Genomic DNA, 288,358 nt, shown 5'->3' on the forward strand with positions numbered 1-288,358 from the left:
CTCTATGTACTTGAAGCAGTATACTAAACTGAAACCAGTGTAATTGTATGTTGCAAAGAATTGTCAATAAGGTGAAACTGAAAAAATATAATAAACATTTGAGGTGTTGCATGTGTAGTGTACGTATACGTTAACATGTTACACATCTGGTGAAAAAGTTGTGTGGCAGAAGAAAAGTTTATAAGTTTTATTTTCCTATCAAATAAATGCAATATGCAAGGGCAGCAAGGCTTCGTTTTCTGTAACGCGCAATATGCATATACTGTGAAGTATATATAAATCCAGCACAAGTTCATACACGATTGTACGTGTTTATATTTTTGCCCACACGCAATGAATGGAGCTCGACAGGTGGCGCACCATTAATAATCAGGACCACTTTCTTCAAGTAGTGTGTAATCAGTGCCTGATGATATCTATTAGTGCAGTCTAAAAGAATACTGGCACCCCTGCCATGGGCACTCAACACCCTTGTGCACCATTCTTGCCCCCTCCTCAGAGGGTGCTAAAAAGTGAAGGACATCGAAGTCACCCTTCTTTAAGGGTGTTTTTGTAACACCCTACAGTTTTTTACATGTACACCCTATTCTAAGGGTGCATGGAAAAGCACCCTTTTCGGAAGGTGCTGAATTAACACCCTTAGGTAACGTCCACGGGACAAGCTCATTTACACCCTTCTTGGTGTAAAAATTTTTACTGTGCAGCTCCACAGTCAAGATGGTAATACCAATGAAAGTTTAATCGATTGATTGATTAAATTATTCCGAGAAGCAACTACTCACTCTCTATGTTCACCTACGAATTCATTCAATTGACCTCTTTCAAATGATCATTATACAAGCCGTGACATATGTTACACGAAAACCCTGGAATTGCATACGCTAATGCCAAGCACGAGCAGCTATTATAGTAACGCCAGCGGAAAACTCATATAAATTATAACGAAGAAGCACAATATATTCGCACCGGAAATGTAACGAAGGTTGATTTTTTCATGGAAAGCTCGTGTGCCACTGCATTGTGTTGGTCTGTTGTATTGCAGTGGCTTTCGCAATGGTTATTTTTACAAGCCGTGAAGACATCAAAGGCAGCTCACAGAGATGAGAAATTAAAGAGCCATTAAAGCATTAACGCAGCCACTTTTGAACGTATGTGATCATATCGGGGTCACTAGGCGTATACCTTCAATAGGCGTTAAACCATACACTCTAAAATTTTTACACCCATAAGGGTGTATTTGTTTTGTCCCATGAGCAACACCCCTTTAGGGTGTCTAGGAACACCCTAAAGAATAAGGTGTTTAGAAACACCCTGAAACCGTACGGTGTAAAGAAACGTTAACCCTACTTTATACGTGTTTATGAACACCCCTGAACTATTGTTGTTGGATGAAGCTACACCCATGCGAGTGGGGTGTACACTGAAAACCCCCTTGAAACGATGGCAGTTATATGGATGAGCATACTTCATCAAATGAAGCGCAATTAACGGGCAACAAAAGCAGAGACACAAGAGGTTACGCTTAGACTTTTGTGTTGAGAAGAGCCGTTCACAGCACTTCATTCCATTAAATTTACATCACCAACTGGCCCAAGCCTCAATTGTTCTCAGGGAGAAGCATATATGAAGCTTCTCTGCAGCTGACAGGGAAGAAGGAAGATACTGGTGTCACCCACTGCACTTATACCTGCATGCATGCAGCTGATAAAATAAGGTGCCATGGTCTTGAATTAGCTGCATGAGACCAGTGTATATATGTGTACGTAGACTGGGCCGTAAACGACAAAGACACGGAAGGCACTTACGCACGCACGCACACACACACACACACACACACACACACACACACACACACACACACACACCACACCACACCACACCACACCACAGTAGTGCAAGCAGTAACCTGTAGCGTAACGTCCGACCGAACATAACGCCAAAGCAAAAAACAATTAAGCCCATATGTTAACATCTGCCTTTATTATAGAAAAACTGCAAATCTAACAAAAAAACTGATGACATTCTGCAAAATTTTGAAATATGTCACGGGACCAAGTTTCTTTCTCTCTATACTTAAATTCATTGTTTTCAATACAATAAATCTCCACAACTTTCAAAACATTTGCGCTAGTCGGGCAAACGACTGAGACGTATGACGTTTGATTGACACCTATACAATAGAAGCAAAAAAACACGTAGAAAGAGTAAGCGAGTTTTGGAGTTACATTTACAACCTATTACATCTTGCAGTATAAATTTCGACATTAAAAAAGAAAACATTCAACAAGGTTGCGTAATTGGGGTTGTATTAATGTAATGTCTGTGTTGGTATACTTCTAACTGGAAAACCACTCATCACTGCTGCTTGCACAATCATCTTCAGCTGCTGAGATGACTGGTGCCTTTGAGAGAAGTTGGGCGAAGCTATTCTTTCTGTACAAGAAATTATATCCGGGAAACCTAAAATAAGTACACAAGGAACAATAACTGAAATTTCACAAAGAGTGCAACATACAGTGTGCACCATGCATAACTAACTGCTTTCTTATGTGTCAGTATAAATTGAGTGCATAGCAAGCATATTCAGTGGCATCAGGCTCCACTGCAGTGATAATTGCTAGAAAAGGTATGCTGAGCAATAAACGCCATAAAAAGCGTGCTGTGGCAGAATAATTATACCTTTCATGCCGTAGATATGAACCTTACTTTACCCTTTCGGCTTGCTGGCGCAGGCAAATAAAAAGGTGCTGCTCCAAGTTGATAATGTTCCATTAGCTGCATGCAACGACCAATCTAAGCGAATGTCAAGTTCTATGCTTAAGTATGCATCAACACAGCTGCATGTGTATTTCTGCAGATCTACCATGGTACTCATTCGATTAGTTTATGAAAAGGAATACAGTACGACGTGCAACAACATATACATATTTTATCTGTATTGCACAACACCACAATGCCACTGAGGATACATGACGGTATGCGCATTGAGAAGGTATTCAGTGCAGGTAACTTGTAAAATTAAGTACTCTACAGTTACGTATTAAAATGCGAATGTATTAGTGTTCTTGAACAGACTCACATTGACACGATTATATAATGGAAGAATTGGCTATTGGGTCATTCCACATCAGACATCCCAGCCATTTTGGTGACCACCACAAATGTATTCGAAAATAAATCGCACTGAACTTACTGCAATAAAAAGGGTAACTGCTGGAATATTTCGCAGACAAATAATTTATTGGTCACGTGGCTGCCTCCTGAACTTCCTGGAATCTCGTCTGTATGTTTGTGAAAAAATATTTCATAAGTATCTCTTCTTCCGTGCCAAATTTGGTCTACAAGTTAAGTGAAGGGCTTGCGTAAAGTGTTTGAAGCTCAGTAATAATGTTACCATTTTTCGACCACACACGCCTCGAATAATTTATCCGAAGTGTGTTATATCTGCATTTTTCTATATCAATACCACACATTGAATGAATATCTGAGAAGTGAATGTTTAATCCACATAAGGTATATTTGGAGCAAAAAATATTTTAGACTTCTCAAGCGGTCAAACTCTACGAGAAAAAATCGCAAATTTCACAAAATAATTGTTTTGTCTATTCTCAGACGCAGATTGCACCATGTGGTGGTTGAATTAAAATAGACTTTGTACCTAAATCGAAGCAAATAAACAGTTATTTTCATGCGCCAAACTTTGTCGTAGCAATTTATGTTTTGAGAAAAAGATCGTAGCATATCTACGGAGTTAATAAAGTGTTCGTCCGTCCGGACGCACAAACTGATGGACAGACAGTCTGACGCCGGTATCGACGAACAGAAAGACGGACGGACTCACGGACAGAACGACACACGGAAGCCTGGACGGATGGATGCACAGACGAACGAACGAAAGCACAAATGAACGGACGAACGATTCGCCCCAAAAATTGTCATTTTGTCCGTGGGTATGCTGTGAAAACCACTAACGCCATCTATTGTGCAACTCACCAAGTGGCTACATAACACTAGTACGACTACAGAGGAGGGAATGACCCAAGGCCTCAAAAGCTTTGCCCCTAAATGATTTTTGAAGCTCTAAGTTCCCCATTCATCATTTGGTCATACAGCAGCCGACGCCTCGAAGTTCTCCATCGCCGTTGATGGGAAAATTCAAAAAAATATTTTATTCTTTGAAATAGAAATTGTAATGATGAAACTTATCACATACAAAGAACTGTTTATGTGCTTTCAATTTAGGTAAAAGGGGATTTTTAATTGGACCACCACATGGTGCAAATTGCGTCTCAATGCGGACAAAAATGACAATTCTGTGAAATGAGTGATCTTTTCTCGTAGAGTTTAACAGCTTAAAATGTCTAAAAATAATTTTTAATCAAAATATCTTTTCTGTGAAGTAAGTAGTCACAGCTCAGATATTCATACAAAGTGCAGTAGAGCAATGAGAAAATGCAAACATAACAGACTTTGGCTAAATTCTTGCAGACGTATGTGGCCAAAAATTTGTATTAATATTGCTGAGTTTCAAACACCTTACTTAAGCCCCTTTACTTAACATGTACCAAAATTGGTATAAAAAAGGTGCGGTACTTGTAAAATATTTTTTTCACAAACAACACTCAAACAACAGTCTCAAAAGTTTGAAAGGCAACCACGTGACCAAAATGTTTTTTTCTTTCGGAAATATTCAAGCAGTTCACTGTTTTCAGTGCATTAAATCAGCACGATTTTTTTTTTTCAAACACAATTGCCATAGCCGCAAAATTGGCTGGGAAATGTCGAATAAAGTGACCCTGTTACCTTCACTCAATGACAATTGCATACTGCTAAATTAGGGCCATTTGTTTCAATCATGCTGTCAGGGTGAGAAAGCATTACTCCTTCCCGATGCAGCGTAGGCTGTTCAGTGGCTGTGCGTGTTGCGTTCCCAGATAGATATGCTGCCTAGTTTTACATTTTGGCTGCAACACATGCTTAGATACCGTGCAGTATGTATAACACTAAAGTGTTTTTGTGCAACAAAAAACTAATATTACGCGTCACATAGCAAAAATACCTTTAACATCTGAAGTACTTAGCGAAGTTAAACGCCAAAGCGAGCCGATGGCAATAAAACTCTGAATAACAAGAATATTTTGAAAGTTACACATGATGGAAACAATCTGAATAAAATGTGCTCGAACGTTAGCAGTTATGTTCAAACAAGCGTTTGCGCTGTTCAAGTAGGCAATTCGACCACACACACAGACTAAAGGTCTGTTCAAACAAAAGTCCAGCTTCAGTGCTCGATCCGCTACATAGGCACGGCTGTCGGCAGTGTCACGCTATATAGTTGCGGGTGAACGAAAATACCGGTGAAGACAAATTTAACGAAATTGAATATATTAGCAAGTAGGCAAACTTCGCGAGGCGCACCTAACGCGAAACAATATGCTGTGTTGTCACCCGACGCATCAACCCGAGTTATCATGGTAGTGTTACCGCACAAAATGAAAAAGAACTGAAAAGAAAGACATGGACACCATGCCCTTGTTTTCCGTTCTCGGTCTTTTTGTGCAATAAGAAAAAAAAAGAAAGTAAATGAACTACCGACATGCCCAAGCATATGCGACTTACATACGGTTCACGCTTAGAGCTAACAGGCGCCGTCCCCACACGTCTATCAATTAGTAAACTAAAATTGATGTGCAGCACGAGCGGGCCCCATTAAAAACGGCTGCGAACAAAGGGCACCGCAAAAATTTGTTCAATTTCTTCGCTGAGCCTCAGCAGCGCACGCTCATTCTGCTTTGTACTCCGAACAATCCAAACAAAGAAACAAAAAAACTTGCCCACAATCACACTTCGCCATCATCCCCGTGAAACAGTTCAGATAAATATTCTCGCTGAGTAAACAAATGCTGATTTGTCATCAACTAGTTGAAAACAAAATTGTTTGAAGGCGTTATTCTCGTGCTCACGCAGTTAACAAAGCGCTGAACGGAACAGCGTGAGAGCGGCACTCACTATTTCACTTCGAGCGCTCACAATATGAATCCACAGGTCCAGTCTTCAGAATGGTGCACCTTCACAATAATCAGCACTGACAGAACACACAGGTCGAGCGCAGAGCGCAGGCACACTAAACACCGACTAAAAACTCTAACTAAACACCGACTAATAAACTCTACCGATCGAGAAGCCACACGCACCACACGCGCACACACGGGAGGGTTTTTCGCCAGCGCACGCAGTGACATGTAAGACGATGTCGACCGCTTTCCCGCGCTGTGCGCCCGGCACGCAGCAATACCGGGCAGCCAAGGTTGTCTAGGCGACGAGACTTGATGGCGCCTTGTGACGCTCTCAGGCCGGCTAGATGCGGTTTACGGCTAGCTCCGGCCCTCTGCTGATAGCGCGGGCGCTGTTTTTTTTTTTTTTTTGTGGCAGCGGTCTGTTGCGTTATATTCGTTCTTTAACAGTGCATCTGAATCGCAGTGAACTGTGTGACGGTGCAGTGCGGCCAGCACGAGCTACTAGTCAGAACGCGCATTTGTAATGTTCAGGAACAATGTTTAGCGCACCTTCACCGACCTAATGTAGGAAATTTTGGTAAAAAAGCTAAGCTGATGCTTTTTGCTTAGCTCTATGGGCCTTTAGGTACTGCACATTCAAGGTCACGCAGGCGATATTTTATCAGCACGTTAATTTCGGTAAATTCATCGCAACATTGCATGCATCGGCCGTCACACTATTCGATGAGAACATTTTGCCACGTGCGTACTGCTAGGAAGACGAAGACGACAGCGCATATGCGCATCTGCACGCTTTTATGCAGCAAGCAATAACAAGAAAGAAGAGGAAAGCTCTGTCAAGCAGTAAATAAAAATACTGACCTGCTGCTACTTTCTCAACCTGTTAAGTACTACTTTTGTCTTCACGTTGGGGCAATACATTTGTACTTAGCTTGCACTCCTTGAAACAAGACCACGGCTGAGAATACTTCATCAATGCTGTTTTCTAACTACCTACAAAGTCAAGGCTTTGACCGAAGCACGTTTGCTGGGGAAGTTACATAAATTTAAAAAAGGGGATCCACAAAAAAAACGGAGAGAGAGAGAGAGAACTATAGAATGCGTTTCGGCTCCCCTGAGGAGAGCGTTGTTCGCAATTTAGTCCACAAGGCTCCCGTCATTGTGACCAAGGCTGCGTCAAGGTCACCGAAATGTCCTTATTCTGCATTTTTCTTTATGGTCGGTGTCCTCTTCCTAATTTACATGACGCACTCTTAAGGACACATGAAGAGGAACATTCGCTACAGTAATTAAATAAAACGTGCCTGATAATAATACATGACGTCAATGTTCGTTTTTAAGGGACCTGATGGCCTGCTGACGTGGTGGTTATGGCTAAACAACTGTGCTGTTGTTGTTTTTTTGCAGGTGGTGGACGTCTTATCTCCAACTTTAAAAGCTTCGATCTTATGGATGGGGGAGAGGGGGGTGTCCCATGCATGGCTACACCAATGTGCGCAACATTACCTTGTTCAGGAAAATCAGTGTACTTTGTGATTGTTGAATAATCACGCAAACGACACAGATTAATGAAACAGGTACAGGAGAATTGGCCCTTACTCTATTGAACAAGCGTCGCTCCTATCGTATCTTCCATCTTATAGTAGTTTGCGTGCTTTATCAATGAAAACTGCGTTTCTGTCACATTACTTTCTGCTTCTATTCATTACTAGACTCGCAAGCAGCTAGTAGTGGGAGCCTTGCTGGTATCAAGATGGTTAGCGTATACTAACAGTATAAGCAAAACGGCCTGAAAATGTCGTGCATTTGTAGCCTTGTAGGCACGTGTGCTCAGATTTGTGTGCACATTAAAGAACCCCAGGTGGTCGAAATTTCCGGCGCCCTCCACTACAGCGTCTGTGATAATCGTATGGTGGTTTTGGGTCGTCAAACCCCACATATCAATCAATTATTTGTAGCCTTGTTCATTACACCCCAAATATAAGGGTGTAAATGGGGTGTTTTGAGGGTGTTTGATATACGAACACCTCATATTTTAAAAATAGGGCATAAAAAGGGTGTTCACATGGTGTAACGTTCTTCCCTATCTAACTACCGACCAAATCAGCCATTGGGCGTTCATTGGGGGACACTGAGCCTCGCCAAACAGGGCCCTTTTATTTGCTGAACTAAAGCGAAGCTGCTCTCTAAAAGTTGGTAGATCAGTGGCCGCCGGCCAAACTCTGTTAAGCCCTCTGCCACGACGCCAAATTATTCAGAGTGGCTTTACAAAGCAACAAAATCAAGAAAAAGAAATCTAACATAACTTACGTTTCGCCGCTATATTGTGCGCAGGGAGTCCCAGGGGAAGTGCCCTTTCATCGCTTCCAAGCAAATGACACGTAATCTCTCAACGACTTCCATCAGCCTCAATTACTATCTGGGACAGCCGCATAGGATGCCGCTTTGGTGCTCTTATTGCACATCTACCTATAAATTCATTGTACAATGGCAACATTGAACGGAATCACTCAGTAGTATCGTATGTGCACATATATATGCAGTCATGAACATATATGAAATAAGAACAAGTTGGGGTTAACTATATCGTGAACTTGTTCGCGATATAGCTCACCCCAACTTTGGAAACACAGTTAACCTCAACTTCGTAAGCAAGCTCACGATGAAGTCGAACCAACCGGCCCAACTTACCGTCTTACTGCAATATATTACCTGTATACGATGTTACTTAATTCATGTCATTCCACTAGTACGCGTATAGCGAGTGTAATTTCAGCATACACGCTTATTTTGAGGCCTACAACATCTTTGGTAACCACAGAATTAGCACTCCGAGATAGTGCTCGCGCTTAATTATTAGCGAAAGTGTTTCTACTTCATTATTTTTGTTCACGTTTCATTCGTCCAGCCAGTAAGCGACTAGGTTTGCCTGCTTCATGTTGTGGAAAGGAAGTAAAATTGCGCATGTTGGGCTTCGATCAAGGGAGTTGAACCGAATTACGTGAAAGCTGAAGCTGAACCTTTATTCTCGGCTCCACTGCAACCAAACTGGCCTTTTTCTCTTTTTTTTGACGTTTTGGATCCGAACCCACATGCAAGAATTCTGTGAACATACCGTTCCGAATCAGTTTGATTCGGCAACAGCTTCTATATTTCAAGGGTCACCGTTCTTGAAAATGTAGGGCCATGCATGCCGCTATACTCTTACGAGTGAAGCGTGGAATTTGGTGCGGTGGTGCTGCCTCGGAAACGCCAGTCTGGATCACCACAACGTTCCCATTTCCTAGCAAAACACTGTGCACCTATCGCCGTTAACCGAGTTGACGCTATCTGACCGGACTCCATGTAACTGTCTCAATAAACAATCGTTTCAGCTAATCCAGAGTTGCGCGACGCTGGTATGAGCAGTCTCATTGGATTGGTAATCAGTATGCGTTTTGGGGGAACTTCACGAACAAAGCATTCGTGTTGTCCGCACTTATTTCAGCAAAAGTTGTTATGAGATAACAACTCGGGTCACACGCAGTTGTCCACCGCCGCCGCTGGTGTCCGTCACAACATCGTGCGAAATTGGAAAAAAAACCTAGCACCAAAGACGCAGTGAGCTCGAAATCCGGATCTGCTGGGTGCCAGCCCAGTATTCTACCACTGAGCTACGCCGGTGGTTGTGACTTGTTGGCAAACCTATAGCACCAAATATACAGTGGGGCTCGAACCCGGCTCCGCTAGCTGCCAGCCCAGTATTCTACCACTGAGCTACGCTTGTGATTCATTGGCAAACCTACACAGTAAAGATTTTTACACCCAGAAGGGTGTAAACGAGCTTGTCCCATGGACGACACCCTAAGGGTGTTAATTCATCACCTTCCAAAAAGGGTGCTTTTTCATGCACCCTTGGAATAGGGTGTACATGTAAAAAAACTGTAGGGTGTTAAAAAAACACCCTTAAGGAAAGGTGCCTTTGATGTCCTTCACTTTTTTAGCACCGTCTGTACACATTCAGCACATTTCTTTTGTTGTGACATTTTACTTATGTAGAAAAGAAAAATTAAAATTAACGACATCTTCCAAAGGGAAACCCTGATGATATGCGAAGCAGCTGCGTTCCGCACGAGTGGCGTCACGGGTTGAATGGCGCTAACGTGGGTGCTGCGGTGAGCGCTCGAAGATTCGTTTGAAGCGATGGCTGGCGTAGGTCTTGTAGTTCCTCCAGAGTGGACACGGGCGCTGGACTAGAGCTGGCGCGCATTTCGCCTCGACTACCGCGGTCTTGGGACCGGTGAAGTACACACTGAGAGGTTCCTGCAGACATTCAACGTCGAAGTTAGTAAAGACCAGATCGATGCACGTTCCCCTTATCGTGGTGGGTAGTTTCTGTTCCACCGACACGCACTTCAGCAAGTGAATGTCATGCATGTGATTGGCGAGCCATTATCCTCCTCCTCCGCTGACGTCAACGTTGAAATCTCCCGCGACTACTAGAAGCGTGCGTCGACACGCCTCGCCGCAATCAGTCAGCGTCTCTTCCAGACAGCGCTGAACCTGTTCCTTCGGCAAGTTGGGAGCGAGGTACAGCGCGAGGATTATGAGCTCGCCGACGCGCACGGCAACGCACTCGGATCAGGAGCGTCTTCGAAAGGTTCCACATCATTCTTCCACGTAGACGTTAAACGCGCGTAGCTCACGATGACTCCGAGCGTAAACAGCGACTCCTCTAACATTTCGAGTGGTGGAGAGGGTGAAGCGAGAAGGACATGAGACGTGGCTAGTGCCGACAGGCTGGGGAGATAGTGACGTCAACGTGCGCGCACTCCGAGGGAAGGCGTGACCTACACTTTAAAAACATATCGAGTAAAAAGGGTGTATTTTTGTCCCACAACAATAATTGTCATCAGGCTTGCGTGCGCTTCCTTTCTTGAAAACTCGGCGCTGGCCACTTTCCTATCGAAAATGCAAATAAACCCTGATAATGGGCATGTCGATCGTGACCGGAATGTACCGGGCGTGGGGCGATAGCGCAAGGATGAAACGCAATATAGATGACGATTATTGTTGTTGGACAAAAATACACCCTTTTTAGACACTCTTTTTTTAGAGTGTACTTGGCACTGCCCAAACACCTGCGACCAGGGGATCGCGGTGCGGACAAAGACACAGCGTTACACAGGCAAGTCAAAGAGCTGTTTTGCATCTAACGAAGCCAGTTCCACGCCTGCGGAATCTGAGTGAACGGTGAAGCTGGGAAACAAGCACCATCACCTGGCGAACTCAGTTTACATTATTTCTCAATCTTCTTCTTCTTTCTTCCATCTCTTTACCTCTTTCTTCCTTCTTTCTTTCAACATTTTTTATCCCTTTCTGTATTGCCCTCTCTCCACTTTTCTTTCCTCCTAACCATAATATCACTCCTCCACACCCTCAGTTCTTTTTCCCGTCCCTTGCTATGCTATAGAGTACATGGATCAGCTATGGTATACCGTCCCATATCCTATTTTCCTCGTTCTCACCCGTCTCCATCTCTTGCTGAATTACAATATACAAGGTTATGCCCTCATTTACCCTCTCCATTCATTTTTACTCTACCCACCGTGACATCATTCACCCTCACCCCAGCTACCCTTACCGAACCGCCTGCCATACTAAACTTTGCATGGCTATGCTAACTGCTAGGAGCTGCGTGGCACACACTCGCATTCTGTGGCGCATACTCGCTCAGCTTACTGCCTTTGCTGCCGGCCTTACTCCAAGCGTTGTCTCCACGATTAGCTGCAGCAATGTGCACTGCCTCAGCTAATCACGGAGGCCACACTCCAAGCTCGAACAACTCATATCTTAAATCTCACCATCCCTGTTTAGTGAGAATGAAGGTCTAGGGAAGTAGGGATGGTCGGTTAAAACAGTCTCATCTCGACTGCTGAAGAGAGCGGACGTGTTTTACGGTCGGTCCCTGACCGGTTTTTCTGGAGGAGCACGCGAGCGTCTAGTGTGGCGCCGTACCTTAAGGGTGCTTGCATGCCTCCTTTTCTTCCCCCAGTTTTTATTTTGATAGCTTTTGGTGCAAACCCATGCACCATTTTAATTTTTTTCTCCGTTGTCCTCTTGAGCCATATTTTGTCTCAAGCCCTCTTCAGGGCTATCAAGATATGAAGTAAATGTAGAGCCCTCTCGTTTCCCTTTAGTTCTTTTTTTAAGCTAAAATGACATCGCCCAGTGCGGCCCATCGCCTCTAGCAGTAATGACGGACATCCCTTCTGATGATGCTCCTGACGAGATCACCCTCGGCGCGAGCCTGCATGCAATCACAACGAGCCGCCCTAGCTCACCCAAACAATCACCTGTGGCCCCGATGATGATCCGAGCTCGTGAATTGAAGGCTGCTGCCAATCGTCTTCAAAAGGCCTCATTTTTCAGCACCCCAACTCCTTGGTCACGTCTACGAAGAATCGGGAAACTGTTGACACCACGCTGGCGTGAGGCACCAAAAATTAATGCCGCCACCACGAAAAGCGCGATGCTGACGGCCGCAGCCAACGAGGCCGCCGCCGCCATTTCCTTAGAACCACAGCCTTCCCAACTCCATCTTGTACCCACACAACAAGAGAAAAGCTAGGCTGAGCTGCAAGACTACCGAGAATCGGTCGCATCAACACCGGCTGACAGCGAGGAACCGACTAGTACCGATTCCTCCCCGCCCACATCATCCTCCTCTTGGAAACACAACAAGCCTCTGTCCTCCTCCACATCCCTGTCGCCCTCCCCAAGGTATCTGGCCCGTTTCAGAACCGTAATCTGCGCTGACAGACCAGGCCGCCAACGAGCAACACAACAGGCGTCGTTTGCAGCTCCCCCCAAGCGAGCGCGCGCTCCCTCTTCGCCGCCGGCAACCAGTTTCTGGCCTTGGCTGCTGTCTGTGCAAGCCTGCCACGCGCCGGAGGTCAAGAAGACCTGGTCAAAGAGGGGTGTGCACGTAGGGCTGTTTCTCGCCTTTTTCCTGGCGAAGGAACGCACATGACCCCTACTGGAAAGGCAACTGAGGCAACTTTGGAGTCTCTTGCTCAAGTGGGAGCCTCCCAGACCGCCACAGGAAATCCCACCCTCCTCGAGCCTTCACCACATCCTTCCGGTCACACAACCCATCCTCCAGAGATATCGGCCTCTCCGCTATCGGATGGCGTGGTTTCTTTACCTCCTACCACCCCACCACGACCACAGCATCCCCCTCCACTCTCCCGCTCAAAGGAGAGCACGGGCACGTCGTCTGCCTGCTACAGCCGGAGCTCTTCCGAACTTTGCCGCTAGCAGCCCGCCACCCCCTCTTTCTGCTTTCGGCCCCATGCGCTCACTGGTGGTGAACGCCTTTGCCCAAGCACATTGCGAAGAGGCCCGACGCAAGCATCAGCAGAAAAACGGATTTCCGTGCCAGGCAACAACAGCTACAAATGCCCCTTCCAGTAGGCAGCTAGCCAGTGCAGCTCCCCCAAACAACGAAAAAGGGCCTCGCCAGAAACCAGGTCACCGCCACCACCAGCTCGATCTTATCGAACACCTGGTGTCGAATGAGCCCCCGTCATGCCTCTTCCACTATCCTCTACCACCCGAAGGGCAGGAAGAACAACTTCCTGTCCCTCAGCCAAGGCGCAATTGCAGCACAGCTCTCGAAGGTGCCCGGCACGAAGCGTGTGCGCGTTAACTTCCGCGGCAACGTTGTTGCGGTTGACACCTTACCCGGAGCTGACACCTCTGCTCTCCTGGCAGTGGAAAGCATCGGAGAAGTGGCTGTCAACGCCACGACCACCAACAAAGGAACCTGTAGAGGCGTACTTCGTGGCGTTGACGCTGCTTTTGACGAGGAGGTCCTCAAAAATAACATACATAGCTCTGCTCCTATCCTCTCTTGTGACCGTACAGGACGCAATGTCCTCGGATTTGTGGGTAACGCACCGCCACCTGAGCTGGCGTTACTTAAGCATACCCGCCCTGTACGTGCTCGTCGTCGCCGCCCTCTCCAGTGCGTTGCCTGTGGCGCTTTAGGACACACTCATGCGACCTGCACCAGCTCCGCACGCTGTTCGTGCTGTGGCGCCGACTGCGTTGCACCCGACCTCAGTGCCTACACTGTGGCGGCCCCCATCCCGCCACCGAGCCCCGATGCCCTCGCCGGTGACAATAGAGCAAGGTGCTAGAATTCATAGCCTCTGTGTACTCGCCGCTCTCTCGTCGTGAGGCCGAGAGGAACCTTGAGAGCGAGGAAAAAGCCGTGCCTGCTCAAGCACCGTGCTCTGGTATTTCCTCGGCAATGCAACCGGACCAAACGTACAGCGCGGTTGTTTCGCCCCCGACAGTGAGGTGCAAAAGGACATGGTGATTAGTGCCCTGGCCGCGGCCGTGCAGGCTCTTATCGGGACAATACCGCTATCCGGCCCTGTGCTCAAGCTGTGCAAGGCGGCCCTGGTCACCCACACTGCCCTCAACCAACATGGCTAGCAGCAATTGATTGATATGTGGGGTTTGACGTCCCAAAACCACTATATGATTATGAGAGATGCCGTAGTGGAGGGCTCCGGAAATTTAGACCACCTGGGGTTCTTTAACGTGCACCCATGGCTAGCAGCAAGGTGTTTCGGTCGCGGATTCTTCAATGGAACGTTCGTTCTTTTCGCTGCCGTCACGCCAAGCTGTCTACCCAACTCCTCCGACGTGAGTACGACGTCTTGCTGCTGCACGAAACCCACGTTCGCGTCGAAACACTCAACCTACCTGGTTTTGTCGGCTATCACAGCACCACGCAGTGCGAACTTGAAGAGTGTCGCGCAGTCCTGTGCAGCACTCCTTCGCTTCCTCCCAGCACGTCGCGGGCTTAAGTTTATGTGCGCGCCGACCTCCCTCACGCTGCCGTGGACATCGAGGACATTCTCTGTGACACCCTCGAAGCCGTCGCTATGACTGTGCGCATCGAGAGCACAGACACCATTGTCGTGAGCATGTACGTGTCTACATCGAACTACTCGAAATGCTGGAACACCCATTTCGTATTCCACCTCACATACCGCCTAAATCGCGACGCAGTCATCGGTGGCGACTTTAACTCTCACCACACCTCGTGAGGCAGTGGCGTGACGAACCACCGTGGGCACGACATCCTCGAGGTCGTGCAAAAGGCCGGACTGCTCGTTATAAACACTGGTAGCTGTACTCTCGCGCGCCGTGGTGTATCCGACAGTGCCATCGACCTGACTCTCGTGAGTGGTACGTGTAAATATGAGTGGCTACATGCACCGGACTCTCAGGGCTCCGACCACTATCCCATCATGGTTACACACCCCTTAGCTAGCATAAGGTACACTCCGTACCTGATGCTAGCTAAGGGATGTGTGAGTCGGGTGTATGCACTAAGGGACAAAGAAGGCAAAATAACTACCAATATGGATAGGATAGTTAAAATAGCGGAGGAGTTTTACAGAGATCTGTACAGTACCCGAGACAACCACGACCCTAATACTATAAGAACTAGCAGTAACCCAGATGACACCCAACTAGTAATGATAGAAGAAGTCAGAAAAGCTTTGGAGAGCATGCAAAGAGGCAAAGCTGCTGGTGAGGATCAGGTAACATCAGATCTGCTGAAAGATGGAGAACAGATTGTGTTAGAAAAACTAGCCACCCTGTTTATGAGGTGTCTCCTGACGGGAAGAGTACCAGAGTCTTGAAGGAACGCTAATATCATCTTAATACATAAGAAAGGAGATGACAAGGACTTGAAGAATTACAGGCCGATCAGCTTGCTCTCTGTAGTATACAAGCTATTTACAAAGGTAATTGCTAACAGAGTAAAGAAAACATTAGAATTCAATCAACCAAAGGAACAAGCAGGATTTCGAACAGGCTACTCAACAATTGACCACATTCATACTATCAATCAGGTAATAGAGAAATGCTCAGAGTATAACCAACCACTATACATAGCCTTCATAGATTACGAGAAGGCATTTGATTCAGTAGAAATATCAGCCGTCATGCAGACACTGCGGAATCAGGGCGTAGATGAAGTATATATAAACATTCTGGAAGAAATCTACAGGGGATCAACTGCTACCATAGTGCTTCATAAAAAAAAGCAACAGAATACCAATCAAGAAGGGTGTAAGGCAGGGGGACACAGTCTCCCCAATGCTATTTACCGCGTGCTTACAGGAAGTTTTCAGAAGCCTAGAATGGGAACAGTTAGGGATAAGAGTTAATGGAGAATACCTTAGTAACCTGCGCTTCGCCGATGACATTGTATTGCTGAGTAACTCAGGGCACGAATTGCAACTCATGATTAAGGAGTTAGACAAGGAGAGCAGAAAGGTGAGTCTTGAAATTAATCTTCAGAAAACGAAAGTAATGTACAACAACCTCGGAAAGGAGCAGCGCTTCGAGATAGGTAATAGTGCACTTGAAGTTGTAAAAAACTATGTCTACTTAGGGCAGGTAATAACCGCAGAGCCGAACCACAAGATTGAAGTAACTAGAAGAATAAGAATGGGGTGGAGCACAATCGGCAAGCACTCCCAAATTATGACAGGTAGATTGTCACTATCCCTCAAGAGGAAGGTATATAACAGCTGTATCTTGCCGGTACTTAGCTACAGAGCAGAAACCTGGAGACTTACAAAGAGGGTTCAGCTTAAATTGAGGACGACACAGCGAGCAATGGAAAGAAAAATGGTAGGTGTAACCTTAAGAGACAAGAAGAGAGAAGAGTGGATTAGGGAACAAACGGGGGTTAAGGATATCATAGTTGAAATAAAGAAGAGGAAATGGACATGGGCCGGGCATGTAGCGCGTATACAGGATAACCGCTGGTCATTAAGGGTAACTAACTGGATTCCGAGAGAGGAGAAGCGGCTTAGGGGGAGACAGAAGGTTAGGGGGGCAGATGAGATTAAGAAGTTTGCGGGTATAAATTGGCAGCAGCAAGCACATGACTGGGTTAACTGGCGGAACATGGGAGAGGCCTTTGTCCTGCAGTGGACGTAGACAGGCTGATGATGATGATGATGACACTCCGTACTACAGTGTTGTGAAGTGGGCGCGCTTCAAAGAACTGTGTGCAACAGTACCAGTCTCTGTAGACTTCTTCACCGCGCTGACCAAGTGCCACAACGCAGCTACCACCCGCTGCACCGTGTCGGCGGGCACCTCCGCACCAGACATCAGCCTCTTCAACTTTCGCGCCGCACGTCGCAGGGCGCAGATTGTGGTGGTGCGCTCGCAGAAGCCGGAATAATCGCGTGCCTATAACTGTACTGACGCGGTGTGCCGCAGGCATGCCAGACGCCATTGCGACCACAGCTGGGGGAGCCTCTGCTCGTCCCAAGATGACCCTCAGAACCACGCCCAAGCCTGGTGCATTTCCGCTGTCGTTCTTCGTACCAGAGAGCCTCGATGCATGGTTCTCTGTGTTACTGTTGCAATGAAGATCGCCACGCAAGAGTTGGCTGAGCTGCTGGCAAACAAGCTTGCCCCTCCTGCTTGCCCACAGCCACTACAGGGACTACCACCTGTGCCTTCACTCATGAGGCCTGAGCTGTTCGCTCCCGAGCAGTACTTCCCGACCAAGGGCATTCTGCTGGAGATCCGCGCATTGTGTACGGAGGACTTTACTCTCAGCGAACTGACCGCAGTGCTCAACAACTGCACGAAGTTGTCTGCCCCGGGTGTGGATGGCCTCACCTACCAGGTGCTGCGCAATATTGACCCCTTCATGCGGCCCTGGTTTCTGGAGGCCTACAACGAAGTGTGGCGCATAAGTCAGGTGCCTCCCAGCTGGAAAGAAGCAGTCGTGGTGCCCATTCTGAAGCCACGGAAGCCGGCCACGTTCCTTTCATTCTACCGGCTAGTACACTTACCTTGGCGGCAGGAAAAGTCATGGAGGCCATAGCATTGCAACGCCTTCACTGGATTGCCACCGCAACCAACGCATTCCTTCCCGAACATAGCGGACTTCGCCCAAGGCACTGTACGTTCAACTCACTGGCTGACGTGATCGCCACTCTCAAGGAAGCCAAGCACCACAGCGATTACGATATCATCGTGCTGCTCGACGTGAGAAGTGCGTTTGACTGTTTGCCCTATGCATCGATTTTGGACGCACTTCACGACCATGTTGTGTGCCGGTGGACGTTTGACTACCTAGAGAGCTTCTTTGGCAACCGCACTCTTCGCGTTCGTGTTGGCTCTACAATCAGCGGTCCCCATCCCGTCAACGCGGGCGTACGCCAGGGCAGCATATTGAGCCATTTTCTGTTCAATCTGGCTCTTGTCAAGCTGCCCGACTACATCACGCGCAACACGGCGTGTGAAGTGCATGTGGCGATTTACGCTGATGACATTGCGCTGTTCACCGGCGGCCCCAGTCGCCACCAGGCAGTCCTTCTCGAGTCCCTCCAGGTGGTCATCGACGCGGTTGACGCACTCCTGAACGAGATCGGACTCGCGCTCACCGCCTCTAAGACGGAGGCACAGCTCGTCCACCCGCGAGCGTCGACACGCCACTCCACGGCTCGGCTCTCACTCCCCATCGAGCGGAGCCCGAAGGTGCGCTACTTGGGGTTGATCATAGACCACCGCCTCAGCTGGCGACCGGCCGTCAACGATCTGCGGACAAGCAACCACAAGGTACTCGGCGCCACACGCACTCTCCTCGCTCGAAGTCACAGCTGCACCCCTGCCCTCGCCCTGCGAGTCCACAACGCAGTCGCATTAGCGCGCGTGATCTACATGGCAGCAGTGGCTTCCTTAAGTGTTTGCCAGCTAGCTGCCTTGGACGCAGACCATCGCAACGCTGTGCAAGAGTACTGCGGACTTCCCCAAACCTCTCAGGTGGGCACTACGCTCACCGAAGTGGGGGAAACTCCCATCTCCCTGTGGCTGATCCAGCGAACACTTAATCATGTACTGCGGCTGAAAACCACAAGGCATGGGCAGCTCCTTGGAAGCAGGCTATACGCTCTACCTCACTTATACATGGGGCAGCGGGCGCGTGAGCTCTTAATGGTTGTACCGGACATCCAGTACCCCAGCTGGCTGGCTATCCCACCCTACCACCACATCATTCGGGTGATCACCAAGATCATTGGCGGCATCGAAGCGAAGGCGCGCACCTCGCTGGCAGTGATGCAGAAGGAGTGCTCCGCCCTCCTTCATGAACAGCTGAACGGCCGGATGCTTGTTTACGTCGAAGGGTCAACGCTTCGCGACGGCTCTGCGGCCACCGCCTGCATTGTGACATCAGTCAGTGTGGTTCTCTAGTGTCGCCTCCCTTCCTTGTCATTGCTAATAATTTGGCAGCCGGTTTCCTGAGTGGTTCGCGGATACGAAAGGTGTGAGCGGCAATGCAACAATCCAAATTTGCATGTGACAATTCTCACAAATTTTCGGTAACATATGGGGCGTATATTATGACATGTAATGCGCAGGATAACCTTCGTGTCAAATGAAAAAAGATAATCAAGGGTATTCCGCTCTTCAATGTGTCTCTTTGCTGCTTGAGACACTGCTTGCACAGAGTTTCGTTCATTTCTTTCAAAAATTCATAGTTACTATGTATATTGCTCGTAATTTTACGCGATAACAAACCCACTCATGTTTCTTTATACTGTGCATTTCTGGTCGTGCGTCATGTCACTAGTTGCAGAAATTGTTCAGTGTGCCCTTCTCTTCAAGCCAATGTAAAGAAACGAAGAGATGAAGCGAATCAATATATATAACTTGTCGTATAGTTTTCCAGCTTTATGTTGCTTATTATTTCGCTGTTCGCCACAGTGCTGAACAATAAAGCTTGTGCTCACTACAGCTGCCCACACTGCGTTTCTCATTATGCTGCCTTAAGTTTATGACCACAATCTTTTTTTATTTATCAGCCTAAGTTACATGATGAGTATTTTGGTAGGCCTTTGTAAGGCTGTGATTGGCCTGCACGTTTGTCTGTGTTGTACCATCATCACTACACAGCTCTTCGGAGTGCCTTTAGCTGTTAGGGCATAGTAAAGATATGTACAAATATATTGTACACTCGCATATAAGCCAAGTTAGGTGTATGATCTTAAAATTCTGTCGCGCGCATGTGCGTGTGCGTGCGCGCATGTGCGTGCGCGCATGTGCGTGTGCGTGCGTGCGTGTGTGTGTGTGTGTGTGTGTGTGTGTGTGTGTGTGTGTGTGTGTGTGTGTGTGTGTGTGTGTGTGTGTGTGTGTGTGTGTGTGTGTGTGTGTGTGTGTGTGTGTGTGTGTGTGTGTGTGTGTGTGTGTGAGGATTATTCATCACGAACTCGATCGTCACCAAGACGTTGGGTAAAAGGGGCGAGTGATTTTAAGAGAAAAGAAAAGTGAGCCCCGTAACTGTCTCTCAGGGGGAGGACACCTCAACAGTAGCTCACGAGAGATGGGGTAGAGAAGGGATTAAAAGGATAGAATTAAAAGGTAAAAACGTAGAGAGAAAGGAAGGAGAAAGCGAGGCACAGGGACAGCGAACGACGAAAGTGAAGAGAAAACAGGAAAGATAAAGATGGTCGCAGGAGTTCGAGGACGGGGCGCCACTGGCGAGAACACTTGTCGGTGACAGGAGATAGCGTAAGGCTAATCTAGTCGGCCAGAGCTACGCTGTCGTCATAGTCAGGTACCGGCATCAGGAGGTGGCGTAGGACCAACCCAGTCAGCCAGAGCTGCACTGTCGTCCGAGATTACGAGGGCCCAACCGGTCGGCACGGAATCCAACGAGCCCGAGAAAGCCACATGACTGGTTCGCAATTCCACTTGTTTGCCGGACCAGAGCCCCAACGTTATACGATCTCAGTTGACGGCCTTGATGGTGCATTCAATGTGCCCTGCGTCGTACACTGCCGCGCCATCGATGAGATCACGACATTTTGCAAGCTGTGTCTACTTACTTGTAGACGCTGGACAAAGGCGTGCTTATTGAAATATCGAAAGGAACAACCGAACCAATAGTATTGTAAACGCAGAATACGGCGGGAACTGCAGATGACGAACGAAATCACTCACACTTAATACACTTTCTTACCAGCAATGAGGTCGGTGGCAATGGCGTGCTCGTCGGCTATCCAGGAGGTCTCTTGGTGCCCCTCACGAAATCAAGGTGGTGCCCCCCCCCCAAAAAAATTTGGTTACGTGCCTGGCGCGAATGGTTCAAAAGTTCTGTTTTCGTCTGGTTAAACTGCACAGGTGGTGCCCCGTAGCGGGGCCCAATTGAACCAAGCACGCCCACCATCTCGGAGGCTATGGCAGGAAATGGTCGTTGTTGCTGCTGTGGCTCCCACTAGTTTCGCACTGCTGCTACTAGTGTCGGCAGCCACGCAGTAAAGCCGGACAACATTGCACACGGCAAATGACGTGAGATGGACCACTTTCAGGCGGGGAATCTGAAGTACGCTAACGCGATGCGGACCACTTAAACGTGGTTTTACTTCACAATGAGCACTTAACTCCTTGGCACAAAAGTAGCACTACGAGGTTTCTGGACTGCTCTTTCAGCAATCAACATCCACTTAATATTTGGCTTTGGTGTCCCTTTAACGTGAATACTTGCCAACTAGCTCACCTATTTTATTCTGAGCATTATTTATTTAACAATAAATAGTGAGCGATTTCGCGCTAATATTTGAGAAAGAGCCGGTAGCGATATCCAGAATGACAAATCTGGAAACCAATTTCTAGCGAGAGATAATTTGTTTCACAGTTATGTTTAAACACATGGCGACCACAGGGGGTGCCTCACGAAAAAAATGCTTGAGACCATTATTATCTCAGTCGCTAGCGAAAGGTCCGCAAGCCAAATGCACCCTGCGGGCCGCGTGTTTGAGACCCCTGGTTTATACCACGGTGTAAGAATAACTTAGGTGATGACACTGCGCCCGGCGGCTTGTCCAGATAGTGTTCGCTGCCTGGGCTGTTTCCTCTTGATGCTACAGATGGCGCTCATGAAGGGTGGGTTAGCGGAGGTTATTCATGACGTACCTACACGGGTTAGAAGCCAAACTAGAGGGAAGTGGACTTGGTTTCAACCTCCCTTTCGTTCATTGAACAGGCACTACTACAAAGCTCATTGAACAGGCACTACCAGCATTGATGTACACCGATGATATAGTGCTAATGGCCGACAGCAAGAAAGATTTGCAGAGATTGATGGACATCTGTGGTAATGAGGGAGATAGGTTAGATTTCCGATTCAGTAAGGAAAAATCAGCAATCATAACTTTTAATGATATTGAAGGTAGTGAGCTTAAGATACAGGAGGTCACGCTGAAGATAACAGATAAATACAAACATCTGGGCGTATGGATAAGCAAGAGAACCGAGTACCTAAGGGAACACGAAATATACGTAACGACTAATGGTAACAGGAATGCAGCAGTGATGAAAATTAGGCCACTGTGGAATTACAATAGGTATGATGTTGTGATAAAAATATGGAAAGGCGTCATGGTTCCTGGTCTGACGTTCGGCAATGAGGTCTTGTGCATGAGATCAGAAGTTCAAGCAAGGTTAGAAATTAGGCAACGTGGAATAGGTAGACTTGCCTTAGGAGCTCATGGGAATACACCAAATCAGGAAGTACAAGGTGATATGAGATGGACATCATTTGAGGCCAGGAAAGCTAGCAGCACGATAAAACTTGAGAACATATTGAGAGAAATAGGGGAGGAGCGTTGGGCTAGGAAGGTTTTCAGCTACTTGTACATGAAGAATGTCAATACCAAATGGAGGAAGCGAACCAGAAATTTGACGGGTAAATACATAGAAAACAGCAAAGGGCCAAACCAAAAAGAACTATCGATTAATAAGAAGGTGGAGGAAACGGAGACTGACATGTGGAAAGTTGGCATAATTAAGAAGTCCGCACTAGAGATCTGTCGAACTTTTAAGCATGAAATTGCCAAGGAAAGGATCTACCATAATACTCGGGGTAGTTCTCTACTGTTTGAGGCCAGGACGGGAGTATTGCGAACAAGGACATATCGGGACAAATACGAAGGGGTACACACGGTATGCAGTGCCTGTGGAAAGGAGGCGGAAACTGCCGAACACTTGATAATGTTCTGTAAAGGGTTCCACCCTATAGTTCAGGATGATGGTGCAGTTTTTCAAAACACTGGGGTTTAGGGACAGGGAGGGCAAAATAGACTTTAAGCGGGTAGAATTAAATAGAAGGAGGTTATCTGACTGGTGGATAAAGTCAAGGCACGAGTGAAAACTAAACCTTTCACTGCAAGGTACCAGTCCTCAACTTCACTATTTAAAGGGGAAAAAAGATAAATGTAGTTGTAGGGTCACTAAGTATTACGGCTAGGAGGCGTTAGCCGCCGCCCGATCTAAAGGGTACAGCCACATCACCCCATCCATCATCCATCCATCCAAGGCGCTCTTTGGAGACGAGTGACCCCGATCCATGTGTAAAGGTTATTGCTGCAGAACCTCGTTTGTTTATTACGCTTGAAATACACATATACATGGATGTAAATAAATTAATACACTCTGACTCTGCTGTAACGAAATAGATTTCGTAGTTTTATATGCAGCTTATCTGCTAACAATGTTTTTGTCATATAAATGCTCCGACAGCAGCAAGCGTTGGCCTGGAGCAAAGAGTTTCCTAAAATTAACAAGAGGAGACTCTGGCGCTGCGATCGTTATGCGACCATAGGAATGAAGGGTAGTACACAGACTTGCCTAGTATTCGTTCTTGTGGGCAGTGAATAGAACTTGTGGCTTCGATTATTGCTGTGTTTTGTTTTGGTTTTGAAGGAAAGAAAAAACCTTTTTGAACTTCGTGACCTCATTTGAAAAGGTAAGCCTAAAAAAATAAGGTGGTGATGCACAACCGCTGAGCATTTGCTGATTTTCGTTTCCTGAGAAAACAGCTCCAAGCTTCACGAACTCACATGGAGCCAGAAGCAGGCCAGAAGTACGAAGATTAGACAAATCTGTGTACTATCCATCATTTTCATGCTCGCTGAAGAGTTGCAGCTCCCATTGACACTAGTGCTAGAGTTCCTTCTAGTGTATATTAGGAAACTCTATAGCCAGGATAGTGGTCGCATTTTGACACGACAACACTCAAGATCTCCTTTCGATGAAATTCTGGAGTCGATGTCGGCGGTGCAGGCGTCCACATCTTTGATTCATAACAAAAAAGCAACATTGCACGTAAAAGAAAACTTGATTGATATGTGGGGTTTAACGTCCCAAAACCACCATATGATCATGATGTCATAGTGGCGAGCTTCGGACATTTCCACCACCTGGGGTTCTTTAACGTGCACTCATGTGAGAGAAAACTTGAGGCATTTGCAATAAGGATATTAGCCCGAGGTCAAAGGCAAAGCAATAGTCTGCATGTGTTTGTGCATGTATGTGAGTGCATGTGTGCCTGCACGTGTGTGTATCGCTGTCGCTTGCTGTTCGTTTAGCATAATGAACAAAAACTTCGTCAGAAAACTTTCAAAAAATGTAGCGCAACACTTACACGCGTTATATTAGGAAGTTAAATCAACACACTACCTTTGCCAACCTTACTGTTAGCGTCATGCAGATGACTACATTTCGGTTTCTGGCATTGTAAACAGCATGGTATGGTGGGAAGAATTTCATTTGGTCCCGAAGGTTGACCCTGGGTTAACCCGTACCAGAGTCCTTCAATGCCCGTACGAAACGCATGTCGGGCTAGTGTCATTATCTATACTTTGTGCTATTTTATTAAGCCGCGCGTGGACTTCAACTTGATGAAGAGTTTATCACACAGGGGAAACGAGCTCCTAAAGCAGCACACTCTTAAAAATAAAGGGCGGCATATTCACTAACTAAATGCTGACCATTCACTTGTCACATAAATAACTAGCCTCTTAGTAAAGGAAGGTAGTAAAATGCAGGTTAGTGAAATTTACTACCTAATTAGTAAGTGAGTAGTGCTGACTCGGGTGGTTAATCTATTACTAAATGGCTAGTAACCCCTCAAGAAGAGGTTTACGCATACTTTGTTAAATGTGCGCGTGAGTTCCCAGATCAAAATGATTCCATTGCAAAAGTATAGGATAAAAAACGAATTGACACGGCCCTCGTAAATTAATTATTGGCTTCTAACAACGCCATGTAACTATACTCATGGTAAGCACGCATCGCAGCAACATACTGATGGGGAACTGACCGCATGATCATATCATCAAATAAGATTCACATATGATCATACATATAATGATGCTCATCATGAAACGAGCATATCAAATACTGTATGAGCATATATCATATGCTCATACGAGTCTTTATACTCATGTGATTATATGCTCATATGAGTATGAGAAATATAAACGGATCACGAGAGCACGCACGCAAACGCATTCACAAGTATATCTTCAAGACTTGGACATAGCAGATTTCTACTATAACATCTGGTTGAAGGCTATATATACCCCTGCTTTGGGATCACACACCGCGTACTAGTTAGTAGTCACAGAAGTTATAAGATAATTGTTGTTTTCTACGCATCATCATGTCCCCTTCTATTTAGTGTGTGCGCCATTACGTAGCAGGAAACTTCTTTTCCAAGGTAATCAATAAAATTAAAGCTTGCCTGAATTTTGCTTACGATGTCACCATTTCGGCAAAATGTACTCTGGCATCTTCGAAAGATCTGGCAACTTAGGTGGCTTAGTAGTTGCTTAGTTAAAAATATTAAGGAAGGTCCCCTGGTTAGTAACGGCTAAAGTTGCAAGCTGTAGGTGCCGGCTAGTAAAAGTATGCCGCAAGGGTATACATAGCAAAAAACTCCAGAAACGAGTAAACGCACCTGCTTACTAACTGATTACTAACTTTTTTTTGTAAGACTGCATGTTTTGTGCAGCTCGTCCCTTACGCCACCGGCGCGGGACGCCGACAATCATATTTCGCGTTTGATAAGGCATCTAAGACTGCATAAGGCCTTCGCCTTAATAAATGATGTTGTGTCATAAGTATACTGTGTTCGGAAGTGCTCCTGCAATGTTGCAAGACGATGACGATGATTGATTGATATGTGGGGTTTAACATCCCAAAACCACTATATGATTATGAGAGACGCCGTAGTGGAGGGCTCCGGAAATTTAGACCACCTGGGGTTCTTTAACGTGCACCCAAATCTGAGCACACGGGCCTACAACATTTCCGCCTCCATCGGAAATGCAGCCGCCGCAGCCGGGATTCGAACCCGCGCCCTGCGGGTCAGCAGCCGAGTACCTTAGCCACTAGACCACCACGGCGGGGCGACGATGACGATGAAGTGCTAGAGACATTTAAATACGAGAAAGTCTGGCCCGATTGTATCAAGCATGGCAAAATATTATAATCATGTGAATATAGCGAACTAAAAAATTAAAACACGGCTGCATCACAGTAATAGTATGCACAATTATTTCTGTTAAACAACATTAAAATTGCCTTGGTTCAAATAGGAATAGTTGAGGCATCTCGAAAAAAATGGCATCTGAATTTAAAACAAGATATTACTTTTCTGGCATGATGAGGCACTCACGGTAGCGCATAGGCCCACACTATCAGTGTTGTGTTGAGAAGCATCCTAGCTCCTCTCCATGTGGAGGAGGCCCATCACTGCCGATGTAGAAGCGCGGCCTTTTGCACGTGTGCCTGCTGATTTATCATCGCCATGCTACGCAGTTGTCTCCACGCGCAATGAATTTGGCATACTTTCAGCGGTCGTGTTAGGCACTTCAGATGCAGTTGAACCTTTTGGTTCCCGTCACTTAATAGAAGTCGGCAGTAGAGCCAGCCGTTTTCGTAGAGCTTTCGTGGCTTTTCGCTGCACGGTCAGGAATTTTAGGCTGCCCCGGTAGAATGGCAGGCACAGCTCCGAAGTGAGCGAAGATTTCTTTGGTGCGTGCAACAGGTCGTTTTCCTTGTATTCTGCATGATATGTGGCAGAGTTCGATTCTTCCGGAAAATGCTTCACGCACACATGGTCAGTAGGCTGCAAGGCCCTGTCAGCTCACGGAATTGCCCGTCGCCCCTTATCCAAGTGGTCTGGTTCAAGCGGAGCCTTGAAAAGTGACACATGCTCTGTACAAGCTTCAGATACCCCTACTTGCAATTCAGGGAAAAACACCATTTGCCCATTTCGAGGCGCAACCAGCGAAAAGGACGCTGACGCGTACTCGGAGTCATGTGCAGCGCCGAGCTATACGTGCTCTGATTCACAAAGAGCCTGAGCCCAACAAATGCACTGGCAATGCTCACACGGACAGGGCAACGCGTTTCTCAATCACAAAATCCCATGCACACAAAGCTTCCCGGGAGTCGCTCGCTGGATTCCGTGCCGACCGGTTGCGCCCTCACGATCTCCGACGTCAGCTTAGCTCTGGCCGACTGGGCTGGCACTGCGTCATCTCCTGACGCCGATCTCCGACGATAGCATAGCTCTGACCTACTGGACTTTCCCTACGTCATCTCCTGACGCCGACCAGAGCTCTCGCAAGTGGTGTCCCGTCCTCGGACTCCTGTGACCATGTTTCCATCTTTCCTATCTCTCCTATCCCTCGATATGTCCTCACTCGCTGTCCCAGCGCATATTTCTCTCTGCCAATACCTTTAACCCTATCCCTTTTAATCTCTCCTCACCCCCATCACCTGTGAGCTACTGTTGAGGTGTTGCACCCTGATGCAGACAGTTACGGAGCTCAATTTTCTTTTCTATTCCCTCTTATAAACATAAACACTTCCCCCGGAAGATGTTCTTTTGAATGCGAATTTCAGAATGAGCGCCACACGAATACCTGGCATCTAAAACCCCTAGAACTTCGTAAGATAGCGACGCACTCTTCTTCCACTTGAGGGGATAGAAGAGATTGGAAAGATGGAAACCGGTCACAGGAGTCTGAGGACGGGGCACGATTTGCGAGAGCCTTGTCGGCGTCAGGAGATGGCGTAGAGCAAGTCCAGTCGGTCAGAGCTACACTGCCGTCGGAGGTCGGCGTCAGGAGATGACGTAGGGCTAGCCCTGTCGGCCAGAGCTACGCTGACGTCGGAGATAGCGAGCGCACAACCGGTCGGCACAGAATCCAGGACCTTTATTCCTATCCTTTTAATCCCTCCTCACCCCCATCCCTTGTGAGCAACTGTTGAGGTGTCGCTCCCTGAAGCAGACAGTTACGGGGCTCACTTTTCTTTTCTTTTCCCTCTTATAAACATAACCACTCCCCCCCCCTCCACTCGCGTTTCTCCTCAGTCTACTCTTCTTCACACTCGCATTTCGAACGTGGCGCCACCTGCATTGCTCCTGCGTAGCAGACGCCCTTTCGCGAAGAGAGCGCTTGCTCGGCAGACAGCACGCTGAGAGCATTCACACCAATCGTCTACCTCATCCTAAAATTATCTTGACGAGTGTAGCGTTATCCCATATCGGTTCTGTTTAGTGCCACGTGCAACGCGTACTTGTGATCAGGCCTTGATTGAATCACGCCGCATCGCAGTGACTGGATGTTGACATTGTGCGCATCACCCTTTAGTATGTTCTTAAACGTAAAAGTGTGATCGTTAGTGAGAACACCAGTTTTTTCTTGGCCTATTGTTTAGCGCGTCTCCGAATAAGCTTTACACTGTAAATAACATCGCTCAAACGTTCATGTGCCGCTGCTATGGCTAACCTTTCTGTTAGCAGGCATGATAGCGCCCGAAGGGACAGTGCGACTCTCTTTCCTTACTTAGCGCATTGGTGGTGCAAGCTTCACCGTGTATAGGGTACACAATATGTGCAGAGAGCACTCACACTGACTGTCGTCCAATTAAAGCAACAACTCGCGCGGATGCTATCGACGCGGGACGGTAATGTCACCGACAGCCAATATTGGCGTTTGATGCTAAATCCTTAACAATGTGTCAGAAGGCGCAAAGTTGATACATTCTAACGGCTGTGGTTGTTTCGTGAAGTGGTTAGCGCACCAATCATACTACAGAAGTGTGCCTTGTAGACGTATCTCGCATGCGAACTATCGCCTAAAGAATAAGCTGGCGTATGAATGAACTAGCGTGCCACCATACGCGATTACTTCGCGATAGCTCCACTTGCGGATATAAACCTTCACATGAAATAGTAAATAAACTATCACGTGAAATGACACGTATGTGTGAGGTTCCTAAATCATGCACTAAGACAATGACTCAAGGGCATGCACGGCTTGCATAGCCGCATGCCCTTGCATCGCGAGTTCCCCGGCTGATGAGTCGACGTAAAAGAGCCGCAGAGAGCAATTTGCTCTGAAATATACGAGCACGCAACAATAACTAACGGGGAGTACCAATCTTAATTTTAGTTAGTTTTGTTTATTTAAAACAGCAACACAGGTTCTCCGATGTTCCGTAATCGCAATTTTGGGCGTCTTTCCGCGTAAATTCTAAGCGCACAAACCGGTACCGCGAACTCGAGCCAGTCGGCGTATGACGACAAGCAGAACACGTAAGCATGCACTGTGAACAAAAAAAAATCAGCCCCCACAGAAGCGTTAATAAAACCTGAGTGAGAGATTGCAACGTCCTGCACATATAACGGCAACTTGTAGCAGATGGCGCCACAACCACTGACGCGAACGAACAGCTACGTCATTCTTGCGTGAAAAGTATTTCACAGCACAGCGTGTACGGAAGGACAAGTTCGTATGCGTCAAAACAGATGCGCTGCGCCCCAAGGAGTCCGCGCCTCTAGACCCAAGATGGCAATCGCGAGAGATTGCAAACAAACGAACACTGCGAGCGATCCCACGTGACGGCATTTGGCCAATACCGACGCGGTACCGGCCTTGGAGAGGTCGGAGGAGAGGGAAAAAACAGGATGCACGCGAATAACCACTTACGTCGTTACTTTACGAAGTTTTAGGGGTTCTACTAGTGCACTCTAGTTCTACTGATACAGTGGCTATAATGGTAAAGTATGATGAGCGGCAAGCGGCGCCTATGGAGCGCACTAAAGCCTCCGAGGAGGAGCCACGTGGGGGCGCGTGCATTCGTTTATACGTTGTTTGCACGTTTCCGACAGTTTCGTCAAGCTCGTTTGTCCTCGTTTTTTTTTTAATTGCGGTGGCACTCTGACACCAATGCTTCTGTATGCACTCTCATGGCGCGAAAACAAAGTCATTGCTTCGTCCCGGGATTCACTGCAGGCTACAAGTCAGCTAAAAAAGAAGCATACGTTGTTCGACGTTTCAAAGGACGAAGCTCTCTTAGCGCAGTAACGGAGAGCGATTGTGCGCGCTGACAAGCTGCGTCAAGAAAACTCGGCTGTGTACAAGCTGTACTTCGGCGAGATGTACATCTCCCAGCACTTCGAGCACATTGTGAATGGCGAAATTGTCCCCATTGAAAGGGGTATAAGCCCATAGGCGTGCTTGCCATTAGGGGGGAGGGGCAAAAGTTTATTGCAGGCCACCTCCTGTCTATTAAATCAGTGTATGAGGCAGATTTGGCAGCTCCCTTTTAGATTACTAAAAGAGTGCCCCGCTGCCTAGTCAATGCATAGAACAGATATAGCGCCACCCTCCCAGGTGGCCAGCCCCCTTTGCCTTCCTCGTGCGGATGCCCCTGGGTAGGCCTTTCGGAGAAGCTCTTCGCATTTGTAGACGCCCTTGAAATCCCTTTTTCAAAGTGTTTAGCTACAACGAGTTCACAGTCAAAGCTTGGAAGAGCTTTTTTTCTGCTTAGTAAAAAAAAATGTCACACTCGGCTGCGCACAACATGGTCCGAGCCTCACCAATCAAGTGAACAAGTTTTTTTTTCTGCTCACCCATTTGCCATTTTACACAAAGGTGTTCCACAAGGAGCAAGCATCTTCCCGTGAAAAAAGGAAGTACCAGAAGCTCAGGCGCATCACCAGGCTTGCAGCCCAATGTTCTGTATAAAACTTTTTTCTTGGAGATAAAAAAGGACGCGCGACCAATTATTAAGAATGCGTTGTTGTAAACAGATAATGAGTCACTACTCGTAAATGCATTGTATGACCTGTGTGCAGAAAATAAAAGGTTTTAATCCAGATACCGCTCGTGATTCTCGTCTGTGAGTATGACGCTATAAATTATGGGGCTTTGTTTACAGATTAGTGCTTGAAGAAATGATGGTTCGCCGTGAAAGGTGTCGCAAGCTATGACTCACAACTCAGTTCATCATTCCAATCTTCTACCACTTCACATCGATAAAATGTGCCAGTGCCGTCACGCGCTTTCTTTCGGCATCCTGTCGACCTGACGATATTGAAGTTCAGTCATGCACCCGCGTAGGCATTGTTACGACCGGCCCTGGAGAGCCAAGCAGGGAGAGTTTGGGGGAGAACCGGTTCTTGACCTGACGGTGTCATCCACCCCCACCTCCCCATTCGGGTTCCTCCTCGCCGGGAGAGCTACGGGGTCTGCTGTGCGTTCGTGACCATATTTGGTAACATTTTGGGGCGCCGGGACCTTATATGGACCTCGTGTTGGGTTGTGCCACTCCTTGTGTTGTGAGAGGTGTTTTCCCCTCCCTCGTGGCCGAGGTGCCGGCGACACCGTATTGGCTGACGATGCGGACAAGGCGCCCAGTGTCAACAACGTGGCGCTATAAAATGCTGAAGACGTTTTGTATCGCACGCACTCTTCTCTCTTTGGGTCAGTTGACCACTTCTCCACATGTAAATAAATCTCTGTTGTTCGTTCGGGCGCTTCTTCTCGCTGAATTGTTGGACGATGGATCCTGCGACGGGGCCAGCTACCGAAAACGAGACTGGCAGGACCCGGAGTCCCAACAACTGGATGGCAGCGGCGGGATGCCGATAACCCCGAAAGCGACCACTGGACGGAGTGAGCCCGAAGTTCAACAACGGGACGACGGGAGAAGGAGGACACGAGCTCATCGACTTCCAGAGGGAATCGAACGGCACTTCTGAGAGGCACGACGCCGGAGACATGACTGCGAACTGGGTGAGTGCCGGCTTTCTCTGTTAAATTTTACCAGGCATTTACTCTATGTGTTAAGTAACAGCTGGTAGAGAGGGGCTGTCTTGGTCATTGGGTTAACAGGTAACTTGCGTCAGGCAGAAATTGTGTGATAGCTTGGTTAAGCTCTTTCTGTCAGTGGCGTCAAGGTTAACAGTGACAGGGCAGGATTCCGTGTAAGAGCTTTTGAAGCTTTATTTGTAGACTAAGTTAACGGAAAACTTGAGGCAAGGCAGGTATCTAGAGCTGTCGTTGCCGTCAAGGTTAATTAGTTGCAGGACAGGAATCTTTGTGGAACAGAGACAGCGGTACTGGAGGCAGCCATGAATCTGAAATCCCTGCGAAAGTCCATGTTGTTGCTTCTTGCAAGGGAGTTGAATCTGGAGGTGTCGGACTCTCAAAGAAAGCCAGAGCTGATAGAGGCGATTCTCGCATTGGGGGCGGAGGATGACGAGCTGTCAGAATGTGTCGAGGAGATTCAGGAGAGACAAGCGGCAGAGGCCGAAAGAAAGGCGGCCGCGGCCGAGGCCGAAAGGAAAGCGGCAGAAGCCGAGGCAGATAAGATGCGAAAGCACGAGCTTGAAATGAAGCGCCTCGAGCTAGAGATTAGCCATAATAGTAGAACAGGAGGCAGCGAGGCATCCGGTACCGCAGAGCGGGTCAGGTTCAAAATGACGGACCTAATGAGATCGTACAAGGTAGGGGAGGACATTGGGCTGTTTCTCGTCAACTTTGAGAGAACTTGTGAAAGGCAAGGTTTCAGCCAGGATAGGTGGCCTCAACGCTTGTTGTCCCTACTTCCGGGGGAGGCCTCAGAAGTAATCGCGCGCCTCACGAAAGAGGAGGCTGACGAGTACAGTGAGGTAAAGTCGAGCCTACTCAAGAAATACAGGTTGTCAGCGGAAGGTTTCAGACAAAAATTTCGCAACGCCGTAAAAGAGAACAAGGATTCATACCCGGAGTTTGCTTACAAGTTAATGGCCAACATGGGGGAGTGGCTCAAAGAGGCAAAGGCGTATGGGAATCATGACAAGGTGCTCGAGTGTATCGGTCTGGAACAATTCTATCAAAGGTTACCAGAAAAGGTGAGGTTCTGGGTGCAGGATAGACCGGACGTGAACACAGTAACGAAAGCCGCAGAGCTCGCTGAAGAATTCGTTACGCGCCGCGCCCTCGGGGCAAACAGCGAGCCTAAAAGGGAAAAATTCCTACTACCGAATAAGGCGCCGTTTAGAAAACAACCGACAAGTCTCGCACAAAAGGGTGAGGAAAACAATTCATGTAACCATGGGGCGTCGGCAGAGGCAAGCAAAAGGAAATTTGAGGCGAGAAAACCGGCCGCTTGTTTCAATTGTCACGAAACAGGGCACTTCGCGAAACACTGCCCGAAAGAAAAGGTGGCCTTTTTATCTATAAATGAAGCCGACGAGAACATGAAGTTGTTAGAGCCCTATATGTACGACCTTACCGTGAACGGCAAGCAGTGTCGGGTTCTTAGAGACTCCGCAGCCACTATGGACGTAGTTCATCCGTCTTTTGTTCAGTCCGGACAGTATTCAAAAGACTGTGCCTGGATTAGACAAGCCGTAGAAGCAAACAGTCAGTGCCTCCCCGTAGCTAAAGTTGTCCTTAAAGGCACATTTGGTACGTTGGAAACGGAAGCCGCGGTATCGCCATATCTACCCCCTCAGTATCCTTACTTATTTTCAAATAAGTCAGATCAAATGCTGAAGGAGAAAGGTCTAACGTTGGGAGAAGGCATAGCGCAGGCACTGACTAGATCGAAGGCACGTGCGCTGGCTGCAAGAGCAACATTCACTGAGGCAAACAAGCCTCAAATCGACAACGGGCCTGGTTGCGAGTTGGACACCACGGTAACAAATCGACTTGTGCGAAAACAGGCTGCAGAAGCCGTAGTCGCGGGAGCAACCATTCCTAAAGGCGACGATGAAACTCCTCCCGAATTGGAAGGGGTCAATTACGTCTCGTTGACCGAGCAAATAGAAAATGCCGTTGCTCCCAAGCCTATTCCTGGTAGTACAGAGGATAGCACAGAGGGTGGCACATTCCAGGTACTAGGAAATACAAAAGAGTTGTGTGTCATGCCAACTTCGGATAATTTCAGTCGGCTGCTGCAGGTGAGTCCCGCTTCATTAATAACCGAACAAAAGGGGGACCCGACGCTTAAGCAATTCCAGGACAGTTCGAAAGAGGGAATCGCCAAACTAAATGTGAGATTCCAAGAGAGGAGCGGCATACTCTACCGAAAATATCTAGATAGGCGAGGAGTAGAATTTGACCAGGTAGTCGTACCTCGCGTATCGTCAGGATTTGCTTAGTTTGGTGCATGGAGAATCATGGCCAGGCCACTTAGGCGTAAAGAAGACGAAAAATCGTCTTTTACAGGAATACTACTGGCCTGGATGCTTTAAAGATGTAGAGAGGTTTGTAAAATCTTGCGATGTGTGTCAGCGAGTGGGTAAGCCGGGAGATAAGGCGAAATTTCCAATGAAGCTGGTACCCGTAATCACTGAGCCCTTTCGTCGGTTGGTAATTGACACAGTAGGTCCTTTGCCCAAGACAACTTCAGGCTACCGTCACATCCTGACCTTAATCTGCCCAGCTACTAAATTTCCAGAGGCGGTCCCGCTAAAAGAGCTAAGTTCCGTCGAAGTAGTGAACGCACTTCTGTCCGTGTTTGCCCGGGTAGGCTTTCCTGCCGAGATACAATCAGACCAGGGCACCATTTTCACGAGTGCCTTAACGACAACCTTTCTAGAGCGGTGTGGCGTGAAATTATTGCATAGTTCAGTCTACCATCCGCAGTCGAACTCGATAGAAAAGCTTCACTCCGTGATGAAGCGAGTGTTAAGAGCCTTATGTTTTGAACGGAAAACTGACTGGGAAATGTGCTTACCTGCAAAGATGTTTGCACTAAGAACTGCACCACATGAGACAACAGGGTTTACGCCAGCGGAACTTGTTTACGGCCGCAGACTGCGGTCTCCTCTTCGTATGGTGAGAGAGTCATGGGAAGGTCAGGGTGATGATCCTGTAGTAGTGGAATATGTCCTCACCTTATTGGATCGTCTAACAAGAGCCCAAGAGCTGACCGAGAGTGCGATGACCAAAGCACAGCAGAAGGCTAAGCTTTACTACGATCGGACCGCTAAAGCACGACACTTTGCTGTAGGAGACAGGGTCATGTTGTTGAGGCCCTCCCTAAAGAATAAGCTTGAAGTGCAATGGGTCGGCCCGGCCGAGATTACTCGAAAATTGTTGGACACCAACTATGTTGTAAAATTACCAGGAAGTCGTAAGGCACACCAGGTGTATCATAGCAACTTACTCAACCCCTACAAAGAGAGGGAAGCCATCGTGAACATGACTTTAAATGTTCCGGAAGAGGTTCCGGCAGAAATCCCTGAATTAGCTCCCGAATCGGACGAAGTCCCGATCGAGAAAAGAGTTGAGGATTTAGTATCAAAGTCCCAACTAACAACGAAGCAGAAGCAGGAATTGCGTGGTCTTTTGACCGAGTTTCAGGACAGATTTGTAAAGCGAGCCAGGCCGGACATCCGTCCTCACTCATGACATAGAGCTTACCTCGTCGGAACCGGTAAGATCTAAGACGTATCGGGTGTCACCTCGCCTGCTTGAGCTAATAAAAGCAGAGGTTAACAGGATGCTGGAATTGGGTGTGATTGAGCCGTGTGAAAGTGATTACACTTCCCCGTTAATTCTCGTGGAGGTACCCGGCAAAGATCCGCGTCCTTGCGTAGACTATCGTAAGTTAAACCTCATCACCAAGGATCAGACATACCCAATTCCCCGCATTGAGGAACGCGTCGAGAGGGTAAGCAGCGTGCAATTTATCTCAAAGCTAGACCTAGTGAGAGGTTACTGGCAGGTGCCGCTCACCGAGAGGGCGAGCCGGTATGCTGCATTTATTTCACCATTGGGGACATTCCGCCCTAAAGTGTTGAGTTTCGGCCTAAAGAACGCGCCTTACTGTTTTTCCAACTTAATGGATAAGGTTTTGCGTGGTCAAGAGGACTTCGCATTGCCTTACTTGGACGACGTCGCCGTGTTTTTCTCGTTCTGGCCAGAACACTTGACGCATTTGAGAGCAGTACTGACACGCCTACGCGAAGCAGGTTTAACGGTAAAGGCGCCCAAGTGTCAGCTAGCACAAGCAGAGGTACTCTATCTCGGGCATGTTATCGGTCGAGGGCATCGCCGTCCCTCTGAAATGAAAGCGGCAGCTATCCGAGACTTTCCCCAGCCCCGAACGAAAACCGATATTCGGGCTTTTCTTGGAATAGCTGGTTACTATCGTAAGTACATCCCTAGATATTCCGACATTGCCAGCACTCTTACTGACGCGTTGCGCAAGACCAAGCCCGAAATGGTCGACTGGGATGAGGAGAAAGAAAAGGCTTTCCGCGTTTTGAAAGCGGCCTTGTCGAGCCAACCTTTGCTTAGTTCACCGGACTACTCGAGGCCTTTCATAGTCCAATGCGACGCTAGTGATAGAGGCATGGGGGCAGTTCTTAGTCAAAGGGATGAGGGGGATCAAGAGCATCCCGTCCTATATGTTAGCCGGAAACTCACCCTTCGCGAGCAGGTTTACAGCGCTAGCGAAAAGGAATGTGCGTGCTTGGTTTGGGCAGTCCAGAAACTGGCTTGTTATATTGCCGGAAGCAAGTTCATTGTGGAAGTGGACCACTGTCCTCTCACTTGGCTACAGACCATGTCCTCTAAGAACGGCCGCCTGCTGCGTTGGAGCCTCGTTTTGCAACAATATACGTTTGAAATACGCTACAAAAAGGGTGTACTCCATGGCAACGCTGATGGCTTAAGTCGATGCCCTGACGCGAGAGGATGTCTCGAGAACTCTGGCATTTTTTTCCCTGACCTAGACAAGAGCTAGTGATTGTTTTTTTACTCTTTTAGGTGTACTTGTTTGAAAACGTTGAAGACACGGCTATCCAGGGTTTCGGGTTCGGTGTGCTTCCAGTGTTGTTGTTTTGTGTCACCTTAAAGTGTGAGTAACATTTTGAATAAATTGTGTATTTCCTTTAATATCAGTTAAAGGGGAAAATTGCCTGGTGGAGTTTGGCGGAATTGTCCGGCGCTCACCGGCTGAGTAGTTGTGTTTTCATGTGCGTATGTGACGTCTGTTGAGCCCTCAATGAAGCAGGTGTTGCCCTCTACTTCATCAAAGACGGTCGTCACCAAACCGACTGCCGGCGCTGATCTCTCCGGACAGTGGCTGCAAACCTCAGCCCATCGAGATCTTCACCCCCCCGCGCGAGAGACTGTTACGACCGGCCCCGGAGAGCCAAGCAGGGAGAGTTTGGGGGAGAACCGGTTCTTGACCTGACGGTGTCATCCACCCCCACCTCCCCATTCGGGTTCCTCCTCGCCGGGAGAGCTACGGGGTCTGCTGTGCGTTCGTGACCATATTTGGTAACATTTTGGGGCGCCGGGACCTTATATGGACCTCGTGTTGGGTTGTGCCACTCCTTGTGTTGTGAGAGGTGTTTTCCCCTCCCTCGTGGCCGAGGTGCCGGCGACACCGTATTGGCTGACGATGCGGACAAGGCACCCAGTGTCAACAACGTGGCGCTATAAAATGCTGAAGACGTTTTGTATCGCACGCACTCTTCTCTCTTTGGGTCCGTTGACCACTTCTCCACATGTAAATAAATCTCTGTTGTTCGTTCGGGCGCTTCTTCTCGCTGAATTGTTGGACGATGGATCCTGCGACGGGGCCAGCTACCGAAAACGAGACTGGCAGGACCCGGAGTCCCAACAGCATCCTGTTTTCCAGAAGCTAATTAACATATTTTCCCGGTCACCATTTGAGGCCATGCCCGAGCAAAAAAATGTATTTTAAATGTTTCACACTGCCCGCGCGCGCGATTGATTTCCGTCTCTGCGCAGCGCATCGCTGCCTTGGGTGACGTGGTGACGTGCAAACGTGTGCCAGCGTCATCTGGCGGTTTCCTCTCAAGGCGTTACACGCTAGCCGGCGTGTTCATCTCACTTTCCTATTCTAGCCACTGTACTACTACTACTACTACTACTACTACTACTACTACTACTACTACTACTGAATGGACGGACGGGTGGACGGACGGACGGATGGATGGATGGATGGATGGATGGATGGATGGGTGGGTGGGTGGGTGGGTGGGTGAGTGGGTGGATGGATAGATGGATGGCTAACTCGTAGCTCATTTTCTGATGGATGGATGGATGGATGGATGGATGGATGGATGGATGGATGGATGGATGGATGGATGGATGGATGGATGGATGGATGGATGGATGGATGGATGGCTAACTCGTAGCTCATTTTCTGATGGATGGATGGATGGATGGATGGATGGATGGATGGATGGATGGATGGTTGGATGGATCCAGCACCTAACTTATTCTTACACCGTTGTTTAGACAAACCACAATTTTAGCTCTTTCGCTACGGACCCATAGACCATCGAACACATAGCCCCACTATGGTGGTCTAGTGGCTAAGGTACTCGGCTGCTGACCTGCAGGTCGTGGGATGGAATCCCTGCTGCGGCGGCTGCATTTCCGATGGGGGCGAAAATGCTGTAGGCCCGTGTACTCAGATTTGGGTGCACGTTAAAGAGCCCTAGGTGGTCAAAATTTTTAGAGCCCTTCACTACGGCGTTTCTCATAATCATATCGTGGTTTTGGGACGTTAAACCCCACATAGCAATAAATAAGCCATCGGACACGGAGTTCTGATGATTTCGAATCTCCCGCAAAAAGTTAAAACTCACGTCGATGGATGGATGCTATGAGCGGTGACAAATGTGCCATCCGGCTCGGAAAAAAAAACAAAAAGAAATCTTTCTTTTGTGTTGGCCTAATGCGTTATCTACTTCAATTAAATCAATCCCATTATAAAGACGTGTGGCGTTATCTAGCGTAAGCTAGGTCAACTAACTGTTCACTGCCATCTTTTTTTTTTTTTTTACAATCGCCCGCCGAGCCGCTTCCGCGTGCGCACTTCGATTGGAGGTTGGTTTCCTGTTGCGTGAGAATTGTGGCCCGCTCGCGTCGCGCACTGCAACCGCCGATGGCTATTGCAAGCACTTCAGCCGCTTCTACCAACAATTTTATCAATATTCTTAGTGAAGACATCGAGTGACGATGTGGAGGCTTCAGATTTGACTTCCGACGATGACACTTCAGATAAGACGCCTCAAACTGAAACAAGTACTACCATGCAGGTAAAGTTTGGTTTGACTTCGCGATACATATAAAGAAGAAGAGCATTTGACTACTACGGTATCTTTTTTTTTTTTTTTGCTTAGGGCCTCAACAACATACGGCGAAGATGTTTCGCCAAGTGCAACCCGGCGTGTCAAGTTTACACCGACAAGACAGCCTGGTATCAATGTTGCAGCAGCGCTATGGAGTGACGCGCGTCGCTTCTCAAGGGTGCTTGCTTTTGTTTTTATTTTTTTACAAGTGATCTATACGTTGTGCGACAACACGCACAAAGTACGCCTCGATGCATACTTTCGGTAGGCAAACCTACGCTAGCCGGGATGGCTCCTGGGAAGAAGTAACGCCACTTGAGATGCTGAGGTTTAACAGACTGTATCGACTCTGCCCAGGCGGCGCTGCGAAAAACGCTGCCATCAGCGCCTTCTTTGACGCACCGACCATAAATGGGTAGTGCAAAGCGAGCCGTCCGCAAGCGAACGTGCATAGGCCCTCCTCTTTGGTTGGCCTTGAGGTGCGGTTTCCTGAAAATCAAAGACCTGGCAAGCTACTCACTTCAATCCAACCTCGCTTCAGAAAAGTAGGAAGCTCAACAAAACGAACTTTGGGTACAATGCGAAAGGTGTTTCACTTAATTCGGCGTACTGCAACAGGCAATTTAAGTGCAAGCGAGCATCACATGACATCAAGTTCGAGGCAAGCACTTTGGCGTTCGTTATTTAACGCCTAAATGAGTTAAACTTAGGCATGCACATGATGCCGAAGCGATGAAGTGCATACACGAGCAATCTATTTCACGATCAGTGATACGAAGTTCACTTTATTCGGCACGAACAGCCCTGGCTATTTTCGCCACAGCAGTTGCATTCTCCATCGATCTCTCGCTTCCTGTTCGTTGAACTGTTTTATTACGCATACTAGAATGTTCTGTTGACGGTTGTCATCGGTTTGTATAGAGTGCAAACGGAGATGCATGCGTGTCCACTTTCTCGGTGTACAACGAAATGCAAAACCGAGGCCTCTGAGATATCTCCGGTGATCGCGGAGACCAATGGCAAGAAAAAAAAACTTATTGTGGTCATGATCATTTTGCGATTTACCTGTATGGCGAGCATGTTCGCATTTCGTAGATAAATCTGGAACTTAGAGCCTTGAAAGCCCTCAGGCGTAATGCTGTGGAGCTTCAGGTTATTGGCAGTCGCGGCGTGTGTGATGTCGTGCGCATCCCCTGTCTACTGTTGCATGGTGCGCACCACGGTCAGATATGCTATGTTAAGCTTGATAATCAAAGCTGCTATGGTTCCCCTTGATATCAAAGCTACTCAAAACAATGCCAGGGGACCTACATCATCACACTTTCTCACGCGAACGGCTGTGGACCACGCGATTGATTCGCTTACCCAACACAACAACCCATGTCCAGTGCTCTCGCCATTCTGCTTTGCGAAAGCTGCAGAAATTAGTAAATTTTCGCCGTCGTTCTGGCGAGTGAACCAGTATAAGCCATTCACGTCAGTTCGGTGACGCGCCTTACTAGCGGTCAATAACTCATAGCTCATTTTCTGAGAGTTCAATGCTCAAAAACACCTAATATTTAGCTCAATTGCTGTTTTTTACGCTGTAGTTACACCTAGTTGCGCAGCAAACTGTGCAAGGGAGTCGGGATTTTCACTACTCAAAACTGTGTCGACAGGTGGCGCTGCGTGTCCGAAAAACTCCTCAGTCGGATGTCTATGTTGATATGCCACGGCTCCACATATACTGGAGAGCAGGAATATTCTCAGGCCTTCTCCCACCAAAATTTATGAAATGGGACCGATTCTTCGATTTGCTCTTGTTTCTGAGGGTAGGAGACCCGGAAGACCTAGCAGCTGACGGCAAAACTTAGAGGATGTCATGGGTCTTGCAGCACATGAATCGACAATCAATTTTTTCTCAACCATGGCGCAACCTCTCAGTTGATGAACGCATAGGGAAATCAGAATTCAGGTCATGAATCCAACAGTACATTCGAGACGAAGTAACAAAATCCCTATATAAGCTGTAGGTGTTGGCAGATTCGAGTCATGGCAATACAGTAAAATTTATTATGTACACTGGAAAGCGTGAAGTACCAGGACCCCATAGATTAGCCTTCGACATAGCAACTCTACTTTCCTGAGAGTATCTCAATCAGGGATATAAATTTTTATGAATAACTTTTATACGTCAAAAAAACTGTTAGAACATCATCTTGAGCGCAAGACTCTTGCCTGCGGAACCACACGCAAAGATCACCGGGGATTCCCAAAAGAACAGAAGGGCATTACGTAGGAAAGAGCAAAGCGTGGGGACATTCGTTGGATTCGAGAAGGCAGTATCTTATTCACTCAATGAAAAGACCAACATTTTGTGTTTTTGATTAGCACAATGCACACAACAGGTAAACATGTTGCTACAAAAATAAGAGAAAGAAAGGCGGGCCAGTGGTTTGTGAATGTCATAAGCAAGCCGTCCTTGTTCACGAATACGGCACCAGAATGCTAAGTGCGGATAAATCTGATCAGATTATTGGCACGTACAACGTACTGAGAAAGTTGTTGAAAACTCTGCACAAACAGTTTCATTTTGTTCCACGAACACCAGTAAGAGAATCGCAATGTCAGATATTTTCAGAAACAGAAAATTTTACCACTTGGCATTCAGAGAAGAATTAATTCAACAGAATACTCAATACGATGAAGTTTCACAAGAACACGACCCTTGTTCACCCCCTTTTCACCTATGGATCCTGTTCAGCACCAACCGAAAAGAATAGAAAAGAGAAGGATCTGCAAGCTCTGCGACGAGAAAACAAAAACGCAAAACAGAAAAAACGTATTCTGGTCGACCTGTAAAATGTATCTTTGCTTTCAGCCTTCGCGAGACTGTTTAACCGAGTGACACAGTCGTCGAAGACAGTAGGTTGATGGGCCGTAAAAAATTGTTGACATCCTCCACTGGATTAGTGTTTATACTAGAATGATAGCTTAGAGAACCAGCTACAATTTGTACACTTCAGACTTTTCAAAATATTCCTTTCGCTGTCTATATTCACCAGTAACGTGCTTGCATAATTTTTTGTATAACTTTTGTTATTTGACAACTAAATTTTTCAATCCTGGGAACCTCATATCAAAGTGTATTACGTATATAAAATGCATACCTGGTAAGTTCAAGGAGTCTTGGTCAGGAAGAATTCCGCAACAGGAGTAGGTGGGTGCGGGGGAGGGGGGGGGGGGAGATGTGGACGCGCTGGATCTTTTTCCCGCGTTTTTTTCGCACCAAAAGAAAGCAAAAAAAAGAGATCCCGCAAAAACAAGAGAGAGGGGGAGGGAATTCCCAATCACAAGCGCCAACAGCAGAGTTGCGGTGTTATGGCTTCGGGTGGCCGAACATACAAGGTAGGTTTCCCACTACGGTGAGAGTCTCAACGGGCAGCGCAAATACTCCGAAAATTTTCGCGTCATCAAATCAACAAGCAAAAATTTTATTTGCGTCAAAACAACTCGTGTATGTTTTACTGGAACACACGTGAACGAATTGGACGGCACAGCTGGCTGCCACGAAAGCGCGTGTCAAAGCTTTGACTTTGCTCGCTACTACATTCTTTGGACAGGAACACCAAAACGCTTCTAGCCTCTTTCTTTTTCATGTCTTTACTGCCTTTGATCTACCACTGCATTAGCCACGTCTCCTTGGAGCTCGTAGACCACTATCGCGTCACCACGACCATGGTTTTGTGCGCGGCGGTTGCGGCAAATTGTATCCATTCTCAATGTGCGTGCAGTGGCTGTGCACGTGCCTTCAAAACGAAGTCATTTTATGCTTTCTATGATCGCATTTCCCACGGTCTTTTCCATAGTTTGCGGAGAGCAGCGTTGCTTTGACTGGTCGAGCCTTGGACGTGCGCACACTTTCGGAGTACTGTCAGGGTCGTCGCTCTACATGATTGTGTCAAGATTGACCGTGGTTTCATCCACAGCGGCTGTGGCAACAGCCACATTGTTACGCCTGGGAGTCCACACCGAACGTCATTGCCTCTGTAAAGGCAATCTGTGTCAAGGCCAGCGAGCGAGCTCGCCTGACGCCATTATCTCCACGACGTCATGTAGCCCTGCGCCGCCGGTCTGTCTTACGCAACGCACGGCGAGCTCCCTCAACCCACGGACCCGATAGCAGCCCGATGATGCAAACGGTGCCATCCAGTCTGGCGAGTCTTACGCAAGGCATGGCAACATCACTCGTCCTTGGGTCCAACCCAGCGCAGTGGCTCCGGATTTGAGGATTCTCACGCGACCCGGTGGCAGTTCTGATTAGACCTTGATGACGTAAAAGATCACTTGGGGCCTAGAAAGAATCACGCGGCGCTTCGCCAAGCAGCCGACGTATGCGTCAGAGAGAACACATCTCGGCTCTTCCCGTTCCTAAGCTGTCGGTCCCAGTGCCGAATATGTAGCGCCTCTATTTCTATGCTATACATAAACCTTGCCTTAACTCACCGTCGTCTTGTCCGCTCGTCTATGAGCTCTGCGCAGAAGCAGTCGCGAGCTGAGAAACACACGCTACCAAACGGCTGGTAACCTTGGCGGCCCGTGGCATCGGCGCCCTGCAGAACCATGGCGTCGGAGTTTCGGAACAGTGGATGGCAGATGCGGGATCGGCCGGCGTCAGCGACATTAATGCGGTGAGTGCCTGATGTTTTCCCCTCAGTTCACCAGACTCCTCTAGCACAGCTTATAGTAGTTCAGTTCAGTTATAGCAGTTCAGTTCTCTAGCAAAGGTTATAGTAGTTTAGAGAAAGCTGTGTGAAGCATTGGGGTGAGCTTTGATCGTTTTAAGCCAAGTCGGAGCGCTTTGAAACCAAAGGTAATGTGAAGGATTTAAACACAGCAGTGTTAAAAATTGTTTGCGCGTCTTGCTAGTCGACTTATAGTGGGTACGGCGAGTATATTCTTAACAGGGACAAACAACAAGAGGCTAGTGTGAACAATGTAGAACCTTAAAGTGAAGGAACTCATCGAAAATTTTGAGAAACTTGGCCTTATTTTGGGCCGTGCGAAACGAAAGCAAGCGATCCTTGAGATCATGATAGATGCAATAGTGACGGCTGAGGAAGTCGATAAGGCCTGCCTGGCGGATGTAAAAGCACGCCGTGAAGAGGCTGAAAGGTGAGAAGTTCGCGAACGCGAAGAATCTGAGAGGCGAGCACACCGTGAGGAGGCTGAGAGACAGAAGTGTCTCGAGTAGAAACGAGTAGAATTGGTAATTCTACAGTGTTCGCAGATGCCTAGCATAGCTTCTGTGACAGTTCAGGTCAGCGGTCGTAGAATTCGGGACCAACTCCCACCATGCGTAGTCGGCGAGGAATGAATGGAATGAAAAAAACTTTATTTCAGTCCTGCAAGACGCGCTTAGCGCGTAGCGGGTGTCTCCCACGTAGGGACCGACAGCGAGTACCTGGCGGCCGCTTACATGGCGAAGTATCTCGTCAAGCTCGAACACGTCTGTGAGTGGAATGCCTAGGAGCGGATTCGTTGGGCACAGAACCTGTTAGCTATTTCTTCAATTAAATGTATGTCAGGAGAGGATGGTGCCAATGCGTGGCGCGGGCTACTCCTCTTCCCTTGCACAAAAGTCAACGTCGCACATTTTGTAGCAAACACAAGGCTATGCATATGTACATAGCACAACACTTACGCAATGAGTTCACGTTTTTCAACACTGAGTGTTCACACCACACAAAAATGGGTCCACACAGCATAGAAATGTGGCCGCACCACACTGAGTTTGTAAAAAAACACAAGTAATCACGCCAGTTTAAGTGCTCACACAAAAACGTGAAAGTTCAATAAAATATCTAAGGTGATCTGGTCGCTTCAATACTGAACTGATTTTAGAAAGGTTTTCCTAAAAATGTCGTAGTGAAACACGAAAATACTGTTTTGAAACATACCGTGGTTAACAGTGAAGTAGATTTGTTTTTTGTTTATTACTTTTGAGCTATTTTTGATTCCTGCACAATGTGAACGACTGCACGCGCTACAGTGGCTTGTGGCTTTCCTTTTGGCCATGGACCCAAGATTTTTGCAATTCATGGAGGTCGCTTATCCAAAGAATTGAGTTTTTGAAAAAGGTTCTTTCGAGGTACGTCATGATATTTACAATGCAGAAGAATGTGCTCCACGTCTTCTTGAGCTTCTCCACATGAGCAGGTAGGACAGCCAGCTTTCCTTATTCTATACAGGAAAACCTTCGTGTAGGCTGTACCACGTCGAAGCCTATGGATGACTGTTTCTACCAATCGGCTAACCTTTAACGGAATATTGAATTTTATACCGAGATTAATGTTATTCAACAGAGTTGTGCGCACCATTTTTTAACCAGGTTTCCTTAGACAGTTGACAGCTCAGCTTATTTATTAGACACTGTGCATCGCTCATCGATAGATGTTGCAGTGAATATTATTTTCTTGATGTGCTGCATGTGCAATGTGATCAGCTATGTCGTTTCCTGTGATTCCACAGTGGCTTGACACCCACTGGAACATTATGGTGTGGTGTAAATCTTTTGCTATAGCGTAAGTCCTCTGTATTTCATATGCGAGCTCCCTAGCTTTGTTGCCCAAGCTGATTCCTTTTAAAGACACTTATAAGGACTGTGAGTCCCTGATAACTACCCATCGAAGAGGACCTGGCTCTAAACATATGACGCGAAAAGCACAGAGTATTGCATAGAGTTCTGCCGTTGTGGATGTTGTGAAATGGCTGAGTTTAAAAGCTTGTCTTGCTTGGTATACAGGTACAAAGAATGCCAGCGTAGAGCTTTGATTCAGACATGATCCATCTGTGTACACGTGAATATAGTCTTCATAATTAGTATAAAGGTGTGTTAAAGTTAATTGCTTTATTACAATTATAGGTATATCAGTCTTACAATTTATTCTCGGAATCGAAGTTGTAATATCTGGGATAGAGAGTCGCCATGGTGGGAGGGATACACATGGAGGCCAGTATTCGTGCGTAGGCAGTAAACTCCTGAATTCTACTATAGTTTTATGTAATCTTGCAGCTGATCTCTCATGAATAGCTCGATATAGGGGATGATTAGCGTGTTGAGTTGCCAACCGAAGATAATGGCGGCAAGTTTCCGTAAATCTCCTAGCATGGAAAGTCGGTTGGCCGACTCCGCAATTACTAAAGCACTGGCAGACGCTCGCGGTACACCAAGACATATACGAAGGCTTCGGGCCAACAATCTTCGAATCCTCTCCTCTAAGTTACGTAATATCCCATGTAAAACCGGGGCAGAGTAAGCTATTTTTTGTCGAATTATTGCTGAATGTACACGCAATAACGAAGAACATAAACTATCCCATCTCAATATATTGATTAGGGAGTTGACTTTGTCCTCTAATGATTTTATCTGTGGTGCCCAAGATAGACGTCTGTCTAAAATAACCCCTGAAAATTTGTGCTGCCGCACAAGCTGTAAGCGCTGAGAGTCCATCTGAAGTTTGAATTTCTTAAGGCATTTCCTTGTGAATGGAAGTACAGATGTTTTCTCATGAGATAGAATCACGCCTCTGCTCTTAAAAAAGTTGTTGATTATTGTCAGCCCATCTTGAAGTTTTTGCTGAACTGCTTGAATGCTCGTGCATGATGCCCAAATACACAGAGCGTCTGTATATATGGAATATTTCAAACTAGTAGGTAACATATGGGATATTTCAGCCATAACGCAATTAAATAAAATGGGCTTATTACGCTACCCTGTGAGACTTTTTTACTAACTTTATGCTCTTTACTTTTACCGTCAGCCGTGTCCATGAAGATTTTCCTGTCTCTTAAGAATTCTGCAATCCATCATAGTGTTCTGCCTACTATTCCCAACTGAATTAAACCGTGTAGTACATGAGCGTGGCTGGTTGCGTCAAATGGTCGCTTTGTATCTAGAAATACTGCAACGATGATTCTTTTACAGCTGCTCTCGTGATCTACTTAAGTTACAATGTCTAGAATGGCATCCATGGTGCAGTGGGGTTTACGAAAGCCTGTAATATTTTCTGGAAGCACGTTCGTACATTCCACCCACCACTGAAGTCTAGCGTCTATCATCTTTTCCATAAGTTTACAAGACAGCTAGTCAGGCTGATAGGACGGAAAGAATCTATCGATAAAGGCGTTTTTCCGGATTTGAGAGTTGGCACCACTCTTGCAACTTTCCAGGAGGGTGGAAGGCACTCTGTTGTCCATGCATTAATTATCTTCAACAAAGTATATGTGGCCACAGGACCCGGGTTTTTTAATGCTGCATATGTTATCCCATCAGGACCAGCTGCTGTCCTCTGTCGGCACGCTGCAAGAGCATTATTTATTTCTTGCAGTGAAAACGGATGATCTAGGTCATCATGATGTCTATTGAGAGAAAAAGTAATCAATGCTTTAATATCCCCAACAGACTTAATGTATTCAGGCGTGTGCCCGGCTGCACTTCGTCGTGTAATATGCTGACAAAATTCGTCCACAACGGTCGTTTCCGGTAAATTCTTCACTAAAGCTAAGGCTCTAAATCGTTGTTGATGTTTTACTGTCCCACTTAAAGAGCGTAGAACATTCCATAATTTTTACTCGGGTGTAAGTGGCGCCAGCGAAGTGCAGAATTCCCGCCAGCGCTTTGTGCCTAGTCTATCCAGTTGTCGTCTCATGCGGTCATGCGTTTTTTGACAGTCGCGGTAATCTTCAAGTAGACCCGTGCGTCTGTATTTTCTTTCAGCTCTGCGGCGAATGGCCCTAAGTCGTTCGTATTCAGCGTCTACTCCAACGTAACCTTCAGGAATTTTAACGAACTTGTAACACTGATTTAATTGGTCTTCTATGAGTGATACTAAGCTGTCGATGGCAGTGATAGTATCAGCTTGATGTGATATATGATAACGAAATTCTTTCCAGTTAGTTAGCGTTGCTGAGGGCCTATATTTAGAAAAGCATAGTTTTGAATGCCGTACTAGGATAGGTAAATGATCACTACCACTTGTTTCAATGTCTGTTCGCCATAAAGCCCCAGATGCAATATGATGTGAGCAGAGCGTGAGGTCTAGGCAACTCGAGTAATTGAAACCCCGTAGGAACGTCACTGAACCATCATTTAACAAGAACAATGAACTATCCTGAATTGCTTTTTGTAGGTCCTTTCCACGACGATTGCAGTACGCACTTCCTCACATGGCATTGTGAGCATTGAAATAACCGCAGTATATCACAGCTTTCGTGTACGTCTGGAAAAGTGCTGTCAATGCAGAAAGCGAGATATTTGTGGAAGGCTGGAGATAAACGCTGACTACTGTTATATTTACTCGACCAAATCTAACCTCACATGCTACATATTCTGGGTGTAGCATCCCACTGTACTGATGGCAGATCTTTTCTCACACATATCATCGCTCCGCTCGGTCCTGTAGATCTAGAGGACATATACACAACGTAGTTCGATAACCGAAAAGTAGTGTCTACCCCGGCCTCTGAAATACATAACACAGGAAAGGAGCTCTGAGCCACAAGTTTTCTGAAGTCTGCACTTTTAGGGCGAATACTATTCGCATTTATTTGGAAGATCGCGACATTTTGATAACAATTATTCATTTCTTGCCTGCGCGGTGACTGTTGTGGCTAATTGTAACACTACCTGTTCCATCGACAAGATGGCTTTGACCTCAGGAAGGTTGTTAGCCTGTGGGATCGCGGCTAGCATGGCTTTTAAAGCCGAGAATAACATTGGTATGACAAGATGAGCTATCGACACAGAGGAGTTTTCTGGTTCCGTTACACTTACTGGACGCGATGTGCTCGTGCTTTCTCGGATGTTAACCACGTGGTTACTTTTCTCTTGAGGTCCCTCCTGAGACTCTTGTCGAGCTTGCTGCTGGCTTCTTGATGTCCCCGCACTTTTCTCTTGCTTTCGCTGTTCTCTTGCAGCTTGCGCGTACGTCATTACAGGGCCCTGGCGTTTAGGTGATTGCGGTCGAGGAGGCCGTGCAGGGTTCATGGTGTTCATGTTGGGCTCAGGCGCGTCATGCTGATGCGTGCGACTGTAGATTATGTCATGTTGATATTGAAGAGAAACCGCCTTGTTCTGCGGGCATACAGAGAACGATGCAGCGTGGGGTCCTTTGCAATTGCCACACTTAGGTTGTGTTATCGATTTGCAGTCCTTGTGATGGTGGTCTTCGGTGCATATTTTGCAGCGCCTTGTTCCTCGGCAATTTTTCGCCAAATCTCCGAACCTCTGACAATTATAGCAGCGTCTTACTGGGCCCAGATACTCCTCAACTGGATGGCTTGTAAATAAAAGGAATACTTTCTCTGGACGAGGTCTGTTATATCTGAATTGTAAAATCACACTTCTCAATGGGTGCGATGCTACAGTGCCATCTTCTTGTCATATGGAACGAGTCTGGAACTTAGGCGATATCACTCCTGCCTCTCTTAAATATTCTGTATGTTGTTCTTTTGTGTACTCTAGAGGCACATGTCTGATTTTGCCAACACTTCGCATGTAAGACTCCGGAATGAATGGCTTCACCAGCAAGCCAGCCACCTGCACACAAGACAAGCTTTTGGCTGAAGCAAGGGAGCTCATGGTGACTGAGAAAGTTCCATCTTTGTTCACTCGGAAAGAACGCACTTTCTATTTAGCAAGTGCAGCGATTTCCGAGGCTACAACGTTTGGGTTTACTTTCCAGAAGGCTCTCATTTCCTCTATCGGTCGGAATATCACATGAATTCCCTCAAATCTACTCTTTTTATATGTCACTTGAGTGAAAGAATCTGCTTCCTTAACAGATTCAATATCTTCATCAATAAAGGAGTAGGTCGATGTCCCCTCCTGCATGTTGTCCGTATGCTCTTCCACTCTCACCTTTTTCGCAGAGCTTCGTTAGACATGTCCTCAGCTTTCCTCATCGCCTCCAAAACGAGTGTCGGTGCCCTGATGTAAGACACCCTGGTAGAACCAGGTTGACTCACATGCTTGTCGGTTCCGAAGTCACGCTGTGGGGAAGGTGGCCCTTGCCATGCTTGCACATCCTGGCTGGTTCAGTTCGCCACAGTGACGGTGAAACGTCGGCGTTCAGTACCGTCACACCACTTCCTGCTCTCAGGAGTCACAGCTGATGTTGTCCTCAACACTGTATATAGCTTTTCACGGTTGGAAAAACCCGATTTGCAGGAGCACAGAAAGCAAAAAATGCTCTTCTATTCCTTCGTCGTCGTCGGATGTTTCTCTGCGCGTTTTCCACAATCATGGCTTCAACTGTCAAGGTACTCTTCAAGATTAGCTCTTCTTCCCGGCGAAGTGTCCGACGTGATAACGTGTTTGTCGAGGGAAGTGTTTGAGAGCTATGACAAGGTTAAAGAAGTGCTCTCAAGACGTTACAAGTTGTCACCCGAGGTTTTCCGGCAAAGGTTCCACTGTGGGAATCGAAAGCGCCCTCCTACCTGGCGCCTTGTTTCCCAGCTGCCACGCGCGCGCCGACAGCGTAGCCCGGGCGCGCATAAGCCCAGGCATCCACCAAGATGGCTGCCAGGGCGCCTCTTGGTCTGGGCGAGTCAAGCGTCGGGTCCGTCCCGCGCTGGCATGTCCGGGCACGCTACGCTGGCGCGCTGCGCGGGCCTACGTCACAACGCAGCACCCTTTCCCTTTGGGCCACGCGTGACATCCTCCTCTCCTACGAGCTATGTTGTGCCCGACGATTCGCTCGTCGCGGTAGATGCTCTCAGGTCTCCGCGAGAGGTTGACGCGCTACTCAGCAGGCGGCTTCTCGTTCGTGCGTTCGACTTCGACACTTGTGCGGGAGTCGTCGCACCTTAGGCAAGTGTACTTGCTCGGTCTTGCGGGGTTCACTATACGGCCTGCAAGCCCGTGAGTGTCAAACTGTGCTGCATCTTGGATTGATAAACCCGTTGTTGTTTTCCTGCCTCGTGCGTGGTTTCTGCGCCATGTCGGAGAAAACGACGAACCCGGCCGCAGCGTCGTCACACGCAGCGGCAGTGGAGGACGTCGCATTCCTACACGGTTGCGCTTAGTAGGTAAGCCTAGTGCAAACCTATCTTCAGATAACTGGCGCCGAACTTGGTTTCGGCATGGCTTCAGAGCAGACCCCTTCGAGGCGCTCGTTCCTGTTCGATCCTGTGGCGACGGACTTGATCTCGTTCGAGGCGGACGGCTGCAACAGCACGGCGTACGGCCCTCTCGGCGATCCTCTGCTTTCGTTCACCGGGAGAGATCCCTTTTTCGGAACCCCCTACGAGCCGCTTGAACAAGGACCACTGTCCTAGCCGAGCCAGTAACGGGCTGTATCAGCTGCTCGAGACTCACGCGCTTACGGGCCCGTCCCCGGCGCAGTCTCCTCTCGCTGGCCTTTTCCCGTCAGCAGCACCGTTGACAGCTCAAATCGCCGCACCCAGTCCTTCCTACCGGGGGCACTAAGGTGTTGGCGGGAACACGCTTACTGGCGCGTCGTGGTCGCGAGCGCAAAGGGTTGACGATGTCGTTCGTGAGCCTGCTCGCTTAACCGACAACGTCGCCGCGTTCACCGACGCTCGCTGGCCTGAGACTCACGTAGGCGACGCTTTCGACGGACGTTGACCACCGTGCTCCGCTGTCGACCCATTTGCCAGTCGTGTGAGGCCTCAAGCACCAGTCGGAGCGCAAACCCTACCCTCCTCCATGCTGTGTACCGGCCCTTTTCGGTCGGGTGCGCATGTTGGGGAACAGGCGCGCGCACCTGTTACGGCCGCGCCCGCCTCGGAGCAATCACTACTGCACGCAACTGCGGCGCAGCTCCTAAACGTTCTGTTGGAACCGGTGCGTTCGCAGCCTTGTGCTTTAAAGGGAGACCCTGAGTCCCCTCAGCCAAGCGTTCCGAGTAGCTTAAGGGTACCTCTGCCTGAGTACAGCGGTTATTCGGACCGCATCAGTGCCACAGAGTACCTCGAGGCGCTGCTCCGCTATCAGCAGGCTACGCGGCTGAGCGACAGTGGTATGCTAGGCTCTGTTCTGCCCCTGTCGCTGACAGCCCAAGCGGCGAGGTGGTACCGGCTCGTCGGCCACCAAGCTAGCTCGATGGAGGAGTTTAGGGCGCTCTCCGTAGCGAATTCCTTCTTCCTGAATACGAGCGCCGCATGCGTCGCGAGTTAGAGCTTCGCACACAGCATCCCGACGAATCTCTTCTGGAGTACGTTCGGGCTTTGCAGGAGCTCTACCTTCTTGTCCATCCTACGGCGTCAGACGCCGAGAAGGTGGAGCGAGCCATACGTCAGGCTCATCCAACCTTCGCCGCTGACCTTCGGAGCGCCCGTTATCGTGACCTAAAAGAGCTGGCATCCAATGCGAAGCGTATTAAGGGCGACATTCTGGCGGCGCGAGCTTATCGCCCACCGCCGCCTCTGTCCGCGTCTCTCGAGCCTTGCTGCGCGTGGGCCGATTGTGCCTCGTCACACTGGGGTTCCCCGAACCACGAGGTGACCTCTGCTGCGAGAGGCCGAGACGCGCTCGACGTGTCGAACCGCGCTCTGGACCCGTACTCTTATGCCTGGGGCCACCGTTGCCCGGCAGCGTGAGCAAGAACGGAAACCCCGTGCTCCAGTGCACGAGGAGATATCCGATCGCGGAGCCCCCACTGCGGCTAGCGAACGGACACCTCGTAGCTCTAAAGGATCGCCAAAATCCACGCCTGTCGGAGGAAAAGGCGTTGTCTGCTTTCATTGCCGTGAGCGTGGTCACACCGCGTGTGAGACAACGCGCCCCAACCGACACAAGGGCCTGCTCGCCCGTCGGGAAACGAGGTGAGCCATCGGTGAGCTCCCCATCGCCGGCGGCGGCAGCAGTAAGAGAGCACGGGACTGTAACACAATCTCTGGCACCGATGGCGTGTCGCGCTGGACATGACACTCCAGTCACGCCGGCACCGTTCATCGCCCTTACGATCGCTGGTCGAGAGTTTGCGGTGTTGCTGGATAGCGGGGCTTCGATCTCGCTGTTCGGCGAAGAGGTTAAAGCTCATTTGCGCGACCGCTCTGTCCGCATTCGAGCTTGCGACACTGACTTCCACCTCGCCAGCGGTACCACCACCTCGTGCGGCGCTGCGCGGTTGGTTGTGCGTTGGGAGAATCGCGCACGCCGACAGCGCTTTGTGCATCTCCCTGGTCTTTCCGTGCCTGTGATTCTCGGTCGCGACTTTCTCGCGTGCACAGCTATCGTGATTGACGTCGCAAGCGGAGACTACAGGGACGGCCCTTCCGGCGCCGTACGGCCTTTCGCTGCACCTCCCGTGGTCTCGGCTGCCAGTAGGTCGCCGGACGCCACGAGGAAAAGAAGGAAAGGAGACCAAGTGTTGCCCCCGCGGCCCACGTCTCCCCCTCTGACGCCAAGAGTGGTCCTTTGGCCCGCGCGGCGGAAAACGGTTCGTGCGTACAGCTTTCCCTAGAGCATAATCCTGCCGTGGTGAACAAGGTCTCGGCTATGCCGGTGACCCCCCCCCCCCGTTATGTAGCAACTCGAATGGTTCGCTGCCACCTTTGCCGGAAAGTTTGTCGAAACGCGAAAAGCACGCCTGTCGTCGCTGTTGACGCGTTTCAGCGACACGTTCACGGAACGCCCGGGTTGCACCTCTCTGGTGAGGCACCGGATTGACACAGGCGACGCACAACCGTGGAAATGCAATCCTCGCCCCGTTAGTGCGGCAAAGAGGAATGCAATTGACCAGGCACTGCATGAGTTCATTGAGACCGGAGTTGTCCAACGCTCTAACAGTCCTTCGGGTTCACCGGTGGTAATGGTCCCCAAAAAAGACGGCTCTCACCGGCTCTGTGTGGACTACCGCCGGCTGAACGAGGTCACGAAGAAGGATACTTATCATATGCCTAACGTTGACTCGATCGTGGCTGCTCTAGGCGGTGCTTGCTACTTCAGCACCTTGAATGCTAGCCGTGGTTACCTACAGGTTCAGATGGAGCAGGCTGACGCGGATAAAACTGCGTTCACATCTCACAGATGTTTGTACGAGTTCACCCGCATGCCGTTTGGCTGTTCTAGAGCTGCAGCTACGTTCCAGAGATTGATAGACCGCGTTCAAGGGGACGCTATATGGCAAAACGCCATGGCGTACCTTTACGACATCGTCATCTTCTCTCGAACGTTCGAAGAACACCTTCACCACTTGGAGGATGTCCTCGGGAAGTTGCGTGCCGCCGGGTTGACTTTAAACCTGAAGAAAGCTCAACTAGCTGAGACTCGCATCCCACTATTAGGCTTTACCATTCAGAGCGGTCGTGTTCTGCCGTGCGAGGAGAAGGTACGTGCCATTGTGGAGTACCCGACGCCGGCAAACAATCAGGGCGTGAGACACTTTTTGGGCATGGTGAACTACTATCGACAGTTCATCCCAAACTGGGTGGCCCTCAAAGCACCCTTAACTGCACTCTTGAAAAAGTCGACACGATGGAGCTGGGGGCCAGAACAAGAGCGAGCCTTCAAGGTGCTTTCCGAAGCCTTAGTGGCCACGGCCGAGTTAAAGCTGCCCGACCTGACCAGGAAATTCGTTGTCCAAGTGGACGCGAGCGACCTGGGTCTCGGCGCGGTACTGCTTCAGGAGCACGACGGCGTCCTCCGGCCAGTCGCCTTTGCGAGCCGGTCACTTAACGCCGCCGAGCGTAACTATAGCGTCACAGAAAGGGAATGTCTCGCTATAGTTTTTGCTCTCCGGAAGTTCGACTGCTATGTCGACGGCGTGCCATTTGTGGTGGAAACGGACCACATGGCACTCACCTAGCTTGCACTTGCGCGAGCCTTCGGGCTTCCTCGCGCGCTGGGCGTTGATTTTGCAGCGGTACAACTTTGTTGTGCGTTACTGGAAAGGGAGTTCGAACGTCGTGGCTGACGCCTTGTCGCGTGTCCCCGATTTGGCGTCCGGCACTTGTGTCCGCAACTCCAGAAAGCAGTCGCATCAAGTAGATCCCGGGCCCTCTGGCTCTAAAAAGTCGAAAGGCGTGGACTCCGATGGTGTAGTGACTTTCGAGTCGACCGCCTCGGGTGAGGACGCATACCTGGTAGACCCTGTCACGTCCGCCGGTATTACCTTTAGCAGAGAGGAGCTGCTCAAGGCACAGCAGGACGATCCGTTTTGTCAACACATCGTTAACGAGCTCAAAGAGCTGAGCTCCTAAGCGACGCGTGGTGGTAAGCCGCCGGGCGCGAACAGACAGCTGGTGTTGCTGTCGGCGCCGAGTGCCGTACGTAGGCTGGTATTGCTGCGGGCACGTTGGACTCGTACCTGCTTGATGCCGATGGCTTTCTTCTGCGCTACGTCCCATCTGAAGAAGCTCCCCAGAAGTCTTTCAAGGTGGTGTTACCCCGCAGTCTAAGGAAAGCCACCCTAGGTTATTTCCGCGACTCGTGGTTGGCCGGACACGCGAGTGGCCTTAAGACTTTTCAAAAGGGTTGCCGCTCCGCTACCTGGCCTGGCATGAAGCGCGACGCCCTTCACTACGCCTGCTCATGCCACATGTGCCAATGCGTGAAGCCTCGCGGGGGCAAGCCTCCCGGGCTCATGCAGCAGATTGACAGCCAACAACCTTGGCAAATCACGGCCTTTGATATTATGGGACCTTTCCCAGGAAGCCAGAGAGGCTATGTTTTCCTCCTGGCTGTCACAGATCACTTCACGAAGTTGGTCGAACTGTTTCCTTCGGAAGTTAACGGCATGCGCAATCTGGGACAAGTTGACCGAGGTCTTTACCCGCTTTGGCTTTCCGGCGGAGTTGATCACGGACAATGCGCCCTATTTCACGGCCAAGGTGTTTGTGGATGCGTGTGCTGCCTTTGGCATTAAGCACCATAAAACAACCACGTATCACCCACAGGCCAACCCGACCGAGCGGATCAACCGGAACCTCAAGCCTTTGCTGACAGCCTTTGCGCAGCAACACAGGGATTGGGATGCCTGTCTTAACGAGATCGGTTTCTCCATGCGGTTTACGGTCAATCGCTCGACAGGCTACACGACCGCCTACCTCAACTTTGGGAGAGAGCTGCCTAACCTCAATGGACCGCGTCCTACGGGGCGGCGGCGGGGCAATCACAGCGAAGGTCAGCCCGTCTGGCTACGCGGCGGAACTGCGCTCACGGATGAACGCGGCCCTCGACCTGGCGCGTTCCAACCTGGCAAAAGCGCGAGCTGGTCGGAAGGCTCAATACGACTGGTCACATCGGGATGTCAGTTACGACGTCGGTGATCTCGTCCTCAGGCGCAATCACGTCTTGAGTGACGCCGCCAAAGGCATCTCGGCCTCCCTTTCGGACAAGTGGTTGGGCCCATACCGAGTGCAGACCAAAGTGTCACCCCTGGTATACAAGCTGGCTGGCTCCCAAGGGAGACCAGTCGGCGGTCCAGTTAACGTGTCCGACCTCAAACCTTTCGTTGCCCGCCGCAACGACTTCGGGGAGGGGGAAGCGGTCACCGAACTGCAGGGAAACCGGGATAAGGCTGGTTCCAAACCACGCCACCGGTACAACCTGCCAAAACGAACTTAGGCTGATTTTCGTCCCCGGCATGTAGCGGGACGGTATCCCCTCCATGTAAGGGAGCGGAGATTACAGCTGCTGTGCGAGAACCCATCCAGCAGCTACAGTAATGGCCACCTGGCGAGCTTTCTCCCTGAGAACACCATTACACGCGCTGCACGCGGAACATTCAGCCGGTACCCAGCGCTCCCGTGCTCGAGAGAGAAAAGCCTTTTCCCCTTGTGGCTCACTCTCTCACTGGTTATCTTCCACGTAGTCGGTGGGAGAAGGGAAGCGTGCGCCCTATTGGCTCACGCAACCTTCAACCCGACAGAGTAGGCTCTCTTTATTGGGCCAGCCTGTCGCGCCTCCGGGGCCGCACCTCCACTTGCGTTTCTGCTTTTCACCGACACCCCAGCATTCGTAATGTCCTCCTTGATGGCCCGTTCCTCCAAGAAAAAGCCCGGGAGACCAGCCACGCGCTCGGTCGTTCCGCAGGCACCGGCCGCGTCCATGCCCCCTCCGTCGAATGCTCCCCCGGCCCCGGCCAACAGGACACCGCGTCGTCGTGAAGTCGCTACGTGGAAGTTCCAACAGGGCACTGAGGCCCCGGTCGCCTTAATGTCGACTCGTCGCCGGTCCAAGCAACGCAAAGTCTGGGTGGGGTTAGACCCCGAGACCGTTCCGCGGACGCATCCTTTCCGACCTGCTCGACGCTTCCGGAGGTGCCTCGATGCCGCCTATTCCTGAGGCCTCCTACTGTGACGCTTTCGGTGTCCTGCTGGTGCACAAGGCTACACATCTCCGTTCGCGGGTTCACCAAGCGAAGTCCGGCGGTGCTCCTGTGGTCCTGTAAATTCCGGCGGTGCCGCCTGGCCCGGGCCTCCAATCTGCCCTGTCGACCGACTTCGTTCAGGCGGTCGTGGCGGCGCTCGTCACGGACTCTTTTAAGTCGGTCATCGCTGCTGCGGTGACCGCCGCCCTCCCGCGGCCCCAGGTTTCTGCTGAGACGCCGCCAAACGAAGGCACCGGGGGCCCCGACGATCTCGTGGACGGCACTGAGCTGGACCTTAGTTTTTTCGGTGTCGGTGGATGCCATTATTACAACGTCTTTAGGGCGGCCTATGAGGGAAGACCCGCTCAAGTTTGCCCGGCGACGCCAGCGCTTGCCTTTCCCCTGCCAGAAAAAGCGCACAATAGGAGAGTCTTCCGACCCTTCCACTCCCTTTGGCTTCCACGCATTTGCGAAGCGCGCGCTGCACGTGAAACGTCGCTCGTTCCGCGATGTCACCCCAACAGAAAAGGGGGAACTATTGCTGCGTCGTCAACTGTCACAATAACTATGCAAACATGAACGGGTTGACTCCACCAGTGAAATTCTACCGATTCCCAAACCGATGGTACGAAACAAGCAGACGATGGGAATGCATTAAAGCAGTGCGCTGAAAAAAGCAAGTAAACAAATTTCATAAAAGTTAGCAGGTGCACAATGCATTCAAAATAACGAGTGTTAATTCCTGCGTCCCCGTTCCTCTAATCTATCGAGTTACTGGGAGATGCACGTCCCCATCCTAAAGGTATAAATTTTCAACATCCGTCTTTAGAGCACTGTTAAAAAAATTGCGAAAAAATATTTTATGCTGCTACTATTATTCGATATTATTGGGGACGTAGTAGTTGAAGCTGTGTACACATCTGGTATTGGTGATGTGTGGTTACATATTTTTCATATCTACACAGCGCTGACGGAAGTATGTGGTTTCCAAAAGCTTGGAGAATGATTTGTAGCAGACAGTTTGTGGGAAACTGCAAAAATGATTCAAGTTTGCACCCTTAATATGTGCCGACAGTGTTTCATGCGGCTTACAATAAACGGGCACCTCACGCAGAAACGGCGAAGAGGTATGATAGGCAGTGCTGCGCATAACTATTTATGCATTTTAAACCATTTTCTGAGGACTTTTGATTCCTCATTTCAAGCTCAGCGAGAATTCGTTCCGCGTATGCGCAATTATCAAGTAAAGCTAAAATAGGGTTTTGATCAAACATGACACTTTCACACCACCACATTTTAAGAGCAAGATTGGAACGCGGTTAGTAATAGGAACATTGCTTTTTTCATAGCTTTCATACAAAGTAAAAATTATTTAAGCAACAGACAATGCAAAATGTTTAATCAATAAGTATTCATACGTAGCTATCTCCGTGAAGTTCTCGTATAAAATGTTTCTGTGCACACAGATGGACGCAATTGCTAGTGTTTTTTAATGGGGCATTTTGCCATCGTACATGTTTTCATAGAGTTTTATTTCATATGCAGTACTTGTTTTATTTTCTGAATGTAAGGCGTTACTAACAGGATCACGGAAAACCCTTTAACGTATACTCACTTTCAGACTTCTTGTACATTTTATACTTGAAGATGATAAAAAATATTAATATCTGACGCACTACAGATGTGCTCAGTGTGTATCACCGTACAATATCTGAACAAAAAAAAAAACTCCAACATATGAACGTTGTTGTGAACGGCACGATCTAATCTCTGCCACCACCTTATTTTGCTTTGGCGGAAGCGTCATTCTGTGAGGCCAGCCAGATCAGCACGAAATTCCGTGGAGCAGGCTGTGCCGCAAGGTATTGCTCAAGATGACCCAGCAATGCAAGATGAAGAGAACTCTGTTTTGCTCTATGCCACGCTTTCAAGTGATTTAGAATTGCTAGAGACGCCTCTCGCACCCACCAGTAATTTGTTTCACATCGGCTACATGGCTGAGCAGACGCTGTCCTTTTATCAAATTGCTCCCGCGAAAAAAAAAATCCTCAATTACGGCGATCCCATTAAACGCGGGCAGAACGCGAAACTCTCAAAAACACGTGCAGAACGCGTGCAGCGTACGAGCAAAGCAACGCGTTTTCAAGGCAGGTTGAAGGGGACAGTGAAAGGGTAAACACTCGAGTAACCAGTTTTCTCCCCGCATTGACTGACAGCGCCAGGCTCTGCAGCGCCTCCCTCGGCGTGGGTCTCCCCTATAGGAGAGGGGATGTGGGAATCAAAAGCGCTCTCCTGCCTGGCGCCTCGTTCCCCAGCTGCAGCGCGCGCGCCGACAGCGTAGCCCGGGCGCGCATAAGCCCAGGCATCCGCCAAGATGGCTGCCAGGGAACCTCTTTGTCTGGGCGAGTCAGGCTTCGGCTTCGTCCCGCACTGGCATGTCCGGGCACGCTACGCTGGCGCGCTGCGCGGGCCTACGTCACAACTCAGCGCCATTTTCCTTTAGGCTGCGCGCGACATCCTCCTCTCCTACGAGCTATGTTGTGCCCGACGATTCGCTCGTCGTGTAAGATGCTCTCAGGCCTCCGCGAGAGGTTGACGCGCTGCTCAGCAGGCGGCTTCTCGTTCGTGCGTTCGACATCGGCCCTTGTGCGGGAGTCATCGCGCCCTAAGCAAGCGTACTTGCTCGGTCTTGCAGAGTTCCCGAAACGGCCTGCAAGCCCGTGAGTGTCGCATTGTGATGCATCTTGGGTTGATAAACCCATTGTTGTTTTCCTGCCTCGTGCGTGGTTTCTGCGCCGTGTTCTAGGTTTTTTAAACCTAGAAAAACGACGAACCCGGCCGCAGCGTCGTCGCACGCAGCGGCAGTAAAGGACGTCGCATACCTACACGGTTCCCTTTAGTAGGTAAGCTATAGTGCAAACCTATCTCCACACGGTATGCAAAAAAGGGCAATGAGTCACTCGTTGACTTCGCGTTTCGTCTTAATGCCGATTTAATTGAACGACTCAAGGGTGAAGGTGTTTATGACGATCGAGATAAAGTGGTAGGGTGCATTGCATAGGAGCAATTCTACCACTGCATCGAGGATAATGTCAAGCTTTGGCTGCAGGACAAACTTGGCGAAGTGCAGCTTAACAAGGCAGCAGTTAGCTGAGGAGTATTATACCAACACCACCTAATTTAAGTAGTGTTGATTATACTCGCCGAAAGTTGCATAGGAAGTCAGTGCGCGTTGAAAAGAATGACAGGAAAGAGCTAGAGCTTTTCAAAGAAACATGATCAATGAAAACCCACTCCACAACGTAATTTCAGAAATGACCCGTCTCTTACGGACACTGTATACGGGAAGGGCAAACGGAAGCGGAGAAATCAAGTGACGTTCCTAAACAACGCACCGATACCACACGGGCGTCTGAATCACGGAAGCCGCTAATCTGCTACAACTGTGAAAGGGAGGTACAGATTGCGGTAAACTGTAAACAAAAGTTGGCTTTTGCAACAATCTGAGATTCGGAAAAGACCATGCGGTTGTTAGAGCCGTATCACCAGGAAATGAGTGTGAATGGGAAAACGTCTCGAGCACTTCGAGGCTCAGCGGCAACCATGGACGTTGATTGATTTGTGGGGTTTAACGTCCAAAAACCACCATACGATTATGAGAGACGCCGTAGTGGAGGGCTCCGGAAATTTTGACCACCTGGGGTTCTTTAACGTGCCCCCAAATCTGAGTACACGGGCCTACAGGCAACCATGGACGTTGTCCATCCTTCGTTGGTGTCTCCGGAAGACTTTACAGTAGAATGCGCGTAGATCAGGAAAGTCGCCGAGAAGCAGTGTGCTTGCTTACCAATCGCTACGGTTGTCATTGAAGGCCCGTTCTGTAAGCTTCGCACCGAAGCGGCTGTCTGCTGCGCTTCCCGATCGTTTTCCTTATCTTTTTTCTAATAACTCTGAGCAGCTTCTCAAAGAGCAGGTTAAGTCGTTTTTTTTTCTAACTTAGCGTACATGGCCCTCACGCGATTGCAAGCGCGGAAGCTTTCGCAGGAACTTGATCTCGTTCGGTGTAGTGAAACACCACAAGCTAAAGAGACTGATCTGCGTGAGCTTGGCGGCGAGGCGATGGTTGATTGATTTGTGGGGTTTAACGTCCCAAAACCACCATATGATTATGAGAGACGCCGTAGCGGAGGGCTCCGGAAATTTCGACCACCTGGGGTTCTTTAACGTGCGCCTAAATCTGAGCACACGGGCCTACAACATTTCCGCCTCCATCAGAAATGCAGCCGCCGCAGCCGGGAATCGAACCCGCGACCTGCGGTTCAGCAGCCGAGTACCTTAGCCACTAGACCACCGCGGCGGGGCGGCGAGGCGATGGTGCCTCGGACAGGAAATTCTCCGGATAAGTCACTCGAGCCGCCCGTCGCGGAAACCGTCTCTGTCGGCGGAGAAGACGACATGACGCCATTGGATGAGAGCGAGAGGGTGCTACACTCTCGCTTGTAGCGGAAAGTTGGAGTGAGCTGTCGAAGGTAGATCGAGAAACGCTCATTCGAGAGCAGTGTCACGACCTCTCGATTAAAGCGCTAATGGAATGCGTAAAGTTGGGAACAAGGAAAAAGAATGGTTTTTTTTTTTTTTGAAAAGGCAGGGCTCCTGTATCGGAGCTACACAAATGTGAGAGGTAGCAAGTATGAGCAGCTCTTGGTGCCACAAAACTATCGTCGCCAACTATTGAAACTGGCTCATAAAAACCTGTGGGCAGGACATCTCGGCATAAAGAAGGCCAAGGCTTGAGTTTCTCTTGAGATTTATTGGCCGAACTGCTGGAAGGATATCGAAGACTTAGTACGCATATGCCACACTTGTCAGATAGCGAGGAAATACACGGACAAGTGCAAGGCGCCCATGAAGCTTGTGCCAATTATCACAGAACCTTTTTGGCGCCTACTAATTGATATTGTCGGGCCATTGCCAGAGTCAAGGCAAGGTTATCGGTACGTCCTGACGGCTCTCTGTGTAGCTACCAAATTTCCGGAAGCGATACCGCTTAAGGAGCTCAATTCCCCTAATGTCGTGGATGCACTGCTATTTATATTTGCACGCGTCGGATTTCCTTCTGAAATGAAATGCGACAACGGTAGTGTCTTCACCAGCTACCGTACCTCTACCTTTTTGGATAAATGCGGAATAAAAGTAGTGCACCTCTCGATCTATCACCCACAATCTGATCCGGTAGAGCGTATGCATTCAGTTCTGAAACAGACACAGAAAGCTCTTTGCTACGAGCACAAATGCGACTGGGGAGCATGCATTCCTCCCGCTATGTTTGCTTTGAGATCAGCTCCTTATGAGAGCACAGGTTTTATCCCTGCAGACCTTGTGAATGGCAGGAGTTTGAGAACACCACTGCGAATGCTACGCGAGTCCTGGAAGAGATTCGATGAGGACGCTAATGTAGTTGCGTATGTTGTAGACCACGTTCAGAGGCTTGGAAAAACGAAAGATCTTGTGAAAAGCCACATGAAGGCTGCACAAGTGTTGTGGAAGGAGTACTACGACAAATCGCCGAAGAAACGCACCTTTGAAGTAAGTAGTCAGGTAACGCTGCTGCGGACCATCCAAAAGAAACAAGCTTGAGGTTCATTGGGAAGAGCCCGCCAAAGTAATATCGAAGCTTTCTCATGCCAACTATTAGGTGAAATTAGTAATGCGACCGAACACAGTTTACCACAGTATCTTGATGAAATCATACGTTCAACGTCACGCAGTCGTTAATCTGCTTTTGAATCTTTCAGAGGAAGACGGAGCAGAAATTTTTACTTTTTGTGATGCAATGGAAAGGAGATCCCATGTAATTCTGGAGCAGTTGAACGTGGAGCCTAAGTTAAGTGAAGTCCAGAAGGAGGACTTGAAGAGGATTGTTTCAGAGTTTCAAGACTTCTTATCGGACCGTCCCGGAAACACGACGGTGATTGAACATGATATCGAGCTAACTTGTGAAGAGCCAATCCATAGCAAGCTGTATCGATGTTACCCAGTGCAAAAGCAGATCATGAAAGAGGAGATCTATAAAATGCTGAAGTTAGAGGAGTCATAGTACCGGGCGAGAGTGACTATACATTCCCTCTCTAATATTGGTTTAAGTGCCAGGAAAAGATCCTAGGCCATGCATCGATTAACGGCGTCTTAACGCCATAACTCTACCAAACTTACCCGATACCGAATCTAGAGATGGTAGAAACTGTGTCACAGTCTAGTTATATTTCTACATCAGACCTCATGCGAGGGTATTGGCAAGTCCCCCTTATGGAGCGTGCTAGCCGCTATGCGGCATTCGTTTCTCCATTTGGAACGTATCGTCCGCTTAAGCTGAGCTTTGTATTGAAGAATGTGCCCTTTTGTTTTTCAGGCTTAATGGACCGCGTTCTTAAAGGCCTCTCTGAGTTCGCTCTGCCGTATCTTGACGATATCCCCATCTTCTCAAACAGATAGGAAGAACATGTCGAGCATTTAGTAGTCGTGCTGAACAGGTTGAAAGAAGCTGGTCTTACCGTGAAACCTGCTAAATGTCACCGAGGGTGCGGCGAAGTGTCTTACCTGGGACACGTCGAAAGACGTGGCCGGCGTAGACCTTCAGAAATTAAGATAACCACTGCTGTGAACTATTCACAACCAACCACAAAACCCAAGATATTTTGGGTCTAGCTGGATACTATCAGCATTACGTGGAAATCTACTCTAGCATTGCCAGCCCTCTAACTGACGCACTTCGAAAGTCCGAGCCGGAAAAGAGAATGCGTTTTCCAAGCTGAAACAGGCCCTAAGCGGAAAGCCCGTTCTCATGGAACCCGATTTCTCTAAGGGATTTGTCATTCAATGCGAGGCGAGTGATCGCGGCATGGAAACTATATTGTGCCAGGAAGACAGTGCTGGTAATGAAAGGCCAGTTTTATATTTAAGTCGAAAACTGAGGAGCAGAGAAGAGGCATACAGTACCTATGAAATGGAATGCACTTGCCTCGTGTGGGCCATTCAAAAGCTAGCTTATGTGTTTAGTTCAATCGAGGTTTGTGGTCGAAATGAACCACTGGCCTCTGCAAAGGCAATCTGTGTCAAGGCCAGCGATCGAGCCCGCCTGTCGTGATGAACTCAACGTCATCATGCGGCGGTGCCGGTCTGTCTTATGCAATGGACAGCAAGCTCCCTCAGCCCATGAGCCCGATGAAGCAATCAGCGCCTTCCAGTCTGGCGAGTCTTACGCAATGCGTAGCAACATCACTCGTCCTTGGGTGCAACCACGTGCAGCGGCTCCGGATTTGATGATCATGACGCAGCCCAGCCCGTTAGAAGATTCTGACATCACGGCCAGTGGCGCTTCTGGTTGGACGTTGGTGATGTAAAAGGTCCACCCGGTGCCTATAAATAAAGCCAAGCGGTGCTTCGCCAGCACTTGACCCATGCGTCAGAGAGAAGCCGACGTATGCGAGCGGGAGAAGACATCTCGGCTCTTCGAGTCCGTAAGCTGTCAGTCACAGTGCCGAATAATTAACGGCTCTATTTCCATGCTGGATAAAAACCTTGCCTTAACTTACCGTCGTCTTGGGCGCTTGTCTATCAGCTCTGTGCAGAAGCAGTCGCGAGCTGAAAAACACACGCTAGCAAACGGTTGGTGACCTTGGCAGCCCGGGACGTCAGCACCAAGGTCACTGTAAAAGACAATGCGTGCACTCTTCGCAAGCATACTTTCGAAGCTTCGAGCACGCTGCTCTTGATTGGCCTTCATGCGCTGGTTTCAGTACTAAAGTTCACGCCGCAATTCGGAAAACTCATCGGAGCATTCAAACTATGCCTCAATAGACACAGCGAAATTTGGCTGGGGAATTTCGTGAATTCGTATCGGCCGCAGTTTCACATCACTGAGGCTACTGTAGGTTTAAATGAATACTTCCTAAATTCGTTTATAACATAATGTGGTGGGGTCACAGGAAGCCTGGAGTGGACTGACATGCATTTTTGTCAATGCGGCCAGATAACACACAAAAACATTGATTTCCAGGAGATTTGCAAGACAACCGTAAAAACGGAAGAAACGGTCGAAATCCAGGAGTCTCCCGGACAATCCGGCAGACTTGGCAGGTATGAAAATGCCAAATCAATAATCTAAAATTTCATATATTCCAATGTTAAATGTGCCAACTTTTTCAAGAGAAGTAAATTGTATTTTGAAAGTACTAAAAAAAATGCCATTTTTCTGCCGTAGCGAAATAGTTAATGGACAATGGCGGCACCACCACACGGGAATTATTGGATGCGCCTTTCAATTATGGGGTTCACGGTGCATTAGTATTTCTTCTTTAACCTTGTTTAGCACACAATTTTTTTTGGATTCAGTTTCATGAATCCAAAAAACTCTATTGGCGTGATCCATTGGATATTTCGGAGCACTTCCGGCAGCTCTTTTTTCTACTCCAAATTGTGCAAGTCTCTTCCATTGGCAGATCCGGCACAGCTTCATCGCAAGATCCTTTTCACAAACCAACTTATTCGACACTACCAAAGGCGGCCGATTCGACAGGAAGCCACAAGCACTCGCGCCCTGAAACGATGCCAACTGTGGACGAGCATCAACGGTCAAAGGTCAGTCGCACCTCACGTCGGACTATACAGCGCTCTCGTTTTGCTAGTGTAGAGTCACTGTGCCCACTCATGCAAGATGATTGATTGATATGTGGGGTTTAACGTCCCAACACCACCATACGTAGTGGAAGACTCCGAAAATTTTGACCACGTGGGGTTCTTTAACGTGTGCCCAAATCTGAGCACATGGGCCTACAGCATTTTCGCGACTATCGAAAATGCAGACACCGAAGCCACTCATGCAAGATGGGAGACGCGCGCATCACGTTCCATTCTGACCCTGCCATCAGGTCTAGCGGGAGCGCCTGTGTTCCAGAAGTATATTTATTTATTATATAGAGTAGAGTGCTCTGGTGCAGAGTTGGTCAGCCCCTCCGAATTTGCCAATGCACGACACCATATCACAGATCAAACTGAGGTGGCTGCTTCAAATGGTGTGCACTACGTGCGACCTTTCGGGCATCTGTTCTCCATAAGGTGTACAGAGAGAGAAGAGATGCAATAAATGATGTCAGTTGAGAGCAGTGCTTTATGCAGTTTTCTGTATTGAGGCATGATTTCGTGCCATAAAAAGCATTATAGATGCTTGCTCATAAAGTAACCTCACCAAAATTTTACAACTATTGATTGTGGCATCCATGCCTTGAGTGTGAATGTAGTGAGTCAAACTGCAGCACAACTTTAGAATAGTACTTATTGTCTGTAAAATTGGCAAAATAAAACTGATTTAGGATTTTGTTAGCAGTCAACGACTGGCTATTTTCCGAAACAAGCAAGCAACAAAAGCAAGAATATACATGCATGCATACATGCACACCATACTTGGTTGTCACATGTGGAATAGCATTCAGTGATCCAAAAGGAACATAAATTTCGTTCAAATAAAAAAAAAATATTTAATCAATCAGCTTCCCCAGATGTCGCCATGAATAAGAACTGCTCTGATGTCATAATTTATTCGGTTATATCTTGCAACACTAGAAAGATAGTTGCAGAATTTTTTTTTCTTTGCATAAAGCAGTAAAATGTTCTAGTGGCATCACACCCAAAAGCAAACACAAACAAAACAGCAAACAGTTGTTCTTGACACATTTATAATATGTATATATACCTATGTTTATATACACACATCTTCTAGTGCACATCACTGAAGCAATTTGTAAAGGGCAATTTGTTAAAAAGTCAAGTGCTGTGGCAACACTCACAACTTTTAAGAACCCGCAACCACAAACACGAAAGGAAATATAACTGCAAATTACAATGTCATGGCTACCCAGATAATACCATCTCGAAGCACTTCTCATCTGAAAGAATTCTACAAAAGCAGAAAACCATGTGTACAAAACACACATAGGATGAGTTCATATGATAAAAGGTACGTCTTCATTCAACTGGCCTGACGCAATAGTTGTGAACTTGTTGAAAAGCCATAAAGTTAGCCTCAAATGCAAACAGCTGAGCACATTTTTAACAGTCCTGTGTAAACTGTGCAGATATTTTTACTACTCAAACCAGAAGTTATCTCTCGAAGACTTACTTCAGAAAAAATAATTAGCCTCTCGTTATGCTCCATGACATAACCAATCAAACTCCCTTTCAACTGAAATAAGATACATCAAAATAAGCCAATTAATTCTATTCGTAGAGAGATACTATAAAAATTGATACTTCAATACTCAGAAATTGAGATAAGCTTCACATGTGAAAAAGAAAAGGCCATTATCAAAATGGGCTTTTCTTGTTTTTTAAGAAAATGACACCACAAGAAAAAAAATAATTTCCATGCTACAAAAAATTTTTAAACGAAGAGTTGCAAGTTTTATTTAAAAAAAAAACAACTTTAAAATAGTGCCCAAGTAAACAACAGAGCAGCTTTCACAGCACTACACCCATGGGTAAACTTTGCATACAACTTTTTCATGCCCTTAAAACAAACTGAGAGAAAGGAGGCGGGAGCAAAAAAAAAAAAAGCACATAGTCTTATGCTCCATCGGCACACACTCTCTCGCTCATTATACCGAGAGAATATTTCTTTTCCGTGGCACCACACTTCTGGCGTTTCAGGGTGTTTTGTAGTACACACACACGCACGCACACATCACGCGCATCGTCGTCTTCATACGAACTGTGAAAGTAGGCTCGCCCACGAAGGTTCTGCTGCAAGTTACAGCTGCACAAGGGTGGACAAGAAAGAAGAGCCACAGAGAAGTGAGAAAGAGGCAAGACCACTGGGGAAAGAAAGAAAACAAGAATAATAAAATAACATTTATAAACTATAAGCAGTCTTTTTCCTATTTGCTTAGCTGCTGCTTCAAGTGTTGAAGGAATTCGTAGTAGGAGAGTGCCGATTCTGTTCGGTCGTCAACCATGTACTGCACGAAAAGGTGCCGATCCTTGCTGTCTTCCCTGTAAAGCATTGAGAAAGCATAAGCCATTTGCAAATGACCATATACAACGGAAACTTAGCAATGTGTCTGCTAGTAGATACATAAACAGCACAAACAGCTGAAGAAAATCTGTCCAAACATGACAAGTACGTGTTCGCCGAAAAACAGAAACTCCTACAAGGATTTCAGAGAGCAGTTACTCATTCCTAGAAGCTGAATTCCAGGCTTTAGGACTTTACCAGACAATCTTTAGAAAAATGCGTAACATGCACAGGTCAGTACACTGTTAGAGGGAACATGCGAGTGCATGGCTCCCACTCTGTGCAGCGCAAGCAGTAAAAACCATACACATGCACAAACCAACGAAGAGGCGGTACATGCCCCATGTCATGAGCTACTGAAACACGCCTACCATAGCTTGCTTACGGCCATCCTGTCACGGCAATTCGAAGGAGTTGTGAGGCGTGCAAACAAATTACATTCGAACTGACGGGCTTGTACTGCTTTATATCTCCGGTAGCTTGCTGCACAGCCCACATTCTTCAGGGGAAGAAAGGGCGCAAAAGACGTGGCTGATCCCTCTTTCTAGGAATCATAAAACATGAAAGTGAAACCTGTCTCCACAGAGATAGTTAAGTGTTTATTGAGCATTGTTTCACCATAAGGGTGAAGGAATGAATGCTACAGCAACAAATTGCGAAATCACATGAAGAATGGCCAGCAGCTCGAAACTTGCAACGTGTACCTCAAGCAGCAAACACACACAAAATGAGCATACACAGGACGAGCATGAACTAACTGCCACAGCTCAACACATAAAGTGCGCTGTTCAAACAAAAAGAAACAAACAGAAATGTAGTGGCACACCCCCACTATCACTCACAGTGCCACGAATCCAGATCCCTGCACTCGGTGCACTCACGCTTACACCGCCCGGACCCCGCGTGGCACAATTCGCGCACAATGAAGATCATGTTCTCCGTCCAGCGTTCGTCGTGTGCTGACGTACATTCCACTGCTCTCCTACACGCGTCTGTCTATAGACAACGTACCTTGTGTCTTTATCTTGGTGTCCCGGACGTGAGGGCTACCTACTAACACGAGCCCGACAGCACACGACCGCAGCAATCGCAGTCAACGGTGGGGAACGGGATCCAAGCCCTGACAGCGGACATGGAAGTGGTTTTCAATGTGCAAGTGCTGCCATTTTGGTCGAAAAACCTACTAGTTTGGTTTGTTCAAATAGAAGCGCTATTCAACTTGCGTCGCATAACTTCACATTGCGTGAAGTCATTGCATGTCGTTTCAACTCTGCCCTCGGAGGTTGCAGACAAGTTGGACGACGTTTTGAGCATGCCACACCCATCCGAGCCGTAAGAACATTTCAAAGCCATTGTTCCGAAGCAGAAAACGGCTTCGGAGCATAGCCGCCTACAGCAACTCCTCAATGCCGAAAAGCTCAGAAACAGACGACCATCACAGATGCTGCACCGAATGTGCCAGCTTGACGGCGACAGCGCGCAAGACTCCGAAAGCCCACTGCTTTACGAGTTGTTTTTACAACGCCTGCCCCCTGTCTTGGTTGCTGCTGGTGAGATGCCACTAGAAAAGTTAGCGGAGCTGGCTGATCGTACATACGCATACTCCCCTGCTCGCCCCGCTGTTGCGTCGGCGATCGCCATGACACCTGACACAGAAGCACTGCACTCTCGCCTCGAGGAGAAAGTCGACAAACTCGCTGCCTCCATCCCTGCGATGTGGACTTCAAAGCCTCGCCGTTCTCGTGGCAGCTCACATTCGCAATCCTGCTCACTCTCAACAAGTAACCGTTACGGCTACTGCTGGTACCACGCTCGTTTTGATGCCAGTCCTATGAAGTGCCGAAAACCCTGTCGCTGGCAGAGAAACACAAATGCAAGTCGCTAATGCCGGCAAGTGACTTGCAGGATACCACAATGACACGCAGCCATCTTTCTACACATCAGACAGAACAACAGGACATCATTTCCCGGTGAACAGGGGTGCCGAGATGAGCGTTATTCCTGCCTCACGTCTTAATCGGCAATGCGCTGAGAGAACGGCATCATTACAAGTTGTGAACAGTTCCGCAATCGCCTTGTTTAGACAGCTCTCACTAACCATTGACTTAAAATTGTGCCACACATTTTGGTGGATATTAATTATCGCTGATGAGCGCGGATTGCACCACGCACGGTCCGGGCGCTATAAGCGGGAGTGCACTGAGCCATCGCTCAAGATTCATGGCGTTGTAAGCGATAGTGGGGGCGTGCCACTACAAGAAGGAAACAGAAAGACGCACGAAACAAATGCACAAATATACACAGAAGAGGCGCAAACAACTCTCACAATTCTTATTTCGTGCGTAAGCAGCGTGCTTCTTTCCTAAAGGCGGCCAAGACAGCAAGCAAAGTGACCTTTGTGCTCCTTAGAATCAAGTCTGATAAGAGTGCGCACAGGAGAGACCATGCTCCGTGGAAATGCCGCCCATAGAAACGTGAAAGGCAAGAACCTTTAAAGCACGCCCAACGCTATCTCATTTCGCCATCTTGCTGCACGAAAATGCGCTGAAGTTGCAAAGCTCTGAGGACCGCCAAACAGTGTATATTGTATATAAATGGCTTGCCGTTGGCAGGTTTGACAACGTCTGCTTTCTGGTCCAGTGGTTAGCGCCACGCGCTGCGGAATGAGAGGTTGCTGCTTCGACGCCCTGCAGCAAAACCTTTTTCTTTCTCAGTTTTTTTTTCTTTTCAATCTGTTAGTACATATTTGACAACATATCTGCCACAAAAATATTTCAGCGGAGTCATGGTGGACTTCGGCATAAAGCTGTTCACACACTTGTCGGCAAGCGACTGCTCGGCAGGCCCGCAACGAAATGGCCCCGCTAAATCTAGGGTGGCTAGCCTACTCAAACATAGGAGCCTTTCAGTACCAGACGACGCAAAGCATGTGCCGTCTCAGCGTTGTTTTGCACATGCGGTTGGTTTTGGCCATTTCCTGTGCATGGCGCTGCGCAGAGCCTGAGCCACACCCTCACATGTTCCCTCTACCAGTGGACCGACCTGTACATTGCATCTAGAATTTCTAGTTTCATCTTCACACTTCCGAATCTCCTAGCTACGAGAAATTTGTGTGTGTAAACATAATGCCTGGAGAGGATAACTGATGAAGACTATATTGCTTGAAATGCATCTGCGATATTTCCAATGTTATTTGCGAAGTTGTTTATCACAGACTTCCAGATGAGAACTTCATGATACAAATATCAACACATGCTACACATGATACTGCAAGGTTTCAACCTTCAACATTGTTTCACCTACCTGTGCAGAGTTTTTCATCATTATTTATCATCAGAATTTTTTATCACCCGATAACACCGCATAAGCAAGAAACAAACACGACAAAGCATGACAGAGCTAAGCTGAATACAAGTGCCACATGTGAACGCACCTGATCACCCTGAGGGGGCTGTAGAAGGGTCGTCTTGACTGCGTCCAGGAAAGGAAGTTTCGTACCCTTTCAGACTCCTCAGTTTCAAGCTGGGGCAGCTCATTCTGCACAGCAAAAGTCGTAAGTACTCTTCTTTTAGTTTAACATATAAGCACATAATTTATGGTATTTGAAGCGCCAAAAGCACAATTTTACGATCAAGTATGCCATGGTGGGGAAATCCAAATCAATTATGACAAGTAGGGGTTCTTTTAATGTGCATGTATATGTGAAAGTACATGCTTAATTGTGCATTTCACTGACATCAAAGTGCGGCCATCATGGTCAACTGCCATACCTACATTCTCAAATAGCGGGCTAAAAAAAAGCATAATGCATGTACCAGTGCATGCAATGAATGTTATAATTTAGTTTAGTTGATAGAACCTATACGGGTAATGAAAATGAACAATAAAATCGTCCTTTTACGTACAGTCAGGAGGGCAAAAGAGAGGGTACCGTTTCCGTCACATTGGCTTACTACAGGTGATAAGCACCACTGAAAATTGGAATAAATGTGCTCACACGACTGCTTACTACACAATGCTACATTTTAATCTGCGAATCCTGGTGTAAAGTTTTTGCACTTACTGTACTTAAATATAATTTAGGGGTGAGAAATATTAAAAATTTTAAATGTACATAGAGGATAGCTCTTGAAACACACTTCACATTGAGCTGCCAAAGATTAGTTACTGGAGTCTAAAAGAAGAAAGACGCATGCAAATGAGGATTGTTGAGAATCACTCTTCAGCAAGAAAGCCGTGGTTGTTGCTTGGAGACATAAAGTTCTAAGGGACAGGTTTCCTGATGGATAATTTTCAGCGATTCGACAAGAATACCATGAATTACACCTAAGCTGGCCTCCACATAGAATTACGCATCACCTTTTGTGAGCACATGTGCATCTGGTGAAGTACATTCCCCAATTCCCACTACTGCCATTGATGTAGTGCACAAACAACTAAAAGCAGTTATTTACAATGTCCAGGTTGAACAGACATCCAGTTACAGATAGCATTACATGCACGTATGTCGACTGCATGCATGAAAGAATGTGAAAATGCCACTTTTGAAATACAACACCATGAAATATTTACCTACCTTATTTTCTGAAATATAACTGCTCAAAATAAAAAAAAAGCTGAAGCTAAAGGTGAATTTGGTGCACATGCTAGATTCACAGCATGACTTTATTGTAAAACAAGAAAGGAGACTGAACGTCACTACCCAAGAAATCCCCCCCTCCCCCCATTTATAATGGGGGTACAGTTATTTATATGTAAATGTGAGCTACACACAAGAAAATAAAGTATGTCACATTGTTTAGAAATGAAACAATACTCATCATTCAATTTAATATATGAAGGCACTTTTTATCACACATTTACATTTGATTTAGAGATTCCAATACCTTGATATCCCTAATTATATGCAACCACACAGCACAGAATAGGATGCACGCACCGTATGTTAAGCAACAAGTGGACCCATCACACCAGAAGGAAATCTTTTGGCGCTCGTGTCACTTCTGGCTGATCGTAATGATAGCACTTTTATCAAATTGAGGTTTGTTTTCATAAATTGTTGTCATTCAAAAGCTTTTGTTAAAATAAAATATTTCTGTGTAGTTCTTGTGTCTCTAATGATAAAAAAAAACAAGCCATCTTTGCCCAAGCTAACCTAAATTGGAGCCACTCATCCTGATGACACACACACACAAAAAAACAGCTTTAAGCTCTGTTCAATGAACTGGCACAGCCTTCAGACCACGCAGTCATGACAGTAGCACAAAGATAGTAGGACTGCCAATAAAAGGGAGCCTACCGAAATATAGAAAGAATATTCTTCTTTACAGCATTCTTCTCTGCATGGGGCATTAAGTGCACTTTGAACTTACTGGTAATTCAAACTCTTTTGATAATTCAAACAGAATCGTGAGGCGCCCTCGAGTATATATCACTGCATACCTGCCAAGTTAAAGGATTCTGAATCCAGAGATTTCCGCAGAAGGGGGGGGGGGGGGGGGGCTAAATTATTTGCCCGCATTTTTTCGGCACCAAAAGAAAACAAAAACATTGCAAAAACAAGGGGGGGGGGGGAGAGGTCCCAATCGCAAGTCCAAACATTGGCGCTGCAGCCTTATAGTGACTTGAAGTGGCCGAAACACACGAGGGTAGGGTTTCCCACTAAGGTGAGAATCTCAAAGGGGGAGTGCAAATGCTCCTGAAAGTTTGCGTCATCAAAACAACTAGCATAATTTCTTTCCGTCAAAACTACTCGCGTATATCTTCTTGGGAAACATGTGAACGGACGGGATGGCACGACAGGTTCCCAAGAAAGCGCGAGTCAAAGCTTTGCTCACTACTAGGTTCTTTCGACAGGAACGCCAACACGCTTCTAGCCTTTTTTATGACTAACTTTAACCTACCATTGCATTAGCCGCGTGCCATCAAAGCTCATAGATTGCTAACGCGTGGACGCGACCGTGGTTTCGGACTTGCCGGTTGTGGCGAACGGTAGCTCCGCTTTCAATCCACGTGCGCTGGCTGCACACGTGCCTTCAAAACTAAGTCGTTTCATGCTATATATTTATGATCACATCTGCCGCGGTTTTGTTCACAAAGTTTGCAGAAAGCAGCATATCTTTGACTAGTTGAGCGTTGGACGCACACACACTTTCGGAGTGCTGTCAGTTACGTCGTCGCATACATGATCGTGTCAATAACGACTGCGGTTTCGTCCACAGCGATTGTGGTAAGAACCTCAACCGCACGCACTGCAGAAGACAGTGCGTGCACTGGTCGCACACGTACTTCCGAAGCTTTGAGCACGCAGCTCTCGGCCTTCATTCGATGGTTACAGTACTAGAGTTGCTACGACCTACAGCGATTAGGAAAAGTGTTTGGAACATTCGAATTTTGGCCCAATGAACACAGTGGAATTTGGCTGGGGAATTTCATGAATTTGTATCTGGCATGGTTTCGCATCACTGAGATTCTACTGTACGTTTTGATTAATGCCTTCTAAATTCACTTCCTAAAATGCTCCTAAAAATGTCGAGCGGATTCGCCTGCATTTTTGTCAATGTGGCCAGATCACGCACAGAAATTTAAATTTTTGGTAGATTTTCACGACAACGGTACAAATTAAAGAAACGGTCGAAATCTGGGAGCCTCCCAGACAATCCGGGAGACTTGGCAGGTACAATAAAACCTTGTTAATTTGAAGTCATCGGGGCCATGAGAAGCCTTCAAATTGATTGGGTTTTCAAATTAACAAAACATACAAAAAGTGGGATGCCAGGAACTTGGGATTATTCAAAGTAATCAGGGCTAGTTGTTTGCTGTGCCAGCTAGTTTGCGGCTCAAAGGGTGATGTTTTACAGCAATACCTGGTCCCAATTTCGCCGCTAACACGGTGGAACAGTGAGCCTCACTACTGCCACCAAAAAAAAAGAAAAATAGAAAAGCAGCTGTCGTGATCGACTGAAGTACGCGCCTGCGGAGGGCAAGGCGTCTTCATTGCAACACGATAGTTATGCACGGGCAGCATGTCGCCTGCTCCTCGCTGCGTCAGCGTGTCATGATGAGATCATTTGCCCATTCCTTCTGGTAAAGTACAGAATTTGATGATGGCCAGTATGACGAAATTTGTGATGTGGTATGGCTGTAAAACATGATCAAAGAAGCTTTCAAACTTAGTTTTTGAAGTAGATGTTGCAGGCAAGAACTCCACCAGCACTGCAAGTGCGCAAGTTGCTAGAGAAACCAACAACCAGAGGTTTGCATACATCGCGAATTCCGCCAATGTGTCCTTTGTTATTTCTTTATGTTCCCAGAAAAGAATGGGTAAATCATGACATGCTGACGTTGCGAGAGGCATGTGGTGTGCTGCCCGGGTGCTGCCACTGTGTTGCAGTGAAGCACATTTTGTTTTCCACAGGCGTGCATTACAGTTGATCACGAGACCAATTTCTTTTTCTTTTTTCCTCCTTTTTTTTTGCACTGAAAGTAGCGAGGCTGCCGTGCTTCAGCTGCCATTCACTAGTATCGCTGCATTACATTGCCTAGTGGCTCTTAAGGATTGTAATTTCTGTGGATTTGCAGCGAAAGCAGGATTGGGAATCGGCACACAGCACCCAGAATTTTCAAATTAACGAAAATGGTGCAGACTGCCGCTTAAAATTATTCGCTCAGAATCAATTGCAAAATACAGGACAGGGGAAATATTTCGAATTAAGGGGGATTTTGAAATAACTGCGATCGAATTAATGAGGTTGTACTGTATGTCACTGTATACAGTAAAAGCTCCTTAATTCGATACCCGTTAATTCGGATAATTCGGACGGCTCTATTGGTCCCGGCCAAAGTGCATGTTAATCTATGGACCGAACCTTCGTTATTTCATCGGAATGCGGCTCCGCACCGCTTAATTTGGACAAATGCTGATGGCTGCTGCTACACAAAAGTGTGATAAAGCAGCGCTGGCACCACTAAAGTGAAACCGAAACCTGAGTGGCATCGCCATCATCATCAACTAGTGGGGGCGATCGCAGCGTCACCGAACGTCGGCGTTTTCTTTCTTCTCCACTCAGCGCCTCCGACGCCATTTTCCCTTGTGTTGTCGTGTCGGAACCATCTCTTCTTGCGGAGTTCTCTTTTTCTTCCATTGTGACCGTATTTGCATGCCACCACCATCATGCGCTACAGTGATGGCAACGCCGAAAAAGCGGCAGAGTCCACCGACCGAGTCCACCGACAATGACTGCCCGACTTTCGATGCTGTCCTTCCCACAGATGTGACCTTTCAGGACTACATCGCGATTGATCATGGTGTCGCCACGAGTGGCCTCCTGACCGATCAAGAGATTCTTAATGATGTCACGGGCGCCCACGAAGACCACGATCCCGACGAAGAATCATGCGAGGAGATACAGCCGCGACCTCATCGCACCTCACGGGAAGTCTTGGAGGCGCTGTTAATATTAGAGGACGCTTGCCTGAACACTCCTGACAGCTTGCGTGCTGTTGGCCATTTGAAACAGTTAAGAAAAACTGTGATGTCAGCCGGAATCTGCGCGAAAACGCAGACGACAATTACAAAATACTTCAACAAATAAAGGTATGCTTCTGCAGCTTGATTTTAAATGTTGTTTTCCTTGTTCATTCGTTAATTCGGCATTCGGTTAATTCTGACAGTTTTACCTGTCCCGTGAAATCCGAATTAACGAGCTTTTACTGTATAGCCATTTACCGGCTATTTATTGAAAGGAGAACATTGCTTGTGGACATACAGTCGACGCTCCGTATAACGAACCCAAACGTACATTTGGATACAACATACCATTATTCAGCCTGAGTTTGGTCTGTGTATTAAATTAATAAACCAAGGTATGGTTATAACAGAATGCGACACAATGAACTATCAGCTATAGTGGAAGAAATTAGCACCATATTTCTTTAAATTTGGATGCATAAAGCGTACTTTTGCTATGTTGACTAAGGTTCACAACAGACTTGACCCCGCTGCTCTCCGCACACTAATGCCACGATAATTCTAAATTGAATCTGACAACATTGGCGGCTTCCTGCGAAATCAAGCCTCCAGCCAAGCTAGTCTGAGAGCACGTTGATCATGCCGATGGTTGAAGTGTTGGAGCAGACTGAAATTCAGCATAAAGTGATTGCATTATCGCTCAAAGGTGGTCACCAATCTCTTATCACTACCCTCTTTTCGAGCTAAGTATAAATAAAAAGTTCTTGTTGGGGTTTTGCATCAGACATTTGCTATTGATTCATGCAACAACGTTATTAGGCATCGCAACCAAAGCTTCCAAAGTAAGAGAAATGCCTCCTAGAGTAAGTTTTGGAGCACCCAGCAGGCGAGTTTAACTGCCTAATTAGAATATTAAGGTGAGAAGTTATAACCTACTTTGAACCGTCCAGCATGCTTTGACGCTACGCGGGAGAGAGGCCCAATTTAAAGGAAAACTGAAGGAATTTTAGAACTCAATGAAACTTTGTGTTTAGGAAGGACTGAAATTATTGTTGACGATGTCGTAATTGTTTTCGCGGTTGCAGCAGCAGGAGCTTTAGAGCAGGCGAAATAGAAGCTTGTCTTGCTCCACCCCCACGAGCGCGCTGAAAGTGTGGGCTTGTAAACATACGTCATCTTCATTTCCTTTGGCCCGGAGCAACTGTTCTTTCTTATCTTCAATCACGGCCTCCGTGACTAACTCATGATGTGCCGTTGCCGGAACTAATCGAAGAGGCCACATTTCAGCAGAGCTGCTGTTGCAGATGACGTGGCATACAGAGAATGATGTCACCGTGTTCGCTCGGCGTCTCAAGAAGGCTGGCGGCCACAGCCACTGTTTTTTCACCAAAAAGTGCTATTGGCAATCACTTTTGAGAGCTCTCACATTGCTTTTCCAATTAAGCAGGGATCAAACTGTCCTTACACGCTCCTCAGTCTTTTAGAAAAGTGCTTTAGCTTTGCTTTAAGCAAATATGCCTCTATTTCACAATACTAAAAAAAAGTATTCCAAGCTGATCAAGAGAAGTGGCTGTTAAGGTCTGCTAGAAATTTTCTACTATGGGGCTAAGCTTTGCTGGAGTGTAGCGGCTGCATAGCTTCCTTGCACCTACTGTACTTGCTCATTATGAACTGGCGCTGCAGTTTTAAAAAATACTGCAGGTGATTGAAGTGTTTTGTAAACATGCTGTCAAATACGTTCAGCATGTATCCCTGGAACTAGCCTGCCCTATACTGCTGAGCGAAATAAAAAAGATTGTCACACAGAGCAATGCATCCCCCCCCCACACACACAAAATTTCGATATTACGGACTTCGGATAATATGAACCCATTTTGTCAGATTATGATGGTCCGTTGTAACAAGAGTAAACTGTATTTGCTAAATTTTGACAGCCCTGCTGAAAATGAACCTGTTCAGTTTTTATGCTGATTTCAAATATGCAAAAAATTTCTCTGCAGGTCAACTTCAACAGATAGACGGGACTGCTACTTTCAGCTTTAGCAGCTGTTTCTTTCATGCAGTGCATGATTTCAAAATGCATTTGCAAAAGTAGCGTATAACAACAACTCTTCGACCAGTGGCACTTAGAGAAGCTTCAATTTATTGTTTTTGTTTTCTTTATGTGCTGAAAGTTGACAGTCATTTCAACATAATGAAGTTTCAGCACTCAAGCTTCATTATACTGAAATAGCAAATGAGAATGCTTTGCTTCACTGAGGTTAAAAATAACTATTGTTCAATGAATATAGATGCAAAAAGTGAAATGCTTCATTACACTAAGAATGTCATACTACTAGAGTTGGTTATATTGAGCATTAACTGTATATTCACAATATACTGAAGAGAAGAGAGGTGTGTACCATGTCCTCAGGAATGGCAGCAAAGTTTGGCACACCCAGCACATTCGTGCAGAATCGGTCGCTAAGTGCACGGCCCACGTATAGGTAGAGGCGGTCAACTGTGTCCAATGCATAGCAGCCGTGCCTATCAATATTTTCAAACGACAATTGCAGTCTAGGTGGCTGGCACACCAGTGTTCCATCCTCTAGCTCCAAGGCGTCCTGCATGAAAGAAAAAAAAAACTGATTGTTTGAAACTCACTAGTACTTTGATGGTAAATATCAAGTCATAATAGTGCTGAATGTGTGCAAATATTCAAAATTTTGAATATTTTTCAAGTAATGGTTGCTATTCAATGGGATTCACATTGTAATTTTACTGCAGTACAACCTCGTTACAACAGATGTGCTTACAATAGAGATTAGGATATTACAGTTAAACCTCGTTATAACGAAATTGGAGGGCCGCCGCTATTTGCTCGTTATAATCAATATTTCGTTATAGCCGTAGCGGGCATTTACCGCAAATATGCACTGTACTTACCCCCAAAAAAATAGCGGGCGAAATAGCATCCCGCCGCATGATGGTATGCAACAAAATAACCGCATTCCCAAATAAAAAAGAAAAAGTCATGCACCTGTTTTAATGCACTTCAAAATACACAGCTTGCATTTCAGGCAGACTTAGCTGCAAAGAAGTCCGTAATTGGACGTTGATGCATCTTCCTTATGAGAACGATGGCTCGCTTAGCTGCGGCCGCAATGTTCAAGCCATCTTCGCCGCCCTCGTGATCGCCGAAGTAGCGGCGCAGTACGTCCACCGCGCAGGTCGCGGGTTCGATTCCCGGCTGCGGCGGCTGCATTTCCGATGGAGGCGGAAATGTTGTAGGCCCGTGTACTCAGATTTGGGTGCACGTTAAAGAACCCCAGGTGGTCAAAATTTCTGGAGCCCTCCACTACGGCGTCTCTCATAATCATATGGTGGTTTTGGGACGTTAAACCCCACAAATCAAAAAAAAAAAAAAGTACGTCCACCGCGTCTAATGCCTCCGACGCCGTTGGCACGTTTGTCTCCTGTTCGTCGACAGAGTCATCGTCACTGGTTTCGTTAGGATCACTGACAGCGCGCACAATATCGTCATCCAGGAGCTGCTCCGTTGTCACCACTTCCGAGTCTGCACTCACATAGTCGCAAAACGACTCGCTGTCAGGCACGACACCGGCGTCACGAAGTGCCGTCCATGATGCAGCGACTTCGTCTGACGTGGCAAAACCATCCGGCACAGTGCGCTCGTCTGATGACTCATTGCTGGCGTCTGGTGCGGCGGCAAATGAGGAGAGTCGAAAGCAGTTTGCGATCGTGGTCGCCGTCACACTCATCCACGCCGCCTGAAGCATTTCGAGCGCAGCGTACAAGTCAACATCGGTGTCTCGCTTCATCCTCATGTTGAGCAGGAGCTTGCCTATCACACGCTTGCGGTAACCTGCCTTCAGCGACATAATCACGCCTTGGTCAAGCGGCTGTATTTTTCCTGTGCAGTTGGCAGGAAGGAACAGCAGCTCGACGTTTTGAAGCACAGCAGCGGTATGGTGGGCGGTGCAGTTATCTATCACAAGGCACACCTTGCGGTTCGCCTTTGCCAGCTTCTCGTCCCATTCGCAAAGCCATTTTGAAAAAATCTCCCTGGTCATCCAGGCTTTGCGATTGGCTACGTACTTGACTGGAAGCTGCCTCTTCCCCTTAAAGCAGCGAGGGGATGCACTTTTGCCAATTACGAAAATTGGCAGCTTCTGAGAGCCGGTCATGTTTGCACAAAGTAGCGCAGTGATCCGCAGCTTACTTTGTTTGCCACCATGGCACGGCTCGCCTTTGAGGGCTAATGTCAACAGCATCTTGAAAAAGAGAGCGGTTTCGTCCGCGTGAAAAATATCCTCCGCGCTGTATTTTTCTAGCAGCCGCACGATGTTTTCTTTCGCCCACTTGGTAGCCTCTGCTTCGTCGACAGATTGCGATTCGCCGCAGACCGCTCTCCCGACAATGTCGTGGCGCTCCTTAAAGCGTTGGAGCCAACCCGAACTTGCTACGAAGTTGTCATAGCCCATGATGCAGGCAAAGTCCCTCGCTTTTCTTTGCAGCAAGGCGGCACTCACCGGCAGATTCACGGCCCGCGTGTCCAAGAACCATTTAAAAACGGCTCTTTTGACCGCTTCAAAGGCAGGTGCCCTCATCCTCTTAGCGCTTCCTTTCACGCCACGTGCAACAGCGTCGATGATGGACTTCTGCTTGCTCAAGATGGTTGACAGTGTGCTCGTCGATACGCCAAAGTCTCTTGCCACGATGCCTTTCTTGGTCCCCGATTCGACGGCTCTTATCATAGCCGCCTTCTGATCTAGCATTATGCGCTTTCGCTTCCCGCCTGGCGCAATCATGTTGCTGGAATCACGAGCGCAGCGCGATAAAAGATAAGGCGGAAGCGGTCGAAAAAGAGAAGAAACACGCACGCAAAAGCAACGCGGCTCACGTCGGCGAGCGACAACACTTGCAGAGAAAGTGACTGTGAAGAGGAAGGGGCACAAGGGGGCGCTCTTTTGCGCTGCCCTCTAGGAACCGGTTACTCAAGGGGAAGGGGGTATGTAAGATTAGAAATGCTAAATACAGTTCTCGCGTCGCGCGCCGTCTCGAATTCGCGTTGTGGACTGTCGTGACATCGGCTCAAAATTTTACTTCCTAACAAAATTTGTTCGTTATATCCCATAACAGGCAAATTTTGTCTCGTTAAAACGAGGTTTTGAATACATTGGTTTGTATGGGGACTTTCAAGGGGAATTAGGATTTGCTCGTTATATCCATTATTTCATTATAGCCCGTCTTGTTATAACGAGGTTTAACTGTACATACAGATTGGCATTGTCATGCCGACTTCCCTATTTGCTCCATTGATTGAACTTTGTTTACCGTAATTACTCGAATCTAACACGCACCTTTTTTCCAATAAGCGAGTTCATAAATCACATGCGCGTTAGAATCGAGTACGAAAAAAAAATGAATACGGTCATTCTATTGCTATCGGCATTTCAAAATGGCTGCCCCCTACGTGCGTCGGCATGGCACGTCGGCCATTTCTGCCTATGTGTTTCCCATGTGCGGCACTTCGTACGTGTGCTGAGGAGTTTGCCATCTTGGTGTGCATCAGCATCGACGGCATAGAAGGGCTGACACTGTGCGTCGGCATGGCACGTCGGCCATTTCTGCCTATGTGTTTCCCATGTGCGGCACTTCGTACGTGTGCTGAGGAGTTTGCCATCTTGGTGTGCATCAGCATCGACGGCATAGAAGGGCTGACTCTAAAAACTCGACGAGTGCACCACGATGCCGCTTTAAAAAAAAAAGTCATCGCGTGTGCCAAAACGGACGTAAATCGTGCGTGCGTGCGGGACTGGCGGAAATAAAAGCAGAATATTGTCGACAGCAAAGATTCACGCAAAGGCTTCAGCGGACCACAGCAGGGTCGGTTTCCGCAAATTGAAGAGCTGCTCGGCGAGTATGTGAAGCAGTGAGCAGCACAGCGGCCTGTGGCGACAGAACTGCTCCAAGTGCAGGCTATGCAGTTAGCCTTAGAAAAAGGGCTAATGCGGAGCCAGTTTAAAGTGAACAGGTGCTGGCTAACTAACTTTATGAAGAGGAAAGGCTTTTCCTTCTGAAGGCGAACGGGCATATGCCAAAAGTTGTCGCAGGAGTACGAAGAAAAGCTTCAGTTTTCAGAGGTTCGTCCTAAACTTGCGGCACAACAACGGCTCCCTGCTTGAGCGAATCAAGAATGCCGATCAGACGCTTCTTTACTTCGACATGCCTGGCACCACAACGTCGAGAAGAAGGAGATGAAGCAAGTTCGCGTGCTGGCATCGGGCCACGGTAAAACTAGAGTGACGGCAATGCTCCGTCGCACGTCAGATAGCCACAAGCTTCCCCCGTACTCATAATTAAACGGAAGACGCTCCCGAAAGGAGTCTTTTTTCCGAGTGGTGTGATTGTGTGGGCCAACGAGAAAAATGGGTGTGCGTTGCAATCGTTGTCCTCCGTTTTTTTTCTTCGTCGTCGAAACCGGGTGCGCGTTACAATCGAGAGCGCGGTAGAATCAAGTAAATACGGTACTATGGATTCCAGTAACAAACATTCAGATATAATTGACTGAAATTTGAGGCCAGCAAGGTAGTCAGGACACTTTTACATCTGACTTTACAACCATGGAGATTTCAAATTCAATCCCTTCAGACTTCAAACATTGCTTGGTACACTTTCGGGACAGGAATAGTGAGTGCATCGCGAATATCGGCGTACTCATTAAAGGACAAAGGCCTCCAAGTCCTGGTCAGTTAATAATCAGTTATGCCTAGCTTAATAATCAGTTAATAATAATCAGTTATGCCTAGGCAACAAAAAATGGTGTGTAGCAAGCTTAGCCTTGCACTTTGGGGCACTGACATGCTAGCTGCAGCCAACGCTGCTCCGAACGGTCGCTGCATAGCGAGCTTGCCAGCTGACGATGCGCAGAACGTTCATTCACTGTTATGAGGAGCCAGTGGGCAATATAATTTATCGCTTTCGATGAAGCACATTACCGCTTCTTCGCTTTTACATGTCCGCTAGATAGATAGTCGAGTACGCAATATTCGGAGCAAAGTTAGGGCCAGCCACGCATTCGAGCAGAAAGCTCGGATGCGACATGCATGACGACGGTGCCTGATGTTTCAAAGTACCTCATACTTGATCGCGAGTGTAAAGAGTTGTCCCGTGGTGGTCTTCATCACAAGGTCCAAAGTGATGATAAGTAACCCTTTTAAGGGCAGGTCTGACGAGACAATGCTATCACAATAAGTCCGAGACGCGTGTCTGCAATGTTCACAACGAGTGCGGCGTGCTGTTATAATCACATGACTGAACATCCGCATGCAGCTGCCTTGACTAAATCGCGAGCTGTGAACACAGAACGAGTGTGAGAACATCACTAAGTAGTGCCATTTCCGATGGTTGTGTTTGCAAAACACCATTTTTTTCTGACCTTTCCAATGATTCTCACCACCTCAGCAGGCGCAAAATTTTTTTAAAGCAGTTCAACATAGTTCAACAGTGTTCAACAGTTCAACAGCAGTTCAACAGTGAAGATTTCTTGGAAATAGAAAAAAAGCTACAGAAACTCCATGCTGTAGTGAACTTTGTTGAACACCTGATGCGCAGGGCACGATTGGCTGGAAGGCTAGTTACATGGCCAGTTTGAAACAAAGTTTATCGAGCATGCGCTGGAGCATGGGAACTAAGTGGCTAGACGACACTTCAGCATTGATCAGTGCGTGTTCGCAACTAAAGAAAACAAGAGCTTCCGGCTATAAAAAGGTTCACTGCATATTTAGCGGGCCAAAACAAGGACAGTTTTCTTTTGTGAAAGGCAAAGTTCTACTTTAGAGGCTCCGTAGTCCTGCCACTGAATTGAAGGCCAGCAGCAGTTGGACAGCAAGTTAATAACGCCATGCGAAATTTTTGCTGTTATAACTTGTATAACTTTTTTATCCCGCATAATGAACCCTCCCCCAAATTCGCATAAACTTTTTTGAAAAAAAAAAAAAAAAAAGGAGCAGGTTCGTTATGAGTAAATACAGTATTCGAATTACCATCTATATGGTCAGGTGACTAACTCCTAGCAAATTCCTCAGCTTGGGTTCATGTCATATTGATGAGAAAACAAATGTACAGTCGAAACCTGCAATAACGACACCCCGCGAGTACGAAAACCCCGTGACCTCGACGATCTCGGATGCTCGCTCAGGGAGATCGTCGCTTGCTGTTTGTGCGTCGCGAGGACATGGCTTTCGAAAATTGCTACTTCGTGACGTGTTCACGGCTCGATGATCACTTAAGGTGTAATTATACTTTAAATAGGAGCAGTAGGCGGATGCGTAATCAGGTTACTACGAGCGTGCCGCGTCATTGGAGTCGTCTTTAGCCCTCACTCCGTCGACCGCGAGACTGCGGGCAGGAACGACGCGCGCTAGCGCACTCGTGGCGACGTGCTTCGTCGCAAGCAACGAAGCTGTAAGCGGCGACTTGGTCAGATTACTACGAGTGGCTGCACCGGATGCACAATCAGATTACTACGAGCGGGGGCGCAGTCTACGAGCGCGGCGCGCCATCGGAGTCGGCTTTAGCCCCAACTCCGCTGACAGCGAGACTGCGGGCAGGAACAACGCACTAGCGCACCCAAAACAACCCGCGGGTTGTTTTGGGTGCGCTGGACACCCTTTTCTTCGGCGCACATGATGACGACGTAGCAATGGACCACTTTTTCCAGAGCAAAGGGAGAGCTTTGAAATTGTTGCATGGCAAGGGTCGGCAAAGTAAGTTGACCGACTTCTGGCAAGAAATTTTCGTTCTGCTGGCCGTATCACTGCTTTTATGACTCATACTCGCGGCAACGAAATTCTCGCGAAAACGAAATTTTTTGGTTTCCCCGGCGATTTCCTTATTGCGGGTTTCGACTGTATTTCCGAGTTGCAGTGTGTACATAAGTCTAAAAAAATATAAGACAGACAGTTCATATGTAATTCGTTTGCCAACATCGATGAGTGCTAAAGGAATCCTGAACACGGATTGCTTTCAGTTCCCTTTTTTTCGTATCATTAAGTTCAAACGTACAATCAGCAAGGTCAGCAAAATTGGGCTTCGTGCAAGCTTTGCTGCCAGTGCCAGGCTCTGTCCGAAAGTCTTTTATGTAACACAAGAGCCAAACTTAATTTCAAGAGCTGGAGACACTCTTTGGCTAGCTTGTTTTGACACCACATACTCGAACAGCACCAGCTAAATCACAAGGTATTGATATTTTGGCTCAAATTAGTGTAACACGTAACCAAAACTAGCAAAGTAGCCAACATGTTTTTCTGCCACCACTGGCTAAGTAAAGGTAGACAAATTGGTGCAAAATAGTCAAAGCTGGCCACCCTGATGTTATCTGTCATTCGAATTCATTTATGTTCAGCAGCCACTCACTCAAGGCATCAGTGCAGCGCCAGATGAGCCAACAAAGAGACCGTTTCAACTTTTGCGGCCAGACCTCCAGCTTAAACGTTTCAATGTCAAAGACTTACTCATGGCGCTTCAGATGAAAATATCCACAGGAGTTGCGATGATTTTGGCCATGACTGTGGTTTGTTTAAGCATGCGGGCTTCATTTCTACTATGCAGGCATTGCGGCTATAGACTACTGATGTTCACATGATTATCAACTACCTAAAGGGGCCCTGAAACACTTTTTCAAGTAACCATGGAATGAATTCACTGGAAGAGCTTATTGCCTCACAAATTCAACGAGGCAAAAATTTTACGAATCTGTATAGTGTGAGTGGAGTCACAAGACTTTGTCGCATGCTGCGATTGCATTCTCTCTTCTCTCGTCCCAACGACAGCGCTAGAAGCTAAGCAGGAAGGGATGGCAGGGGCGAAAAAATATTTATATATGTCACCAGCGCCTCGTGACGTTGAGCCCTTTGTTTTTTTTTTTTCTTGGAATGCACGGCTTTTTTAGTGTGACTGCAAGCGCACACATGGACAAGTGGCGGCCTCCTGCGGTTATTTCTGCAACGACTGAGCGCGCCATCTTCAAATCAGCCAATGGCTGATAGACGGGCTTTCCATGAGTGATTTTTGAGCGTCTTCCGTCATTTGTCGAGAGAAGAGAAAGCAATTTTTAGCTGACTTTGATAATTTATTGTGAATTCCAGGCCACGTGCTGCGCTATTATATTGGGCTCACATTTTGTTTGGAGCATCTACTACCCATCGGCAGCATTTTCTGATCATGCTCAAAAAGTGTTGCAGGGCCCCTTTAAGCTTTAGTACTCCAGAAGTAAAAGCGCTTAATCCTACTGAGATAACAAGAGACAGCATATACCTTTAAAGCTTGCAAAAACATAGGCAATACATGTGATCCATGCACCATTACTTACCTGATCATCAAGCATATGTAGAGGATATAATGCTGGATAGATGTAAGTTGTCAGGTACGACAGAGGCATCATTTTCATCTGCTCCATAGCAAATACTCGTTCATCCAGCTTGGTACTTATGCCCACACGAAATGCTGTCTGCAATAGATTAGAAGAGAATGATGGTCCATACTCAATATAAGGGGTATTAAAAAAAAAGGAAAAAAAACCCACTATAGTGAACAACAAACATACAATGATTTTTCAGATATCTCCTAAGAGATCAAAATTTTTTAACACAGAGTGTCCCTGAAGTCAACTTTTGGACAAGTGATCTTGTGTTCTTCAAGGCAGCAACTGCTTCGAAGAAATGACAAAACCACTAATCGAAACGTAGGCCTCGGCAACGCAGTATTCATTAATTTTTCATCGCTTTAAAGCTTCCATATGCCCCTAAACCTTCCCTCATTTGGATTTCTGTTTATGCACCTTGTCAACAAAGGCTGCCTGGGCGCTGCCATAAGCCCTTCTGGGCTGTTGGTTAACATGCATGACCCCTCGAAAATGCAGGGTCGAACCTGCGACATGAGCTTTTGTACTCCCGTGCAACAGCCCAGAAAGAAGAGGATCCTCCTATACGATAAAAAGGTCTATAAACAGTGATTTGAAATTTCGCAAATGCTCAAAAAGCATAAAGCATTGTTGAGAATAGAGAATATAAAAAGAGAATATAAAAAGCAAGTAGTATGTTCGTTCCCATTTTCAGTGCCTCTGCAATTAGCAAATCCTAAAGATTACAAAACTTGCAAAAAAAAAAAAGTTCAGCAGTATTCTAGACACAGTAGACTCATCAAATGGAACCTGAAGGACCAGGAATATATATTCCATTTAACAGGAGTTTTGTTAACTGAGAGATGAACAGTGGTACAGTATGCTAGGACAAAACAATCCTATCAAAGACAACTGTTCCATTTAAACAGCAGTTACGTTTAACAGATTTCCGTTTACCGAGAGTCTACTGAACATCAGCTCAGGGTCAAAGTTTTGATTAGTGGCAGATGCGAAGAGCTACACAGTAGTTTCTTAAACTTGAAATGTACGAATTCTTGGTTCGTGTTTGCTGTAAAATCGTAGTTTCATAAAGACTTGCTAATGACTATACCCGCAAAGATTCTTCTTAATAAAATAAGTACGGTTAAACTTGAATATAACTAAATTGACAAATTCAAAAACAATATCTTTAGAAAAAGAATTTCGCAATACAGAGGTTCGGTATCAAAATTCGAAAAATAAACACAAAAAATGAACTAAAAAGGGAAATTGAAGAGAGAGCTCACCCAGAACTTTTATGTAGTGGTAAAGAACGCGCTGTTATTGTGATAGCAATTATATGGATTGGACTGGTTTTCGCCATCGCCTCCATGTTCCCTAACACCCCAAGTTGATAACAAGCCCGTGCCATCGTAACATTCATAAGCAGGTAAATGATTTGATATGTAGGGTTTAACGTCCCAAAACCACCATACGATTATGAGAGATGCGGTAGTGGAGGGCTCCGGAAATTTCGACCACTTGGGGTTCTCTAACGTGCACCCAAATCTCAGCACATGGACCTACAGCCTTTCCACCCCGATCGAAAATGCTGCCAACGCAGCTGGGATGCGATCCCACGACCTGCGGGTCAGCAGCCGAGTACCTTAGCCACTGCATGAAAAAACGTGGGGTGGGGGTGGGGAGTCGCTCAAGTAGCGGCAGTGAACTTTGATTTTAAAGGTGCAGTCGCAATTGCTGGTGGTGCGCATGCTATCCTCGGCAGGTACCAGTGTGCTTTCAACGTGTAGAAACTGTGTGAAAAGAGCAATTCTCCTTGGAGCGGCTGTATATGCTTACACTAGCGTTTTGCAGGAGTTCCGCGATATCTCATCCAAAATAGTTGGCTGCCAGCCTTACTTCGTATAACATTACAATTTGTTGCTCTCTAATTCATTGCATTGCATTCAACGTGCCATCGTTTTTAGAGCTAATTGGCTAATCGCAAAGGCTACGATCCCTTATACTTGCGGCGCAATTGGAAACGCGTGACGAGTCAACTTCTAAAGATTCATCGTTGTCAGCGTGGTCTCGGCGGGTTTCCATCAGCGCCTAATCTGAGATCCCCTAGGTGGTGACGACGCGGTTCTCCGAATTAAAAAAAAAGCAAAGCTGAACATCGTTGGGGGCCACACCATGCACGCGCAGTGAAACCATGCACGTACGCACGGCAATGAAAACAAAAAGCAAATGACACGGATACCGCGGAAAACTATTCAAGCCTCCTTATCCAGCGCGGGCCCACATATGTGACGCCAACTAAAAGCGTGGCACTGCCAACAGAAAAGCTTTTTTTCGTTGTTTTTGGTTTGGAGGGGGAGAGCACACACGCGCATGTGCCCGTAGTGGCAAGAACGGCGGAAATGTCGGCTCGTAGCGTGCAGGCCTGCCTGTCCTCCTCGCGCACACCCGCGCACAATAACGAATATTCACTCTCGCCTGTTAGCCGCCGGGGCCATGGGCGCGCTTTCTTTGTTGGCGGCAGGGCAATCGCAGATGATGGAATGCTCGAGCCAAAATAACAAAATCCGGGACAAAATTCCTAGATTGTCCGTGGCAAAAACTTGTTACATCAAGGTAGTCTCCCACTGTTACTTTGTTACATAGAGGTTGTAAATACATGTGTTTCTATGGAGTAATGGTGGGAAATAGGAAGAACTGTTATATCGAGAAATTCGTTATATGGAGGTTCGTTATAAGCAGGTTTAACTGTACCACTTATAAGTACACTCAAACATTGTTATAACAGAATGGGAACAAATGAAATGATGGATAAAGTAAATGATATTACTCTTGAAATCCCAATAAAATAAAGGTATTTGAAACTGTGCCTAAATTAAGTAAAAGTGCCCTGTCGTAGAACGTAAGGAACTAAACTTGTCTCAGCAAAAATACTGCCACTATTTTGCAGCTGCTGTATCCCTTTCTGCAGTGTTTGGTAGACATTCAGAGAAACATTTCCCAGCTCCCACAACCCCATTACTTCTACATGGCAAACTGCATAGCCAAGTGCAAGCATTAATTTATTGCCATCCACGACACTAATTGCGGTCGTACTTCTGCATCTCTCTTTCTGACTGCAGCATGCCATGCAGACTGGCCCAGTTATGTAAAAGAGCACAAGCTAGGGAGAGTTCATTGCTTTATTAAGCACAGCATCGCAATGGCTATCCTTTAGTCATGGCACAATTATGCGGTATCAGAGCTTGACCTCCGAGATTGCAGCAGCAAAGAGTGGCAAAGACATGGCCTCCGGGATCGCGTTGTAGCCGTCTACATCTTTTTGAGCTTTATTAAGCATACACCATTGGTGTAAAGGACAGTAATGGGGCCAAGCATATTCAACATATTAAAGTGAGTCTTGCAAGAGTAGAAAGGGGCCATTCTCAGGAGTTTTATGTAAGTATTACATGTGGCTTTGCTCACTCTTTCCAGTCAAAATACAAGTACTGCTTCACCCAATATGAGCACTGGCAGATTTTTCAGAGATATTAGATGTGGCTGAGGCAATATAAGCTATTATAGGCAATAAAGAGCAAGTTTTTGTTGTCTTTTCATCTGCTTTTTGTGCATTGCATGACACTTAAGACTATTACCAGTGCCTAGGAAGCAAGAAAAAATTCCATGTTGACTGTACCTACAACTTCTTAAAATTTATGTCTAGACAAGTGACTGTAATACTCTATCTTTCTCAAATAACAAGCACAAATTTCCTGAAACTCCAGCAATAATTATAGACCAATATCAGCTGTGCAAACAATGACCCAAAAAACTTGACTAGTCTGGCCAAGCACATTGCTGTTGAACCCACAAGTGTATAAATTTTACAAAAAGAGGAAAGGCCTTCCCTTTTCTCTCGCACTTACATGTTTCATGAGTGCAAGTACATAGAGCGGCACGAGGCGGGCACAATGTGGTATGGGCAGCCCCAATGCAGCTGCTTGACCAGAACTCAGTGTTGTCTTGAAAGCTTGGATAAGGTCCAGGCAGGCATTAACCATTGCCTCTCGTGCATCCACCACCGACGATGAAAGGCTCCGGTCCACTGCTGCAATGCACCAGCAAAACAGCACAATATGCTTCAGGTCCATCTTCAGATACAGTTAGTCATGCTTTATATTTAAAGTCACGAATTCATGTGCAGAGAGGCTGCAATGGGGACCCTAAAAGAAACATGCCTGAATCCCTTTGTCAAATATAATGTGTTACCATCTTCTGCTCATACACGCATCTATGCATTTCACGAGAAAAGCTAATTGTCACTCTCTTGCACATTTTTGTTAAAGGCTGTGTAAAGAAGAGTGACCTACCACGTACGCTACCTGGTAGAAAACGTAAGCATACTCGAATAACCACTCTCCCTATGCTCTTATCCAAGGTTTAGGCCAAAATCGGAGGGCTCAGTTGGATTCGTCAGTTTTACAGCAAGCAGCACATGATTCACACAAATAGCTGTATAATGAGAGGGGGGAGGAGCACCTTTAGTGATGATGGTAAATGTGCAAGCAAGGGCGCGAAGCTTTCCCACTTTCACAAAACCCAATGGCCGTCTCCCAAAATGAATGCATGGGCACAACATTTAAATAGGGGTGGGCGAATATTCAAAAGTTTTCAGCATTCATCAAATGTTGCATTTGTAATATTCATATTCGATTCGATAACCACATATTCGAATATTTAGAATATTTGCACTAACTCAAATATTCCTACAATATTCGGTGTTCACGAATATTCGTTCGCATGTGTTACTGTGAAGAACTTGCGCTTTTACGCATTTGCGATAAGAGCCTAGGTAGATCATGCAGTGAACTATAACTTCGACACCAGTGCAGTGATGCCTGCATAAAAATTCCCAATAGCGTGATGTCGACTACCGACGAATGAGGCAGCATGTCATCGCGACAAACATACCAACGATAAACATCTCAATCAATCTAAATCATATACTGCCTGCCCGACAGCACGTGTAGCTTAGCAGTTTAGCGCTGTTACGGTTCGTATAAGCGTACTGACCACGCCGTCCACTGTTGTGCCCTTGCGCGCGGGGCCACAAGTGTGTATCACTCATGGAAACGTAGGCAACTCATCACCGCCGCATTGGCTCAACAAAATAGTCTTCACACCTTTGCACGGTCCCGTGCTGAGCGAGCACAAAGAAAGAAAATACCTCTATACAAGGGCAAATGCATTGCATGCAACTAGCTAGAGGCACGCTCAGCTTGATGTACGATGGTAACGCCACGTCATGTATAGCCAGGCCAGTTTTCGCTAATAGATCACTGTACAAATGTACGCACACATTTTGAAGCCAGACAAGTCGTTCGTCAGCTGTGCCTCTACTTCAGCTCTTCATAGTTCCTGAATGATTTCATGGTAGCAGATATGGTCATGCGAATGAGCTGAAACGTTCTTCTGCACAATGGCAAACATAGAAAAGCCCATGCACTTTCGGTAACTTTACAATGGTGTCATCACAGATAGTTTTCCATTGCTAACGACAGCGCACATAAGGAGACGCACGGATTAATGCGTAGTTCCGATGTGTTCCTGACAGCGCCTTCGAAAATCCATTGTACGTGCATCGCGCTAGCGCGACAACGTCTCCTGCAATCCACCCTCCGTTACATTGTTGCTGCGATCTCGCTCTTTTGCTAATATCAGGTTACTGCCGTCGGCAGTCAGTGCGCCGAAGGGGGTCAACGATGCAGAAAAAAAGGCCCTCACTGCCTAGAGTTGTGGCTCCATTAATAAAAAGCATATTTGGGGTGTCTTTCTACCACACATAAGTATTCATCTATCTCGCGCGCTTACCGGGCGTTATCGCTGCACGCCCGGTACACCATCACGGTCGTGCTGCTATCAGCGCAAACCAGCATTCTTGATCGAAATATGGCTAGCGTACAGTCCTCGTGAAAGGCAATAGAAGCAAGCGAAATAACCAGTATTGCTGTGTAATGAAAAAACGCCCAAAGTACTCCTATTTCCCTAAGTAGCTTGACCGGTGAAAACAGGAGAAAATTAAAAAGAAGAAGTCTTTCGAGCCAAAACTGATAGTGTGGGAACCTGGATGAATTGTGACCACCTAGGCTGCTTTAATAATTACTTAGACTTAATTACACAGGTGTTCACTATTGCACAATCAAACCAGTAGTCATCAGCTCACTAGTCATCATGGCAGGTACGAAAGATATTTTTTTTTGCAATAAAAAATATAGAAAAGGTTTGTTCAACATGTGGATTAAACCCAAGACATCACAGTCACAAGTTCAACTATTACAGACTTATGCTTTCTGGCATGTACAGATGGTGACATTTTATTTTGGTGTGCAATATTGACTATAATAATAATTGTACTGTTTCCAACATAAGTATAAGATTGAGTAAAAGATTACTGGTAGAAAAAAATTGCACCTCTTTATTATTCTATATTGGATTCCTATTCCAGGCTATGTATTTGTATTTAATACATATTCTAAAATTTTGATATTCGCTGTGGAGATAGGTTTGCACTAGGCTCACCTACTAAGTGCAACTGTGTAGGGATGCAACGTCCTCCACTGCCGCTGCGTGCGAAGATGCTGCGGCCGGGTTCGTCATTTTCTCCGGCACGGCGCAGAAACCACGCACAAGGCAGGATAACAACAACAGCAACGGGTTTATCAACCCAAGATGCAGCACAGTGCGACACTCACGGGCTTGCAGGCCGTTTCGGGAACTCTGCAAGACCGAGCAAGTACGCTTGCCTAGGGCGCGACGACTCCCGCACAAGGGCCGATGTCGAACGCACGAACGAGAAGCCGCCTGCTGAGCAGCGCGTCAACCTCTCGCGGAGGCCTGAGAGCATCTACCACGACGAGCGAATCGTCGGGCACAACATAGCTCGTAGGAGAGGAGGATGTCGCGCGCAGCCTAAAGGAAAATGGCGCTGCGTTGTGACGTAGGCCCGCGCAGCGCGCCAGCGTAGCGTGCCCGGACATGCCAGCGCGAGAAAGAGCCGACGGTTGACTGGCCCAGACCGAGAGGCGCCCTGGCAGCCATCTTGGCGGATGCCGGTGCTTATGCGCGCCCGGGCTACGCTGTCGGCACGCGCGTGGCAGCTGGGGAACGAGGCACCAGGTAGGAGGGCGCTCTCGATTCCCACATCGCACACTTCTCCATAAAAAAGCTGTTCTATAAACAAAATTTCAATAAAACAACAAAAAAATGTTGCACATCACCATAAATGACATATTATGAAAGTTTGGCATAATCTCGAATGTTCAAGAACCATTCAATTAAAAATTCAATGTTTTTTATTAACTGATAAATAAATGATAACTGGTGCTCAAGCTACCACTGAATTCTAACTGAATTGCCCACACAGCCTACAAAAGCACGCGGTAATACACCCCTTGATTTTTCAACGAAAACCCTGGCCTATATTTTCTTTTGGTACTCATAGTACGGAGCCAGAGTTGTACCACTGCATTTATCAAACGACTCTAAAACAATATAGCGGCCCTTGCCAGGCTAACAACTTCTAGACTTCCTGCACTCTGATTCTCGTGAACACCAAAACATGACATGACATGGCACTAGCTGAACAACTAAAGTAAAGTCAATTTTGCCACAAGAACAAAACAATGAAAGTCATAACAACAAATTAGAAGTATTACCAAGTAAGACTAGCAGCTAACCCCTTTAGAATCTGACCTCGTGCACCTTAACAAAACGCATGCGTAAAGAAACATGGCCGCTGCAGCAAGCTAAACAACCTTTGTACTGTCCATCACTTCAGCACAAACATAGACAGCACATACAAAGGTGCAAGACCTCTGCTGATCTTTGTCAAGACTGTGAGCATGCGACTGCACCTGGCAAGTCAACGTAAGCAGTTGCTACCAGAGCCGTGTAGTCCCCCACCTTCAGGGACCCTCAATGGGCCTCTTGGGTGAAGAAAAACAGTCGGAGCATTTCCACCCTGCTTAAAGGCCTACTCCAGCATTTAAGCAGGGTGACCATTTTTTGACCATGTCAGGATAATGGTGCTTTTATGTTCCTTAGACACTCTTCTCACACATTCGAAAACTGAAATGCTTAAAAAACTAGAAAATAATTTTTAATTATCGAAAAACCACAATACCGAAACTGAAACCAAACCAAGTACGCACGCTGACATAAAGATTTGCCTGACATTGCCGGAACCTGCCTGCCTGCACATAATGCCCACCAGATATCACTACCTGTCCACGCCATCCGTGGCGATCAGATCGGCTAAAACGCTTACGCTGTTATGGTGAATACATGGCGAATCGTGTGTGGCTCACAACCCAACACCACTTGGCACCCACCTATTGCACGCACACCAATATAGAAAAGGAAATCGCACACTCAACCAAGAAAGCGCCAGCCAAACCCACACAATCCATAGCAGACAAGCAGACGCTGCAGTGGCACATCAGTTCGTCACTTCTGCCAGGCAAAACTCCACGTCACACACACACAATGTTACCATTAATTCTGGCAAGCGAGGTGAGTTTTTCGAGACAAGCTTTAAAACTCAGTTGAAAAGAATCTGCAAAACTCCCAAGCATGCAATTTAGCATGAATGGCACAAACGTGCAAATGAACGTACCCAGTGAATTTCATTGAGATCCACTGACCTCGAAAAATCACCGGAGCTAGCCTTTAAGTGGAACTGCTCGGTGTATTTACAATACAATGCTTGGGCGCAATTGTAACAAGAACTTGATACAGGACCTAATTGCAGCACCAACATAATGAAAAAAATCATGCCTGCAGCGTCTGAAGGTGCCCTTGCAACTAAAATGAAAGTGGGTTGATATCTCAGCCACACCCCAACAACACACCATTAAAAAGGCCCTGCAACACTTTTTGAGCAAGGTCAGAAAATGCTGCTGATCAGTAGTCAAGGCTCCAGAGAACACGCAAACCAAACATAGCGCCGCACGGCGCCTGGAATTCACAAACTTTCATATCAGTCATTCACTGATTTGAACATGGTGCGCTCGGTCATTACTGGGGTCACCGCGCAAAGCCGCAACTTGTCAACACGTGCACGCATGATGGCACTGAAAAGTCGCATATTCGAAGACAAAAAAATAATAAAATGGTCAAGGTCACGAGGCACACATAATGTATTTTCTTTCTTCGTGCCATTCTTCTCTGCTTAGCGTCCAGCAATATTGTTGGAACGAGAAAAGAGAGAATGCAATTGCAGCGTGCAACAAGTCTTCGTAACTCCATTTGTACAGGACAGATTCTAAAAACTTTTGCGGCAGTGAATCCGTGCTGCAATAAGCTCCTGTAGTGAATTCATTCCATGCTACCTAAAAAAGTGTTCCAAGACCCCTTTAATGACCATGACCTTGTAATGAAAATGACAGTGTGAATGCTGGCCACAATGACTCTGACTTATCTGTAATCACAATTTAGGTTTTGGTTTCATACTGGATTGCACCTGAGCAAAATATTTTCAGACAAATTTCCTCAAAGAAAAAAAAGTGTTTTAATTTAACAAATGCTCTTACGATTCCTTATGAGGTACCATATTCATTGAATTTTTTTTTGTAATTGGTCAGCACTAATCAAATTACCATAACAAATAGTACAGTGTCAAGTTGTAGTGGTGGCCTCAAATTTTTCAATAGATCAAAGTTTGCGAGAAAAATTTGGTTCACATGCATTACTAAAAAACACCGTGATTTAATTTCCGAGAATGAAACCATTCCATTTTTTTCAGAATTTTAAAAGGCTCAGAGCAAATGAATGAAACCATTACATTTTTTTCAGAACTTTAAAAGGCTCAGAGCAAATTTATTAACAAACACTATTAAAAAAATATTTGATGGTTTGAATATTTGCACACCCTTAAAATAAGTGTTCTTTAAGAGTTATTGAACTCTTTCGTTACTACACCTATACAAATCAATCACCGGTGATTGATGCTTTGAATTGACGAATTTTGCATGTCGATATATTTTCTAGTGCACCGAGCACTTCCAAGTACACTTGTACGATTATACGCCCCATGGTTTGGCGACGACCCGCATTATACAATGAATCAGTATGGTCCTGACACAATCTCTCTAGAAATAGTGCATTAAAAACCTTGGTTATACAATGCAGTTTTACGCTGACCCCACATCTTATGACAACTTTGAGATCCCGCCCAAAAGAAAACACTTTTAATCAAGTCAAACATCGACCAAACATTCATGAGTGCAAAATATAAACTTGCGTTCCCTTAGGTTTAGGATAACAAAAGTAGAGTGTGAGACAATGTTTTCTAAAACCAAAAAATGTATTCTCCTGAAAGTTCATGCACTTCTACATACGCCTCGATCGCACGCGTGCATATCCGCGGTCGTTACAGTGTCACTTTATTCACACAGTAGCTTGAGCCAGCCGAAAAGCTGATATTTTCACGTTTTCAGTCCATGAAAATGTCTTTCTGGTCGAAATACAGCTGTTCTCTAGCCTTTGTCGCACTCACAGTCACAGGCTTGAGCACGCATAAGGTCAAGACGCAGCCGTTTTCACCGTGCAAAATTACTTTCACTTGATGTCAACATTCACAATAACAGCAGGACATCACTAGTTGCACTTCACAAGCTACCAATTACAATGCGCACAGCTCAGTCGCGCACAAAGACATTCTATGCAAGCTAGAGTGACCTAGAATAGGGCAAGTGTCCAAAGCGCTGCGCGAATACATGGGAGGAGTGAGGGCCTTTCGCAGAGAACTCCTGCGTCACGGCACTGCTATGCCGAACTTGTGGACTTTCTCCACGCTGGAAGCGGCGGCAAAGTGGCGGGGCGTCTGCAACGCTTGCGATATTTCGGCCGCTACGAGTCAACATTGTGGTAATATGGACAAGATTTAATGCTGCGTCACTTCAACACAATACTGTATAAACTCACCACACATATAACACATTTGGTAGTTGTCAAGTGGGGATCTTGTATATTTCCTTTCAGCTGTTTTTTTTGTCACGGCAATCATCTGCACTTACACCCCCGTTTGAGGAACACATTCTTCGCTCACCCATCGTGAGCGAAGGCGCTCGATTTAGTTTGTATGGAATAACAAATGTAAACAAGCTGCAGGGGAGAAAAGAAACAGTAGATCACAATGATAACCAGGAGAATGTAGCAGACATAAGCGCATTGTAAATGACATTCTCATGCTAACGCGTTTGCAAACTTTCTATCCTTTCTTGTCCCCAGGATCGAAGGCATTGCAATGTTTCTACACGTCACCGTTTTACATGACCACTGTGATCAGCCAACGGATCACAAAGGGAATTCAAAGAGACCATGCCAGGTGATGGCGACATCACGCTGACTGACGTCATGACGCCGTCCCGAATTTTATTGATCTGAGACATCATAGAGACGTCGATGCGTGATAATTTTTTGCATCACTCATATTGACGACGTGGGATGCCTACAGTTAATTTCCATGTTTGATGAGGCACCTAAGGCTTTTGCATAAAAAAAAAAAGACAAACCAAAATAGATGAATAGATAATGGGGCACCACCGTATACACCACACTTCGCGTTATGAGCGATCACCCGAAAACAAATGTGATTCTCAGCTCACAGGAGCTGATTACACAAGAATCTTGCTTTACCTATCAGACAATCTTTTTTATATTTGTTGAAGCGATGACTGACAGGCTGTGTTTGATAAAGGGGCCCTAAAACACTTTTTCAAGTAACCACAGAATGAATTCACTGGAACAGCTTACTGCCTCATGAATTCAACGCCGCAAAAATTTTAAGAATACAACCAGTGTAAGTGGAGTTACACAGATTTGACGCATGCTGCAATTGCACTCTCTCTTTTCTCGTCCTGACGAAAGCGGTGAAAGCTAAGCAGGGAGGGACGGCAGGGGAGAACAAAATACGTCACGCGTGCCTCGTGACGTTGGGAACTTTTTTTGTTTTTTTTTTTAATAAGCAACTTTTTCAGAGTGATCGCGTGCACATGTCGACAGGTCGCGACCTCCCGCGGCGATCTATGCAACGACTGAGCACGCCATGTTCAAATCAGCTAATGGCTGATAGATGGCTTTTTACAAGCAATTTTTGAGCATCTTCCGTGATTCGTCGAGACAAGAGAAAGCAATTTTTAGCCGACTTTGATAACTTATTGTGAATTCCAGGCCGCGTGCTACGCTATAATATTTGGCTCGCGTGTTCTCGGGAGCCTCTACTACTAATCGGCAGCATTTTCTGACCATGCTCAAGAAGTGTTGCAGGGCCCCTTTATTGCAATTATTTAGAGCTCACAAGCTCAATAACCTTAACTAGGCCATGCTGGTGCCACTTGACAAAATTATCTTTTGCATTCTGTTGTTACTGCCAACTGACAACGCTTTTAGATGGTAAGCCCCATTCTACACAGGGCACTTGAAGTCTATTAGTGTTAAATAGACTTCAAGTGCCCAGTGTCGAAACACAGCCCAAAAAACTACAGCACGTAGCAGATGCCCCTTACTTTCTGCATGCTCCCGAGCATTAAAAGCCCATGAGTGCGGCGCAGCAGTGGCGCAGCTCGTGGTTCGTTGCCATTATGTGATAGCGATGACACTGTGTCTGACTCATTAGACAGGTAGCTGTTGCCAATGCTGTTTCAGTTTTGTTTTCATGCACAGGCAATTTTCAGACCCATATTTATCGGTAGAAATGTGCGCGTTGGATTATATTTCTTTAGAGTTGAGAATAAAGATTCGCTCGCACCTCCCCAAACTATGTAATGCTGTCATTAGCTGCCAGTGGCAAGAATAATTAAATCTACCTTCCTTGCAGAGGCACAAGGTCGTGCCATGGGCTTATTCAGGCGGTCTGTACCAGTTTTTTGGACAAGGCTGAGTGTCACTGTGACCATGCATCTTAGTTTTACGATTATACGATGCCCGCATTATAAGACAGTTTTGAGTGGTCCTCTGAAAGTATTATAATCGGGGTAACACTGTAGTTAGTCGAGCCACTGCTGCCACTGAATTTTCAAAATAAGTTTGAATTTGGCTGTTTTGGCAACATAGTGGTTTTTGACAGACACTGGAAGAACCAATGTGTGCATGTTTTTGGGAAAATGAGCTAGGCTGATGAGCTTGAGAGAAATACGTGCCGCTCGTGGTTATGTCGCAGTAACATAGCTCTGTAATTAAAGAACCTTTGCAAGTCAAAATATGAAACAATTTCGGTTTCGCAATCTGACAGTGTTGAGCTGTACTAATTGCCTGAAATTTCTGCCAGCTATGCACTAGAGAGCTGTACTTTGGTGTGGGGGAAGATTTCGTTAGAGAAACATTACCGTATTTACTCGCATGATCCTCACACTTTTTTTCGCGGAAAACCGATGCAAAGTTGGGAGGTGCGAGAATTACGCGGGGAAAATTTTCCACGAACACGTACACAGCAAAAAATCAAACTAAGTGGCCGCAAATCGGGATTCTCACACCAGCAACTAACAGCAAGCTTTGGGAGTAACTAATTATAACTTACCTCAACAATAAAAGCACAGGTTCAACACAAGGCAAGATTTATTTGAGACACAAAAAGTGGAAGCAAATAGTCGAGAATTATAATATTATACGCAAAGATTGCGGGCATTTCGGGCGTAGCAGTAGCGCTGTTTGCTCAACAGGAGTTCTCAAAAAGTAAGCGTAGGACGTCAGTAATGGGCTGCTGATGGCTATTTAACAGAATTGTCTGGAGTTTCCTTTTGATGAAATAAAGTTTACCATCAATCTCGGGTATTAGGCACACGGCAGGCCCAACACGTCTTGGTGGCTTTCAGCTGCCGTCACCAGTAGCGAACACAAAACTCGTAGACTCCGGAGGGCCTACTAGCGGCCTTGTCGCCGTTGTTTGGTGCATGATCTATCACTTTCAACTTGAATGCAGCCGTGAAGCTTCAGTATCGCCCCATAACGTGACAAGATTACCGACACAACATACAAAACGCCGCAATGCGCACTTGCGACTTTGGCTTGGCTCGAATTGAATCTCCATGCAATAATAGTACACTTGATGCTTAGGAGATGGCGCGCGCTATCATCATGAGTGATTGGAACGAGCAGAAGACATTATTGCAGCAGTTTTCGGGAGTGCGATAATTACAGTGGAATCTCGATGATACGAATCTCACGGGGTCACGAAAAATATTCGAATTAGCCGAAATTCGTATCATCGAAACAAATAAAACTAGCTAAATTAACAAAAAGTCAGACGTGAACTCATCCAGGCACAAGTACGTAAAAAGCATTTATTTCTTGATGAAAAAGTCTCTGGTGTCCTTCTGCCTCTTTTTCATCGCCAGGTCACCTAGCAGACTTTGTTCGAAAGCATAAAAACGCCTGCACGTGTCGTCGCTGACTTCATCCACGGCCACAGCGTGCCTCAGAACGTCGAGCGCGTGCAGCGTTTCAGCCGCCGGTGGTGGTCCTTCGCCGGCGCCCACGTCTATGTCGTCGCCATCATCGCTGGAGTCCGCAGCCCCGCACGTGGCCTCCTCAACAATATCTTCGACCGTGCGCGCACCACAAGTGGCGAGATTGTCATCTGCCGTGCAAAAATCATCACATGTGCACTCGACGTTGAGCTGTTCCCAGTCCTCAATTGTAGGATCTTCCGGCTCTGGGGGCACCTCTTCTGGACTCACGAAGAAGCCGCATTTGCCGAAGCAGTTCGCTACGGTAGTCGGAGTTACCCGATCCCATGCCATAGCTATAAAATGGATGGCGTCCAAGAGGCTTATTCTCAGGTCACCTTCGTCCTTTCGGTCAATTTTTGCGAGTAGGCGCCGCACAAGAAGGCTCTTAAAATGGTGCTTCACATTCTTAATAATCCCAGCGTCAAGGGGTTGCAGGTGCGTCGTCGCGTTTGCGGGTAAAAAGACAAGTTTGACGTTCTGAAGCATTACTTGCCTCGGGTGGGCGGCGCAGTGGTCAAGAAAAAGAAGAATCTTCCGATTCTTACAAGCCATCCTCCTGTCAAGGAGTGACAGAAACTCTTCAAACAATGCTGCCGTCATCCATGCTTTTTTGTTTGCGCGATAGACGCACGGCAAATGACTCTCGCACTTGAAGCACCGCGGCTTTTGGAACTTTCCGACTACGGTCAGCTTAAGCTTTCCCGATCCGCCGGCGTTACAGCACAAGAGCACAGTAATACGCTCTTTGCTTTTTTTTGCCTCCACTGCATGCTTCGCCTTTTAAACAGAGACTCTTTTCGGGTTGCAGGTTAAAAAAGAGACCTGCCTCATCAGCATTAAAAACATCACGAGGCTCATACTCTGCAATGAGTGACGGCAGCTTCTCTAACCAGTTGCGGACAACTGCCTCGTCAGCTTTTTTCGCTTCGCCGCAGACGCTTTTGTAAACGAGAGCGTGCCTAGTCTTAAAGTGCTGCAGCCACCCACCTGAGACCTGAAATCCGTCGATATGCAGAGCAAGTGCAAACTCGTCGACTTTCTCCCGCAAAACTTTGCCATCGATATTTACGCCAGCTACTGTTACTTCTTTAAACCAAGTCAAGAGAGTCTCTTCAAGTTTCACAAGCTGAGCGGTCTTTGCTTGCTTTGCGCTGATGTTGAACGAAAGCACGTTTTTCATTATGGTCTCTCGCTGTCCAAAAATTGTGCTCAGTGTTGACGTTGCAAGGCCTAGCTCCTTAGCCAACTCCGTCCGCTTTCTCTTAGGATCCTCATCGACCTTTCGAAGGATGTCTAATTTATCCTTGAAGGAGAGCGCTTTTCGCTTGCGAGACATAGCTCGTTGTGACTAGGCAAAATGGCGCAAACACAAAGAACGCGGCCCGAAGCACACCACTGCAGCCACTCCATCCAACGCCACGCAGAGAAAGAGGAAAAGCACAACAGCAACAAAAGCGTCACCGCTCCAAACTCGTTCCTTGCCCCGCGCAGTCCGCCGCGTCGTCGCGTCCGTGCCGCCGCACCCAAAAAAAGAGGAAGAAAGGAAACCGTGGCCAGCGCCATCTCTAAACCTAAATCGAAATCAAAGGGTGCAAGCGGTCTCTGAGGTCTCCGATATTGCGCACGCCGCGCGCCGATGTTGGAGGCCGCCACACGCTGCTGGCAGGCACCGTTGGCAAAATGCCAAACCAGCGGTGCAGCGCACATTACGGCGCGCGACTGAGCGCTGTTCTATTTCGCGGCGATCAGTGGGGCGGCGTTCATTTGCATCAATTGACGTGGGCAGAAAATCGATTCGTAACAAATGTACTTTAGCGCATTGCAAAGTAATGGGGCTCGGCAGGGACCCCAGAAATATTCGTATTAGCCGTGATCGTATCATCGAGATTCCATTGTACTCGAGGAAAAAAAAATCCTATTTTTGTTGGGCGATGTGGGGGGTGCGAGAATTATGTGAGTGCGAGGATTACGCAAGTAAATTCGGTATTTCCAAAGGTTCATCACATGTATAATGTCGGGAAGTGGCCTTTTCTGCCAGTTTCCAGCAGCTTCAGTTTTGCTGCTGTTTTTACATCAGACACAGGGCTGAATCTACTGTGACTAGCCCCTCCTATAGAATCAACATGATGCTCGTGTGAATGTGCAAATTCGCGATGAGAAACACGCGCTGCTTGAAACCATCTTGGAACCACACGTCATCTGAGTGATGCCAAGATTTGAGTCCGAAAATGACAGCCCTTCAGCCTCATGCTCAAATCGTGACAATGTTTTACATCCGCCTGGGACATCCACAGCTGTTCAGGGGTTCGTTCCGTTTACAGCGTCAAGCAAACCACTTCACCACATGTGCGTAGCTACTGACTGCTGACCTTTCTGCACAATCTTGGAGCTATTCGGGTTAGTTGCAAGGTTCGCATGTCACTGGTGCATGATGGGCAGGCGCCCGCTACAGAGCTTCTACCGAAGACCGCCAGAGCACATAGCAGCACATTACGAAGTGTCGGGACACGATTTAGACTGCATGCAATTTAGTTTTTTATTTAAATAGTATCTGCAAATATGCAAACTAACGTGACTGAATGCAAACTTTTGAACGATAACTTATGCGGACAGGGGTTGCTTGTGGAAAGAAGCGATGCCAGACAAACTTGTGAAGTTCATTAAACATTTTAATTATGTAGGTGATGCTCACATCACGAGTATCGATCTAAATTGGAACACCAGCAGGCTCTTCACATAAAAAAACAAAAATTTTGTGAAAAGTGCATGACTGTGTCATGAAAAACAAGAAAATGCTTCCCTACATGCCATGAGCAGCACCTTGCTTCAGGTCTTTTCTTGTCTATGTCGATAAAAACATAGTCGATTGATTGATCTGTGGGGTTTAACGTCCCAAAACCACCATTTGATTATGAGAGATGCCGTAGTGGAGGGCTCCGGAAATTTTGACCACCTGGGGTTCTTTACCGTGCACCCAAATCTGAGTACACGGGCCTACAACATTTCCGCCTCCATCGGAAATGCAGCCGCCACAGCCGGGATTTGATCCCGCGACCTGCGGGTCAGCAGCCGAGTACCTTAGCCACTAGACCACCGTGGCGGGGCGATAAAAACATAGTGTAGAACATTTTTTTATACACTGTTCCTGGGGTGTTTGTCTTCAGTACGTTTAATTTGAATTTTTGTTGTTCTGAATGTTTTTGCCAATATAGTGCTGTTTATCCTGCTGTTCATCAGATGTCAATAAAAAAATTTCTTACTTTTCTAACTTTTATACATTTCAGAATATTTTTGCTGCTCTACAACTAATTTCTTCTTTTTTTTTTTTTTTTGTAAAAGAAGCACTTCATGATGCATGATTCGGTACGCTACAATGCGTGCTCGAGTCCCTTTAAAACTGGAAAAAGCTTTTTTTCTGACATAACGTATTCACTCCCGTAATGAACCCACCTTTTTTTCAAAAAAGTTGACACCAATTCAGGAGGGTTCATTATGCGGAAGAAAGAAAGTTAAAGGGGTTATAACAACAAAAATTTCACAGAACCATATTAAAAAAGTCACTGTCCCACCGCTGCTGGCTTTCAATTCAGTGGCAGCACTATGGAGCCTCTATTCAAAAACTTCGTTCTCCACAAAGGAAAACTTTCCTTGTTTGGCCCGCAATATGCGCGGCGTACCTTTTTTTGTAGCCCAAAGCAGTACATGCGCTATCTGCACAGCCACGCCGCACGTGCCGGGACACCTGCCACACGCAAGTGGAGAGTGAATGAGAAGATCGGTGACGCTCATTCACCCTCTAATTGCGTGCAGCAGGGTCACGGCACATGCAGTGCGGCTGTCGGCGGATAGCACAGGGACTCGCTTACTGGATTCTGTGCTGAACGATTGTGTCGCCTGCTATCCCCGACGCCAGCATAGCTCTCACTGATCAGCCCACCATCTGTTATTTTCTGCCGTCAAGTAGCTCTCACTGAGCAGTGCCCCGTCATCAGACACCTTCGACCGTGTCCCCCATCTTTCATTTCTCTTCTTTCTGTCGCTCCTATGTGGCAAGTGCTCCCTCGTTTTTTATCTTACTACTATTCTTATCTCCTTCTCCCATCCTCTACAAGGCACTGTGCCACGTGCCTTGTGGGGGAAAAAGGCACTGTGCCTTTTTCCTTTTTTTAAGAACCATGCATTCATTCATAGCACTTGTAGAGGCCAACGTGCACAGATCGACACTAAAAGTTATATCCAACCGTTCCGTACCCATGCTCCGGCGTGTGCTCAACCAACTGTAAGATTAAATGTAAATGAAGCTATGTTGGTAACATACTGACCAATTGTCAACAAAAACGCAGCGTCGTATGGCGGCGCACACACGTTGCAAGTGCACATCGCATCGTCCGCGCAGTGTACCTGCAATGCATCGCGCAGTGAACCAGTGCACCGGTGGCACTTTGTTTTTAAAGACGATAGTCTTTATTGCAGTACTTCCGACGCAAAAATTTTGGTCCACCTGTCTGTACATTTGTCTGTTTGTCCGCCGAAACGATAACCCAAACAGCTACAATCCAACGCATCCGCAGCGCACACCAATGTTGCACAAGTTTCCGAGTCCATACTTGAGCAATCGTCAATTAAAAAGCCATTATTACGCATATCATAGGCACAATAACAACACTTCAATATTCTGTATGTGTGCCTTTATACTAGAGAAGGCATACATGAGTAATTCTAAGTATCGTAGCATTTATCACACTGCGCTGACAATGCAACGCTATGCACAAAAAGGCAACTGTTTCAAATGCTTTTCTAAGATGACCCGGTGGTGGCACCTGCCCGTCGCTTTGCATTCTACACCTTATCGCCTCCGAGACAGGCGTGCACGCCTTCCTTCGTTTTCAAAAATAACTGCCAGATAGAGCTCATGTTTTACATGCCTCGATGCACTCGTTTGCCTTCGGTGCACGGATCGCTGCACGCAGCACCTCCAGAATGCAAATCACCTATTTTCTCGCGCAGGACATCAAATAAACGTTTTGTTCACTCTCTCCAGACACAAGACTATCGTCGTTCGACGACATTTGCAGTGAAACATGCAGATATGGGGCCAATTTTTTTGCTTCGTTTTCGGGCTGCTGTGCTAGTGTGGTGCTATAAGGTGAAGGTTTCTTTTGCGTTTGACAGATGGTGCTCTACTGCAAAAGGCGAAACTTTTACATTTTGATCAACGTCCTCTTCAATCTTTTACATTGATTGTGTTGTTATTTTGTGATATGATGAGGTGATTTAATGTTGTTTCGATCGTCACTGACACTGGCCATCACACCAAAAAAAGAAGCACAGATACATTAAAAAAACTTGTTTTTTTTCGAGGACCAAGGTGAGGGGTGGGTTCATTACGCGAGTAAATATGATATACGAAAAACTACTATTGAAATAATTAAATTACAGCACTGAAAGAATTAAATAGCCAGAGCTGAGCCCACCATGACTGCACATGGCTTATGATGTTGTGAAGATATAGAAAGAAAAGTTCACTCACCCATTTTACAGAGCATGCCTATGACTGCCTCCTGATCTACAGATCCGAGGATGTCTTGCAGCATTGCAGTCACCGGAAGGCACAATGTGTGCACCCGAATCCGCCTTTCCCCTGAGTGGACAGTAAAAAAACAGAACACATCCAAAAGTGTACAAATAAATTTGTTGGACGATCACAGCTCTTTGTTTTTTAAATATAGCAGGCAACTACAAAAGCTACACAACAGAGGCCTAAATCAGCACCTTTACAGAGCAGCTGTATTAGTATGCAACATTTTTCGTGGGGGATGTATTTCATATATTCTAACTACAATATGCATGCACAAGTTAACATCAAATCAAATGTTACCGTAATTACTCAAATCTAACGCGCACCTTTTTTCCGGTTAAGCGAGTTCATAAGTCGCATGCGCGTTAGAATCGAGTACGAAAAAAAAAATTACGGTCAATCTATTGCCATCGGCAAATCCAAAATGGCTGCCCCCTACGTGCGTCGGCATGGCGCGTCGGTCATTTCTGTTTACGTGTTTCCCATGTGCGGCACTTCGTACGTGTGCTGAGGAGTTCGTCATCTAGTAGTGCATTAGCATCGACGGCGTGGAAGGGCCGATTTCAAAAACTCGAGTGCACCACGATGCCGCTTTTAAAAGAAAAGTCATCGCATGTGCAGAAACGGACGGAAATCGGGCCGCATCGCGGTCGTTCGGAGTTCCCGAAACGTGCATGCGGGACCGGCGGAAACAAAAGCAGAAGATTGTCGACAGCAAAGCTTCACGCAAAGGCTTCAGTGGACCACAGCAAGGTCGGTTTCCGCAAATAAAGAGCTGCTCGGCGAGTATGCGCTTGAGCAGCGAGCGGCACAGCGGCCCGTGACGACAGAACTGCTCCAAGTGCGGGCTATGCAATTAGTCTTAGAAAAAGGTCTAATGCGGAGCCAGTTTAAAGCGAGCAGGTGCTGGCTAACTAACTTTATGAAGAGGAAAGGCTTTTCTTTCCGAAGGGGAACATGCATATGCGAAAAGTTTTGCAGTGGAGTACGATGAAAAGCTTCACAGTTTTTAGAGGTTCGTCCTAAAGTTGCGGCGCAACAACGGCTACCTGCTTGGGCAAATCGGGAATGCTGGTCAGACGCCTCTTTACTTCGACATGCCTGGCACCACAACCGCCGAGAAGAACGGGGCGAAGCAAGTTCGCGTGCTGACATCGGTCCACGGTAAAACTACAGTGACGGCAATGCTCTGTTACACGTCAGATGGGCACAAGCTTCGCCCGTACCTCATATTTAAATAGAAGACGCTCCCGAAAGGAGTCGTTTTTTCGAGTGGTGTGATCGTGCAGGCCAGCAAGAAAAATGGGTGCGCGTTGCAATCGATGTCTTACGTTTTTTTTTTTTTCGCGGTGGAAATCGGGTGCGCGTTACAATCGAGGGCGCAGTAGAATCGAGTAAATACGGTACTTTTGCCCATCTGTAAGTATAGGACACATGCTATATACAGCTGAAGCCCTTTATAAGAGACTGATGTAGCATGCAATGGGGTATAAAAAGCACCAGTGTGCCTACATTGAAATTGGGGCTGATAAGGAAATGCATACGTGGTATCCTGCTTATATAAGACAAGAATTGCTGCCCAGTGCATGTCTCTTATAAAGAGGTTCAAATCTGATGATGCACTATAGCTGCTGGTTGCGGAAACGCATCACTCTGCTCACTTGCACACTTATGATGCCTTTCGTGCAGTAAACAAGTCTTACTTTGTGACATAAAGTATGGCATTTATGGGGAGGTGTAGATCACTCAGAAGTGGTATAAAGGTTGCATGAATAGAAAATCAACACTATAGCTCAGGACTAGATGAGCTCACACTAATAATAACCTGAGCTTGAGAGGTCATCACAGGTAGGCTTGTGCGAATGGTGAATTTTAGGCTCGAAGCAACTTAGGAGCGAATAGTGATCTTCGTTGAATAATTTTAAATTGAATTCGAATTGTACATATGACATATACAAAAAATGGGCATATTTATCATGACCTAACCAACCAGCACAATATATATATATTTTAATGAAATAAGGCCTCTATGCAAATGCCTTTTTTTTTTCGTTCATGGAAAGTCGAAACAACTTTACAAATTTGAGTAGTAGCAGGGTTTGACTTTTCGCGAGTTTAAGGGGAGACTCGGGTCGAAAAGTTGCGGTTTTCCGAAAAATTTTTGCTTTTTTTTTCTGGTTGTATCGGCATCCTTGGACTATTATCTTTTACTTTTGAAAATATCAAGCTGAAATTCACACGAGAAATGATCTAAAAATGCTTCCTAGTAGAGAGCGGTGATATGACAAATGCACGAAAGTCGCCAAAAAATGGCATAGTTCACGTTGTCCTGTCGAGAAAACGACACATTGGCCGCCATTTGCAATCGTGCACGCATGCCGCGAAGGCCTTCCCCTTCACAATCCACTAGTAGTCAGTCTCGTATCTTCACGAAAAATGAACCAAAAACAAGAAAAACAACGCATATGTTATGCGTTTTGAATATCGCAGCAAGCGGCGTGAGGCCGCCATCGGTCGGTAGTGCGCTCCCACTCCTCCCCCTCCTATCCTTCCGGCAAAAGAGCAAAGCCTCGAACGTCGCAATCGAGTTCTTTGGTGTTTCTCTGCAGTTTTGCGTCATGGCAAGCCCCGAGAAGTGGAGTCTAGATAATCGAAAGTTCAGAACTCGCCCCAAGTATCGAGGGAAACGGCATTATACGCTTCCCAAAGCGACAGCGAATGCCGATGTCACCGCTGACGAACGCCCCGACTTCGGATAGGCCTAAGTGACACCGAGCCCCGCGGCGACAGTGGTTGTGAAATAGCCGCTGCCGTAGAATTCGACAATGCATCCCAAATCGGGAGCAGATTCTTCGAGAGTGAATGTAGAGCGCTACTGCCAACATGCTGCTTTGCGAAATCCGACGCGCCGACTGTGCGCAATGCCCAACCTGCCGCGAATGGAAACTCGGCGTCTGAGGTAGCTGGAAAGCGCAAAGGGCTTTCGACATTCCTCGAACTGTGCTGTAAAAATACCCATTGCCCTGAATCTACACTTTCATTCACGCACGCATCGAGACCTACTACTTCGGCCAGGGACCAAGGAAGGAGCGCTCGTTTCGACAGCGGCAGCTCACGCAATAGCTTTGCTGTAAATGCTGAAGGCAGTTCTGGCAGCACGCGCTATAGGTGCAGGTCATGACCAACTTTGACAATTCTGTGCGATGCTCGCCCTTTCGAGCATTCAGTGCAAGATACTTTTCATTGTGCCCCAATTTGATGCAAAAAAAATGGTTCCCTAATAAATGTCAACTTTCCAAACTTTCAAACTTGTTTTTCTCATTTTCATTTTTTTGGCTATTTCACATTTACTGGGCAGCCTTTTAGACACTTATACTCATTGTATAATAACGAAACTTGGCAAGCATATTCTTCAACACATGCAGAATGCAAATATCTACTTGAAATTGCGATGCCTACCAGAATTACTTGTGAAGATATTGGGTTATTGTTTCAAGGGAGATTTAAAATAATTAGTCATTTTTATACAATTTTTTTTCCTTTGTTCCAATATTTCAGTGACATATCTGGATAGATATTTGCACTTGACAATCTACCGAGAGTCAAATAACATCAGAGACTATGGTTTTACTAAAAATTAAGTACATGAAAGAGTACCCGCAAAACATGTAACTATTTGCTATTGTGCATGGCATAGCTCAATAACTATAGCAGCTACACAAAAAATGATTGCTTATTTGAAATCTCCAGGAAAAACTATATTAATAACAAACTTTTTAAGTGTCTATGAGTAGAAATAAAAAAAAGTTTTTTCAAGGAGCGTCTCCCTTAAGGTGATAACCTTTCAAATATGTAACATATTGAAATTTATTTTACTTGCAGCATATAAGCTGGCATAACAAGCTTTAATAAATGAAGAATCAATTTGAGGGTAATATGTTCATTTAAACGGGCTCTACAACACTTTTTGAAAAAGCCATGGAAAAAATTCACTGAAAAAGTTTATTGCCTCAAGAAATCACCGCCGCCAAATCTTTACAGATCCGCCCAGTACGAGCGGGGTGGTAAAGATTAGTCACATGCTGCAACTGCATTCTCTTTTCTAGTCAGGACAAAAGCGCTGGAAGCTAAGCACGGAAGGATGGCACAGGGAAAGAAAATACGTCACACGCGCCTCATAACCTTGAGCCCTTTCTCTCTCCTTTTTCTTTCCGAATACGGAGCTTTTCAGTGCGATTGCACACGTACGCATGGACAAGTCCTAGCCTCCCACTGCCGCCCCAGTAATGACCGAGTCCACCATGCTCAAATGAGCCAATGGCTCATGGAATGACTAGCGCGAGTAATTTTTGAGCTTGTGGCATCATTTGCAGAGAGGAGAGAGCAACTTTTAGCTGACTTTGAGAATTTATTGCGAATTGCAGCAACGCATGGTGGCAGTGCAACTTTGGAAAGGCAGCGCCATCTCAGAGAAGAGAGTAGAAATCGGGTACGCATATTGCGGGTGTTCTCTTCCCGCCAACGCGCTCCCACTTGCTATGTGCTCAAGCAGAAACCGCGCTGTGCATTTGAGTCACTTCACAATGTACTGCCAACAGTGCGGCTTCATAAGGATCTCTGAACTGGACAACCACTTCCGAGAAGTAAATCTAACAAAAGGAGCAAAGCTCGTTAGTCAAGTTTATGATGTGGAGCAGACGACGGAAGATGAGGACACCAGAGTCACTACAAAATGTATTTCTCAGGTCTGTGACAATACCATTTACGACATATGCCTCGAGGTAAGTCTCATTCTCCCGACATGAAGCCACAAACTCTATTAATGTACTGCATTGAAGTTTATGAAAACCATATAATTTTGTTTTTATGTGGTATCTAACAGTAGCATCCGTGTATTGTCATGTGCAAACATTTGCGGCACGCTAAAAAAAAAAAAAACAAGTTCTACGGCCATGGCATTAAAATGTCTGAGAAGTTTTAGAGTCATGTCCTCCGTGCCGTGGGAGCATGACCCGCCGACTTCGCCGCGAAACAGCAAGCTGAGCTTTGACCACAGCGAGTAAAGTTGAAGTGCTTGCCTCGTTTTTTTTTTTTTTTTTTTCTGCTGTCGTGTCATGCTTGCTCAATCTTTCGCGAAAGTGGCTGTGTTCGCCGGCTGTGACTTCCTGGGAAACCGACACAGCTTTACACGTGAAGAGTGTCCCTTGGTGTTGTCTGCATTATTATGGCAGCCCACAACACAACAATACTATGGACCACGCCACGCTTCCATGGGGCAGCTTCTTCCATCGTGGAAAGGCAATTTCGCACAGCAAGCGTCTCGTTTTAGTGCACCAAGCTGACGACACGGCAGTGCAGTTTCCCGTACTGACTGCAAAAAGTTTCCCACGTGTTTTGCATGCTTTCCCATTTTGGCGAAACACACTGGTTCCCCTGTGCCTTCTCCCGCGCCTATTCTCAAGTTTTTCCAGAGCTCGTCGCCAAAGCCAGGCGCGGCGTTGTCGTCGCTCTATAAGCTTGAGCTTCAGTTCCCTATAATATTAGGCTCGGGTGTTCTCGGTAGCCTCGACTACCGATCGGCAGCGTTTTCTGACCATGCTCAAAACACGCTGCACGGCCCCTTTAAATTTGAAGTAGGGCTTCGCAGCAGAGCGAATTTCCCCTGGGTAGGTGCTTTCACGGCTTAGCACCTCTACACTGCAGCGATACCACCTTAACAGGAAGTTACATGCGGACTAATATACTTATTTGTTCGTTGCGAATTCTTCGAAATTTTCAATAATTTAAATTCGAATCAAAGCAAATTTGAATACTCTGCTATTTTTTCAAATATTCGCACAAGCCTACTCATAACGAATCTGGCAACCATAAAAAGCTGCAGCAAAAATGTGAAATATAAGCTCACTAAGTAAACATCGGTGTGCAGTGTTTTACTTCATTATGCAGATTAAAAAAATGTTTTCTTGCTATGAAATGTGAGCAGCATATTCAAAACCTTCTGGAGTGTTCATGTTGAAACAATAAAAACGTAGGTCACTACTTTAAATGGTTCCATAGTTTCTCTTTTGCAAAGTAGGTTATATAGTAGCCTGTCTGCATTCCCATTGAGAATTCATGCGACTTCTCTTTTTTTTTCGTTCTTACCTCGACTCGACGTGTAAAGCACTGCTGCCTGAAAACAGGCAAGGTTACAGTCAGCCAAGCTCTCTTCAATGGCTATCTGCATGCCAAAACCTGCATCGGGGTTCACATTGGGCAATGACAGCAGGTCTGTCGAGCGCACAAAGAAGTTGCCATGGAACGTGTGAATCACAAGTCCTGCATCAGACAGAAAATGAAGACAGTAATGAAGCAACAGTTTTCTGTGAAGTATATTTCGTGACAATAATTGCACATGGAATTACATATGCACATATACGATATGGGCTTACAAGGAAGATATACTACCGCATTTGATGTTATTGAGTTTTGAGTGAAATTTGAAGCATTTTTGTGATATTGAAGTACCATATTTACTCGCGTAATGAACCCCCCTTTTTTTTCAGAAAAGTTCACGCCAATTTGGGGGGAGGGTTCATTACGCGGGAAAAAAAGTCTTGGGAGTCACAACAGCGAAAATATCCAGTGACGACTTTGCTTGTTTGGGCCTGTGAAATACGCGACAAATCTTTTTGGTAGCCCAAAGCTCTTTTTGTTTCCTCTCGTAACGAAAGTGCACAGATCAACACCAAAGTGTCATCCAGCCAATCTGTTCAAATGCTCCAGCGCTTGCTGTTTGTAACCAGCCGTGTAGCTAGCATACCGGCCGAACGCGCTCTGCACAGCAGGTGTCCCAGCTAAGTTCACAACGACAATCCTGATAACAAAAAAGTGGCAGTTTCACAGCAAGGGTTAAGCAATGAATACGTTAGTAACAACTTGAAATGTAACGCTGAGAACGGCTAGCAGATCAAAACATGCAGCATGCTGTTCACGCACACATGACGTACGAAAATGACGTACGAAACAACACACACAGGACGAGAGCGAACTAATAACGTTTACGGCTCGACACGTAGCACGCTGTTTAAACAAATATGATGCACGAAGCGTAATCACACGTACAGATTTGAGTGCGAAATAACAAGTAACGAGTGCCCCAGTTGTTATTTCACTGTGTTTGAAAAGCGCACTCTTTTCGCAAACGGCACCTGTTTAGCGAGCAAAGGGATCTTTGTACACCCGGTAACTAAATACAATCGTTCCAGTCAAAGTGAAAGACCGGCGATTCTCCCCACCGAAAAATAAGCACGTGTGCACAAGGATCTACAGCCCCCCCCCCCCCCCCCCCCCCCATACGCGAGGCAAAGTACGCGTGGAAAATATATAGTGATACATATCATATATGGTGATACATATACGGCGAGTGATGCAGACATCGGCAACGAAATCTAGCCGAGAGTATCCATATAATTGCTATCGCAATAAAACGCAGTGTAGATGGCGGCGCACAAACGTTGCGGGTGCGCAACGCACCGACGGCGCAGTGGGTGCTGTTCAATTTGCATGGCCTTCGAGATAGCGAGCGCATGGCGTGTCTCTACGCCACGCACGCACCAGTTTGAAGGTCATGTGTTTTTGTTTTTTTTTTTCTGCGCCGCTGTGCTTGCGTGGCACCATCAGCAAAGGGTTTTCTCCTGCATTCAACAGATGGAGCTTTGCCGTAAAAGGCGTGGCTTTCAAATTTTGATTGACGTTCACGCTCGCACCACTCACAACTGTTTGGCATGGTTGCAAAACTATGTGTTGACTTTTATTGCATTCTTATTTTGTGATATAATTGCTTGATTTAACTCTGCTTCAATCATCAACAGCACTGGCTATCATACCGAAACAAAATGAACAGATACGGTCCAAAAAAGTTTTTTTTTTCTATTTTTTCAAGGCGAAGGTGGGGAGTGGGTTCATTATGCGAGTGGGTTCATTATACGAGTAAACATGGTATTATTTTACTATTGCTTATAGCTTTAAGAGCTGCATAAATTTCAGTAATAGCATCGTCGCGGTGGTCTAGTGGCTAAGGTACTCAGCTGCTGACCCGCAGGTCGTGGGATCGAATCCTGGCTGCGGCAGCTGCATTTTTGATGGAGGCCGAAATATTGTAGACCCGTGTACTCAGATTTGGGTGCACGTTAAAAAACCCCAAGTGGTCGAAATTTCCAGAACCCTCCACTACAGCGTCTCTCATAATCATATGGTGGTTTTGGGACGTTCAACCCCACATATCAATCAATTAAATTTCAGTAGCCAACAGTTTACAGAGACATAGCACCCTTGATGAACGTGAGCAATATAAGTAACATCAGCGATGTTACAAGGAGCTCCAAGAATTAAATCTGCAAATGCTTAAATGTCCTGAGCCACACAAATCATGACATGCACCTCTGAACACTGCTGGCACTTTCTCTTGCTCACCTAAAGTGTACGCATGCTCTCCTATGAATGGGACTCGGGCGACATAGTGCTTGCCAGCATAACCTCTAAGATTTACCAGACATGCACATCGAGGCCACTGGCTTCACGCCCGGAGATCACACGACTACCCACACATCGCCTGGGCCAAGTCAGGGCCGATCGTCGTGCATCATACACATGCTTGTTGAGAATCACTACCAGCAAACTAAGATCAGCGGCATGCTTCTGTGCGCTTTACTGCAATTATATTCGGCTTATGCATTCTTTGACACTATATCTGCACTATAGTATCTTGACCTCAGTTCGTTCTCTGACCCATTCTGCTCTCTTCCTGTACCTTAACTATTCAAAATTCACACAGCTACTCACAATTATTAATTTTCACAAGTGCCTAAAGAAGAAAAGCTTACAGGACCAAACAAATTGCTGCCTATGCAAGGCTAGCCAAACATACCTTTAGTACACCGTATCCTCATAACTGCTTCAAAGCCAATCTTGCGTGTGATATAATACCTCAGCTCAGCCTCAAACTTCTCTACTTGACTTTGGTTTTGAGTGCTGTGCAGGCCTGGATAATAGCTGATGCAGCCTGCGGAGTACTTGGAGATACAGGCTGCAATGAAGAAAAGTGAAACGCAAGGAACGGTATCAAAGAAGAGTAGAAATGTCCCACAATTTCAGCATGCCACTTCAAATAGAGCTGGAATACACTAAGAGATAATGGCAGAAACATGAATGTCCGAGTATGGCAGCTCAAAACTTTCTCTCTTAACTGCTGCCATAAGAGTGGCAGAGAAAAACTGTGCAAGATTACCCAAATAAACTTGCACTAACAGACGAATTCCCACAAGAAATCTTAAAATAAAGCTCACAAAGGGCACCTGTTCCATAATTTCTCAGCAAGGAATCACAGTGCCCAATAATTTGGTTCCCTGCAATGTATCACATCTCTAACAAGTGATCCATATAGCAACAAAAAAATAATAAACTTACGATAATGACCTCGTAGTTAACTACTGATGGTCTTCATATAAAATAACCCTATGAATTACCATCCTTCTGGTCACATTAGCATCTACCATCTGCATTGATAGTTGCTTGAAATAAATCATGCTTGTCGACATCATGCCAACAAACAAAAGAGAACAATGCTGAAGAATGACGTTTCCAAGAGAGAACGCGACCCAGTGGAGCTGGGTGACACCTGAAGGCTCAGCCATGTCAATAAAGTTTAAAAACAAGGTTGTGGCAGCCGAGTTCCATTATCACTTTTTGGTAACCAGGGTAAGCAGCGAATATGAAAGCCTTTGAGTAGCGAAACTTTACAGTTGAGGTTTCGATGCCTTCAGAGCCTAAAGCAAAAAATTCACAACATGTGGTGTGAGAAACATGGAGTTGCACGGCGCTAAGAAAAAAATCTGGCTTAACCAATAGAGCTTTTAGGTATAGAGAGTTTTATGTACAAAATGATGCCTGGCTAATTATGTATGAACCAATCCATTAAAGTTTGGTCTGTGACATACCAATGCTTGCCACATCCATATATTGTGCGCCCATGAGGAACACATCAACAGCCACTTGTTGTCCTGAGCAGTCGAGGGCAAGTTTTTTGTAGAAGTCAGTTGCAGGTAGCAGGTTCATAATTTCCTATTTGAAAAACAAGCATGGTGCAAGGATACCATGGTCAAGAAACGAAGTCAAGAAACAATGCATTGCAGCATATACAGTCGGCCAAATCTCTAGCTATCGTGCATGAGTGGCAGTTTTGTCTGTGTATCTTTGCCACTAGACTGAATAAGGTTTCAAAAAAGGTGAGGACAAGTGTATGCCCACAAAGCACATGTCCACGAAACATTCTATGTAACTTCGTTCCACAATATGGTGCTAAGAGACAAAAAAAAGTCCATTATGCACAATAGTTTTGCCCGACTGTACACTACTATGGCAAAAAGACATTTTGTCAGTGCATGCAGAAAGTGATGCCACACATATACTCAAGAGTATAACCAGTTAGTATGATGCTTGCAACATGGACACTGCATTTTTTTATGTTTGTAGCCCTAAGAACTGCCAAAATATGAAACCATTATACAAATATACTTTCAAAAAGTGCACTAAAAATATGCATTTGTTTAGAAGCTCCCCAAATTGTGCTGGTTGAGTGATATTACAAGACATTATACACTGACGACAAACATTTAGACAAAGAACATAGCTATATGATTTCAATAATAATTTTATTCATTTCCCAAGAAAGGCACACACCAGAATGGCTCAAATTTTCTACATAAAAGCACTGCCACCTCTCACACGACGCACCTATGAAAATAGAGCAGTCAAGAGGGGATATTATCAGCTCTTCCTGCAAAGTATGCTGTCTGTCTACACCTATCTTACGCCATAGTACAGTAGACTTTCATTAAACAGAACATGAAAGGAACAGAAAAATATGCCAAGTTTAACAGGAGTTTCGTTTACCGAAGGATGACCAGGGGTGCAGAATGCCAGAACAAAAACAATCTTGTCAGACACACTTGTTCCACTGAAGCAGCAGCTCCCTTTAACAAATTTCAGTTTACTGAGAGTCTACTGTATTTTGTGACTTTTGAACATCAAAAGCACTCAGCATTCTATACATTGACACCAATTAGAGTGCCCCTCAAACTGTCAAAGGCAAAACAAGCAGGTAGACAAAGGCGTAATGGCGTCAGCAGTCGCCCCTCCACCAACACTCATGGTTGCCTTTGTGGCTTTTAATAACCTATGGGGTTATTTCGATATAGCTCAAGGAAAAACCAAAACTGTGAAAAACAAATATAAAGATACAAATGAACAAACAAATTATAATGAAGGAATGATGACAACAAAAGGGAACAACAAGCATCATCGCAAAGTAAGGCACCACGAGATCGGCGCTCGAGCTCCTCCATCTTCCTCGTCCTGTCGCTATCTCGAATCTTCACCTGCCCGTTTGGTTCGCCCAATAAACCTCTTTACACTTGGTAGATCGTGCTGGGTAACCACATTGCCTACAACCTGGAACTCCGATCCCGCACCCTGCCGTCGACCATGCAAGTTGACGCTGCCCAACAAACAATACCTCTCGCGGCCGCTAGTTGCTCCGGCCCGGTTCATCAGCGAGACCCCCCGATCTTTGCGGGCACCGAAGACCAGGACGTCGAGGACTGGCTGTCGTCACACGAGAAAGTCAGTGGACCCAACAGGTGGGATGACGCTGCTAAGTTGGGCACTGTCAATTTTTACTGCACCGACGTGGCCAAGCTGTGGTATACGAACCACGAAACCGAGTTCGCGAATTGGTCCACCTTCAAGGAGGCGATATGTGCCGTTTTTGGTCGTCTTGCCTTACGGAAGCTACGCGCCGAACAACGTCTGCGCACACGGGCACAGGAGCCAGGTGAAACTTTCACATCATATATAGAAAATGTGATCGATCTCTGCCGGCGCGTCGATGCTTCCATGAGCGAGTGCGAAGATACAGCACATTATGAAGGGCGTTGACGATGACGTTTTCCAGATGCTTCTCGCGAAGTCTCCTAGCACTGTGGCAGAAGTAGTGACTTTGTGCCAAAGCTATGATGAATTGCGGAGGCAACGAGCTCAAACGCGACGCTCATTCCAGACAATCCAACCAGTGACCGCACTGGACGTTATGACTGACCAGACAAACCTTCTCGCACAAATGAAAGACCGTGCGAGAGGAAGTGGCTCGGCAGCTTTCTCTGCTGCCTTTTGCTCAACGCCAGGAGCCCTCGCAGCAACAGCCACTGCGACACCCACCACCATTGGCTCCCATGCTCCGACATGTGGTCCAGGAGCAGATTTCCGAGGCTATGCCGGTGCCCTTGCAGCAGCCCCCCGTCACCGCGCCTCTCACTTACGCTGAGGCACTAAAGCGGCGGCAGCTACACCACACCCCGTTGTTCCAGGGACTGCCGTATATCTCAGCCCCAACTCAGCCATCCACCACCTGGGTTCCTCCCATTGCCACCACAGCCTCAACTCACCCGTCTGCCGCATGGGCTGCTCCCCTCGTCGCCAATACTTGGAGAACGCGCGATAACCGGCCCATCTGTTTTGTGACGGCATTAGGAACGAAGCTGCATTCTTTGAGCCATCAAGCCTCTTCCTTAGTCGAAGATCACTTCTTCTGCCTTATTCAACCCTCTCTATTTCTGAAGGAAACAGTGCTCTTTGCCTCATCAATCCCCTTCCGTATCCCGTCGAACTGTTTCAAGGTGAATCTCTTGGACACATGCATGCCATTGATAAAGAACAAATTTTTACCATGCCGCCAGATTGTTCCGGTGACTACGACGCCATCAGTGCCCTCAACCCTTCCAATATACCACCTTGTGAGCTTTTCGATTCATCGATTGCCGACGGACTATCGCCATCTGAACGCTCTGAGCTCCTTCAGCTGCTCTACCAGTTTCGTGAATCCTTTGACGTTGCTCAACCTACCCTTGGCCGAACTCCCAGTTTTTGTCACTGCATCGACACAGGTTCCAACGCGCCAGTACGACAGCGACCATACCGTGTTTCCGCCACGGAACGTCAGGTTATCACCGAACAGGTTGACGATATGCTCAAGCGCGACGTTATCCGACCTTCCCAAAGTCCATGGGCATCGCCTGTCGTTCTCGTTAAGAAGAAGGATGGTACAATTCGCTTCTGCGTTGATCACAGGCGCTTAAATAAGATCACTCACAAAGACGTGTACCCTTTGCCCAGGATTGATGACGTCCTTGATTGCTTACAAGGTGCCGAGTTTTTTTCCTCGTTAGATTTGCGTTCGGGGTATTGGCAGGTGCCCTTAGCAGATGGTGATCGTCCAAAAACAGCCTTCGTGACACCGGACGGACTATATGAGTTCAATGTCATGCCCTTCGGCCTCTGCAATACGCCGGCCACATTCGAGCAATGCGCCGGCCACATTCGAGCGCATGATGGACTCGGTTCTGCGGGGTTTGAAATGGAACATATGCCTCTGCTACCTCGACGATATCGCCGTTTTTGCACCCGATTTTGCAACACATCTTTTACGCCTGAAATATGTCCTCACGTGTCTGAAGAATGCGCAGCTCCAACTGAATCTCAAGAAATGCTACTTCGCTGCTCGGATGCTCACCATTCTCGGTCACGTCGTATCAAAGGATGGCATTCTTCCCGACCCAGCTAAACTACGCGCTGTCGCTGAATTCCCCAAACCGACGACTGTAAAACAGTTACACAGCTTCATAGGATTGTGCTCCTACTTTCGTCGGTTTGTGCACAACTTTGTCTCCATAATTGCCCCTTTGACTAAACTTTTAAGCAGTGCCAACGACATCTTATCATGGTCTTCTGAATGTGATCACGCATTTACCACTCTTTGCCGTCTCCTAACATCACCGTCTATATTGCGCCACTATGATCCCATGGCTGCAACTGAAATCCATACAGACGCCAGCGGTGTCGGTCTCGGTGCAGCTCTCGCTCAACGCAAGCCTGGATCCCCTGAGTATGTCGTCACCTACGCCAGCAGAACGCTCAACAAGGCTGAGGTAAACTACAGTGTTACCGAAAAAGAGTGCTTAGCCATACTTTGGGCGATTGTGAAATTTCGCCCATACTTATATGGCCACACCTTTGCTGTAGTAACAGACCATCATGCCTTATGTTGGTTGTCGTCGTTGAAGGATCCATCAGGTCGTCTTGCTCGTTGGGCTCTGCGACTTCAAGAGTATGACATCCGCGTCGTGTACCGTTCCGGCCGCCAACATGCCGATGCTGATGCGCTCTCACGATCACCACTGTCCGCTGAGGTTGTTTCTATATCTTCTATAGAACACGCGCTGTCCGCTCTTGACATCGACACAATGACCTCTGCACAGCGTGACGATCCATGGATGACTTCGCTTCTGGACGTCTTATCTGGGGTACCGACACTTCCCACCGCTCGAGCAATGCAACGCCAGGCTTCGCACTTCACCATTCGAGCTGGCCTCTTGTACCGGCCCAATTACTCACCAGACGGCAGGAAGTGGCTGCTAGTTATTCCCCGAAAGCTGCGCTCTACAATCTGTGCATCATTTCACTCCGACCCGCAATGCGCTCACGCCCGTGTCTTCAAGACCTACGAACGTTTAAGGAAGCGGTACTACTGGCGTGGGATGTTTACATTCGTTCGACAGTTTATTCGCGGCTGCCACGAGTGTCAGTGACGAAAACAGCCACCGAATGCAGGAGCAGCTCCACTACAGCCGCTTGCGTGCCCTGACCGCCCATTCGATCGCATCGGAATCGATCTTTATGGACCACTGCCATTGACTACAGCAGGTAACCGGTGGGCTATCGTTGCTGTAGATCACCTGACACGGTACGCCGAAACTGCTGCTCTTCCTACGGCGACCGCTCAGGACGTCGCATCTTTCATCCTCCATCGGTTTGTGTTGCGTCACGGCCCTCCTCGCGAGCTCCTCAGTGACCGGGGCAGTGTATTTCTATCCGACGTAGTCCAAGCACTTCTTCGTCAGTGCCATATTGTACACCGAATGAGTACTGCTTACCACCCTCAGACGAATGGCCTGACTGAGCGGTTTAATCGAACCCTGGGTGACACGCTCGCGACGCATGTGGCATCTGACCAAACCAACTGGGATCTGGTTCTTCCGTTTGCGACCTACGCGCACAACACTGCTACCCAAGTCACCACCGGCTTTTCCCCATTCTACCTTCTACATGGACGTCAACCATCGCACACGATTGACACTTTGCTGCCATATGCACCAGATGTATCTGAGTGCACGACCGTGTCTGAAGCCGCCCGTCACGCCGAAGAATGCCGCCAACTAGCGAAGCAGTTTACTACGGCTGACCAGCAACGCCAGAAAAAGGCCCGCGATGACGACCACCCTCCTGCCGCAGAGTTCTCCCCTGGAACCCTTGTATAGCTGTATGTACCACCCTGTGCACCTGGTTTGTCTACCAAGCTACTTTCAAATTACCACGGTCCATACCGCGTGGTAGAGCGCACATCGCCCGTCAATTACGCCATTAAACCGCTTACGCCACTCGGTGACCATCGTCGGCGTGGACACAATATTGTTCATGTGGACCGCTTAAAGCCGTACTTCGACCCGCTCTTTCCCACCTGTTAGATCGCCAGGATGGCTTCATCTTTCTCGACGGGGGCAATTATAATGAAGGAATGATGACAACAAAAGGGAACAACAAGCATCATCGCAAAGTAAGGCACCACGAGATCGGTGCTCGAGCTCCTCCATCTTCCTCGTCCTGTCGCTATCTCAAATCTTCCACCTGCCCGTTTGGTTCGCCCAATAAACCTCTTTACAAAATGAATAAATAAATAGATAAATTAATGAGATGCCAGTTCATGAAACAAAGCTGTTACTAAACATTTGAACAAAACCTTACATGTAAACTTCAAGCTACACTTAAAAATGAAGAGAGGTGGGGAGGGGGGCAGGAAGGGGAAGACAGAAGCTTGCGATAAAATATTTGCTAACACGATGTTTGTGCTGGGGCTAACACGTTGACGAGTGGACTTCTCTTTCAAGATTGCCACTCTTTTTTCTCCGTTTATGAAAGTTCCACTGAAGTGATTCACAACTGTTACCAATACCAATAAAAATGTAATGTTCAATTTAACCATGAGGCTGCAACTGTGAGCTTTAATTGGAAAGTTTAAATACTGCAAAGGTTCCTCCCAACAAAATAGAATTCTTCTAAATGCATTCGAATATTGTTATCTTGGTACATTTCTCCAGATCCCAGGTACTTTTTATACGGCCCTCTAAGAAACGCATCAAACATATCAAAGAAACTTGACAAAGGTATTCAGCCATATGAACTACAGTCGAACCCCTTTATAAGAGACACTGATATAACAGACAAATAGGTATAAGAGGCGCCAGTGTACCTACTGTAAAATACCAGTGGAAAAGAAAATGCATATGAGGTACCTTGCATGTAAGAGACACCTCATATAAAAGACAAGAATGGCTGTCCGGAGCATGCCTCGTATAGAAGGGTTTAACTGCATAAGTATTCGGCAGAAAGGAAATCTCCCGAAAAACTGGAAATATTTATTTTTACAAGAACACTTATGCTATTTGGATTTTTCAGTTCTAAACTTTTTTCGCCAGGACGAGGTGAACTGGTGGGCCCTTATCTTTTAATCTCGTCTCTGCTATGAGTGGAAATTCTGCAATATTGCATAGATCCACCTGGGCTCTAAAGCATGCACTGCAAAGATAGCCACTCGACCTTTCAGCGCAAATGGGTTCTAAAATGAGCACTGCTAGAACTGGCATTCAATCTTTCGGCTCGGATTTTGACTAACAAAGAGCCTGTTTGGCACAATGATGTGCCCTTTTTTGTACACTGTAAAATGTATGTCTATCAGCTGTACGGTCTCAATATTAATTGAAATAGCCAATAAATTCAGCAGGGACAGCTATAGGCATACTTATGTGGCATTCTAGATTTAAATGACCAAACTTATTTAATTTTTAACTTAAGAATGCCTTCGTCTCTACGAACATAGAGGTAAAGGCTGGTTCTATGATTTCAAATTGACTATGATTTCAAATGATTTTAATGCAGTTGAAACAAAAATGAAAAAAAAGAGAATAAATTTGATTGCTGGTTAGTATATCTAGTCCACTTTACACTTACGCGCTACAGTGGGATAGAGGCCCTCTATGGAAGAACATGCTCCATAAGACGCACATGACTTCACTGAAGATACAGTGAAGATGTACGGAGATACATTAAGTGCAAAGTTCCTCTTAAACGAATGTGCATTAAAGTCATGTGGAAACCACTTAAGATAATCATGGGGTCCCCTCTTGTGATCATGCATGGTTTCAAGGAAGGCTCTCTCTAAAAGCAGGAAAACTATCAGGCACTAACATTCTGTACTTCCTATTCTTCCTCCTCTTTTTCTAAGCAAGCAGGGGCATATACCCATAGCAAGGTTTTTGTCAAGTAGCATTGTTACCAGCTACTGCAAACAATTTGTTGTCAAACATTATGGGGAGCTGCTATTTGACTACTGGCAAGAGTTATAACGCCAAGGTTAAGACAAAGAAAAACGTAATCCAGTCAACTGCCGATTTTTTGGATTCCTAGGGACTGCGAAATGGCCGGAAAAACTTGGTGGTCCGAAAAAACAAATTCATTCTTTTTTATTCTGCTCAAGAGGTCTAATTACCGCCCACGTCCGAATAGGTTCAATGGCTGCCAATACACTTATTGAGCATTTTGGTGAGTGCCCAGGCTCTTGTGAATACATTTGGTGTGTGCCGCGAACCCTACTTAAAGGCCAACTTTGGCAATTTTTTTTACCACATCAGGATAATGATGCTTTTATGTTCCTGAGACACTCTTGTCAGGCATCTGATAGCTGTAATGCTCAACAAATTCGAAAATAATTTTCAATTACCAAAAAACCGTAATACCAACACCAAAACCCAACCAAGTACGTTTCTACGTGTGACGCAATCATTTGACCCAGCCTGCCTGATTGCGCATAATGCCTGCCAGGTGGCCCTACGAGTCCACGCCATCTGCCACGATCGGCTAAAATGCTTACGCTGTTATGGTGAATATATGGCGAATCATGTGTGGCTCACAATGCAATGTCACTTGCCACCTATCGCACGCCCACCAACACAGAAAATAAAATCGCACGCTCAACCAAGGAAGCGCCGGTTGAACCCACACAATCCATAGCAGACAAGCAGATGCTGCAGTGGCACGGCAGTTCCGTTACTTCCGCCAGGCAACACTCAACGACCTGTAGCATACACACGCATTAGCCGTGAAGGTGTTCGTTATGCCCACTCAGTTCCTGGCCACAAACAGGCGAAGCGATGGAGCTTTCATTCCTCAAAGCAACACGTATGTGCTGCACACTTAGCAGTCTCGCTCAAAAGTGCAGCATGAACGGCGGCACATTTCGATTGTCACCCATTAAAAAGCGTGCATTATGCTTGCAACTTCGTTTACGATTGTGACCACTTATCTAAAGATGTTTATCATAAAGAATCGTAAGCAATTAAGTCGCAATGGCGAATTCGCCACCAGCTGTCATCACGCCTCCATACATTCCCGGTGCTTATCCATAGAGACACGGCCACACTGCCCCGTGATAATAAAATAACCCCTTCGTATTTTCATTTACCTCACCCCACAACACACAAACATTGAGGCAAAGTAGACTTTCGAACACTCCTACGACAACAAACGGATTGACTCACGAAGCACTGGTTCAAACCTACAAGATGAGAGACGCGACAGAAGGTGGGGCTGTATAATAACTGCCATTTCCGACCAGAAATTTGGGCAAAAACACTGAAAAATCGGACGCCGATGCGTCTTTGTGTCCGAAATCTGAGACGTTCTTATGCAGTGACATATATAATGCTAGCGACAGCGCCGCGAAAGCCTCAGAAATTTCAAGCATGTCCGGAAAATCTGCAGTTGACGGCAAACAAAGGTTGCCACAATGCTTCTTGACTCAATAACTTCCTCGAGCAGGCTTTGCATCACAACACCACGATGAAGAGACAGTGCACCAGAAATGGCAAAGTCAAGACAACACAACAAAAGAGATTCGGAACTTCAGCCAGAGAAAAATGCAACAAAAGCATGAACACAGCAAAATGAAGGAATAATGGCATTGACTAAATTTGTGTTTATGACTGTTCAATGCACCTACATGCATATAGTAATAGCATGCATTAGGAGTGTATGGGTCTCACTTTTACTAACTAGGCAGCTTCTATACAACTTTGGCACAAGCTTGGCAAAACTTTTCACTCTAAATTCCATTATGGAGCACTATGGCATACAAGACCGCACTTAGCACAAATGCGGAAAGTGTTTCCTCATGGTGTGCATTTTTTGTAACTAGTTAAAAAAAAAACCTCACCGACCTTTGCAGCCCTCTGATTAGGGTCTTCTCTAGGCTTGAGGCTACCAGGACCAGCATTAGGAAGGCAAGTCTGGAACACCGATACCCTTCCACCAATAGGACTCTGAGTGAGAAAGCATGAAGTCACGAATTCAGAAGTTGCCAAATCATATCAGATGAAACAAACTTATACAGTTCACAATCTTACCACTAACTTATAAGCAGCCTGTACAGCAGCACCCAAGGCACTCGTCGGTTCTCCATTTTGTGCATGAATTGATGGAAGATTGGTCAACAGATCTTGTACAAGCTGCAAGAGAAAAAAAGAAATGAGCAGGTGAACAACATCACACAGACTGATCACTTCAATAACATGAAGTGCATGAAGTGCACTGAGAACAAGTACAGCTATAGTAAAAAATACCGCTATAGCATACACTGGAAGCATTTTTTTGTTTCTGACAACCTACAGTCAAGCATGATCTTACTGTGTAAATTGTTCTCGCTATGAATATTTAATACTGATTGTAGAACTCAAGACAAACTAGTCTAAAAGTAAGTTACAAGTTCATACTGTAACTTTTGCTGACTTGAGCTGACATACACGCTTGCTGTATGCCATGTAAAATGGGGACTCAAGCTTCTGAAGTAGATAGATCCACTTTTTCTCGAGCCCTCATGTTCCTAAACACACAAACTTGTGGATGAAATAAAGTTTGATTTGATTTCATTTGATTCGCATTGGAGGATTTCTGCACAAGTAATCATTTCTGGGGTTTCATGAGCCACAACCACTACATGGTTATCAGACATGCCATAATGAAGTGGTCTGAAAACTTCTATCACCTAGTAAGTGTGGGGGCTTGCTCGATTTTGAACACACGCTTTGGCGCTGCTTGGCAATGGCCAGTGCGGCTTCTCACGATGAACAGTGGTGGCAGCGAATGCTGCACAGTAACGCGCTGGTGGACCAACTAAGGGCTGTCCAGAGGGCCCATGCGGCAGCAGAGAGGCTTGGCCTCTCTGTCCTGACGTGGAAGCAGCCAGCATCAGTCCTCCAGCCTCTAAAAATTCGTCTCCATCAAAATATGACTGTCACAAACCAGGATCAAAGCCATAACTTCAAAGACAGCAGACGAGCAGTGTAACTACTGTACCACTGCGATGGCTATTTATGTACAGTGTCAATTTTAATGAAAGCGAACACCGCGACGCGTGGCCTGCGCGCTTTGGTAGCTTCTGGCAGCGCTTTTAAGTGGGAGCGAGAACAATCAGTCTTTTTTCGCGTCATCTCATGGCGAGCAGAACAACTATTTGTTGCTGATATCAAACGGCAAGATTACAACCCCTCTCCCTTCAAGGCGATTACTGGCTCTCGCGTAATCGCCTCGAAGGGGGAGGGGGTCGCAATCTTGCTGCTAGTTCCATACTAGCAACAAATGATTGTTTTCCTCACCGCGAGATGACGCAATAGGAGACTGTGGTTGCTCTTGTTTCCGCTTGAACGGGCTGCCAGCAGCCGCCGAAGTGTGCAGACCACGCATTCCCGTGTTCCCTTTCATAAATTGACACTGTACAAGTTATGAAAATGCTAGGTCTGGGCCAACACTAATGCCACATACTCAAATACAGTCAATCCCAGATATTGAGAACTTGAAAAAGATAGCAAAATAGTTCGATATATCGCTAATTCTAAATACAAAATATGCATATTTAAGGCCTAAATTAAAGAATTTCATGCCTTGGAAATCATTAAAAGCGCTAACATAACCATTCGCTCGCAGTATAATGAGACCAAGGTGTGGAGTACAAATTACCGCACTTTATTTCACATGAAAATGGTTCATAAACTTATCTTGCTTCTTGCACGCCATCAAGTTCCAGTTATCTTTAATATCACTGAAGCTTTTCCAATAAGCGAATTCAGCTCCTTTGGCCACAACAGCGTTGATTGACACATAACGCCGATGCAAGCTTTGTAGCACGACAAAAGGTTCTTTGGTGGCGGCATCGAATGCATTGGCATATTCAGAACCGTACGGGTACACTTCCACGACACCGGCAATGGCGGCCATGATCTCAGCATCGATGCAGTCAGGAACAGCTATGTCGTCATCTGCACCGATGAAATTGCTCACTGTCCGAAATGGTGCCCAGAAACGCTGATAAGTCGCAGAATTCATGGAGGCACCATACGCCATTGTCAGAAGTCATGACGTACACGAAGTTGTCACCTGGTCCGCAAGGAAAGTTTACGATGGTGCTTTACTTGACGTTGCTCCAAGCGCCAGTTATAATTTTTATCGCTATGTGCAGGTCAACGTTCTGTTCAACTCCCATATGAAGATTTATCAGGAATGGGGCGAGAAGTATACAAGTCCACAAGGCGCAAAAGAAAACGCTTTAGTGCTATAAAACTGAGTTTCCACTGTCAACATGTTGCCGATATCGATGTCACTTTCGACCTTGTAGCTCACATCCGCTGCTTTGATGAGAAAAGCTAGAAAATATGTAGCCTCCGAGACACGCGTTACAAAACTGAAAACACTAAAAATACGTCACGAGGTTACCTATATCGAAGGCCATGCTGTACACCGGCTTGAATGCCGTTGTATGCTAAAAAACAAGGAAGGGAATGCGAACATTGCAACGAGATAGCCGAGACACTTCGCATTCTCATTTTGGTGTCCTGAGCAACCGGTATTTTGAAATACACTACACCGCCGCGTTAAAGACTGGCGGATCGCGCATCAAACGTACCAGTGCACTCACAAGCGCCGCGCAACGAACCAGATCAGCGCGACTTAATAACACCACCTTTTCGTCACCTGCGCACGAAAAGAGATAGGAACTTGCTAGAACGCAGCCGAAAAGTGATCAATATTGGCTAGGAAAAATTCATTTTTTGGGCTTCAGTGCGACACAGCGTTCAATATAGCAGATGTCCCACTGTGCAAAAGCTCAATATACGGGTGCACCAGTCCCATACTGCTGCATAGAAAATTCAAGGGCGTTTCTCGACTGTTCGATATAGCCAATAATTCAATATATCCTTGTTTTTTTATATTTAGGATCGACTGTACATAAAAGATATGAAATACCTATACCTATAGACCACCTATAGACCAGAGTGAAGGAAGAAATGTAAATTTAAGGGCTCGTTCTCTTCATCAGACACAATATCAATGAGAACAGACAATGATGCCAAGGAAAGCATAGGGAATGTTATTAGAAGTAACTGTAATGTAAATGTGAAGAAATAAAAATGGACAAAAAAAGATAACTAGCCGCTAGAAGGGACTGAACCTGCAACCTCCGAATAACGCGTTCGATGCTCTACTAATGAGATACGGTGGCAGCCATCCCTACATCCACTTCATAGAGTATATACACTACAAATCTCATTATAACAGTCCCACCTGCCACAAAAATACTTCATTATATGAGAAAATTCATTATAAACATATATTTGGAGCACTGTCTCTATAACAGAGCTATTATTATTTACCTAGTTAAAAATGATAATTCGTTATGTTGGGGTTTGAGTTATGTGCATTTAAATGTGAGAGCATCAGTCAGCACCGCCTGTTGCCATTATGGCGAGTGTGGACTAGAGGTCACATGAAATTACTTGCACTTCAGAGGCAAACTTAAATTCTTATAATTGTAGGAGCAAAAATTTTTTTAGGGCCCGCCTGGCATTTTTCTTATACAAACTGCTGCAAATTTGTAAGTTTAAAAAAAAAACCACAAGCACAGGTTTACATGCAACTTTACATAATTATTGCAGTTGTGTAAACTGCATCTGTTACAGCATATAAAGTAGACAAACTTTACATATAATAAATGCTTCAAAGAGATGAATGTCTGAAGAGTTGGTAAAATGACATTATTTCAGTGTAAATAGTTTAACGAAATGAGAAGCCAGAAAGGATGACAAACACAGGCTCAAAGCGACAACTGATCTTACTGAAAGCAGATCATAACAAAGACATACAAGTTCAGAGCATTATAGAACTTGCTGGTATGTTTATACGGATTTCACAAAATATCTACTGATATATTTATGGCATATTTCAGAGCAGCATTTAACAACCCGATTTTATCTGCTGTATAGTTTAGAGCATTGTTCATTTTCCACCGCTGCTTCGAGGAGGGGAAACTTGATAGTGCTGCTCCTTTAAATTTTGTATATTCAACAACTTGCAATAAAAAATTTTGACAGCTTTAATAAAAACCTGTTTCATAGTGTCTTGAGATTCTCGCTTTTTCTTTTAAATACAACCAACCTCATCAAGTTCAATGCAATGGCCATTGAAAAATATTTCCCTCGGTTCCCATGTTTAGTTTGATATTAGCATCCAAGTTAAATGCTTCTTCATAAGCCATCAAGTTATTTACTTGTAAATTTTTTAGCAAACTATCAAATAAATGTTCATTGTTAAAATGGAGATTCAGAAATCTCATAGTGTTACTTTTGTGCCGAGGAAGTGCTTATTTTAAAATAAAATCACATTTTAGTGGTCCCCATTGGGTTAGCACACTTCAAAATTACCCGCCTAAGCGGAACGTTTGTTGTCACTGTTGCCGTGCACAAAGTTACCCGGCTTTACTGCGCAGCCAACGACACTAGTAGCAGCAGAACAAAAGCAGCGGGAGCTACAGCAGTAACAACGGCGATTCAACAATTTCCTGCCATTTACTCAGAGATGGCAGACGTTATTGGTACAACTGGGCCCATTTCTCGGTAAGTAGTGCTCTGCTGTTGAAAATATTGTCCTTTTAGACGTCATACATTGAGCTTTCACTCTGATGTGAATTGTTATTTGACTTTAGTGCCCCTTTAATGAGCAATTAAAGCTCATTAAAGGGACACTAAACACATTTTAATTTAATGTGTTTTTTCCCCCCAGATTAATACTACCCAAAGACTACCCTCATGTTGCAATCGAATGCCAAAATTATCAAAATTAAAGTAGTCTAAAAAGTGCAATGACCCACACAATTCTCTTTAGTTTCTCGTTTCATTTTTTTTTTTTTCTTGGACGTAATAAAAAGTCACCCTTTAAAGGGCCACTCACCAGGTCCCATACCAAATTTTAGTTAGACAGTGGAAGTTGTTGGGTGTCCGATAAGGAACAATTTACCACAAAAATTTTTTGAATCGGTTCATCATGAGCAAAGAAAACAGGTTTTTGAAGCAGCGCAATACGAGGATGAGAGGAGGCGAGCTCGAAACCCTTGCCACTCCTCCTCGTAGCCTTCGCAAGCCAAATCTCTTCCCCAACCTCTCCGGCATCCGACTAAGCGGTGACGTGCGCATGACGTGCCCAAACAAGTCCAACTCGCGAGCACGCGAGCGGCGTTGCTTTGTTGACCAGCGTTATTTTGTGGTCTTCTGCCTGTTTCTGCAGGATGGTTTGGAAACGCTGGCTTAGAGTGGTAGAATAGAGGAGCACAATGAGTGCCCGAACGCGTAGGAGCATTCCACGGCGGTCGTTTGCTCCATGCGCCGATCGCGGCGACACGAACGCATGAGAAACGCTGACACATTAGCCCCGCATCTCGTTGCAATTCGCGGGAGAAAAATATAAAAAAGACGCTCACATTCCCTTTTTGCATCTGATTATTTATCTAGAGTTTTATTGATCTTTTCAAGCAACAAATTGCATAAACTACGCATGCCGTGTTAAATCATTTTCGCCATATCACGTGCCACTGTCTGCAACGTCAGAGCAGAGTCGTCTACGTAGAGGACCAATGTCACTGCATTGCCGTGTACGTAGGGCCATTCATATGCGCACGTCATGTCCTCATTCTCTAGGTGCGCGCCGGCAGAGAGGAGGAAGAGCAGCGTTCATCTTGAAATTTGACCCATTTCTGTGGCTTTGCAAATTGCAAATTTGCTAATTTTGGCAGACGTGATCACGAATGCCTTGTCTACGCATTGCGCTTGTCAGCTCAAAATTGTCAAACCTGGTGAGTGGCCTCTTAAGTTACAATTTTGGTCACATTACAATACTACAGTAAATAGTGCAACAACATTTATAACTCCACGATTCAACAGTTCTAGACCCGTGCTATTACTATAGACTGAATAATTCGAAGTCTGATAATTCTAACTTTTGATCAACTAAAACAAATTTTCAAATTTCTGGTTGGCGCACTATGTTGATGTATTTTACAGCCACTTCAAACTGCCCCACTGCAAAAATTCGAACTTTCTACTTATCCACGCCTATAAATATCTATTGCCTTTGCAGTGTATAGCCGACATTTGTATTTTTATCTAGCTAACATTCCCAAATAATGCTGATTGCCCGCCTATAAAACGGCTATAAATGTGGCTAAACTGTGTGCACCAACTAATCGCATACTGACAGACAAAAAAAAAAAAACGAGACAGTATGGCCTTGGTTTAACGTGTGCCAAGTGCTTTTTAAAGTCACTTCTGTAGCAATAACTGCTGTTGTGCCGGGAAAGCATTATTAATTTAAGAAGGGGCTACCTCCTGTAACGGTACACAGCAGATTCAGTCCCTTAACTACACATGCGTGCCCACGCTATACAAGTACCAGCATGATCACAGACATCTATAAACTTCCCTGACAATCATGCAAGAATGCATGATTTTGCTGCGGCACTGAGCAGCAAACATCACAACACTAGTTGGTATGTTGCCCCAATTCATATTTATAAAAACTGATCATTGCAACAAAGTGGTGACATCCTATCAATTTTGAATTATTAAAAGTCTACTGTATTTATGAATGCTACTCTAAGTTTTCTGGACAGCAGTAAACATCTGCAAATACTCACTGCTTTGCTTTCATGGATATTGACCAAGAGACTGTCTGGAGAGGGCACAAATACATCTGTTTAAAACAAAAACAAAAAAGACAATATTTCTATACATATTATTACACACTTGAATGAAGAAGGTTGCCATCATAATCTGCATTAGTTTTGGTATCTACAGGTGTGTATATAAATATGAAAATTATTACTTCACAGTGAACTCAACTTAAAACCAGTGCAAATCAAACTAAATATTTTTTCGAATACTTTCTTATTACAAATATTACTGGCTTTTACAAACTTTTTTTTCTCTGCTAGAGATTTAAAGAAGAAATTTTATTGAACGGAAAGTAGTATGTAGGTAAATACTGCTTTATACACCACCACTTCTTGATTGATTTGATTGATATGTGGGGTTTAACGTCCCAAAACCACCATATGATTATGAGAGACGCCGTAGTGGAGGACTCCAGAAATTTTGACCACCTGGGGTTCTTTAACTTGCACCCAAATCTGAGCACACGGGCCTACAACATTTCCGCCTCCATCGGAAATGCAGCCGCCGCAGCCGGGATTCGATCCCGCGACCTGTGGGTCAGCAGCCGAGTGCCTTAGCCGCTAGACCACCGCGGCGGGGCAAACACCACCACTTCTTGACAACATCAAATCTGCAGTTGACGTTTTATATGAAGGCAGGATCTGCCAAACACGTTTGCAAAGCAGCACCCTGCTGCATCACACAATACCTCCCGACACCGAAAACAGTCGCTCACCAGACACACAAGAGCTTACATGCTTTGGCTTACTATCACAGTTCACATATAGACTTATGGGCACCGAAGTCTCGTTTGTTCTGGCGTGTTTGGCCGCAACCTGATTTATTTGGGCTATGAAAGAGCTACACATGTTTCAAGATTTTGACGAGGTGTGGCCCATTAGATGAAACTGAACATTTTGGTCTAATAAACTATTTCCAGACTACGAGAATGAAATATATTATAATTCTACCCGTTTGCCAACTACCACAAAAAGATTGCTACCAAAATGCATTGGTGAATGCAGAATAAATGCAACTTTTGAGTAAAGTTGTTAATAGCCTATACCTTGTTGACATCACACCTTGTCAAATTCATATCACTACGCATAAAAAGGCACTGGAGCAGTATGATCACTTCTGCAGATAATCCTGCATTAGCGAGAATTCGCGCGACTGGCACCAGACACGTCTGGCCCTATACAGGGGCAATAAATGTCTGGTACTGTTCCGACCGTAACAAGACAGGAGGCCAGAAATGTTACTACTAGTAGGCACCAATTCATCTGGCACTTTGGCGATTAAATCTTGCGAAAGTGAAAGTACAGTCAAATCAGTAGCAACATCCCAGATATAACAATCTATCGGTTATATAACAACTATATTTGGGTGTGCTTACGATTTTCCTATGCTGCCCATTGAAACTGCATCCATACATAGCGAACATTTTTCAAGGCCGCCTATTGCTACAACGAAAACTTCAGACATGGTCGCGATAAAGATATGGAGCATACAAAGCTAAAGAAGAGTTAAAACAGGCCTTCTTAAGTACAGTACAGCCTCGTTTATTCGAACTCGGTTATTTCAAAGTCCCACTTAATTCAAAGTATTTCAGTGATCTTGTATATTTCCATGTAAGTTTAAGCAGATGATTTGAAGTGGCAGTCAGCATCAGTCCGCGGAAACGACAGCCCTTAAGAGCCACTAAGCAATGTACTGTAGCGATACTATTGAGTCTGAAATACTGAAATATCGATACTGAAATACCCCAGCCTCGATACTTCCAGCACGACAAACAAAATTGTAAAAACCAACAAAAAACGGTCTCGTGATCCACTAAAATGACCAGCTCCGATTACGCTTCGAATTTTTTCAAGTTCTTTGCATCCCATTTTTGTATGTTCTGTTAATTCAGAAACCCATTTAATTGAAACATTTCTCACAGTCTCAGTGACTTCAAATTAACAAGGTTTTACTGTATAAGTAAGGCGCTCACTTGCACTTGCCCCATTAGATTGCTTGCTGTGAAGTTAAGCTAGATTGGCGAGCGCCGTAAGCAGACTTCCGACACTGCGGAAGAGGTTGCTTACATTCCAGATGTTTTTTCAGCAGCAAAATTACAGTGAGGAATAAAATAGAACGAAATAAGATGCAACATGAAGCTTTGCGGTAAGCTTCCTCAAAAGAACCTTTTCTGGCGCATTTTTTGCTGTGAAGCCAATGCCTTGAAATGCAAAATGACATGCATTGCTTCGTCATATAGAAGTTCACTGTGTTGCCACCACAATGTGTTGCAAAGTGTCATTAGTCTTTTTGGTAATGGCAGAGACCGATCTATCATCGTTAATGACTTCCACACAAACGCGGCGAAGCCTAGAGATCGACAGCGATGTGGCGGCCAGCGATGCACAAGAAATGATGTTTTATCACTGACAACCCTATCGCAGTCATCTGGAGCTGCCTGCTCGGATGCACGTGCCGTGTGAACTGTTCAGATTGACGGCGGTACAAGCAGTACAAGCCATACAAGCGCGCGGTGCTGCTTTTTGAAAGTTCGCCACCGCCACACAGTGCGAGATAAAGTGTGCATCGCTTGTTAGAAACTAAAGAAGCTCGCTTGTGTTAGGGCACAGGCACCGAGAAACGCCAATGCTCGGACAGCGAGCGTATAATGCACGTATTATTAGGCAACAACCCAAGCGCATTGTGCCTCGTCACATGGGACCGGCACAGCAACGCGGGATATATAAAGTGCGTGTTGCTTGCAAAATGCGTCTTCGCCGCGTTGGGTGAACAAGCAACTCACCGCACCCATGTACGGTGCAAAGTGAAGCAGGCACAAAGAACGCACAAATCCGTGTAATACAGCAAACTGCCAAGCTACACTTGATGGGCAACCTTTATATTTATGTATAGATCTGAACGAAATTTTCGCAGTTTGTGTATTTAGATGTGCAGATTCTAGAAATGTAATTACTTTTTTGGTAGGTCAAGTAGTTTCTATAATACTGCACAATCAATATATTACTTGGGTCCTTTGTTTGGAGCCTAATCAGCACCTAAGCAGGAAGCACCAAAACATTGCTGAGAGTTTAGAAACAATATAGCATGTTTAAGATGTGCAATATGCTATAATCAATTTGCTGGGCCAATTTCAACAAGAGTTAGAGGTCATCAATGTTTACAGAAAAAAAAAGCCACCTCCACCTGTCACAGATGTGACCCAATTAAAAAACTTTTTGATCTGTATATTGTCTTCAAAATAGGCATATTACATACTGCATGCATTTATCTTTCTGGCAAAAAAAGAATTATGCTGACAGCTCGAATGGAACAGAACTTATTCTCCCCCAACTTGGCAAATGTGCTAAAATTGCTGTTTTGAAACAATGTGGAAAAACTTTTCAAAACGCCTTTATTGAAAAAATACTAATAAAATCTTATGAAAATGCACCAGGGGCATAATCTGGATGCGTCCCATCGTTATTCTTCTTCTTGACCAGCTTTCTCGGACTTGGGAACACTTTTCTCAATTCTCTGACAACAGTCCTTCTCCCTAGCCTTCACAGATAGGCTGTTGAATACCGCTATGTCCAGCTGCTCTAGAATCGCTGCAAATGCAGGCATCGCTCGTGTTGAAGCAAAGCACAGATTCTGCAACAGCACCTTGCACAGCAAAAAGAGAAGCGTGCTGCTCCTTTGATACCAAACTCCAAATCACGGAATGGAGGCTTTCGTGTGGATTCTGCAAGATGCCTTGCTCGCATCTTGCCTCGCTGCCGCACCACTTGACTTCGAAAAGAGCTCAATTTTTCGCGCTGTTGCCAACACTGATGAAAGACCCTCAAGCGTCGTGGTTATCTCGTGGGCCCTCGCGTCGCGAACTTCACTGGCACTAATCAATCGCATCAGCGTCTACCCGCACACGGCCAAAGTCTATATTTTTTTTTGTGCTTTTGCGAAGGGTACATAGTTGTTTACTGGACAGGAAAAAAAAGCTAGAAACATGACCTTTCCAACAAGACCAAAATGGCACTAGTGGAGCATGTAGTTCGCGTGCCGGCAGCTGTTGAAGTATGGCTAGTTTACACTTCAATTTAAAGGTCTTCTTACACATAGTTGCTCTCTTTATGGGTTATAACTTGAGAAATAAGTGGAATTTTGAAGCCATACTTTGCTGATAGGTGCGGAAGGACATCAGGATCAGCAAAATGATAAGAGAGAAAATTCTATTTTTGGGCCGATTATCGACTTCTCTAAGTAACGCGTCCCGCCTTAACAGTGAAGGAATGAGCCAAGTAGGCGGCAGGCTGTACGCAACTAGGCAGGGATAAACGATTTCACATGGTGGTACCGCACTTCAATGAAATGGTGTCAGTTCATTGCAGAGGCGATTAAATTCACTCATGCACACAATGAGCGTTGCTTCCCAACAAGAAATGACTTGTCACTGGAGGCGTCGCTACGACCTTTTAATAAATATACGCAACACGAAATTGCAGGTTGCTCGCTAAGTGCACATTTTAAAGGGTGAGTGAATAAATATGCAATGCACTATTGATATAAGGATCACTTTTCGCAGCACTTTCGAGTTCGTTATAAACTGGTTCGATTGTATCACCAAAGTCGATCTCGTATGAATAGTCCCTGGAGAGGTTATGAAGGGTAGCATGCGATAACTTCCTTTAATTTATGGTTTCTTAGCAGTGTATAATGATGCAACATTCAGCAAAAGGTACTGAATGGGGCATATGGTATGTAATAAGCATATTCATTCATGATGTGCTCAAAATGATCTACAACGAATTTCATGATAAACAAATTAAAAACATGAAGGACTTCCCTTATTGACAAGGTGCATCTAGCATACCTAGAAGCCCGGAAAGAACTCAAGACCTTCGCGAGAGCTCGTGTATGTACATATTTAATAGCATGTAATGAAAAAGAGCGGAGATTGTATTCATTTTCGGCTTGTTACCACCCAAAGCCCTTAAGAAGTTTAAATAAAGTTCTTTATACTAACCATCAATGTCCGAGACAAGCAGCATCTGTGGCTGGCTGAGCCCTTCACCCAAGTTGTAGAAGTGCACTGAGGAGTCGAAGGTTACAAAGCCCACCTGTGTACGGCTGTCACCTGGAATGTTGTCCAGCTCTTCCAAAAGTACCTTGCAGAATGATGACAAGTACCCTGAAACAAAGAACGAACATGCTGCATGACAACACAAAATATGATGGGCAGCAAGGCAAAAAAAATGCCCAAAAACATACCCACTGTTAGTAGAAATGCAGCATAAATATGATACAGTAAAATATAAATCTGAATACTCCTATATAATGTGGCTGTTCAAAAACAGAGCGACTTCTAACAGCAGTTATTTTGAACAACCTGCACCAGATGCTGTTTTCAATGAGTGCCATTACCAACCTGTCTGTACAGCACCATGGGAAACATCAAGAACGAAGAGGTAGGCTGCTGGTTGGGGTGGCCGTAACTGCATGAAAAGCATTAAATCATTTGAAACTGTAACATAGTCACCGTTCATTAAGCCAGAAGAAACAGACAACAAGCACTGAACTGCACAGACGAATAAAAAGAAAAAACCATATGTTACAAACAGCCAACAAAGGTTCATTCAAAGCGATTAAGGGTATCAAATGACAGCTTAACTTTTAATCAGTAAAACTCATTGATGCCATAGGTATGTTCCATAAATTTATCCCCATACTGCTAAATTTAGGCACAGCTAATGTCTAAGAGTTCAAAGAGACTAGCACATCTGATATTTGTTTAGAGGCAAGTTAACACTGGAGATTCAAAAGTCGCTGACCTAAGTGCTTAGTTATACAGGGAGGGCCTAAAAAGCAAGGTGTGAGGTTGGCCATGTAGTACTTGGAAAAATAACAGTGCACATTATAAAAAACTGGTTTTGAGAAAGTATTTGCTTTTAACAGAACAAACTTTAAAAAAAAAGGGGGCGGGGGGTGATCAAAGCTCACACTGACACAGCTGTAAAAGGCACACATCAAAGTTATCAAAGAGTGCATGAGGATTCCAGAAAAGAATAAACCTTAAAACAAAAAAAAAGCACTTTTCAAAAGAGACATTTAAAAAAAAAAGAGTTCATAACACACAAGCAACTGTTTGTGTCAAGTTGATCAAGTGTCAAAATATTAAGTTAATCACAACAAGCTGCTCAAAAAGTTGCTCTAAGTTGCTCACAACAGCGACTTTCTTATTCAAGCAGTTGCCAGTGTCTGGAAAAAGAAACTACACATAATAAGTGATAGTCTCAAGCTCTTGCATTATGGAGAATAGCATGCAATGAGTGGATCAAGAAAACTTGAAAAGAAGGATGAATGACAGTCAGCCAGAAAGCCAAGAGATGGGGAAACTCAGTCAGCCAGAAAGCCAAGAGATGGGGAAACTCCTTACCTCGTAACACAACAATAACTAACTAGCATTAAAGGACAGTGAAAATACTTCGCCTTTTTGTCAGGCAAGGCTTCTTCATTACGTGTCATAAGCGCTAGCTGTTGGGCCAGTTGGTGCATCATGAACTTCAAAGGCAATGCCAGAAAATACACAGAAACACGTACACAAGAAGGCGGTACACACACGGGTTAATGCTTGAAAGTTCAGCATTTGTTCGTGTGTCCCATATTCTTCTTGTATACATTGTTAAGAATTCCGAAGGCCTCTGCGTGCCTTCTCACACGCCATCAAAAAAGTTCATCATCGCCGCCCAATTACACGGGTTGTGAAGGAGGGTCGCCAACAAAGCTGACAGATCAAAGGGGGTTACACCCGCACCTTTCCCACGGCAGCCTTCGAGAGACTGACTCCGATCTTTCCTTCTACCTACTCTTCCTTTCTCTTTCCTTTCTAACCTTACAGTCTTTAAAAAAACCAGCCTTGAAACTGTCACTAACAGTTGAAGTTGCTCCTTTTCGAGGCTCCTGTGCGGGCGGCAAAAGCCACCCTGCTAATTAACACACAGCAAAGAAGACGTTTATCAATTAGTATCAGCTCACAAAGTTTAAGATGCAAATAATCATCTACATACGAATTTGTGTATCCACTGGCACCCAGTCTTTGAGGTGCCAGCAAATATACATGTGTCACTCACTACATTAAACAGACAACTCTAAATTATTTATTTGGCACTGCACACATTAGTCCCCCCTCCCCCCCGAAAAAAAAATCAGTGCAGCAAAAATATGTAGGTGACTGATGAAAAACAATGAATATGCAAAGTGCAGCACACACCATGTATTCTGTTGGGGCAATGAACTCCACAGTGGCATGGCGAACCTCAGGCCGCCGCTCTGGTTCACCATATTTTTTTGTTGATGGGTCATACATAAAGTCGTCAGGCACTGAAGGAGCATGAAATAGCACAAGCACATTGTAACCTTACTTTTCCAATGTTCAACATGCCCAGAACCCACAACATCCACCCTATTGAACTGTAACAACTAATAATGCATTTTAGGTAGATAATGCAACTACCACTTTAACCTCTATAATCTAAAAGTACACATGTAAAAATTAGCCTCTAAAGACAAAATACCAGCAGAAAAGAGTTCTGCAGATGAGCAAGGCCAGGACGACAATGCTGAAGAATCCTCAGGTCCCATAAAAAGCAATAATTCAATGAAGACATGTACAAGCTCTTGAACACCATGCAAAAAAACGTTAAAAAAACAACATGAACAAGAGAAAATTGAACAACAAAGGGTTTCTTTTTTGCTGATTTCATGACGTTTACATGATATTACCATCTGGACCAGTTGCCAATTCTTCTACATGCGTAAGCTGTGTTTTATGGCCCTTCTGATGCATTTATTGAACAGAGATTACACACTCACATTCGACAAGACAATCAAGATAGTGACATTTGAATGTACTTGCGTGATCTGGTCTACATATAGTTATGCAAGCAGTTTCCATATCGAATGGTACGCGCCTTTCTGATTGATGCCTTGATGGCATAAGGGGGGACATGGCATTGCGAGATATTTTCTGTATTTTATGAGGACATGGTGTATGGAGATATTTGCAGTATATTATGTCTAAAACCGATGAAACTACATAGGCTTCAATTTTTCACAATGATCTCAAATACGCAATAATTCTTTTCATACATATACTGGTTTACAAGACTGACAAAACTGCCTTTATAACGTTTCCAGAGGCAACAGAAAAAAGGCCATTCAGCTGAAAACTACCTTATGGTATAGCTAGATACAACAATATGCAATAAATGCAACTCTGCAAACAGTTTTTAGATCAATATTTATCTTGTCATTCTACAGATGATTGAAATTCAATGTTTGTACTATGACTATTACAAAAAAAAAACTATGTATTCACTCGCGTAATGAACGCACCTTTTTCTAAAAAAATCGGAGCAATGTTGGGGGGTGCATTTATTATGTGGGGTAAATTTTATGAAAACATTTTTGGGAGAAGCACGAAATGCGGTAATGAAAAAAAGTCAGGTCACTTAGCCTTTCGCAATTGACATACACGTACACTGTTTGGAAACAGCTTCTTTGTTGCACTTCACTCATCTTCAGTGGTTGATGGCGCGATTTTCTGTAAGCTGTCCCCGGGCCAGGCCGCCCACACACGCCATAAAAGCGTTTTGCGGCAATCTTCTCTCGCAATCATTTAACCCCAATATCTGCCGTGATCTCGAATGGCGTCCAAAAGCGTGCGTTACGATGCGACGACGCACTTTGCCAACTTCGTAGTAACCTCGCACAACAACCGTAACGATGCCATTAACACTGTAGCAAGTAACCAACATTGCAGCATGCAACCCCCAGAGCATCATAAACTATTGATAACAAAATTAACGACAAAATATGGCCGCCGCCTCGCTTCTACATGAGTTTTTCTACGCGCGGATAACAGGAGAAGCGAGGATCAGAGTTGCTACCATGTTGTAGAAATCATCACAATCTTTTCTGGACAACAAGCTATTTTATTTCCCCCCCCCCCCCCCCCGTAAACCTGCGACAAAATAGTGACATATGACCCTTCACGACAGCAAATCCTGTCGTCGCTCGAAAATCGCGTGCATGTGGTTGGGCTTTTTCGTATTCATAGGAAGCAACGTACCGCCGGTTAACATGGACAGGGCATGACCTTCGCTTGCGGTGTGCTTATCAGCAAGGATGTCTGTACACTCGCACCGTTCGTGAACCATGCTGTGGTGCACAGATAATACAGGGGACGTGCCACGCATAGATAGAAAGAAAAACAATACGGCACGTGTCAACGGTCGATGAGGGGGGGGGGGGGAAGCGAGCCGAGATCGCCAGGGGGGGGGGGGTCGGCAAAATAATAAAAAGTGGAAATAAAAAGTGGAAGAGATCCAACAGGTGAGGAGGTGCCAGGCGTCGGTAAGCGGAACTACAGCAGATGAATGTAAAGGGTATGTTTATTATGCAGGAAGAAAAAAAAAATCCTAATTTTAATGACTGAAATTGAGAGTACATTTATAACGGGAGTACATTCATTACGTGAGTAAATCGGGTAATTTAAAATTTACACACCTGTAATAGGGAAATGAGAATTATGCTCTCAGCATTTGTGATGCACAACTTGACCTTCAAGATAAAAAGTAACCACAGCTCTAGCTGTTCTAGATCATAAGATATCTCTCGAAAAAGCTAAATAAGTGACCAGAAACATTTAATATACAGCTTACACTCGTTGCACAGATCTAAACTGCGGATGAGATACTGACCATATGACTTCAGTCAGTCAATCAGTCTATACATGCTAAAGGATAGCTGTATATCTCAGTAATATGGTAACAAAAACGCTTTTTTCTTAGCTGATTTTTCGTCTCCAGAAACCATGTTCCCCATAAGCTTCCTTTGAAAGGTAAGCTCACCAATACATCACTAAAAAGAAAATCAACAAATTGCCTTTTTTTTGTAACCAACTTCACCAGTTGTTGAACTTAAGGGGAGATGCGGGTCGAAAAACGCGAGTTTTTTTTCAAAATTACCGATTTTTAATTTTTGCCTGTTTTGATAAGATTAGTACCTCTACTGTTATGAAAAAAAATACAGGTCGAGAATTAACTGGAAATGCTTTAAAATTGCATCTAAAAAGCACAAGGTGCCTGTTAAAAAGTCCAAAGTGTGCAGTCTTCGAGGACCTTGCCGTCGATAATGCGCCGCCGCTCGCCATTGTTGATCACATTAGCCGAATCGTCGAGCCTCACTCTTCAAGCAATAACAGTTTCCCTCACTGATGCGGCGCAAGAAATAATAAAAAGAAACACGCTTATGCACGTTTTTCGAGCGCCGCGACTGGCTTATGACGTGATACGGATCGGGGACCGCCATTGGCCGCTGCGCACTATGTGCTGTGAAGCCTATTTGCGGGGTCCATGTTTTGTTGAGCAGCGCAGCTGAACAATGCTTTTCTCAAGTAATTATCTCCGTTATGAAGAAAAAAACCATTGTTTGCAAGTGAAAGCCGTTGTGCGGCTTTCACTTGCGACCAATGCATCAAAATCAAACCACCTTGCGATCAACGCCAAACTTGCGGTCAATGCATCAAAATCAAAACCAATGCATCAAAAGTCATTCACACCAGTCAGCCGGAAAGTTCGTGATGCAGCAATGGATGATGTCAGCACCAATCTTGCGAGGTTGAAAAAGCTCGCAGTGACTGGACTTGGTTTAGGTTTCGCAGTCCTGTCAAACTTCTTCCTAGCTTGCAGTTGGCACAAGGCTCTGCCAGATATAGCGGAAGTTTGGCAAGCGGCTCACGGCCTCGTCTGTCAGCGAAATGTCTGTGTGGACTCGGCTCGAAAAAGCCAAGGGGGACAAACTCATGGGGCTGGCATATTTTAGTCGCAATGGCCGCTACAAGAAGGATTATTTTTTTTGGTGTGCAATTTTCATCACATTTAATGATATCTTTCATAAATAAAAACTCAATTTTAACTTGAAAACTCGTTTTTCTCAAAACGCAAACTTTGTCATTTTTTTCAATGTGCCCCTCCTTTTTCGAGCGCTCGGATCTGCATGAAATTTTGCCCAAATTTTTTTCTAAAGTATGGCGAATGCAACTATTTGGTTTGAATTTCAATACTTTGTTGTATAATAAAAAAATTCTATGTAAACCTTTACTACGGTAGGTGAAATATGAACTTTTCATGTGTATTATTTTTCACGTCTATTACATATTTTGTATGTGCCTCCTAATTAGTAATTTGCATTTTACACTTTATTTCAAACATTATGAACTATGAATGGTAAAAAATTACGGAAGTTCAGGTATGAACAAAGGGGGGGCGAAAGGATTAAGGCTCTCACGTCATTTCGCAGAGCTAAAAGCAAGCAACTTGCAAGAAAACTAATCATATATTTGAAATCAGCATAAAAAGTTCCATAAACAGTGTCTTCGAGTAGCATCTCCCCTTAAGATAATTTGCAACTAATATGAAAATGTTGCAATGCACTGCCTGCTGCCACTAGAAATTTGCAAATGGATACCTCTTCTTATCGCTGAAACCGTAGGCTTAATATAAAGCCTACAGCCTAAGAGGCAATATGTTTCAGAAATACGTTCCTAAATTGTATCAATGTAAGATGCAATATAAGTTCCAGCAAAAGTACAGCTGCAGAATCTACATTGGCATCGCTGAAAACTTTAAGTGAACCAGCAATACTTCATCTCTATTAAATACATATGCTATGATATGTTCTGTATGGCTTACTCACAGGGATTGATGCGGAAGCAAATGTTGCACTTCCACTTTTGCCGCTCCACAAACTGCACGTATGGGTTGATGTAGGCACGACAAGAGCGACAGCGCACAATGGTGCTGCTTTGAATCACAGGAAGGTGCTGCAGTGGCAAAAATACAGGCAAAAGAGATTATGAACCAGCCACAGTAAGTCCATAAAAGCTGCAATTTGCAGAACATGAGCCCACATACCTCTAGCAATAACGCTTCAATTAACTTCTTCCATGCAATATGCAAGCTGAGATCGATCCACTCGTCTTTGGTAAAAATGAAGAAGCATTAGCCCAGCTTGACAGTGCTACTTTACCTTCCCTCACATTGCCATGGACAAGCCAGCTTTGTATTGTGCTCAGTTCTGGACAGCCGTGCAGCTCTCAATGCATAACGAAAGCGTTTAACTTGTGTGGAGTAAGTAAAACTTGTTGGATAAAAGGGTACAAAACTATATATTTTTTCAGGTCGGCATTCGTGACAGCAGCACGGCCCACAAGGTGCTAAATTTACTATTGTTAGCCAAAGTACAGTAATATCTTGTTTTATTAAGAACCCCAGTAGAATGAAAGATCTCCAAATTAAGAGGGTTTTCAATTTAACAGAACATTAAAAAAATGGGTTTCAGGGAACCTTTAATCACTAAAGTAACATATTCTTGATATTGTGTTGTTTCATGATTTAGCACAACTTGTTCATGCACCTACTCAAGTGCAAGGTAACACAAATTCAGTCTTGGATCTATTCTTCGTCAACCATAGGGTATTACAGTGAAATCCTACTATCCAATTCTCGGAGGGTATATTGGACCACAAAATTGTATGCCTGGATATTCAATTAAGCTGCTTTCACAAGGTTATAAAGTGAGAAACTTTTGTTCCTGTGTTAGCATGTGCAAGCGATATTGACGTACTTGACCCCCTAGACAACTCATTTGCCCATTTTGTATCCCTCTACAAGTTGGATAAGCACTCAGTTAATCACCTGTGGAACTTTTTCAAAAGCCTCGTGACAAAGTGCATTGATGACTTTGTACCACTTAAGCGTAAAATACTACGGAAGACTAACCCCTGAGTAACCAAAGAGTTGGTACGCTTGAGACGAAGACTTCAAAAAGTAAAACAAAAACTGAAACGGCGCTACGAAGCGTCCACAAGCAACTTGATTTGAGCACTGAGATTTCTGCTTAAAAACTGTATTGCTGACACTGAAGCTCATTATCAAAACGTGCAACTAAAAAAATTTAAAAATTTAATTCTTCGTCGCCAGCAAAATTTTGGAGGTACCGGTCGCCAAATAAAAAATTGGCACCTACTCTTGTCATAGATGGCAATGCTGTGACTAGCTCACAAACAGTGCACATACTCAATAAATACTTCTATTCAGTTTTCACTAATGATAATGGCACGGAACTATTTCTTTTGTTTGATGATTTGCCACAGATTGGAAATATAGAAATAGAGGAAGACGGTGTATTTTCCCTCTTGCTCAAGTTAAGATGATAAGAAATCCAGTGGGATCGATAACATACCCAATGCCTTTCTGTTGCGCTACACAGGATGGTGTTGCAAGTATCTAAGCCTAATATTTCGGAAATCTCTTTCTCGAGCAGAGCTTCCTCATGACTGGGCGTAGCGCCAAAATGACTCCCATACCAAAAAAAGCAAACCAGTACATACCTTCCGCATACAGACCAATATCGCTGTTATGCGCATGCGTTAAAGTTCTTGAACACGTAATATTCAAGCACCTTTCCGCATTTATTGAAAACAACAACATAATAGACAGTCATCAGCATGGCTTCCGACGTGGCTTATCAACGGTTACACAACTGCTTGAAATGGTGCATGACCTTGCCTCTGGTCTAGACAAACAAAGCCAAATTGATATATAATTTCTAGATTACGAAAAAGCGTTTGACCGCGTGTCACACCGTAAACTACTACTCAAATTCAAGCAGATTCTGAAAAATGACTCTTTACTGGCCTGGATCGAAGCATACTTGAGCTGCAGGTACCAGTGCGTCACAGTGGGCTGAACCAACTCGCCGTCCGCACCAGTTCAATCCAGCGTACCTCAGGAATCCATCCTGGGGCCTCTTTTTGGTTTTTGTAAATGATATTGTCCGCAATATACCACTTAAGATAAGGCTTTTCTTAGGTGACTGTGCGCTTTATCAAGAAGTGAACGATTCTAGCGACCAGCTTCTTTAAAACAATTCTTTAACTAATATTCGGGACTGGCGTACGAAATGGCAAATGATTATAAACCCGAAAAAAACTGTTGCGATGACCGTAACTCACAAAAAATATCCTTTAAAATTTCAATACAATTTGGGCGATCACCATTTGTCATTTGTTTCACAATATACGTACTTTGGCCTTGTAATCACATCTGATTTAAGATGGAATGATCATATAGCTTACATTGAATAAAAGGCTCATAGAAAACTAGGTTACTTAAAACGAACACTAGCTAAAGCAACTCGGGAAACAAAGCTTTTCGCACATAAAACATACACAACACTGTTACTAGAATATGCGTCGTCTGTATGGGCTCCCCACACACAAGCTAACATAGATGAACTTGAATCGGTACAGCGAAAGGCTGTACGGTTCATGTTTAATGCCTACCGACACGACACATCTCCAACAGCTGTTTTGGAAAGCGCTAAGCTCGAAACTTTGCAATGGAGACGTTACCACGAAAGAATGAAGTTGTTCTACCTCATATATAATGACAAGCTAGCAATTCGGAAAACCAATTACATTGAACTAGTGCCGTGAAACACGCTCCTCCCACTCTAAAAGAATTGGTAAGCTCCTCCGTCATACTAACATATACAGGTACTCTTTTTTTTCACCGCTCAATAAACGAGTGAAACAAATTGCCACCAGAGGCCCTGAAAAGTGTCGACTTGAAGTTATTTCTCTGTACGTTACCTGCTCCATCTTCCCAATAGCTACACTCCCATTTCCTTTACAGTGCCATTGATCTTGTGCTCATCTTAGTCTTAGTCAAAATGTTTGTCTCACCAATTTACCATGCTTGCAACTAACATGCCCGGATGTACTTTATGCATTGTTACGATTATACTTGTACTTGACCTTTTTTCCTTTTTTTTTCTCTTTTTTTTTTGTGCACAGCAAGATCTGCCGAGCACTACTTTCGCGCATTTTGATATTGCTCTGTATGGCACAGCATTTATGATCTGCATTTTCCGTTTTCTTTCTATGCGAATCAACACGTTACCTTTCTTTATCTACACAATATTTGTACTGCTGTATAATCTACTCAATATATTTTGTACTTCCTGCATATTGTTGAGTTGATTATACTGCCTACTCCTGCCCTAAGTCTGGCATTCAGAGTGGCAGTATTCTTCTAAATAAAAAATAAAGATGCTACATTGCAGTGCCCAGTAACTTGCGGCTCCAAGGCTCATGCTTCCGAGCTAACAGCGACGTTCTCAATTTTACTGTAAAACTGCATCGTTGGGCCACAATGCAACGGCATATAACATTGTAAGTGATGACTGATCCATGAACCACACTAGCCTTCTTTCTAACAGCTTGAAAAAAATTAAAATAAATAAATAAAGAATAATACCATTACTACAAGCCCTTCCCCTGTTGCGAAAATGCACAATAACTCGTCATGGGTGCACCTAATGTACTGCTTTTCTTTGTATTCATGCATGGAAAGCAACCTATAAGAAAGAGACATAACCGAGGAGGCTTTGTGCTTCCTCATTTCTAGATCCATTACTCCTCATTGGCATATAGCCTCAACATTGCGTTCCCTTAACTCTAGATCCACAGCTCTTTGTTGATGTATGGCCTCGGCTTTGAGCATCTTTTTTTATAATTTCTTTGCCATGTGCCGTATGTAACTGGCTTGAAACATGAATGTTTTTAGGGTCATACACACGATGACAGATTGGTCACTTGTGGCGATTAACCCTTTCAGGGTCAATGATGTACATGTACGTTTTCTGCAAATACCATCAAGACAGTCAAAGAAGTACATGCAGATGATCGCTTGTATGTCTCGAGACGCATGCCTTTTTCAATCATTTCTTTTACCCAGCATGAGCTGCCACAATGTGGGAATACATGGAAATTTTTTCTTGCCCCCATGTTTCTTCATTCCTTTTTATTCAACACTTTACTACAGCAGGAAACCAGCTAATTTCCGTTTCGATCTTTGAGTCATTCCCGCTTCTTGTGCCCGCAAAACTGATGGCTGTCTGCTTTAAAATCTCTCAAAGGGCGACCACATTGTTACTCTCTAGTATATTGCACCCCAGAGTGCGATTTTACCTGTTTTCGTGCAGGCGCAGACTGACGTTAATAATGCTGTTAAGGTTGTGTTTCCTGCCTTGGAGACTCGCAAAACCGCTTGAATCTCGTTGGCAATGAGACAAAAGATATTTCCAGGTTTCCGACTTGTTTTTGCTTTCAGGATGCGTTTAAAACCAAGTTTTCTTCAGTGCATTCACCTGCAAAATTCGTCTGCGCGAAAAAGCGCGCCTGTTTCTAATATAACATCTGGGACTTTAAGTCCCACCGCAGCGGTGGTCACTGGAAATTTCAATCATCTGTTGTTCTTTAACAGGCATCGACATCACACAGTACACGGGTCTCTACCATTTCACCTTTATTGAAATGCAACCGTCGGAGCCGAGATCGGACCTGCGACCTTCGGGTCAGCAGTTGAGCACCATAACTGCTACGCCACCGCAGCAGATGATGCACCGGTTTCTCTGCTGCAACTTAGTTTAGAGAAGACTCCCCCAAATCACAGCTCGACTGCAGAATCAGAATCCGGTTCATTGCACGTCAGCCCGTCTTACGAGGAGTTACTTGCGAGTTCATACTCAAATGTTGAAGAATGAGCGACGCCTCAAAAGCATGCGCAGCGAGACGATGCTGAAAAGGTAGCTTTTGTTTCTCAGTGTTTATACTTATCTACTTTGTGCATTTATTCTTAAACGTCTGTAAACTACACAGATGTTCACAGCAACAGATAATTTTTATCGATTACGCACTTAATTTTAAGTCAAGCATTTTTTTTTTTTATAAATCATCTCGCACTAGTAGTCATGAATAAACAATGTTCCTGTAATGACAATATTTTTCTCCTTTTATGGTCACGTTAAATTTTTTTTTTCTGAAATAGATTCACCTAAAGAATTTAAATTTGCAGTAAAAGAAAATCGACCCAGGTGAGTCACATTTAGAAAAAAAAAATTCAACCCTCGCAGGGTTTGAAGAAAGGTCACTTTCACCTTATACAGTACACTTTCGTTGATACGTTTTCGAAAAAACAAGGAAGATAAACATACGATCCAGCAAACGCACGATCTGAATCCTGCAAAAATAGAAGCTGACAAGGCCAAATAGAGGTGTAGGAGCATAAAACATTTATTTCTGAAAAAAAAGAAAAGTAATTTTATACAGTTGCCTTTCGCCCTTGGACAAGAAAAGCTCCTTCTGCACACATAGTAGACCCTTGTGAGCTTTTTCATTGTTTTTCGTGCAAAACAAGCTTTGTAAAGATTCTAGTTCAGCAAGGGCTTCAGCGGTTAGCTAGTCGTCATACGCCTTTGTTCTTGCCGCTGCCCTCCAATGCCTTGTCCCCCGCCTCCTTCACTGTGTCGCACCAAACCACCTCCGCGACAATCTTGGCGACGCTTAGTGGCTCACAAGTCGAGATGTTTCTGCCTATTGAGACGAATTCTGCTAATGGTGCATCGGTGCCAGTGCAGAGAAATTCCACATCAATGTTGTCGTTGATGTCAGACACGCACGCTACAGAGTCATCTTCGCTGCGCTCTGTATCGTCCGATGCAAGCTGCCACCGAAAACCAATCTTCCTGAAACAGCTGCTAATCTTTTCACTCTGCACACTGTCCCAAGAAGTAGTCAAGTAACGCATCGCATCGAGAAGCGATACGTTCCCAGCCTTCCCGGGTTCATAACCACGTGACACGCGAGCAAGGAAGCGGCAATCCAATCCGAACCAAGCCAAAGTGGCAAGTGCGCGTTGTAGCATGTTAGCTGGTGTTAGTACGTCTGTTTGTGCTGTGGTTACGCTATAGGGTGACAGAAAAGTTACACGGCTGTTTTCAAGTTGAAAACGATTGACCATGCACAAACAATGGCCACAGAGCCACCGGTAAGCACTTTGGAGTCGACGAGTTTAGTGTTCGCTACTGGCAACGGCCGCACGGGCAGCTGAAAGCCACCAATCATGCTGGTCTTCCGTGTGCCTAAGACTGGAATGGATGGTAAAAGGTTATTTCAACAGATGGTAACTGAGGAAAATTTCATGTTAGATGGACATCAGCCCAAAATTGACGTTATACGCTAACGCTACGCCTGCAACTCCCACAAGCTTTGTGTAGTGTTCGAAAACTCTTTTGTGTCTCAAATAAATCTTGTCTTATGTTGAACCTGTGGTTTTATTGTCAAAGTAAGTCTTGATAAGTGCTTCTTGAAGTGTTTAGTTAGTTGCTAGTGCGAGAATCCCGATTTGAGGCCACCGCAGTTTTTTTTTTCTGTTTCTTTTTTCACTCCAAGTTTTCTTTACCCCTAACTTTTTTTCAGTTTGCCACGAAAAAAAAGTGCGATCCAAGCAAATATGGTATCCCTAAATTTTTTGCCAAGGTGCCAGCTGAGAGAAAAAACACTGTGCTGCAGAAAATAACAGGCATTTTTAAAAACCATTCTAAGACGTTGACGGCTCAGACGGATTCGTGCATATGTAAGCGAAAAAACCGCCATCACCGCGTGACGGCAGTCTGCCACTTGGTCCTTCAAATGCAAGCGAGAGCAGTTTTCTTTCACACCTGAATGAGAATTGTTACTTCCACATCTGAATGAGAATTGTTACCCGCACAACGTATCATATGACCGCAGTTTGCCGAACGCCAAATGTTGCTCTCGAATAATTGTATTTTCCGAGAATGTATTAAGCAGAATAACTCGTAGCTATATGGAGGCATTTCTAGTTATCGCGATTTCAAGCGTAGGAGCCGGAAAATCGTATTAAGCGGGAACATATGAACGAGGTTCTACTGTATACGGTTTTTCAACTTCAAACACAACCATCAGACAAGTGTTCGTATTAAAAAACTAAGACGCAGCACCCTGCATTTACAGTAGAAGTGAACAGGACAGTGCTTACAGGCCAGCACTCATTTTCTCGATTTTTTGTCTATCTGAATAGCTGGGCATAGGAAAAAAGGTCTGGTGCCAAATACCACACTCGGGTGACCAGAACAAGTGCTCCAAGTCTGGGTCATTGGGTTTTGAGCCTATAATGCCACCGCATTTAATTGGGTGCTCTCCAGAAGAATTTGGGAAGTGACATTGGAAGACAAGCAGGGCTGAGGGCACTGCCACATGGCACACAGAACCAATGCATAGGTACGTCTGAAATTTCAGAGTTTCGGATGCTGAAGTTTTTTGGCATTCAAATTTTCCTACAACCAGGTTAGGAAAATTTAGCTTTTCTAAGTTCCCTGACTTTTTAAGGGAATCCATGATGATCCTAAGCACACTCCCAGACTTGTAAGCCTACTTGGAAAGTCAACTGTCTGTATACTGTAAACGGGCCTTCGAGTGGTAACAAAGATAGGACACTTGCAGAAACTGAATGTAAAACTGGCGACGTCAGCTGGTGCATCACCACTGAATGAGCTTTATTCTGCCCTGCGAGCCATAATGCTTCTGGCCAAACAAGAATGCCTTCAAGCTGAACAGAGGTCATGGGCAAGACAAACAGTCACAAGTTTATCAGCATGAGTAACATCATGATTGGGAATCCAAATATGCTATACGATTTGAAGAAGCAACATTTCTGCACTGTCCTTTTTTTTTTCACGTGGAGCAAATTGGAAAGGCGAGCTAGAGCTACACTTGGCGACAACTTTCAGTGGCAGCACAGCCAAAGCTACAAGGGCAGAGCTTCTGCACATGTGTCACTGCGTCAAAAATTCTTTTGGGGGCAATTTGAGTACTGCTTTCGCAAACTCATTTAACGTGTGTATTTTCATACTAACACCCAAGGCTTATGAGGTTATTTGTGCAATTGTGTTACGATACATATTTCATATATTGTTTTAATCGAAAGCTATGAGAAGCCTTGATATACTTATGGGTGCAGGTGTGAAGAAAGAAATCTGTAATTATGACATAACTCTTCTGCAAATCACATTATACAACGCTTATCTGACAGCGGTTCATTTAGGCGTGGAAAGCAAGCACCATACAGTAACGTCTACATTTTTTTCTTTTTCTGGAAAGCGATATAATATTCTGTATTGTGCAGAAGCACAGGACTCGGCTTTAGTAAAGTGGTCGGCTTTATTTCTGACAGGAAAAAGGACAATGCCAGGCACACACTGTGCAATTGTAAATCCTACACAAAGGCGAGAAACCATTTCCTAAATTTCAGTGGGCACGTGGTTGGCATCATCGTTTCCGTTCCTTTGGAGACCCAAGAGCTTTCTTGAGACGCTCACGTTGTTTCGTCAAGGGACGCGAATGCAACGACACGCAGCAAACATCTCTTCCACGAGCTGTTGGGAGCAAGCGTGTGAAATTTGTAATTCGAAGAAGGTGAAACGCGCTCGTTATGAATAGTCAACCATTAATAGACACAAATGTGTCTGTTATCCAGGCAAAGCTTTACACTGATGAGTTAATTATTGTAAAGTGCTCTCACCACAAAGCACAAAAACATCTCCAGCTGTAGACGCTGACGGCCACAGAGTCACAAGACGTGATCTCTAGCGTGACTGTATTAGCAGTACTAGTAGGCAACGCTATTTTTGAAATGAGTCATTTCTTTTACAAACCATTCCAAATCACAGTTTTGGTTTCAAGCAGCTAGTCTTGCTGAAGATGGCAGGTCACTGACGTCACCTTCACGATGAATATCGCACGAGAGACCCACTAGCACTGTTGGTATTACTTGCACACAACTCTTTTCCTGGTGATTGCGTGTGGAAAACAAAATCTTTCACAATGCCTAGCTATTTCTCTCTGCTCAATGAATTCAGACTGCCCAATAAACACGCACTTATGCTCGGTTACAAGCCTCGATGTGCACCTGCTGCACATGAGCGAGGCCATTGTTCTTATAGGTACAGGAAAAGGTGAAATCGACACCAGAAAATCAGCAAACTAGAAAAATAAAAAAAAATGAAAAACGTTGACAGAATAAACTATCATGAACACAATCCCTATTTCTTTGTTTTTTTCATGGTCTTCGTAGTCTACAATAGTCAGCCTTCATGGACTTAATGCAGAAAGCAAAAAGAGTGTGTGCGTTGGTTTTGCAGACTTGTCTGTACTGCCACAGATAGTTCTTGCCAGGTGTAGTTGCCAATTTCAAGCGCTAACACTACAGGTAAAAGGTAAGGTACAGTATACTCTTAGTAAATGGAAATCTTATCTGAATTGCTGCTTAAACAGAACAACTGCCTCTGATATGATTGGTTTAGTACTAGTATTCTGCACCCCTGTTTAACCTCTCAGCCGACGAAACTCCTGTTAAATAGAACATATTTTCCTGCCGCTTTCAGGTTTCGTTTAATGACTGTATGGTTTTATGAATAGCGGCCACAAAGAATCGGCAGCAAAGCAAGATGGCTGAGCAGCCTCTCATGCAAGCACTTAACGCACAGTCGTCTTCATCCCTTCGGAAAGTGCCACACTTGCTCATGTCGATGCACTGTAACAATATGAACACTCATGTGCCCTTCCTAGTTCCTGCCGTGTTAGTGTTTTGAATTTTTTTAGTAAGGACATTTTTTTTACACTTCGGCATAGCTGTTTACTGTTGTTACAGAAAAAGGTCCAACTTTACAAGGTTTGATCAAAGCTAAAAACTCTTTTTGTGACTGTCGCACGAACTTCTGTAGTCAGTTTCTGTGACCAAGCCATGTTTTTTCAAAAACTCCCATGACCATTTTACAACTCTTCCCAGCATATCTACATTTTCTGGGAATTCCACAGAATTTAGACTGTTAGACATTTTAGACCTCCTACTCTAGTTCAAAGTCCAAAAAGGCATTATTGTCAGCTGCAACGACTGATATTTTATTTTGACATTAAAACTTAATTTTTGCATGGGCCACCAACTGACATTGACGCTAGTGTCACATTAGGCTACAGTATCAATTTAGGTGACTACACCATTAGATGTCTAGTACATATGATGTGAGATACCAAAACATGCAAAATGGCTGATGTACTTTGTTAACGGAGGCACAGAGCAAAGCAGCCACAGTAACTTCATGATATCTTGCATAAGCACATGCCGAGAAGCTAACACCACAACACGCAGTGAGGATACAAATAGAAAATCAATGTTCCAGTGCACACTCACACTTTCTGGCTAATTTTCTAAGCACTGAAGATCTTGGCCTTTCATTTGATGCAAAAAAATTACCACTGAAAACCTTCATGTCAGTACCAACTAACTCCAGCAGCTCTTGGAATGCCGCACTCCTTTTCACAAAGACAACATAAGGCAGGGTGTAGTGCACTTACATTAACATCTCGAAATGGATGAATAAGGACACCTAAAGGTAGGCGAGCCTTCTGCAGAAGGGACTGCGTCTCTGGTATCTTGGTCAAAGTGCACCTAAATATGCTGTCACAAGGATGGGAGGGACAAAAACAAAAATGCATATTCAGCAAAATGTATAGCTCACCTCTGCAGCATGAAAAATTATGCATCTTTTGATTATTCCTGTATACTAGGGTCAAAAAAGTGATAACTGCATAGTTGCATTAGCATATGCATGTTTCATGCACTTTATGCAAAAAGTCTGCACTGACGCTAAAATTTTGCACCAGCAGAATAACTGTGAAAACCCTCGTATAATAAGGAAATTTTTTCCCAGTATAGTATAGACCACTTATAACGTAAGTCACGGGAGGCGCTAATATCTGCACTGTAAGCGAACAGCACTATAACCAAAATGGCCTTTGGCCTTTTTCGAAGACCAGAGTTCCACAAAACGTATTGAGCATGAAACCTCGCATGTCCGAGAATCGAAGCATGCGATGCACAGTGCTTAGAACCATTTCATTTTCCAACTGTTAAGTTAATTAGATGTCCAAAGACCCGCATTGCTAACCAAATGAACGTGAAAGGCAAGGGGGAGCCCAACAAAAGAAAACACCATCGCAGAAATTCACTTCCTACTTCTCAGACCGCCTATATAATGCGCATGACAGAAATGTCAACTAATATCCGAAATTTTGTGCCCTGAAAGATGTTGATTGTTGTATTTCTGCAGGGCACACCTGGTTTCAAGACATTCCAATCGAATTGCGAACCACCCTTAGAGTGCTACACGTGTCACCTTTGTTTTCATCGACGATATGTATTCCTTCCCTTGAACTGCAGCCACTGCAGAGTTTCCTTGATTGCGTTTCTAACCGCAACTTAGATTGCTCACGACCGCTACTGAAATGCAACAAATGCTGATTAGGCCTAGCCTGCCGTTCGGCATGTTGTGGCACTCAGTTTGTCCAAAACATGAAAATCACACATCGAAAAGATCGCACTTTACATTGAACCAAGAACAGCATACGTGATACGAAGGTACGCGTTTGCCGCCGGGAGATCAAGGACGACAAAAGCCCGCCAAGCTTATGAAGGCCGCTAGGCTTGTGCGAATACAGTAGACTTGCGATAATGCGAACTCTAATAATTCATACTTTTGATTAGTTCAAACAAAATTCAATTTTTGGCTGGCTCTCTATTTTTTCAATGTATTTAGTAGCCATTTAATTCAAACTCCATCATTCAGTTTAGCTTTTGTGGTTCCCAAGGATGCTACTGGCTCAGGCTGCTTTGAAGCAGCTTATGAAGCAGGCAAAAATGAGTTTTGTAGCAATAAAACTAGCTTTCGGAGCAAGTATTGCTAGATGCAAATTTAATACACATTTGCAGGCATGACAGAGGACTGGTAGAACCACAATGTGCTGTATGCTAAGCTTAATAAAGGTAGAGAAGTACATAAAATTATCAATAACACCAGTAACTAACCCGACGATATTTAGTGGACAAAGGCAATGGTGAAATATAGAACCAGAGCACTTCATCATAAAATGACTGAAGATGACATTATTACTACAGATGAGTTTGTCATATTTGTACACTAAACATCATACAAACCTTTGTGATTGCACCTCTGCTAAGAAAGGTGTTTTAACTTTAACAATAGAAGAAAATATCTGAACTAATTATTGAGCCCATTGACTAAACGCTTTTTAAAAATACTGCCCATTACCATTAAAAACTATTTACTATATTTCAAATCTTTTGGATGAGAATTGTTAGGCTGTTTCAGAATCTGCAGATTCTTGGATGCCCTGAAGGAATGCCCTGAAGCATCACCCCAAGCACAAGAATAGTCGCTATATTTGCATACGATGGCCAGGCAGAATGTTTTGAGGAGTTGCTCCAAAGTTGGCTGGGATGTCTTTGGTCACTGCAGCAAGCATCTTGATAATGTCTTGTAGTTGTCTCAGAGTTCACCCAGCAGCGCACATGCTGGCCAGTTAAATATCCACAAATACAGTTTTTTGGCTGCCCAATTTTTCAGATATGCATGAAAATTCAGATGCTTTTACGGCATCGTCACAAGCAAATGTATAATATGTCTTGAATTTCGGACACCAAGGAGCTTCCGTTAAAACTTCCTGTCCACATGTTTGAAACAATATTAATTACAGCTCCAGTTTAACTACATCAATCTCACATGCTTGAATCAGCGCTTTCGCAAGTTGCCGTCTGTGCTTTCGTTGCCAATGTCTGAAAGTCGGCTTTACCGCAATGCTTTCGTGGTGTCGGGTGAAGCAGACCAAAAATCCGAAGGGGCTAATATTACGGCGCAGTGCAGTGAAGCCTTTGCCCTGCAGTGGGCATAGTCAGGCTGATGATGATGATGCGGTGATGCCTCAACGGATAAGCACCGGAAATGCATGGAGGTGTGATAGCAACAGACGGCTAACCCGCCAAGTGTGCCTAATTCCTGACAACCCTTCATGATAAGCATTTTCACCTAAGCGCTCTGTAGTGCAAGAGGCCTAGAGCCGTTCTGAGCGTACCGCCCAAACATACCGCCATTGTTCATTATGCTGCCTCCTTGAGCAGGACCACTGAGTATGCCAAAGAGACACAGTGCCTTAAAGGGGCCCCGAAACACTTTTTTGAGTTACCATGAAATTAATTCACTAGAAAAACGTATTACCTCACAAATTGAACACTGCAAAAATTTTAAGAATCCGTCCCGTACGAGCAGAGTTACTAAGATTTGTCACACGCTGCAATCACATTCTCTCTTCTCTTAACCCGACGAAAGCATTGAAAGCTAGGCAGGGAGGAATGGGAGGGGCAAACAAAAAACGTCACTCGCGCCCCGTGACCTTGAGCATTTTTTTTTTTTTTTCCCTTCGAATATGCGGCTTTTTCGCGTGAACAAGTGACGGCCTTTCGCGGCAACCTCTGTAACAACCGAGCGCGCCATGTTCAAATCAGCCAATGGCTGATAGATCGGCTTACTAGGCTTAATTCCTGTGTTTTGCCGAGAGAAGAGAAAGCTATTTTTTGCTGACTTTGATAATTTATTGTGAATTCCACGTGCTGCGCTACAATATTTGGCTCGCGTGTTCTCGGGAGCTTCTACTACCGATCGGCAGCATTTTCTGACCATGCTCAAAAAGTGTTTCAGGGACCCTTTAACAAATGAGAGCAGCTGGCCATCGCCACACCCGTGTGCGGCCAGGTGCGAAGTGGGCGTCATGAACATGGTCAACAAAGAGCAATGCCTGGCAGTGACAGTGTCAGTTTAGTTCGCACTATGCTGCACACAACTAGGAACGATTTGCTTCACACAACAGCAAATTCTGCGTGTCGGTGCAGATTTTCGTATAAATAGCGCATCATTTACGTCCACACACGTATCAGGGAAAGCCGCACGAGTTGGCCACGCTTTGCGGGTATCGGCAGCACCCATCACGAGGCGCAAATTGCAATTGGCATTTGCATGTAGTTAATTCATAATTCATTCACAAGAGCCCGGGCATGCACCAAAATGCAGAGTGTGCTCGGAGGCATCAAAGCTATTTCAGCCGTGGATGAGCTGATTCGACAACTTCAGCAGAGAAAAAAGGTATCAATTTGTTTTTTTCGACCCTATTTTTTTTTTAACGATTTCACGGTCTTTTGGTTCGAAAAACCAGGCCATTCATGGTATCCTGTAGAGAGTTTCCGATAAGCGTACGCTAGGTTAGTGGACCTTGCAAACAGTGTTTGCGTATGGGCACCTAATGAGTTTTCAAATAACGCTTGTCTCCGCAAACACTGACGCATGCTTGAGTCACCACAAAGGGGCTTTGCGGGCCAAATGCTATTTCAGATTATTTTTTTGCGGGCAGACTGCAAATGCTAGCGACCGTTAACGTTATGACGCATGCGCAATGACGGCGACCGCAATGCAACGCTTTGTGGCACGCTATTCGAAAACTTCCTAGTTTTGCTTCTGAAAGTCTGCATACACCTTTGGCACAGGTTGCGCACAGAGTCGCCAAATTATGAGGAAATGTAGCAGGATGTAGAAACCAGGGCACTTGGGCGCAACTTGGCGCAGCGGTAGTATCACTGGGTTCCATAGCGAAAAATATCTGCTGCTTTCCCACTACTATTTAAAATTTTGCCTGCTTAGATAATCCCTAACAGGCTAAAAATGAAAAATAAGTGCCTCAGGCCTTCAAGGATAATGGCTTTGATAATAAACAAATGTTTGAAACGAAGCACACGCATGGTAAACAGTGATGCTTCTCAACTGGTACAGAAAGCTTTGTGCTGAAGGCACATATAGCAAAAAAGCAGTTGGCGGTTAACAATTTCTTTGAAAGGTCTGATCAGTAATAAATGGCCAATAAAGTTGCGGACCTTACACCTCTGCTTTCTGTTGACTGCGTGCACTTAGAGTTTAAAAACACTTTCAAATTTTAAATGGGATAAAATCAATGTCTAATCATAATGTGTGGTGTCACCTCACCCAGAGTCATCTATCGGATAACTTCTGATAATTCAAACTTCTTGATAATTTCAACAAAATTCAGAGGTCCCTTAAAATTTGAGTTAACCAAAGTGGACAGCAGTGAATTTAAGGTTCAAAGCAAATTTGAAGCGAATAGTGATTTTGGTCGAATAATTTCAAGCCAAATTCAAGTAGTATATATGACATATAGAAAAACACATATTTATCATGATCTAACTAACATGCACAATATTTTAAAAAATAAAATAAGACCTCTATGCCAGTGCTAATTTTCTTTATTCAAAGGAAGCCTAAACAATTTTGAGTAGCAGCAGGATTTGATTTTTGGTGCATGCATTAACCTCTCAAATATGTAATATATTAAAATTTATTCTACTTAAAGCATATAAGCCGGCATAACAAGCTTCGATAAATGATGAATCGATTTGAGGGTAATATGTTCATTTAAAGGGGCCCTACAACACTTTTTCAAGAAGCCATGAAATGGATTCACTGAAAAAACTTATTGCCTCACGAATACGCCACAGAGAAAATATTTAGAATCCGTCAAGTACGATTGGAGTTGCAAAGATTCGTCGCATGCTGCAACTGCATTTTCTCTTCAAGTCCTCGAGAAAGTGCAGGAAGCTAAGCAGGGAGGGATGGCACGGGGAAACAAAATACATTACGTGTGCCTTGTGACTTTGAGCCCTTTTTCTCTTTTTTTTTTTCTTTGAATGTGCGGCTTTTCAGTGCGATTGTGCACGTAGGCATGAACAAGTCGCAGCTTCTTGCGGCAGTCCCAGTAATGACCGAGCGCGCCATGCTTAAATCAGCCAATGGTTTATAGAATGGCTGCGACGCATAATTTTTGAGCTTGGGGCGTCATTTTCAGAGAGAAGAGAGCAATCTTTAGCCGCCTTGGAGAATTAACTGTGAACTACAGGCTGCGCGCTCTGCTATATCACGCTCGTGTGTTCTCGGTAGCCTCGACTAGCGATTGGCAGCGTTTTCTAACTATGCTCAAAAAAGACTACGTGGCAGAGCAAATTTCCCGTGAAAAGATGCTTTCACAGCATAGCACCACTACACCGCAGTGAAACTATTTTTACAAGAAATTACATGTGGATTGATATACACTTACCGTATTTACACGATCCTACAGCGCCCTTGATTGTAACGCGCACCCGATTTCCACGACAAAAAAAAAGTAAGGCATCGAATGCAATGCGCACCCATTTTTTGTCGCTGGTCCGCACGATCACACCACTCAAAAAACAACTCCTTTCGGGAGAGTCTTCCATTTAAATACGAGGTACGGGGGAAGCTTGTGCTCATCTGACGTGTAACAGAGCATTGCCGTCACTGTAGTTTTACGGTGGACCGATGTCAGCACGCGAACTTGCTTCGCCCCCTTCTTCTCGACGGTTGTGGTGCCAGGCATGTCGAAGTAAAGAGTGTCTGATCGGCATTCCCGATTTGCCCAAGCAGGTAGCCATTGTTGTGCCGCAAGCTTAGGACGAACCTCTGAAAACTGAAGCTTTTCTTCATACTCCTTCGGCAACTTTTGGCATATGCCCGTTCGCCTTCGGAAGGAAAAGCCTTTCCTCTTCATAAAGTTAGTTAGCCAGCACCTGCTCGCTTTAAACTGGCTCCACATTAGACCTTTTTCTAAGGCTAATTGCATAGCCCGCACTTGGAGCAGTTCTGTCGTCACAGGCTGCTGTGTTGCTCACTGCTCAAGCACATACTCGCCAAGCAGCTCTTCAATTTGCGGAAACCGACCCTACTGTGGTCCACTGAAGCCTTTGCGTGAAGCTTCGCTGTCGACAATCTTCTGTTTTTGTTTCCGCCAGTCCCGCCTGCACGTTTCGAGAACTCCGAACGACCGCGATGCGGTCCGATTTCTGTCCGTTTCTGCACGCGCGATGACTTTTCTTTTAAAAGCGCCATCGCAGTGCACTCGAGTTTTTGGAGTCCGCCCTTCCATGCCATCGATGCTAATGCACTACAAGATGACGAACTCCTCAGCACACGTACGATGTGCCGCACATGGGAAACACATGGGCAGAATTGGCCGACGCACCATGCCGACCCGTGTAGGGGGCGGCCATTTTGGAAATGCCGATGACAATGAATGACCGTATTCATTTTTTTTTTCGTACTCAATTCTAACGCGCATGCGATTTATGAACTCGCTTAACCGGAAAAAAGGTGCGTGTTATATTTGAGTAATTACGGTATTTCGTTCTGTTCGAATTTTCATTATTTAAATTCAAATCAAAGCGAATTCGAATACTCTACTATTCCTTCGAATATTCGAAGCATTCGAATACTTGCATAAGCTTAAAGGCCACGCATTGGGAGAAAAGACGAAACACGAAACATGACTCGCACATGAAGCCATAAAACTTTTATTGAATATACAGACAGGGTAGCAAACTCAATATCTGTAGCAAGCTCGAGGCAAATGCCTTCCTCCCTCACTTGGAAAGCCCATGCAGCATGCTGTGGCATTTTTAAAGACGGTAGTCATTCTTGGGGACCTTGGTCGCAAAAATTTTAGACTGTTTGTCCGCCCTTAACGGTACTTTTAAAGTCACCACACCATACCCCAAACGGCCGATCCCATCCGCAGCAACGTTACTAGAACCAGGTCAGTTTCGAAGCTCCCTGTAGGCGCGCGCTCTCTGAAGTGGCCAAGGTGGTTGACCCAAGAAGTAGTGGCGCTGCTGTGCCATTTTGCTTCAAGCCGCACGTGTCGTCTGCTGCAGTGCGAGTGATCCTCATTGTCGTCGCAGCTCTCGCCAGTCGTGGGGCCATGCCTGGACATCTGGTGCCGATTTGAGTGTCGACGGCTCATCAGTCAGAGACGCACAGCGTGATGGTCCGACGTCCGTAATCGGCAGAAGCTCAGCATAGTGACTTTTACCCGGGCACGAAGGCGCCACATGTCGCGTCTCAGCACGAACCCGAAAGACAGCGGTGCTACGTAGAGTAATTTCAGCCACGCAGCGCCCAGCACATGGAAACAGCAGGGCGTCTTGACGATGCTATTTTCTTTTTCCTCGCTCCACCCCTCTTTCGTTCAGTCCACATTTCCCCCTCCTCCGTAACGAACTCGTCGTTCGCTCTACAGCGATGCACCCAGAACACCTTCCAAAAACACAATCGCTACCGCATTTGTAGCAAAAATCATAACCGGTCTTTTGTAAGCGGTATGCGTACACATGGGGTACTATGGGAGGGAAAACGGGTGCCGAAAAGAGCATTGTAAACAGTCCTGCACTATAAGAAGTTATGTTATATTTATAACTGGTCTGCACTGTATTAGTGATGCAAATTTCCGTCTCGTACTATGTGCAAATCCGAACGAAAACTTGCTCGAAAGACAAAGTTGTGCATGTTTCTTCCGTTTTGTAATTGCCACGTGGCTACAGCTTGGTTTTGTGTATGAGTGGTTACGGCTTGGCTTCATTACCTTCGCGCCCTCGCGTGGCAAAAATAAGCACTGGCATAGTTTATTTTTCTTGTAGTTTTTTTAGTGTTTACCCTGACAGCAGACGTGTGCACATGTGAACCTCAACAAACTTGTGTCTATTGGTATTAACAGTAACATAATAGCATGGATAAAAATATCTATAAAATCGAAGCCAGTATGTAACCGTAAACAACACAGCCTCTGATTCATTGGAAGTTTTTTCCGGAGTACCACAAGGTTCCGTTTTAGGACCCATCTTGTTCCTAATATATGTTAATGATATCTATATGTGCCTTGAGCCTAACGTTAAATGAGATTATTCGCTGACGACTGCGTGATCTACACCACTATCCGCACAACTGATGACCAGCTTAGACTTAATACCACACTAGCTAATATTGCATGTTGGTGCCTTGAGTGGGGAACGGAAATTAACGTGTCAAAAACAGCTTGCCTTAGCATAACTCGCAGAAAAACAATCCAGCATTTTAGTTACAATTTGGTCGGCACAAACATTGCAAGAAACGACGCTGTTAAATACTTGGGCGTTACCTTTACAAGTAAACTGAAGTGGGATGCACATATAAGCAGCACATACACAAAAGCCTATCGCCAGCTAGGGTTCCTGCGTCGAAAACTTGCATTAGCGCCTTCCAATGTAAAACTGACAGCATATAAATCTCTCATAAGGCCGATCCTCGAGTACGCCAGCATTGTTTGGAACCCCCACCAAAAATATCTTTCCAACAAATTAAAAATCGTCCAACGCAAGGCCCTTCGCTTTATCTATTCTAAGTATTCGAGGCATGACAGTGTCACTGAGCTGCGCAGGCGGGCATGCTTGCCGACCCTTGCAGCCCGTAGCCGTGTCTCTTCCTTAAAGCTTAGTTTTCTTTTGTATCACAACGGTTTAAACATAGATAAAGACAACTATATAAAGCCGCCTAACCATCACTCCCTTCGTACCAACCACAATAAGTGCATCAGACCATTCATGTCACGCTGTGAAACTTTTAAATATTCATTCTTCCCGTCAGCAGCGGAAGGGTGGAACAAATTGCCACGTGAATACGTTAATCTTTCCTCTGCAGATTCAATTGTTCGGAATGTAAAAAGCCTGTTTTATGAAGACTAAAAGCAACTTTTGTTTTTTTGTTGTTGATGTTTGTGAGCGCTTCCGAACACACTGATCACTGTACCCCCTGCTGATACCTCGATGTTTTGTGACCTGTCCATGATTTTGTACAATTGCTTTCATCGCTCAAGTTTTATTTTCACCATCATCTTGTGATTCTGTTTCTTCCGCTATGTGCGATATTGCCTGGTTTGTACGCGACTGTGTATATTTGCCCGCCCACCCTGTATGAGCCTGAGAAAGACTTACAGTATTAAATAAATAAAAATTTAAAAAATAAACCTCACTTCGTGAAGGTGCAACATGCCACAGCCTTGGAAACAGTAATTGGCAGCATTCGAAAGAAATTTTGTCACCACAGCTGCCGAGAAAATCTGCAACAGTGAGGCCGGGAAACAGTTTGGAGACACCAATGGAAGTGTCTGCGAATGAAAAAGAAGCGTTTTTCGCATGCAGCGGAAAGCAAAAAAGGTTTTACGGTTCAAAGAATGGGATGGTCCTAGAAATCGAATTCGCCCTGACAAAGTTCGTTCGAGAGCACCAGGCACTTACCAGTCAGCATGGAACTTATGCAAGCGAAAGCAAAGGATGAGCTGGCAAGAAAAAAAAAAAATTTCAAGCTCCGATTTTAAAGTGAGCAAGCAATGGATATACTGTTACATAAGCTGAGCTAGGTTTACACTGTGCCGGCAAATCTTGATTTCTTAGAAGTTCCCTGAAGCCCTTGAAGAGCTTCTTGTGTCATTTCAGTGCAGATGAAGTGTTCGGAACTCGAAGTGCACGCCGTGAAACAAGTAGCAAGGCGAGAAAGAAGCTGGCATGGATGTGAACGAACAAGCAATAAATGACTGAAGTGCCAATTTAACGCAGATGCAGCAATTTTCGGAAGCCCGCACAAGGGGAAGCACGCAAAGAAGAGTCACAGCAGTGGCCGGAGACTAGTTACGCATCAGGGCGATCAGATTTCTACCCCGAGCCAAGGCTGCTAGTTCTGCTGTCAACTGGAAACCTGAGGAGTTCCAGGGCTACCTGGCTGCGTTGACGTTCCCGTGCCCAAGGACAGGCCTTAGCTGTCGAACTTCGGGCTCGAGTTCAGACCAGGCTGTCCAGCAATGACTCTACCTCGGAGCCAGTACGTCAAATGTGGCGTCAGCTCGTCCAGCGTCCGCCCGCAGCTTAGGATGGCTGCTTATCTATCGTTCGTGTAGCTGCCCAACATCGATGCCAACTACGACGTAGACAACATCAGTCTCTGTGCTTCGCGCCCAGGCTTCCATTCAACGAGGTAGGTGAGACACCACTGCTTTACTATTTTCCGCGACCAACTCTGCGCAGGAACTGAGCGGTAGGATTTCACGATAGTGACTAAGGTATAGCATGTACAATTCTTTGCAACTTTATCCGAGGGGTACGATCGGTCGTATTTACAGGAGTTATGTACTCTTGAACTATTATTAAATGTTTGCTTTAAACGGACTCGTCCATCGGGAATTATTTTGAGGTGGCACTTCGGACCTCCCAAGTGCATAACAGAACCAGCACGTTGTAAGAAGGAAAACCACATCGCTACAAGCTCCCGCCTTATTACTTCTTTAAAAGTGCAAGACAGTGCCGGAATGTGAGGAGCTGCTGAAGATGATATGTGGGGTTTAACGTCCCAAAACCACCATATGATTATGGGAGACGCAATAGTGAAGGGCTCCAAAAATTTCGACCACCTGGCGTTCTTTAGCACCTAAATGGGAGCACACGGGTCTACAGTATTTTTTCGCCTCCACTGAAAACGCAGCCGTCACAGCCAGGATTCGATCCCGGAGCTGCTGAAGAATGTCATCCCGAGATATCCCTACAAAAACTGGATGAACGAGGACCTTGTGCTCGAGTGGATAAAGTTTGTGTGGTGCAGATGGCTCGGCGCCCTGCTGTCTTTTCCATCCATGCTAATGCTGAACGCGTTTCGCTGGCATACAGCCGATTTAGTAAAGAGGCACTTGCGCTACTGTGGCACGAAACTTGTCGTGATCCCAGGAGGGATGATTTCTCAACTGTAACCTCTTTATGTTTACATGAATAAACCATTCAAGAATGCGGTTAGGCATTGCTGCACCCCCCGCCGTATCGGTCTAGTGGCTAAGGTACTCAGCTGCTGACCCGCATGTTGCGGGATCGAATCCCGGCTGTGGCGGCTGCATTTTCTGTGGAGGCGGAAATGCCGTAAGGCCCATGTGCTCAGATTTGGGTGCACGTTAAAGAACCCCAGGTGGTCGAAATTTCCGGGACCCTCCACTACGGCGCCTCTCATAATCATATGGTGGTTTTGGGATGTTAAACCCTACAAATCAAATCAAAGCGTTGCTGCACGGAGTGGATGCCCTCTGGTAAGCCTGCAATGACACTGACTGGGTGGATGAAACGAGCATCGCAAGCCACGCTATGCAAATATATCATAAACACTTGGGCAAGCATCCCAGAGGACCTTGTGCGTTGATCTTTCAAAAAGTGCTGCATCTCTAATGCTCTCGATGGCACAGAAGATGAGTAGCTGTGGGACGAATTGTCGGACAATAAAATGGCCGAGGGAAGCGCAGTTGAAGACGACAGCTATTAAAATGGCAGGTCCATGATCAAAAAATGTGTTCTCAGACCTTTTCTATTTCATGTTATAGGTAGGTTTTTTTTATTTCACATCCCTAATATTTCACCTCGTATTATATTCAGGTTCGTATTATACGCTGTTATTTACGGTACGCGTCTGCCTCAAGAACTGGCTTACTGCAACATACCCTTTTTTAACCAAATGTTCAAACACACTTACAGTACATTTGTTAGCATCAATGGCATCAGTCAGCAGAAAAAAAAATCATTCATTTTTTAAACAAAACTTTGAAATTTCAAAGCATCAGCAAACATGACACTTAAAATTTTTCATTCCTTGATCGATTTCAATGAGGCTCAATGAGTTTATGTGTATTCTTGTGCCACTCTCATATATACAATTATCTTCCTAGTATAATGTGTAGTTTCTGAAAAATAAACTATTAACCTCACAATGCCCAGCGTATCACATTTTCTACGCCAACTTTGAAGCTAAGCCTGCTGCTAAAAACAAATACAGAAAGTGTGAAAGCGGGTTGGTGACACTTAGACAATGTTGAAGAGTGTTTTCGAATCTCAATGCTTCTATTTCTTGCCACCAGAGTGCCACTAGCTCACTATCGAAGATGACCGCCTGTAGCCCCACACGTGATGAAATTCCAGCTCGAACGCTCAACACTGGAAAATGTATTTATGACATATGTTTTCTGGAATCCTCTGTGGACTGTTTAGCCTCATACATTATCTGATCTCTAGGTATAATTTATTGGAATGTGCAGTAGCTTGGTACTCTACAATAGCGGGGTAATTTCGCCCGTAGCATATCTGATACAGCAGGTGTTATTTGAACGCTAGGCTTGTGCGAATATTCGAAAGCTTCGAATTTTCAAACCAATAATAGAGTACTTGAATTCCCTTTGATTAGAATTTAAATGATTGAAAATTTCGAAGTATTCGTAATGAACGAATAGGTGTATATTAGTCCACATGTAACGGCCTGTAAACATCGTTTCACTGCAGTGTTAGAGTGCTAAGCCCTGAAAGTACCCATCCAAAAGAAATCTGCTTTCTTGCAAGCCCCCCCTTCAAATTTTAATGGGCCCTGCTAGAGCATGGTCAAAAAACGCTTCTGATCGGTAGTCGAGGCTACTGATGACATGCAAGCTAAATATTATATCACGGCACTCGTCCTACAATTCACAATTCACAAAACTAGCTGAAAATTGCTCTTTTCACTCGACAAATGACACCACAAGCTCTAAAATCACTCGTCACAGCCATTGCACCAACCATTGACGGATTTGAACATGGCGCACTCGGTTGTCACTGGGGCCGCCCTGAAAGGCTGCGACTTGTCCACGCATGCAAGCACGATCACACTGAAAAACCGCGTATTCGAAAAAAAAAAAAAAGAGGTGCTCAAGGTCATGAGGCGCATGTGACGTATTCTCTTTCGCAGTGCCATCCCTCCTCCCTGCTTGGCTTCTAGCGCCTTCGTCAGGACAAGAAGAAAATGCGATTGTGAGACTCACCTCGGCTCTACTATTTGTTTAAAATCTGGCATCACACTTTGCCTCAGCAAGGAAAGAACTTGTGTTTTTAATTATTATAGGTGTTGAAGCATGACACTGGCGTTCTCCTAATATTTTTTCAGAAAAGCCCACTGTGCCACCTATAATACAAGTTCTATTTTTTATATGAAACATCTCTATCCCTGCAACATGTTATAATTATGTTCTGTTGTATCTCAAGAGCAAATAAAAGAGATTTAACTTTTTCTGTGACCATTTCTTTATAAGCGGACTTTCTGGGGTAAATGTGAAGTATTTATTTGTGTACTGCAAGTACTTTTAGCATGCGTGCATGCGTCTGTCAGCCTCTTACGTCTGGGTGCTCTCGTGATCACCACCTTAACATGGCGGGAACCAAAATTAGTATGGAAGGGTAAGATGGTTTGACAAATATTACGCACTGGTGAACACATAACTAATGTGACCATCACATCGCAAACGTCGTCAAACACTTCCCGCCAGACAGTGGCACATACCTGCAGGCGGGTATGTGCATCAAGAAAAACCTGACATTGGCATCATCGATCTGACAAATGCAAAGAAGAAATGTCAAGGCCCTAGGCAGAAACAAACCCAAGCATACTGCATGGCAATAAAGCATTCTACCACAGAGCCACGCAAGGTTTTGGAACTGCTTTTCAAATAGACCTTAATGTTTCTGAAGGACAGTTGATAGATTGATATGTAGGGTTCAACGTCTCAAAACCATCATATGATTCACTTATTGTGTACATTTTGCTAAGTCTTACTACGATTCCGTTTTGTTATCACGATGTGTTCTTTTCAGATAACATTTTGCATGGCTGCTCACGCTGAGCAGGAGCGACAACATTGTCAGTCTAAAGTCTGATTCGTCCAACCATCGCGACTTTTTGGTTTATTCATAATCGTAAGAAATAAATATGAAAACATTTTGTCGATACCTACAGCCTATTTTACACGACATGACACTGTGAACATCGCGATCACACATTTTCGTTGGCTATACTGATACAACCATGTAAATGATACCGTATTTACTCGATTCTATCGCCCCCCTCGATTGTAACGCGCACTCGGTTTTCACGACGAAAAAAAAAAGTAAGACATCGAGGCCCGCACGATCATACTACTCGGGAAAACGACTCCTTTCGGGAGCATCTTCCATTTAAATATGAGGTACAGGGGAAGCTTGTGCCTATCTGACATGCAACGAAGCATTGCCGTCACTCTTGTTTTACCGTGGCCCGATGTCAGCATGCGATAGCTATAGCGCGAAAACAAAACGACGACACAGAGACAAGAAGAACACGAAAGACACGAGGTGGTTGAGGGGGGTTCGAGCCCAAGCTGCTACACTTCTAAGTCAGCATGCGAACTTGCTTCGCCCCCTTCTTCTTGACGGTTGTGGTGCCAGGAATGTCGAAGTAAAGAGGCGTCTGATCGGCATTCCCGATTTGCCCAAGCAGGTAGTCGTTGTTGTGCCGCAAGTTTAGGACGAACCTCTGAAAACTGTGGAGCTTTTCTTCGTACTCCTCCAGCAAGTTTTGGCGCATTCCCGTTCGCTTTCAGAAGGAAAAGCATTTCCTCTTCATAAAGTTAGTTAGCCAGCACCTGCTCGCTTTGAACTGGCTCCGCGTTAGCCCTTTTTCTAAAGATAACTGCATAGCCCGCACTTAGAGCAGTTTTGTCGTCACAGGCCGCTGTGGTGCTCGCTGCTCAAGCACATATTCGGCGAGCAGCTCTTCAATTTGCGGAAACCGACCCTGCTGTGGTCCACTGAAGCTTTTGCGTGAATCTTTGCTGTCGACAATCTTCTGCTTTTGTTTCCACCAGTCCCGCACGCAGGTTTCGGGAACTCCGAACGACCGCGATGCGACCCGATTTCCGTCTGTTTCGGCACACGCGATGACTTTTCTTTTAAAAGCGGCATCGTAGTGCACTCGTCGAGTTTTTTGGAGTCGGCCCTTCCATGCCGTCGATGCTAATGCACGCAAAGATGACGAACTCCTCAGCACACGTACGAAGTGCCGCACATGGGAAACACATAGGCAGAAATGGCCAGTGCGCCATGCCGACGCAAGTAGAGGGCGGCCATTTTGGAATGCCGATGGCAATAGAATGACCGTATCCTTTTTTTTTTTTTTCCTCTCGATTGTAACGTGCATGCGATTTATGAACTCGCTTAACCGGAAAAAAGGTGTGCATTAGATTCAAGTAATTATGGTACCTCATCTGCTTCACTGGAATTCACAGACCATCTTTTTGCGCTTTCTGTATTACTCTCTGGGAAATGGTGTCTTGTTTTAACAAGACTTATTAAAATAATGCTGGAATTGAACTATTATTTTTTTGAGTTGCTGGGCACTGCGGATAGTGTTGGAATTGCTTGATACATCAGTAGTCGCGCGAAAGTAGAGCATCGGTTGATTGAGTAGCTTAAAAAGCTGTAGAGTCACTTGACGCTTCAGTGGTGTAGTATTTGTAGTATCACCGGAAAGAGTGATTGATAGATTGATATATGGGGTTTAACGTCCCAAAACCTCCATATGATTATGAGAGACGCTGTAGTGAAGGGCTCCGGAACTTTCAACCACCCGGGATTCCTTAACGTGCACTCGAATTCGACTACATAGGCCTACAGCATTTTCACCTCCATTGAGAATGCCGCCGCCGCAGCTGAGTACCTTAGCCACTAGAACACCGTGACAGGGCGTGAAACATAAAATGTAGTTGCAGTGCTGGCTATCTGACTTTATAAAGCTTACATATGTACTCATTTGGTAGAGCCGTCATGTCGCGTTAAAGTGAACTGTAGTTTGGCACCATGCGCTGAAGTTGATTTAAGTAGCAGTGTCCGGGGCACGGCGTAAGAATAAATTAGGCGATAACACTGCGCCTGGCGATGCGTCCACATTGTGTTCACCACCTGGGCTCTTTCCACTCGATGCGACAGATGGCACTCACGGAGAGTGGGTCAAGGCGCTCACTGGAGAGCGACGATCTGCATGTAGAAGGTTATTGCTGCCAGTGATGCCAATTTAGCGGATTGCCCGCTAAGTCTGGCGGATTTTATTTTATATTGACGGGGAAAAAATCAGTCTAGCGGCTAGCGGATTTTCTGACGGGCCATTTTTGTACATAGCGGGTTTCTGGTGGATACCTCCTCACGCAGTGGACCGATTCAAAATCGCCCTGCAAGAAACCATTTCCGTGTTCTCTAAAAATGCAGAAATTGTTTAACTTCAGAGGCTTCTGTTCACTTGCTCCACCTATCTCAGACAAACAAATCAGTGAGGTTTCAAAGCGGCGATCGCTTTCTAAGAAATAAATAACGGACGAGCTGCGATGCACCAATCTGTGGACTCTGCGCGCCCTCTGGTGTGAAGTTCACTCCTATAAGGACGCCTGCAGCGAAGACCCGTTCGTTAGATGACCGGATTTGCCACGTCGATGCTCGTGTTGCCGCATTCAAATGCCGAAGTAGAGAGGACATTTACTCAGCTTAACATAGTAAAGTCCAAGCTGGGGAACAAGCTGAAGCCGGAAACAACAAATGCCATCCTTGTCGTAAGAGCGGGGTTGAAGCGACACCAGAAAAGTTGTTTTGATTACGAACTTCCCTTCGGCAGTTGTTTGTGCAATCGGGACATCTGCAACGTATGCGCAATCAAGTCGCCTGTCTAGCCCCTCAACAAGTACCAGCGGTCCTGTGGAGAGGGTGTCAGACGACAACAGCGGCGACAAAGACCTCGATGTGTTTTTCGTTGACCTGCGAGTTGTTTTTTTTTCATCGGTGTGAACATGAATAACGTTTAGCCTCATCTGTGATGAGGTTCACCAATGACGACCACCGCAGCACTGAAGCCTCAAGTGTTCTAGTTAGACTCCTTGAAAGACTATTTTATATGTTATTTCAGCTCTTGTAGTTTTGGGGGGCTTTTAGGAATGATAAAGGTATTTATCATACGAAATTGCAGCGTTTTTGAATAAAATAGGCCCTAGTGGGAAATTTAGCGGCTATGTTTTAGATTCTAGCGGGATCTGGCGGATTTCTCATTGCTTTTTAGCGGATGTCTAACGCTCAGCGATGGCAACACTGATTGCTGCGAAGCGTTGCTTGTTTGTTAGACTCGATATACACATGTACACGGACGACAATAAATTAATGAACTGTGATTCTGCTCCAATGAAATTGATTTCTTAGTTTTATATGCAGCTTATTGCTAACAGTGTTTTTGTCATATAAATGCTCCGACAGCAGCAAGAGTTGGCCTGGAGAGCGGTCGCAATTTGATGAAAAAGCATCTTACACTGAAATTCTGGTGTTGGCGTCGGCATCTTTATTTGGGAACAAAAAAGCAGCATTGTACATGAGAAAAAAAATTTGACGTGTTTGCAATAAGGATACCAGCCCGAGGGCAAAGGCACACTATGCTCTGTGACAACTTTCTGTGGCAGCACAGCCAAAGCTATATGGATGGAGCTTCTGCACATGTGTTACTATGCAAAGTCAAAATAGTCCGTTTTCATGCAATTTAAGTTTCGGTTCGCAAGCGCATCCAACATGTACTTTTTGCATGACCACCATGCAATAAATTTTACATTTATTTGGAAGGAAATAAATAAAATGTTTATTTTTAAGGGAAAGAACACAAAGCTTGTTTGCAGCATTGAGATTTATTGCAGAAAAAAACAATGTACGGCTGAGCAGGTACTGGGATATTGGAACAATGCAAAGCCAAGAAACCATTTCCTAAATATCAGTGCATACTTGCTCGGCATCATTGTTTTTCTTTTTTTTTTTTTTAAAGACGCAAGAGCTTTCTAGAGACAGTCACGTTATTTTTTAGGTGACGCGAAGGCAACTATGGGAAGCAGAAATGTTGGCACCGATCAGTCATGAGCAGGCGTCTGACGTTCGTAAATCCAAGTGAGTAAAACGTAATATTTACTCGGCAAGGAACGCTGTTTTTGCACAGTCAAGAGGGTCATATACATGAACGCATCTTTTACCCAGGCAAAGTGAAAGGAACGACTACCTCTGTAGAGGCCGACAGGAGCGGTGTTACAATACAAGACCTTCAACGTTATCGTATGAGCAATATTATGCAGATGGAACACCGACCACGTATACAACGCAACTTAGGAAAAGGGTCATTGGTTTTATGTACAGTCTCCAATCCCACTTTTTCTTCCAAGCAGCTGGTGTCGCTGAAGACTGGCAGGTAGCCGGTGCCACTATGAAAGCTATAGCGATTAGAGTCCCACTTTCGCTGTGATATTACTAGCCTACAAATTCTCGGCAATCGCATGCGTTGAAAACAAAGTATTTCACGACACACCGCTGTCTTCGTTTCCCCCTGCTTGATGAAGAGAGATCACCAATCGAGCGCGTACTCATGCTCGCTCACAAGCTTCAATGTGAACTTGCTGTGACCGAATGATGCCATCGTTGTTTACCAGGGCAGGGAAAATGTGAAATGGCCCCAGAAAACCAGAAAACTAGGAACAGCAAAGAACAAAAAACCTGCATCCGTGAAGCTTCCTAACAATAATGCGAACAATCTTGAGCTTCCTAACAATAATGCGAACAATCTTGAACATAATGTTTTTCATTATGCTACCCAGTATACAAAAGTTAGCGTTCGTGGACTACATGCAGAAGCGTAATGAAAAAGGGCCTCCTTGGGCTTCGTAGCCTTCACTGTGCTGCCACAAAAAGTTGTTGCTGAGTATAGCTAGTTAAACCTGGTTATAAAGAGGATTCGTTATAAAGAGCATTTTATTATACTCAGGTTTGAAACAAAAATTCAGAAAATAAATGCACGAATTAAACAAAAGGGAGACTGAATACAGAGCTAACTCAAAACTCTTATTTTGCGGTAAGAAAACTCGTTACTATTGCGATAGCAGTTATATGGAAACTCTCGGCGGGTTTTTGTCATTGCCGTCATGTTCCATAAAAAGTCCAAAGTGACAACATGCCTCGGCGCATCATAACTTTCACACTTTCACAAGCGGGTAAACGCGGTGCTGAAGCAGAGATCAAATGAGTCGACCCATTTCTATTGTCGGGAAGATGCATAAGATAACATCCCCCGAGTGTTCGAACTGCCATTCAATGCTCAATCGAAAGGAAACCACCAGTCTTTGAACGAGCATGAAAAAGCGCGGGGGGCTGTGGGGACCGCTCAGCTACAATGAACTTTAATTTTAAGGGCAGTCACAATCGCTGGCACGCTTGCTATCTCGGCAAGTATCAGTGTGCTTTCAACGTGAAGGGACTGTGTGAAAAGAGCAATTCTCCCTGGAGCGGCCATTTTTGCTCACACCAGCATTTTGTAAAAGTTCCACTATATCGAATCTAAAAGAGTTGGCTGCCAGCTTTACTTCGTATAACATTACAAATTTTAGCTATCGCATTCATTGCATTGCACTCAACACGCTGTCATGTTATTCTCAAAAATAATCCGCTAATCATGAAAACTACGAAGCCTGCGAACTCTAAGCGCGGCGCAAGATGGAAGCGCGTGACGAGTCGACCTCCGAAGATGCGTCGTTAAACCCCACATATCAATGAAATCCGAAGATGCGTCGTCACCGTGGTCTCGCAGAGCTTCAATCAGCGCCTAATCTGACATCCCCTCGGTGGTGATGACATGGTTGTCCACATTTTAAAAATTAAAAGCAAAAAAGCAAAGCTCAACACCGCCGGGGGCCGCAACATGCGCGCACAGTGAAACCATGCACACACGGATGGCGTCGAAATTTATGAGCAAACGTCATGAATACCGCCAAAAACGATTCGGTAAAGCGCCCTCTATATGCAGTACGGTTCCACATATGTGACGCCATAGCCTCCGAGATGGCGGGCGTGGGGCATGTTTCTCTCCGGCGGTCCCAATCGCTGCGCTCCCCAGCAAAACTAAGGAATACCGCCTCGCGCGCACAGCTTCCACGAGAGGGCGCATGGAGTGAGGGTTTCGGCTGCGACGGAGGGCATGGCATACAGCAGAGTGCACAGGATTCCAGCATGCACATGTTTTGTTTGTTTTTTTCCGTCTACGAGCAAGAATCACCACCAAGATTTTCTAGCTGAAGTGCAGGAAAATATTTTTTTCTGATACTGCACTTATCTTGGCCCGATTTGGAAAGAAAAGCATGGCAACTGCTGCATTTCCTTGACAAGTAATTGTTAGGAGGTATCAATTTGTCTCGATTTGAGATTTATAGAGGCATTCTAGCATTCTTCTTTTCTGGAGACTTGCACGGGGGCAAATAAGGCTAATTATATCGTTGTTGAATCGCATTGCTCTTCTATCCTGAGTCAAAATTTTACTATTATATCGTGTACAGATATTTATGGGGTGGTCAACCGAAGTGCAGTTACTCTTTAAATAACCGAGTGCATGTCATTGAAATAAGGGTGAGAATTTATTTTGCCGGAATGTTGTAGAAGGCTTCGATTAGCCGACCTAAATCACTCCCCACATCTTTCACTGTGAAGTGCCTCAGTTGTCACCATCTCCTTTTTCGTCATCTGAATTTTGATTGTTTTGGTAGCACAATGGCAATATCAGTGTCATGTTCTTTTACTGTACTCTCAACTGTATCCAAATCAAAGGGTTGCACATGTATCGTAATGGCGTCTTTCTAACGAAAAATAAGTGGAACCCCTCTGTTACATTACTCACTGCTGCGTTGCCTCGGCTGTTACGTTGTCTTTCATCGGTCCCGGCATAGCTCTCATAGAATCACACGTATTGCGAACCCTGCTGTTCGGTCCCAACTATGATAAGGTTTGTGAATAATGCGTTGCAACCTAGTCTGCCGAACCCGCCATTTTGATTTGCCGTTAGACAGTCTTGGCCTGGCTTGGCTACGGAACAGGCTGCGAGAAACTGCAGGCGAGTTGGAGAGGCCGCCCCTAGATGGTCACTGGCGAAAAGTGCTATCACCATCATCATTGTGCTTACAATGGAAGTTTCACAACAGAATGACGGAAGTGCGTGACAGTCCCACCACCACATGCTGTGACTCGTCTTGAGTTGCTGTAGTGTGCAGGAAGCCTGTTACTGTTTAGCTTGTCAACAAAATCTACGACGATTTCGGTACTCGATGATTTTAGTACTCGACACCATGCATTACGTTGCATCAGCCTGGAGTGCAGAGAGCGCGTCTAATGCAGGGCACTGCTTCGCAAGGTGTGGGTTTCGCATGGACAGCAAAAGGGAGCCTGCCATCGAAGCTAACAATCGGAAGCAGCCTCTTGTGAGCAAGAGCTCAATGAGGCAATGAATACGCTGGGTGCCACGGGTACAATGTACGACTACGTCGCTGTGGATGCTGTCGTCATGACGTCGAAGTGCCAGACAATCGCAGAGATGGTGGCAAACTCGATCGCAACTGAAGACAGAGACATTTATGACGACGACGAGCACAAGCCACATGATTCTGAAGAGTTAACAGTGGAATCGGCCGATCTCAACTTTGGAGAAGCCGTCACGTCCCTGAACTACCATCACAGGTATGTCGCACACCAAAGCGACACTGAAAGCAATGCAGCCTTCTAGATTATTGAGAAACACGTGCTGTTTACCAGCGAGTGAAAGAAGTGGCAGTCAACAATCTTCGAATATTCTAATTCTTAAGCTCACCTTGCCGAAGTAAACTGTTTGTCGTCAAAGCACCTGTGCTCTCATTCATTTTTGGAGCTTTCCTCACTCTCGCGTTTTCTCGGGTGTTACGTTTTGCCTGCCCGGTCGGCTGAAAAACGTTTGAATGGGGTTCCACTGTATTCGCCAAGGTAGGGCTAGTAAGAAAGAAAAAGTGCAATTTGTCACTGCTATGCAACACGTGTTTTATAGAACGTACATCAAACTCTGTGCGCGTGTAGCGTACATCTTGAACGAGCAAAATATTTAAATGTTCATTTTTACACTGCCCAACGTATCCACTCAACACCATAAGATTCGCAGTGCCAATGGGTGGCCACAAGTGACCAAAACGTGCCTGTAACCTTTCGGTGGTCATCGCTGAACGAGCAACATTCAGTCTAGACATAGTCTAGACGCATGACGACTGCTTGCACCCTCCATCCTGTATCCTGCTTCTGCGGCTCGACGAAAGGATTCTTGAAGCAGCGTTACCATGAAAAACAGCACTAGTTCCATGAAAGGAAAGAAAAGGCAACCTTTTTAATCGAGTGTAACCAGTGAGCGTAGAACGCAGCACTCTTCTCACTTGGCTTGTTGATCAGGCTGTCAGTTTTTTTTTTTTTCTTCTTCACCAATGCCCTCCATACTATACAGCCTACAAACTTCTAAGTAGAGCAAGTTTCTAGCCTATCCAAATCTCTTGCAGAGGCATTGCAATTATAAGTGCTCTAATATGGGCAGTGCGAATCTACAGCAAAAAAGTTCATTTAAGAATATGTACACCCAAGCATTGACTTTGCCTTTCGTGCACCTTGGCCCGACATTCCCAAATGAGTGCAAAGTTATACAAAAGCGCAAAAATGTTTTTATCTCGCCACATACACGGTTCGTCAACAGCACAGCAGCCTTTTCTACTATACGAAGGAGTGCCATGGTGCAAAGAATGGAGCGGACCCCGCCCACCTCTGGAAACACTTTCCCTCTGTGCGATTGGGACGGCGGAAAAGAAACCCACCGTGCACCCGCCATCTCAGAGGCCATGGTGACGCCAACTAAAAGCCTGGCTCTGCCAGTGCAAAAATAGTATTTCTCTTTTCTTTTTTTTTTTTTTGGTTTAAAGGGAGAAGCATAGAGTTTCCTAAAATTAACTAGAGGGGACTCTGTAGCTGCAATCATTCAGCGACCATCGGAATGATGGGTAGTACACACATTTGCCTAGTCTTCATACTTGCAGGCGACGAATCGTACTTGCGGTTTCGTTTATTGCTGTGTTTCAGCTTTGTTTTGAAAGAAAGATTCAACCCTTTTGAACTTCGTGACCTGATTTGGAAAGGTAAGTCTAAAAGAATAAGGTGGTGAATCGCAATCGCTAGACATTTGCTGATTTTTGATTCGTGAGAAAACAGCTCCAAGTCACACGAGCACACACGGAGCCAAAAGCAGGCCAGAAGTACAAAGATCAGACAAATGTGTGTACTACCCATCATTCCCATGCTTGCTGAAGCGCCGTGCATTGCAGCTCCCACAGACACTAGCGCCAGAGTTCCCTCTAGTGTATATTAGGAAACTCTATGAGGAGAAGGGACACATGCGCGTATGTGGCGGCAACACAGGCTCCTGGGGGCGCAAACCCGCCAGCCCACCTCCTGCTCACCTGTGCGCAATAAAGAGCACTCGCTCTTGCGTGCTGCGCCGTGTGCACCAAGCGGGGCACCGGCGAAAAGTGCATGCTCCCACCAAAAGCTGGGGAAAAATTCCTAAGTTGTCTGTAGGAAAAATTCATAATATCAAAGTTGTCTCCCTCTGGTACTTTGTTACATAGAGGTCACAAATACATGTGCTTCTACGGAGAAGCCGTAATAAATAAAAAAAACTTCATTACATCAAGGATTTCATTATATAGAGGTTCGTTATAAGCAGGTTTAGCTGTATTAGGAAAGCAATATTCTGTGTGTGCGTGTATGTGATACATGAGTGCCTACCTGTGTGTGTGCATGCAGATATCGCTGGGGCATTCTGTTTGCTTAGCAAAATGAACGAAAAACTTCGTCGGGAAACTTTCAACTAATGTATCATGGCACTTACATGTGTTCTATTAATAAGAAGTTAAATCGACACGCCACCCTTGCCAGTCTTGCTGTTAGCGTCATGCAGATGACTCCATTTCGGCCTCTAGCAGTGTAAGCAGTATAATACAGTGAGAAGAACGTTGGGTCCCAAAGATCGATCCTGGGTTAATCCGTACCACATCCACGTCGGGATTGTCGGGCCAGTGCCATCAGCCATACTTTGCGCTATTTTATTAACCCGTGCGGACGTCAACTTGATGAAGCGCTTATCAGACTGAAAGTGAGCGCACCAACTAAAGCAGTATATTTTGTGCAGCTTGTCCCTTACGCCGCAGAAGTGGAATGCCGACAATCATAGTTCGCGCTTGATGAGGCACCTAAAGCTGTGTAAGGCCTTTGCCTTAATAAATGGTGTTGTGTCATAAGTACCATGTTCGGAAGTGCTCCTGCAATGTCACAAGACGATGACGATGAAGTGCTCAAGACATCCAAGAACGATCAAAGCTGACCTGATGACATCAAGCACGGCAAACTAATTATAATCACATGAATACAGTGAACGTAAAAAACACGGCTGCATCACAGAAATAATTGATTTTTGGGGTTTAACGTCCCAAAACCACCATATGATTATGAGAGACGCCGTAGTGGAGGGCTCCGGAAATTTTGACCACCTGGGGTTCTTTAACGTGCACCCAAATCTGAGAACACGGGCCTACGACATTTCCGCCTCCATCGGAAATGCAGCCGCCACAGCCGGGATTTGAACCCGCGACCTGCGGGTCAGCAGCCGAGTACCTTAGCCACTAGACCACCGTGGCAGGGCTGCATCACAGAAATAGTATGCACAACGATTTCTGTTCAACTATAAAATTTTCTTGGTCCAAATAGGCATAGATGAGGCAGCTCAAAAAATGGAATCGAATTTAAACCAAGAAATTACTTTTCTGGCGTGATGAGGCACTGATGGTAGTGCATAGGCCCACACTATCAGTGTTGTGTTGAGGAGCATCCTCGTCTTCACGTGGAGGAGGCCCGTCACGGCTGAAGTCGAAGCGCTGCCTTTTGCATGCATGCCTGTTCATTCATCCCTCGCCATGCTGAGGAGTCGCTGTCTCTATGTACGATTAATTTGGCGTACGTTCAACGGCCCTATCAGGTACTTCAGATGCAGTTGGAGCTTTTATCCTCTGTTGCTTCCGAGAAGTCAGCAGTAGAGCCAGTTGTTTTCACAAAGCTTTCCTGGTTTTTCGTTGCACGGTCAGGTATTTTGGGCAGCCCCCGTAAAATGGTAGGCACAGAATCCCAAATCAGTGCCGGTTTCTTTGGTGCATATAACAGGTAGTTTCCCTTGTATTCTGCATGATATGTGGCGCAGATCGCTTCTTCCGGGAAATGCTTTGCGCACGCATGGTCAGTATGCTGCAAGGCTCTGTCAGCTCTCGGAATTGCTCGTCGTCACTTATCCAAGCGCTCTGGTTCAAGCAGAGCCTTGAAAAGCGACACACGCTCTGTAGAAGCTTCCGATACCCCGACCCCACATGCCCATTTCGAGGCAAAACCAGCGACAAGGCAGCAAATGCACTGGCAGGCAAAGGGCAAAGTGTTTCAAAATCTAAAACCCATGCACACAAAGCTTTCAGGAAGATGTTCTTTTGCACACAACTTTCCGAATGAGCACCACGCAAATACCTGGCATGCCACACAGTAGCACCAACTCAACTTGTGCGATGGAAACTACCTTATTTACTCGATTCTACCGCTTGTAACGCGCACCCGATTTCCACGACGAAAAAAAAAAAAGAATGTAAGACATCGCTTGCAACGCGCACTCATTTTTCTCGCTGGCCCGCACGATCACACCACTCGAAAAAACGACTCCTTTCGGGAGCGTCTTCCATTTAAATATGAGGTACAGGGAAAGCTTGTACCCATCTGACGTATAACAGAGCATTGCCGTCACTCTAGTTTTACCGTGGCCCGATGTCAGCAGCCGAACTTGCTTCGCCCCCTTCTTCTCAACGGTTTTGGTGCCAGGCATGTCGAAGCAAAGAGGTGTCTGATCGGCATTCCCAATTTGCCCAAGCAGGGAGGCGTTGTTGTGCCGCAAGTTTAGGACGAACCTCTGAAAACTGAAGCTTTTCTTCGTACTCCTCCGGCAACTTTTGGCATATGCCCGTTCGCCTTCAAAGGGAAAAGCATTTCCTCTTCATAAAGTTAGTTAGCCAGCACCTGCTCGCTTTAAACTGGCTCCGAATTAGCCCTTTTTCTAAGGTTAACTGCATAGCCTGCACTTGGAGCAGTTCTGTCGTCACGGGCCGCTGTGCCACTCAATGCTCAATCACATACTCACTCAGCAGCTCTTCAATGTGCGGAAACCGACCCTGCTGTGGCCTACTGAAGCTTTTGCGTGAATGTTTGCTGTCGACAATCTTCTGCTTTTGTTTCCGCCAGTCCTGCACGCACGTTTCGGGAACTCTGAACGACCGCGATGCGGCCCAATTTTCGTCCGTTTCGGCACACGCGATGACTTTTAAAAGCGCCATCGTGGTGCACTCGTCAAGTTTTTAAAGTCGGCCCTTCCATGCCGTCGATGCTAATACACTTACAAGATGACGAACTCCTCAGCACACGTACGAAGTGCCGCTCATGGAAAACACATAGGCAGAAATGACCGACGCGCCATGCCGACGCACGTAGGGGGCGGCCATTTTAGAAATGCCGATGGCAATAGAATGACTGTATTCATTTTTTTTCGTACTCGATTCTAACGCGCATGCGATTTATGAACTCACTTAACCGGAAAAAAGGTGCGCGTTAGATTCGAGTAATTACGGTACTTATAGCTCAAGATCATTGACTAACACAATCAGCCCGCACCCTCTCCTTACGCGGAGAAGCGAGTGTCAGCACCTAACTTAATCTTGCACCGTGGTCCAGGGTGTAAGAATCCATCCTCAAGAGCACCAGTGCTTCACTGATTGATATGTGCGGTTTAGCGTCCCAAACCAGTGCTTCATATCAACTTACCACCTCTAGTGTTGCTAATACTCATGTCCCTGTTGGTATTTTTGCACAAGTGCAAACAACTGGTTATATAAACATCTAGAACTCTTCAACATATGTCTGGTCATGCAATATTTATACACATATTTAGCATAATTTCATTATGTGTCGCTCAATAAAAAATTGCAACACGATCACCCTCCCACCACATGCTTCGCATAACGTCAATTCCCACACTACATGGAATCTGCAAATTTTTTTTATCTGCCTTTTGAGAGCAAGCTTTTTTTTCTAAACAGAATAAATCAACATATTGCAATAATTTGGATTCAGATCTGTGTGGAGTAATAAGAATAGATGTTCTCAACCCATTAGAAGAAAAGTTATAATATATTCTTTTTGTGACTACAACTTTCTTTGAATGTACCTGGAAAGATAGTGTAGTTGTATTAGTGCCTATTTTATTGTGCACCATGTTTTACTTGCTTGTTACCTCTACGAGTTGAGTTTTTCATGTCTGTGCCATTTCTGCACCATGTATACCGCTCTATCGATATGTATGGGGGAAGTGAGCTTCGTGAAGCCGCAACTGAGTAACTTTTTTTCCCCTCTCCACGGCCCTGTTTTTATTTATACATGTCTGAAATAAATGTTCAATTCAATTCAATATTGAACATTCATGAGTGACATCCCAAATTGAAATTGACTCACTTGCAAATGTTCAACGTACCATAACTTTTGTTCAAATTGATTTAGAACAACCATTTTTGTTACACTGCACACAGTTCCACATTACTGTGATATGTCAACTTATTTCGTAGCTCTCTTAGTTTCAAAAAGTCTTGCTCCCCAAAAGGCACATAAAATATTCTGTATTTTAGAAACTACACCTTATACAAGAAAAATAATCGCATATATCAAATCACCCCACAAACATACATAAACTCACCAAATTTCATCAAAATATTTAAAAATGCTTTTTTAAATGTAGTGTCCCCCCTTTAAGCGAGAACAAGTATTAACTCATCCACATCCAGTGATGAAGCTATCACAAAGAACTTTTAAGTGATCCGAAATGCTTCCGCATGCGACTAACTGAATGAAGGAATGAATGAATTAATAAATGATTGAAAGAACGAATGAGAGTGTGGCTGGGAAAAACCAGCAGATGTATCTAAATGCCATTCCTCCACTTCCCCTCCCTCCATGCACAGGTCTTCACACATTCCACAATAAACAGCTAGCACTTACTCAGGCGAGCAATTTGCATTATCCCCAGGCAGTGATGGCTTGGGTGGGTCCTCTGGAGTCTTGGGAAGAATGTTCCGTGTTTGAAGCAAATTGCATGCTTCATACCCCTGCACACACACAAAAAAAGGAAAAAACAGGGAAAATAAATTCAAATGTAAGCTGCACTCAATTTTTGGCCACGCTTTAGTTTTTATTTACAGCAGAACATTGAACCTGCTTAGGCTTTTTTTTCAGCAATATCAGGAATATGCTATATAATTGTGCTAGCCCATGAGCACTTAGGCTGATTAGGCAACACTACTTTCATTTCTTAATAAAAAAGTAAATACTTTCTGCTGAATGAAATCATAGTCGTAGATAGGCAAGCCCTACATCTTAATCGTAAAAAAGAAAAAGTATTTTCAAAAGGTCACAGTTCTCCCACGAAGGCAAACGAAGCAATGAATGTGATAGCAACAAATTAGAATATTATACAAGGAAAGCTTAGAAGCTCACTAGTTTAGTAAATGTGGCCAATGCAGCAAGCAAGGTGCCTTTATGCCACCTGTGGATTCCACACACACTCTCCTGTGAGAGCACAGCTGTATACAATGCTCCTCTATGGCTTCAACACACGCTGCTATGAGAGTACAGCATGTACAAAGCTATAAGCTGTCTGCTGGGCCCCTAGAAACATGTGCAACTACCAGCAACCAGCATTTCATCACCAGCATTTCGTCACATTAGGCATTTCCTGTCAGAGGCATAAATGAACTGCATCTCTCGCACTGCTAGCCTTTAGAGAGTGGATGTCGCTTTTCATAAATTGTTGACCACTTAAATTAATTCAAGCTCATTATTTAACAATTAAATTCAAGCAGCAATATTGTTTTGCACAGCATAGCAGGTGCAAGAGTGTAAGGGCCTATCCTTTTCGTCTTGCCCTGCCTGTTACTGGGACAATTCATAACATAGTAAAAATAAAATAAGATTCATATAAGTACAGTGCAGTCCACTTATAACGATATCGAGAAAACCTAAAAATATGATCGTTATAACCGGTGATCGTTATATCTGGACTGCCGCCAAAAAATCGTCGCCGGACGTACCTTTTGTAGCTCCAGGCTTCATTTCGCTATTTTCACCAATTAATAAATATTGTAGATAGTAGGATGTCAAAAACAAGACTTTATTTCTTACTCCGAAGAACGCATCACGGGTTCGCTGAGGAAGAGAGACTGACCGACGGCGGGGTGGGAGCAGTGGGAGGAAGAAAGCACAGCCAGAGGTACACAGCCGGAATGCCAACGAGGCCCCGCCCCGATGCCGCCGCGCCGCTTTGCTTTTCGCTTTTTTTATTTTCTCTCTCTTTCCCGCTTTCGTTCGGCAAGCTACGGCTTGCCGTTGTAGAAGGCGGGGAGCCGCGGAGCGCGGCGCTTTGCTTTTCGCATTTTTTTTTTTAAATTCTCTCAGCTCTCCGCGGTCGACGCGCGGCGAGGCGCAAAACGTGACACAGCTGGCGCCATCTGTAGCGCGTCGCGCCAACTCGCGATGCTCTCCTCGGCTTTTTGAACGGCCGGGACGCGCTGCCGGCGGTGTGCTGCAGTGGCGGCAGATACGTACTCGCCTACGCTAACTTTTCGTCTTGTCTCGGCATAGTTCGTTTCAGAGGAACTTATCAATCTAAATGTTACGATTATTCTGAATGAAACATGCCGTCCACGGCAAACTTTTCATCGTTGTATCCGATATGCGGTGGATAACATATCGTTATATATGGTTTTTTTTCCCATAGCCCCAATGCATAAAATGAGACTGTTAAGTCGACCCATCGTTATAACCGATACATCGTTATATGTGGTATCGTTATAAGTGGACTGCACTGTACTACATAGAAGCTAGAGGCTATGATTGCGTGTTCCCTATTGTGTTCATTGTTTATTCATATGCACAGTTGCTTGAAAAACTACGTCAAAGATTTATGATGGCAAATGAAGGACATGTATGCATTGTTATACAATTATTATAGTTAATTACTAAGTTTTCACTGTAATGGCCTTTGAGAATAACAAAGTTGGCTGCAGTTTCTTAAAGTTCTTTACAGGTGTTCTACTTCGTTAAAAGATTTAATACAACACAACACAGCAACTTGCCTGCTGCTGATCTATAACCTAAGAAAACTAGACTGTTTGTTCTCAATATTTTCAGATAAAAGGGCACATGTATCATTTTAAAAATACAAAATGTTTTCTTTTGCTTGACACAATAATATCAGGTAAATGCACCAAATGTACGCAGACTTTGTTCAATAAAGGTTACAGAAGTAAAGTAAAATAAGGTACTTTTTTAACTTGTAAGAAAAATATACAGACCTAATATACAAAAATGAAGTTTGTTACATGCCACATTTCTCAAAACCCATGTATGTTACATCACGATCAATGTCTCCTTGACCCACTCTCACAGTCGACACAACAAGGATTAAAGAGCATTGTAATGTACACTGACAACGCTACTAGACAATGGCAGAAATAAATATACATCTATAAATGATACTCCAATTTGGACGATGAAAGAGCGAACACTGAACAGTACAAAATTAAAAGGACAAGACAACAAGCTTCGATGAGTGCAATTAACACTGAACTTTATTATAACAAACACTGATATAGCGAATTACCGGTTATATGAACTGTTAATTTTTCACACCTTTAAGGGGGCAAACTGGTCTTTTGGGCCAAAAAGTAATGAAAAAATTCATTTTTTAGAATGGACACATTTGGTTTTTGCAAGTATTTTTCTATCTCTGCAATAGTACTGTTAACATGCAGAACCTGGAAAAAATAGGGAACAGACTTCTAGGCTTCTTTATAATTTGCCGGCACCTGTGTTAGAACCTCTGCTACGAATTTATGAGCACCTTTATGAGGATTGCAAAGAAAGCACACCATAATTGTTGCTTTTTGAAGAAGCTGTGTGTTTTCAGTTTTTTCCATTTTTTAAAAGTAAATTCACGACTGTTCAATATTGAGGCCTTGATACCCTTGCAGCTAGGGGGGCAGGTACAACAATAATTCTTTTTGCAATGAAAACCTGCATGTGTGTAGAATGCAAGTATGAGAGCAGAATTTAGAGCACAAGCACAAGATTAAGAGCACAAGCTTTTTAATTAATTACTCATCGAAATTGTAACACAATCCCAAATGCTTTTGAAAATGGATAGTTCATTTTGCTGTAAAATACTCAAGAACGGCCAAAAAGCAAAAACTCTTGCATACTATCAATTTATAATCATTTGTCTATGTTGACATATCTTAAATATCACTTTTAATTAAGTGCATTTTTTATGGTGGCCTTAAACAATAGGGGTTGAACTTGAGTTTTCTCAGGAAGAAGATAAGTTACTGGAAAACTAATTAAATATTTGAAATCAGCAGAAAAAACTGCATAGTCCTGTGCAGTTTGATCAAGATCACTGAAGAAATAAACAAAAAAATGTCTACGACCAGTATGCCCTTCAGTGACATCTTTAGAACAAAACTGACAATGTAAGAGCCACAAGGGTATTGGCAGTAAAAAATATCTGGTTCGTGTGAGGCTCCACACTTGAAAGGTGGCATTAACATGAAAATGAATACTCACAGTAAATTCGTAACATTTCTTTTTGTAATATACGTTGTGACATTAAGGGGAGATGCTAGTCAAAAAACAAGTTTTTTTCTAAAATTACACATTTTTTGTTTTTATTTGGTTCCACAAGTTCAGTTTCTCTACTTTTACAACAAAAATAAACTGAAAATTGTAATTAAAATCACTTTTAAGAGGAGAGGTGAAGTTGAAAAAACTTTCCTCTTTGTTGACCTAGAGCTATAAAATTTGGCATGCATAATCAAAAGTGTCTTGAATAGGGAAATATGCAGTTTCATCATGATACCTTGAGTAGCTCTCAAGTTACATCATGCTACGTGGCTCGACTTATATGGTCTGCTCGTGGACAGCCTAGCGCTGTAACAAGCCATGCCAGGAAGCTGCAAATGGTGTTGATCTTTACTCAAAGAAGACTATTGGGTATGACAGTCTCAGAATGTTTTCACTACCTCACTTTTTTTTTTCATACAGATCATCATGGCTGCCTACACACATCGTCAGAAACAGAGTCATGTACAAGTCATCGTTTAGAAAAAAAACTGGGCCATAAACAAGAATTTAAAGATTGTCAGACCCTCAAGAAATTTTGGGGATTCTGGAAAAAAAACTGCATCAAAATCCATCCAGTCATTCCAGTGCTACACTTTTCACAAGCAATGCCCAAGTTCCGAAACACACTTGTGAAAAAAAGCCTCTCGAAAATTTCGACAGGCTTTTTTCAGCGAACTTTCTTGTTTCTGGTTGAATATTGATAAAAATTCGCAGAGACACTAAGAATGGCCTGACAGTGCTTCCATAAAAATTTCGAGGTGATACCACAAATACTTAATGAAAGACAAATCGTTTCTTCATTGAATCTTGTGGAGTGCCTGAGCATAATGCAAAAAAAAAACAGTACAGTCAAACCTCGATACATCAAACGGCGCGGCGTTCGCGAAATAGTCCGATATATCCAGAATTCGATATAAAAAAATCACGAAAAAATGCATCAACAGCTTGCTGAAAACAACCAACGAACCGTTCAAGCCTGGTGCAGTAAATACTCACTTGAACATTCAAACATAGTATTTATTGTGTTGGTTTAAAATATTGAAAAAGAGTAGCCTGCTTTTTGTTGGCCATGGCGTGTTTGACGACTGCGTCCTCAATATAGTCCAGGCGATCCATAAGTGATAGGCCGGTGCCTTTAATCGCGCCGCAGTGGCGGCGCACAAGAGCCAAGGCAGCTACGACCTTAGCTGATGTCGGGAGCGGGGCACCATCAGCGCTTGCGGGATCCACCTCGGCAGAGTCTTCATTTGGCTGCTCAGCAGTAGCTTCGGCGACAATCTCCACATCTGTGAGCTCTGTCGCGAGCTCCGCCGTTCGGAGTTAGGCCTGTCGCGCACCACAGCGCGCGACAGGCCTAACTCCGAACGCACGAATACTGCGAGCACAACGACCGATGCCTGCCGATGCTACGGGGGAGGAGATTGCAACAAGTGCGCAGTGTGCCGTTGACACCATAGAGACTGCAACGACTGCAACGACTGCAAGGCTGCGGCGCGAGTCCGGGCGTAAAGCGCGCACATGGCGCGCCCATGCCGGCTCGCCTGACTGCTTTCCCTTTCATAGCGGCAGCGCGGGCCGCGCCCAAGACAGTCGACTGCGTCCTTTCCCTCCTATACTTTCCTCCTCAATCTTTACCTCCCATTCCGCCTTCCCCCGCGCGAAGCCATGTCGGTGCCTTTGTATTGAAAGACAATAACAGCTCCGTGCTTTTCTCTTCACTTTCCTCATTCAAGAACCTCTACCTCAAGGCTGCGGCGCGCGTACGCCACTATGTTAAAGTGGCGCTCTCGGCCCCGTCGATGTGTGCAGCATTCGTAAACGCCCGCCGCTCTACCCCTACTTTCAAGAGTTGCAGGAAAGCTCGCCACCTATCAATAGAGTGTGGGCGGTTTGGGGTGGCTGAGTTCGATATATCTATTATATGTCAAACTGTTCGAAATAAAAAATCAACAACGCATGTGATTTCCCGCATGATATAAAAAACCGTTCCGATATAGGCAATAATACGATATATTCGTGTTCGATATTTGAGGTTTGACTGTATTGAGAAAACTGTGTTTAAAGTTTCAACTTCGCTTCACGCCTCAAACACCTAAAAATTGTGATCTCAGGTTTGTTTCACGACATTCTACTTCTCAGGCATGTGGCCAAAAGTACCTTAGATTATTGTAAGTACTTGATTACAAACAATCACTGTTTATTATATATAAAGAGGTTTATTGCATCAAAAAGAATGGCTCCCACCACGACAGCCGATGCCTTCTTTCCAAACAACAAAGTTATGGGCAGGCGATTGATGGCACAGGAATTCTTTAGCAGTTTATTTAATGATGCGAGACGGGCATACGAAAATACGTGCCCTGCTTCATACATGCTCTTTTGCCACTCTAGCCATGAAACACATCATCATATGCCGATCGCGGAAACGCTAATCTACGAGGCTTTCATTGTCTCCGAACATTCATAGACGCTCGTGGCGATACCCAGCACGGCTTCAAGCATGTCTAAATCGCATCACAAAAGCTTATTGACAGCACTCAATATGACCGTGGAGTGTGTGGCCGCGTGGACAATGTAGCCGGCGGCGTTAGGTGACGATGTGCAAAATGTGTAGCTAGGATGACCAAAAATCTGCGCGCTCTGCGCTTGGTATTGCATTTTCGAGTGATAATGCGTGAAACTGCTAGCTGCTGTTCTGAGCAATCTTTGGCAGAAGAGGGGGGGGGGGGGGGGGGGAGTTTTACAAGCTTGATTGTGGGGTCCGCAGGTGATGCGTAAAATGCCCGTCCGAGATTCCAAGGTGCTAGCGAGAGACGTGCTTCGTTGATTGCGAAGAAGCACATCTTTGTCACGTTGCTTGCGAAGAAGCAATAGTTGGCACAATTGCGCTCGTGCAAAAACGACTCCACTGACGCGCCGCCGCGCTCGTAGACCACGCGCCCGCTCGTAGTAATCCGATCGCGAATCCTCTTACAGCTTCATTGCTTGCGAAAAAGCACGTAGCTAAGAGTGCGCTAGTGCGTTGTTCTTGCCCGCAGTTTTGCCGTCAGCGAAGTTTGCTTCAAGACGACTCCGATGACGCGCCTGGCTCGTAAAGCGCGCGCCCGCTCGCGATGAAGTGCCGCGCTCGTGGATCGCATGCCCAACCGTAGTAATCTGATCGTGTATCCGCTTACAGCTCCTAACTAAAGCGTAATTATATCTTAAGTGAACATCAAGCCACGAAGACGTCACGGAGTAGCGATTTTCGAGAGCCATATTTTCACGACGCACAAGCAGCAGATGATGATCTCCCGGAGCTAGCATCAGGCTAATGACGTGGCGAGCTGAGGCTACATGGCGGCCACAGCTAATCAGGGGCCTCGAAACGACCTTCAAACATTTGCTTTTTGTGGGTTTGTTTTTAAAAGAAGGAGCCAGCTGAGGCTGGAAATTTAAACACGGAGAAATGCTCTTTCCGAAGAGCCCAAGAAGCTGGCTCCCGGCCGTGCCATCGCAAAGCTATAATTTTTTGAAAATTGCTCTTTTCTCGCTATGTCCAGTAAAAAGTTTCGCTACCTAGGAGGGTGAAACGAATTTTCTGAAGCACTTCTGCACGGTTTTCAGGGTAGATATTTGGGAATCGGATAGAAAAAAGGTTCCAGAAACTGAAAACTTGATTGCATTTCGCATGAGGAGTTCATTAAAGCCAAATGCTAAAAATAACAATGATTGCCAAGGTCTCATGATGGAAAAAATTATTTTAAAAAACATTTTTGCTGCTTAAATTAGCTTTGACTAGTACCTTTAAAACTCGCCTTTTTCAAGATCCGATTTCGGGCCACTTAGACGTGTTTTTAATACATCTGATAGCCAAATCAGAATGAAATTTCGCCCACATATTCTTTAACACGTGAACGGTACAAATATTTTTTTTGAAACTTTATATTGCCAGTACAATTATTATGCACCAAAAGCAAACAATGAGGATGGGCTGATGATTCTAAGAATTCTGACATTACAATTTTTCTTTTCTATCAAAATGTTTCACTTGCACCTTCTTGATAATTATTTGCATTCTACAGTTACTGTGCAGCATTATGAGCAATTAATAGCTCAGAACCATAAAAGCTTAGTGGCATACAAAGTTTGTCCAGAACGAACTAAACTTTACCCATTGTCGTGGCACAAAACAAAAACTGTGCAACTAACTATAGAACTCCTTATGTATTTGAAATCAGCATAAAGGCCTTTATATGCAGAAAAACTTTGATGGCCCTAAGTTACAGATTAACAAAACATTTTTTTTTTTTCTTTTTTCAAATTGCATCTCCCCTTTCAAAAAAGCTGGCTAAAAAATGTGGTCAAGAAAGTTGAAGATAATAATGGCCAATAAGCACTGTGGATACTGCAGAAATGGTCAAGAGACTGGGAAGGTACTTGGGAAAACTCCAGACAAGTGAAACTCATGTACAGTAAAAGCTCGTTAACCTGGATCTCAGGAGACCGGTGAAAATGTCGGAGTTATTCGAATTCTGGATTACCAAATGAACCATCAAAACAAAAGGAAAAGGTACTCTGCACAGACAAACTTTTATGGATTATGATGCAGTGAAAAACTGCATCAACTTAGTCAGTCTCGTCATTTGAATTAGTGCTAAAATAATCTTCTTGAACCCCATGTGGTGGTGGTGTGCACGCTCGCTGTCGCGAGAACAGATGCAGAACAGATGCAGAACTCCACGAGGACAGTGAGAGCTTCGGCGGCCTCCTGCACAGTGCGATGTCGTGTTGGCTCATCTTGAATGTCATCATCGGAACAGTGATTCTGGTCCTCTTCAAGCACTTTCAATAGTATGTCATCATCAGTCAGCAAACCAGCAACGGCCACACCATCATCAACGCACACAAACACAGCCTGAGAACCTAATGAGGGTTTCTATGTCAAAGTGCCAACTCCCCCAACAGCCAACTCTTTTAATGTACCCGAGCTGCGCACACTATGCCTGAAGTCACTACGCAAAGAAATCAGTAGCGTAGGCATTGCGGGCAACTCGGGTAGTGGCGGCTGCACAAACTGTCCCGTCGGGGCACATTTCACAGACACTAGATGCCCCGCGGCCCAAGCGCTTCTGCCGGGTGGTGACTAGCACCACCTGGCCACTTCCCTCCTCATTCACTATCATCATGGTCATAATCTGCTGCTGTTCGTTCGGTTTTTGGTTTTTCCAAAACTTCGGTTCTGCCGTTGTAACCGACGGCGGAGTAGGGACTTCATGCTTTCAGCAACCGGAATCGGTTACGAAAAGCATGGAGCCCCGATATCCCTCTTTGAAACCGTTCGAATTAACCGGTGCGTGTCTAAATCCCTCCGAATTATTAAGCATATGACACCATTGAAATATACACACTTTTGCCCGAACCACATCGGGTGTCCGAGTTAACGAGACCGCGATAAACTAGCTTTTTTACTGTAGTAGAAAAAGCCCTCTCATGCATGGACACTGTGAAAAACTTCGCCCTGCTCAATGCATGCGCTTTTATATGAAGAATACTTACATGAACCAGATTGCTGATTTATTGAAGCTTGTTTTTATCTCTACTGCTACAAATAATTTGAGATATATAAAGAACTACTTTATTGTTCCAAAGTTGGTTCTTTGTAATGAGTTTTTATATAACATGATTTGTACAAGTTGTAAGTGCACTGTTTTGATTATATCGAAAATGCAGTCATGTTTTTTCAACACACAAACGAAACATAGTCTCACCCAAAGCTTGTTGAAGCTGGCATTAACACTGAGGCCCGACATTCTTGAATGGAGCTCTGGGTCATAACCTGGCACTCCTCCCATGGGTGGCTCTAGAGTTGCTTGCTGCTGCTGCTGCTGCTGTTGAGTGCCGTAGAGGGGAGGTGGTGGCGGCTGCATACTGTTTGTGCCACTTGCATGACTGTAGCCCGGCTGTATCATAAGTGAGAATACAGGGAGCTGAAGTCATATGAAAAAAATCACAGCATATTCACAGAGAGAATGATGATGAGTGGGGCGAAGTGCTGGAGGGTTTCATCGCTAAACCGTGAACCACTCGCGAATATCGCCCACTACATCATCAAAGACGTGACAAACACTCTATACGTTTATACAAAAAATTTTATTATCCGTAAGTGGTAGCTATACGTCACTTCCGTTTCCCCTTCATTATAACAGCTTCACTGTCGGTAAAGTGGTGGATTGGTGATGGGGCATAGTGGGATGTTTTCAAGGACTAAGTAGAGGGCAGTTTGCAAAGGTGGCACTATAGGCGATCACGTACAAACAAGGAATGGACACAGCGGGACAATCTATGGTTTTTTAACGCGCACCTGGATATAAGTACGATCTATCTTGCATTTCATATTGGATACTTCTCAACAGTATTTGCTTTATGGTCAGTGAAGTGGTGATGTAGCATAGTGAGATGCTTGCAAGGCCGAAATAGTGGGCAGTTGGCAAACGTAGAACTATAGGCGGTCACGTACATACATACAAGGGATGGACAGACCCACGCCTTTAGGAGCTTTGCCCCTAAAAAAAGATTATAATAAAGGAATGAACTACAAAGCACCTAAAACAGAAGAAGATAGCCTTGGCACACTAAAAAAATGTGAGAATATGGAACTTAGAATGACACATTTAGAGACATAAAGCCTTATCATGCCATGAAAATTTACATCAACACCAGTGAAAACAGCAAATTCAAATGGCAATGCCTCTCATTATTCTGCTACATGGTGGAACCTTATTATTCACAAAAAATATCAATAACAACAGTAACAGTTTTACAGGCAAACAGATGTAATCACAATTCTTGTAATATCTTGTTATCTGTATTGCATAACTGTCAATCTAAAAACAGCCATAAGCCAGAAACCAATATTTTAAAAATAATGGTAAGTGTCCAATATTTAAAAACAAGAACACTATCACTTATTAGTGATGAAAATGAGTGGTATATTCATCGTATCCTCGTGAGACCAGAGTTTCACATTTTTTCATATTTAACCGGAAAGCGCAGTTTTTGTACACTTACCACTTGATACACGAACCAGTGTGCAAGATATTGCACACTGATACTCAATGACAAAATTTTTTACTAGAAGCACACAAAAGCTTTTAACTCTTGACGTAACTTTTTTAAGCAGTTTCATACTATGTATGAAATTTAGAGCTCACTCAGACTTACATTAACTGATGTATTCCTCAACAGGAGTCGCTCGAACTCACTTACTAAAAATTTCCTCAGACTCGCCCAAACTACGACTCACCAAAACATTACTCACTTGGACTCACTCAGGCTCAGACTTGCAGCTCTACTAATATCTCACATAATCGGTGCTCTACTTGGCGCTTTTTATGTCGTATCTTTAAATACAAGCTATCAGTGACTGAAATCCGCTAAGGACATTTTTATAGAAAGTGATGACATCGATTGATGACCGACATCTTTTTTACAAAGCCTTCGTTTAAAAAAAAAATAATGAGAGAGGGGAATCAACCCCCCCCCCAATAACTCATGCATCTGTTCAGTTGATGTTGAGCTGGCATACAAACGCTACTGCATTTATGTCCCCCGGCCCAAGTCATGCTTATTATATAATTCAGTTCCGCTATATGGTTAGAATAGTACAGCAGGAGGTTCAAAAGTTTCCAAGAAACTGACAGGAAGACCTTCTATGATTACATGAGTGGCATATTTTAAAAAAATACAAGGTGTGAATTTGTGAGCAATGACAAACAAGCTTAATTAAGCAATTACTAACGATACAATGCTATGTCTGAGCAGACATATTATAAATGTGAGCGAACATAAGGACAATAGTAATCCTGAAGTACATAGGATGCAAGGTTGGCAAAACAATGTGGAGCTCACTCACTTATCAAATAAACCTCGTCTTTAGGATTCCCTCCGACTCACACTCATCAAAGTTTTCCTTAACTGGACTCTCTCATATTATGACTTACTGAAATTTTCCTCACTCGGACTCACATTCACCTAACTATTACTCACTCGGACTCGCTCAGACTAGACTCATGGCTCGATTTGAGTACGGGTAAGCTTGATTGAGCCTACTAGTGAGTGAGTTTGGCAACCTATGTATATATGAAACAGTTCTGTAAAGCAGCGATATAAAAAAAATTAGAAGCGCTACTGAGATAATACCGTATTTAATCGTGCAATGAACCCACTTCCATAATGAACCCCCCCCCTTTTGGTTTTTGAAAAAATGAAAAAAAAAATTTTAATGCATCCGTTCATTTTATTTCAGGGTTATAGCCAGTGGTGTTGACGATCGAAACAATGTTAAATCAAGCCACTATATCACAAAATAACCTAATAGAAGGCAAACATATTTATGCAACCATGCTAATAAACAGTTGTGAGCAGTGCGAGTGTGGACGAAGTCAATTGAAATTAAAAAGTCACGCCTTTTGTGGCAAAGCGCCATCTGTCAAATGCACAAGAAACCTCTTTGCTGATAGCGCCACGCAAGCACAGCGGTTACAAACAAAGCTCGTGATCTCCGAAATGGCAGGCGCACGGCATAGAGACACGCCGCACGCTCACCCTCTCATACCCGTGACACATGGGCAAAAGTAAAGTACTTTGAAGTAAACCCCTTTTGTCCCCTAGGGGGACCATATGCAGAAAGGAGTGGCGCTGATGACACACGGCACCGGACTACTGCTTTAGGCGGTGCCTCAGAAGAACGCTGCAGAAAAAATGGGGCTGTTTGTGGAAGCAGCAAGATTGGAAATATTAAAAAGAATCTGCGCATGTACATCACATTCAGCGACGCCGGAGCATAAAACCGTTTTTTTTTATTGTCTGGTGGCTTATAATGCGCATACCTGTAATTTTCTTTCGCTTTTTTGCATTTTTAGCAGCAACTTAAGTTCGTCTGGCAACTATGAACAGTCGGTGTGTTGCTGTTTTTGTTTTTTGTCGTGCTTTTTACATGGCTGCGTCCAGCTGGGTCAGTGATGGCGTGCCGCGTTTCATCGTGGTCCTGCGATGTCTCAGCGCAGAGACAGAGATAAAGCAACAGTTGAAGTGGGCCTGACTCTTGTCGCCCTCGGCTCCATCGAAGATGAGCTAAACGCTGCGAAGGCAATTTTGCTGTGAATTTGCGCCCGTGTACGGGGAATACCGGCGTCGGTGAGGCTCTCGGCAATCGCCTGGTACACTCCACCGCTGTGCTTTTGCCCTTGCAAGGCGTCCAAATAGTCCTCCCATAGCTTAATCAGCGCCCAGGTCTCCTTTTCAGTCCACTGGACGCGCGGCTTTTTCTTCACCGACTGAGCTGACTCCACTGTTATAAGATACTACGTCACCGACACAGCAACTGCCGCTGCCAACCCTAACATGATCGCGCTAGTGACGTAATGCAGGCGTTTGAAAGTATGGACAGACTATAGGCCTTCACTTTTCAACAAATCGCACTGCTGCTGAAAATGAAAACATTTTCTCAGTGCAAAAAAATACTGACAGGGCACCGCAGTGTTGCGACACGTTTTCTTCTATTGATAAATTATGCACACTGTATGCAAGAGTACTCCCTTCCTGCCAGAAAAGTAGATGCGGGATCTGCTTTTGCGAAAAGGATCTTTGCCGGAAAGGAGTTACTCCTTTGTCGTGTGTCACTGCGCCCGAACGTCTTTCCGAAAGATGTCCCTTTGCCTAAAGGACTTCAGGGTGCCCGTGTGTCAGGGGCATCAAAGGCCATGCAAAGTGCCGTCGCACACATCGTGCATTTGTCGTTGTAAACTTAGTTGGGACACCTGCTGCGCAGGGCACGTCTGATCGTTACGCTAGCTGCACTGCTGGTTACAAACAGCATGCGCTGAAGCATTGGAACAGAGCAGCTGCGCGACACTTCGGCGTCAATCCGTGCGCTTTTATTACTGGAGGAAACAAAAAACGAGCTTCGGGCTAGAAAACACGGTTTGTCGCAGATTTTACGAGCCAAAACAAGTAAAACTGTGACGTGCAATTTTCAATGTTATAAATCACGCGACTTTTTTCTTCCGTGTAATGAACTATCCCCCCAAATTGGCGTCAAGTTTTTTGAAAAAAAGGTGGGTTCATAACACAAGTAAATACAGTAGACGCAGAAGTCAGCGAACTCATTTATGAGTCGACTCACTCGGACTCACTCAGACTCAGATTGGGCCGCTAGTCTGAGGTTGAGTGAGTCCGCGTGAGTAACATTTTCGTAGGCTTAAGTTAGAGTGAGTACGGTTAAAAAAACTTTTAGTCATTGTGAGACCGAGTCCAGCAGATGAGAAGTCTGGTGAGTTTAAGCGAGTCCAACCCAAGATATATTTGTTGAGTCAGTCTGAGTGAGTCTCATTTTTGTTGGCCAACCTATGGTCCTATTTACTCTTCAGCACTACTAAGAGCCTTACCTGGATTCATGTTTAAACTCGCGTCTATTGACAAGTGTTCCAAAGCAGGATCGTTCATACATCTTTTCAATATTTATTGATCAGAGGGGTGAATTCGATAAAGGGGTGCCTTGTACTCCAACTCCCACGCCATCTCTTCTGGGAAAGTTTTTGATAAATATATAATATGTTGTCATTTCTTTCAAGAAAAAAAAAAATATCCCTGATATTTCCAACCACTCATAACTCATACTCATATTTAGAAGGTACTATATCAACAAGCACCAAGGAGAGCCCCGATTACGTTAAAGAGCATTGACACTATGATCAAGAAGGCACTAAAAGACTCGTACTCGCGCAAACTCAAACCAAGCCAAGAGTCTGAGTGAATCCAGGAGCGTAATATTTTGGAGAGTGAGTACAAGTGAGCTCCACAATTTTTGCCAACCTATGAATAGAAATGTCCTTTTAGAAGAAAATTTGCATCAGTGTAACATTCACACATACTGTAGGGTACATATAGCAAAAAGCAAAAAAAAAAAAAGAACTCTTTTTGCTCCTATATCCACAGAGAACCTGGATGCAAGCGAGCACGACAAACTCACGCTGGCACACGCTTAAGCCTCCATAGCAGCAGCGCCGACACCACTCAACCTCAATGGGCAATACATTACACACAAAATATATCACCTAAGTCATAAAGAAGTTACACCCACGCCTCCATGGCAACTGTGCTCAAAATGATCAGTGCACATTCCTGAATCATTCTACTACTACAAAACCAAGAATATTTAGCTGAGCGGTAAAAAAATAAGGGCAACTTAATTGGCCGTGTCGAGTAAAATGTGCTTGGTGGAATGAATGCTATCTTTGAACATGCCTACCAAATGCAGAAGAAAGGGCACCATGACCAAAACTGCCTTCCCACCTGTAGTGGATATGATGGCCTCCCGTGCAATGCCTGGGCCTGAGGAGCTGAAGTGGGTGGTGGGCCAGGGAAACCCTGTCTCAGCTGTGGTACACCAAGCATGCTGCCTGGAGGTGGTCCATACCCTTGAGATTGTGTTGCTGGGAGTGAAACAGGAGGTAAACATGCTCCAGAACTAGCCACACCTGGGACCCCAGGACCCTGAAAGGGTGCTGGTGCACTCTGTCCCACCACTGGTAGAGGTGGGCCTGAGAACTGTGACAATGATGGATGTGGCATTGAAGATGCAGGCAAAGAAGTAGCAGCAGTTAGCGGGCCAGGCAGTCTGATGGTACCCAATGTTGAAGGCAGCGGGGGACCCGAGACTGGTGGGGCTGGGCCCATGACTGGCCGAAAAGTAGTGGATGCTGCCAGCTGGCTTTGAAATGTAGCTTGAGGGCTGGTAGTTGGACACTGATAGGACGGGACTGGAGGTGGCATTCCTGGCACAGATTGCACACCCAATGTCGGAGGTCCAGGGAAAGCACAGGAGGAAGTGGACACTGGATACGTGCTGCCAGAGACAGGCTGCGAAGGTAGGCTGCTAGGCACTGACATGGGTATCGGCCTGACAAATGAGGATCCAGAGGTTGATGGTGGCCCCAGAGGAGGTTGTCCAGGCTGCTGTGGTGCCCCCTTCGCAAAGGATGAGCTCGATCCCTGAGAGGCTGGTGGATAGAATCCAGCTACTGGTGGTTGTGGACCTCCGCTTTGGGGTGGAGCTGCTTGACTGGTGTTGGGATACGTGTAGTCGACAGGGCCTTAAGTATACAGCAAAAAATAGCAAATGTCACTTAGATGCCAAACATCCAAATATAATTCACAGTACTGATAAATAGACAAGTGATGTAAAATCAGTTATCAAAATCCCAATGCTGCATTAGTAACTAACCTGATAGTACATGGGAACTTTAATATGTCCCAAATGCAAGCTTTCAAAGGAGCTCTGAGAAAAAGTTTTTCGTCTCGCATGTTTTTTTTGCAATGTGTTGCTGGGGCCTGTTAGATTTAACACGGCTTATTGTTTGCTGCAGCAGGCGACAGACGATTAATTATAGGCTCCTCATTACCGGCCAGTCTCGGTTTCGGTTTGAGAGAGCTCTAAAAGCTACAAGCCACCAGGTGCCTGGTGGCAACTATCTTGTGATCAGAACACAAAACTGTGATGCACCTCCACACGGTACGCATCAAGAAGTCCGTTCGAACAGAGAATGGGACAGTAGTGTCGCTGAATGCAAAACTTTCAACGTAAACGAAGTGACAGTGAACTCACGAGCAGCCACCGTGTTAGTAGTTGCTGTGCTGGAGCAAAAGTGAAAAAAAGAAAAATGGCGGCTATGATGTCATCATAACTTATTCTATTAAATGCAGCATGACATGCAAACTTCAAAATTCATGCAAAATACCTTTCAAGCTATATTCACTATTGATATTTTATAGATGACATATGCATGTTCGTGGGAATCGATCCCACAGGCCGTTTTGAGCTGCAAAAATTGGCGTGAGTACCCCTTTAAGTGCACTGCAAATGTGATGCTAGATATGTGGGCTTTAATGTCCCAAAACCACCATATGATTATGAGAGACGCCGTAGTGCAGGGCTCCAGAAATTTCGACAACCTGGGGTTCTCTGCACTGCAAATGTGGATTGGACATAAGTTTAATGAACCAAGCAAGTCTTTTAACACCGAGAATGCACCTCACATCAATGAAAAAAATTTTACACTGTAGGTGGTAACCACGAGGATGATCATGTGTGGCTACGAAGAGTTTAAGCACAACACGATCCTTGATCCACAATAACACAATATGTGCCAACATGGTGCCACATACAGCTACCCCAGTAAATGCATCTGATACAATGCCTAAAAGCAGACAATGATAATTAAGGCACCAGACAAATTCAGTGCGTTGCTCAAACATTCACACACATCAGCACATATTTAACATTTCTGCATGGAATTGGCACATATTTATTAATTGTATTCAATGCCCAGCATGCTTGACCTCACCGCTCTCCCCTCACGAAACATGATGGTATATATCAGCGGCTACTTTTGCATTATGAATGCATTATCTGGTCCCCCGAGTGTTTTAGGCATTTGAGGGACGAAATGAATGACTGACCTGGTTTAATGTCCCAATGCAACATATGCTACGAGAGATGTCACAATGCAGAGCTTTGAATTTGTCTGGATCAACTTTTTTTAACATACACCCTAACAATGGCCAACAGTTTTTGCATTCCACAGGAATGTGGCTTTCAAGGCTGCAAATCAAACTTGTAAGTCGTTCTCAAAAGTAGTACACTTGTCACTACGACACAGTATTAACTTTTTTTTTAATACCACAGATTCCTATGAATAAATTGTTTTTCCTAACTGATCCTTTGCACTACACCCCTAGCTACATAAAAGGTGATTGCCTCAGTGTTTCTACAATGCACAAGGCCACCCCAGTATTTTTGCCGAAATTTGATGATCAGCATTTGATCAGTGTGGGATGCACAGTGTCACTCACAGCAGTTTTGTTCCAAATGCTGCAAAAAGGAATACATGTATTGCATGTATTTTACACATATAAAGCGGTCTAGGAAGGTGCAGCTCAAGTCAATGATTCATCAGTCAGTACAGGTAGGTTTTCCACACTAAAACATAAAATTTGCTGTAAGAGTTGTTGGACCACATAAATGTATTACCATTTCTCATTAATATAAGGTCAAAGATCAGGGGAAGATGGAAGCTCAAAGCAATGAAAAATCCTTAGAACCTGCTGTGTCGCTAAAGTCAACGTTTTGACAAATAGTCTTTTTTTCAAACTAGCAACTGATTACCTCAAAGAAGACAATAATAATTATTGATGTTTAACGTCACAAAACTACCATATGATTACGAGAGACGCCATAGTGAAAGGCTCCGGAAATTTCAACCACATGAGGTTCTTGAATGTGCACCTAAATCTAGGTACACGGCCTTCTCAAGTACTTTTGCTTCTATCGGAAATGCAGCCGCCGCTCAAAAAAGACAAGACCTCTTGTCAAAATATTGACTCCAAGAAAATCCCAGCGTTCGAAGAATTTTTCGTTGTTGACAATCATAATGTAGTGCAGAGCAAAAAACAAACAAACAAGCGAGAGAACGAGGACACACTGCATCAAAATTAAGCTTATGCACTGTTTTTGTTCTCTCGTTCGTTTAGTGTGTTTTTTGTGCTGCACTACATTATGATTGACTAGTTCCAACTCGCCCAACAAGCAACACTGCTAAGCTGGCAATGAAATAACATGAAATCATCAGTTTTACTATATGCAAATGCAATCATTCACACAAAGGAAAAAAAATTACTAGCAAAGGAAGCTTCAGATATTTAAGGCAAACCAAAGCTGCTTCTAATATCAGATACACAAACAACTTAAGAAGGATGAAGGAAAGTGAGAACACTCCACATCTGCAGCGAAGTGATAAATCATAATTGTCAATAAAAAACAAAAATAAACATGTTTCCAAGACAGAAAAAAAATTTATAGCACTAACCGAATAGAAGATGAGATCAATGTATCATTAAAAAAATAGAAAATAACATCAGTCTGATTTTAAAAAATGCAAGAAAAAAACAAAAAAAAAGCTCGGCTAGGTGACACATTGTGGATGTACAGCGCAGGTACACAGGTGAGAGCAGCACTTGGTGCAGCTGTTCTTTTATCGATCTTGTATTTGATACAGCATCGTCTAGCAAGTGGAACTCCGCTTTCCGGAGTCCGGACATAACATCTTAACTTTAGGCTGTCCAGAGGGTCCACGATGTGACGCTAGGTCTCGGCCTTACTGTCCCATCGTGGGAGCGGCCCGCCGTGTGCTAGGGCGCATGCCTTCGGGCTTTCAAAGTAAAGTTTTTCCAAACCATACCAATTACAACCCTGTTGGTTCATGAATGAATGTCACCGCAAGTTTTTAGTCTAGAAACATGGCACTCTTACTTGGTAATGTTGAACAGGCAGTCCTCTATGGCTTAATTAACTACATCTATACATCTTGCTCAACTCATCCAGCAAGCCACCAAAGCCTCTAAAACAGAGGCATGTCTACCACTAACAAAAAAAACTGGACACAATGAAATAAAACAAGTGCATGACACCCAAGCAAAGAAACAAAGAATGAGAAGTTCATGCAAGGGCAAGTTGACAGCATAATAAAGCATGTTGAAAAGGACAAAGGACAAGGACATACTCGGCCTGAGCGAAGAGAACTGCCCCTCCATGAAATCGTAACGCTGACTTGGGATCGGAGAAGCGTTCCGTGAAGACTTCGCTGACGTTGGCTCTAAATAAGGAGGGGCAAGGGAAGGGACATGGCAACAGTCATGCCACACAGTTAGTTGGATGACATCCCAAAGCACAGGACAGAGAGAGCAGGAAAATGGTGAACAGGTTATCAGAACAGAGAACTTGGACAGACCCAACACCAAAAGGATGGGTGTTGCAGCAAACAAATATTTATATTGTTAATTTGCATCATGCCGGAAAATGCAAGCCAAGCCCAAGCATTTCTTTCCCACACCCGTATGCAACCCTTGAAGTCCATAGGTAGTACAAGCCATTTCACACTTAAAGAAAACTGAGCGTGGAACATTGATTGATTGATATGTGGGGTTTAACGTCCCAAAACCACTATATGACTATGAGAGACGCCGTAGTGGAGGGCTCCGGAAATTTAGACCACCTGGGGTTCTTTAATGTGCACCCAAATCTGAGCACACGGGCCTACAACATTTCCGCCTCCATCGGAAATGCAGCCGCCGCAGCCGGGATTCGAACCCGCGCCCTGCGGGTCAGCAGCCGAGTACCTTAGCCACTAGACCACCGCGGCGGGGCGAGCGTGGAACATTGAAATGTGGTGAGCACTGCAGTAACACACCAGCAGTAGCCTGCACAGGCACTGACAGTCAGAAGACCTAGTGTGCAACACCATCGTAAGCTATGGCGACACGCAGGCAACACAGGGTGTGTTCCAATACTCACCGTAGATGGCTAAATAGACAGCTAAATGGACAGCGGCCATCTTAAGTCCCATTCCAATTTTCACTGGAGGGCAAAATAGACAGCTCCAAGTAGACCACATTGTAGACAAATACGATGCAGGCTACTTTTCTGTCTAAACAAGATGGCAGCTCAGCAAATCACTCAGACAGATTGGATCTCATCGGAACGGTTGTCTGCACACAAGCAGATGCTTTTCCAGGCGCTAAATGTGAGTAACGTTTAATTTTTTAGATATCAATCTGAAATAAGCCAGAAAATACAACTGTTACGCTTGTTTATTTTGGCTTTCTATTCTCGACTCGAGGTGGCGCATCGTCACGTAAAAGCTGTCCAGACGCGTTCCGATTCTCGGACAGCATGGGCTCGATGCTGTCTTCTAGGCAGTCTGATTGATTGATTGATTGATTGATTGATTTGTGGGGTTTAACGTCCCAAAACCACCATATGATTATGAGAGACGCCGTAGTGGAGGGCTCCAGAAATTTAGACCACCTGGGGTTCTTTAACGTGCACCCAAATCTGAGTACACGGGCCTACAACATTTCCGCCTCCATCGGAAATGCAGCCGCCACAGCCGGGATTCGATCCCGCGACCTGCGGATCAGCAGCCGAGTACCTTAACCACTAGACCTCCGTGGCGGGGCTTCTAGGCAGTCTGCATAGACTATCTACGTGCTGTCTAAGAATTGGAACACAGCCATAGTCATGACGCATGTTACTTTCAGAGTCTCAGTGCTTGAAGCTAGAGTACATTGAGCGCACATTTTGGTGCCTCTTTCTCGTCACTGGGTATTAAGGTAGTATTCAGTGAATAAATATACATGCATGCTCCCAGTGCCCTTGTTTTTCGAAAAAACAAATGCGGCATGCTGTCAAAAGTAGATTGCACAATACCCCTATTGCCAGTAAAGGCTCAGACATTGGTGTGGGCAACATTTAGTAAAGACTATACACTCAGTTCCTGAAGTAACAATGAAATCCACGCATTTCCCCTGAAGGTAGCACACTTCCAAATAATGCGGCCAACACACATCACTGTAGCTGATAACGGCTATGATGGCGTGTGTTGGAAAATTTTGTTATCCAGCATCTGCACGGAGTTGATTGTTTTTTCCTTCCGAAATTACATGTTTTGTTTTTGTCTGCTTTCACAAGTTAAGTTTTACTTTCACCAAAAAAAAAACCAACTTAAGATTGTAATGACTGTAACCTCACAGTAGGTTAAAATCACTCTTTAAGAGCACAAGGCGGCTTACTAAAAACTAAAAAGAGCTCCTTAAAGCCCCACTGAAATTGTCACCTCTCTCTCCGATTCCCATAGCATTTTGCATGAGCAGTTCACCAAAGCCACATCAAAAAATTGGGGGATCCTTCAGCTTCGCCTTTAAGGGTTGAGCAGCACAATAGCGATATCCCGTGCCTAGTGAGCACTTCAAACATGTAGTGCATGAAATCTGTTCAAACTTGCAATGTACCCACTACACGGCCCTAAGGAAATAGGTACAGTAACGCGTGTCCCTTTTGTAGTGAATGACTGGCATTAAACCATGAAGTCATTATAATAATCTCATGTCCCGATGCCCGATGGTAATTTACGCATTATTACTGCCATATTTCATATTGCATAGTGAATATTAAACAGATTGTGTGTGTGTTTGTAAATCATGAGTTACTTTCACTGCATTTTCAAGTAGTGGAAGTTATTTTCACTGTATTAACAAGCAGATGTGTGGCTGCGTGGTAGAACACCTGCGTGCTATGCAAACGACCCAAGTTCAATCCATACTTGGACACAGAATTTTTATTATTCATTTCATTTGAATCTTTCTCAATTTTTTGGTCATGCACAAGATTATTCTTCGCTCACAACCAATGACGCTGATGCCAATACCAACACCAGAATTTCTGCAAAACGAGCTACTTAATGTTATCTCGTTAAAATACCGATGATGTCTACGCACTTACAAAGGAAGAAATCATCTTGAAAAGCATATCTTTGCATATCTTTGCCTCATGTATGAGCTTACATTTATACCTTTCAAATTCATTTTTCTCAATTTTGGGCAACTTCGAGCTTGGACATCATGTTTTTGATACTTCCGATAGCTAGATTGAGATGAAATTTTGCTCACATATTTTTTAACATGTGAAGAGTGCAAGAATCTCATTAAAACTTGGTATCACGCATACATGTATTACGAACCTGCAATAAGCAATTAGTATGTGCTGAGCATTCCAAGACTTCTCACATTAGAATGTGAGAAGTCTTAGAATACCCATTTTTCTTGTCCATTACTTTGAAGCCTTGTCGTCAGTAGCATTTCTAGTTGAAGCCTTGTCGTCAGTAGCCCTTTCTAGTTGTTTGTTTTCTACAGTTAATGTGGAGAAATACGAGCCATTAATGGCTCAGAACCATAAAAGTTTAGTGGCATAGAAAGTGTGTCAAAAAAAAAAAAAAAGATTTTACACACTGTCATGGTACAAAATGAAAACTATGCAACTTACTATAAAACTGATAACGTACGTATTTGAAATCAGCATAAAACCTATGTAAACAGCAAATATTTCATTGCCTTAGGTTGTTAAACAATAAAGGAACTTCTTTTTTTCATTTATCACCTCCCCTTGAAGTACAAAGTAGCCTGTACAAGAGAAATATTCTTCTTATAGGCATGCATGATAAATTCAACTTCAATCCCAATACATTGACACACACACTTTAAGGCTATGTTCCACTGCAACACAATTTGCAGCCTTTTTGCTAAACTAATTTGTTGTATAGTAACAAAAAATAGCCATGTACTTGAAAATTATATCTCTTTTTCTATAAGTGTTAATACAAATTGCTATGGGCACAAAATTCAGCAGCACTACAATTCGACAGGACCTTGCAAGACTACTGTAACACAAATGCCAACCTTCAAGTGACCCTGGACAAAATTGGGAAAAAATTACAAACACTAAAATACAACATAGAAGATGCAAATGTTCAAACACAGAGTTTATTTCAGATATTTTTGGACAATTGGCCATATTTTGGGTGGGCTGTCAGTGCACAGAGGCAACATGCCAGAGTGAGAGGTACATCAACTGCTATGACGTGTTGCATGTTTTCCTGCATATCAACTGCTCTGTCGTGGTTTGAGACATGGGCGACAGCTGGCCACACTGACAAATCTGTTTGCGGAGAAATTGAACATAACTACCTCTAGTTCAAGGCTCAGCTGTTAAAATGCAGCAGTTAGTGCAAAATGTATTCAATTTATTATTTTCAGCTAGTTTCTGACTAAAATAAAAAAAACTATGTCAATTGATTTCAGCACCCAAACTCTGAATTTCACCAAAAATCTCGGCAGCAGAAATTCTGTTCAGTATTCCTCCAACATCTGTCCCAAGTGAATCTAGCTCTTTCCAGACAGATTTTCCTGGCCTTAAGTTATTGATCAATGATAACCAACCAAAATGGCTGAATTGCTTAATATACCAACCGTCACGCCATTTCTTGCATTAACCTTCAGAATCCAAATTTCATTACTAAAATTTGGTCATACTAGACAAAGTTATTAAGTATACAGAAAGAGGTCGCATAGTCAAAAACAGTATCAAGACCTCCCTGCCTATAGGCATCTACATTAACTATGTATATGAGATCTGTTCACCATGTGACACCAGCCCCTTTGGGCATATCAGCCCGACTGCTAGCGCGACTCAACGTTTAAACTTCTATGCATTTAAAGCACTGTACAGAGTCGTTCAGACTAGGTCGCGGGCTCAAATCCTGGCTGCGGCGGCTGCATTTCCGATGGAGGCGGAAATGTTGTAGGCCCGTGTGCTCAGATTTGGGTGCATGTTAAAGAACCCCAGGTGGTCGAAATTTCCAGAGCCCTCCACTACGGTGTCTCTCATAATCATATGGTGCTTTTGGGACGTTAAACCCCACATATCAATCAATCATCATCAAATCAATCAATCAGAGTCATACAGACTGCAAGTCCACTCATCATCAGGATCACTAACAGTGCAAAAAAAGCCAGTGTGCACAAAGCATTTTGGTGACTGACCTTCCAAGGTGAGAGTTCTTTCCATGAAAAGTTTAACAAATAGATTGCATCAAGCAAATCAATGTTTTACCTCTTGCTAACGTCATATGCTGTGAGCATGCATTACAAAAGAGCCTGACCAAGCCACTTATCGTTGCAGACCACAAAAATATATGCGAGGCAAGCCTTACAAAGCACTCTGAATAACACAATTATGAGGCCTGCGGCTCGACTGTTAAGGCACGAGCTGTCGGCGCCCGAGTCACTGAATGAATGTGGCCAGCAATGCAAAAGCTTCAAAGTGTCGTCAATCTGTCTTGCTTTCTACGCGTGTGCTGGTGATGGCACCGGTTCAATGACAGGCTTGGCTTCGGCTTCACATGCTGCAGAAGATAAGTGATCAGGTGAATGCAAGAAGCAAGAACTCCAGGAGGACACCCGTCAGTAGAAGGTTGTGCTCGGGAGAGCAGCTTTCAAGGGGCAGCAATGTCGAAACTGGCAGCAAGGGGGTGAAAAGCTGGCATGAAGACGAGCAAGAGCAGTGCTGGTGTTCGAAGAGCTCTCAGACTGGAGAGTGGATCAATGAGAAGAAAGCAGTGGCCGCTTTTATAGGGTGGGTGCGGACGTCACGCGGCGCTACACGAGTTTTGCACTAGAAAATGCCGTAAATGCCATTAAGTGGAATCTGTTGTGCTCAAAAAATGATTAACGGCTCATTGTGGGCACACAGCGCAATTGTGACAACTGACCAGTTTGGCAGTACAGGCTTTGCATGATCACTGGTAAATTTTTTCTTAGGGCATGCAGTCATGAAGCTCGCAAAACAGTAGTTTCTCAGCAACCCACTGTCAATGAAACTGCCAATTCTGCAGTTAGAGTGTTGATGTTCACACACCATCACATTCCAGCTATTGACAAATGTCTACGAAAAAAAATTCAATTACCTTAGCATGCATTTGGACCACATGTCTAAAAGCCTGGTGGTATGTTTTAGTGTCAGAAGTTCCCTTCAGAGTGCTAAAACTTTGCTTGAGTGCACTCCATGAAATGCTGGGGTGCAAGTCATCCCGTGGTTTTTCTGCCATTTATCAGCATGTGCTTTTCAGACTGTAGTTTTCAGGCAGCACAGAGCACCAGGGAAATTTTATTTTTGTGTAGCTTATGTGAAAAGTCAGCGATGCAGTTAAGACCGAGATGAACAGCCCAGGCATGCTGCACCATAAAATTCGATATCTTCCGTTCACTCTGCAGCAAACTGCTGGGCACACTCAGCACTCACTCTGTACTCGTCACTAGGCAGTCATCAGTCACGAATTTGGTACTTTTGTAACCTTGTCATCGGTGGCATTAATATTGTCACGGGGTCGCGACGTGGTTGAAGGCAAGAGACTGAATGGTCAGATCATACTCTTTCTTTGAGCGAACCTGTGCCCGGTAAACAAAAAGTCGGGTTACAGTAGCACACTTTCACTGATAGCGACGAATGCAGCATTGGCCGTTGATCAACTGACAAGCGGCGAAGCGTGACGGCATTTATATACTTGCCATCGACCATTTTAGCGTTATCGCTAGCGGCGCCGTAGCTTTCAGAATAATCTGAAGTGCTCCCGAAACAGGCTTAATCTCAACAAAATGATCTACTGCAGTCTTTCAGCTTCTCGAACACTGTAGGCGCGGTTTGCGCTAAGAATCATGTACAGCGTAACAGAGTGATAGGAAAACTTGAGAAAGGAACGTGGCAATATGACACAGCATGTGTGAGAGGGTCACGGATGCTCAGTGACACCTCCACTCGCCACTCCGTTCTCAACAAGTCAAGCTATTTGTGTTCTTCAAATAGTAAGGCTTAAATACGCAGCATTTGGTTTGGAACCAGAAGAAATTTCGACTAAAGCGATGTCTCGAGTAAAACAATTCAGTCATAACCAGAGATTACTGCATGCTACAAATTACAGCAAGTCAACTTTTCATGCTCACAAGGATATCAACTGGCCGAATAATACAATTTACATACAAGCAGTTCGCACTTTTAACAAGCTTTCACTCTGGGACACAACTTTAAACTTCATTATAAGGTACAGCCTCTGCTCTTGGTGTCGAGAAAACTTGGAAATTCTTGCAACAACAATTTTACCAGGCTGATCAAGGATGATGTAGCATCACCAGTGTATCCCCTTTCTCTTCTTTCCACTGCCAACTTTCTCTTAGCTTTTCCCAGCACGACTGGTGCCATGCAATTTCATTTGAGAGGAGGAGCACCTGGTTCTGGTATTTACTAAGAAGCATGAGGCAATGTTGTTGGTGAAGGAGTAGTTTTTCTTTCCCCCTCATGACCGGTGCCACTGCTGCTGCAAATGCATGGAGACACATGTCCCACACCACAGCAGCCCACAAAAAGCCATTTGAAAGGGCAAAGAAAACTTTTGTTTAAAAAGTGGTTGCACATGTAGTGGTCGCACACTGCCATAAAACAACCTTTCAGGTTGGTTATATGTGAGAAAACTACATATATTCACAGGTTTTTACTAAACATTGAAATTTCAACCAAAGCAAATGTTGAATATCATAAATAATATCAAATAGTTAGGCACAGGTCCAATTTGTTTATTTCATCAAATGTATGAAGCATATGTCTACGTTGAATAAAGACGCCATCGTTACACATTACATTACCGAACAATTTCTGAAAAACGCGTAAACTGACCCCTTGTATCGCAGCGTCCACATATATGGATGCGGGGATACAAAAGGTTAGCTTAAAAAAAAACTGAGGAAGATTTGACATGGTTGTAAGTATTGATAACACAATGCTAGCCTGGGATAACCTATGATGGGATATTTACTGAAAGGGTTGCTCTTTTAATTTCCCACAAGTTAAACACTTCTATGAGTGGTCTGGTCTAATCATCAGAAAATATCATGCGAAAACATTTATGAATTGAAAAATATTTGTCCAGTTAGCCTCTTAAACCAAGAAAAAAAAAAACACCAGAAACTTCAAATGATGAGGCAGGCAGCTGATGAATTTTGTAATGTTGAGCAATAGCGAGAAACTTGAAACCACTCGCAGCAGGCCGAGTCATTGCAATCATGACTCATCATTACCAATTTCAGGGGCTTTACCATACAGTGAGTGCAATATTCACTAATACACAACAGTGATTATGATGATGGGCCATGGTGATCAAAGGTCGTATTCTGAGACAATCACTTTTGAGAATATCGCCTAGCTGCTGCTTCAGATGCGCACTGAATGACTAATACTAAAAAATTTATGGTGCCATCTAGTATTTCTGACAAGATTTCTTTTTAATCAAAATAACTGATGACACGTCACATTTCTGACAAATTTTTCATCAGGGTGTTCTATGGTGCACTAGACATACCTTGAATAAACAGACACCCATTTTCACAATGAGTTGGCGGTTAAGTCTAGCATTTCAGTGACACTAGACATACCTTGAATAAACAGACACCCATTTTCACGATGAGTTGGTGGTCAAGTCTAGCGTTTCAGTGACACAGATGGTAATTTCTAATATTTTTCCGTGGCTGATGTATATAGCAATTAGGCTCAACTCTGCAAGTAAGACATTTTAAACTCTCAATGGAAATACATTTCATGCAAGTATGCATTCTTAAAAACTATACTGTACTTTAATCCATTACCCAGAAATGTTAAAAACATTTCACATAGAGAGACCTAAGCCTAAACACTACACAGAGCCAGGAGCACTCAAGAAGGCCAGACTCTGGTCACTGTGCATCCATACAGCGCACTCACTCACTCCAGCATTGCGATATGTTTGAAAATACCCACCAGGCCAGTGCAACAATGACATCACAGGCAAGCAGATGATTCCCTCATTGAACAGTTCAGACTCCCCATCATGCACAGCAACACTGTCAGTAAAGTGATCATCTTAGAATATAGCCTAAATGCCACCCACAGCGGTCAGTTACTGATCAATTACACGCTTGCTTTTCCTAGGTGCCTCATGAGTTCCGACTCCTTTGTAGACAACACTTGATGTTGTCTGCTTCAAAATACACTATCTTCAATGCTTCAAAGTACACTACGTAGCTGAACTTCGACTAACCATCAGTTAAGCTCACACAAGACAAAGCAGGTGTGCACTATGTTTTCAAGGAGCTTGGTCAGACTTACCGTATTTACTCGATTCTACCGCGCCCTCGATTGTAACGCGCACCCGATTTCCACCACGAAAAAAAAAAAAAAAACGTAAGACATCAATTGCAACGCGCACCCATTTTTTCTCGCTGGCCTGCACGATCACACCACTAGAAAAAACGACTCCTTTCGGGAGCGTCTTCCATTTAAATATGAGGTACGGGCAAAGCTTGTGCCCATCTGACGTGTAACAGAGCATTGCCGTCACTGTAGTTTTACCGTGGACCGATGTCAGCACGCGAACTTGCTTCGCCCCCTTCTTCTCGACGGTTGTGGTGCCAGGCATGTCGAAGTAAAGAGGCGTCTGATCGGCATTCCCGATTTGCCCAAGCAGGTAGCCGTTGTTGCGCCGCAAGTTTAGGACGAACCTCTGAAAACTGTGAAGCTCTTCATCGTACTCCTCCGCAAAACTTTTTGCATATGCATGTTCCCCTTCGGAGGTAAAAGCCTTTCCTTTTCATAAAGTTAGTTAGCCAGCACCTGCTCGCTTTAAACTGGCTCCGCATTAGACCTTTTTCTAAGACTAATTGCATAGCCCGCACTTGGAGCAGTTCTGTCGTCACGGGCCGCTGTGCCGCTCGCTGCTCAAGCACATACTCGCCGAGCAGCTCTTTAATTTGCGGATACCGACCCTGCTGTGGTCCACAGAAGCCTTTGCGTGAAGCTTTGCTGTCGACAATCTTCTGCTTTTGTTTCCGCCGGTCCCGCACGCACGTTTCGGGAACTCCGAACGACCGCGATGCGGCCCGATTTCCGTCCGTTTCTGCACACGCGATGACTTTTCTTTTAAAAGCGGCGTCGTGGTGCACTCAAGTTTTTGGAGTCGGCCCTTCCACGCCGTCGATGCTAATGCACTACTAGATGACAAACTCCTCAGCACACGTACGAAGTGCCGCACATGAGAAACACATAGGCAGAAATGGGCGACGCGCCATGCCGACGCACATAGGGGGCGGCCGGCCATTTTGGATTTGCCGATGGCAATAGATTGACCGCAATTTTTTGGTTCGTACTGAATTCTAATGCGCATGCGATTTATGAACTAGCTTAACCGGAAAAAAGGTGCGCGTTAGATTCGAGTAATTACGGTAAGAGGAGACACTGCTCTTTAAAAAAGTTTTTTATTTCTTGGTTGATTCATATGAAACTTGGTGAGTTTATGCATATACGTATGTGTGTTCACTTTAAATATGCAATTATTTTTCTTGTATACGGTGTAGTTTTTAAATACAGAATATTTCATGTGCATTTTGGGGAGCAAGATTTTTTTTTTTAAACTAAGAGAGCTACGAAGTAAGTTGACATATCACAGTAATCTGGAATCAGTACTGTGTGCAGTGCAACAAAAATGGATGTTCTAAATCAATTTGAACTGAAGTGATAGTACGTTAAACATTTCTGTGCAAGTCAATTTCAAGCTAGAATTTTACTGGCAAGTGTTCAACTTTCCATAACTTTTCTTCTAGTTGGTTTAGAACATTCATTCTCCTTGCACTGCGATCGGCTTTGATTCCAGGTTAATTTCATATGCTTATTTACTTCGTAAAATTCTTAGTTTAGACATAAGCTTGCTCCCCAAAAGGCACATGAAATATTAATTATTTTGAAAACTACAGTTCACACAAGAAAAATAATTGCATGTTTGAAATCAGCACACATGTATACATATACTTGTTAAGTTTCATCAAAATTTATCTATAGCAAAAAAGTTTTGTTAAGTGCCATGTCCCCCCTTAAGCATAACAGTTGTCCTTCTTGTGTTGACCTGTAACGTGGCCGACACGTGCTGGCGTGGCGTTTGTCTTAAATGCTGAAGGCCATGGCATACTGACACAGCTTCCTGCTCCCTTGTTATACTTCCACGTGTAGCTTCCAGTACACTGGCAGACACAATAGAAAAGAGAAAGGCAATTAACTCTCATGGTGTTCTCGTTCTAAGATTATTTGAAAAGTTGTTGCAGGGTCCCTTAAATATTCAAAAGTGGCTTTCTACTGGTAGAACGTCACAGCCCATCACCACTCGCATGTAACGAAAGCACAAAAAGAATACTTAATGAAGTATCTCATCTCTTCTCTCGTCTCAACGAGCTCGCTGGAAGCTACACGGGGAGAGATGGCATGAGGGAAAGAAGTTACGCTGATGCACATCATGACTTGGAGTGCACATGATGGAATGCGATCACTCTTTCTTGTTGCGATTCCTAAGCACATCGGTGTCACTGCTGTGTAATGTTAGCAGACTATGGAGCATGGTGCCGACATGTGACAGCACCCCATGGAAAGAAGCACATCTGACCAAAATGCCTCTCTCTACAAAATGTGAACTAGTAGCAAATCACATGCAGCTATCTGTCGTTTGACATCATACAGAACGGACCAGCAGCTCCAAAGAGAACGAGCACAGGCCATAAAGGGTGCGTGATAAAATGGCAAATTCACACTTCACTTATAAACTCTCCCTATCACGCACAACCACAAGATTTGGTTGAGCTGTTCAAAGCAGTGTCTGCTTTCTGCACCCCCCCCCCCCCCCCATTTTTTATTTTTTTTTTTTCAACCAAGCCTGCTGAGTGGTTCATGACCTATTTAAGGAAAAAACACTCTTTGTAAATCTGGCGTATTCGCCCAACACTTCAACAAGTTTTTCACCATTTACTACAGTGTAACTTCGATTACACGTCCCCCAGTTTCATGACGACCCGCATTTCACGCCGAAATGGTTTGGTCCCGGCAAAATCCCTATAAAAATAATGTATTAAAGACCTTGGTTATACGACACAGTTTAACGCCGAACCCCCATCTTACAATAACTAAGATTCGGTCCAAAAGAAAACACCACCTTTACTCGAAGAAAACGTCGTACAAATATTCACAAGTGCAAAATATAAACTTGTGTTTCTCTAAACTGACGATTACAAAAGTAGACTGTGAGACAGGTTGTCTTCTTAGAATGGAAAATATATTCTCCTCATGCGTTTCTACATGCGCCTCGATTGCATGTGTACGTATTCGGGGTCATTACCTAGTCAAGCTCTATCCACACAGAGTTGGTTCAACTGGCTGATAAGCTGGTATTTTCATGTTTGCTGTCCTTGGAAACTTTTCCTGGTCGACATCCAGCTGATCTCCAGCCTTTGTCGCACTCACAGTCACAGGCTTCCGCACGCATAAGGGCACGATGTAGCTATTTTCACCAGGCGAAATTACCTTCACTTGACGTCCACGTTCATAATAACAGCGGGACATCACTAGGTGCACATCACAAGCCAATAAACTACAACGCACGGCTCAATCGCACACGAAAGCATGCTATGCAAATTCGTGGTCCGTCACCATTATGTGACAGTGATAACGCTGCTCCTCTCTTCTGACGGGAGGCTGTTGGCAATGCAGTTTCAATTTCAGTTTCACGCACATGGAATTTTCGGGCTTTGTTTATTGGTAGAAAGATGCGCGTTAAATTCAGCATTCGTTTAAGTTGAGGTCCACAATTCACTAGCACCTCCTGTAAATAATGCTGTCATTAGATGCCACTGGCAACAATAATTTAATCTACCTTCTTTGCAGAGGCAAAAGGTTGTGCCGTGTCTGTACCAGTTTTTTGGGCAAGGCTGAGTGTCACTGCCTATAATAGTTTTTCAGATTATAAAAAGCCCGGATTATACGGCAGTTTTGCATGGTCCCCTGAAAGTCACATAATTAGTGTTTCACTGTATATGCTTTCTTTAAAACCGAATCGCGATTTGCTCAAAATCATGAAAATATAACATACACCTTGTCTCGTTATCCCATGGAGTCGACCAGGGGAAATACAATAGTACTAAGTACTACTCCTACTACTACTACTACTACTACTACTACTACTACTACTACTACTACTACTACTACTACTACTACTACAACTAATAATAATAATATATTAATAATAATAATAATATAACAATATAATGATAATAATAATAATAATAATACCGTATTTTTGTGCGTATAACCCGCCCCTATATATAATCCGCACCCCCACTTTCAGCTCACAGAGAAAGAAAAAAAAAATCCTCGCGTATTGCCCGCACATTTGATATACAGGAAAGGCTGTACAACAGCTACTGCTCAAGCAACATAGCACATATGTAGACAGAAAAGGCTTTATTTAGCAAGTAGAATACGCTGTCTGCAAGAGGCCAGTCACAATTCACTCACTGTCGCTGCTCTCGCTAGAGCTATCACTTGAGCCGCAGTCCTCACTATTATGCACAAGGTCATCTTCGGTTCCATCCATGTTGTTTGTGATGCAGCATTTCTTGAAACTTTTTCGCACCATCTCACCTGGAATGGCCTTCCATGCCTCGACAATCCACTTGCAGAATAGAGCAATATCAGGCCTTCGGACTCATCTTGTCGGCGTCAAGTCGTAGCAGCCTTCGGCCATCCACTCGGCGTAATAGCGCTTGACATGCGCTTTGAAGGGCTTGTTAAGCGACACATCTAGAGGCTGCAACATTGACGTCATTCTACCGGGTATAACAACTAAGTCGGTGTCGTTGCGTGAAAGGCGGTCTTTCCCTTCCTCAGTTGTGTGGCCGCGGAACGAGTCAAGAATGAGCATGGACCTCTTTGCGACCATCGCACCGGGCCTCTTCTCCCATATCGTCTTGATCCAGTCTACGAACAAGTCACTGTTCATCCATGCGTTCTCGTGTGCGCGCACCACCACACCGGCAGGCAAATGAACCTTTGGTAGAGTTTTCCTTTTCAAGATGACGTACGGTCGCAGTTGCGTGCCATCGGCGAGGGCACAAAGCAAGGCTGTGATGCGCAGTTTCGTGTTCCTGCCGGTCAGCACGCTCACCGAACTGCTGCCCGTCTTCTCAATCGTTGTGTCCAACGGCATTTCAAAATAAACAGGAGTTTCATCCGCATTGCCGATTTGCGAGAAAATGTAATTGTGCAGCTTTCGCAGGCCAATTACATATCTCTGGTACTTGAGCAGCTTCTCCTCATAAGAAGCCGGCAAGCGATCACATATTGTAGTCCGCCGTCTCATTGAGAGCCCTTGCCGCTTCATAAAGCGGTGCAGCCATCCGCGGCTCGCACGGAACTCGTGAGGTAGGCCTAGCTCCCTCGAAAGTCGCCGCGCTTCCACTTGGGCCATCTCGGTCGATACGGCGTGACCCCTGCTTCTCACATCTTTGATGAACTTTACTAGCTCCGCCTCCAGCTCAGGGTAGGCACCGGTCTTGGGGCCACGAAATGACCTACGGTCGCGGTGCGCGGCTTGTAGGCTCTCTTTCTTCTTTCTCCACAGTCGCACGCAGGACTCGTCTACATCGTGCCGTCTTCCCGCTTCGCGATTTCCGAATTCCTCAGCGAAGGCGATGATCTTGAGCTTTTGCTGTGCCGTGAAGGCCTGCCGCCGTACGCTACTCATGGTGACAGAACACATCGACTTAGGCTCGGCGAACGGGTCGAGATGTGGAGAACTAGCGGTATCAGCGAGGTAAAGAGCGCTCACACTCGGCGACAACTTGACAGCACTACCCCTTCTAGTACACTGTAACAGCACCCAGGAAACAACACAACCGAAATGCATGCCTGCTACAGCGTCAAAAGTAGTACATTATTTACTGATAATATCTCTATAGGCAATATAATATCTCATTTGCCTTGCTGGAATAAATACTGCTTTATTTATTATGGAACTTACTTTAAGTATTATGAAACTTTCTTAGACAGCACCACCTTTTCGGCAAGCCCTTTCCAAAAGTAAATATGGCGTCCATGATGTAAGGACATGTGGAGGGTCACTGAGCGGCCGCGAACGTCCAAAAAATATACTTGTGGTATGAAAGTGAGATTTTACACTGAACAATCGAATTGTCTCTCCCCAAATGTTTTTCTAAACGCTTCAACGATGCAAGCAAGCGAAACCAAAATCGGCCGCAAGCTGCCGTGCTATTGCGGAGCAACATGAATTTGCGGAAACCACCTTCGTAGCCTTCGCAACACTGTTAAGGGGCTTCACAGCACAACACGCATTGCTGTGAAGTAGCACTATAGAAAAAAACCCCGCGTATTATCCGCACCTCCACTTTGCCACTAAAATTTTTGGGTTTTTGGTGCGGGTTATACGTGCGAAAATATGGTATGGTTTTACATCCCAAAACCATGATATGATCATGAGGAACACCGTAGTGAAGGGCTCCAGAAATGTCTTTCATTTGGTGTTTTTAAACGTGGCCCGACATTACACAGTACACAGGCCTCGACCATTCTGCCTCCGCCAAAATGCGACCGCCGGAATAGGGAACAAACCTGTGACCTTTGGGTGAGCGGGCGAGCACCATAGCCACTGATTCACCACAACAGACGAAATAGAATATCGTAATGATGTGGAAATGTCACTACCAAATATGAACTATCTACCGAATCTACTTGTAATAATAGCTAACACCTCAGGCTGGAGCAAGTTTGCATCGCACTTTTTCTCTTTGTACTGTCTACTCAGTAGTAAGCTTGCCTCGAATCTAAGCCAGTTGAGTGTCCGCAAAATTATGGTGAGCCAAGCCTTACCAGATGCTGTAGGTGTCACTAAAGGACTTGAACCAGGGTGCTGGTAACCCTGGCTTACTCTGCTTGATGGCACACCTGCATCATGGGAAAATACTACGCCTGTACTCCTGTGCACAGACAACATATTGTTTAAAAATAAAACCTCCATTTTTACTAAAGGATACTCCACATAGAACCAAAATCTATACATACTAGTTTTTCAACACACAAGTGAGTATCGTAATTACTCGAATCTAACGCGCACCTTTTTTCCGGTTAAGCGAGTTCATAAATCTCATGCGCGTTAGAATCGAGTACGAACAAAAAAATTACGGTCAATCTATTGCCATCGGCAAATCCAAAATGGCTGCCCCCTACGTGCGTCGGCGTGGTGCGTCGGCCATTTCTGCCTATGTGTTTCCCAAGTGCGGCACTTCGTACGTGTGCTGAGGAGTTCGTCATCTAGTAGTGCATTAGCATCGACGGCGTGGAAGGGCCGACTCCAAAAACTCGAGTGCACCACGATGCCGCTTTTAAAAGAAAAGTCATTGCATGTGCAGAAACGGACGGAAATCGGGCCGCATCGCGGTTGTTCGGAGTTCCCGAAACGTGCGTGCGGGACCGGCGCAAACAAAAGCAGAAGATTGTCGACAGCAAAGCTTCACGCAAAGGCTTCAGTGAACCACAGTGGGGTCTGTTTCCGCAAATTAAAGAGCTGCTCGGCGAGTATGTGCTTGAGCAGCGAGCGGCACAGCGGCCCGTGACGACAGAACTGCTGCAAGTGCGGGCTATGCAATTAGTCTTAGAAAAAGGTCTAATGCGGAGCCAGTTTAAAGCGAGCAGGTGCTGGCTAACTAACTTTATAAAGAGGAAAGGCTTTTCCCTCCGAAGGGGAACATGCATATGCGAAAAGTTTTGCGGAGGAGTACGATGAAAAGCTTCAGTTTTCAGAGGTTCGTCCTAAACTTGCGGCGCAACAACGGCTACCTACTTGGGCAAATCGGAAATGCCGATCAGACGCCTCTTTACTTCGACATGCCTGGCCCCACAACCGTCGAGAAGGGGGCGAAGCAAGTTCGCATGCCGACATCGGTCCATGATAAAACTACAGTGTGACGGCAATGCTCTGTTACACGTCAGATGGGCGCAAGCTTCGCTTGTGCCTCATATTTAAATGGAAGACGCTCCCGAAAGGAGTCGTTTTTTCGAGTGGTGTGATCGTGCGGGCCAGCGAGAAAAATGGGTGCGCATTGCAATCGATGTCTTACGTTTTTTTTTTTTGCGCGGTCGAAATCGGGTGCGCGTAATCGAGTAAATACGGTAATACTATAATGCTAATACTTGGAAGAGTGTCGGACAATGCATTCTGTACACATCTGTAACTCTGGGCAGCTATGAATGGCCATTTTCCCACCAGTAATTATTCTCTTACAAGCCCACCTAGCAGACAATGGCTGCAGTTGTGACAGAGCAGGCGGAATGGCTAGCTCGGCTGTAGGAGGTGCACACCATAAAATCATGAGCAGGCGCCCACCTCCCTTCTTTGCGAGATTTCAAACATGCACCCTCCTTTCCCCTCCCACTATTTTCACTGTTTCATTCACTGCTTTAATTCACCTGACAAGGGTGAATGAAAACAGTGAATGCCTGCGTATTTATTAAAGCACTGCATTAGGAGCACAGATTTGCATTATATTCAGCGGCTCTTGCACTGCCATATTGAATTTCGAATGATGAACTGAAGTGAACTTCATCGACAGAGTGTCTACGTACAGGCGGATATTCACAAGTGTTGTGAGGTATATTTCAAAACATGAAGACGAACGCCATTTGCCTTCAGAAATAACAAAAGTGTGGATGCAGCTTGCAATAAAATTCAATAGCCAATATGACGTGCATCCATGTACACCTGACCAAACAACTAGAAAAGTCTTTGCGCCACTTCATAAAATTTTACCGGCACGGGAAACAGTGTTTTTGCAATCATAGCAGATGTCCATTAGACTGTATACTCGTGACACCGTCGACTACAAGACATTGGCAAGGTTGTCACTCCCAAGTGCAAGCGTGCCAACGCCATACAAGCGCGATACGATGAGCGAGCCGCTGCATGAGAGGCGGCACAGCAAATCCACTACTGTGGATATTTTCTTGAGGAAACGGCACAACAAGCATATTCTTTCCGGCACTTTTTGTGAAGCACAAATTTCTGCTTGACGTAGGTCTCCACCGGGTTCCACGGATCATTAAGAACTCACGGCGGCAGTGACGAGTCGTGTATGCGTACATTGTGCTGTCAATATTTCTTCATTGCTGTCCACATAATCAATGAACTGCACAAAGTTGTATCATGCCATGTTGTTTAAGGAAGACTTAAGGTGGGTCATTGGCTACCTTAGCCGAGTCTTACACAAGTATGAGGAAAGTTCTGCAATAAGTACAAAGTAGGTTCTTGAAGCACATTAAAGGTGAATTTGATTGATATGTGGGGTTTAACGTCCCAAAACCACTATATGATTATGAGAGACGCCGTAGTGGAGGGCTCCGGAAATTTTGACCACCTGGGGTTCTTTAACGTGCACCCAAATCTGAGCACACGGGCCTACAACATTTCCGCCTCCATCAGATGCAGCCGCCGCAGCCGGGAATCAAACCCGCGCCCTGCGGGTCAGCAGCCGAGTACCTTAGCCACTAGACCACCGCGGCGGGGCTTAAAGGCGAATTTACTGATAAGTAAAAAGTTCAAAGTACGTTTGTGAATACAAGGGTTAGTGTTGACCAAAGTTTCACCACTCAGGGATAACATTATTATTAAGCAGCAACTGTAAACAAACCTAGTAGCAGCCCCACACAGCAGCTACCGAAATGAATTGAGAAGATTACAAAAATGAGACACCCACAATGTGCACTTGGGCACTATACACAGCCAATAAACCACAGTTCCCTTACAATACGAATGAACCCTTTCATTTTCTTACAATTCAATGTGGCAAAAGAAAATGCTTTCCTAATGAGCTAATATGTGCTCTAGTTGACCACTCAATCCTCTCCAACCACAGTCGCCTTTATTACAGCTGATCACAGTCCTTAATCGTACACTACAAGCAAGTTCACAAACAATTTCAACGCGAGAAGAAGCTGGACGCTTACAGGGTCTTTCCTTTATATTCAAAGCAGCCTACCTGCAGGACTCAAGGAAGGCACTTGCTGTTGGTGCGGGGAGACCTTTGATGCAGGTCCATTGGAGTATCCCCCACCCAGATGAGCCCAGCTGCCATTCACAGTTGGCCCATTGGGCTTTGACTGTGTTGACGAAGGATGGGTCATAACCCCTGAAGGCAGAGGTCGAAGCTGGTGGGCTTCCTTGGCCATGTGTTGGGCACTGTCCCCATAAGGAACAGCATGGGGACTTGTCCCTTCTGCGACCCCAGAAGAAGGTGCTCCCGGCCGGCCATAAGGAACGGGTCCATAGGGCGCACCTTGACCCCCAGGCATTGCCATACTCTGCGCATTACATGGGGAGCCATATTAAGGTTCATATTGTTTAGATACTGCCTTAAGAAAAATGCATAAAAAATTTCAGTATGGTCAGTGTTATGTGAAAAGGGGGAAAATACAGCTGGAAACTGCTAGTAATATCTGTGTGTCTTTAGTAACCCTTCCTTTAAAGAAGTACCAACGCAAAATTTCGGAGGTGAGGTTTTCATGTAAACAGCCAACTGCTATCTGCGTCATGAGTTAGAGTTGGCTGTCATGATCCTTGCTAACGCTCTCTTCTTGTTAACGAAAAGAGGGGGCATACTTGCACGGGTGTACAAAGGCTTATGTCCTTGCTTCAGCAGAGAGTTTTTGGAGAGTCACACATATATGGAACATCCCAGAGGAGATTATAGCAGCACCCAGGCAGCCTTCACTGAAAAGAGTTGTCTGTGCAGTGCTCATATCAACCAGGTTCTGTGTGCTCAAGTAGCCAGCTATGTTTACGTGAAAACCATACTGGTAGCCCCCTCACTGGGCATTCTGATTCGGACACTGCGACTTGGTGCTATTAAACAGTCTTCAAAAATTAATCATCACATGCTCATGCCCACAAGATTTCCAGCAGTGATAAGTTGCTAGTGCCAACTAAAAAGCCAGATGCAAAATTTTGCATGTCGACATTCCTTATGGGGAACTCCATCGATTTTTCTCTACTCACCAATTTCAATAAAACTTTCAAAATGTGCTGTCGTCGGTACCATCATGATATGTGCCAAATTATAAAACCATATAACATTTATTTTATTAGCAAACCAATTTAAAAAATTGGTAGCCAATTCTAGAATCACACTTGTAAATGCGAGCCACCGAGGGTATGTGACATAAATGCCTACTCCTTCGAAACTCTGTCTTGCCAAGCAGACAGATGCAGCACATGCTTTCTTCTTCGAGGCGACGACGACGCGCACACAGTTCACTTTTTTCAGCTGTATAAAGTTTCTTGATTATCGTTAATGTCATGTCTTGCACAATATTGAGCAAGGAGGAGATCGATTAGGGGCACGTCAGATGCTTCATGCACTGGTGGGTCAAAATCAAAAGGCAATGCTTTTGTGCTCAGATAATAGATGCAGTCATCATTGAACTTCTCACTGGTAAGTTCAGACAAGCTGGCACAGCCTAATCTCATATCAGATGACAAGGTCAACTTGCTTTTCGCACGTTAGAAGAAGCACGTGAGCTATGTTAACACCTTAGCCAGCTGAGGCAGTTGTAGCAGATTTCGTGATGTCATCAGACACTGATTACATGTCATCATCCGATATCGACGATGAAGAACGCACCAGCTCCCCATTTCGGTTTCTGTTCCGACTCATTGTTCATTGCTTAACTAAAATTTATGACGAGTGTCTGGGCAAAATGAACCCCCCTAGTTGTTGCACGAGCGTCTATACTATTTGAATAAGGCCTTATTTTAGTATGGTCGAAAATTCACCGGAGTTCCCTTTAAAAGGACTCCTGCATTACTTTTTCAGCATGCTCAGGAAACGCTGCCGATCAGTAGTCAAGGCTCTTCAAGAACACGCAAACCAAACATTATAGCAGCATGCAGCCTAGAATTCAAAATTAATTTTCAAAGACAGCTGGTAATCGTTCCCTCTTCCTTCTACGAACTATGCCATATACCAAAATGACCATACCATATACCCAAATCTACAGCCATTAACTGATTTAAACCCCACGAGCTGTATAGCTACTGAGGCCGCCGCAGGATGCTGGCTCATGTGCCTTCACACGTGTTATCACACTGAAAGTGAGCCAAACGTTCGAGGCAAAAAACTGAAAAGGGCCCAAGGTCATGACACACACGTGATGTAACTTCTTTTTCCTGTGCCATTTCTTCCTGCTTAGCTTGCAGTATGCTTGTCGAGGCAAGAGAAGGGAGAAAAAAAAATTCAATGTGTGACAAATCTCTGAATCCGCTCGCACTTGATGAATTCTAAGAATTTTTGTAACTGTAGTTCCGCGAGGCAATAAACTCCTTTAATAAAATTATCCAATGGCTACTTAGAAAAGTGTTGCAGGGCCCCTTTAAGAGCCCCACTTACTATGTCTTACAACCTTGCCCTATTGAAAACACTGATGAAATTACTAACACTGTCTTGATATTTTACATTTACTTTACTGAACACATGACCCTGCACAAGGCAAGAAAAAGAAAAAAAACAGTAAGTCACTTGTGCTTTTTATAAAGATAAAGAGAGGTGCCAAACCCTATCAGTTAGCATGTCATATCCAGCAGTAATAATGATTGGGAATAATTTGTTGTGGAGCAGGATAAAAGCCATTCAGAAACACAACACTGAGTGAGTTTGTTTAGTGCAGCTTCTTCAAACTCCACTATTAGGAAATACTACTCTAAAGACAAATGTAAAGCAGTCACCTTCAATTAGGCTCATCTTACTGAGCAATACCCAATACAATGCAAACCAACTTTTACTTAGACACAAAGCTTTTACTTAGGCCAGCACAAAGGCACAACTGCACCACAAAAGTGTTGCATCATTTGGCAAGACAAAGTGACATCAAAAGCTTTCTCCTATTGAGCTGACAGATGGCTTTTTACACACTTCACAGCAATACATGATATTTTTACCGTGGTAAAGCAATAAGAGGGAACGACTAACATGACATGTATGGTTCCTGTTGGTGACAATAGCTAAAGTCACTCGAACCAGGTATGCAAATCCAAAAAAGTTGACTGCTTACTTGCAAGATGTGTACACAATATGGTGCCTCTATATTTTAATTTGCATGAACATGACAAAATAAACCTTTGTACTGCATTTCTATCACTACAGGTTTGACCAAACATTAAAATTTACCAGCACTGCCCCAGCTAATATCCAGCTATTTTCATATAAAGCAGCCATGAGGCAAAAATGAGAGTTGTCAGTTGTCTAAGAATAGCTAAATCAAAACAATAAAAAAGGCAATTTTCACAACTGCCACAAAACTGAATAACATCAGTCCACAGTGTGTTTTCTCTTCAGGAACCAAACTCATATTGCAAAAATAAAGAACAATACCTACTTTACCGACCAAGGACATTTTCTAGAAACCAAAGCCCACTTTTTTTCCTTTTAATAATAGATTTACTGTCAGCATTATTTTTCCCTTTTTAATGATGCATAAAATTGTGTAATATCATCGCAAGAAGACCTATGCGACAGAAAGTGAACAGATGCAATCCAAGATGACCACTTTTGAAGACTTAAGGGGGGACATGACAATGAAAACTATCTTATTTATGAAGATAAATTGATAAAATTTGGCATGCAGATGTCCTTTATTGTGCTGACGTGATAACTGAAATTAGTTTTGAGCTATCTATATAGTCTGAGTTAGAACACTTGATATGCTCTCATTATTATCCCAAAATTAATTAGACATTAGTTCATCAAAATATTTGTATAAAGATATTCACAATGGCCTATTCTGTGACATAATATTAATGTTTTTTTAAATATTCAATTTGGCATACAAAAATTTTTGAAACGTCATGGGCATTTTGTCTTACTAACAACTTTTACAAAAAGTCAATTATAAAAATCTGTATGATGTGCACACAAAATAGACACCTTTACGGCACTCACCAATGTCTCAGGATCTAAGAGCAGAAAACGGAGTGGCTATATCTTAGTTTATTGCAAAATGGCACAGAGATGACTGACAGTAACTGCCTAAAAAACGAAAGCTGAGAAAATGGAGCTCAAAAAAGTCAAAGCTAGAAGCTAAAAAAAAAATACAGAACTCTGAAGAGAGCTGGCTTTATCCTTTATCAGAAAAATTCAGCTTTGTGGCTATCTCAAGCTCCAATCTGTCCTCATGATGATACCAATATGGAGGCACTATGCCAAGAAAACACTGCAGTATTCCACATTCTAAAGCCCTAATTTCTTGTAGCTTTCAATGACAGCCTACCAGTAAACTGCTTTTTTTCTCAATTTCTACAACTTATTTTGGTCTTTTCATCATGATGTAAAACATGTTCTCACGATTCCAGAAAAAAACTAATTGAAAAATTTAACATTTTGACCAAATTTACCATTCCCATTGCCACGTTCCCCCTTAACTTTTCATGTACACTGGCCAAAGAAAAGTACTAGACAGGCCACAACATTTTTATTCCAAAGTCCACGTTAATCTTATACCCCAGCGTTATTCGGTACTATCAACACACCATTAATAAAAAAATACATAGCCTGCTGATACAGTTTCCCCCAGCGCATTGAGGCAACAAGTTTCGCTGCTGTAGCTATCGGCTGCCTTTCCATAAGTGTGACCGAGTGGTTTTGCTTTATCTTTTCTCTCAGCAATGCCATGCAGCCTCCTTAGCCAAGAGTAGCAGTGAACACCCCTAAAAACATGTTGCATTATGTGCTTGGCATCTAATTTGCCAACCTACATTACGCAGCACACCAGAGTGGAGTTCTAAAATTATGATGCTTGGAACAATTAGGCCTCTAGCAACATTTCACACATTCAGCAGATGACGTGTCCAAGTGCTATGACACCACCTGCTAAGTTAAAATCAGACCACTTCTACAGCTCAGTGTCACTTTGGCAGGATTAACAATATCAACATAAACAGTAAATGACCCAGTGCTGAGCCCTCTGTCCAAGACTAAGCCAATGAATGATTTTATAATATATTCCTGCCTGTGAAGATAGTAAGTAAATCAAATTTGCAAATTCAGCTCTGATTGAACACTTAGCTGTATTGGTGTAGCCAATCGGTGTGTTTCAGCCAATACATTGTAAAATGGTATACTTCAGCTGCTCTGCCAAAAAATGGTGTGCCATCTCCACTGTTGTCAGGATAACAGTGAGGCATCAGCAACATGTATGATGATGATATATGGTGTTTTTTGGCGCAAGGGCCATTTGATGGCCAAAGAGCGCCAGTTCATGCGACAAGGAATGTGGACAATGATTGTGATTAGCGGCTGTATAAGGGCCATAAAATTCCTCGCGGTAAGGCGGGTAAAAACATACAAGTAATAAAATCATGACCATGCCGTGAAAGGTGTGTGTGGTGTGAATAGATAACAAAAGTTGGTGATAATAGAAACGATGGTGTATATGTATGGCATTAGCACAAGTGCCTCACTGGTTCATACCCTTGCGTGCAAGGGCCGTGAGGCAAGTGCTTTCCTGTGTAGCCACCGCAGCAAAAACCTCCCTGGAGAGGTCGAGCTACAGGATGCCCGGGTATATGATATGAAAATTACGAATTTCTTTTAAAAACGCTAACAATGATTTATGACTAAAAAGCGGTTCCCTACCAACGAACATTGCAGGGTGTAAAGGTATATGTTGTCGGTAGGGTAATGGAAAATGCTGTTTTCTTATAGTTTCCAAGTGTTTACACTGGATTAACACGTGAAGGACGGTCAATGGTTCACCGCATCTGTCACACAATGGTGGGTCGCCACCAGACAAAAGATATGTGTGTGTCGTGTATATGTGCCCTATCCTGAGTCTCGTTAGTATAACCTCTGTATGATGCGATTTTGATACTGGCAGCCAATGACCAAGGTGTGGCTTGATAACGTGTAGTTTGTTTTGTGTGTGTGTATCCCACTTGCTCTGCCAGTAGTCCCTGAGTTTTCGTTTGAGAGACGGCTTAAGATCAAGGGCCGGGATTGATGTGGGTGTAATGGCGGTGCTTTCGTGGGCGGATGCAGCAAGCTGATCCGCCATCACGTTGCCTTGAATCTCACGGTGCCCTGGCACCCAGCACACTACAACACGTTGGTTGAGTGTGTAGAGTGTGCATAAAATAGAGTAAAGTGAGACGAGGACAGGGTTATTTTGTTTTTTAAGACTGCGCAGAGTCGTTACCACACTGAGGGAGTCTGTGTAAATTACTGCTTTTTGTATGTGTAATTGTTTGATATGTTTAGCTGCCACAAGTATCGCGTAAGCTTCCGCTGTGAAGATACTTGTGCCTGGATGTAGAGGGCCAGCATCCGAGAAGGATGGGCCGACAACAGCGTAGGACACAGAGGAGTTGGACTTAGAGGCATCTGTAAAAAACTCAGGACGTGTGTATTTGTGTTGAAGTTCCAGGAAGTATGTTCGGATATGGGCAATAGGCGCATGTTTTGTAACTTCTAGGAACGACACATCACAGTCTATAATGTGCCACTGCCACGGTGGCGGGTATGCTACAGGAGCCATTAAACTGTGTTCAAGTGACACTCCAGTTTCTTCAGCTAGACCCTTCAGGCGTACTGAGAAGGGCTGCCTCATTGAAGGCCTGTTTTGGAACAGAATGGAGCTCGACAGATCATTAATAGTAGAGTATGAGGGGTGCTTCTTGTCTGCTTTCACCTTCAGGAAGTATACAAAGGACAAGCAAGTTCTCTGCAGATGAAGCGACCACTCATTTGACTCAACATAAAGGCTTTCTACGGGGCTGGTGCGAAAAGCACCCGTAGAAAGGCGAATGCCCAAATGGTGCACGGGGTCCAGCATCTTCAAAGCACTTTGAGTCGCAGACTGATAAACAACGGCCCCATAATCTAAGCGGGTGCGAATGAGGCTTCTATACAGGTTGATGAGACATTGCCTGTCACTACCCCACGTAGTACGTGACAACACTTTTATAACATTCATGGCTTTTAAGCATTTTGTTTTTAGATACTTGATGTGCGGTACGAAGGTCAACTTGTTGTCCAAGATTAAGCCTAGGAATTTATGCTCCGCATTGACAGACAGACGTTGACCGTTCAGTTCAATGTCAGGTTCCGAATGCATGCCTCTCTTTCGAGAGAACAAGACACAGGTGCTTTTTTGTGGGTTAAGTCGAAATCCGTTTTCATCAGCCCATTTGGAGACCTTGTTCAAACCCAGCTGAACCTGCCGCTCACACATTGCCAAGTTGCATGACTTGAAGCCAAGCTGAACGTCGTCGACATATGTACAATAAAACATATTGCGGGGGATGGACAAGTGCAAGGAATTCATTTTGATAATAAAAAGTGTGCAACTAAGTACACCACCTTGTGGCACGCCTGTTTCCTGGACAAATGTTCGGGAGAGAACACTGCCCACACGGACACGGAATGTTCGGTTTGACAGGTAACTTTCAATTATGTGAAACATTCTTCCGCGCACACCAAGGTGGGACAGGTCTCTTAGAATTCCAAAACGCCATGTTGTATCATAAGCCTTTTCGATATCGAGGAACACAGAGAGAAAATATTGTTTATGGACGAAGGCGTCTCTGATCTGTGCCTCAATACGAACAAGGTGGTCTGTGGTGGATCTACTTTCTCGAAACCCGCACTGAAATGGGTCGAGCAAATTGTTTGTTTCTAAGTAGTGGAGTAAGCGACAATTAATCATTTTTTCAAATAGCTTACAGAAGCAGCTTGTTAACGCTATAGGTCTGTAACTTGATACAGTAGAGGGATCCTTTCCCTGCTTCAAAATTGGAATTATAACAGCCTCCTTCCAGGAGGAGGGGATCACACCTGAAAACCATATGTGATTATAAAGAGAGAGGAGGGTTTCTTTAGTTTCGGAGGGTAGTTCCTTCAGCATCGCGTACATTACGTTGTCAGGACCTGGGGTAGATGTATTACAGCAGATGAGTGCTGTTCGCAGTTCTGCTAAGCAGAATGGTGCATTATATGCCTCATTTCTTGGGGATTTTCTTTCTAACTTTTGTTTTTCTATTCGTGCCTTGTAATTCTTGAATGATTCGGAGTAGTGTGAGGAGCTCGATATGTGTTCGAAATGTGTGCCAAGAAAGTTGCCTTGATCCTCCAAGCTTTCCCCGAGGCTATTTACTAGTGGAAGAGAATACGTTTGTTGGCCCTTAATTTTCTTTACCTTATTCCACACTTTTCCCTCATCTGTGTACGAGTTGATACTCGATATAAACTTTGTCCAGCTCTCTCGTCTAGCTTGTCGACGCGTTCTCCGTGCCTGCGATTTGACCCGCTTGAAATTTTCCAGGTTTTCTGCTGTAGGGGAATTGCGAAGCAATGCCCATGCTTTGTTCTGAGTGGTCCGTGCTTTCCTGCATGCGTCGTTCCACCATGGGACTCGCCGTTTAGAAGACATGCCACTCGTTTTGGCAATACATTTAGATGCGGCATCAAGTATAAAAGCTGTAAAATACGTGACAGCGTCGTCTATGGTCAGGGCAGACAGCTCTGTCCATGTCATGTGTGTAAGAGTTCTATACCCTTCCCAATCAGCTGACTCAATCTTCCATCGAGGAACCTGCGGGGGTAGTTGATCTTTGTTCGGCGCACTCAGGATGATTGGGAAGTGATCACTCCCATAAGGGTTTTTAAGAACGTTCCATTTAAAAACAGGTAAAAGGGACGGTGATGAAATGCTAAGATCTATGGAGGAGTATGTGTTGCTTGCAAGGCTAAAATACGTAGGCTCCTTCATATTTAAAAGACATAAACTAGAAGAGAAAAGGAGCTGCTCAATGAGACGTCCTCGCGCATCACAGTGAGCATCGCCCCACAGGACATTGTGTGCATTAAAATCACCTAGAACCAGAAATGGCTCTGGGAGTTCATCTATTAGTAATTCCAGATCACGTCTGTGTAGCTGTTGATGTGGTGGTATGTACACAGAACATATGGTAATAAGTTTGCTAAAAAGTACAGCTCGAATGGCCACTGCCTCCAGGGCCGTTTGGAGCTTCAAATGCTGGCATGCTATACTACGATCGACTATAATGGCTATACCGCCAGAAGGTACAACAGGATCCTCCCGGTCTTTTCGGAAAATAATATATTGTCGTAGGAAGTCCTTGTGCTTAGGAGTTAAGTGCGTTTCTTGCACACATAGCACTTTCGCGTTAAACTTACACAGAAGTTCTTGGACGTCATCTAAATTTCTAAGTATTCCCCTTACGTTCCACTGTATGATTTTGTCCATAGTGGAAGAAAAAAGGGAAAAAGTGCTGTGTGCAAAGAAGACGGGGATTAACTCATTTTACAGGGCCTTTGTCAGGCCCTATAATCGGCGTTCTGTCCTGTTTGGGGCGGTCGAGCGAAGCTCGCCGCTCCTTCGGCGCTTCCTGCGCCGTTTGGCTTGAACTGGTGTCCATAGCCTCTTGCGAGGCACTGGACACCCGCTCTAAAGAGCGATCTGTGCGTCGCTTAGACTTCGCCTCGATCGACGAAGTCTTTGTTCCCACCGAGCTGGGGGTTGATGGAGCCCCCTTGGCCTCGTGATTGCCCTGGCTGCTGCCAGAGCTTGTAGAGGTCACTGGTGTGGACAGGCTGAAAGTGGGCAGGGCAGAGCTGGCTGCTCCCGCCGCTGGGGCGTGTGGCATTGGCCTCGGCACGCTAGGCGTGGTCCGGGCAACTGCCAAGGGCCTTTGTGGTGCCGCCCCTCGTTGCACCACTTCGGCAAAAGGTGTTTTTAGTGCTAATGATAACGAGACTCGTTGTCTTGCTTCCCTGAATGTGATATTTTCCTTAACTTTTATAGTTATTATTTCTTTTTCTCTTTTCCAGGCTGGGCACGCTCTGGAGTATGCGGGGTGGCTACCTTCGCAGTTTGCACAGAGGATCTCGTCTTGACTACATTCATCAGCACTGTGGCCGGTTGTGCCACACTTAGCACACATCAGCTGTCCTCGGCAGCTCTGGGATGAATGACCAAATCGCTGGCATTTAAAACAACGCCTCGGGTTTGGAATGAAGGGTCGGACATGGAGTTTTACATAGCCAGTTTCGAGAGTCTCGGGTAAAGTGGTTGAGTTGAAGGTGAGTATCAAGTGCTTTGTTGCTATTTCATTGTTGTTACGTCTGATTTTGATGCGCTGGACTTGTATTACACCTTGATCCTTCCATCCATCAAAGAGCTCTTCTTCACTCAGTGTCATCAAATCTTCATCCGATACCACGCCCTTCACTGTATTCATGGTACGGTGTGCGCTCACAGAGACAGGGATGTTACCAAAGGCCACGAGGTGCGAGAGTTTATTGTACTGTTCCTTGTCTTTTAATTCGAGAAGCAGATCTCCACTTGCCATCTTCGTGGCCTTATAACCGGTTCCAATGGTCTCCCTCAAGCACTTGGCTACAAGGAAGGGTGAGATTGCTCTAGCTTTTGTAGATGATTGTTCGCAGTGGAGGACATGGTATTTTGGAAAAGTTTCTTTGTTTTTGGGCCAAAGTAGGAATGTTGCATCGGTGCGTACCCTTTTCGAAGCACGATCAGTTAAAGAGGGGGTCGGGGATCCCATGAGAAAATGTGTATTTTTCGGTAACAGCGCCTACCACCCACCACGGAGTCCAACGAGGGGACGTGGCAGAGCATGTAGGCATGTCTGCGCAACGCCAGCAGTACGCAGTTACTATAACCCAATATGGTTTACCCTAGTTTGGATAGCCACACAAGGTTAACCCTTGCCGCCAGGAAAAATTGGAAGTAAAATGAAGTGAGGAGAAGACAGGAAAGATGTAAAGTGAGAACAAATGACGAAGATATAGGGAGAGAGAGATAGGAAAAGGCGACTGCCGATTTCCCCTGGGTGGGTCAGCCCAGAGGTGCCGTCTACGTGAAGCCGGGGCCAAAGGGGTGTGTTGCCTCTGCCGGGGGGCCTTCAAGGTCCAATCACCCAGCGTCAGCTCAACCCCCAGGATCCCCTTTTCCCCGGACACGGCAAAGCCACGCACGGCTAGGCGTGGGAGGGAGTAGAAACTCCCCCGTTAGCTCGGGTCCGTGGTGTCGCTACACACCAAACGCCTACTTGCGCAGGCGCCCCTGCGGGGTCAGCAACATGTAGGCAGTACAACAATGTTACTGGTAACTGGTCACAAATCATTCAATCTGCTGCATCTTAAGTCCCGTCAGTCACCAAAAGTGATCATCTCTGAATACAGCCCTTGGTATTTCAACTACTAACTACTGTAAATGAGCGGAGCAAATCCAATTACACCAACGTACCAAGACTCCTACTTCAAAAGCATGGCCTAAATTCTGTTTATAGGCAAGAAGGATGCAATCTGTACAACAAAAGCATAATAAGAATGAGAATTCTTACACGAGGGTTTTGCCCATAATCTTCTATAACACACGATGCAACCTCCTCTTTTCTTTCCTTCAGCTAATGCCATGTAAAGTTTTCATTTGTTCTATTCTCCCCCCCAAAAGCAAGTGGTCAAACCAAATTTCCCTACACACTGACACTGGCACATGACATGCAAGAAGGCTATGAAAAAAGTGAAAGCATCTCAATTGCACACAACCCACTCAGAAACTGGGTTTCTCTATAGGTCCATTATCCATACTTCTCTTTAATGCATAATACTGTAAACACTACTTACATGTCTCCTTATTCTCGGTAATATTCTAAGTGAAACCCCCGCAATGTGTTAACAAAAATAATGTTACAACCTACTACATTTCTTGTTGCTCAATCTTTCATATTATGGTTTAATTGTCAATAAAACAGTTGCACTATAATGCATCAAGCACTACATATGGTGCATATTTAAATAATATAAATATCGTGATTAAAATGTTTTCAACAGCCAAGTGCGAAAGCTGCATGAGGGCTTTCTTATAATGAAAAAAATCCATAAACAGGGGTTGCTTGCTCGAGCCAATGATTCAACAAGTAGACTTGTTTTCTTCAAAGCTAAAACTGTGACTTCTTGCCTTGAACAAAACAAGTCCACTTGTCGAAACGTGACAGTTCTAGCATTGAAAAAGTCCAGTTGTCGAAACGTCAACTCAAGCATATCAACCTCCACTTACAAACATTTTCATCCTAAGTTTCCATCTTCCCCTTCATGTCATCTTTAAGAATGCCTCTAATAACATAAGACAGTGCCACATATAGAACCAACAACTGTTTACCCAAATGCATAAAATTCATTGTACAAGCCTAACGTTCCCCAAATCCATCCTTCCAAAATTTGACAGTCATACAAGCTAAAACACCAGGGATCAATCACTGCTGTTTTAACTTCATTTAACCACAAAAGAACATGTACAGCAGCTATATACTCGAGCGAAATTAACAACTATACACTCCAGCCAAATTAACTTATTTCATACACTGAAATGAGTCTTAAGCTTTAGATACAAATGATAACTGTGAGCACTGTGAGCCTCTGAATTACAGTTCAACCATAAGCAGCCATCACTGAACAATGCGCCTAACTGTTTGCAAAGGGTGTGCTCTGGAAAGACAAAGCAGGAAACCTGGGAAGAAATAGCTGATGCCTGCCATCAGCAAAAAATGATTTTGTTCAAATTCGAGCACTCAAGTTGTATAGAATCAAACAGTTACACTACTTTTACTATATGCACACAATTTTTCGAAAAGCTCCCAACACTAACACGGTATTTGCTAACTTATGGGTCAGTGTGAACATTAAAAACATTACAGAGGTTTCTGAACAAAAGACATAATCGAGCAAGCTACCAACACGTTAATCCATCTAGCAATATTCTAGGTGGCTTGTATTACTGACACCTGCGAGTGTTGGCTTTATTCAACGAAAGCTTGCAAAAAATGTGTCGTGCTTCAGAAAGGCGCTCGTCACCTTCACGGGGGGTGTGCTGCTGTCAGAATGTGCAGCACGTTTAACTTTTAACGAAGAAAAAGAAAAGGCATATGCGCAACAAAAACAGTGGCACGAATATCCCTCGCACTATGGCGATCATTTGTTATCTCAAATCATGCTAGAACATTGTGACGAAATGCGGCGTTTCCTCAAGCGGTACATGCCCGCACGAAATGTTACACAGCCCATAGTTTAAAACACCGAGACTAGAAGCCGCCCGTTCGTTTCGCGGCTCTATTTCAGCCATTTCACAATGACAGAAAGTATAAAGCGCAGTAAATGACCAGACAGAGAATGTAAACTCTCTGCCGCGCTGACACAAGGTCACTGACTGCAAATCACAGGGAGGGAAGGAGAGAGGGAGAGTTCATATGAGACAAAGTACAATGCGCTGGCCACAAGCACGAGTAAAGAGAGCAGACACGACGAAAATGAGAAGGTTGACTGCACAAACATCACCTGAGCGATCAAATTCAAGGCTACGATACGGCATCACCTATTTCTTCTCAGGTTTCCTGCTTCGTCTTTCCGCGGCACACCACCTGTTTGTATCCAACAGCCAAAAACTTTTCGGGTCCTGTTACGTACCGATCTTAACAAATGTGATTACCGTGCCATGGAACATATTTAACGAAAGATTATCATGGGAAAACAAGCGGCATCACTATGTCGCTTACCGATGATGCGGCAGCGCTTACGCGTCAATGCCACGAAGACGTCCGATTTAATTGTCACAGATTGCAACACCTTCGAAACAGCCTGTTGTACGTGTGCCCAGTTTAAACAACGCTAATTTATATGCGCAAAATTCCACTTGAAATACACGATTAAGCCTTTTCTTTTTTTCCCTTAAAAAAAAAAGACGCCGGAAAGCTGGCCCGTCGCTCACAGGCCAAAGTAGCACTGCGTCGTTGGAAATACAAGGAAAATTGTTTGCTTAAAAACCTATCAACCATGGGTAACTGACAAAAGCTTGAGTACTCACATGAAAATGGTTAAAGCGCAGCTCGACTGCTTCGTCTTTTACTTCTATAAAATACTCATACTTCCCGTGGCAAGAAGCTGACGTTACGTTCCGACCGCCGGAAATGGTTCAATACGCATGCGCCCTCAAAACAACGTGGCATTCAACCCAGAATGCACTTGAAAAAGGAAGCGGAAGTTACGCACTAAAAATGAAGCTGCTTTACATTGAACTGAAACCGAAAATACAACAAGCCTCTTCGATTTTTGCTGTTTTGGCAGCTTTACAAAAGCCCGAGCTGCCCGAGAACTGATCTGACAAAAAATGACGTCAACTATGCACGTATACCTAATATATTAACTTCATGGTTATGCGTAACGAGAGGCTAAATGCTCGAACAAGAGTCGGGCAACCGGACTGCCTCAGTCCGGTTGCCCGACTCTTGTCATCATCATCGTTACGCTAGCACAGCCGCGCTTGCTCTGTCGTCTGCTACATCTGCTACATAGAGGTATGGCAGCTTGGGCTAGTTGGTATGGCATGACGATAGTTATAGCGCGAGAACAAAAAGACGACACAGAGACAAGAAGTATTTCGCGTCCTTCTTGTCTCTGTGTCGTCTTTTTGTTCTCGCGCTATAACTATCGTCATGCTACATAGAGGCTTCGCGTCTTATGTGGTTCTTAAAGGGAAAAGAAGAGAAAAGTGAGCCCTGTAACTGCCTGCATCAGGTGCGACACCTCAACAGTAGCTCACAAGGAATGGGGGTAAGGAGGGATTAAAAGGAAATGATTAAAAGGCATATATAGAGAGAGGAACAAGAGATGGAGGCGCAGGGACAGCGAGCGACGGAAGTACAGTGTCTAGGAATATACTGCCTAGTGTGCTGAGCGCGTGCATTCCGTACGAGAGAGGGTGGCCCGCATATGATGACTGCACTCAGATGCCACAAGCGGCGCTGCGTGTGCCACAAGCAACGCGCGAAATTCATCTGGTTCTCTTGCTGCCGGAGCCGCGCAACGTTTAAAATCTGTGCGTGACAGCTGCCATCTGATTTACTGTGAAGTTCGACGACGGCACCATATGTACACTGCAACACCCTGAGATGTTAAAAGCTAAGCGGCCATGCAAAGAAAGGACGTTTACTGTGCCGCTGTGTCAAAGAAGTTATCTGTCGAACAAGGAAAAGGTGTCTTGTTCCCCGCACTAACGGATCCAGCATGGTTTCCTGAATGAAAAAGTAGGATCAAGAGGGCAGACAGAAGGCTGAATCCGAAGGCTGTCGTGTGAGAAAAGCATTCTGAGAGCGACTCCACCGAACCATCTTTTCAGATTAGGGTGGACGGTGTCGGGAATTAAATCGCCGTTTAGGCAAAATTTTAAATATTAATATTTATCTAAAAAATCAAAAATACCCTTCCGAATTTCATCCACACAGTTTTTCTCCCATGTCAACGTCGGACTCCCTTTCCAACAACGTTTTGAGTATCATATGCGGCGAGTGTCAGAATGATAACATTGACATGTTATCATTCTTTGTTTTCACTCGAATCCTGATTGAATGCAGGCTAAGAGGTAAAGGTTTTAGGTTCTTCTGTGATAATTCTTGCTCTCAAGAACAAAGCACATTTTAAAAAATAACTCTGGTGGTTATACTGTCAATGGTTTTGAAAATAATTTCTTTGCGTTGTGGGCCACGCAAAGACACGTGCGCCACGCGGCGCAGACAACTGTAAAGTTGTCTGCGCCGCGTGGCGCACGTGTCTCGCCCCAAGGCTTTATTTTGGTGGTGACCACCGCCAGGCGATAGATGGCGTTGTGTTCGCTTTGAGTACCACTGTTGGTAGAGTGGTAGCGCCGGCGGTGGCCCCTGGCGGAAGGCGGGCCTTGGTGGCGGGCGAGCTTTGAGCGAGCCTTTTCTGCGCGTGGCGGCTGCCGCGAATGGTTGTCTGTCGCGTGGGTCCCCCGGTGCTCGGCTTCGCGCCGGGGTCCCACGTGGAAGGTCAGGCGTTGGCGACGCCGCCTTGGGTATGTGCTAGTGTGTTGGGTGTGTTAGTGTGTTTTTATCATGTTATTGTGTGTTTAGTGCGTCCCTGCGTTATGTTGTTTGTATGGTTTAGTGTTAATTGACATTGTTGTATCATTCGGCGGACGATATCGTCGTCTAAATTAGTTAATAAATGTATGTATGTGGTGTGCTTGGTACCGATCGTGTCAACTGTGTCCGTTCACTCCGAGAGCGTGGCGTGGCGGTGCGCGCGTTCGCCTCGCCGAGACCCCACAGCGTACTGCAACCACTATGAGCATCTATCTATCTATCCGTCCATCTGTCCGTCCATCCATCTGTCCATTCGTCTGTCAAACCGTCTGTCTGTCTGTCCGTCCGTCTGACCATCCCGTCCTGAGGGTACCAATAAATGAAATCCGTTCGTCCGACTGTCTGCCTGTCCACCTATCCGTCTGTCTGTCTGTCTGCCTATCTATCTATCCACCCATCTATCTATCTATTTATCTATCGAATCGCCTACGTCTGGGTGCCCTCACGACCGCCCCCTTAACTTGGGGTCTTCGAAATACTTAGCAAGAAGAGCCAAATGTTCGTGAAACGCCAATGCTACTTCCAGTGTTGACTATCCAATTTCTTCCATATATTTAACGCCACTTCATAATCTTTCACTTAATAAAAATTACCATAGAGTCACCTTGCATAGCATTGATTACCAAAGTTACGTGGGATCTGCATCTTTTTTTTTTTTTTTTTGCGGGCAGTAGCGGATGGCGAAATGTATGCCACGAAATGATCTTCATTTGGTATTGCAAAGCGCTAGTACAGTGAAAGCAATCGAGTAGCTCTTATACAATAAAGCATTATGTAAAAAAACACTCCGAAAATGCAGAAAAGTAATAGTTGGCCTCACGCGGCTCGGCCTCCTACAGGCTTCGCAGCGCTTGAGGAGCGCAAGGATTGAACGCAAATGCACCCACTCGCTCAGCAGCGCACCATGCGGGTGCCACCGGCAGTCATCAGCTGTGAGACCATCTCCTAGTCCGCGCTCAGCACACTAGGCAGTATATTTCATGACACTGTAAAGGAAGTAAAGAGAAGATAAGAAAGATGGATACGGTCGCAGAAGTCCGAGGACAGGACACCACTCGACGAGAGCTTTTATCGGCGTCAGGTGATGGCGTAAGGCGAGTCCAGTTGGCCAGAGGTACGCTGTCGTCGGAGATCGTGAAGGCACAACTGGTCGGCACGAAATCCAGCGAGCGAACTCGAGACTTCGCAAACGAGACCGTTGCGATGTTCTACGCGCTTGCTTTCGACGCGATTGAAGATGAAAATGATGTAATGGAGAATCACAGCAGCCTATTGTTGGACCGGGTAATGCGGCAAGATCGACACTATGTCCTTCATACGCAGAGCGGATTGTGCCAGCGTACGTGTACCCGAACTTCAGAAAAATGCTTCGACTGTAGTACAACAGCATCTGCAGTTATCGTGGAATATTTTGAGAAGCCCGCATTTTATCCGTAGGTCTCGCGCCGGACGATGGAAGATGTCAACTTATAATGCCGGACAGGGCTAAATCGGCACGCAGACTACAATGCATGTTATTGCGGATATTCGACGCGAGCTAGGGGATTGGAGTGTGCTCGTCGCAATTCGGCGTTCTTGACTTCCTAATTGCTATCAATGCGAGAGGTGGATCAAGAGGCTGGACAGCAATGACATCGCACGAAGCAAGCGTGCATTTCGTGGACAGCTGTATTAACGCCAAAGGGTGGAAGCTGGCGTTCAAGACTGGCGTCAGCATGGTCGTCGACGGCTGGCTGTACGTCACATTATTCGATGCATATACCCCGAGTGCCCTACCATCAGAACCGGAGGAGAGCTACGACCACGACAAGCTTTAGTGCTGCAAGAGGGCAAAAATCAAACGTCACACGTGAAAATCACTCGCACGACAATAAAATCCTACCTTCGGTTACAACACACGATTGCCATCGTGCAGCACAAAGCATCCGTTCGAACAGGGAAAGGGCAGACTTCGGTTTGCATCGCTCGGACACGGCGCCTGTAGTTTCCAGTGTTCATTTGTGCTGCGAATCAAACCGCGAATCGTCACTGGATCAACGTGCACATATCTGTGAGGACGCACATCTCTGTGTAGCACGCTAGAAACCAGCTTTCTGCAAGCCGACCTCTTGCTTGCTTGCTTGCTTGCTTGCTTGCTTGCTTGCTTGCTTGTACGTTTGGCACGGACCCACCACGGGGGAGTGCCATTAAACTGGTGGTTAATATAACGGGAAAAACGAATTTAAAGTTTAGATAAAGGAAAGTTAATTATTAGTCATCTAGAGATTATGGAAATCGAACAATCATAAGGCTAAGTACGAATAAAAAAGTCCAGAACTATTAACTGAAAATAATAAATAACTAAGAATTCTAAAGTACTAGATTATGGCCGGTAGAAATAAATTTAAGTAAATCTTCTTACATCTAAGAAATTCGCAAACAGCCTTGCAGACATTTCTGTTGCTGTGGCCCAAAACGTCAGCAATTGTGAAACGTCAGCAATTAAGTAAGTAAAAAGTGATCGATGTTTTCAAGCTCTTGACAGTAAAAGCAAAGGGGAGGCGACACCTGATCAATAAACATAATCTCCTTCTTGATTCAGAGGGGCTGGCACATGTTTGACTTATATGCTTACCAACGTTTACATAAAGCGGTCGCATATATGATTGACATCAGCCCGGGAGAACCAGCTAGCCCGTTCGAATTATCTGCGTGTTGCCGCACAGATTGTGTCTTTACGAAAGTGATCTAGGCTAAAACGAAAATTTAACTACGAGGATTTATGTGTCAAGACCACAATTTGATGGAAGAACCCATAACGATCCGAAACTACGTAATTATATAACGTTTCCCCCTGCGATTTATATGGTATTGCTGTCGCTGATATTCAGTTGAGGAGCATTAAGTGTTCGCGCATTTATTTTTCTACAAAAAGCAGTATGTATGTTTGCAGGGTAATTGCGAACGAATTACTGCTTCACCCTCGATCTTTTCAGTAGGCTTCTTGTATTTCTCACTGGTGTGCTCAGCTTTCGTAATGTATACAACTTCCTTGTACTATATTGCAGAGCGTCTAGTGAAAGGATATCTGCCCTTTCAGCACTGACCTTGCAGCTTTATGAAACCCCAAAACCGGTGAAATGAGCCATCTTTCTGTTTTTGTACAATTGAATAACATTGTGCAACTTTCTCGAAACAGTTCATTAATTTCATTGCCTCCCCAGAAAAGCTATTGTCAATTACCTTGTAGTGATCAAGAAACAATCTTTGATAAACAAATTTTATAGTGCATGAGTCGGTATATTTCAGACGGTAAATTTATATCAGGCAGGTGCAGATAGTGCATTTATTTCACAGACTAAACGGTGCCTTGTAGAATAATAATGGTGGTCATGTATGTAAAGCAAGGCCAAGAGTGCAAAAAGTGCTTGTATTGTATCACTAGGTGCACATATGAACCCGATTTCTGCTGCACTACTGCCGTGCAGCTCCTTTCAGCGTTGGGAGAACAGTGACAGAGTGAAATGTACGGCTCATCAAGGACACAAAAGACAGCCGAACGAAGAAATGAAGCACCCACTTCCAACTTTATCTACAGCGAATTGCATGAGATATATAGGGTGTTTCAAGAAATGTGTCTAATGTTGTTGAAAAATTACAGAAAGGAGGTATCTGCTTGCTATCGTGGTGTTTCCTCTACCATGGCAAAAGACAAGTTCAGAAGCGTACAAACATTCATAACGGCACTAATTATAGAAATTTAAACATCGACAGTGACTATGGTGATGGGGCCCGTCAACGCAGTACTATCGTTAAAGTGAGGGGGCCTGTCAGCGTAGAGTAATCGTGATTACGGTGACGGGGCCCATCACTGTAGTGAAATCGTAACAATGACGCACAGGGCCCGTCATTAGAGCGATGCACCAATAGCGACGGGCCCCGTCACCGTAAAGCATTGACTACGGTGGGGAGGGGGAGGGGGTGTTGCAGTAAAAGTCGATTTAGACAACTGCGCCAAGCAGCTTTTAGAAAAAGAAAAGTTCCATGGGGCAATAATTAGAGAATGGGCGAAAAAAATGGTAACTGCTGAGATCCTCCACAAAACGCGCTCAAGGTATGGAAAAGAGTTACGCACAGCGTTATTCATCCCTGTCACCACCCGCGTTGTATCTGTATAGGTTCAGATACCTGTTCTTTCCATTTGATAGCTACCTTGTTACTTTGATAGATATCCTTTAGAAGATTAGTTATTCCATCTTCCACATCTAGTGCGTCCAGTATTCCCCACAAGTCTTCTTGAATCACACTATCGTAAGCTCCATTGATCTAGACATGCCAGCCACAGGGGGCTGGGTTCTTTTTCCGCTATTTTAGTACACTGCATCAATGAAAACATTTTTGTCCTCCAACCTCCTTCGTTTATGGAACCCATTTTGTAGTTCTCGCAGCACGCCCTCATTCTCCACCCACGTCTGTTGTCTGTCCTTTACTATGTGCATCATCAGCCTGTAAACTACTGATGTCACTTTTATGGGACGGTAGCTGTTTATATCGGCTTTGTATCCTTTTCCAATATATATCGTGCTCATCCAGATACCCAATGGGGGTTTAACCATCCATGAATTCTTTGCTCGCTACCTCTCGATGTTGGCTTATAGTCTGGCCCTAGTTATTTATTAGCATAAGTGGCATGCCATCAGGGCCTGTTGATGTGCTATTAGGAACCATTTTCTCTGCCCTTTCCCCCTCTCGTCGTCCCAGTGGAGCCACTGCACTAATTGGTCCATCCTCATCTATTACGGTGCATGCAGTGCTTTCTTGGTGTATGAGTTTTCCTGTCACCATTGTTTTTATATATTCCATTGTCTCGTCCCCTTCTAGTCTGTCCTCTTGAACAGTAGTTATAAACCTCCGTTCTATGCTTGTCTAATTACTCAGAGAATTGAGATGGTTCCGAAATTTGCAGCTGCCTTTCTATCCTTTTTGTTTACTTCCGCCACCAATTTGGCCCCCTTTCTACTAATCTTTTCGCTGATCAGATCAGACGCTTCCCTTCTGCGGCTCAAAAAGTTATCCCATTTTCTTTTGACGTCATCTTGCGGTTCACCCATCTGTTTAGCATACCTGCGTTTCCTAGAGGCTTCCTGACGTCTTACTATGGCTCCCTTAACTGCCCCATCCGACGAGCTTTTGTGTTTGTGTCTGTTTTTTCCGGCTGATTCGACTCGTACCTTAGGAAGCTCTAACTCAAACAATCGAGTTAGATGTGTGTAGGTCCAGTCTGCTTTAGTGTCCTCGGTGATTATTATCTCAATCTCTTTAGTTGCTATTTCTATTTGCCTTTCTGAATAAATATTACCCTGTGGTTGCTCGTAACGCCGCCTTTCCAAGTTCATTTCTCTTCCAAAACTCAGCTTGATACGTTTGTGATCACTACCTAAGCTTCTGGACCCATATTCATCTATGTTCATCCCCCTTAGCCGATCATACATCCTATGTGATATTATTGCGTAGTCTATCGTCGACTGCAGCCATGCCACCTCCCATGTTATGTGCCCTTCGCATGTCTCGGTGCTGTTGCAAATCATAAAATCATGCCTTTCACGCATATACATTAGCATTCTGCTTGTTGGGTCAGTATATCTATCCATATCTTCTATGCACGCATTCATATCTCCTTATATAATTACTTCGCACTCTTATCCTAGTTCGTCATTGTCATTTCCTATGCACTGCATGATTTGTTGATTTTACTCTCTGGCTTTTGCCCCCTGTCCACAAGTATACGATCCACCAGGGGAAGGCGCGGCGCTGCGATTTCTGAAAAGGTCTGTTGTGTTCACATCAAATGACAATCTTAACTAAAGTCTCTAGGCATGCGCTACAGAAATTGAAGAAATCTGTGGTATTGGCAGAAACAAATGTATTATTCTTCACTCCTAACTTGCGATGTTGAACATCAGGGTATGCATGCATAAGGCATGCACGTGTTGCTGTAAAAATGTAAAATTAGACAATGTATTTATCTGAGAATCACGAGTATAGACTGCATGTTTCCAAGATGTTGGGATTGAAGCAATTATACAACTCCGGAAATCAGTTTCGTCAAATGTTTATTGTGTATTGATAAATCACGGGCAGTAGCTTCCAGGATCCTCGTTACCGGAGGTTGTTGCAGATCTTGCATGCTTTATCGGGATGGTATGTAGTTCAAGATGGGTGCCTTGTATGTCTTTGCATTTTAACATATTTTTTCATACATTCATTCGACAACCTGTGTTCAGGGATATGTGAGGGAATGAGTAAGAGTTACTGCCTTTCTCGTTAACTGGAATCATTCAAAGTAATGACCCTAATTTAGACCTAGACAATAGTAACTTAGTGGAACTAATTTCTGATATTATAGGTATTGTAGTGTGGAAGAGAAAGAGAGACAGTATCTAGTCGGAGTAGCTAGAAGACGACAACGACGAAGAGCTGAGCTCGTGACAGTGACTGACGCCCCTTAAAGGTCCTGCCGCCGGGTTCTTGGCCGATCCCCCTTTGTGGGTGTGCGCCAGAGTAACAAGGATGATGATGATGATCATCATCATCATCATAAACCAGACAGTTGGTTTTCGTCAATAAACCCCCTTAAAATTTGGTGTAAAGACTGGGGTAGTCGTCGAAGATAGAACTACGAAGTCGCACCTTACCTCCAGTGCCAGCAATGCCGGAAGAAGCCTCCACCCAAGATACCTCCCGAATTCCCGCCTCTACATGTCCCGGCGTGTGGCCACTGCGTCACCCACCGATCTTCAGCGGCACTGACGGCCAAGACGTTGAGGAGTGGCTGGCTACTTACCACAAGGTGAGCGCAGCGAACAAGTGGGACGATGCGGCTAAGCTGACCTATGCAAGCTTTTACTGATCCGGCATCGCTAGTTTCTGGTTGCGCAATTACTAAGCCGACATTGCCAGCTGGGATTCATTCAAGATCTCCTTTTCGCAAGTCTTCCACCACCCTGCTGTGCGAAAACTCCGCGCAGAACAATGACTTCGTGAGCACGCTCAGCAGCCAGGAGATACCTTTACCAGCTACGTTGTAGACGTTGTTGACTTGTGCAAGCGGGTAAACCCAGCGATGCTCGAAGCCGACAAAATCAAACAAATCGTCAAGGGCATATGCGATGACGCATTTCAAATGTTATAGCCAAGGACCCACAAGCCATAGCCGATCTGGTCAGCTTGTGCCAGAGTTTGGACAAATTGCGCAAGCAACGCGCCCAAACACGGCGCTCTTTGGAAACACAGGACTTGATCACGGTATTGACTCTCGGAGACCAGAATGACGTACATGTTGGCTCGTATAAAGCAGTTTGTGCGACAGGAGGTTGCTCGGCAGCACTCCATTTTATCGAGCACACCCGAACCAGCACAAACGCATCCTCTAGCCCCAGATCATCTGACCCCAGCCATAAGGCACGTCATACAAGATGAGGTAGTTGATGCTTTGCCTTTCGCTCGTTCACCACCTCTGGAGGCCGCAGCCTTGACGTATGCGCAAGTCGTTGCACCCAGAGCACCTCGATAGCCCACTTATGCTACCTCACCGGTCCCTGTTCGGTCATCACCAATTCCGTTCAGCCAGCCAGTGGTGGCGTTTCCGAATCCATGGCGCACCACAGACCACCGCCCAATTCGCCATTTTTGCGATTACTTAGGACATGTGGCTCGCTTGTGCCACCACCAACCTCTCGTTCACAGCGACACCATGTAAAGATCGTCGCACGACTCTCGGAGTTTAAAGTACACAGCACGTCAACAAAGATCCTCATCACCCGATCGCCCCCCCCCCCCCCCCGCCCTCAGTCAGTCACCGATCTCAATCTCCTCGACGTCGCTCCTTGTCACCTATGCGCCTTCGACCCTGCCCATCAGACGCAGAAAACTAGATACCGCAGTTCCCGAGGCACGAACTGCGTCGTCGTCGAAAGAATCAAGTCCTCGCATTTCTCCGACAAACCTCATCGACGTTTTTGTGGATGGTTACCGTACCCTTGCGCTTGTGAACATGGTGCTGCCGTTTCAGTAACAGATTTAAAACTTTGCCGCCTGCTTCGGAAGGTTACCACGACGCCAAAGGGATTGTCCCTCCGTACTGCCAGTGCTAACCATATTCGACCATCAGCTGCCTGTACCGCCCACGTTCTTATCCAAGATGTTTTGTATACCGTTGAATTTCTTGTGCTACAGGCGTGTTCTCATGATGTGATGCTCGGCTGGGATTTACTGTCTCGTACTCATGCGGTTATCGACTGTGCTTGTGCTGAAGTGGCCTTCTCTGCGTTGTGTGCCTCGTCTCTGGAACTCGCGTTGAACAAGCTGTTTGTCGCCGACGACGTCGACATTCCACCGATTAGCGCAGCCTTTGTTCCCATGTTTTTTGCCCATGTGTCTAAGCCTGCAGTGTTGTTTACGCCTTCCGAAACATTCCAAAGTCGCAAGAGCCTAGCGTTGCCATTTGCTGTCCTAGATATTTCGGCGGGCGCTACCAATTTGTTTTTGTCACATATCCCTTGCCATCTCCTGGAACCTTCTGTCGCGAATAATGCATTGGAACATTCCAAGACTTAGATGTTTCCTCCATCTTCGGCCTTGACGGTAAAAGTGATTTGCAGCCTAATGCACTGGCGCCATCTGCACGTTCACCTGTTCACAAAAACATTAATTTGTTTGACCCCTCAATTGATGGCGAACTCGAAGAACTACACTGCGTAAAGCGTCTAGAACTTCTTCACCAGTTTCGCGGCTCGTTCGATTGCCAGCAGGCGTCCTTATGCCGAACGCGCACCGTTGTCCATAAAATTACCAAAAGCTCCCAAGCGCCTCTGTGACCGCGTCCCTACCATGTATCTCCTGTTGAGCGTCGTGTGATCACCGAGCAAGTAGCCGACATGCTTCAACGTGGCGTCATTCGGCCGTCCAGCAGTCCCTGGTATTCACCTGTGGTACTTGTGTGGAAAAAAGACGGAAAAAAGCGATTTTTCTGACGTGGATTGTACTCGTACGTTTGCAACTACATACGTTTCTGCACTGAGTGTCAGCGACGGAAAACAACTTGTCGTGCGACTGGCGAATTACAACCATTGCCGTGTCAAGCTCGGCCGTTTGATAGAATCGACCACTCCGGCCCACTACCTTGTACTCCTGCTGGAGATTGCTGGATTATTCTGCCTGTTGACCATCTAACCCATTACGCTGAAACCGCCGCTTTGCCAGCCGCTGCTGCTTGTGATGTTGCCTTCTTCATCTTACGTAGCATTATCCAACACCATGGCGCGCCACGTGAGCTGCTTAGCGACCGTGGGCGTGCGTTTCTAGCGCAAGTCGTTCAAGAGCTTCTCAGTGGGTGCAATATTATTTATCGCACCACTACAAGCTATCACCCACTGACAAACGGTTTGACGGAGTGCTGTAACCGCACGCTCAATGATATGCTATGTACATATCCCTCCAACCATTCTAATTGGGACTTGGCACTGCCTTTCGTGACACATGCGTGTAATACAGCCGCGCAAGCAACTACTGGGTTTTCACTTTTTTCTACAGTACAGACGTGAGCCCGCTTCTATGCTTGACATGATACTTACTTACCGCCCAGATGCTTCAGAACACAAGAAAAGCTAAAAAACTTTTAGTAAATGTCCGTAAAGGATAGTCCAAAAGTATATAAGAAGTCTTGTTGAGATGTTATTGAAACCTAAGCAGCTTCAAAACCTCCTGTAGCTGTGCTAACGCCACATTATTGTACGGCTAGAAAACTTCTAGCAAGAATTCTAAAGAACGTCTTTCTAGATTTTTTAAACAACCTTTGTAAACGTTTACTATACTTATACTATTAGAAGCCTAGTAAACTTCTTGCCAAGATTCTGAAAAGACTTTTGCTAGATCTTTTTAACACCTTTTTTAGGCATTTATTTTTCATGTAAACGAGCTTGTTGAACATTTCCCGTGGTTAATTTGTTGCATCATGTCAGCGTTTTACAATCCGTGCATTTAGCCGTTCACTGTTGAGAGTGACAAGTAGAGACAGCAACATAATTTGGCATCAAATAATTGCTGGCACTATTCTAATCAGCCAAATTGGTGCCATATTTGTTGAAAGAATTAGTGACTACCATATCTATCATTACGATAATCTGTTTTGCTTGGAGACAAGACGGGCTTTTAAACGTCAACTCATTATTGTTTCTGGTGTTCCCTGGAATGCATCATACTGCACATCCAAAAGTGAATGCGAAATTTCAATAAATCTTGTTGCATACTTGTAACCTTTAATATACATAATATTGACTGCACTTTTTGTCTCAAAACATTTTGTCTCAAAGATATTTCACTCGGAAGTTTATTGTGTTTTTCATGATTACGCATGCAAGGCAGTGAGGATCAGCAGAACATTACTCCCGGGTGGGACGAGCAGTCAGTGCTTGCTATCACCAGCCGATTGTAAAAAAGGTAACCGTTATAATGCTTGTCTATGGCTTCGACCTATGGCCAGATTATATGCGGCACCTCAGGGAGTAGTAACTGTGTGCTAGTGCTCACTGTCCTGCATGCATAATGATACAAGCCACAACTAAACTTTCCAGCGGGATATCTGAGCACAAGCATGCCAGAATTCTTTGGACCATTGTAGAAATATGACTTGCTCAAATTTTAATATGTGCATGGCCACCTGCTGCAGTCACTAATATGTTCATTATTGAATCTTATTCAAGGGCACGGCTGACGGCGATAATTCTTGTTGCACATTGTGTTCAAATGAACACTTAGCGATTTGCAAAGGTCGCTTTTACACACACAACTTACAGCACTGACTTTTTTAAAGAAAAACGAAAGGCTTTTTACTGAACATCCTGAACATGTGAGCTACTTGAATACAGCAACCATGTGGCTCAGTGGAGTTCCCTTTCCATAGGAAACAGAACCATGCGCAGCTGCTGTACATTCAGCAGCACTCTTTTCCACGAGAACATTGATGACAGGCTTGTCTGGTATTCTTTCACACTCAGTCCTCAAGAGGTGCATGTGTAGGCTGCGATAGAAACACCAAAAAAAAAAAACAATTTAGTGACATGAGTGGCATGTGTCTCTGAGAAAAACTGAATTTGTCAGTAAATTTAAAATGATTTGGAACAATGTGTCCTAAAACAAGCAGGATGTACAAAAATTAGGTATGTTACAAGCAAAACTCTCTTGATGTTCTTGGCGAACACAGTTGAAACCTCATGAAAGAAAATGCAATTTTGGCATTGCAGTTGTGTCAAAACCATGCTTGAATTGAGCTCGTGCATCAAAAGCAAATTCAATGATACCCCAGCACGTACATGATGGTATGCACTTTCATCAAGTATTCATTGCAGGTAACCTATATATTGAACATGAATTTGATTTCAAATACAACTAATGCAGCTTTTTTCAGGCTGCTCACACTGCGACGACTATACCTATAACGTCGGTAATTGGTGTCACTAAATAACTGTTGTGTGCTGCCAGATTATGGTCATCAGTTTCAATGATTCTGGTTGGTTAAATGGCAGTACCCCTCACTCAAGCATCACAGGCTGTCTAATGATAAAAAAACAACATACGAGGCACTCACCTTGAACCACACACTATCCCAATAAAGCATGCAAGCTTCTGCAACAATCTCTGGAAACCAGAACCTTGGAAGCTATTGACCGCGATTTAGCAATAAGATTTGATGAAACTGATTTCCGAATTTGTATAGCTCTTTCATTGCCAATAACTTGAAAACTTGCAGTCTATAGTCATTATTCTCAAATAAATATCGTGTCAAACTTTACATTGTAACAACAATACGTGCCTGACTTATGCATGCTTACCATGATTTATAACATCATCGCGAGTTTTGAGCGATAAATAAAATATTCGTTCTGCACATACCACAGATTCAGTCAACATCTGTAGCGCATGCCAAGAAAGTTTACTTTTTCAAATATACTGTTAAGCTTGTCAATAATCAGAAATTTTCATTGGAGGTGGTGCTCTAAACTATTCCTAATGTTCGTACACATAAAAGTGTTTAGCAAAACTTCAACACCAAGGTTGGGCGCGGTGCATACAATATTTTATAAACTAAAACAAAATACAAACATAGTGGAAACAAGCAGAGTAAAATCTATGGTGCTCGAACGCGGGGACTAATGACTGAATTAGTGCTCGCACAGTAAGGTACAGCAATTTGGCCACATTTAGCCATGAAATTTTCGTTCGAAAATACAGTTCAGGATAAACGAATGGCTTGAAATGCAAAGATTCAGGCCGCATGAGGGAACCTATGTTGCTGGTGTATACCGAAAGTTGGAATTTTACTGAACGAGCTGCATGAACACTTAAGTGTAAGTGCAACCTTTGCGAGCCCTACCTAAGACGATGCAACACGCTGCACACGAACACGCATGAACTCAAGTATCAGGGTAGTTTATAAAGACGCGTGCCGGTGCGGATGCACACACTGGTATACATTCGGCCACTCGCAAGGAAAAACTTCTCTGATAGTAGTCATGACGTATACCGATACTATGACTGTTCAAAGTAGAACGTACAGCATATGAAACAGCCTTAGACATGTTCACTTCTATAGCACACAATATGAACAGGCATCAACGCCTGCAGCTAACGAATGCCACGGAATCATTAAACAAAAATAGTGGTCACTCGTGAGCAGGACCCCCTTCCAACACCACTACCAACCGAAGCGGACAGCCGCCACAACTCTGCTCGAATCTGCCGCCGAATTCCCGCTACGTGTGCATGCTTTCGACTCCACACAAAAGAGAAAAAACTTGTCCGCGCTTACGCTTAACTTCGCACAACTTTGCCTTTATACTGCTGAAGTACTACAGAAACGCTGGGTCCACTCATAAACAAAGGCCCACTTATGGTGCACATGGTAGGAAAAACGTGGTGAACACAGTGATAACAAAGCGCCGACAGCAGCATTGTGGTACATACCTGGCGAGTGCTCCACGATACGAACCCACACGTCTTCGCTTGAGTATAGCACATCTTCGTAATCAGCAGCACTGGCAGAACACAAAACACGAGCACGAAGCACAAGGACACTTTTAGAACACGAGAGAAATTGACTCTAACCCGCTCCTTCGAGAGGCGACTGAGCGGCGGGTAAACATGTCCAGACAAGTAAATTGTTCTAACCACGCTGGCGCACACCGCATTTGCGCATTTTAATTCCTAATGCTGACTAGAGAACTCAATTATTACACTTATATATGTAAAAATTATGTAAAATATATACTAGATAAATATGCAAAGTGAATATTATTTTGATTTAAAAACACACCCTGCATACACCCTGCATACATTGCATGGACAATCAAGACCATCCGTGAATTCTACCAAAAGCTTTACAAAATAACTTTATGTAAACGTTTTGAAAAAGACTGCTTTTAAAGAACGTTTGCTCAACGCCTTCTAAAAAACTTCCATTGAAAAACGTTTATTCAACGTCAAATATTATACCTACATGTCCGCATACCTTTCTAGTCGTTTCGAGAAGTTTGTAAGACGTTTTGCGTTTCTTGGGGCCAGCCTCCGAACTTTTAGATGCGGAGCATCTAGTACTCGAGGCTTGTAGTGCGGCGCCGTCCGCAAGCTTCCTCCTCCTTCTTCCACCATCTGTGCATCCCTTGCTCCTCTACACACCGCGCGCGCTTCACTCCTCCACCATCTGTGCACCCTTCCTCCTCTACACACCGCGTGCGCTTCTCCTCTTCACGAACATTCGCTAGCTGTATAATGTAGCGCGCATGCGCCGTCACGCTTCGAGAACATCGGCAGCTGACGCGCGCGCATGCGCCGTCGCGCTTCGAGAACATCGGCAGCTGACGCGCGCGCATGCGCCGTTGCGCTTCTCCCCCTTCTCGAACATTCGACAGCTGACAGTGCATGCGCCGTCGCGCTGTATACATACTCAAGGTCGGTGCTCGCTCGCTCAGTTGCCGCTCGTCGGTTGGTTTGTACGGCGCGTCGACGTCCGAGGTCACAATGATCGACGTCCCTTCGACCAGCGCCGGCCAAAGTGTTGGCGGAACCGCATTGGATAGTCGAATACATGGCGTCGCGACACTTGCTCAAACGCGCAACGCACGACGACTGCAAACACCACCAGCCGACCACCATTCGCGGAACCTGCATCGACCACGTCTTTGCAAATTTCGACCTACGACCGCTGCAACCCGATCCACTCACTCTTCACTTTACCGACCAAAAAGCCATCGTGCTCAAAGTTCGTCGCAATAAATAAACACCGCCCTTTCACATACGTGTCATACGTGTTCACTCATTTAACACCCCTCCTACAACCACGTTAACCAATTTAGCCAGCGACCCAAGTAAGTCGCAATTTAACACCCCATTTCACAACCACGTTAACTAATTTAGCCATCGACCCAAGTCAGTCGCACTTTAACACCCCGTTAACCAATTATATGCTCCGCATCCTCCTCAGTGTTCCCCCGAGGGAAGCTGCGGGCAATTTTTTTGAGTGGACCGAAGAGTGCCACCAATTAGTGCGTTCATTTACGTCCGTCGCACAAGGTCTCCAAAAAGAATGACTTGACCAAGACAAGCCTGCTCACAGCTTCCCTGTAGGCTAATTTGTATGGCTTTTGTGGGGTTTATGTCCCAAAACCACCATACGTTTATGAGAGACGCTGTAGTGGAGGACTTCAGAAATTTCGACCACCTAGGGTTTTTTAACCTGTACCCAAATCTGAGCACACGGGCCTACAACATTTCCGCCTCCTTCGGAAATGCAGCCACCGCAGCCGGGATTTGATCCCGCGACCGGTCACAGCCGAGTACCCTAGCCACTACACCACCACGGCGGGGCGACTTTCGGTTCCATTCCAGTCCCCCGGCCTCTCCAGAAAGTTTGCACCCAAGTACAATGGTCTGTACTACATGTTTCCATGCACATCACCGGTCGACTACGTCGTTGAACCAGTGACACCTGCCAATGACAGACGATGCCGCGGTCCTGAGGCACTCCATTTCAGCTACTTAAAACCTTACTATGATCGCCTTGTGCTTGCTTCGCCGTAAGTCGCCAGGATCACTCCTCTTCTCCACTGGGACAAATGTAGTGGAGAAGAGGAAGAGAGACAGTATCTCGTCGGAGCAGCTAGAAAACGACTAGGACGAAGAGCTGAGCTCGTGACAGTGACCAACACTCCTTATACCAGGCAGTTGGTTTTACTCAATAAACCCCCTTATAGTATAATCATCCCAACGTAAGCAGCCAGCATTAAGCTACATTAGCTGTGTTCAAAATAAAATTAATAATTTAATTTTATGTTACCTGCAATGAATGCTTGATGAAAGTGCATACCGTCATAATGTGCTGTGGCATCACTGTATCGGCATGTATACGCACAATGCAGGAGTGCCATTCAAGCATATTTTGTGACACATCTGTAATGTGGAAATTGCATATTCTTTCGTAAGGTTGCAGCTGTGTTCGCCAAGAACATTGAGAAAGTTTTTCTTGTAACATGTCGTTTTGTACATCCTGCTCTTTAAGGACAGATTGTTTCTGATCATTCTAAAAAGAGTGCCCAATTTAGCTTTGCTAACAGACACATGTCAGTAAATTGTTTTTTTTTTTGTTTCCAACGCAGTCTATACATGCTCGTCATACCAAGAAAGTGTGGAAGACGTCTGTACTAGCCTGTCATCAATGCTGGCTTGAGGAATGGTAGGCTGCTGGTAAACGGCAGCTGTGCATGGCTTCTGTTTCTTGTGGAAAGAAAACTGCACAAAGCCACCTGGTAGGTGTATTCAAGGAGCACAAATGTTCAAGGTGTTCAAAATTAACCATTTTCTTTTTCTTTAAAAAAGTCAGCACTGTAACTTATGTTTGCGGAACCCACTTTTGCAGATAGATATGTATCCAGGAAGACGCTATGTGAGGCAATAGTAGTCACTGTGAGCGGTGCCGTAGAGCCAGATTCATTAACGAACTTAATAGTGACCGCAGCAAGTGGTCATGTATGTGTATGGGTGGATACAGCCTCTAGTTTGGGGGGGGCACTTGAATTACACCAGGAAGGGGGCAAAGTTGTTACGTTTTTGTTTTAATTAGCACAAGAACTCTGTAATAGCCTAAATACTGCTAATGTGTGCTCCCAGTGTCCCCACTCATTCATTCGTCCCAACTGGGGATAGCAGGTTGACTGCAAGCACTGAAGAGAAGGGGAAGGGGTACCGACAGGCTTCAGAGGGGGGGGGGGTGATCACCTTTACCGCCCCCTCCTCTGGATCCGCCACTGCATATAGGCCTCCAGGAGGACGCCATAGTCGGGCATCGTCACGTCAAGCAGTCTGTATTGTTGTGCTCCAGTTTGGGTAACACGCACCGCAGAACCCTCTTTCGAAACAAGACACCAGCACTTCAGGTAACGGATAGTGCAACAAAGAGATGGCAGGTTAATAAAGTGTGAAAAACTGACCGTGACGACACTTGCCTCAGCATACGACCGAAGAACTTTCACGTCATCGGGGCCCACGTGCAGGGGCTCGGGAAGTATATCATCTGAAGTGTGGGGGCGATGTTTATAGGCACGGATATATATATATATATATATATCAGGGCTCGTCGTTTTTTTGTGTTTTGACACCATAATAATGAGATCTAACAGACAATAACTGTGTTGTAAATATGAAGAAAGAAAAGTGGGTGAAAAAATAACTTGCCGTGAGCAGGAATCGAACCTATGACCTTTCTTTCTTCTTATATATACTGCATTGGTTGCAATAACTTGCCCAATAAATTCCTTGGCATTATTGTCTCTTAATTCTCATATATATATATATATATATATATATATATATATATATATATATATATATATATATATATATATATATATATATATATATATATATATATATATATATATATATATATATATATATATAAACCTGCTCACGGCTGGTTATTTTTTCATCCACTTTTCTTTCTTCTTATTTACATTCCATTGGTTCTTATAACTGCCCCTGTACATTCCTTAGCATTACTGTCTGTTAGATCTCATTAATATTGTGTTAAAACACGGAAATACGAGCCCTTAAGTATACACTTCTTCCCCTTATTATATTATATATATATATATATATATATATATATATATGTATATATATATATATATATATATGTATATATATATATATATATATATATATATGTATGTGTGTGTGTGTGTGTGTGTGTGTGTGTGTGTGTGTAAAGTGGTGTTAATTTAATGCGTTGAGCTGAGTGGCAGACATGGTTTGGAAAATCTGCGGGTTGTGGTTGTGGGTTCATATAGGTACCACAGTACCAAGAAAATCGTATGATATTCATAAGGCTGCGTGCTGCCATCTCATTCAGAAAAGGACGGAATTTTGCAAGGACGTGCGATTTTCGCAAGGTCTCTTCAGTTCTCCTGATACACGTCTACTCCTCAGAAAGCGCATCAAAAGGAAATTGGAACTAAGCATGCACACCCACATCAACCTTTTCCAATGTCCACTAAGGAAGATCAGTGCAATTTGTGCAAATAAATGAAGGCTTCAGTATGGCAGAATATTTGGAGATTTATTAATTTTATTTAATATTTACAATACTGCCAGTCTCTACTGAGACCATAGCAGGTGCTGTTAAGGGCTCGAGGTCGATGACAAGTACAGCGGGTTCTCTTTCAGGGTAGCTGGCTCCCCGCCATCGTCCGCATAGCCGATCTTCGCCAGTGAGGGGAAGCGTTAAGAGAGGTAGAACGAAGGTTTATTTACATGACAGTTGAATGATGGGGAAACGGGGATTCAGAAGTGTACAAAGATTCAGCTCAGATTCAGCACTATGTACAACAAAGATTCAGCCCATGATTCCACTCTTATTTACAAAACGCTTCGGCTTATAGCCCGTTGATTCTTTACACGGCAGTCTGAAGAAGGCGGTGACCACTGTTGCCGCAAATTAGGTGACATGATGTCTCAGTGGTACACCTACCAGAAAGGGTGCAGATATTGGACCACTCGTGACAAGAAGAACGTGGGTGAGAATGTCCAATGGTCATCACGAGTACACCACACAATGACCCACCCGGCCCACGCCATGAAGGCATTGCAGGGCGAAGAGGTAGAGTCCGGAGATGGAAAGTTTAGCTCTTCTGGGGAGATGGCCGCTGACACGAACGTAAGCAGTGGTCCATGGCTACTTTCAGCTACAGGCTTCCAGAACTCTCTCGAACATGAGAGTCCAAACGCTCGATCTCTGAGAATGGCTCTTCGACGCCTTCCCATGCTTCCGAGCTGATGGAGTTTTCGATGGCCTCACGTAGATGACAATAGCTGAGTCGAGAGGTTGACTTCACGAGAACAGCCGCAGTGGCGCCATCCCACGCTGTTCGAACCCGTTCAACAAAAGAGTTGTCTCGCGAAGTTTTCGATAAGACCCGACCACAGAGAACTACCTGGAACCCCTACAGGACAGTGTCTTGCTGACTGGGCGCTCATGGGGTTGAAAGCAACCCAGCAGTCCGGCTTACGCACAATGGCATCTACCCAGATGAACTACCGGGTCAAACGTAACAGTGCTCACTATGTACAGATACTATGACTACTTATCATATTATAACCAACCAGCCATACATTTGTTGTCTGTCAGCCCGACGACCATCCTCGCAGCGCACACCAGTGGAAAACCCTCTCTCCCGCAAAGTAGAGCAACCGAAAATGCGCAGGCTTCAAGTTTGGAGAGGCAACCGGCAAACTGTCTGATGACACGGAGAATTATGAACGACAAGGAATTCCAGGGCTCAGACAACACGCGCAGTGTTTCGAACACTGAGGAGAAAAGCTTCTGGCCGCCTCATCGCCCCAGTTTCCGGTGCCCGACGATTTGATGTCTAAGTCGGGTTTCAACGCCTCCGACATGGTTGCATTCGCCACTTCTTCCTAAAACGCCGCAGGTGGTTAGCCACGCAGAACGCGATAATGAGCCCGGTAACCGCGGTAGATACTGTTTATCTGCGCGTGTCGTTCATCTTGACTTTTTTTATTAATATCGATTTCCTTTGCAAGAACAAACGCAGAGGCGACGTACTGTTACGAGAGGCACACCGGACAGTAATAACAGGGCCATGTATGGCAACTCAATCCGCCCATCCGGCATGCACCCGGAGAGCATGCAGGTGGGACGGTGACGGTGAGATCAAATGCGCGTGAAAGGAAATCCGACGCAACATCGCTCGAAGCTCGCTTGTATAAACCGACGCGTCCAGATCACTGGGTTCAAGCTACAGCGGCTGCCGCTATTACCGCCACGCTCTTCGGAGGAAGCAAAATCAAAGCGAATAAGGAAGATATCACGAAGCAAAATGAAAACTAATGAAGAAGAAATCACTGCAAGACTGTGTTTACGAGAAACTTGAAGGGGCATTATTTTATATCTGTTTTTGCTAAGGCGAGAAAAAGAGGAGGAGGGGGTCGTAGCAGCAGTTAGTTGAAGGGCATGCCCCCTTTGGTTTCTAACCTTAACCTTTGGAAGCGACGCCTCCCCCCCCCCCCCCCCCGGTTTCGGAGGCGTGTTTTCGTACCATATCCCAGGAGGCGTATGGGGAAAATGCGGCGCCGCTATTGGCTGAAGGCAATCAGAAGATCTAAACACTTTTCCGGTCTTTTGTTTGTTTTTTGTTCCTTTTTAAGCAAGATGGCGGTAGTTTTCCAACACGCCGGTGGAGCTTGTTTAAACCGTACGCCGTAGAAATCACTCCGAAATGTATGGGCTTTTCGCTGATTATGTTGTTAAAACGAGCTGTGTTCCTACGCAATTGGTGTGCGCCGATTGTTTTATTTATTACGCGTTCGTTTGGGCTGCTGACCAGCAACGAAGACGCGCCACTTGAACTACTCCGAATGTTAGCTGTTTTGATGTAATTGGGTTGTATCACCTGTCGAATGTGCACTGTGGTCTTCTGTGTTCCGCGCGTAAACTAAGACGAGACTACCTTGTTTCAATATTAGTTGTTTTGTGACGGTGTGCTGTTTTTCGCTACGACGCGCGTTCGCCCAAGGGTCCTTGCGATCTTATTTCTCTTTAGAGACGTCCGACTCTTGAGTTTTGTAGACACGCAGCGGCCACCTGTCGACGCAGTTTTGAGTATAGTGCAAAGCCCGACTCTCTTGCACAGTTTGCTGCGCAACCAGGTGCAACTGCAGCGTAAAAAACAGCAATTGAGCTAAATATTAGGTGTATTACAACATATAACTCTCAGAAAAAAAAAGCTACGAGTCTTTGTCCGCTAGTAAGGCGGGTCACCCAACCGCCGTGAAGTGCTTATACTGGTTCACTCGCCAGAACGACGGCGAAAACAAGAGCAGACGCAACAGCTCCGCGCTTTATGAAAAAAAGACCCCAGCCGACGCTGCAGTTGCGTTGCGAATTGCTACGAACGCTGCAGGGACTTCGTTTTACTGTTTTCCGCTGCTTTCGTGAAGCAGAATGGTGAGGGCACTGGACATGGGATGTTGTATTAGGTAAGCGAATCAATCGCGTTGTCTACAGCCATTCGCGCGAGAAAGTGTGATAATGTAGGTCTCTTGGTATTGTTTTGAGTAGCTTTGATATCAAGGGGAACTGTAGTAGCTTTGATTATGAAGCTTAACATAGCATCTGACCGTGGCGCGCACCGTGCATCAGTAGGCAGGTGACGCGCACGATAAGCATCGCACAAGCCGCGACTGCCGATAACCTGAAGCTCCACAGCATTATACCTGAGGGTTTTCAAGGCTCTACTGTCCCGCTTTATCTATGAAATGCGAACATGCACGCCGTACAGGTAAATCGCAAAATGATCATGACCACAATAATTTTTTGACATTCGAACATGTTATACTAGGGCTAGTCATGCGCCGTCGCCGTCCACAGCCTCCCCTCCACCAGTCATCTGTGCATCCCTTGCTCCTCTCAACACAGCGCGCGCTGCGCTCAGTCCTCCCCTCCGCACGCCGCGCGACCTTTAGTTTTACGTGCGCCAGCTGTATGCTAACGCGCGCAAGCGCAGGCCGTGGCCGGCGCTCGCTATAAATAATAACCGAGTTTCGGGGCGCGCCGCCCTTCGTAGGTTGGTTTGTGCTGTCCCTCCACGTCCGATGTCACTGGTGACAATGTATGCTAACGAATCCGCAAACACACTTACTGACGTCCCTTCCAATAGCGTCAGCCAATTTGTTGGCGGAAGCGCAAGCGATTCCGAAAACACTTCACCGGTGGACAAGGCCGCACTGAAAAGAGCTCACGATGCGGAACGCAAACGTGGGCGCCGAGCGGAAGATCCCCAGCTCCGAAAACGTGAAGCAGCTGCGAGACGCCAGCGTCAAGCGGAGGATCCCCAACACGAAGCAGCTGCAATACGTCAACGTCGAGCGGAAGATTCCCAGCTTCGAGAACCAAGCGGTACGCCACGCCCAACGCTCGCTTCAAGCGCGACTTTCTCAACCGAAGCTTCAGCCACAGCTGCAAGGTGTTAGATCGACTTTGGTTCTACAACAACTTGAAGCGGATCGGCAACATTCAGAATGAACTGCATCATTCCAAAGCGTTGTCCGACCACGGTTCGCGGGTCGTGCATCGACCACGTCTTTGCAAATTTCAACCTTCGACTGCTGCAACCATACCCACTCACCCTTCACTTTACGGGCCATAAAGCCATCTTGCTCAAAATACCCAAAGCGTCTCATCAATAAACATCGTCTTTTGCAGCATACGTGCGTGCGTGTTCACTCGTGTTCATTCATAACACACACACACACACACACACACATGTCGCAAATTACAAACCACATTTATCGCAGTTCCACATATATGCTCCGCATTCTAACCAGTGTTCCCACTCGGGAAACTGCGGTCGTTTTTTTCTTGCCGTTGGTCTCCACGATTGCCGGAGCTTCCTCGGAGGCCTCGGTTTTGCATTCCATTGTACATTTATAAAGTGGACACGCATATCCCCGTTTGCAGTCTATACAAACAAATGACAATTGTCAACAAAACATTCTAGCATGCGCAATAAAACAGTTCAACGCACAGGAAGCGAGAGATCGATGGAGAAGGAAACTGCAATGGCGAAAATAGCCAGGGCTATTTGTGCCGAATAAAGTGAACTTCCTACCACTGATCATGAAATAGATTTCTCGTGTATGCATTTCATCGCTTCGGCATCATGTGTATGTCCAAGTTTAACGCATTTAGGCGTTACAGAACAAACGTCGGAGTGCTTGCCTGTAACTCGACATCATGCAATGCCCGCTTGCACTTAAAGTGCCAGTTGCAGTACGCCGAATTAACTGAAACATCTTTCGCATTGTACCCAAAGTTTGTTTTGTTAAGCTTCCTACTTTTCTGAAGCGAGGTTGGATTCAAGTGAGAAGCTTGCCAGGTCTATGATTTTCAGGAAACCGCTCCTCAAGGCCAACAAAAGAGGAGAGCCTATGCACATTCGCTTGTGGACTGCTCGCTTTGCTCTACCCATTTATGGCCGGGGCGTCAATGGGGGCGCTGATGGCGGTGTTTTTCGCAGTGCTGCCTGGGCACAGTCTGACGTCTATATCACGTGACGCACTGCCAGCTTGTGCACTGTTAACGCGCACAGTACTTATGAAACTCGTGTAGTAGTAGAGCGGGTGGAGTCTCGGCGTTCCCCACATGCAACTCCACATTTAGAAAAGACACTGAAAAGCGCGTAACGTGGGCCTTACTACATCAAAAAGTAGATGCGCAGTTGTCCCTCCCAGGCTGATGGGTAATGTGATGTTCAAAAATGTTTTGGGCTGTTTTGAAGAAAGTTCAAATTAGAAGCAGGAAACGGTACATGTCACTTTATTCCCATCGCTGTCATGATGAATAAAACATGCAGTGCATGTAGTAGTGTCCACTGTTGTCCATGCAACCTGAATATTTATATGGAATGGTAATGTGAAACAAAAAACATGGCTACTGAATTCAGAAACATATTTGTACAGTACAGACACATGTGGCATTTGCACACACGGTTATTGGAATTGTAGCACCCATTTTTCGTTACTGTCATTGAACATATATTACACAAAAGTGCTGTTGATACAAATTACAAATATCGACAAATGAACTGCAAAAAACTTGCTTTGCAAGAAAAAAGAACTAGCAAGAATTTAATGAAGTAATACACATGAAAACACAGACAAAAGGAGACAGAAATTTGTCCATGCAACCTGAATTTTAAAAAAAATGCATAGTGAAACAAAAAACACGGCTACTGAATTCAGAAACTTAGTTGTACAGTACACACACGTGGTATTTGCAGAAACAGCTAGTTACTGAAAATGTACCGATTTTTCGTTACTGTCACCGAACATATATTACACAAAAGTGTTGTTCATACAAATTTCGACAAATGAACTGCAAAAAATTTGCCTTGAAAGAAAAAAGCACTCGCAAGAAATTGCTGAAAAAATGCACAGTATCAAAACACAGACAAAAAGAGACAGACATGTTCACTCGTTAAAAAATGAACTGCTTTATATTTCATGCACTTCTGAAAATTAAATAACTTGTGAGTCGCTGCCCATGTTTGTCTGCTCTTGTCCGTGTCTTTTCGTGCCAATTAACACTTCTCCGTGTTTCAAAACCAATTAGTCTGCAAATGCATTAACTGTAAATAGGTTTCCTATACTGTGACGTGTTTTGAAAGAAATGATCATGTAAAATAAGAGTGCTTGACATTGCATGTTATCTAAGAGAGACAAAATGTTATGATCAAATTAAAATGACAATTCTGTTCTCAATTTAACATACCATGCAGCAGCAAACTTAGATGATCTTTTACTGGAAGCAGGATTAATACACCACATTACGTGAAGCAGTCTTAAATTTTGGAGCAAATTGTGTATCCTAATACTTTCCACAGATGCCATGAAATTGCACCAGAATGCAATTCACAAAAATATATGTCCTCCTACTCTTTGCTCAAGCCTCACCGTGGTGGTTCTAGTGGCTAAAACACTGAACTACTGATCCCCAGGTCGTGAAATAGAGTCCCAGCTGTAGTGGCTGCATTGTCGATGGAGGTGAAAATGCTGTAGGCACGAGTGCCCAGATTTGGGTGCACGTTCAGAAGGTGGTCATAATTTCCAGAGCCCTTCACTGTGGTGCCTCTTAGCATATGATTGTTTTGGGACGTTAAACCCCCTATATCAATCAATCAATACCTTTTGCTGAAATAGTCTCTTCCCTCGTTCAGTTCATGCGTATGCACAGTCCACCCAATGTAGCTTTCTTTACTGTTCATCCACAGCTAAATAATTTTAATATTTCTCCTAGTGATTTTTTTAATGATATCATGTAATTCAGCAAGCATTAACTCCCCCTAGAAATTGTGCATGAACATGAATGTTGCTTTAGAGGTAGCGGTAGGCTTACCATACTACCTGATAACCAGAGACTTCAGCCTGAACATCTGAATAGTAATTTATTTATTTGTTTTTTTTGTTGTCTTGTATGCACTGCCGGTCTTGAGCAAGGGTGAATTTAAAATGATGCAAAAATAAATAAACAACATGCAAATACATCTGAGAAATCACTGTATACGGTACCTTAGTGCTGCATATGTGACAGCACTAAGCACTGCACGTGGCAAAGTAACTGTTTAATTACATAGCTGGTTAATGAAAAGCAAGCAAATAATACAATTACGCAGCTGGTTGGTCATAAACAAGGCAAAAAGATATGAGCAAAGAAATCACAGCAAGCAGTGTGAGATTGCATGTCAAAAATTGACATATACAGCATCTTAATGTCCGCACGTATGACAAGTAAGGACCAAAAATCAAGGCTAGCTAAAGCAAAAAGAAAAGAATTGATGTATATTGAAGATGCATGAAAAGTGTATGGAAGGCCCAAGAACAATAATTATGAGCAATCAAGTGCACTGAATAAAAACGAACAAAGTCTGGCATTGAACCAGCTCGACAGGCAGATCCTTTCAAATATGGGCACTGCTACAGATGAACATCTTTTGTGCTGATATTCGCAAACCTTTATTGGACAAAAGTCCGAGATTTGCTACTTCCGCACTGGTGGAAAGCATTGTTTCTGATTCGTTCCTAGCTCTGTTTCTTTTCTGGTCCCGCTATCTATGTCAACCATCATAACTCTGAATTTCGGTGTGTTGGTGACTGAAATTTCAGATAGGTTAGGCAGGATCTGCAGTACAATATGATGCACTTATATCGATTGTCCTTAAAAAATGAAATTATGAACTGGCACATGCCCAGCATTGGGTCATTTTAAATAGTAGGGTTTATTGCGTACTTAGTGGTGCAATCAATCCTAAGCAATTTTGTGCACAATCTGGAGCAGCTAAAACCTCAATTTTGAGCAGCAAATAATCTTTTTTGGCACTTGACAATCACACATTTTCAAACATACATTTTAGGTCTCTAAGCGTGAGTAGTTTACCATGTTCAACAAAATAAAAAAATGTATGCACACTTGTATATGATGCCACAAAAGGTGAAGTTAACCCACAGCTTCTCAGTTTCCTGCTGACAGCCCTAGATTTCTGTATAGTCTTGGCATCAGGCTTCTTGGCATGTCCTTGTGATACACATTTCATTCGCTAATCAGTACAATTTTCCCTAATGCTTCCTGATCCATAAATTTTCTATCCCTATTACGTTTACTATCAGAAAGAACTAGCCATGTGATGACATCTGTGCTTTATATGCAATCTAGGAATATGAGTTACATCTATAAGTACGTGCTATTGTACTTTATGGGCAAACTCATTAAACTTTTGGTTCTTTTGCACTTCATGAAGAATCAGTATAAGGCAAATTCTAACAATATGCAACATAAAATTCGCTAGAATGAAAGGCTATGCTTTGCATATTATTTAGACAGGTTTTCTTTTTAGCACTCATGCCAAAGAAGAAGCACCGATATACAAGGGTAGTATTTCACTGAGCCACAGCAGCAAAATCTGGCCACTGTAGTGTCTGGCATGCTTTGTATATGCGGCCCGTATAGTATGATAAATAAAACTTCAGTGACCCATAAATGCGATAAAAGTCAGAAAAAATAGAAATCTAAAATTTTTTGAATATACTGAGTTTATGCGACATGTTTTTATTACATATGCGTACTTCTTTTGTAGGTAATGCAATCACTCCTCACATAACAGAATGGCGTCTCATAAAAACTTGTAATTCTGCACTTGTTTTTCTCACTTCTTTTTAGTCTCTTGCCCCAACATGCAGCTTGACCACGATGAACCCACACTAACTAGCCAAAACTTCTACACTGCTCTAGCACCTTCAGTGGCACTGTCAGGCACATTATGCTAAGTTCTGTGCTCTTCTGTGCACAGGTTGGTGCAAAATATCACTATGTAAAGTGTTTTAGGATTAGCTATGCATGTCTTGTGCTTTTATCGAGCCCTGCCTCGTGTATTGCATAATTCTCTCATTATGAAGGGTGAAGAAAACCCTAGGACCTAATAAGAATTGTTTGTGGAAGATCTTAAATACTGTCACAAAAATTAGGGCTCTACATAAAATCTAAATTTCAAATTGGAATGCAGAGTGTCCAAAACACACCTGTCTGTCATCCAGAATACACTTGCATCAATTAAATACTGAAGAAAAGGGTGAGAAGCGTGCTACAATAGTGAATACAGTTCAAGAACAAGTTGCAAATTAATCAGTAACATGGTGGCAGACTCAAAAGAACATCCATGTCATGCTGCACACCCAAGGTTTTAAATGAGTTAGGGCTTTATAACTTTATCATTTATATTTCATTCATATTGTAAAGACTATATTTAAAAGAGTGCATCCCAATTGAAGAGGGTATCCCACTGAGATGAACTGAAATTGACATGCGCTCCTCATGGGCCATGTAAAAAGTTTTGAATGCGTATATTGTGCATGATTGCAGAGACAGCAGCCAGCTCTAATCCTGTCAAGACCTATCAAATTCTTCTCGTCCTCCAGCAAGCCTCTTAAAACCTACTGCTGTGTCTTGGTTGCAAGACAGTTGTCAATTTAAACTCGTGCATGAAGGTCATAGCATACAATGAGAGGCTCATTGATGCTCAAAAGTACAGAATTTAAGAATGGCCCCAAAGCCAAACTTGGTTCCAGCAAATGACTAATTCGGCCTAAGATTACGTACTTTTGCTAGAAAGTGTGCTGTGATTACTGTTCAAGTATGCAATTTATTTAATGATAAGCATACAATCGTATCACACAGCTATTCTACATTGGTGGGGCCATATGATTTCTGTACACAAAAGAAAAACTTTTTGCAGTGTAAGTGATGAGCTCACAACAGCGAGTTTAGTGGCAATATTGTCTGCAGCTCTCATCCTTACTAAGAAAGGAAGCTCACTGTGTGAGCAATGCAAGCTGGAATCCAGATGGTGATCATTCATCCTGCCATAAAGTAATTGAAGTGCTTGAATATTCTTCGCAAAAACACATTTTTCAGGCATAATGTTTGGTAACAAATCACATTAATTGCTTGGAAGTAGAGTAGATTTGCACGAGACTTCACTTCACGTGAACTGCTTAATGAGTGGATGGTCGAAAGCTTCCATCTCGTTGTGAAAGCCCGAAGCTTTATTCGCCATCCTCATTACCATCAGCCACAGCATCAAAAAAGTGCGCAGGCTACGTAAACACCTTACAGATGTACACTAGGTACTTTGTTAGTATGCAAAATGATAACGATTGGTATAGTGGGTATCTAGCTAGTGTACCTGCTGTAGGCACCCCATGAAAGTTTACTGAAGGTTCTATGGAAGGCCTCTACTCCAGCTTACGCTGTTATTGTGCTACATTGTGTGCTCAGGCCTGACATCTTTAGCCCACTTGTTTTTGTGCGAGTGATTTTTTAATGGTTATTTTTTCAACCACATTTTCACATTTTGTCACTTCAGCAAAAAGTACCGATAGAAAGATACCTCTCAAGGGCTTATATATTGTTGATGTTAGCATGGCTCACTGCCTGCTGTTATCTCTATGCTCATTACACAGTTGGTTCGAACCTGCTGAACCCACCTGAAGGGTCCTATGCCGAGTATCAGTATACTGTACTAGTTAACTATGAAAATGTATTGCACAGGCAAAGTGAACCTTTATTTATAATATAATTTATAATTTTACAGCCTGCTTTTACGTTTACTACACAGCTTAAATTTGCATCTTCCATATGGTCTCTCTATCATGAGTACTTCATTCGCATGCTGGAGGCTATCCAAAATTGATCTAGTCAATTTTATTCTCGCAATTATAACTATCAGTGAAGCATAACGCAAATAAAACTCAACCCTTCCCTTCAAACTAAAAGTAGTCGACGTGACATAGTCCTCTTGTCCTTGTTCCACATATATGTTTATCAAATGAAACAATCAAACTTGCCATTTGTATGCGCATCCTGCACTTCCCGACGTCTTCAGAACGACCTCAGTTATGATCATATTTATGGAAACACAGACGCATTAAATTTATCAGCCTTGCCATGAGCTAGTCGATTATGGAATTCACTCCCTCACAACCTTGTTACACAAACAAATAAACACAAATTTAGGGAAGTACTAAATCTACAGGTCTCATCATGACAATATTCACATTCATCATTTTATCACTTCATTTTAAAAACGTATAGCAAGTTTAGTTTTTTTTTTCTCTTGTGTCAAGCTGTGTGCTACCATAAAATGGCCTTTTATGTTTTTTTTGCTTTTTTTTCACTGGGTGTTTCTCAGTATCATTGCTGTTTTTTTCTAATTTTAGCACTGGTTGGCAGTGTTCAGTACTTTACGTTATGATGTTTTTGTGTAGAGAGAGAGAACTCTTTAATGAAATGTAGAGAATTTAGCCGGCATGTAAAATTCGCTGACTTGCTACTCTGCGTGGGTAAGGGGATTGAGGATTGAAAGTACAAATAAGAAGAAAGAGAGAAAAAAAGACAAATTGTGAATATAGATGATAGAATAAAAAGAAATAAAGGAAAAGGCCACCTCTTTGACCATTGAATGAGGACATGCGTTAATAGTTTTTTTCCTGGTGTCAAGCTACAGCTACAGCTTGTCTAGCTGACCGATGCTGTCCAAGTACGAAAATAAAAGTTTCATAGCACGCCTCTGTAAAGTGGGGCAAGCTAAAGGTCCCGATACACAGTCAGGGGAGAAAGTTCTCTCGGTTAAAGAATGCATGCAATGTTTGTAAAGCGCGTGCTCCTCAGCATACGCTCTACACTCAAACAATATATAATCCACAGATTCGATGGAGCCATAGTTGTGTCAATACGGACTCGCTGACTGACCGAAGCGGTACCGTAGGCCGTTAACATAGGCACTGTTTAGATGTAGACGATGGTATAGCTTTTCCAGATGGCGAGGAATTTCAAATGAAAGTCTTGTTCTCAGATAGGAGTCGATTGAGTGAAGGAAGGCATAATGATGTGTCGGAAGGTTCCAGCGTCTCTTAATTTCTTCAATCACAAGTGTTTTGGTTATCTGGGTCGCATCGAATTTCGTGAAATAAGTTCGTCTGTAATTGTGGTGTCGAAGACCCTTGTGTGCGGCTTCATGTACTTTTTCGTTGGCGGAAATTCCACAATGAGCCGGTATCCACTGAAATGTGATAGAGTTCCCTGCGGTCACAGCCAGGTGATGTAGATATGCTATGTCAAACGAAATGGGGTGACAATTCGTTTTCTTTAGAAGGTTGAACAATATCTGTAGTGCTCCTTTGGAGTCGGTGAAAATTACCCAAATGTCCGGTGTTTGGCGCAAGATGTAGAGGACAGCTTCTTTATTGCCATGAAGTTGTGCTGCTGACGAGGATGTCTTCCGTTACAGTCGACAGGATAGCATTTGTCTTGTAGAAGGGATATAAAGTCCATAAGCAGAAGTCTCCTGAGTGGTTAAGGCGTCGGTGTAAATGTGCGAGTGCTGAGCATAGTTCTCGGCTAAGAAGAGGAGAGTAGTCTGCATCAGCGCAGCCTGTGACATTCGTCTCTTTGCCCCATTTATGCCAGGTACAGCTTTTTTTATATAGTTAGAGGCGAAAGTGTCATGGGAGGAAATGTTTCAGGCATTAATTTTTGTGGCTGATTAACAGGAGAGAGTTGAAGCATTCGCACAGCTTGGCCGAACGACGAATTGCTGTGCGTTAGGGGAACTCGGTATAGGAAATGCTTTACCTTGTAATACATGTCGAAGATGTGTACGCATGATTTCTTGGATAGAGACGACATCCAGCGGGAGACATCCCGCTTCCGCTACAGTTCCCAATGCTGATGAGCTCTTCGGGAGCCCTAGACATATTCGAAGGCAGCTATTGCGTGCGGCTTCCAAAATTTTCTTATTTGCTGGGGATAATCGGTGAAGCACTGGTAGACAATAGCGTAATGTTCCTTCAATGTATGCGTTCTGAAACAGTGCCATTGAGCGGCAGCTACATCCTCATCGTGTTCCAGCTATAAATTTGAAGAGTTGAGTGGCTGCTACTATTCTAGTTCGAAGTTTCTTCACCTGAGGAGACCAGGAAAGATTTCTGTCGATGATGATTCGCGTGAATCTTTGAGACCATACATAGGTCAGCGGTCGTCCACCGAGGAGTAGCGCATACTTGCTCATTTTCTTTTTTGTGAAAGCAATGGCTGTGCTCTTTTCTGGTGAAACGTGCATGCCTCGGGGCGCTAGACATGTGGAGATGTTCTGTAAAGCATTTTGAAGTCGCTGTTTGGTGATGTAACGTGACATTGAAGCGTTTTAGATGCAGATGTCATCAGCGTAAATCATGATGTGTACTCCTCGAGGGAGTGATTTCGTCTTGTGTATCAGGGTAAGATTGAAAAGGAGTGGGCTGAGCACGGCACCCTGGGGTACACTCTTCTCTACTGTATAGCACTGTGTGGGACCATTTGGAGCGCTCATATATATTTTCCGCTCTTTTAGATAGTTCTCAATCCAGTTGTATAGATTCCCTCCTAGGCCAAGATCTTCCATGGTTGCGAGAATGGCACGATGAAAGACTGAATCAGAAGCTGCCTTGATGTCAAGGAATACGGCTATCGGGATTCATTCTGCCGAGAGGTCCTTTTCAAGAGAAGAGACAAGTGCGATGACATTGTCGATAGCCGACCTGCCTTGGCGGAACCCATTAATTTCTTGCGGAAACTCGTTGCGGCTTTCTAGGAACCAGGTCAATCGTTTGTGAATCATTCGCTCCATGAGTTTGCCAGCGCAACTCAGTAAAGCGACAGGCCGGAAAGAGGTGTAGCTTGGTGGCTGCATACCATGTTTCAAAATGGGCACTATTTTTGCCAGCTTACACTCAGCGGGGACCACTCCAGACATCCAAGAGGAATTATATTTTTCTAGGAGTCATAGGCGGGACGCATGGGGTAGCTTTGCAATGGTTTCATAGGTTACTTCGTCATGGCCAGGTGATGTGCGCCTGCTTGACTCACAGATAGCAGTGTTCAGTCCCTCAATTGTAAAAGGTATGTCTAGCGCTGGCACTGCCACCCGTGAGTTGCCAGGCTGGTTACCTGCACATGCGGTCCAAAGCGTTGAATTTGTTGATAGTAGTGCACAATATCCTTCTGAGAGCTCTTTGAGGCATTTTCGTTCGTGCAGGGAGAGTGCGGCGAAAGGGTTAAGCTGCCGGAGTGGCATGCGCATGCCTCTAAAAACCCGCCAAATTTTGGACACAGGTTGGCGAACATCTAGTGTTGAGCAAAAGTAACACCATCTTTGCCAGCTACGTTTCTCCAGGTAGCGTCGAATATGACGCTGTGTCCGTCGAGAAGCTCGGAGGTCTTCTAAACTCTTTGTGCGCAGAAATTTCCGTTCAGCACACCTGCGAATAGCACACAGTCTTTCAAACTCCTCATCATTTCACGGATATCTGTCGTTTTTAGTTGAAACGTGTGTGCATTCCTTTAGGCAATGAGCTAACGTAGCGAGTAATTCATCATCCTTTGTAGCGGCAGTGATTCCCTTTCCTGCTGCGTCTTTTTATGCCTTCCAGTCTGTGGATCTCATGACGGTTCTTTTTGATGTCATATTTACACCAGCAGCTGATATCAGGATTGGGTAGTGATCACTCCCACGCGTTTCCAAGTCGGTGCACCAGTCAAAGTTGCGAGCGACTGAACTTGTTACGAAGGTCACGTCGATGCTGCTGGTAGTCGTGGTGCCTAGTAGGAAGGTGATGCTGCCGTCATTTAGAGGTTCAATTGAATGTTTTGAGAGCAGTTCTGCAAGCTTAGCTCCTCGAAAACAAGTGTGTGAGCTGCCCCAAATTTCATTGTGGGCATTAAAGTCTCCACAAATGACGTGTGGGGAAGGTGTTCTTGAAATAAAGTTTTCAAGCCTTGAAGCATCGAAAGCCCTGCCTGGTTTCAGGTATGCTCCGATGAGAGTGTATTTCTGTTTTTTTTTTGGGGGGGGGGGTCGACGCGTGATTCAAAGATGACGATGAATGGGAATCGGTATTCTCGCACCAGTCGCCGAAAGTCTGAGAGCTTCGAGCGAAGGTCACGAGCGAAGACCACGAGCGTTCCATTGGAATATGGTGCATGTGCGGAAGGTTCTGTGAATGATCAGTTCAGGTGAAGGTATCGTTGGGGAAGCCATGATTACTAGTGCGAGGGAGAACGCCCCTGTGGTGCGTAAGACGTCGACACCAACGGCTCCATTGTAAGAATTGCTTCTACCTCTGGGGTATTTCTTGACAAAAGATTTGCGCGGACAAAGGCTTTCAGAGCTGCGAACAGCATTTTAATCAGTATGCGTGCAAAATCTTGGTCTGTGTTTCCGTGTTGTTGCCCTTCGCAGATCACCTGTCATGTTGCGGTGGCTGAGACTGGTGACGACTGTACTCGACCGATGACTTGTGAGACGCTTTGTGGTGGTTTTGAAAGATGCGATGTGCCAGTCGGCTTCCCACGTTTCTTTTTCGTCACATCAGCGTACGTGTCACCAGTTGCCTTAAGGCTTTGTGATGATCTTTCCCGGGAGAAGTCTTTCATATTCCTGAATACAACATCTGGATTAGGCGGTGGATCGTTGCGCCTTGGTGGTTTCCCTCGTGCTTGCTCCGACAAGCGTGCAAGTGTAGCAGCCTTCTTTTTAACGCACCCTCCATACCAAGCAGGGTGGGAACCACCGCAGTTAGCACATTTGGGTTGTGCTCTTGAGGTACACTCTGTGCGAATGAGGACCAGCACAGACTTTGCAGCGCACCGGGCCATTGCAATGTCTCGATATAAAACCATGCCTCTGGCATTTATAACACTGAGTAGCTGCCCCGACGTATTCGGCCACCGGGTGGCTAATGAACCCAAGCGTAACTCGTTTAGGTAATGGTGAATCCATGGCGAATAGCAAAATAACGGATCGACGACGTACCTCTTTCCCCTTGCCACCATCTTTGGGTGTGTAGGTGGTGAGTCATCTGGCCGACACGACGCCCTGATCACGCAGATAGTCTTGTAAGTCTTCATTTGAGAAACTCAGAGGGACATCTTGTATTTTCCCATAGTTCGCTGGGTAAGAGTATGGGACCCAGGCTTCCACTGGTATCCCTGCTGATTCAGTTACAGTTAGTAGACGGTAGGCGGCCGGCAGGGTCGACACTGTGACCATCAGGCTTCCGTCTTTGTTGAGGTGATGGTTAAGAACTTTCTCTTGAGCTGACGTTACAACGGCTGATGCGACAATGTTAGGGTTGACTTTCCATAAGCTTCCCCCATCCGTGGTCACCATCATCATATGTTATGTGCATATCAATAATATTCATATGTGGGGTTTGACGTCCCAAAACCATCATATGATTATGAGAGACGTTGTAGTGGAGGGCTCCGGAAATTTGGAAATTTCGACCACCTGGGGTTTTTTAACGTGCACCCAAATCTGAGCACACGGGCCTACAACATTTCCGCCTCCATCGGAAATGCAGCCGCCGCCGGGATTCCAACCCACGACCTCTGGGTCAGCAGCCGAGTACGTTTGGTATATATATATATATATATATATATATATATATATATATATATATATATATATATATATATATATATATATATATATATATATATATATATATATATATATATATATATATATATATATGTATATATATATATATATATATATATATATATATATATATATATATATATATATATATATATATATATATATATATATATATATATATATATATATGTGTGTGTGTGTAAGTAATATAAGTATATATATATGTAAATAATTGATTGATATGTGGGGTTTAACGTCCCAAAACCACCATTTGATTATGAGAGACGCCGTAGTGGAGGGCTCCGGAAATTTTGACCACCTGGGGTTCTTTAACGTGCACCCAAATCTGAGTACACGGGCCTACAACATTTCCGCCTCCATCGGAAATGCAGCCGCCACAGCCGGGATTCGAACCCGCGACCTGCGGGTCAGCAGCCGAGTACCTTAGCCACTAGACCACCGTGGCGGGGCTATATATATGTAAATAAGAAGAAAGAAAAGTGGATGAAAAAAAAATGACCAGCCGTGAGCAGGAATCAAACCTACGACCTTCGAATAACGCGTTCGATGCTCTAACCGTTATTCGAAGGTCGTAGGTTCGATTCCTGCTCACGGCTGGTTATTTTTTCATCCACTTTTCTTTCTTCTTATTTACATTCCATTGGTTCTAATCACTTCCCCTCTACATTCCTTGGCATTACTGTCTGTTCGATCTCATTATATTGTGTTAAAAACACGAAAAAACGAGCCCTTAGGTATACACTTCTTTCCCTTATTTCATTAAAACGAGGGCCTCGTACTGGCAGACTTGGTGTCATTAGGTTGTATACGAGAGACTATTAATCAGCTGCCCGCTCATAATAAGTTCACGTGCTACGTGACGCCAAACATGCGCATAAAAGAGTGTTTTCACACTCGTCGCTTGGCTTATAGATCGCGCTGACTGTCACTCCTACTTTTAAATTCACATATAAACCCAAAAAAGTGAATGGAGGGAAGGCCGCTGTGGTAGATCACTGGTTAGAGCATCGAAAGCTTTATTAGAAGGTCGTAGGATCGATTCCTGCTCACGGCTGGTTATTTTTTCATCCACTTTTCTGTCTTCTTATTTACATTCCAATGGTTTTAATAACTTCCCCTGTACATTCCTTGGCATTACTGTCTGTTAGATCTCATTAATATTGTGATAAAAACACGGAAAAACGAGCCCTTAGGTATACACTTCTTTCCCTTATTTCATTTATATATATATATATATATATATATATATATATATATATATATATATATATATATATATATATATATATATATATAAGCCTCTCAATCTCTCGGATATTTCCGCAGAAACTTGCGCAACACTCCTAACGTACGCGAATTACCATATATTACTTATATTCACCCACAGCTCATCCAACGATAAAACTAACCCTTGGTTTACTAAAAATCTTTGAACATTACGAAATAAAAAGAAACGTTTCTATCATACCGCAAAACGCATTGGCTCTGTGTCCAACTGGGATAAATACAAGTTCTGCTTACAAGACTATTGTAAAGCTTTAGACGCAGCTAAGAAGAAATATTATTCGCAGTATTTGCCGTCACTTCTTTAAAATAACCCCAAGAAGTTCTGGCAAATAATTTCACCCTACAACAAGTCTCCTAATCACATTACAATACACGATAATGAACTAACGCTGCTTTCTGATGAAGCTTCCGCTATTACTTTCAATAAGTACTTCGCCTCTGTTTTTACACAGGAAGATTGTTCCAATGTACCATTTGTTCCAGATCGCCCTTTCGATTTAATGGCCCCAATCATTGTCACTGCCGAAGATATAGCCCAACTCATCACGAATTTTAAGGTTTCTACTTCATCAGGTATTGATAACAATAACTGTGAAATACTGAAGAACACCACAGATATCTCCAGCCGTTTCCTCTGTCTCCTATTTAACCAGTCGCTATCATCAGGTGAGCTGCCCAAGGATTGGAAGATTGGTAAGGTGATTACCGTGCTTAAGTCCGGTGACAAGCACTCGTCCCGTAATTATCGACCCATTTCGCTTACATGCATATCTTGCGAACTACTTGAACATATCGTGGCTTCTCATATCTACGATCACTTTGAATCAAACAACTTCTTCTCCCATCAGCATGGCTTTAGAAACGCTACGCATGTGAAACCCAGTTATTCGTATTCACGACTGACCTTCACTTTAATATGAACGCTAACGAACAAACCGATTGCCTCTTCCTTGATTTCGCCATGTCATTCGATACTGTCCCTCATTGTCGTTTAATCTCTAAATTGGCCGCACTCCGTATTGATTCATTAATCCTGTCTTGGCTACGAAGCTTCCTCTCTTCGCGTAAGCAACTTACGGTGATCAACGACATTTCATCTAACCTTTGCGACGTCACATCCGGTGTTCCCTAAGGCAGTGTAATAGGTCTGTTACTTTTTCGAATATACATTAATGATTTGCCCGATAACCTTTCATCCACAGTTAGGTTGTTTGCGGACGATTGCGTCATATACCGCAATATTAAATGTTTTAATGATCATTCCGCTCTCCAAAATGATCTTGACCTAACGTTCCTGTGGTGCGAAACTTGGCAGATGTCCCTCAAGTTCTTAACACCTCTAAATGCAAGTTAATCTCGTTCACTCTCGCGGGTTCGAATCCCGACTGCGGCGGCTGCATTTCCGATGGAGGCGGAAATGTTGTAGGCCCGTGTACTCAGATTTGGGTGCACGTTAAAGAACCCCAAGTGGTCAAAATTTCCGGAGCCCTGCACTACGGCGTCTCTCAGAATCATATGGTGGTTTTGGGACGTTAAACTCCACAAATCTAATCTCGTTCACTCGAAAGCATACCAATTCATCATTTCACTATAAGATTAATGACGCCGTTGTGTCAGCTACACCATCTTACAAATATTTAGGCGTTCACCTTACATCGGAATCCTGGACTACACATATAGCAGCTGTCTCATCGAAAGCCTCTCAATCTCTCGGATATCTCCGCAGAAACTTGCGCAACGCTCCTTCTAACGTAAGCGCATTATCATATATTACTTATGTTCGCTCACAGCTAGAGTATGCATCTTCCACATGGTCACCATATCAAGATTACCTGGTACGTATGTTGGAAGCCGTCCAGAATAGAGCAGCGAGATTCATCTCCGGAAAATACGACTATCATTCAAGCATTACCTTAATAAAACAAGACCTTGCAATTCAGTCCCTAGAAATACGCCGCAACATTGCTCTTTTATGTCTGTTTCATAGGCACATTTATAGTAACGAAATTCACTGTTTGCCACTTTGCTCTTCTGCGCGCACTTCCCAGCGCAGTCACAATGCACATAGCTTTATGCGCATTCATGGTCACACGCAGGCATTTAACTTATCATCACTACCTCGAGCCATCGCATATTGGAATGGTCTTCCGGATCATGTTGTATCCATTTGTAACCGTGAAATTTTCCGTGATAACCTGATTTCGTTACACTCTAATATTGTATAATGTTGTTGCACCTCGATTTTGTTGATTTGATCGATATGTGGGGTTTAACGTCCCAAAACCACCATTTGATTATGAGAGACGCTGTAGTGGAGGGTTTCAGAAATTTCGACCACCTGGGTTTTTTTAACGTGCACCCAAATCTGAGCACACGGGCCTACAACATTTCTGCCTCCGTCAAAAATGCAGCCGCCGCAGCCGGAATTTGACCCCGCGACTGGTCAGCAGCCGACCACCACGGCGGGGTGACTTTCGGTTCCATTCTAGTTCCCCGGCCTCTCCAGAAAGTTTGCAACCAAGTACAATGGTCTGTACCGCATCTTTCAATGCACATCACCGGTCAACTACGTCGTCGAACCAGTGACACCTGCCAATGACAGACGATGCCGTGGTCATGAGACACTCCACTTCAGCAACTTAAAACCTTACTATGATCGCCTTGTGCTTACTTCGGAGAAAGTCGCCAGGATCTCTCTTCTTCTCCACCAGGGCAAATTTAGTGGAGAAGAGGAAGAGAGACAGTATCTCGTCGGAGCAGCTAGAAAACGACTAGGACGAAGAGCTGAGCTTGTGACAGTGACCAACACCCCTTATACCAGGCAGTTGGTTTTAGCGAATAAACCCCCTTATGTATAAGCATCCCAACGTAAGCAGCCAGAATAAAGCTACATTAGCTGTGTTCAAAATAAAATTCATAATTTAATTTTATGTTACCTGCAATGAATGCTTGATGAAAGTGCATACCGTCATAATGTGCTGTGGCATCCCTGTATCGGCATGTATACGCACAATGCAGGAGTGCCATTCAAGCATATTTTGTGACACATCTGTAATGTGGAAATCGCATATTCTTTCGTAAGGTTGCAGCTGTGTTTGCAAAGAACATTGAGAAAGTTTTTCTTGTAAAATGTCGTTTTTGTACATCCTGCTCGTTAAGGACAGATTATTTCTGATCATTCTAAAAAGAGTGCCCAATTCAGATTTGCTAACAGACACATGTCAGTAAATTGTTTTTATTTTGTTTCCATTCCAATCAATACATTCTCATCATACCAAGAGAGTTTGGAAGACGTCTGTACTAGCCTGTCATCAATGCTGGCTTGAGGAATGGTCGGCTGCTGGTGCACGGCAGCTGCGCATGGCTTCAGTTTCCTGTGGAAAGAAAACTACACAAGGCCACCTGGTAGGTGTATTCAAGGAGCACAAATGTTCAAATTGTTCAAAATTAACCCTTTTCTTTTTCTTTAAAAAAGTCAGCGCTGCAAGTTATATTTGCAGAACCCACCTTTGCAGATAGATATGTATCCAGGGGGACGCAATGTGAGACAACAATAGTCACTGTGAGCGCTGCTGTTGAGCAAAATTTATTAATGAACTTAATAGTGACCGCAGCAAGTGGTCTTGTATGTGTTAAATATTTGAGCCTGTCACATTTCTACACAACTTCACTTGTAAGTATTCTTGCATGCCTGGGCTCAAATTATCCTGCCTGAAAATTTAGTTGCAGCTTGCATCATTATGTATGCAGGACAGTTACCACTAGCACAGACTCCCTGATGCGATACATGTAATCTGACCATGTGTCGAAGGCGTGGGCAAACATTATAATAGCTACCCTTCTACTATTGGCTGGCAATAGCAAGAACCGACTGCTCATCCTGCTAGGGAGTATTATTTTGCTGATCCTCATTGCCTAGCATGCGTAATCATGAAAAACAAAATAAACTTTGGAATGGAATATCTAAGAGCATAAACATGCTCAAATTTCGACAATCTGGGGGTTTTCAAAATGCACTCATGTCTAAGCAGTCAGGTCTCAAGCATTTTTTCGTTTATCAAAATTGCGGCAACCAAAGCCGGGGTTTGATTCCATGACCTTCAGTTCAGCAGTTAAGGGTTACTTGAAGGGTATACTGGTTGTCGGCTGTGGTCGTGCTTCCACTGATGCATGTCAAGTACAGCAGTTTGGTGCCAACCAGGCATCTCTGCTAGTGCACTGAAGTTGCATTTTTCGCATTCCCAATTTACTGCAATATTTAATCAATTTATCAAGCACGCGTTTCGAGCAGCTCTGGGTAGTGTGTGTTGATGTTTATCAAATTCCTAATTTTTTGCAATATTTATTGTTTGGCACATGTATTAAGAGTTAGTGTTGAAGTTATGATTGTTCCTTCTTTTATACTCTGTAAGGCTGCATACATTCGTTATTAGCTTGTAAAGCCGAACAAGTCACTGTTATATACTCTGCACATCGTGCATCAGATGGCGATTTAGGTCTGCAGAACTAATCTAAGTAGCCAATAGTGTTTCGAACGCCTGGAATATTGCCTAGTTATTACAAATCACTGCTGTGAAGAATGTGTTTTTGATAAATGAACGTAGTCTCTATTACATAGAAAGATCCTGAAAAATAAAACTTTTGAAGTGTTAATGATGTAGGAAAGCTTCAAGGAGTTAAAGGCTGATCTCTTAATCTTATCTTTCTTCAGCCACCGGCAGATGTATATTTCCTGTTTTGATATTGCCTGTAAAATGCTGTAAACTGTAGTATAAATGTTAATAAATGAATAATTTCACAGAGATTTGTATGCATATCTATACACAACTCAATTACAGCAGCCATATTATGCTGCATCTTGCAGACGGTGCAAAGTGCCCAATTTCTGGTCTGCACAAAAGGTGGCTACTTACAGAACACATACAGGACGGAGACTTTGAGGTGATATATAAGCGGCGGCCAAATCAAAACATATGCGACGCATACAAGACGGCACCTTGAGTCGACATAAAAGCGGCCGCCAAATTGCAACAATCGGGAAGCATACAGGTTGCATCTTCATGTTGCCTCGGGGAACCATACAGTACACGTACAGGACATTGTTATTTTTATAAGGGGGTGTTTCTTCTCTCCATTGAAAATGTGTAAAGCTTCACATGTAAATTTCAATAGCCTGTGGCATTGATGGGAGCCAGATAGTTGGGGCGTTGACTGTTCCACCCGCTGTCGCTTAAACCAACTTCTTGTTACACCCCCGACCTATGCGTCAGTGCTGCCACTCTAAAGCCCAGCGGTAACTAGGAAATCCCAGTATATGTAGTTGTGAAAAAGGTACAATTGTACGCAATAGCTTCAGTGAAGTATGGCAACTGCATATGTGCTTAATACTACAAATGAGTTCTGCGGAAACCCCCGAGTTGGCGGAAGGGTGAAGAAAAGGAAAGAAGGCAACCACCCATGTGTAGCATGAAGCCACTAGGAAGGCCATATGTATTTCTCAGTTGGATTTTCTTGTCGCTTCATGGTACAAATGGGCGGTTGTCTCCTTTCCCTTTATTTATGTGCTTATTACCAATTTTGCCAGTTTTAATGCGAGAGCATTGAAAAGAAACAAAATGGGTATAAAGAAAAGAAAAAATATAAAGGTGAAGCAAAAAACAGAGACGAATAAAGACAACGAATATATAAAAAGCGAGAAATAGAGAGGGTTAGAAAGGAGAAAGCGAGACGCATAAGGTGAGATATAAAGACAGAGTGGCAGAAAGAAAAACAAACAAGAAAGTCCACCCAGTCTCACAGTACTTTAATGCTTTATACCCCTATTGCGAGGGTATGGTAGTAATTACTTTGTTGTAGTCCCGAGGATCTGCCCGAAACTGACACTGCCTGCTCCCACTTTGGAACAGAACGACAACACCCCTCTTCCACCGCGCGGGCACTCTGGTAGCTTTTAGCGCGAAATAATAAATATGGGCTGCGTAGCATCTGGGCCAACTCGCCCAATAAGTCGCTCTGTGGACTCTCTGCGCATCCCTGAAGATGTCCGCCAGCAGGTCACTGTACTGCATCCATTTGCACCATTGTTTAGGCTGAAGAGCATCATCAACTAATGCCGAGCAGTGCCAGAGCATATGACCTAAATCAAGCGAATCCCCCCATTTAGACTGAAACCACCTTAATTTTCTTTTCTACTTCAAGTTGCTTGAAAATACCAGCCTGAGATTTCACTACCTCCACCTCGCTACCACATTTCAACAAGTTGTCGGATGCAAGAAACACCGATTCCGATAAATAGTAATATTGATACTTCATAACATTTTGAGAGCAACAACGCGATAAAAAATTGTCCTGCCAAAGGTTCATTGGGGTTGAAGGGCAGTGCAGACGAACTGCATACAACAGCAATTGACTTCTCCAAGGTCACACAAATTCAGACATTTATTTGCGTATACAAGCAGAATATGGACATATGTGCACTGCAGTGCACGAAGAAATAAAACTAATATGCCAATACATATAATGCCACATACCCTTAAATTCACTAATACAATAGCAACAATATAATAATAGAACACTGAGACTTTTGCTGAGGTAAAAAATGATAAATTGAAATAGATGAAGCCAAAAACGGATGTGCAGTCGCTTACAGCCAAGCTTTAAATTACATGTGAACTTAAGAAGAGTGTCGGAATATATATATATATATATATATATATATATATACATTGCTGTACAACCTGCATTCTGTAACACTGGAAAAACCACTCAGAATAGAGAATAGTGGTTATAATGTACTTATTGCCCTTGGCTCACTCTGCTTCTGGTTTATTCAACCATAGGGTCGTCCGGCTTAGCGACAGTGCAGCGCTTCACATCGTCGAAGCCCAGGTAACGCCTCACGAAGCGCCAGCAGTCAACATTCAGGTCTTGAATTTGAAAGCTACAGCCGTCGATAGGTGGCGCACACGTCACCGCTTTCTTGACGACGCCGGTCAGTCTCATAAAGTCGTGCATTCCGTCGACGCTCACGAGACGGCTTCGTAGCATCTTGGCCACTTCCTCCACAGCTAGACCCTCTTTTTCGGCGAGCTCTCTCAAAAGAACTGGCCGCCGCGAAACTTTCTCCAGTGCGTTGGCGGCGTACCTATTTGATATGATAAGGATGATGCAAATAACAATTACTTACAGATAACAGGAACTGTCAGCATGCACCAAGCGTCGAACAAGCCAAAAAATTACACCATCTCCCGCTAAAGAAAACCATTTGTAGATGCGAACCTGCGGGTGCTAATGCTTACACTGGCCGCAACATTGACGCTGGCGCTCATTGCAGAGGAGAGAAACCTCTTGAGGTTTAAAGCATGCAGTGATTGACCAGTGTTTCCTACCAGAACATGTAAATCTCTGCTAATGGGCAATGAGCGATAGTATATATATATATATATATATATATATATATATATATATATATATATATATATATATATATATATATATATATATATATATATATATATATATATATATATATCACCAGCTATACTGTGCAAGGAGAGGATAGAATATTCTTAAACATATTAAAAGAATGCTCTTAGCGCCAGAGGTAACTGTACCATGGTAGCATACTTTGTAGGCGATAAAAATACACCCTTTATGTTTACTACGGCCCTCCGACATTGTTCTTGGTGGAGTGCAGTAATGTATCATGACTATGACATCCACGATTAGTTTCTTCAACGCGTTGTTTCTAAGGGGCCATCCCATTCGGTGCGTTTCCAATAGAAGTGCAATTTTGTCAATGCATTAAAACACTCACAGGTGGTGACCTTACCCCCAATTGTTGGTGCCACTTATAGCATCCATCCATACCAACAATAGCACTGCAACACCCACTGGACTGCAAGACACACTTCCGAGTAAAAGAAAACATAAGCAAGACCTACCAATCGAGTGTAGGAGACTGAATAGCGGCACCAGCACGTTTCACCAGGCCAGAGCTCCTTCTGGACACTTCCCTGACTTTGAACCAGCAGCACGTTGTTTCGGCATTCATTTTAGCAGTTTCGGAGAGGGAGACTTCTAAGAGATTGTAGTTCTCGTCGAGTTCCCTGGACAATGGTGAAACGAAGCCACTGGGGTCCCAATCTGGTTGATACTCTTCATAGAACGCTTGCGTTATGAACCTGCTGCGCCCGACAGTACGAGCAAGGTGGCCAGCATACGAGAAGTGGTCGCGTCCAGTAGTCCAGAGATATGTGATGCTGGTGTTCGACGAGAGAGATTCGAAAAGGGGCTCCCAGCATGCTGCGGGTGCATCTCCCGCTGTATTCGATACGTGAAGGATTATTTCTCGCAGCACAGTTGTTTCCTTAATGTACTTGGCCATGCAGTCGAACAACTGTTGATCGCGCTCACGTAAATCTATTACGACGGAAGTTAAGTGATTCAATGGAAGTAGTGATTGCAAAGCATCCACTTTCTCTTTCATCGCTCCGCCAATATAGACGCCTGAAAAGGCAGGGAAGCGCAAAAGGTCCAGTTCCACTGTTTCGGGAATATAATACCCAAAAGAAATACGTCCTGGTAAATTTGTCTGCTGTAGAGCTTCAAGAACAGGCAGATACATTTTGTAATCAGAGAAGAACGAGCTAATAACCTCTAGTCTCTTGAGATGCTTGTTATTGGGTAAAAATGCTAAGAAAGTGATCCAGTTCGTTGGATGCCACAGGGAATACGAAAGCTCGAGTTCTTCCAGTATGTTGTTTACCACCAGGGCATTCATGCAGCCGGTTAGTGCTGCCTCTGATATAATGTTAAATTCATCACGTGAGTCACGGAGAGTGAGCTTCTTTAGGTTGGTACATTCTGCGAGTATCCTGGTCAAAAAATTTACAGTTGTTTCACCGCCACAAACTTTATGAATGTAAAGCGTGGAGATATGATAATTGCAATCCAGCGCCTCTTCAAGCAAGGACCCTTCATGATCGAGTTCTTCACCCAAAAGGCTCAGTTTTGAGAGAAATCCATTACTTTTGACATATGGCCAGAAGGGCCCTGGTGGCTCTGCGGTGTCCCATTTCCCCAATATTTCGAGGTACTCCAGTGACGAGTTTGCGGCAAGGGCATGAATAAATGTCTGTGACAGCTGGTTGTTCTGAGAATGTGCTCGGAAAACGAGTGAAGTAAGGCAGGCGGTGTTTCTCAGTAGAGCCGATATGGCAGCCACAAGAATGTCCGACTTCCCAGACACGTAGACATGCAGCTCTTCTAGATGGACAAGTCTGGACAGGAGTGTCACAATATTTCTTTTCACAGTGTCTCCACAAGGACAATCCACCTTGAGCCTTTTCAGGCAAGAGTATTCGGTCAGTTCAAGCAATATACAGCTGTGAACTTTCATCCAGTTACATCGCAATTTGAGGTTTTCGATGCATCCATGGGTTTGCATCAGCCATAGAAGAAACTTTTTTGAACGCTGCCAGTCAACGTTTCGAGGAGGAATTCTTTTTGGTTCGTCAGTTGGAAAGCAAACTAAGGACAAGCCACCACGCTTTTTCCGAAGCTCCATGCAGATGTCAAAGAGTAGCTCATTGCATGTGGGGAGGACGTCGTTGATAGGACAGCTTCGATTGTCGTTAAAGGCGGTTGGCTTATCGGAAGTACATCGCAGTTCCCCTTGGCCACCAAAAAAGCTGGTCGCATCGTCGACCTCATCTGCCGAGGCAGCCACAGTCGGTCGCTCATGTTCTGCAGAAAGATCTTGTATTTCCTCCATAGCAGGATCAACAAAGCCAGCCAAGTTGCAACCTGCGCAATGCAAATTAGCGCCATACTGAAAGCCTGCTTATCGCATGTAGGCAACTTGTATCATTTTCAGATGTTCTAAATGCTGATTAAGCAAAAATAGAAATAGTACTTCACACTATATACGCATTGCTATGTAGAGCTCAAAAGGGTGTAGGCACCAGTACATTACAATAAAAGGACAACAGCACAATCTTTTCACGCTTGCTAGAAATATCAGGATGAATTTTCGCATGGAACAGCTTGGTCGATGTTTATTTAAAAGTCTGGAAAAACAGCCTGGCTACATTTCAAGGCTTGCCACGATAACTGTAAGCGGAAAGGTCAAGGAACTGCTGCCAAAGGTGAAACGTAGAGGATGCGTATGATTATTACGACAACGGTTTTGAGGAAGTACAGCGGCCGAAATACTGCGGGCACAACCTAACGTTTTCATGAGGTTTTCAGAGCTAAAGCTATATAGGCGAACATAGCTAATATGTCCCCCTTGAAGCCACTGCATTCCTTTATTGCAACAGCCGCTTTGGGGAGTCACCTCAACGCTCGGAGACTGCTTTTGCACCTCTTGCGCCAGTCCTCACGGGATCATAGAGGGCAGTAGCGAGCTGTGAAGTTACTGTAAATGCTACTTTTAGGTTGCATAGTTGCGCCTCTCATAGAACTTGCCATTCGCGCCCCCATTCGCCAAGCGCGATCACATGCGCAATAAACTTCAGGGAAAGACAACTTCATGGCCGCGCGGGTGCTGGCGACTGCTGCGTCACCACCACTGCTACATAGAGAAATATACTATATAAAGAGTAGCCACTGGAGCCTTTTAGTGGCCGAGCAAGGAAAGTTCCAATCCACAGCTAAATAACGTACCTATGCTCGCTTCTACTCCTTTGTCAAGAAATGTAATAGCCACCTCAGAAGGACAACAAAAACAAGTTTGGCATCAAATTTTTGCAAAAAAAAATTTTTATTTGTTTGCACAATTTTTCATATCTGCTCTTCATCGTGTCAAGCTGAGGACGTTTAATGCCTACCTCAAAAATCAGTAAAGTCTGTCCAGATAGTGTTGCCATTCTGCATAAGTTTTGCTCAAAGGGTGCACATTCATTTGGTTTAGATGCAATGTACATGTATTCCCCTTGCGGAGGCTTAGGTGTGTAGCCTAGTGGTAAAGACACTCGCTTTCGGAGCTTGAGAGTACGGGTTCAAATCCTAGCATCGGCAAGAAATTTTTGTTATTTTATTTATGGTGAATACATTATAAAGTCTGACCAGCAACTCATGGCACTGAGAACAGCGCAGTAGCTCAGCCGCAGGGTCCTATGGGTGTGTCCTCTCTTGATGAAAGTAAGTTTCTTTATTACCGCTACACTACCCAAGCAGTCCAGCGAGGCAATCCCGCTGAGGGCGAAAGTACTGCTTCATTGGCGTTGTGATTGTGTTGTCTGTTTTTAGTGAACAGCAGTGTTAGTGGTGTCTGTGCAACACAGCGCCATGAGTGACGTGCGATTATGAAGTGCACTTAAAAACTTGATGGCGATATTTTTGCGACTACAGTTGATTATAACAAACAGGGTATGTATCCTTTTGCATGCCCTCGCTGACATACATCGCACGGTACGAAATGATAAGATTGTGCGTGAGTAAATGTTTGAATATTCACCTTGCACATCTATCAAAACAGTATAAATCAATCTGGGCACTGTGCGGCACCACAGTTGAAGCCTCACTGAGTGTTCACGTTAAGCCACAGCTATGTAGAGATCTGCGGAAAATTCTTATTTGCTTGCGTTATCTGCGAAACACGGAAATATAACGCGAGCAATAGGATTTTCAAGCCACCTACTACTTTATCACTTAAATAAGCCAGAAACTACATAAAACGAGTGATTTACGGAACTTAATTTGTTGAGAATAGTGTACAAGATTCTCATTGATTGATTGATTTGTGGGTTTTAACGTTCCAAAACCACCATATGATTATGAGACGCCGTAGTGGAGGGCTCCGGAAATTTTGACCACCTGGGATTCTTTAACGTGCACCCAAATCTAAGTACACGGGCCTACAACATTTCCGCCTCCATCGGAAATGCAGCCGCCACAGCCGGGATTCGATCCCGCGAGAGTGAACGAGATTAACTTGCATTTAGAGGTGTTAAGAACTTGAGGGACATCTGCCAAGTTTCGCACCACAGGAACGTTAGGTCAAGATCATTTTGGAGAGCGGAATGATCATTAAAACATTTAATATTGCGGTATATGACGCTGGTCTATTCATAACTTTCAGCTACAGTGGCATCCCCGTCATTCGGCAACCGATAAAAGCCATGATGCGGTGATAGAACGAAAACATGCCTCGCGGCAATGTACAAGCCGAGCTTCGTCGTCATTTTTTCCCACAACTGCTTGCGCGTGCGGGAACCGAAGTACAATAGATTTTGTTGGAGCAAAGTTGTGAAACCTTTCAGCTTTCATAAGGGGCAAATAATAAAAGAGCAATCACGTGTGCCGCGGGCTGTAATACTCAAATTGCAATGTGGAACGCTTCATAGACGTTCTTGGTTTTTCAGCTGGTGACGAAAAATGCAATGGGCTATTATAGTGAGCATAGTGAAGCTTGTCACAATAACATTGTGGTTACCAGCATAAACTTGAAATTGGCGGACTTCTAGGCAGCAACAAAACTGCTTGGATTTTATTTACCAAGACCATGATAAGATTTGGCAAGCTGTAGTGAGGGCTTCTGGATTCATTTTGACCGCTTATAGTTCCTTAAAGGGCCACTCACCAGGTTTGACAAATTTTGAGCTGACAAGCGCAATGCAGAGACGAGGCGTTCATTATCACGTCTCCCGAAATATGCATTGCTACGCGCTGCGGAAATGGTTCAAATTTCAAGATGAACGCTGCTCTTTCTCCCCTCTGCCGGCGCACGCCTAGAGAAAGAGGGCATGACGGGGGGTATGAATAGTCCTACGTACACGGCGATGCAGTGACGTTGGTCCTCTACATAGACGACTCTGCTCTGACGTTGCAGACAGTGGCACGTGATATGGCGGAAATTATTTAACATGGCATGCGTAGTTTATGTTTTTCTTCCTTGAAAAGATCAATAAAGCTCTAGATAAATAATGAGACGCAATAAGAGAATGTGATAGTCTTTTTCCTTTTTCTCTGGCGAATTGTAACGAGATGTGGGGCTAATGTGTCGGTGTTTCGCATGCGTTCGTTTCCCCGCGGTCAGCGCATGGTGCAGACGGCCGCCGTGGAACGCTCCTACACGTTCGCGCACTCATTGTGTTCATCTATTTTACCGCCTCTAAGCCAGCGTTTCCAAACGTTCCCACAAAAACAGGCACAAGACCACAAATTAACGCTGGTCAACAAAGCAACGCCGCTCCTGTGCTCGGAATTGGACTTGTTTGGGCACGTCATGCGCACGTCATCTCTTGGTCGGATGCTGGTGAAAGTGGAGAAGATATTTGGCTTGCGAAGGCTACATGGAGGAGCGGCAAGGGTTTCGAGCTCGCCTCCTCTCATTCTCTTTTTGTGCCGCTTCCAGAAACCTGTTTTCTTCGCTCGTCATGAACGGATTCGAAACATTTTTGTGGCAAAATATTCCTCATAAGACACCCAACAACTTCCACTGTCTAGCAAAAATTTTGTATGGAGCCTGGTGAGTGGCCCTTTAAAGTGCTCCTAAATAGCCATAATTCAAGCACAAATACTTCAATACAAAACACCCACGTTTATACGCTGCATACTTTACGAGGTTATGCTTCACGATGCCCTCTGGTTGACTGAGTGCAGCGCGCAGACTGTATACAAACCTGGCAATGCAGTTTACGATATGTGACCGCAGTGCCAGAACACAACCTAGTGATTAGACACAGCAAAGTCAGACACGCCATATTTCTCTTTTTAGGTGGGGTTCATGGGTATTATTAATGCACCTAAGAAACGTTCCTTAGAAATTTGCTCAAAAGAAAGACACTTTAGCGCGTCGATGTGTCAGCGAGCGCTTCCTTCATAGACACAAGCATTCGTTAATAGAAGAATTACATCCTAGAACGAAACCATAAGAAGCTAAAGAGATCGCAATTACACTACTGCTCGAAAATTTTGATGCTACCTATAGTCTAAGTGACTAAAAAAATGCCGCGCCCACCTTCCCTAGGGGGGAACTTGAGTAAATGCGTCCCAGAGTGCAAGGGGGGTATCACGTGATGTTGCATAACTGGGTATGGCTTGGGAATGCTTACTTGTTATTTCATAATCAATTATTCCCATTTATTAAATGAAAGAGAAGTGCTGCCTTCAATGAGTGGTGGGATGCTGATGTGCGATTCAGTGCCCACATATACGGGGTAGCTACGGTGAACATTTGTACAGCTCGAGCAGTCGGTTTTACTAGCAGACGCTGCCTGCGTCGACCTTGTCAGGTGAGAAAAAAAAGCGGGGGTAAACAGTTCGCACGAGAAGCGAGCACGCACACCATACGCGAGGCGCGAGCATACGCAGTGGGACCTGGCGAACAAGCGTGCCCGAAATCCGAGCCACGTGGAAGCAGCTCGTCTTTCCGGCGCATTGTCTGGTGGTGGGGGTGCTGTTACGCCTGGGAGTTCA

General features: G+C 45.0%; 2 protein-coding genes across 7 annotated transcripts in view; both read right to left on the reverse strand.

The window, feature by feature from the left end:
* Positions 1-68,518: 68,518 nt before the first annotated feature.
* Sec24AB (Protein transport protein Sec24AB) lies at positions 68,519-236,555 on the reverse strand. Of its 5 annotated transcripts, none has more exons than XM_075878871.1 (24): positions 236,417-236,555; positions 222,508-222,829; positions 219,347-219,421; positions 203,736-203,828; positions 199,471-200,270; positions 193,887-194,078; positions 184,459-184,565; positions 156,201-156,303; positions 145,619-145,745; positions 141,132-141,241; positions 139,290-139,356; positions 138,888-139,052; positions 133,852-133,907; positions 127,241-127,342; positions 127,055-127,156; positions 117,611-117,734; positions 116,542-116,700; positions 113,778-113,951; positions 107,586-107,696; positions 91,475-91,656; positions 87,540-87,677; positions 79,567-79,767; positions 72,128-72,231; positions 68,519-68,672 (listed from the first exon to the last, which is right to left on the reverse strand). In XM_075878871.1, the coding sequence occupies exons 2-24, from the start codon at positions 222,824-222,826 to the stop codon at positions 68,558-68,560; spliced, it is 3,726 nt and encodes a 1,241-aa protein (XP_075734986.1). In that variant the 5' UTR covers positions 222,827-222,829; positions 236,417-236,555; the 3' UTR covers positions 68,519-68,557. The 5 variants fall into 5 exon arrangements, with proteins under 5 accessions (XP_075734986.1, XP_075734987.1, XP_075734988.1 ...); XM_075878872.1 differs by lacking the exon at positions 236,417-236,555 and adding an exon at positions 236,109-236,130; XM_075878873.1 differs by lacking the exon at positions 219,347-219,421.
* Positions 236,556-280,388: 43,833 nt separating this feature from the next.
* LOC142777131 (uncharacterized) overlaps positions 280,389-288,358 on the reverse strand; it is a 15,986-nt gene continuing 8,016 nt past the window's right edge. The window contains exons 2-3 of one of the 2 annotated variants that reach the window (XM_075881464.1): positions 281,878-283,741; positions 280,389-281,078 (exon numbers count right to left, since the gene is read on the reverse strand). In XM_075881464.1, coding sequence (XP_075737579.1) covers positions 280,760-281,078; positions 281,878-283,741 — 2,183 coding nt within the window. In that variant the 3' untranslated portion in view covers positions 280,389-280,759. Of the gene's footprint in view, positions 281,079-281,877; positions 283,742-288,358 lie in introns of those variants that run through there. The other variant, XM_075881465.1, reaches the window with a different exon arrangement.

The sequence above is a fragment of the Rhipicephalus microplus genome, chromosome X (genome assembly GCF_043290135.1).
Source record: "Rhipicephalus microplus isolate Deutch F79 chromosome X, USDA_Rmic, whole genome shotgun sequence".
In the NCBI taxonomy this organism is placed as follows: domain Eukaryota; kingdom Metazoa; phylum Arthropoda; class Arachnida; order Ixodida; family Ixodidae; genus Rhipicephalus; species Rhipicephalus microplus.

What these genes read in the sequence shown, in the direction of transcription:
- Sec24AB (XM_075878871.1), bottom strand. Translation starts at nt 222,826, where the DNA reads ATGGCAATGCCTGGGGGTCAAGGTGCGCCCTATGGACCCGTTCCTTAT. An exon ending in GGCCATCATATCCACTACAG is followed by an intron (nt 194,079 to 199,470) that starts GTGGGAAGGCAG and finishes CTTATGATACAG; the next exon opens with CCGGGCTACAGTCATGCAAG. An exon ending in CCAGCTTCAACAAGCTTTGG is followed by an intron (nt 184,566 to 193,886) that starts GTGAGACTATGT and finishes GTGTGTGTGCAG; the next exon opens with GGGTATGAAGCATGCAATTT.